We start from the raw sequence: 288,358 nt of genomic DNA on the forward strand, positions 1-288,358 counted from the left end.
TCTTCATAAAGGAGGAAACCTCAGCCTGAACCAGTTCTTACTACAACAACGTAAGTAATGACTTTGGAGACTTCTAGTGAAATAAGGCTGAGGGAATTAAGAGGAGAATTGGACCCTCTTGTTAATTAATGAAGAACCCCAAAGTTTCAAAGGAGCAGGCAACAGTGCTTTAGGTTTCCATGTCACTCTTCATTTGAAGTTCTGAATGCTTCACAAATTGTAATTAAGCTTCAGAATAACTATTTTACAGATGACCAGAATAAGGTGCAAGGAGATTAAACAATTTGTCCCGATTGACAGGGTGAGTGAAAGCAGGAGGAGAAGCAGGAGTATGTCCTGCTTTCCTTTGCAGAAGCAGCATCCCATATAGATTGGGAGCCCAGTGCTACTCCTGTGTATACCCTGTGCATAAAGCTAGTTATAAATTTACTGTTCCAGGATTAAGGTTGGCAAATAGTCCATAAAGAGGCCTGAAGTAGTTATATTGGTGAACTAAGCTATTGCACATCACCAGCAGTTCTCAACAGCATGCAGTGCCTCCATATATATGACCTCAAATAATGTTTTATAAAGAGGATACTGGTAAGCAAAGAGCTTTCCAAGAAGGGGTGTTCAAAGGTATCACAGTTATGGCTGTATATAGTCCAGACGCTGCATAAATACCGCTCACATTTCATGCTTCATTAACTTCTTTTGTAGATTAATCCATGTTTGCACAGAATGCTTTAAACCTGTCCGCACTGATCCCATGCATTTACCGCATGCCTTGCAGCTGCGGCTGCTTGATCCCACTCCATTAGCAGCTCTGTGAGCCATAGGATATGAGCTGGCCAGCGGGGACGTGCGCATGGGTACGGACAAGGCAGAGAGGTGTGAATTCTCTGATGCCTTATTTGTGATAGATCCATTTCTGCAAAGTCATTGTAAATCACTGTTGTTCTGATCTAGCTTGATTCCCCATTTCATTCACACTGCCCTGAACATACTGACCTCAAGTGCTGTCAAACCTGATTAAAGATAGCTGGGTAGAAAAAGAATTGGGTTCAAGTGTACCTAAACATCTTAAATTCATGCTGTGGGCCAGATCTTGAGCTGATGCATTTCAGCAAGGATGTTATTCTATATCTGCTGAAGACATAGCTTCTGGGTTTTGATTAGTCAGAAAATAGCTTCTAAAAAGCCTGGGAATATAATATGCTGGGAATTCTTCACAGACTGTTTTTCCATTAGAACTGGCCGCCAGCCTGCTTACGAGGCTGTCTGACATCAGGTATATCTTTCCTAGTAAGTCTCCATTATCTGATACTGGTATTATTTTTGTGCCAATGATTGAATTACACTATTCTGTTCTTATTTCAAAATGAAACCATTCTAATGTAAAAGCCATGGATGGATAATATCCTTTAATTCAACTGGCTGAAGACACTTCCTCTTGTTTTAACCATATCAATCTAAAAATTGAAATGGTCAAGAAACTGTAGTCTGAAAGAGCTCACGAGTTGCATGCCAGGGAGCTGATCAGACAGCTGTCTGAGCCAGGGGAAGTAAATACTGATCTCATTCGCACTGATCAAAACTCAGAGTTACATGCTAAAAGTCACAGGAACCACTTCGATCAGCCGAGGCTGAGATCACAATCACCAGCTATCTAACAGCAGCACTTGGCCACGGCTGCAAATGAGATCTCACATCTCCATAAGAAAGCACCCTGTCCAACTGGAGCAGTGACTTCAGGAGCAAGGAGTGTTTGGGGATGTTTTTGTCGCTGACTGGAGCTGAGCAGAGACTAATGAGGTGTTATGCTGAGACACCTCAAAGGAACTGAGTTTTGGAAATCTCAAGCCATCAGGCTGTTCTCAGGGCTGGCTCAAGTGAGGCAGCCCACAGCAGGCATGCAAAGTCACTAGTCCCTTTTCAGAAGCATCAGTCTTCATCTGCCTAGCAGACAGACTGGGAAATCAGGCTAATGTAGACATACTAGCTGTGAAAAGCCTTGAAAGTTCTACAAATCTAGAAAAGGGACTTACTAGTGCCTGCAAAATCTGCATGTATAGGGCAGGATTTCTTCTTGCCCCGAGCAGCAGGACGTGCTGTACTGTCGCTGTCGTCCTCACAACACTGCTTAATGATGCTGGACTTACGAATAGGCACTGGAAAAAGCTGACTGTCATCTTGGCAGTGCTGGGACTCAGCCAGCCTGCCCACTCGCCCTTATTCTAATAGCACTGATGCTCCCTGTGATGTGTTGCTTTTGAGGATGAATTAAGGCACAGAAGGAAATATTTCTTACAGTGATGCAAACTGAAAATGGTTTAGTTCAGTTTAGAACAACTGTGTTCTAAGTGATTTGGGAACCAGCCTGAATCAGTTTGAGCCACTTCCACAGCTTGTTCTACACACATTGCTCTTGGTGTTATCTCTTAACAGGACTAAATATCATCATGAGATAATTTATTAAATACTTGACTTCACTTTGCAGTTAGAGACCATGAAAATAGGAGAACACATTGAGAATGACTACAGCACGTTAATATGACCACATTGTACTTTGATTCTAGGAACATGTAAAAGGCATTGGTAATCCACCACTGGAAACTGAACACACTGGGATGCATTTATTCAGGAGATGGATTCTTCCGTATTTCTTTCTTACCTTCTCCCACTCATCTTACCTGTGACTCTCATCCTGGGACTCTGATGAGGACTATAAAAATACATGTGTTGGCTTTGAGAGGCAAAATGATTCCCCCCATCTATGATGACAGTAACATTGACTAAAAGCAAATGAAACGGGCGGCATTATGATGTCAGGGGGATCAGAGCCAAAGGTGGTTTTCTGAACGGAGACTCTGCAAGAATCTCCCCAGACTGCCCAGCAGTCAGGGAGATTATATTCTCAACTGTTCGAGCTGTTTACACATACCAGCCAGCACTGACTGCCTCTTTGTGGCAAGTTGTTTACATGAATTTATTTTGGGAAAATTCCATTAGACGGGACCAAGATTTCTTCATAAATCATTGAATTTAGCTTGTGTCCTGATAAAATCTGGTTAGTCATTTATTCTTCTGAGCAGCGCTTGGTTAGGAGTGCTCATTATTTGCAAAGAGCAACTTACATGGGTAAGATAAAAATACTGGATTGCCCATGGCTGTTTTCAGTGGTGGATATTTTACTCTGCTGGGAAAGATGTATTAGAAAATGACCCTCCTTACCAATTCATCCAATAAAACAAAGCACTCATTAACTGCAGTCACAGACCTAATGTATGCTCTGCATTTTGCTAATTTAGCCAGCCAAAATCTCCCAGTGAGACCCTGAAACCGCTTTGAAAATGGTCCTGCAGATGTTTTTGCTGTAATCTGTATTGCTGTGTCCTCTGGAGCAGTAGGGATCTGGCTGGAGATACTACTGCTACTGCAGTGTTTGGCTCTCTCTTATTCAAAGGAGAATCGATGCTGTTGGACTGGGCTGCAGTGTCCTCATTTCATGCGCTAGCAGAGAGCAAGTTTTCACAATTTACCACATCGTGGGAGGGATGGAGAGAGGTTGAGAGGACACAAAATTCATTCCTTAGTTTTGAACAGAAACTTATTCTTGCTTTGAACTAGCAGCGGTGCTTGCTCTGCAATTTCAGGTGAACATACAAAATGTATGAAGAAATCTAATAACCTTAAAATTCTATAATTTATAAAGCATCTTTCTGCCTATTTGTGACTTCTTTACTAGTATTTGCTGCAGTGCATTCATTTGCATAGTGTATATCAACACTATACAAAGATGCATTTAAAAAAGGCCCGAGAATAATGAACTGTCTGCATCAGTTTACGCTAACATGGAATTTGACACCCTGCCATCGAGCGGAAGGTGGCTTTTCATCCTCTAAATTCACACAGACGTATTAATCCAACACTGAGGTTTGGCATAATCTCTAATTTTATATAGCACATTTCTTCTCCAAGTGCCTCACAAATATCAGTCAAACGCAGCCATGTCTGGTAGGGAAGTTAGAAACATTCCACAATGCACACTAAAGAAGGCAACTTAACGCCTCCTTTTATTAAAAATAACATTAATTCAGAGAACCACAGCTTCAATTGTGTTGGAAATACTCAGTCACTCAGACTAAACGGCATGAGGCTCAGTTAATGAGGTGTTTAGCTGCTCCTTCCAGAGCCTGTACCTCTGCTTCAGGCAGTCTCTGTGTCTCTTGGATGAGTCTAGATTCTTACCTTGAATTAATAATTTGCACTTAAGAGGTTGTCTTGAGGAGATTGCAGTTCCCATAAAGACAAACTGATCATGCCTTGTGCAAATAAGGCTGTTCCCACTGAAGTTAGAGAGTAAAGAGTTGGCAATGATGCTGTTAATTGCTGCAAGCAATGTTTTGTTATGGAAGAATTATTTCTGATATTTGACATTTTTGGTGATGTTGAATTCTTTATTCCATTCTTTGTATCTTCACCTTCACGAGGAAAACCTCATATGCAAGTTATTGTGTCTGCAATATGTATCAGTCCTAAAAGCAGGTCCTCTGAATAAGATTTCTTTCTGTGTGCAAACAACTCAGATAAAGATTTAAGCTATCTTCTCAAGAGAAAGGACGAAACACAAAACCAAGACAACAGGAAGAGGCACGGATGGCACAGGTGGTTTGTAGGTTAGTCTATGGATTAATTCAAATAAAATAATTCAGTGAAGTCAAATGAAGAGGATTTAATGGTTGGTAAAAGACAGACTGGCAGAGATAAGAGTCTGGATGTTCGTTGCCAGTGCAGACAAGGGATAAAAAGAACAACCGTAGCACTCCCATAAGCTTCCTCCTTGCTGCAGATGCAGATTTCAGGGCTGCTGTTTACCTCTGCAGGAGCAGTGGATATTCAGTGGAAAGTGAGTTCCACATGTGCAGATCCAGGTGGAGGCATTTCCCTTGCTGCAAGCTGCCACACCGCTGCTGATGTTCAGGACTTCCCTACATGCGCAGCGGCTTTATTTTCCAGCTTGGGTTCCTGAAGGACTCTCTCAGCAACCTTTCCCTGAGAAATGCACAGAATCAACCTACTTCTCAGCCAGCTCAGCCTTGAACTCTGCTTCTTTGGCCCAACCGACTTCAGGAGCTCACCAGCCACATCTGAGCATTTGAGCATCCCTGGAAGAGCAGATGTTGCTGAGGTCAAAAACTTGGGTGTGAATTGGACCCCAAAAGAGTACACATCACGCTTTACTTTCACTTAGCACAATGTGGGAAGTTCTTGAGTAGCAACAAGCTTCAGGCCAAGCAGTTACTTCATTTTTTTTCTCTCCCTTTATTGATTGTTTGCTTTTAAAAACAGATTGGCACATCCAGTGGTCATGAAAGCCCTGGATGGATCCAGATATAGTGTGGGCAGGATTTGCGTGAGTGCCTCTACAGAGCTCTGCCAATGCACTTTTGTCCTGGCCAATTCCTTCCCTTCCAAACCTTGGCCTCTCCAATGCAGACACTACCAAGTCAGGAAGAACTGAGACGTATTATTAGGTGGTTTTGAGCTGTGGATATTTGCCTACAGAAAATGCTGTGCTTGCTTTCTCCCTGACCAGACACAGCACTTATGCTAGGCTTCCAGAAGCAAGACTAAATGTGACTAATATGGAAAGGAAATGGTGAAGAAGGGCCATATTCACACCACTTGCCAAAATATGCCCTGTGGCGAGGGCCCTGCCATGGGGAGTTCCAGGGGATGTTGTGCTTTCTAGAGCATTAGGCAATGATGTGGCTCCAGTCTGTCTTGGGGATAGGATTCCCCTTGCTGGCTGAACATGAAGGCCTCTATCTTTACTTAGGTTGCTGTGCTATGCCTATCTCTGTGGTGCCCAAGCCCATCTGTGGCTAAGGGCAGAACCTGCACATCCTCTTGCTTCCAAAGGACAAAGGGGACTATTGTGGCCTCCCCTAGGACAGAGCTGGTAGGTCAACTAGATCCTGGCTGTTATTCCCTGACAATTCACATGCACACATGCTGGGGCTCCCCATATCCAGGGGCTAGGCAAGGTCTGAAAGGCCCAGAGATCCAGAGAACCTGGTTCCTGCCTGGCTCTGCCTGATTTTCTGTGTGACTTCAGGGAAAACTACTTGGCATGTTTGTTTCTCTTCACCTTATTTGCCTTTTACATGATGGTAGCGCACTATCATGTAATTGCACGCACTTGAGGGGGCTGTGGTGTTATAAATGATGAGGCATTAAAGATCACGTTCTTCAAGCTGGAAGATCTCACACTAAAATGAGCAAATGCAGAGGCTGGAGGGGTTTGATGTTACCCCTGATAGATAGCAACTTTTAACTGATTAAAATTACAAGATTAGGGAAAACTTTAGCTTCTTAAAACCACCCAAAGTGGGGATAGGCAAGTGGAAGAAAGCTGTCTATCAAACAGAATGCAGAACTCACAGAAAACAGTTTCCCCTATGCCTAAAGGCAGGGGCTATAAAAGAGAATTTTTTTTCCCTTCACAAATCATTTAAACATAAGTAAGAAATCAGTAGCTCCCTCTTCAGAAGCACCCTAAGGAATAAAAATGCAGTGAATCATGGGTATTTTATTACTAGTCTGTGTGTCTATCTGATGGCAGGCATCAATGGCTTCCCTTACACAGGCTGCCCAGGGGGATAGAGGAATGCAGGGAATAGCTTACTAGTTTCTGTGTCTGTCTAGTGGCAGAAATCCATGTTTTCTTATAGAAGACACTGTGGTAATGCACGGGCAGCATTTCAGTGCGTGTGCCTGGCTTTCTGGTGGCAAAGCATAAAGTGGGATTGAAATGTTGCCACTCACGAAGCGCCTGCTGTGCCAGCGAGGCACGACCAGCCTCGTGCAGCAGGGGCAGGAACTTTCCCCATGCAGATTTGTTCAGGGTAGCCAAGGACAAATGTTAGGAGACCAGGAATGCTGGGAGGGGGAATATGCAGATTAATAATAGAAACAGATACTGATATAGGGGTTTGTTCTGCCTTGTGGGGAGGGAAGGCAGTGGTTGACACTCAGGTTAGGGTGGAAGTGCAATAAGGCATCAAATGCTTACATTGGTACATCTTACTGCTTTCAGAGAGCTGCTTCTGTGTGACTCTTGACAACAGTGCAAACCAGGAAGGTCCCAGTACTTGATTCCCCACAGTCTGAGGTTCACTAGCAAGAACAGGGGGTCAGAGAGGACCAAAGCCAGCCGGTCCCAGAGGAAGACATTTCTTACCCATGTTGCTGAGTGATCTCAGTTAATAGTGTTTGTATTTTATCTGCACACTCTTTAGAGAGGGACTGGCCACCAGGCCATGAACATCATCCAGTGATCTCTCCATGCAGCCCATAATATCTGAGCTTTAATACTTCAGATAGAAAGTTAGCCATGTCACATCTACACTGGAAACCACAGGGAAGAGTAAAGATACACTGGGTAACTTCAAATAAGCTGGTGGAGACAGAGGGCACTCCGGCTGAACTGAATGGGGTAATTTACCAGAAAGCTGGATAAATTGGCCTAATTACTTTGTACTAACCCTGCTTTCTGCTGCTAGCCTCACGTTACCCTGGGAGCTAGGTGGTTTCAAAATGGCTCTCATGTCTCTGCTTTACATCGCAGCATGACACACAGACACACACCAAGTCTTGATTTAAAGACTGTAAGTAACAGGAATCTTGTTCATCCCTAGATAAGAGACCACAGTGATGAACTGCCCTCATTGTTAAAATTGTGCATGTTATTTATTAGCATAGACCAGTCTATACTAATAACATTCTGATCTTAAAGGGAAAGGGTTTCTAAACACCATGGCTGGTGCTGTTAAACCTCTTGGCTGCTTCTGAAGATTGCTTTTTTCCTGATAATAACAGTGCTCCAAGATGTAAGGCAGGAAGAGCTGCTCGCTCCTCAGCTCGGTTCACGCTTCTGATCATCATTTCCTTATAGCAAAACATCATTTAAAAAACAAGCCATATAAAATGTTGTTCCTGTAGTGATTTATTTTGTTTTCCCAGTGTCTGGAGACACGATGTTCTCCCAGCCCCTCGCAGTGGTTGTGAGCCTTTGGCCTGGCTGTTTCTTGTGGAAAATCATAAAAATATTTGGTGAGCAGAAGAGAGATGCGAAGTGCTTTGGTGGTCTGATCAGGGAGGGTATGGAGAAAGGCTCTGTGTTTTGTTTTGAATGAAATGACTGGCTGGATCCTTTACTGATGGCAGAGACACCCCAAGCTGCAGCAGGGTTTGGTATTTTTCTTCTAAATCATTATTTTCATTTAGGATGCTGGAATGCTTGGCGTGCACCTCCTCACTGGTATGTTTTCAGTTTAAACGACTTTCTGGTGTTTTGGTGAAGGTAAATAAGCATCCTGACAGGGCAACCCTTGGAGCAGGCCAATAGCCAAGGCCGGCTGAAATTTAATAAGACAGAGGGTGAGTAATTCCCAGGCTCACAGGAGATCAGGAGACATGGATAGCACGTCTGAGTCAAAGGGCTGGAAACCAACCTCAGCAGGCTTTGGACGAGGCAAGTAAGAGAAGAGCTGGCCAGCTGAGAGAGGAAGTTGTTAATGCTTCAGAAGTAATTGCCTTGGGGGAAAGAAGCTGTAATCAAAGCCTATTAGCACCAGAAATATAATTTACCCAATGTCATCGTGTATGGAATTAGAGGTATCATTTCAGTGAAGACATGCGTCATGAATTCAGTTTTAACAAGAAAACCAAATTTTGCTACATTTTCCAGTGCTTTTGGTCTGTGCTGTTTTTGAAAGGGGAAAAAAAAGTCCAGAACTCTTTCATAAATACATTGAAATCAATAAATGTGAAAGCACAAACTTGAAAAGAGCTATCACTGAAATTATAACAGCTGAAGCTTAAAATATTTAGTTATTCAATATGAAGTTAACGCCTACAAAGGAGGTTTGGAACTACCTGATCTTTAAGGTCCCCTCCAACTCTAACAATTCTATGATTCTGTGACTTGCAGATAAACTATACAAATCCTAATCAAAAAATGAAGAAAATGGCAAAAAATAACATTTACTGTAAACCCTCTGGGATATGGCTACTTTCATAGTAGCACGTGGGTAGTAATTTTGTGAATAGTCCTAAGTCACTTGTGGCCCAGGCATGGAGCGACTATTACCAGCACTGGTTTTGGTGTCATCATTGCAGTGACCTAAAATATCATCATGCTGCTTCTTGGACACCCTGTAGGAGAGTCCTTGGATCTCAACTCATCCTAAATTACTCTGCTTCTGTTATATCTGCAAGGATATTGCATACGTTGTAATTGAATGGCTAAAGAGCCCCGTTCCCCCTTGGACCTTTCACTGCTGACTGAGGGAAGCATTGCCCCACAATGTCGTGACTCTTTCCATAAAGTGATGTGCAGGGAATTGCATAGGGAAGTTGAAATTCCAAGTTGGATGCTCAGACCTTCAGGTATGTGCCAGTTCTAGCCCAGAAAGAAGATGTCTTAGCGAAAGTAGGAAACCTGCAACATGCAGTCAATGTTTTGTCAATACCCTATGGACAATATTCTGTATCGACCCCTGTTCACTACAGTCCACACTTTCTACCTCTAGCTAATGTATATGCACACGCATACGTGTTTTGATTTGCCACTTCATTTAACTCCTCTGTGCTAGGAGAAATACTAATATTTATTTCAGAACACTGTAAAGCTTTTCTGCTGCAATGTCTGCTTTCTGATTCCAGGAGAACACTATCATGTGAAAGAACCTATTCAAAATCCATTGCATTCCCGTCCTTTTAATTTATGCAGTCAGATTTATACTCTAACTTCACATATCAGTTCTTGTCTGCTCTTGAGTTCATTTGCTTTCATAGCAGATGGAGCTGCTAAAGTGGCTGCATACATACCAGCCTCCTTACACTGGAATGATATTGTCCCTAGGTGGGTTTTCTTATAATTGCCACAGATCCTCCCAGAAATTCTGGCAGAGCACAGAGCACATCACAAGTTCAGCAAATGCGAGACTATCAGATGATAAAAGCCTGTTTGTGCTGCTCTTAACTTGGTAGGAGTAATAGCTGATTCTTCACATGCCCAAAATGAAATTAAGGGGGGTACTCAAAGAGGTTGTGGTTACATGGTCACTTTAATCTGGCAGAAATCTGGCTGCTGCTGAAAGGGGCTGTTCCACTCCTCTCCCCCCTCTTCCTCTGCACCCAGTCACTCTTTTCACCCACTCTCGTCTGGCACCAGCGTTGGTACGGCTTTGGAACAGACCTGATCCAGCTGAATATTGGCTCCATTAGTTGTATGCTTTGTTTTTCATTTTTAATTAGTTTCTTAGGGTGGCACAGCCACATGCATGCTTGTGCTGGTGTAAGAGAGCACAGAAATGAGTGTCTGGAGGAAGAGGGAAGGGAATAACCACTTTTTCAGTAGCAGCCCAAAGGGCCACTGAATGATGGCCTGATTAGACTAGAAGCATCCAACCCACACAAGTGAAACTAGCTAGGATGTGAACCTCTCACATCCCTTGGTAACTCCTGTGCTCCTCTGTCATAAGCACCTTCCCATTTCCCAGTAGCCACTGTACGCTTAGGGTTTCCAAGCACTCCTTGTCCTAGGAATCCTCTGCCCATCTCTTTAGCAGCAAACACATTATCTGTGTTGCCTTCTTTCTCAGTTTGTGATTTCTACAATCCCGCGGCAGTCCTGCTCCCAGCATGTCAAATTAATTCCCATCTCCTGTTTGTTCTCATTTTTTTGCCTTTTCCCCACAATGTGCACGCCATCCCAAACTTTTCCATAGAACAGTCAACCAAATTAAAACAATGTATTTTTCCAAACTATCTAAACAATGAGCATTTCAGTTCTGAGACCCAGCCCAAAGATCCTTTCCCAACCCAGTGAAATATTGTCCTAGTTCTGTTAGGCTTAGGGGCAACACGCAGTATATACACAGTTGAGTTATCCCAACAGCAGAGCAGTGCTTCAGTTGTGGCTCCTGGGTTTCCTCCTTTCCAAAAGAAGCAATCCGTGTTAGCATTGTGCTTGGCTCCGGCTGCGTTCCCTCCTTGACGCCTGGCTGCCGCGGTGCTCAAGGGGTGCCAAACCAGAATTCCTCAGCTCCCCTTCCCAGCCCACCCGTTCCCCACCCGTCTGTGTGGGAATGGGGAGGGACAGTGCTGGGACCTGCTGCGCCAGCAGCCAAGGTAGCAGAAGAGAGACAGAGCTCCCAAACTCTGCCATAGGAGAAGAATCCTCATCCCTGCTGCTCAGGGTGGGCAGGTTCAAACCCATTGGCAGCAATAACTTCTGTCGCATCAGTGACTTTCTTTGCTGTGGTGTACACAGCCCCTGTGTGCAGCACATCTGCACAAGACAAGAGCAGAATGTGCTGACAAAAGGAGCCCAGAACCCAGTAACAGAACAAGAGAAAATGCAGGATCATCCTGGAAAGACACAAATCTTCCAGGTCAGTGTTTTCCATTTGCTCATGCTTGTTGCAGTTTTATCACAGAGCTGGTTATATACACCTTCTGAATGCAGTTATCTGGTACAGAACAGCTCAACACCACAGATTTCATCCTCTGCCATTGTTTCAGTCATACTGGGTGAGAGCCTGTGACACCTGATAGCAGTTAATATCACTGTATCCGCAAACCAGCCCATTCAGTCAGGGTGGCAGAATCTGGGTGTGAACTGTTCCACTGATCATTTATTCCCCCTCCTGCAGTAGGGGCTGGTATCCGGTGGACTGTCCAGGTTTAAAAGAAATGAAAATCTGGCCATTAACAACGTAAAATCCCTTGTTGGAGAAAAAAGGTGAGGTTTTATTTTCAGATGGAACCTCCAAAATCAGTTTGCTGGGACTTGCCATGAGGAATACTATCGTTCCACTGAAATCTGGGCTGATGAGAAATGCTTGCACTATTAGGATAAAACTTAAGGTGACAGTAAGGCTTTATTGTAAGTGTGTTCTGAGATAAATCATACACACAATTTAACAAAAGATTCTGTGAAACAAACTGGAAGTTCCGGCAGAGAAATATCTTCATGGTTTGACTCAAAACCCAGGGGAAAGACACTTAACTCCTTTTGCATTTAGGGGGAAAATGTGCTCTTTCTTGCTTTTGTTTTCCTTTCATTTTTTGGTAGCTTGAAATGGTTTCCATTTCTCTGACTTGCTCTGGTCTGTTCCCTCCCTGCTCTTGGAGCTCATTTCTATTTCTTTGTCTCCAAAAAAGATTGCATTTGTATCATCTCCAGACAGGTCACCGGAGGTACACTGAGTGCACACTGGATATGTTACACATCTGGTTTATATCCTCCTCCACTGAGCCACTTCGCATCCCAGAATACAGTATTTCTGTATTGTTGCCATATATCAAAACACAGACGCACAGACGGTGGGCCTAGGTAGGCACAGCTACACCAGACACTTCCTCATTAATTCCATTCAGTTAATTTAAAATAGCCACTCTTCTTGTAAGCACAGCTCCCAGTTTTTGAAGTAGAAGCAATATCAAACTGAAGAACCATGAAACACAGCGTAAACTTCTGCACCAGAAGGGTTTTCTTTGCAACAGCCTTTTGGCATTTGTGTATAAAATGAGAGACTCGTTTTAGGGACAGGATAAAGAAATTTCTACTTAGAATTTGTGGCAGTCTCTCATTTTTCATGGTATGGGCTGGAACGGAGATTGCCATACTACTGATTCTTGGTAGGTTCAGGGGCTTCAGCAGAGGAAATAACATATGTCCTAGAGGTGACCCAAGGACAAACGTAAGAATGCGGCAGATGTTCAGTGCCTTCAGACTGGCATCTGCTGCCCCTTCTCTGCCAACTAATCTGCTCTCCTCTTATGAGACAGGACGAACCTTTCTTGGTCAGCACAGGACAATAGCTCTGGAGGCAGAATGTAAGGATTGTGCCAACAATAATCCCTGTGGCACTGCCCCTGTGGGCCAAGAGATCCTCAGAGCACAGGAGGAAATACTTTATGCTGCCTTGGGCTTCTCCGAGTCTGGCACCACCTCACTGTTGGGGCATTTTGTGCCATAAACAGGTTTGGTTTAGCCTGTTACCAGCAACAGAAACTTCCTTTGGGTTCATCTGTAAGTTTGCACTAATCTTTGCTCAGATTTCTTGGTGTTTCAGGCTGATGCAGTGACACAGGCCAGGCAGGGTTACAGCCATCACTCGGTGTGATGGCCTGGTGTGGTTCCGAGGCAAGCATACAATGTTAGCGGACTGACTGATGGGCTGACAGACTGACAGCCAAGCAGTGTGCTGGGCAGCCCCAGAGCAAGCAGGTTCATGAGGAACCCCTTGGCACTGCAACCACGCAGTGAAACTGCAACGTCATGAGGGAATCAGGCATCCCGAAGATCAGCTCTTGTCATTGGAACCTCTGCTTCTGTAAGCACTTGGGTTTGCAAAAACATCTCTCTGTGTGTCCTGAAAGGTGTGGCAGGAACAGGAGCTGGTGCAGGCAGCACATGGAAGAGGGGCAGCACCCACTGCCCATTGTCTCCATGCATACCTCAAATGTGTTGTGCACACATGCACCCGCACACACCCAGTTTCACTCTGATTTGTCCCTGGATTGAATTAAGCTGAAGGATCAAAGAGCAAAGCTGGGACACTGTTTCCACACAGAGCAGAGGCAGGGACTCTGCTCTCAGAAACCAGCCTGGTGTTTGTCCCTGCTGGCCTCACCTGATTCAATCAAAGTACAGCCAAAGGTCTTCTGTTTCCAAGCCCTAGCTCGTGCCCATCACATCCCCCTCAGATTTCTTCCCACCTGGGCTCCTTCCAACTTTGTCCCATGTTCTCCAAATTGCCAGGAAGCGTAATTCCTTTTTTTCCCCTGGAGTTGGCATTAAAGCTGGAAGCAAAGACATTTCTGTCTGGTCAGAGGGGGTGAATATCTGTTCCAAATGCTTTTGAAATAGGCACATCAAAGTTTATGACACTCCTTTTAGAATAGTGGATTTTATTTTCCTTATATAAACTTTGGTGGAGCAGTTTTCCATGCCCGCATACATGCAGACTGCTTTATTCCAGGGCTTGGGGAGGTTGGCTCTCCAGTAATTGAGCTATGCACAGTTTCTCAACGTGAGCTTGCATTTTCGGAAGCATTGCATCTTCAATTTTAGCTTAAGGTTCTATTGAAAGTCTGGCTCTTAATAAATAATGATATACAGTTATGGAGCTTTTCAGTTTAATGCAAACTCTCAGTGCTAAGTTAAGTAGAACTGGGATACTTTAGTTGCTGGTTCATTATTTCACCCTAAGAGTTTTAGGATGGTTGAGGTGATGTATTTATAGTTGCTAAGTAGCCCAGCCTAATAGCAATCAATCTGAGCAATGACATGCATTGTTCCTGTGATAGCAAAGGAGATCAGGAGGTGATGTTTGTAGGTGGTAAAATCTGGTCGTGAGGCAAATAAGTGAACGATGTCTGCATGCTAATGTTATGGTAAATGCTGATCTCCCTGATTTTCAGTAACCACTACAATTCCTTGCAACATCTAATCAGCTCTGTCACCACACGGGTGAACACAGCCAGTGCAGTCCAGAGTTAGTAAGTTGGTCTATACAGCAACATTATATGGGGAGAGGTTTGTACGCTGGTTGCCGTTAACAGGACCTGAGTCTCAACAGGGAACATCAGGCACTTCTGTAACTGGATTCCACAAACATAAGGAAATTACCCAAAAGTGCATGAGCTAATACATACCTGGTATCTTTTGTAGTCCTTCTCCACAAGTAATGCTCTGTAACATCTCTTACAGGACAAAGACAGCAGAAACACAAAGGTGAAAATAAATGAGACACATGTGTGGGCTTAACTTGGAGCAACAGTGAAGGAAAAAGTGACCTTGCTGTCATTGCGTACATTTCCTTGTCTTGTTTAATATAGGAGTCATGTTCTAAAAGAGCACGTTCTGCTGTTTCTGTTGTCCCTGTGCTGGTCTCTGTGCTGGTGATTTACTGTGTGTAACCCTGAGCTGTAATCCATTTCTCCCTCTGCTCCGGCGAGTCGTTCCGGGCACGTGTGTGTCCTGCTGCTGACAGCCTGGAGCCACAGGTGCTGTTCACTTCACTCCTCAGAGAGTGTGGTTTCAACAGCAAAGCTGCTGATGCAAATGGAACAGAATTAAAAGCTTGGAAATAAATTCATAAATGAACTCGGTGGCTTCAACATTTGTCGTCCTGGTAAGTAGGAAATAGATGAGCAACTGAAGTGATGGAAGTGGCCTCCTCCTACCCCGTGGCAGCCATGAATTTCAGATATAGTGAGCCTTAGTGAGCCCAGTCTGTCATCCGTGCTAGAACCATGCCTCCTCAGGATGGATCCCAGCCAAAGTGTAAGCAATGCCCTCTGTTCAGGGCACTGTTGGAAATGTACTGCTGGAGTATTTTGTTTGAGGGGAACCCCTCTTTCTGTCTGGGGTGGATGGAACACTGTGAGTACCTCTGGGGTGAGTCACCTCTAGGTGCAGCTGGAATGATCGGTACACAGGCTGACTGGTGGCAGAGCTAAACCAGACAACCACAGTACACAGCCTTAGACACATTGGTAGTGTTGGGTAAGAAAGCTTTAACCTCCCTGGGCAGTTTAAGCACAGCTGCAGAATTTACCAAGGAGGAGGCTGTGCAGCTGATAAAAGCACCTTAAACCACGGGGAAGTATCCCCAGTTCACTAAAGCTGGTGCGGAGGAGAGAACTGAGAGAGTCCAGATCACGCTTAAAGCTTGGAGTGAGGCAAGGAAGATGTTTGTAACTCTGACTCCATGGTCTGTTCCATCTCTGAGCGATTCTTTCCAGAGGCTGGACTGGAGAGCTGTGGCTGATACAATCACACAAAATGAGTTCTGTAGGCATGCACCAAAACAGAAATTGGCTTGCTATCAGCTGCAGGGATTTTGGTCTTTGACTCTTGCTGTGCTTGTTCAGTTTGCTGAAAGTCATTGCACTGAAGGGCCTCTGAAGAAACGCTGTTAGCCCAAAGCCATATTAATATTTAAGCTGTTTTTCCCAAGCAGTGCCGCAGCTGTGCAGTGTGAAATAGGAGACATTTTTCTCTCTTTCCCTGAGCAGCTCTAAAGCATCTAATGGTAAACAGGGAAGAGTAAAAAGAACAAAGTTTGGGTGTTGTGATAGCTCATCTAAAATACCAACTATTAACACCTCGCTGTAGATTTGAAGTGGACGAAACTTTGTGTATCACTGAAATGCCCTCAGATATTGAAGACTTAAACCAAATTTGTCTGAGCAAAAAGTGTTCTTGAAGACGTTAATTTCTGCAGCTGGGATGCTGAAATGCGATTCAGATCCATCCACTGCTGAAACATAAGCTTAATTTCTATCATTTTGAGTACATTAAAATATCTGTAGATACATACATATATAAAAATAAACAGATGCAAATCTGTTACATTTATGTGATTTGCTTTGAAATGAAGTTTGTTGCCTGTGAGCCTAAAATTGTGGTTTTCAAATTGGAAAATGAATAAATGTACATGCCTGGATGGCAGGGCTGAATGAAAGCAAGCTCTGGCCTACCATGGTGTCCCGTGCTGCTCTTGCCTTCAGGCTTTAGCCTGGCCCTCCTTAGAGTTGCCAATAAACATCAGAATTGGAAAGAACAAGGTGTGTCGTGTTTGGAACTGCCCCCTCCCTAAGGCCGCAGGCAGAATCTGCTGTACCAAAGTCATATTTCAAGCTTTTCTTTGTGTCCATGGGGGCTAGAACCATGTTTTCTAAATGGAAGAGGAGATTCTGATTTCTTCATGCTACTCTAGGAGATAACCAGTAGCAGTTCAGGCTTGATCCATCCCAGAGAGTATTCTTAACACCAACCTGTCATCCCCTTCTATGTTAGCAAGGAAATGAGCATGTTTAGGAGTTACCAAAATTGTATGTGGTGACAACAGAAACAAACCTGTTTGAGTACCATGTACCATAGCCTCTTTACTCCTGTGGAAGGCTGGGATTCACTGCAGGACTTCCATGGGCAACACTCACTCATATTTTACAGAATGAGGCCCTTACTATTTTTTTTTTAATCATATTTTTAAATTATTTCTTTTTTAGGCTCAAGGCCTCTCATTCTTGTGAATCATGGTGTTCAGCTGTTGTGCAGTCTGAGAGTTTCCTCTATAGTCACCTATTTGAAATGCAACTCATACAATAATACAGGGTATCTGTAGTGTAAAATAGTACCAGTAGATAATACAGGACAGGATGGTACAGAATAACCTTCTATAGACTAGAAAGAAATCAAATCTACAGCTGCACAGTACTGCTGTAGACCATTCCTGATACATATGGTTATTGGCCACAGGTCTAGCTGGTGTGTGAACAAGAGTATAATACTCTTTGTTTGCTGTGCAGAACTCTGTCCTTATTTAGCCTTAACTACCTGTCAGTTGCTTTCAGGAAGGATTTGCTTTGTGAACATATCAAAAGTGTGGGGAGGGTTTAAGTCGTTGCAGTTTCGTTTTTAGAAAGGTGAGGAATCCAACATCCTACCCTGAGTAGGGCGCTTTGATGGGTCAGGATGCTGCATGAATGATAAATATACCCGCAGACTTAGAGTAAATATTCAATGGCATGTAACTAAGGTATAAAGGAGTAAATTTTACACAGGTTGGCCACAGAGGCCTTGTCACTTCCCAGTAAATTAAAGAGTCTTCCATTGGACCTATAAATTTCTTGTACTAGTCTTCTTCCTTGACTACAGAAACAGCTGTTTTGATGGACTGTTCCATTCCCTACAGATAACAAGAGTCCAGGGCTGTTCCTGTGCGTGCCATGGAACCAATAAATCGAGCACAAAACCTTTGTGCAGCTTTCCCCATGGCTGACACTCTGTGTTAGTCATTCCTTTATACTGCTGGGGTTTTTTCCCAGAACCTTGATCAGTTTTTTCCAGGAAAAACGTGCTCTGCTGATGACTTATAGGCAACATGGAGAGGAAGGCCATGCTATAAGCCTGGATTAATTTCACACTTTAGATGTGTGTGTGTGTGAGGTAAAACTACCTTCTTTGTTTAAAATCCTGTGGGCTTACGTACCCTTCTCATGATGATCTGAATGTCCAGTCTTGCCCATGATTGCAGAGGGTCTCCTGGGGGAATGGATCCATGGCGTGCTCTGCAAGGAATGGAGACTTCTTGCCTGGTGCTGTGCTTGTGAAACAATCCTTCAATGGTGCAAAGAGCAGGTGGGAATGAGCTGGGGCAAGCAGAGGGAGTTCTGTACTTATGCCAGACTGGGTGAGGCCAAACCATGTGCTGTGAAGGATCTGCCACATCCTAGTCAAGGTTTGCTTACAGGAAAATGTTGCTGTTGCTCCATGATTGGAAGGTGAAGACTCTCCATCCCAAATGTTCCGTGGGCACCTGCATAGCTGTCTGGGTAGCAATGGACAAAGATGCTGGCAAGTGAAATTCAGAACTTCATAAGCATGGGATGCTTTGCAACCACAGGAGTTAAATGTTCAAAGTATCATGAACACAGGAACATGGCCATGTCAGTGCTACACAATTGTTCTTTCTGCATGATAACTGAGGATAATAATCCGTGACAAGAAATGGACACTGGTAGAATGCCTGTTTTGAGAATCTTGTTTGGGATCAAAGCAGTCATGACCTAGAAAGAGAGCAGATAAATCCCATCATTGTTCATTATTAAGTATGCTTTATTTACATTTACATTTGCATTCCTATTACTGGTAAGGCTTGGTTCTATTTTTGGCTTTTCTTTCTATGCAGCTATGCAGCAAACCCTGTTTATTTAAATCACTCATCATTGATCACACCTTGGACTCTTGGGAGGTAGGTGAGCTCTGCTATAGTCATCTTATAGACGTTGCCTGGCCCATTGCCTCCCAACCAGACAGGAGCAAACCCATCATTCTGCAGGGTTTAGTTTAGACTGTGTCTCTAGCTGATCAATAGAGGCTGTGACAACACTCAGAGTAGTTGAGCATTGTCTGTTAGGCCTGGGTTTGGCCAAAAGTAAAACTGAGCCCACCAAAATGTGAGCAATCTGCTGATTGAACCGGGTAAATCTATGTACTAGAACCATTTATCTTAAATAACCAGGACAAGCTCATATTCTGCAAATAATTATGTGTGTGAATAATTTTTCTCATCTGCTTGAAGTTTATTACTGATGCTGGAACTAATCCTATACAGTGCATGGGAAGTATATAGAAGTACATCCTGATTGCATTAAGTGGAATATTGGGCTCTGTTGGAGAGTAGAAGTGCTATGGATCTGATAATCCAGGCATTTTGTAGACTGGATTCTTGTGTCAGTTTTATAGACACTCAATGGGTACATATTCATAGTCACGGCAAGAGAGTTCAAGAGCAGATGTCTTAAGCCAAGTGTATTCTGAATATTTAGAGCATTGTGCTAAATTGATTTCTGAAGCCACTCAGTAGTTACTCTTTATTCTGAAAAACTCAAAATGAAGCAATATTCTGCCCCACTTTATCTTTGGTCCAAGATCTCTTGTATTTAATGTTGGCTCACTCAGTTTAATAAAGGTATGTGTATGATGCTCTGTGCGTAAAAGAAATGCCCAAATGGACATTTAGATCCAAATCCTCCCTGGAAAAAGAATGGTACTTAAACTCATCATCACTTCCTGAAACATCCTGAAAAAGACAGGCAGGACCAAGAAGAGCATGGGATTTGAAATAATGCTGGTGCTTCAAAATTCTGGTTTCATGTTGAGCCTTACACTGGGCTGGACATGCCTGTTTGATAGAACAAGGATAGTTGTATTAGCTCAGAGTTCATTGAACGTTTTCTGCTTTTTCCTGTTTTTCATTTCAGTGCACATCTTTACCCCCAGACCTGAAAAAGGATTAAAATGCCAGAAAGGAGACAGATCACTCAGCACTTCCAAGCACGTACCAGAAATCTCAAGACACACAGTTCTCACAAGATTTTCTACTCTTTGTAGACCATAAAAGGCTCAGATAACCTCCCAAAGTACACGCTCATCTCTTCAGTCATTAAAAATGAACTTTCACTGAGAATCTAAACTGGATTCCTACCGCAGTGATCACATTCAGTCAATCCAATTTCACTCCATTATTTATGCATTCATTCATTAAGATAGGTAACAGAAGTCTTCGTTCAAAACAAGGTTCCAACATTCAGAAGAAGGCTGCAATTATGGCAAAAAGAAAGCCCTGAAGTACTGCAAGGAAACATTTCCGTACACTTTCATTTCAGATTGTTATGGTTGTTTACTTTGTCTCTGTCTTTGATGTTCACTTTTCAGAATGCTCCAGAGAAGGAGTGCTGTCATCATGACTAGAAAGTACACTCTTCAGTCCCCATGAGAAGCGGGCAAATATTCTTATCATCTAAACTACAAACTGGTAAGTTCAAGTTTTGCATTTCCAATTGCCTTCACCTCTGTGCAAGTGAATTTTGAATAAAGCAAGTGGTTGACTGGAAATTCCAGTCTTCATAACCAAGTACTTCTAGTGCATGGTCTCCTGCAAGGTAAGGCAGTCTCATAGAAACAGCCAGTTAGTTGAACTGCCAGATTGCTTAGTGGCAACAGCATAACTCCTTCATATACTATTTATCTGTCTGTGATAAAATCTTTTAGTCTTGGCCTTGCTGAAGAAGTTGATGCTTTCAAAAATGCCAGCCTTTGTCTCTTTTCCCTGAGTTTATGTGTATTTAAATTAGATTTGATATTACTTATGTACTCTTTATAGGGTGGTACATTTTGGGCCCTAGGCACAGTCTGCTTTGTCTGTACAGGTTTATACTGCACCTAACCCCTAGTCCCTTCATCTGCTAAAGATAATAAATATAATAAGATAATGTAATGCCATAAAGAGCGATGCTTTTACCAATTAGTCTGCAGCTTACATTTTGGGGTTACTGGAGATAGGTCAAATGGGACCTACTCTGAGACGGAAGAACTGCAGCCACACAAAATCCTTTCTTCAGATCTGCATTTGAATGGCAGAGAGTATAAAGTCACCATTCCAATGTGCTGTGTAGAAACTTTGAACCATGTCACCCACATAACCATGCAGACTCCACACTAACATCTGTGTTCACATCAGTGTTGGATCCAAAGGGGTTAAAAATCGGCCATTTGCTAAAGTTTTGGTGTTTGGTGGGGTTTTTAAGGTTTAGAGGTGACTATTTCACTCATCTGAGCCGAACACTTTAAGAAAAGGAGTAAAAAACAAGGGGCAGGGAATAGGAGGGATGCAGTACTTTGAGTCAAAGAGCGTTTGAGAGCTGTGGTGCCGCTTATATGCAGAAACAGTGTCATCTAGTGGGCAAGTTTTCAGATGAGAAGAAACAAAATTAGCAGACACTGAATATAAACCAAAGCAATGATTAAAGCTAATGATATATTTATCTGCTTCATAGATTAAAGATTGTCCCAAGTCTTTTGTAATCCTTTTCTGTAAGGGCATTTGAAATCAACTATTTTGCCATTAGCTTTCCCATTCAGTATACAACTTTCACAACACTTGTTCATCTCATTTTATCTATATTAAGCCCTCTCGTGGCTTTCATATGCAAATTCTGATTACATAATGCCATATAGATTATTATAGGGAAGCCCATGGTTTGCATGCATATATAGAAGTTTAGCATTTTTCCCCCAAGATTTTAGACATGGACAAAAATAAACCTCCAAATAGACCTTGAACACTTGATCTAGTTCCCCTTTAGATTTCAAGCACAGCATGGCTTTGAAGGAAAGATCTGAGTAAAGCGTAAGAATCAAAACACAGTAGAGCAGCCACACTGAAGGACTCTGAGAAAAGCTTATTACGTAGCTTCTGTAGCTATAAATATGATGTTTATGCAGTATTAACTTTTTATGCTAATTCTGTATGAGTGTTTTCATTGCTGAGTCATAATAAATGCTTGAGTTAATTTATTTATACCTGACCCTAAGATGCTGTTCTTTTATTAGTCCAGTGGATCACATGTAAAACACTATAGATTTGTTATGGACATACAGAGATGTATAATAAGCAGGGTGAGGGGGTGCTACATCCATTGCAGTAGTCTAAAGCAGTCACACTCGTCCCATCCCTCTCTTTTTAGACTTCAGTGTTTGCCAGTGTTAAGCAAATATATGTAAGTGTGCTGTGCTATGCTGGCCTTCTCTTCTTTGTCTCTCTCGGGTAGTTTGAAGGGTGATTCTCTGTTTATTTGCAGGGCCCAAATTAATTTGTATGAATGGAGGACTTGGCTTCTTAAATCTAGCAGAAGAGCTGAATATATTAAAAAGAAATATCTTGGATTGTATTCTTCATGATTACAGAGGCACTGATAGGCTTTAGTCTGGGTTTTTCTTCTTTACCCTCATAATTTCTGTTCTCTCTCTCTTTCATTACACTTTATTCTCCCTTTATTCTCTATGTTTCAAACTTTCCTATACGGCATCTGCTGTTTTTCTTGTCTTGATGGACCAGGAGGTACTCCTATGGTCAGTTCAGGATTAGCTCAGTGTTACTGAGGTAGGCCTAGAAGCTACTATTTAACCTTACTAGTTATCTAACTCATGACTGAATATAAGTAGGTGGGAGTTCTTGTATTTCAGAGAAATACTTTCATCTGCTTTCACTGGGTGAAAGTTGGCATAATTGGGTTTGGCATGAACTTTTCACTGTGCAAGAAAAAACAGAGCCAGGATTTCACCTAATGACTTTAACTTCAGCAGAGATATGCAAATTGAGATCTATGTATTGCAAGTATTATGAATGAAGTACACAATAGCAGCCTGATGATATGTTTTTACCCTCCCAGATTTAATCTGTGATTTCATCTTGACAGCAGGGGAAAGCAAGCCTTTGATGCTTTGAGATTTAAATTATTTCCTTGGAGTCATCTGGGAGAGCTCTCTTACTGAAAGGAAAGTATACTAGAAGGACTATTGATCTGTTTCAGTCTATCCAATGCAGCAGTAATTACCTTATATCTGTGCATAAAATTGCTTTTTATTTCGCTACCAGTCCTCAGGCTCTTAGTGCAACTGCAGTGAGGAGCTCTGAAAGTTTCGTTCATAACTAATTCTGTTGCCATTACAGATCATAACAGTCATGTAAGAGCCATCAAGACATTGTTCATGTTGTTTTGCAGGTATCATATGTTTACCATCTGATTGTACAAGATATTCGATACCAAGGCAGAAGTTATAAAGGCACGCAGGCAGAAAAGGAATGGCTGCATACATGTGCCTGCCCTGGCAGAATTATGAAGGAAAGGGAAAAGTTGTGCAGAGAAACTACAAAATGGTAAAGACTGCTCCATAGTCCTTCCCAGCTGCTGATCCTGGAAAGTCCTCTGACATCTCCTCGGTACTTCACTGTAATAAGCTTCACTTCCAGTCATTTTTGTGTGGGAGACTAAGGTAAAAAAAATCATCTGAAAATCGGATTGCATCAAGCTTTTATTATGAAACAATACATGAAATAATCATCAGGCAATTAAACATAGATCTGTGTTGCATAAATGTTATGTCTTCATACAATACTGTTATTTAAACTATAAAACTGTAATTAAGGATTCCTCCAAAGTTAGGAGCTGGCCTTCTTTTCATGGTTACATCTCCAATTTTCTATGAACCTCTCCCTCTAAGTTTCTTCTGCTTCAGACAGTCTGAAGCTGTACCCTTAAAAAGCATACTCTAGCACTAATCAGTGATTTATTCTTACCCGTACTTCAGAATCCTCTAATGGTTTGGGTTGGAAGGGATCTTAAAGCCCATCCAGTTTCATCCCCCTGCCATGGACAGGGACACCTTGCACTAGATCAGGTTGCTCCAAGCCCTGTCCAACCTGGCCTTGAACACTGCCAGGGATGGGGCAGCCACAGCTTCTCTGCCACCCTCACAGGGAAGAGCTTCTGCCTAAGAGCTCATCTCAATCTCCCCTCTGGCAGATTAGAGCCATTCCCCTTGTCCTGTCCCTACAGGCCCTTGTAAAAATTCCCTCTCCTCTGGACTTGCTTCAACAGGTCTTTGTTCTGATGTTGGGGGCCCAACAGCTGAACATTGTACTCCAAGTGGTGTACTAGAGGAGACCCTTGATTTATTTATTCAAATATGCAGTCATTACTGGTAGAAAATATATGGTGGTCTATACCATAAAACTTCCATTTACAGTTGGAAGTTTTGCTCTATCACTGGGATTGCACTGCACTGCAAAGAGGTTCAGCTCTACAATGAGCACATAGCCAATGCAGGAATAATCTTTTCCTCCTTAACATAATCATGGTATATATCCTCTTCAGTGGCCATGAAGAGATCTGTGAAAAGAAAGAGATCTGCAGAGAAAAAAGAAAATATCATTTAAAAACATGACTAATGTCACTGACATTGCTAATAACAGAAAGGGCTTCAAATCATTTAAGCACTTCTCTAACATGAATTCTTCACAATTGCCTGTGAGCAGCTATAGCGAAGGATTCCAACAGTCAGCGAGCCAGCTTTCAACTGTGCCTCAGCTGGAAGATGTTTTGAAATCTGCCAACTTGCCTCCTAGGAGTAAGGTTTGGGAATTTTGTGTTTTTGTTTTTAAATAAGTTTCAGACCTTTGGCTTATTGTGGACTAACAGAGCTCCATTGAAGTCCAGCACAGCATCAAAGGCATTTAGATATGTACAGATACAAATAAATAGCAGAAATTAAACAGACAAGCTTTCTGTCTTTGAAACAGATCAGCCCTGACAGACACCGTCTCTGTTTTACTTGGTTTTGAAAGTATGGAGCTAAACCTGCAACTTGCATGTCATAAGGTTAACTGTAAGTGATACGGCATCACTGTTATGGTGATGATTCAGATTTATCCCAGTTGACAAATTTCACGTCTGTTTGAAGAATCTCAGAAGGAAGGTTCATCCTGTTATAAGCATTTACAGATGTAAGTATATCTTCTTTTTTGGCATCATGTTGGCTGTTGGGTAATTGGAAGAGTTTACTTGTATTTTATACTCCTTACCTCAATGCATCCCACTTTTTAATGTAGTAACAAGCTGATGCTCCATGCAAAACACACAAGGAAAAAGGATGACCATATCACAAACCAGTGTGCGTGGAGTACTACTGGGATGTGTCATTTTGTCACTGATTGGCTTGTTAGTAGTGCCTGGTTTCTGAGCTGTGCTTTGGAACGTATTTTCCCATTGAATTCTATGATGCATGTGATAAACAGAGGCAATAAAGCAAATGAGGGTGTCTATTACACTGATGTTGAAAATCAGGCACGGAACTAATAACCCATGCAAGCTCTGTGAGAACGTTCCATGTTAATGTTTGCCAGAATGTGTACTAAATAGTGAATTCCATCTAAAAAGTCAGCAGCCAGCAAATTATTTCAGCTGAGATACTGCAGAACAGGCTCAGCTCCTAGCAGGTCAGACTGCATCTTACATATCCTGCCACAGTCCTCCAGAGAGCTAAGTGAACAAGTCCGAGACTTAAACAGATGAGTTGGAAAAGGAGCACAAGCAGACAGGAAAGAAACAGGAGTAGTCTGAAGCAACATTAGTAAGAATGTTTTGTGGTCACCAACTTAGATCCATGTAGCACAGAAATTGATAACCACACGTTTTATTAACAGCAGCCGACTGCAGTGACACAGTTGATGCCAAGGACACTTGTGTTCCCTGCCACTAATCTGTTGCCAGACACCTTTTAGCGCAAGGTACTTCCTCCAGCCCCTGATTATTCTCTCCTCTTCCTGTTTGTGACTCTGCCCTTTATTACAAAGAAAGAAACAGGCACTGCAAAAGAAATCTATCTACCATTTGTGGGGTAGGCAAGACCATTAGATTGGATGCACCAGATCCCTGTTGCAGTGTGGGATGCAATGTGGATTCAACCAGTGTTCAAGGAATTGTTCTTCTGCTCTCTGCTCCAGGCGCTGGAGGTAAAGCATATACTCCTGTTCGAAGACAAGAAGAAGTAATTTAATTATGTGATCACTCAAGTCTAATGTCAGGTCAATGAACCTTATATATGAGCAAGTAATTTACCCCTTAAAATCATCAAATACAGTGAAATGGTGATGCCAGTCAGCTTGCCCCAACCTAGCAGTATTTACTGACTGACATCAGTAAAAGTGTTGAGCAAGAATTTTAGAGTATTCATAAATTAGGGATTCTGCATACACATTTCTTATTTGCATAGAGACACAGAAGCTTCTGTTGGTCCTGAGGGTACAGAAGGATTCTCACAGATAGATCTGTTGTAGCCTCTTTTGAAAATAGATTCCTGCTGATTAAAAACCATGAACCCCTGACAGGATCATATGGCAGTACACCAAAGGGTTCTAGTTAGTAGCGTGCATCAGTGCTGACTGGTCTTTGTGTGAGCCATAAAATAATGTGCATTTCTCATGCTAATTCATAGGGGGGTTGGCGTAAGCAAAGAGTTACCAAACTGAGGTGGGCTGTGTACCAAAAACTAGATCTGCATCAGAACAAAACTTACTTTTAAGAAGTTACAGCCCCAGTGCCTGGGGGCTCACAAGCTCTGTGAACACTGGGTACAGGTTTTCATATATATCATCCCCCCACTGCCTTGCACAGTAGATGTTGCAGGATTGGAAGCTGTAGTGTAAACCCTTTGCACTGGCCAAGTATTCCTGCTGTGATCCAGCTCTTTGTGCTGACCAGAGGGTTGGTACACTGGGGGCCAGCAGGAAGCATTAGTATCCTGCTTTTTAATGTGCTTTCTCTCCTGGCAGCACAGGCACACTTGGCTCAAATCCCTCCAGAAGACTGTTACAAATTTGTGGAGAACAGAACTATATAACTGATAGGATGCTGCAGGATTAAAAGCAGGGTCTCAGTCAAAATAAGATTAAAACATGCTGATAAGATAAATGACACTTTAAAAATAATCAGAAATGGCAGATCTTGCTGTCTGTAACTGAACAGGCTTTTTGAGTGAAACAGCATTTGGAAGGCAAACAGTGTCACAAAGAATTGCAAATTAAATTCCCCAACTCAGCATGATCTGGCCTAGTACAAACAGCTTCTGCTTAAAATAGATGAACAGAGGTGGGTTCATCCCAGCACTCATTTCATTCTGCTACAAAGAATCCATACAAAAGCAGGTTTTCTCTTAGAGCCAGGGGCACAACTATGCACAGGGATAGAGGAGCCATGCACCTTCATTCACAAGGGAAAAACCCTAAGTTCCTCATGGAGGGGAGGATAGGTTTTCTAGAAGTAGATGTTTCCTTTTATACTGAAAACCTTGACAATTAGTGAGGAAAACAAATACTCTTCTGTTTGGGTTTTCTTACAGGAAGGCAGCATTGCTGTATGGGAAGAAAATAAAGAAAAAGGAAATAAAAAGAAGGTTGGAATGTCTCAAAAAGTGTTTGCTACTGATCGTGGTAGGGTGGAAGTGGTGAGGACAGAGCAGCAGAGGTCAGTGATCACTTTTCTAGCCCTAGCTCCCTTTACTCCCCACCTAGACTCACGGAACCACAGAATATGGAAGGGAAATTGGAAGGGACCCATAAGGGTCATCGAGTCCAACTCCTTTCTCTTCACAGGACTACCTAAAACTAAACCATAGACTAAGAGTGTTGTGTGGTTTTGGCTCTATTATACAGTCTTCATTGTACAAGATTGTTAACCAGCACGATGTGATATCCTTGTGACAGCTTTGACTTGCTGTGGCCATCACACTTGACAAAGAAGCGTGTGCATCAGGAGTGGCACACAGCCAGGTGGATTCTTTTTGGCTGGTGTACAATAACCACTGGAAAGAGAAGCCCACGAGCTCTCTCCACAAGCCTGGCACACACTGAGCTCAATCCTGCAAGGTACATAGCACTCCTCATGTCCTACAGAGTTCAGAAGTGTTCAGCACCTTGCTAAACTGAGCCCCACACGTCTATTTGTCACACATGCACCTTCTATTGTGAGCTTTCTCGCTTCTGTGGGTTTTGCCTCTTCAGAACCATGTCATTTGAGCACAGTTTATTTACTTTGGACCAAAATAGGCAGTAATTTTAAAATACCTTAAGTAGCTCTTGAGAAGTGCAGAATTATATGTTACATCTTGTCAAAGCAAGTAAAACAGAAGGTTCTTTAATTCTTTTTCTTTTCCTGTAATACGGCTTAGAAATAAATACAAATATTTCATGCAATACCAGTGCTGTTGCCTTAAGCTAGCAACTGAGAACTCCCACCATATCATAATAAACCATCCTATCTGTAGCATCCATAAATAAGTGAAAGAAGTGATTTTAAAAGCTAACTGAGAACTACCTCAATCTCCACACCGACCACTGACACCTACATCTCCTTTCTGCCTTGAGTGCAGAATGTGCTGTAAGCAGAAGACATTTCCTGTTATTTAGTTCTTCAGAAACAACCTGATGAAATCCACATTTCTATAAATGAAAAGCCACTTTCTTCTCCATAATTTAATTGACATTTTTGAACCGTGATAAATAATTTCCACATTCTGCAAACGTACATTTCCTCAGCAACATTCAGCGCTTGCAGAATGCTGCTTAACAGTAATTGGAAGAATGTAAAGGGGGGCTTTAATATTTCACAGAAGAACTCAGCTGCTTAAAAGGGCGATATTCATAAGATACTGCTTGGAGTTAAATCTCTATAAATCTAATACTAAGCACAAATGTTTTGGGGCTTTTGGTGTTGTGGGGGTTTTAGTTAATGTAATTTAAAACTGAAAGTCATAAATCACCCTCATTGGCTCATCAGGGAAACCAGCTTTTCTCGGTCTGTCTCCGCGGCGAGTTCTCAGAATCTGTTTGGCATCTTTTCCAGCCAAAACTGGGGAAGTGTCTAAAGATAGAAGAACAGACATTAGCTCTGAAATTACCAAAAACTTAACATTTTATCTGTCAGTTGTAAAACAAAACGTCTCCAAACCTGATTTTTGTCTGTATACAAAGTGTTCTTTCATTACAGCCCCTTCCCCGGGGATATTGCATTCCAGGAGATATGAGTGGAATTTTAAACCATTTTTATACTTGTGCTTTCTCTAGTTCTGCCTGCATGAAGCAAACCTTACATATTCATGCTACTCTCTAAAATGAGAGAATATAGCAGCACCATCTAATCACTGGCATTAGTGATTCCAATTCTTTGTTCCTTTCTATGCTGCTTTACTGTTTAAGACTGTATTCAAAGTAATGAGTTAGACTTTCGTTGCAAAGGAGAGCTTGCAGTGAACATTTTGCTTTGCAGAACCTTGGTCAAATAATAATGGTAAGCTAGGAAAATTAAACTTTTTGGTTTTACAAGAAATGATTACAGTGTGGTAATGTGGAGAGCAAAACATGGAATACAATAGCATGACTGTTAAAAATCAAATAATGGAAAGCCTGCAATATAAAAATAGGTGTTAAAAATGAAATATGAAGATATTAAAATGCAAGATTGAGGAACTAATACTGTTATGACATGCTCTGCCGCTCTACATACACATGCAGGTTTGTTCTGTATAGTCTCCTACCTGTAAAAGTGGTCATCAGGATCAAAAAGGAGACAAACACAAGAAACGTCTTCATTTTGATTCTGCTTTCTCTCAGCCTGTTCCAAAATGAGTAGCGCTGACCGAGGCATCAGCCTATTTGAAGTACCTACGTCAGTCACAAGTGTTTGTTTATGCTTTGACTAATCTGAGTGATAGCATAATTCTGAAGACATCTGGCCTGAGGTTTTGAATTAGGCTATTATCTGCTCACACGTTCTCAGCATAGCTCTGTTCCTGAGGGACAGAAAAATAGAAGACCTTTTTTCCACGTCAGGCTTCAGAATTACGCTGGATAGCTTACATTTGTGAAACCAAACCACATCACTTTGCATTCAGCATAGAAGCAATGGGTTTGGGTGCCTAAGGTGAGCAATTGCTCTTTAAAAGAAACAATTGTCCATTACTGAATGTTAATGTTAAAGGCTGTTGCAGAGGGACCCCTTTTTCAGAAATTGTCTCAAACTGCAGCACAGAAATGCATATTAATGGGGTTTAACTCTAGCAAAGGCAAATTATCACTGCTGGAAAACACAGCAGAGAGGTTTTTATTATTGAGTTAACAGAACCATGCAAATGAAAACTCACAGAATTCTTCTGAGGACAAGGTAGTAGAAAACTTGATTATAAGAAACAGGATTGTAAGTGTCCTTACTAGTAAACAGTGTGAAGTAAGAATGTAGGGTAAGAAATGTTGCAAGCAGCTAGTTTCTGCCTTGAGAAATATGGCAGAGGTCCTCTTCCACGCAGCGCTGTGCTGGACATACAGCGTCACCGATCTGTAGGAAAAGAAGTGTCCCTTTGAATCTAGGGTAGGAAACAGGGAGTCAGGATCCATCAGTGGCTCACACGAGAAACATGAGTGATTAACATTCCCCTTTGGAGGGGACATGTAGCACATCCCTGTATCTCCTGCACCTCAGGGGTTCACCAGGGCTTACCAGCCCTCCTCAGTGGGGCCTTTTTATTTCCTGAAGAGGGGGTGTTTATTCCCCTGTGCCTCCGTGCCTGCACAAGTCAGGGTGACCTGTGACAGAGTGTGGGTCTCAATGAGAACAGAAAGGCTCAGGAAATCCAACAGCAGATCAGAGCAAGGCCGGTGAGTGCCCCTCAGGCAGACACCTTGGGGTGTGCTCAGTTGCTGTACCCACTGGTGAGCCAGCTCCTTAGCTAGCCAGGCTGCATTAGCACAGCTCCTCACACTGTTCTTTACCGTTTATAAAGGTCTGACAGAAACTGAGTGTGCTGTAGGTGTGAGGGCTCATCAGAGCGACAGCAGGCGACGGAAGCGCTCAGGGCTCGGGCCATGCTGGGGTTGGGGCATCCCATGATGGGACTTGCCTTGGAAACCAGAGTGGTGTTAAGCTGTGGCACGCTGGCATTTTCCAGCATGTGTTTTCAGATCCCAACAGCCTAAAATCCAAGAGATGTTCTGTCTCTGGTGTGGATGTATGTAATTGTTCAAGGTACTCTGTTGGAAGTACGAAAACCTGTCGTTTCTAACAGCAGCGACTCTTTATGTTCAGAACTGCTACAGGGGAGCCGTGTAACGTGTGAGGACAGAACGAAATCAGGGGAAGCGCTTCTGGCTGGGTCACAGGAACCGGCTGTGCGCTAACTGGGCCCGGAGCCGGCTCGGCAGCAGATGCTCCACCGTGGCCCTTCGCCCTGGGTTGCCGCAGCCCCGTGCCCGGCGAGCTCCCGCCCTGCTGTGGCTGGAGCTGAGCGCGGGCCGCGCTACCCCGCGCTGTCGTGGAGCTCCTGGCGATAGACCCGGTGTCGCGATAACCCCGTAACGAGCCGGCCCGAGCCCGGGCGGCGCCCATCTCCTGGTAACCGCCGTTTCCGCTTCCGCCGCCCCGCGCATCCCCGCGGCCGCCGCTCGGCTCCTGCTCGGCCCAGCGGGAGCCGCCGCCGGGACCCCGCGGGGGCTGCGGAGGGGGAAGCGGGCGGGCGGCGGAGAGAAGGTCGTGTGAGGGGCTGGGGCCTCGGCGCGGTGCCGGTCTCGTTGCCCCGAACCCCCGCAGAGGGGCCGTGGTGGCCGTGGTGCGTTCGGGGCAGCCGGGGCCCTGCGGCGGCTTCCTCCTGGCGGGCGGGAGGAGGCCGTTGCCGGCCGGCATTGCGCGAGGCCCGGGCGGGCGGCAGGAGCCCTGCGCAGCCGGCGGGCACCGCGTCCTGTGGCGGGTAGGTCGGGTGGCCCCTCGTGGGGCAACGAGGTGCTTGGCCCTAGTGGGGGTTAAAACATGTTTGATGAGGCTGCGCGTTGGCTTCTTGGACTAGGGGCCCGTTGCCGGGCTGGCCCTGCCGTCTGCCCGAGCGCTGTGAGGGGTTAGGCCGGCGAGGCTGAGCTGCCGAGGGATGGAAGGGACGGGGAGCAGGAGCAGCACTTCCTCCTCGGTCGTCACAGACCACGGTTTGGTGGTCTGGACTCTGTGCTCCGTGCTCCTGCCGGTGCTCCTCACCCTGTGGTGCAGCTTCCAGCGGTCCCGGCGGCAGATGCTGATCCGAGATATCTTTCGGAAGAGCAAGCATGACTGGCACTACACAGACCTCTTCGGGCAGCCCTCCTACTGCTGCGTGTGCGCTCAGCACATCCTCCAGGGCGCTTTCTGCAACTGCTGCGGCCTGCGTGTCAGCGAAGGCTGCCTCAAGAAAGCTGACCAGCTCTTTCACTGCAAGGAGATTATGATGAGCAACAGCGGAGCCCGCAGCTCCATGCCACACCACTGGATCAGAGGCAACGTCCCACTCTGCAGCTGCTGCATGGTCTGCAAACAGCAGTGTGGCACACAGCCCAAGCTCTGCGACTACAGGTACTGCAGGGGAATTTGACTTCGTATAAGTAAGTACGATGCCATATCCGTAGGGTGATTGGAGCATGTTACCCCGAAGGGGATTCTGCAGGAGTCAGATGTAAAACCCTGTTAAACAACTTCAAAGAACCTAAAATTAAAATGGATGCTTGTGGGTAGTTGGAATCAGAGATTAAGAGTGTGGCATTATATCTCCTGTCTGCTTGCTCTCTTAATTTGCATTACTCCAGACTGATGTGCTATCTACTCTATAATTACATTTAAAAGGCTATCTGTGTCCAGGAGAGTGTGTATTTTAGGGGGTGACCTGAAGAAGGTTCTAACACCTTTGTCATTTGTATAGTGAGTATCCTGAGCAATTTGGGTGGCACAGCTCTAGTTCAGAGGCATCTGCTCAGTCTGACTAGAGCAACCATCTTAAAGCTACTGAAGTTCATTTCTAGAAATACTCCAAAAGAAAGCCAATGGGAAATTTGAAGAGCTTCTGTAATATAATCTGTTGTTAAAGTTTGTGGTGAGAGTGTTAAAAAATTCAAGAAGCCATTAATGGGCTTGCAAAGTTGTCATCATAACACATACAGGCATGTTATGCCAAAATACAGTGCTAGTGATCTAGGTCCTGGGTACAGCATAAGTGTTACTTCAGCCTTCTCAAAAGGTGTCATCTTTCCAGCATATATTCTGCCAGCTTTTGCTTTACGTCTGTGTAATGCTGTTAAATTGCTTGGAAAGTAAGCAGAAAATGAGCACACTATTGGAAACAAAACCTTGAGAGAGTGTGCATAGCAGAGGAGGGAAGGAGAGGGGTTTGGATGCAAAGGGGGAAGGAAAGAAGAGGGAAAGAAGTCACGGTACAGGGCAACTATTATTCTACTCTGGTGTGCTGGATTAGTCAGGAGGACTCCAAAAATAGCTTTCACAGCTGCTTAAATCAAGGCTTTGGATGTAGCAAATGAGGATTAACATTCTGCAGAGGCTGGCGGTGGATATTGCAGCATTTTCTCTTGTTCCGGCCCGTTTTCCAGGACAGCTTTTACAATGCGTAAAAAGCAGAGCAGTTTTGCATAACAAAATCCCAGCAGCCTTGTACCACACTGTGTAACCTTTTAGGTTTCAGACTTCAAGGGTTATTCTACATCTTACGAAATTTATTAATGAATGTTACTTGTAACACTGTTAATTTGAACTCTAGTGTTTCGTCTGTGCTCTTTAAGGATGGGTAGAGTTCAGCTTCTCTTTCAGTGTAACTGTTAGTATGGCAGACAATGCAGAAGGATGTTTATAGCACCTAGGTTTGGAATTGAAAAGAATAGAGTTAATTTTAACCTATTGGTTTTGGGGTTTTTTTGTCAGAATTCAGATGCTTTTCTAAACTTGCAAGCACAATGGCCTAGTTATGTCAGTTTCTGTAGCCAGTGTGCTTAAAATACTACTTACAATGGTGCATGTAAACATAAGCACTTTTCAGAGTTAGGGTATCTAAAATAAATGAGCAGTATCGATGTGCCTGTTGCTTGAGGATTTCTTTTCCATGGCTTTTGGTTTTTATTTCAGATGTGTGTGGTGTCAGTACACTGTCCATGATGAATGCATGGTGGATTATTTAAAGACACAGAAGTGTACGTTTGGAGAGTTCAGAGACTTAATTATTCCACCATACTATTTGTCTACAATCAACCAGATGCGTAAAGAGAAAAGAACTGATTATGAAAAGGTAATGGTCTGCTGCTGCTCGGGTTTTAATATATTTTTAAGAACCCCTGACAAACAAGTGGAAAAAAAAAACCCTACAGACATTAAACTTTCAACTCAGAACATTGTCAGGTTAATCACTCTCAGGTGAATGTTTCAGTACATCTGAAGTACTTGCAGTGTTGATTCTCAAGTGTCTGTCATTTTACTAACATGGTAGTTGGAGCATGAGCATACATTTGGATTTTGTTACTCCAAAAGAACACTGAGATTTTGGTACCTTGCTTGAATGCTTTGTGATTTTTCTGCTACTGGGTTCCTAACATTGTAGTATTTGTTGTCCTAGGCACTGCAGAACAGAAATCTTCAACCTTTATGTTTCTGTTTTGACTGCCTCAGTAACTTCCTCATTTCCACACTTGCAGGGAACAGGTTTTGGAGGCAGGCTGTACACGTTTCCAAATGTGCCATGGTTTTGTGTCTGACTGACTTCTACCCTTTTGCAGGTAGCACCTTACTGCAGAAAACACTGGATGCCAGTAATTGTACTGGCCAATACTCGCAGTGGAAACAACATGGGTGAAACTTTACTAGGAGAATTTAAAATTCTGCTGAACCCTGTTCAGGTATTTACAGTGAAAAGCCACTATAATAAAATAAGTTTAAAGTAGAACATGGCTTTGCTTACACAATGATATGGATCTTATGGAAGATCAGTAAAGGAAACAAATTCATGCAGCTTGTTCTTTTGAAAGAACAGCTTTATAGAGAGAAACCAAAAGTGCAGAGGCTCCTCCCACTGCCATGTTTGTTACGGTTCTGATAGCAGGCCACGTTTTTATTTCTAGTAATAGATGGAGTAATTCTGTTAACGATGAGTGTTTGGCTCTTGAAGCCATGTGCAACTGTTAGAAAATGGCACTTTCAGATCTTCTTTATTTGAAACCTGTATTTGTTTAAATCCTCACTTGTGCAAGTGTCAGTGTTTACAGTTGCTGCTTTGTGTTGTTGCTTTCCTTTAAAATCCACAGGGATAGACCAGGATGTTGACGTAAGGCAGTTAGTTGTTCCTTGGATTTCCTGGCTGCACCTTAGTACTCTTCCTTTGAATTTCAAAACACAGCCTTGGAATACAAGCTAGTAGAAATCACTATGTGTGTGTGTTTAAAAGCATTTCAGCCAGGCTTTAAAGAATAAACCTCTTTGTGTGCTGGGTATTTAAAAATAACCTATATCTGAAGTCTTTCATCTCTACAGAATTCATCATAGTGCCTCAAGATAGAGACTTTCCTTAGGACACTGTCAGTTGGTTTTATCAGTGGCATCTATTCCCAGTGAAGCAGCTGGAGGTGTCTTGTGAATTTGGGAAACCAAATCATGCTCATAGAAGTCAAGACAGCTCATAATGTAATATTGTAAATGTAGAATCTTTGTTTTGCGTTAGAATGAACTTCTTGAAGTTGTTTATCTGCAAGGCAAATTGTGAGTCATGGTCTGTGAACTCAGAGAACTCCTTATTTTCCTCTCTTCTAGGTTTTTGATCTGAGCAAAATCACACCTACTAAAGCACTCCAACTTTGTACCTTGCTGCCTTGCAACGCTGTCAGGGTTCTTGTCTGTGGTGGGGATGGCACAGTAGGTTGGGTCCTGGATGCCATTGATGAAATGAAAATAAAGGTATCGTGGTTTAAGTTAAAAGATGTTTTATGGAGAGATGAGTTTTGGAGCTGCTGAAGTGCTGCACCTGATCTCTTAACCTGCATTTATTGTTTTCATTTTACTGAATAAGCCTAGAGAGAAATATTTGCAGAATTGCTTATTCATACCATTTCCCTGGTAGTTCAGGAAAAATATGAAAGCTTTAGGTTTTAAATGATATTTCAAGTTGTTCTTTTCTGTAAAAGAAGAAAAGAACAAGCTGCAGAATATTTTATGTGTTGTTCTTTCCTCTTTGTCTAGACAGATTTGCTGTAAATGGCACTGCTGCTAATGTGCTCTGACTAGTTATTTCTCCCAGTGCACTCAATCTTGTATAATAACCTCATGATGTTGCTGGCTACACCGGTTATATTGCCAGTACATGAATGAGTGCAGTCATTTGCTTCTTCTCCTTACATATTCTAAAGAGTCTATCAGAGCTGTCACTCTGCAGCCTACTGTAGCCTCTGCTAACAACAGGTAGAGAAGGAAAATTAAGCTGTATGTTTACTGTTGATTTGAAATGGAAGATATTGCAGTTTACAGTGCTACTTAGACCGAATGATAAAATAAAAAATGAAGAATTATTAGGGCTTTAGTGCTTTGCCTATAAACTTTTTCTCCAGTCATAAAAGGAAGAAGGTTTCTCCTCTTATATAAATGTGGATTTTGTTGGTGGTTTGGGGTATTTTGCTGTGGCTTTTTTGTTAATACATGAAATGTTTTAGTTGAAGGCCATTATTACTACCTTGTGCGTAGTCAAACTGAGCTTCTATCAGGACTTCTATGTAGTGATAAAGTATAAATGCAACAAAGCGTAACTATAAAGGTTAATGAATGTGAGTATATGGTTACTTGGTCTTAGGCACCTGATATATTGTCCCTCAGAGCCAATATAGTTGATTAAATCTGTGTTCTTTTTTGTTTCCAACTATTCAAAGTGAGTCATTGGAGTTACATAAATGCTGATGAGATTATCCACAAAACCTTTTTATTATCAGCAATAGGTCATTTGCTCCCTTCCTTTATCTTGACTCTCAAACACAGGTTACCTAGCTGATAACTCCTTGAAAAAACAGTAACCATAATGCCACTTATTGCAAGTACTTTTCGCAGCTGAATTTCAAAGGCCATAGTAAATCTGAAATAACTCTTTATCCTTCTATGGTAAAGAGAGCAAAAACCTTTGCTGAGGTGGCCATTCTGAATGCCTGCTGCTGTCACTTCCCCTGTGATCTGCAGAGGTGATTATCATCTGCTCCATCTGCTGATGACAGTTGGATTTGTGCGTGCATGTGGCATCTCTGAAACTTAGATACTGACTTTCCTTCTTTGAGTATGTGAATTTCTGTCCATGGCTGAATACTCTAACATTATGTGCATCTGCTGTTTCAGACCTAACCTCACTTCAGTCTTTTAAGAGCATTTCAGTTTCTCGTGATGGTTCACACCCATATGTTATGTCTCTCTTAGTGTTCATATCACTTCTCAGAGCTATAGAATCCCATAATTGTTTGAGTTGGAAGGGACCTTAAAGCTCATCGAGTTCCAACCCCTGCCACGGGCAGGGACACCTTCCACTAGAGCAGCTTGCTCCAAGCCCCATCCAGCCTTGCTTTGAACACTGCCAGGGATGGGGCAGCCACAGCTTCTCTGGGCACCCTGTGCCAGTGCCTCAGGACCGTCACAGGGAAGAACTTCTGCCTAATGTCTAATCGCAGTCTCCCCTCTGGCAGGTTAAAGCCATTTCTCCTTTTCCTATCACTACACGCCCTTGTAAAAAGTCCCTCACCACGTATCTGGAGAAAACTATTATTGCTTATGTGCAGTAATAGTGTTAGTAACTTACCGTGGCTGCAGCAAGTCAGCAGCAACAAGTCAGGCAATCAGATGCCAAGTTCAGAGCTCCTCTTCTAGATCTAAAGCATCATCTTTGTGAAGGAATATTCTGTTCAGTATTAATAACACATTGTTTTCATATTGTGTTTGTATTCTCTTCTCACAATGTTTTAACATTTCCTTCTTCTGCTTTATCTCTACAATAAGTACCTAAATGTGCCATCTGTTATTACTAACTGCTGCCAGCTCTGTTGCTCTGCACTATGTAACAACCTGCTGTGAAGATTAATGATATTTATCTAACCTGAACATTTGGGGATAAAAGGGAGAAAATGAGTGCTGAAGGAGGAGCTAATATGCAGTGGTTTTGTATCCTAGGGGCAAGAACGTTATATTCCACAAGTTGCAATTTTACCTCTGGGAACAGGTAATGACCTGTCTAATACACTGGGCTGGGGTGCAGGTTATGCTGGAGAAGTCCCTGTAGAACAAATCTTACAAAATGTCATGGAGGCAGATGGAATCAAACTAGACAGGTAAGTAACAGTGGCAAGATAAGTTCTATAGAACCAAATACTACTATAGCTCTGCTGATACCCAGTTGCAGCAGTATATGTAAAGAAACACAAGTATTGCTGGAGGGAACTGCAAAATAACTGAGGTCCAAAATTAGCCTGGCTTTAGTTGTTCTACGAGGCTTAACTTTTTTGTAATTTAACTGAATTTGAATCTTCTGATTTGATCCCAGTATAGATATGAGATTCCTAACTACAGCTTTGATGCTAAGCGAGAACAGTCTGTCATGGGTCTAAGTAATGCTGTTGTTTTTCAGATGGAAGGTTCAAGTAACAAACAAAGGATACTACAACTTAAGGAAACCAAAGGTATGGTTTGCAAGTAGAAGTAAGGATTCTGTGGAATACGTGGATGTTTATACTAAGTTTTCTGGTTACCCATTTTCCATTAAACACTGTGACTTTTAAATGCTGATAATGACATTTAATAAGACCATAACTACAAGTTCTGTTTTACAGGTATTCACAATGAACAACTACTTCTCTATAGGACCTGATGCTCTCATGGCTTTAAATTTTCATGCTCATCGTGAGAAGACTCCCTCTCTGTTTTCCAGCAGAATTATTAACAAGGTGTGTTTGGGGAACTGACATTTTTCTCCTTGTAGTTGTTAACTTAAGGCTATTTTTTGCTTTACATTGCTTTACTCCCCTACTTCCTTTCATGTCATTTTAAGAGTTTGAGCTCGCTTTTCTTGGGGAGGGGATTCCATGGGTAAAACACACTTCCAGCCCTCTGCTTTCTTGCTTACAGAATATACTGTTCAATTTTTGTTTAGCATGTCTCATTTGCTCAGAAACTTAATGGATTAAAGACATTGCCTATTTCCTTTTAATGTGGAAAGCAAGTTTCTTATGCAAGTTGTAGCCTTTCTCATGAAAAGAGCTTAGTTGAAGGATGTGCAAACATGTTATGTATTAATATTAGATAAGGTTTGCAGAATAACAACTACACATGAGTATTTTATAGTCTGGATATGATTTGTCTTTTTCTAACAGTGTTTTCTGTTCTCCCTGTTTTGGGGTATTTTTTTACAGGCAGTTTATTTTTTCTATGGCACCAAAGACTGCTTAGTACAAGAATGTAAAGATCTTAACAAAAAGGTTGAGGTAAGTTTTTTACCTTGCTTATTCTCTGGACAATTGGCGAAGTGTCAAACTTTCCTTGTGAAACAAAAGGGGGAAAGCTTTGCAGCTTATGTCTGTATGATACTTGTGTGAGAATGGCTTTGGACTTGGAGTATTTTTGCAGATAGACAGAAACCTGGCTTACTTCATGGAATTCATGTCTTTGAGCTAATTGAAAATCCCTATTTATTTTCTGCCCTTGACTCAGTTCTGTGAGTTCGAGTACTGGCACTCAGATAAAATTTGCCTTACACCAGAGATTTACATAAGTGAGAGTTCCTTTTTCTGTTCTCTGTTAACAGAAATCTATTAAAGCTTAGGACATCTTGTGAAATCAGAAGTCACTTTTTTGAAGTATGAGAAGAAAACGTTCTATTTGTACAGGGCCAGTTTTTCTTCAAGTGGAAGCCTGTTAGATGCATAAAGAGAATAACCAGCTTATACTGAAGTACTGAATTTGATCCACAATAATAAACTTCTGTTTGTCTTTTAAAGCTAGAGTTGGATGGTGAGAGAATTGAGTTGCCCAATTTGGAAGGCATCATTGTCCTGAATATTGGATACTGGGGAGGCGGCTGCAGGCTCTGGGAAGGAGTAGGTGATGAACCTTACCCCTTGGCAAGGTACACAGTGCATCTTCTTATTTTTGCCTTTAATAGTTCTTCTAGTGCAAGCAGTTCTCTCTCCTAGGCTGTGCTTATGTAGTGAGACTTGTCTGAAAGTCAGAAGGATTCCTTGTGGCAGCAGGTTATCTAGGATTTATTATTTTCTTCATGTTAGAGATTTTGCCTAAGTGCATCCCACACATGAGGGTCCTTTTTAAGACCTTCTCAAAATGTCTGGCATGATTAAGCAATAACATTGAAGAGGCTATTGAAATAAAGGTAGACTTCAAAAAGTAGCAGAATGTCCATTTGAGAATATGAAAGAACATGTCTTAATAGAGGTTGAAATATAAAGTAAATATGCAGCAAGCCAAAAATGTGACTGCCATGCTCGAGTAAGTTGGCTGGAGCAATACTATAAAGGGGAAAAGCTGGGCACATTGGTTATTCCCTCTTGTACTTCATTCTTCAGAAGCCATATATAAATATAACTCAGAGTTCGGTTACAAGACTTATCACATAATTATTAGGGTTTTCAGGGACCTCTGGAGATTGACCTGTCCAACCTCCCTGCCAAGGCAAGGTCTCCTAGAGCATGTTACGCATGTCCAAGTGGATTTTGAATGTCTCCAGAGAGGGAGAGAGGGGGAGACTCCATGATCCTGGATTTCTAAAAAATATTTGGGCAAGGTGCTTTACCAAAATCTAAAAAATTAAGCCATTAGAAGCTTTTCCTGTAGAATAATAACTGGATGAAAAGACAGAAAATTGTACACATTTATGGAAGAGAAATCCACTGTGGGCCTTAAATGTGCACAATGGGGCTTAAGTCATACATCCATAGTCTCCAGAAGTTAGATAGGGTGTACCAGCTGGTGTATTGCTCCATACTTGTGTTTCTGTATGACTTCCCTTGCTGCTCAGTGGGATTTCTTCAGTGCTGGCCAGCACAAATAGACAGTTTAAACATATTTGTAGAATAACGTGTCTATAGGAATAGCCGTAAAAGGACTGTGTAATATTTGGACAGGTATTCTAGGGCTCATGAGCATCAGTAAAAAGAGTCTCCTTTCTTAATTCATAGACACGATGATGGGCTTCTGGAGGTTGTTGGTGTTCATGGTTCTTTCCACTGTGCCCAGATTCAGGTGAAGCTTGCAAATCCCGTTCGCCTGGGGCAGGCACATACAGTGAGGGTAAGTGGTGGTGATGAACCTGTTTCCCCTAATTTATTACTTTTTAATACACAGTATCAGCATGTTGTTGTTGTAAAAGGGATCTCCAGAGCTCCTCTGAACCGCTGTGATTGTGTGTTCTTCTATTTAATACTAGCTGATCTTGAAGAGTTCAAAGATGCCAATGCAGGTGGATGGAGAGCCATGGGCTCAGGGGCCCTGCACTGTTACCATAACTCATAAGACACATGCACTGATGCTGTATCACTCGGGTGAACAAACAGATGACGATACTTCCAGCAGTTCTGAGGAAGACCACATGAGAGAACCGACGGATGAAGATACGTAGATTTTGTGGAACTTAACAGAATACAGCGATGAACTTCAGCTCATTTAAAAACACTGAGAACACCTAATTTAGATTAAAGTTTGTGTCCTAAGGTTCATACTTGTGAATGAACTAGTGCTGAGGAAGAAGCCATACTTTTACATTCATGAAAACGTCCACAGCTGAATGACCACAACTGTTTTGCCTTTCAGATTTGTGGTAATGCCCAGCCATTCTAGCTGGAGGAGTTAGTTACTCTAATGGCAGGAAAGAGACAGATACCTCAACCCTCCCTTGCTGTGGAATCAGATCTTCTGCTCATACAGTCTAGTGTGCAGAATGTTTGATACCCTTTGAAAGGGGAACAGCTGGAGTTTGGCGTGTTCCACCTGCCCTTTTCCCCAGAACAGAAAATCAGACCGAGTAGGGTATGAGCTGGTTTTCTGACAACAGCCAGCTCCTGGCTGCCATCTCTTCTTGGCAGCAACACAAACACCTTTTCGTGTTTGTGCAGGGTGTATGTAATAGGCTTGACTGGGAGAGCAGAGGGTCTGGGAGCTCTTGGGAAGGTGGTTAGCAAGAAAGATGCTTCTGGTTTCTGGAAGTCTTGTGTTAGCAAATGACCTTTTTCTGTGGTTTTATAAGCCATAGATAGAATACTCGTGAGGTCCCAAGTAGCCAAGGTACAACTTCAAAATAATTGTACCATGACTTGCACTGAATGATCCTCTGACTGACTCTGCTTCAGTTCAGTGAAAAACTAATTCTAGTTCTTGTAAATAGCAGTGTCATAGTTCTTGAGGAGGCTTTTTGGAGGAAAACTTGGACAAAGTAGCTGTCTCTTTTTAGCTGTTTAGAGAAACAATGATGATCGGCAAATGTGTGTGTTGGTCATCTTGGGTTTCTTAAAGATCTTGCTTCATAATCACCTGAAAATGATCAGTAGCAAGCCAGTCTGTTAACCGTTTCAATTTGAAGTGTGGCAATTGAAAGCTAAGTTTGCAGAAGTTAGCAAGTTCTGGTGTTCACGTGTATAATTTGAGTGGGGAAAAAACCATGGAAGCATTTGTCTTCTGACTGGCTCTTAGGAAGGTCAGAGTTACCATGTTGGACCTGAAACTTCATTTCCCATATGAATATATAGTGAGAAAAAGATTGGTGACCTGTACTGATAGTACAGGTTAAGAACACATACAACAATACATGGAAACTGTCAGTTTGGCGTATCTGAAGCTTCTCAGGTTAAAAGCTTCTCAGGTGAACACATCTTCATGGTTAACAGAAGTAAAAACCTGCTTCCTTTTTTCTTTTCTGTTGTAGGTATTTTAAGCCTGCAGCAGGTGAGAGCTATGAGCTGAGGTTTAAACTTTGTCTCTAAGTAATTCAGTTAAGTCCAATTGAGTTACTGAAGGTGATCTTCCAAGTAGGAAGAGAATTTATGCTGAATGTATACTTTTATAAGCCAAGATGGTAAGAGAAGATGAGAGCTTTGGTCTAAACTTTGAATGTTGCTGCTTTTGTCAGAACTCCTCCATTATTTTGGTGGTTGTGTCTCTTTTTTCCTTCTACTAAGTGAAAGTGATACCATTGGGTAAAGTAGGCTGTGTTTCTAGGTTTTGTAAACTGAAACTGTTTTTCAGCAATTGTAAAATGACATTTGCATTAATGGTGAATGAACTATTTATATTTTAAAATAATTTATTGAAACCTTGGCAAAGTCAGTATTTTTAAAACCTTCAATTGTAATCCTCTTTGGAGAGCCATTTTTACCTTGATGGTATTTGTTGTAGAAAGTGTATGTACTAGATCTTAAATACTACTGATTGTCAGTGAATTTATAGCTGTCTGAAAATGTGATTAGAGTGTCATGAACTGTAAAGCAGAAGCCATGTGTAAATTCCACATTCATTAGCTTTATGCACCTCAACTTACTTATTGTGTGTAAATATGGACAACAAATGAATAGTAAAAACTGTGTAAAAAGCATTTAGAATACCCAAAAGTATACTATGTTAGAGAAATCCACTACCCTCTTTTTTCAGTTATAAGCTTCAATTTGTATTGGCTTCAACGATCTCACTAGCTAAGTTATTATTTTTATATATATAACCATCAGCATCCTTAAAATAGTGAAGTTCTGTGCTATGGTTCTTACCTGTTGTTTACAAGCAAATGCTACATCTCTGGAAAAGCAGGGTATGTGCTAAGAAAGGCAGTATTTTCTCAAGGGAAATGACATCACTGGCTGCTTAATCTCAGCTATTCATAACCAGTTTAAAGAGTTGCCTGAAGCTGATCAGGTGATTGTGCAAATTGTTTTGTAGCCTAAGAACCTTTAACTGCTCGAAAACTTCACTCTTTGGACTCCTGATGTCTAGAAGAAAAATAATTGATGCTAAGACTTTGAAAGCCGCCTTTTGTGCAGGGAGTGGGCTGGCTTCTCCAGTTGTGCTTTGCCCAGGTGGGGAGCAGTGATGTACCATGTTTGTGCAGGCAAGATCCTCCCAGTTACTCAAAGGGTGTGAAATCCCCTTTGAGAAATGGAAATTCATGGTTCCTTTTGGAGAAACAAAGGAGAAGTGAAAGTAGCATCTAATTGGGCACCTGTTTGGAAAACCCTGGTAAATGGCCCTGTTGTATGGGACAGATCATCCCCTTCTTGCATGTGGAAGTGAAGAAGCTTGTGTTTCCCAAGTTGTTAGTGATTGCTGCAAATGACAGGTAGCAAATGTAGCCATTGTAAGCATGGAGAAGCCTCTTGTAAATTGTATTTGTGGTATGGAGAATATTCTGTAAGGTTGAAGTGTCGAGTTCCCAATCACACATGGGATCATCTATCTGTTGTAACTATCTGTAGCTGCCCTATGCATGACCAAAAGTTGTTTTTAAACATACAATGTTAGCACTGGAATCTCTTGGGCAGTCTTGCTGTTTCCAACGTGCTGTCCTTGGATTTCTATGTATCCTCCTTTCCAGGATGTTCCAAATTGGGTTAAAGCCTGGTTTGAGTTAGTTTTATGGCACTGTTTTGATGTCCAACTGCAGGCAGTAAATGTCAGCAATGGGCTTCCAGATTCTAATGCTAGCATAAATGCACTGTTCTAACTTGTATATAGCTACAGCTGCTTGATGTTGTCAGGTTGTGATTGTAAACCTGTTATACGCGGTTGTAACATGATAGGTGCAAAAAGCCAGGACACATAGCTGCTCTTGTGAAAAGAAATTGGAAACCTGGAAACGCTGCGGTACGTTCGCTGTCCAGGAGAGGGTGCTCTGCAGCTGGGTCTCATGCCCTGCCCTCAGGAATTTTTCCTGACTGTTGATGCTTGACGTTGGAAAAACACCAAAAGCAATGTTGCAGAAAGACAAGTCATGAATAGTTCCCTCTGGCAGTCTTCACTCGTTTATACCCTTGTGTAAACTCCACCGGTGAGTAACAACATCAACTGTCAAGCACTCAAAAGTGAGTTCCCAAAGTTTTACTGCCACATACACTAGCTTAACTGTGCACAGAGCATCTTGTTTTAGGCTTTCTTTCACTTTGTGTTTTCAGTTCAGCCATTCAGAGCACGGTTAAACTGTTTCAAATGCCACCAGCATTTTGTGTCTTTCCTCATGTCTGGACTTCTTAGAAAGGTGTATGAAGTCCAAACTTGCATTCTTCATCTGAAGGGGGCCTACAAGGATGCTGGGGAGGGACTGTTCATCAGGGACTGTAGTGACAGGACAAGGGGTAACGGGTTCAAACTTAAACAGGAATTGGATATAAGGAAGAAATTCTTTACTGTTAGGGTGGTGAGGCACTGGAATGGGTTGCCCAGGGAGGTTGTGAATGCTCCATCCTTGGCGGTGTTCAAGGCCAGGTTGGATGAGGCCTTGGGTGACATGGTTTAGTGTGGGGTGTCCCTGCCCATGGCAGGGGGGTTGGAACTGGATGATCTTAAGGTCCTTTCCAACCCTAACTATTCTATGATTCTATGATCTTCAGAAACAGCTGAGGAAGTGAATGGCATACACTTAGGTAATTTTTTTTCTATGTACGTCTATTGTTCTGGTGTTTAAAGCAGGTTAGAGTACTGCTTAGAGCATACTTTTAACAGCACTTTGCAATTATTGCAGTTATTAATACAGTCTTGTGTTTTCTACTGCAATTGCAATATTGCTCTTTCAATTTAATGTGGAATTTGTTCAAACTTGAATATTTTTCTCAGCTGTTATGAATTGCATTTCGTGTTCATAATGTAAGAACTACATAGCATAATTTATGCATTTGATATTCTTTTCGTATGTTCACTTTCAGTGTTGCCCTTTCATAGGGTTTTTTATTCCAGGTCTTGCTTTTCTCGAGCGCTAACTTGAAACACCATTTACTTTGGTTAGAAGCTTTAAGTACTTGCTCTCAGAAAACAGACTTGAGTTTCTTCTGGTTGTAAAAGAAAATGCTACCTTGTTTGAACACCCTTGGAGAAAGACATCCTGTTGAGGCAATGCTTATAGCAAAAGTAAGTTAAAAGTTTCTTCTGTATAACTTCAGCTAATTCAGATTGAGAATACATTTTGCCCATACATTTTGCTTGCTAGTGTTTACAGCTATTCAGTAAGTACTTCTTTCTCTCAGTTACTGAATTACTCATTTTATGCTGGCTCCCTTTCAGCTAAAAATGTCATTTGAGGCAGTATCAAAAGCTCTGATTAAATCGGGATAGTGAGCTTCTCTTCTATCCGCTTTATCCCTCGTGCCAGATAGCTTGTCAGAAAGGAACATTGGAATGGCTTTATGCAGCTTATTCTTAGCCCAGCAACCCACTTGTCTGGCTTTTTCAGTCACCACCACCACACCTGGAAGATGTCAGAAAGGTCTCCAAAGGCTCCCAGTCCCCCTGACCTATTCTGAATGTCCAGTTTTTGCTCTTTGCTGCTGGGGAGGAACCTCCCCATTCCCCACAGGTTCTGAGAACTGATTGTTAAAGGTTCTGGTTTCAGTTTGGCCAGTTCCTTCTGGTTCTGTGTTATGTTGCACTGAAGCTCGCAGCTTTTATAGTTTGTGTTATTGTATCTCACTGGTTTAAAAACCAAAAAACAAATAACAAACTTCAAGCACTGTACCTTAGCTGTGAACAGCATAATGGTATCATTGTTGTACTAGTTAGCCTTTTCTACTTAGCAACAAATGCTTTCTGGTAGAGTACCACTGTAACCTAGTTATTCTGTGGGTAAGTAGGACACTTAGGAATCTTTGCATGTGTTCTAACTGAAAAGCCTTTTTTGTTCTGTATTCCATACCAACTACTAGCAGTTTTCCTTTTGGAAAAGAAAAGAAGATTTGACCCTTCAGTTAGGAGTAAACTAGGATATCTTCTGGTTTAAAAATACTAGTATTTAACTCACCCTGTTGAATGTGAACCACTTATTTTAAAATGCTCTGACTTTTTTTTCTGGTAAATTATAGCTGCTTTTTGAACATAGGAATGAGACAACAGAGACCACTTGTTCATTTAGTATATTGAGAGAATTTAGACTTTCTCTATTTCACCTTAGTTTGGGCCACAGTTCTAAAAGCCCAGCATGATCACAGCTTTTTATCTCACTAAGAGTGCTGATTACACAGTTCAGGTTTTGGGCATCTCAGGGAGAGACTTCTAGCTGGAGTAAAGCCACATGCCTTGACTAAACCTAGTGACATTACACAGACTTACATTAGCTGAGGAATCCAGTCCTTAACTATTCAAAAATATGAATGTAACCAACATTTTGCTTTGTTTCCTGTGCTGTGTACCCTTACTGATGTAATTCACTTTTTGCACTGTTTCATTTGCAACTTGCTTGTAGATTGCAGCGTGAAAATAGTTGTCTTTTTAAGAGTAAGTGTTATTGTGAGCTTATCACATTCTGTACCCAAAGTTTACATCCCTCAAAAGCCATTTTGTCTGCTACCCGCCGTTGTAATCTTTATAGAGTGCGTACCTCCAGCCATCTCCTCTTTCTAGAGTTTTTATAGTTAAAGGATTTTTATTTTTGTAGCTAGTAACTTCAATCTGTATAGCAGTTACTTCTATTTAGTAATTAGTGGACAGAGTACTGTAAAAATGTTACTTTTAAGAGCTGTAACTTTAAATTAGTAATTACAACTTGCAAGAAAATACCAGCATGTTAACAGTTGGGAAGAAAAAAAAGTTATTCTTTAGCTTGGAACTACTGTGATGCTGTGACTTGTGATTTGTATTGAACGTGTTACTGCGTGTATTCTGAAGTTGCACTAAATAGGGAAAAAATGAGCTTAAAATGCAAGTAATAGATGAGAAAGTAGAATTTATAACACCTTAGGGTTTTTTTCCAACTGATATTGGTGGCATTTTGGATTCAGTATTTCTTGATTTTCCCACAAAACAGTAAGGAGGGAGTGATCCATGTGCTCCTGACAGAACAGCCATTTCCTTACGGTCCGGTTTGAGGTAGGTGTTATTTAGTGCCCAAACATAAGCTGAAGCTGTCCTTACCATTCCCACCTCTCTTCCCAGGAAACAGAATCTCAACGCAAACCTGACTGCTCACAGCAGTGAAGTGTGAGATTCTTTGCAAAGAAATAACAGCCAACAGCGTATCAAAGCTTCAATATAAATGTTTAAAGTCAACATTTGCTAATTCTTTTTCTTGACACCAGGTGATGCTTTCAAATCCCAAATTGCTTCCCATTGTTTTTTAAAAGGCAGCAGGCTGAAATGAGAGGATCAGGAGGTATCCCTGTAAAACTCTTATTAGTCATAAAAGCTGGGCAGCATGTTCTTCATTTGCTGTGTAGGCACAGGAAGTGTGGTTGTGGAATGTCTTGTAAAAGCCTCTGCTCTGTTTGAACCCTCACTGGCTTCATCCAGTATTTCTGAAGTGGTTGATGATACCATTGCCCCCTGTAATTGTGACGTTTGCTCAAATCATTACATGTGGGTGACGTGTATTATTTGGGCCAGGTTCAGTCTGTAAGAAGCTGCAAATCCAGTGAAATCACAGAACTCCACCTGGTTCTGTGCTGGTACTCCACACTTACGCAGGTGAAACTGAAGAAAACTCATCTTCAGTCAGTTGTAACATGGCCTGTCTCTGTGACTTCAGCTCCCCAATGCTCTTCTGAGTAACATTTGCTCCATATTCTTCATAGAGTTTTGTAAATGCAGTTTTTTTCACAGCACTGACTCTGTTACTGAATTTCCTAATGCATCTTTTTGTTGTCTTGTTATTTCTCTGTAGATTAAAGCGTGTGGATTAAAGTATTTAAACTCAATTTTTCTTGTTCCTCACTAAAAGTAAATGTGAGTTTTCAGGTCTGTAACAACAGTGATGATAGCTGCCTGGCTTTTAGAGGGCTGCAGTATGATCAGCTTGGTCATCTTGAGATCAGGGTTGTATCTTGTTGAACACTGCTGCCATGCGTGTGCCTGAGATTCCTGCCACAAAGTCCAAGCATTTCAAACCTTGGATACATGGAAAAAATTCGAGACAACATGGGAATGTCATCCAGAGGTAGAACTTAATATTGTTGGTAACCTATAACAATGTCTCGGCAGCTGGTTGCCCACTTCTGGTCCATCCTTCTCCTCAAGGTATTCACCCCTGGGGAAAAGCTGAGTTTGTGTGGCTTTACAATGGTTATGTTTAAAAGGGTTTTAAAGCCCCATGCTTCTCTAGCGAGATGAAATGCCTACATGGTTCCTTCTCCCTGATGTTGTCAGTAATTTGGTATCTTAAAACAGTTTGTGATGCACAGTCTGTATTTAGTCTAAGCGGGGGAATCGCCTGCGACTTTCTTATCTGTGAAGAGCAATTTCTGGATAAGAATTTGAACGGGAGATGTTTTGGTGTTCTGGAATGTTAAACTGGAGGCGGGAGGGCTGCAGAGAGTGCAAGTCAGCAAAATCCACAGAGAGCTTTCCAGGGAAAGGGGAAATGCTGCTGGAAGAGGTTCAGAGATCAAGTGGCTCAGTGCTTTCTCCAGAGGCAGCAGATGGGGTGGTTTGGGCTTTTGGGAGTGAATAAATCCTCCTACAGGGCCAGTTTATCATAGTGTCACTTACCTCCCGAGCCCTTTCCTCTGTTCCCCAATCTCATTTGCACAAAAGAGAGAACAGGCTCTGGCCTTTTAGCTCCGGCATTATGCCACGATCCAGCCTATTGCAGGCTGTTCGTGTGTTGTTTTCCATTCAAGCTGGGGTCAGAGCATAGGTATTCAGCAGGGTTTTCCTTAGATGGGGAAGGCAATAGTTTCACAGCTTTGAGGATCACTGGCAGTAATGTTAATCAAGATTGGGGTTTAATATCTTTTTAACTGTTTTTAGAACTGTTGGAGTGAAGCATGCAGAGCACCAACTTGAGCCAGGCTTTAGCTTAAAGTTGCATAAGAAGTCACACTACAGGTATGTGTGGGGAAGAACATGAAAAAACACAGTCCAGACTGAAATTCCATTTCTGTCTTTGGGTAATGATTTACGGAACAGAACTTCATAACTCATGAAGAGTTATAATGCAGGTATGTTTATTGCAGCGCCGGGTGCGAGGGGGATCGCTCCTCCTAACTCGGACACCGAGAGCTCAACGAGCTGGATATTTATTACACACAGACATACATATTCACCAGATTTCACAAGCATAGGAGGAGATTATCACAAGTTCCAAGAACTCAATACCATTCCCCTCCGCTCTGCCCCTACGCACTGCCGTCTGGTAGTCTTGGGCCAGGGTCTTCTGGATGAAGTAAGAGATCTTCCTCGCCATGCACTTTTCATCCTTGGCACAGTTTTCCCAGCTGGCAACCTCAGGTCTTACAGAGACTATCTGACACAGGTTCCTGCAGACATTCATCTTCTTGAGGGAAAAGGGTCCCTGATTTTAAACAATGTGTTTCGGCTACCTATTCTATTCTGAGTTACACTTTAACCATGAGACTAGCAAGAACAAGAACATATCTGTTCCCTATACTAAGTTAAGACAATCAATACATAGTTTGAAGAAAACTCTTAACCCTTTCCTTAGTCCGCTACTATTTCTCACATCAGTAATATAACTAAAAGTGTGAACTATTTGGTGAATTTAAAGTGAAGTGGTTGTGTGGGGGCCCAAGTAAGATTTGTGGAATCCAGTGTTAGACCTTGAGGCTTTGATTTCAGGATGTCTCTTCTAGCCACTATCTTTTCAGGAGAAGCCCTCACTGCAGAAAAGTAATGCAGGAAACCGCTTCCCATCCCTTCTCTTGCCCATCTGTGGGCAATGTGAGAACCCGCTGCTAACCACAAGGTAACAGATGGCCGGAGCATCCTGGTGCCCATGGAACAATGTCGCATGGGTCCCGGCATGTGCCCCGGCAGCGCCCAGCGCCATTGTCCCGGCCGGCCGTGAAATCCCGATTCCACGCCGAGGAGCTGCTGCAAGGAGCCTCTCTGGCTCTGACCTGCCAGCGAGCGGCTCCCTGTGTGCTTGTGGAAATAGGGGGAGAGCAATGCATATAGAAATGTCATTATTGGACGGCTTTTAGCGTGGTAATTGCAGAGCCTTGCGCGCGGACCCCTGAAAGGTCATCGTGACAGCAAAAGTTAAAACCATTGAGTCTCCATCAGTCATTCAGCGTTGGCTTTGATGGTGTCGACACCATTAACTGCCGTGAGGACGCACTGTGAATCGCTTTGTGGAGGCGAGGGGGGGCTGCCTGGCCCTGTGATGGAGGCGGGCAGCGGCCAGGCCTCCCCCTCCCCTCCGCGGCCCGGCGGGTGTCTGTGTGTCCGTCCCATCCCCTCCTCTCCCCTCAGGCGCTTATAGCCCGGCCTGCGCCCGCCCGCGCCTCTGTGCCCGCCATGGCGGCGGCGCGGGGCCTGCCCGCCCTCATCGTCCTGCGGCTGCTGCTGCTGCTGCTGGCGGGCGGCGGGCAGCGACCGGGCCGGGCCGACCGCTGCAGCTGGAGGGGCAGGTAGGGGGGGAACGGAGGGGGACGGCAATGGCGGAGGCACCGGACCCGACCTTTTAACCGGGACTGGCGGCTCCATCTTCAGGGTGTTCGGCTACCCTGAGGGACCAGCCGGTTGCAGCAGGGGAGCGCGGGCGGCAGCTCCGCCTCGCCGGAGGGTTTTCTTTGACAGGAAAGCACTTACCAGAGCGCTAGCTGAAATCCCTTTCCTCTGCGTTTTGCATTTTCCTTTTAATAGATTTTATCTTCGTCAATAAGCAAAAGTAACTTTCCTGAAGGCAGTGGTAGTGCACCATCGTGAGCGAGAGCGGAGGAGCAGGGGCAGCCCCACCTGCTTTCATTAGAAACGTTACAAATAATTAAGAGATGTAGGGGTTTAAACAACTTTGTCAGAGGTAACTTCAGTGCTCACTGTGCAGCTCCTGCTGCAGTCGGGGGCTCTCAGCCCCACACACCTGCAGGTAGGATTGTATGAGGAGCTCGGTGCTGGCCAGTCCTGTCACATAAGGAAGTTCGTTGCCGTTTGGCAGAGAGAAGCTGCTTTCTGTCATCTCTCTGGGTGCTGCGGGCATCCAAGCATAGATTTGCAGGCAGAAGGAGCTGAGGCTCCTTTTCCACGCAGCCTGGTGCAGCAGTGAGTGTGAGCAGAGCCCCCCGCTGCCCTGCAGCCCAGCTGGAGGAGGTTTAGCTCGTCATGAGGGCAGAGTCAGAGCTGGGAGCAGGAGCTGTGGCGCTGGCAGCCGTCAGGGTGGTTGTGCCTATGGCTGATGATGGACTCCTGGTGTTGTCTTGGCAGCGGTTTGAGCTGGGAGCCCCGTTCCCGCGCGGTGGAGCAGGTTCATCTGCGCTGCACTGAGGGTTCCCTGGAGTGGATGTACCCCGCACGAGCCCTGCGCGTCGTTCTGGAGCCCAACCTCTCCAGTGCCCGCCACACCACTGTCTGCATCAAGCCCGCCAGTGACTTCCAGGGTGCCAGCATCTATGTGGAACATGCTGGGCAGCTGCATCTGGTGGTGAGCGAGGCAGAAGGGGCTCAACCCCACCACGTGTCTTGCTTCAGTGCCCACACGCCACAACGGGTGGCCCTCTTCCTGCAGGCCAGCCCGCAGAGGGACATCAGCCGCCGGATGGCCAGCTTCCAGTATGAGCTGCTGAGCAACCAGAGCGCTGCGAGCCCCGACTTCAAAAAGATGGCACTGGTCGAAGGTAAGAGCAGGGCCAGCCTCAGAGTGATGGTGCTGGGGCAGATCCAAGGTGGCATCCAATATCCATTCACCTTGCCTATGTGGTGCTGGTGAAAGGGGATGTTTTGGAGTGTGGGGTTTGTCACTGCAAGGGAGGTCCTTCTGATTTCCACTGAGGGCATCCTGTAGGCATGGGAGGGAATGCTGCAATATAAAGAGAAACTGTCTCTCTGTTAACAACCAGCTGGGTCCTGGATGTAGGCACTGTGATCGTGGGTGTTTTCAGCCCCTAGCAGTACCGTGGCTGAGAACACCTGAGTAGATGTAGGGAGCCTGAATACCGTATTCAGAAGGGATTTAAATTCATTAAGGCCTCAAGATGGTCACTGGAACTTAAAATGATCTATTGGAAATGGGATTAGCCATCTAAATTGCTTGGAACTTCATTTAGCTTTCTTTCCTATTCTTACACCAACATAATCCTTTCTTTGCATTTTTTATATTGTATAACAAGAATTTTGGTTTGCAGCTGATCATAATGCTCTTAAAACAGGTAGTTCTGCCCTATTTCCTCTTGTAATGCACCAGTCCTTCAGCAGTGAGACACAGTATAGTGTTACCAATAACCAACTGTTGTTTTTTCCTAGCTATGTGCCGTCCTTGTGACAACGTGGAACTTCTCATGGCCATTTGCAGCAGTGATTTTGGTAAGCTGAACAATTGGAAGTTTTTGTCTTTAATTATGCATTGATTATTTGGATTTATTTGCTTCTTTTCTTAAGAGAACATCATGACGATGCTGTATGATCTGAGAAAGATCACTAGCTTTCACTAGTGTGAAAAAGAAGTGGAATGGGGGGGAAATGAAACCCAGAAGGAACAAGCTTTGTTTCAAGGTCCTCATTTCCTGCAGGCAGAAAGATTGTGTTCTAAAACAAAACAGAAAGTAATTTACAAGTGTGCTGCTGGCTCTCACACAGGGCAAAGTTACATTCGTTTGGACACACATACACACGTGTTCTGTGTGCTTGGTATGTTCCTTTTTATTCCCTTCATCCCCCAATGATGAATATGCCCTCTTTCTTCCCTCACAATTTCCATACTTCATGGTTCTTTTTCTACAGGGGTAATGAATTGTTTGTAATTTAGCTAAGGATTTCAGGTGGTTTAAACTTCCTTCATTGATATACTGGTCAGGTTTTAGGCCTTATGACAAAACAAAGCAGTTAATATTCCATAAGAAGATAGTGATTTGATGGGACATTAAAAACGTTTTACATTTTCTTTACTTAATAATGCAATATAATTTTTTCTTTTGATCATGGTTTGTTCATTATGTTCCCATAGCTTTGCACATGAGAATTTGTGCCTCTTTGGTTATGTCCAATAGCTAAAGTTGTAGAGCTGCCTCTCCACATGGCCACAATTATAGTGCTGTAAATGTATTTACGTAAAGAAATAAAACAATGAACTGTATTTACCCTTATTGTTTAAAAAACCACACAAATTCCTGCTTTCCTACTAGGGGTTGCCATACTTGAAGGCTACTGATAAAATCAAATGCCAACATCATGGTGCTAATACAAATACAGAGTGTAGAGCATGCTTCTGTAGAGTGCTCCTCAGCTGGCAGTTTTTCTTCCTCTTCTAAATTAATTGATGCAATCCAGCACATCGCTGCTTCTTGATGAAGTTGTCAGTTCCCATGCGAGGTGCTCTCCCTCTGCACTGCCTGAAAGACCAGAGACTGACAGATGTGGAGGCCCAGGCACACAATGGAGGGCACTTACATTTACAGCACCAACAGAGCAGAAGAAATAGCCCTTTGAACCAGTTCTATTTATGGCCTGACTTCTTTGCCCTGTGCTCACAAATCGCTATCATCAACTTTTTTGATTAGAGAAAATAGTTGCTAATGGAAGTGTAAATGATACTGGGAGTGAATAGGAGCTTTATAGTTATTCATAAGATGGAGGTCTACAGTCACTAGGCCCTGAGCAGTGCAGGAGCAACATGGAGCACCAGGAACAAGGGCATTATGGCTTGTCAATAGACTTGACTGCATCTGATTAGAGCTGGTCACACAAAGAGGGAGACAGAGAGCAGAGACATCTGTTACACAAAATTCTGGATTCCCTTGGAAATTGGGTTAAATGAGGGCATTCTCAGAAACTCCAGAAATAAGCTTTTTCTGCCTCTTGAGTTGTTGACTTCTCTGTACCTGAATAAAAGAGTTGTGTAGCAGAAGTGTGGTGATGTTCCCATTGCATTGGTAATTTCTTATTTGCTCAAGAACTCTTGACTCAAATGGTGGCATATTTCTGAGCCTTTCTGGATAAGGTATTGAAATTAATTCAGTTAGTAGAAGAAGAATTGATTGCTGTAAAAAATGGGGGTGATGAGAATGAGAGAGATGGCTTCAGGACAACAAACGTCTGTCAGATGGGATGTTTCATTCTCCATGAGGCTAATGCAAAGGATGCTTTCAGTCAGGAAGACTATGGCTTGTTAGGCTTTCATTCCCAAGATAGTTCTGGCAGAAGGAGGTACATGCATGATGTGTGATTTTTAAATAAGGCTTCAAATAAAGTTGCTTTAAGAGTTCTGCATGTTGTCAGTCATCTCATCTCCTAAAGTGTCTTGGTGGATGGATGATTTGGGGGGGGGGGGGAAGTGCCAGACCTTTAAATGAAAAGTGTTGAACAAGCTCTGGGATCACCCTGTGCTACTGCTGTCAAAGGAAAAGCTTCAGAGTCCCCTGGAGACAGGAAGGAGGTAGCCTGTGACAGTCATTGTCCTGGAATATAGACTGAATAAAACAAATCCCTGAGCTGACCTTTTTCATGTGCTTTTTCATCCTTTACTGCTACTCTGCATTACCAAGCAAGTTACATGCTTCTTCCTCAGATAAATGATTTGAGTAGTCACAAATCATGCTTCCAAGCACCTGGCCTGTTTGTGTAAGGATTCTCCGTGTAAAGGATGCAATGTAAGCTCAGAAATACATCCACCTTTAGGTGGTGGGTGTGCAAACTGCACAACAAACCTGTTTCTCCAGTTGTTTCATTCAGTGAGCTCCTAGTACCTAAGTACTTACCTGCTGCTCCATAACCAACTCCTATCTTCTTCACATCTAGTGGTGAAAGGATCTATCCGAAATGTTTCCCACGATTCAGAGAACCACGTGTCACAGGTTGATGTCAACATCCACAAAGTCTACAGGCAGAAAAACAGGATTTTCCAGCAGGATGAAGCAAGTGGTGAATGGCGAGGCCCTATCCGGACCCTGCTGCAATGCAAGGTGAAGAAGGGAAGCGGAGATTTCCTTTTCACTGGAAATGAACACTTTGGTGAAGCTTGGCTGGGTTGTGCTCCTCGGTTTAAAGATTTCATGTTCATTTACTGGGCTGCAAGGGAAAGAGGAGCCAACCCATGTGAGTTCCAGCTCAACTGAAGGGAGTGACACCGGAGTTGAGACTTCAGAAATTTCAGCCTAGTTTTTGATACTGAGTCTGAAGTAGATTAAACCCAAGGACTAAAGCTAACAATTTCACCAAAACTGGGGCCTGCAGAATCTCCTGAAGATAATGGCTCTGTGAGCTCTGTAAACTTTGACTTTTAGTCCACATTTTCATTAGTTGCATTAGAGTTTCTTCTTTGCATCTTCTTGGCATCACAGAATAACTCTGAATTTTGAAAAGGTTGTCTTTTGTTGTGGTTAGAAAGCAGCCTGTGCTCAGTATTATAAAATTCTCTCAACATCTTTTGCTCCGTGTACATGCTATGTGCTTTTTCTCTAGAGTTTTTTCTCTTTTCCCCCATATCTACTCGATTTCCTTTCTGAATGGTTCTTTCTTTTGGTTTTACTTTTTAATGAATGCTAACTCTACTCTTAGCCATAGTTACTAAACCTTCAGGCAGTTGGCAGGTTTGCCAGGTTTTTTGCCTGCTGTGGGTTAGCAAAGAGATTAACCAACCCTCTGGGGCCCAATCACAGCTAAAGTGATTCTGCAGCACCCTGTTGATTTCTGCACAGTTGACAGCATCTGATTTTGCTCCATGCAAACAGGCCAGTGAGGGATACTGCACTTTAGCCAATGGGAACACTAACGCTGTCCTGTTAACTGTAAAAGACAGTTGGAGAAACTCTCTAAGACTCAATGTGGAGTTTCAGAAAGCAGCATTCTTTATTATTAGCACTTGGGCGCAAAAGCAAATCACTTCAAAAAGGTGAGCGTGCCCGACAGGTGCCAACAGCAACTACATATATTTAGCGTCCTCATGCATATTCATAGCTTTTCCAGGAACTAACTAATTGTAGTATTTGCATCCTAAATACACATGTGCTTTCTTGCTGAGTGGGGGTCTTTTGTGGTCATCCATAGTCTTCCTCACTGTGTTTACTGAAAGACCTCAGTGCTTGCTCACGCTTGCAAGGTCCTAGTGCTGAGTTAGCAGTTGGTATGTCCTTGCTTCTGTTCTGTTCCAGTCTCGCTCCACACTGGGTGCCACTCTGCTGTCTTGAAGGCTGGCATCCTTTGTCTTATTTACTGTCTTCTTAGTTGTTATCAGTCCCATGATGTTCCTTCCCCTATCAGCTGAACATTCCTTTCTCTCTACGTGTTAGTAAGTTAGAGTGGTTTGGTTTATTCTACTATGTTAAAGGCACACTATTGTTAGTTTGAGATTTAAGGTTACAGTACCACTGCCAGACGAGAAAAGGTCTTTGGGAAATGCACTGAAATAATCAGTTTTGGTTGTAGTGTTGTCTGCATGAGAATGTAATACTGGGTATTCCTAGTACAGGCCCCACAACTAATTCTCAGTGCTGATTAGTGCACATCAGGAAAAATCTGAGCAAACTGGCTATTGCAAAGTATTGAAGCATATCCGAGTACTCAGGTTTTGAGAGCTGGAAATCAATGCTGCACTTGAGTTTTTAAATGGTTTACTCTTTTTTGGTTGGTATTTACACTCTAAATATGAGATAAAATATAATATTTTGGTATAGATCAGAGGTACTGAATTTCTTCCTGATTTGTATATTTGTATGTGTCAGACTTGTGTGGGGTTTTGTCTTTTATAGAGGCTATAGCCACTTCTATATAGCATTATATAGCATTAATGGCATAGTTGATATTTGCTTTTGTAGAGCATCATCCGTTTTAAATAATGTGTTCTTTTTAGAACAAACAAGCAGTTTTGTGCAAGTGTGGTTGAAAAACTGAAATAACCCAGTGTGAAGTGAAACCACATACTTATCCCACATGTGATCTGGTGATTTAATCCGCAGCTCTGTGGGCTTGTCAGCCTTGCACTGAGCAACCTGAAATCCTTGCAATCAATGAGAACAATGAGGAGCTTATTAGAGATCTTGGATATTGGATATATTCATTCTAGTTGAGTGCAATCTCCCTGTATGGCATGGAGTTGAGATAGTAGTGACCCCTGAATTTCTCTAAGTGGTTGGGTAAGAAGCTTTTCTGGAGAAAATCTTTTTGGTTTCATTTGTTTAAGAAATGAAATGGTTTAAGTCAGAAATATTCTGACTTTTTTGGGGAAAACAGGTAATCTATAGAGTGCCCACACTCAAAGAAAGTCCTGCTATGCTGAAGTCGGTGTTAACTTTGAGTGCTCTGCTACTGCTGTTAACATTTCGTGCAAATCTTGCAACATCAAGACTGAGGATGTTTAGATACAAACATGAGTCAGCTGGGGCTAAGCGGTCAGTGTTTCTGTTGGGATAAGACTGAAAACTGGAATCAGTGCAAGAGCAGTAAAGGGGTTGAAGAGTAACATAAGATGAGGTCATACACTGTAATTTCAGTGACTTTGTTAGTGTGATAAGGTGGACAGCCATTGTCACAGCAAGGAGCTGTGGTTAGGGCAGGGCAGGATCAGTGTTTCACATACAGAGAGTTGAGGCAGGAAGAGGAATTCTTGGTGGAATTCGGGTGACAGCTTTCATTAGTGCTGACTTCAAGATAGAACCAGGCCTAGTATGGGGCAGAGGGGACCTAAGTTTTAGTCAAAACACGTTTGTGAACAACTGCAAGCAAACAAGTGATCTTCTTTCTTTACTGTGATTGAATTTAACCCAATTAATTATCTTTACTGAGGAAGGCATGTTGAACATTTTCCCCTCTGGCATTGCAAGCTTCAGTCTTTCAGCCTCTTCCGGGAAGGAGATGAAGCCTTTTCCATAATCTTTCTGATCTGTAACATTTCATAAAGTAGCACGGCTCTTTATGCACTTAATCATTTGTTCTTTGTTGGACTTGTGCCTGATGTGTCCATCAGAAAATCAAAAGAGGGACAGAACGTTTCCCCCGCTCACTGAAAGACAAAAGAGCCACAAGAATCTCTAATAAGACTTTGACTGACTGGACCAACACTGTGAAGTAAAGGTTTGTGAATGGACACTGTGGGCTAAGTCTTCTTGACTGATTTGAATGAGGTTTCCCCTGCTTATGGCAGAGTGAATTTGTCTCTTTTAGAATGCAGCTGGTCTTTCCCTTGTGTCTTCCTCGCTTTTTCTGTGCAGTTTCAAATGCTCTGAATTTTTAACACACCATTCTGGAGGAAATTAGTTACAGGAATACAGGGTTATTCCCTCTGTTAGAGGTTTGATTCATTCACTCCCTTTCTCTAATCCTGTTATTATTTTTAAGGTAAATGTTTCAGTATTTTTCACTGCAGTGTAAGCTCAACTTTTATCTCAGATGAAAGGATAAGAACCTTGTTTGTACAACCAAGTAGGACAGTAAGTTTTCTGTTCCAGTACAAAATGGCAAAGTCGTGGCTTTCAGAGACCTTGAGGGTTCTAGTGGGAAGGCAAAGTCTTGAAACTGGGAGTTCGTGCTGAGCTTTCCCCGTGACTCACGTATCTCATGCCTTCTGCTATCAGTGAGGGAGCACATGTGGTAACACGTCTCCTGAGAGCTCATTCTGCACTGAGATTTGTATGCTTAACATGGGAAGAGGAATAGTTTTTTCTCTGTCCTTGACCAAGAGTCTATCTTTTCTCCCTTTTTAATGGTCTTGATCTCACTCTGTTGAAATTTAGCAAAGCTTCCAAAATAGTCCTGGGAAGTCAGAGTTCAGAATACCTACAGTTTTTCTAAATGCTTTTATTCATTTCAAAGTGATGAGTTTTGGTTTCAGTGATCTGCAGTGATCATTTAGAGAGATGTAATTTGTGCTCCTATAACTTATACAGTCATACTTAACATTTCTCATTTTGTCTCAAGATGTAAGCTGGGGGGAAAACCTAACCCTAAAGCAAAACCCCACTTTCTTCCTCTACCAAGAGCTACTTTATTTTTAAAACAGAATGGAGGTGCTGTAAAAAGTACACATTCTTTTCTTACATTGAAAAACATTGAGGAGTTTAATACAAACACAGACATAATGCAACTGACTCACCTCCTTAACGTCCTGTTGAACTAACTTAGGATCAAGAGTTGCTCATGATGGTATTTTCACCTAAATTATCTGCCTCGTTTCAATTAGCTTTTATTATTTTAATGGTGGTTCCTCCCACCCTCCCTCAGTGCCTTGGCTGGACTCACATAATTGCCTATATTTTATGTAAATGGAATTGTTACACCGTAAAATGATATACAAATGTGTCTGCCACACAGAGTCCAGTAAATGGTGTGAATAAACCCATTATTTTCAATGTAACGGCATCTGATAGCAGCCTGGGAAACACTGGGCTGACAGATGTGAGCCCATGACGAGGCTTGCAAAAAAACCTGAATGAGGAGCGCTCTGACAGACCACCATTAATTGACTTTTGAAATAACTCCTTTTTTTCACAGTTCTACTTGGCTGAGCAAGATTCACAAATTGCTGTCTTGAACTTCTTAATGGCACAAAATAGCTGCCAATGAAAGCCTAAATGACATGGATGGTGAATAGGAGTTATACAATGACCACACCGTGACATGTTTTTAACTGACATATTATTTGAGAAGTTGCAGCCGCTCAACTGGGAGGCAGTCGGGAAGGGGGGGGAAGAGATGGGAAGGAGTTTGAGAACTGGGTATAGAAACAGCGTCTGTTAAACTCTAGACAAATATGGTTTTAAGTTAGGAAGAGAAACAAGTCTTAGGAAACATCCTGATAAACATTTTCACATGCATTCCTAGAGAGTATGATTTGGAGTCCAGGTCTGTTGTTCCTTCTGCTGTGAAAATCAAGAGGAAATTGCATTAGCAAGTAAGAAAACAGACCCTGTGTGAGTGATGAGCATGCTGACCTCTCTGGGTTTCAGGACCTGCTCAAGACCCAGGCTGTAGTCAGGTTTATGCAGACTCAAAATACTTGTCTTTCTTTGGAAACTGAGGCCAAACTCTGGCAGAGCTAATTGACCTCTTAGACATGTAGTTAGTAAAGATGAGGACTATTTCTTCTTCCCTCTAGTTTTTGTGCTACCTTCCATGCTGATCAAGCAATACTGTTGCCTGACTCTGGGAACTCCAGAGTATATCACAGCCTAAGCATCTCTCTCTTCCCCAGTTCTCATGTAACTCAGTGAGTTATGCAGTAAAACCCCTGTTACTTGTACACTGTCGCATCTTTATTTCTGCCTTCCTTACTGCTTTCTTCAGCTCTGAGCACAGAACAAAACATTTAGAGTTAGGGTTTACCATGAGCATTTATTGAATTCAGAATACAACTATTAATTCATGTTAGAGCTAAAAAGATCAACAGTCAGCTTCTAAAACAGTTACAGGCACAGTCATAGAACAGAGGCATAAACTCTGTCTGTGGCCCTGACAAGGATGTCTAGCTGACACATCTACAGGAACTAACATATAGTATACTTACTGAAGTATATGTATATATATGAAGTACATAGCTGATATACCAGTACAATCAACAGGTCTATAATTGCATAAGCATTTATTTTTCTATACTGCAGTACATTACTGTTGTGTTTCATTGAAGAAAAGATTAAACAGATCACCGTATTTTGTGGGCAAGCATTTCTCCATTTACTCTAGCTTGTACGTTAATATGCAAATCATTATAAATCTCATGGCTTCATTAATACTAGGATTAGGGGTTTTCTTCTAGACTAAGAGGAGTATAATTAAAATACATGCTTGAATCTATATCTTGTTTAAAACCAGTACAGCTTACATAGTTACTAGCAGAGTAATAACACTTCAGTTGTGCTGAAGAGGCTTTTGAACCATTCATTATTTATCATGCTGTAGCTAATGTTTCTAATGTTAATCACCCCCATGTTTCCATATATCCAAGATATCCAAAGCTAACCGAAGTAAGTTTTTGGGAGTACAGTGATTCAGTTATTCATTTCTTGTTTAATTCCAAATCAACAGAACCTTGTTCCATCATTTCCAGTCATTCACAGCACAAGAGAAAACAAAAAGGAGCACCAGGAATACAGCGTCAGGCTTGGTTCACTGCCTGTGGTAATCCAAAACCCCTTGTGTGTTATGTGCTGTTGGTTGTACACCAAGACCACATTTAAAGAATCCCACCTTGTCCAGCATGGCAGAATAAAAGCTGCTCTTAACTTTGCTGGAGCATCACTCCAGAGTATGGCTAAAAAAGCTCATAGACTTAGACTTTATCATTAACACCCCTTTAAAGTCAAGAAGCAAGCAATAGGAAATGTGGACTTTCTCCACGGCAGAAACCATCACAGCACGTTTATCCTCATGGCCAAGGGGACAGAGTGCTCTTCCAGCACCCTGCTGAAGGATCTGCAGCCGTGTGCCACAGCCAAGCAGCTGAAGGGACAGGATTTCTCAGAGGAAACTGCTCTTGTCCCTCACTGCTGAAAAACTGGAAGTTCAGGGAAAAAGGTTTTGCATTCATTGCTGGCTCGTATCAGTACACATCCTCCTCCCACACCTTTTGAAGTGTTCTGCTTCGTTTTAGTGCTGGGTGTGCTTTGGAAAGCTGAGACCCTTGAGATAGTACAACTACTCCAAAGACAGCCCTGGCACTTTTAGGTCCATCACCAATTCCATATCCTATTATGGCCAAAGGAAAGGTGGGCAAAAGGAAGCATCTCATCAGATTGCTGCTATCCTTGACAAAGTACTAAGAGTTTACAAACCAAGTAAAAATAGAGACACCAAGGCTGAATTCTTGCAAGTCCCTCTCTAAAGTACTTTGGCTAATGTGAAATGGACAGGGGTTCTTCTGAGCTTCCTAACAAGTCCCTTCCAAACTGCCAGCAGTAGCTTTCTGTTCTATTTCACCAAGTCCCATAAGGGGAAGTTTTACAAATCAGAGTCCAGGAATACTCTTGTGTGAACCTCCCTGTTCTTCATGGGCTACTGCAAGAAATAAGAGCTAGCATAGTAAGTCCAGAGGCATCAACAAGATACAGGCCCAATAACTATGAGATCCAAATACCTTGCTTGCCTACTGATTCTTTTAAAGTTGTAAGAAGTGCAGATTCTTCTGTACATGGTGAGGACTTCTGAAGACATACCACAACCCAAAGCAAGGAACACCAGGAGAATTAAAAATCCATCCCAGTGGGAATAGATGGGTATTCTCCTTTGTGCTAATTCCCTGTATGTTTTAGAAGACCCACTTGTCTGCCCATAGGCTTCATGCACAGAAGAAACAGTATTTTCTAGGTACTGTGCACACTGTCTTGAGGCTCCTCAAATCAGAGTCCCAATAACATGTAGAAAATGCAGTTTCTACCATATGAACAACTAAAGATACACCAGCAGAGAATATCCCACCTCACAAAGAGGAAAGACACACAGGAGACCCTGCTTTAAGTGAACAGCACATTTGTGCTCCCGGTGCAAGCCAAAAATGCACTCCCTGAACTCCTCAGCACACAAAAAAAAACCCAGAACTGAAGGGCCTTCAGTGTGAAGATCTGAAGCATGTGCTGGGTCAGAACACAAGACAGAATGCTTTATCCCACAAACTGCATTATCACAGGGCACAGGCTACTGCTCTGCAGGACGTCTTCCTGAAGGTTCTCTGGCATATTCCCAGTCTCCAAGTTGATGTTGATGATACTTCCTGGTGATTCTGACACCATTTCTTCCCTGTCAACTCTAGAATCTCTGCATTTCCATTCTGATGAGATTTCATAACTTAGTGTCATAAAACCTTAACTTCTTTTAACAGCTCAGCCTGTGCCATCTCATGGATTCATACACCAAGAACACGTGTATTGCATATCCTGACTATGAACAGTCTGAGGATAGAGAAAAAGGCAACACTGAGATCTACCTCAAAGCTTGGAACCTGAATTTGTCAAGGAATTCTTCCTATTTCTTTCTCAAAGGGGTTATTGCTACCTGTGAAACACATTTAGATCTGAAAAATTAATTCTGGGGATCCTTTACAACAAACCACAGAAGCCACAGCAGCTACTGAAGACATTTAACAACAATTCATATATTTTTAGAAGAACAATCAAGGTCTTTGCAAAACCTTTCATTGCAGTTTTTCCTATCATCATTTTACTGTATCACTATCTAAATACTTCAGCAATTTAGACCAAAGAATCAGCAGATTTCCCAAACTGCTTAAAAGAGCTAATGATTTTCATTTCTTAGACTGAGATACACAAAGAGCTGCTATAGGCCTGACTATCTGCATGGAAGTACTTAGGCAAACTTAATTAAGATACGAGACCTTGCTCTTTCAGTTGGCAGAGAGTCAGAACAGTGCCACTGGAAAATAACCAGAAGGCGGGGTACAGGGCTTCAGTAAACTCGGTTTTGTATTTATAGATCAAGTTATGCTTCTCTCCCACCGCCAAGAAAATCACAAACCCTGCCTCGCAGTGGAGCAGCACACCAATCTTGGTAGCCTTTGTATTGGGTAAGCACTTTTCAACATCATTATGCCAGGATGATATTTTGTTATTAAACCACTCAATACACCAAGAACGGCTGTTCCTGCCCAGGCGGCTCTCTGGCCCGTGCCGCTCCATGCTGCCATAGCAGATGCCAATGCCACAGAAGTTGTTCTGTTGCATTTCTACTTCCCAGTAGTGGACGCCTCTCTTGAAGGACTGGAACCCGAGCACTTGGTAACAATCAGTGAAGCGCTGAGGGAGCTGGTTATACTTCATGGGGATGTCTGAGACAGACATCTTGGTGTGTCTGTCAGACAGAATCACTTTGTTATGAGCTGTGTTGTAATCCAGCGTGATGTTAGCAGCATCTGCAATGGCATGAATCATGTGAAGATACTGAAGAGCAAAACATTCTTATTTATACTGTCCTGCCTAGGCACTTGTTCCTATGTGTGTTCATCTCCCTGCTCTGCTCTCCTCCACAGTGCAGGCAGTTCTTAGGTACATGGTAATAGCTGCTGGGATCAACTGCAAATCTGTGTTAGAAAACAGGCAAATGGAGGGCAAGTTTTCTTTCTTCCTGCATCTTCATGGGATTCCTTTGCCACCCAGATACATGGTGGCAGAAGAAGGGGATTGCTGATCTGGCAGTGAAAGGTACAGTATCTTAAGCAAGCCATCACGGGCTCACATGAAAGCCTGAATTTCATTTCAAAGGAAAATCCAGTGCGTTACCGCATGTTTCTAGGCCACCCTAATGCAGTCATTCTGGGGGAAACCGTTACTGAGAAAACTTAATTTACCTTTGTAAAGATACATGAATACTGAAGATAAAATTGATTCACCTGGCAAAAGAACCACTTAGAAACCTCCTGCCCCCTTTTCCTCCCCAAATTTCCTTTGTTTGTAACAGCCAGTTGATAACCTCCTGAGCTAACCAAAACCCCTCAAAAGTGCTTTTGTCAGGTAACTACAGAGGCCACATAACACCAGTGCAGTGGGTGCCAAAAGCTCATCTTTAAGTAGCATAACATTGGGTGTCTTACACTGCAAAAGCTCCTCTCTGGATTTCTTCAGGAAGCTGTCAAGAAGTTCTTTAACTTGGACGGCAGCTGCAGCAGTTGGTGTTCCCATGGCTGGCACTGTGCCAACAGCAGAAAAGAGAGTTTGGTGTTGGGAAGAAACCCTGCATGTTTAGCACACCATCCCAGGCACACTCAGCTGGAGTTGGCCTCTAGGGGTTATCTGGTTTAGCCTCCTCCTCCACAGAGCATTAACTTCAGTATTAGCTCAGGTTGCTCAATCCCTTGTCAAGCTTTGAAAACCCCCTGTTGTCTAGGCAACCTCTTTCAGTGCTTGATCGTTCTCACAGTGGCTAGTAAGAGCCTTCTCAGAGCAAGAGTTGAACTTTTGCTTAATACACCAATACTAGTGACCATCTACTTACCACTGTAAGAGCAGTCAATGGAAATTAGAGTAAATGTGCTCAAAGTTTGGACTCACCAGCTTTAGCAGGTTTCTTTTTCTCCTCTGTAGGGGGAAAAAAAAAAAAGTGAACTGTGAGTTCTACTGAGACTGAGAAGCCACTGATAGACTATGCCTGCTGTAACACCATCATCATGGCTCTTGTGAAGCTGCAGCAGTAGATAAAGCTGACAGTCCAGCATGTTGAAGCCATGTTTCCCATACTGGAAAGCTACACATAAAGTACAACCTACTATTTGCTTCCTACTTCACAGGGTTATAAGCCTGGAAGGAGCTTCAGCTCTGCTTCAGGAGGTAGTCTGTTAGGGTAAGTAGTAGTAAGTCTGTTCATGAGGCACATAGACTATTCCTTTAATTTTTGCAACAGAACTTCTAATGCAACAACAAGAGCTACGCGTCCATTCAACTCCAGCATCTCCAACAGACTCTACCAAGTGCTCCACGCCCACGACTTGTGAATGGGTAGGACCATGTGTCAGGAGCTCAGTGGAAGTAACAGAAGTAGTTTCTTAACACTTGGGTTTATTTCAGAAAGAGAATATGGAGTATCTTCCAAACAGGCTGAGTGCCACATTAATATCAGTATCTGGACAAAACAACACTGTATAACCTGTCATGAAGACCATCTCCATCTACCCAACCTTAGACCATAGGCAAGACATAGCCATAAGAGGTTTGAGTAGGGCTGCTATTAATCACCACATACTGGTATCTGCCTCCCCTGGCGAAGTGGCTTGAGTCTGCTGAGGGTTTTTCTCTTTGTGGGTATACTCTTGTGACAGGAGGAAAGGTAAAAAACAGACCATGAGCAGCTCATAAGCAGGATTCAGTACACACAAATCCATCAAACAAGCCAACAGATGTTTAGTACAAATGAAAACTCCCTGCCAGAACCAGAGGCTGGGGAGGCTCTGCTTTACAGCCCACACTGACCACCACCACCGGCACACACCAAGGGTAATGCACCATTGTATCCATGCAGCTTGTGCTTTACAGCTCACAGTAACAGCCCAAACACCCTCCCCTTCCCCTGACAAAGTGCTCACTACGTATTATCACTGCTTCACCACAAAAGCAAACAGCTCTTGGGTAACTCCCTGAATTTTTATCTGATGGTAAAACCACAGTTAGGAGGGGATGATGTTCTTTAGTACTTACGTGGTCCTGGAGGCTTTTTTATGTTTTTATTTCGAGGAGCCCCAGGAGGGGCCTTAGCTTTTCCAGGTGTTACTCCTGCTGCAATAGTGATATTTCACGTTACGGTTTCTATTGTCAGGAACAGTAAGGCATTAGCAAAGGCATTTTTCAATCTTATTTTTCAGTTATGTGAATAGAACTTAAGTGATGCTTGGCAGAGATGGAAACTGCATAGAAAACACCCACATCCCAGACCAAAAGATACATTTGCTTAACTAGGTAAGTAGGGCTTTGTTCTACACTTACACAGTCGGCATCTTTACAGTTGGGTAACCACCGTCTTACCACTGTGTTTTATCTCTCCCCTCAAATCCACATCCTAACTGCATCCAACCCTGCTATGTAATAGAAGCATAAGTTATTGTAAGAAATAAAGGCTGAGCTATGCCAGAAGGGCAGAGTCCACGATACTCATCAGCTTATAGATGAAAGTGAAGAGACACTGGCACATTTTTTCTCCTAGTTTAGCCCAGACTGTAGTAGTTTTGTGTGGAAATGGAGGTCCACAGAATTTGGAAGACACACTTTATCTTACCCAACTGTGTTTGCTGCACTGGGGCTTGGGTGGGTTTTTTTTTTTTTAAAGTTTCTCTGGGTGTTTTTTAATTCTATTTAGATTGGAGGAGGAAGATCCCTCATTTGAGCTCAAAAGCAAGGCAGAAAATGCCGCTTTGCGCAGTGATACAGTACCTTCCACATTTTTCTCCTCAGATGGTGTCATTGAAAGTTTCACAGTGTCTTTAAGGTTAATGGCAGACTGGTAAGAGGAATGTATCATGTTCTGGTCTATTTCAACCACAGGAACAAAAGCATCTTTTATTGATGTTCTTTGTAGTGCTGTTGCTCTCTGAAATGACACATGGTAAATCTCATGCAGACATAGGAAAATACAACCAAGTTAGTTTAAATGGGGTGAGGTTGTGCATTCATCTCAAAGGAGCAAAGGCTACAGCCAGACACGACCCATGGCGAAATCTCAGCAGCAACCACATGTGTTGATTCTTAACTGATACCTGAAAGAACTACCAGACAGTGTCACAGCACAGAGCTGCAACAGCTCATGGGGATGAGCTCTCACTCATCTGGCCCCGCTGCTTGCAGCAGAGGTGGTAGGTGAACTGGGGGAAGCTACCAGACACCATTTCAGCCCTCCTTCATCAGTGTTTGTGTACTTCTCAGTACATATGTTTATAGCAGGTTCTGGCACACGGCTGCATTCCTGTTTGTAACTGCTCTGGAGAGCAGGACTACCACAGCAGGGTTCTGTTATTCTGCATTCTAGAAACATGAAGGATTGAATTCACATTTAAAGACTATTACCTTCAAAAACTGAAGGTCATCAACTTCAGTCAGTGCCATCTCAATCTGATCAGAGAGAGACTGAATTTCATTCTTCTTACTTCCCAGAATGCCGTAAATGTATTCAAACTTACTCGAAACTCTGTTTTCTTCATCTGCAATTACTTTCAAGACCTGGATTTCTCTTTCTTCAATTAAAGCTCTAATTTCTGAAAACTCACTTAGGATCAAATCTTTCTTTTTGGAAATTGTCTCCTGGAGCAGACAAAAACAGACAGACACTGGTTTCAAAAGCACAGTTTGTGGACAAGGTCCTGCTTACTACTACTACAGGAAAGCCTCTGAGGAACATGTAGGCTTCAATTACTTGAAACAGGCAATAGATAACCTATATATTTCTATGCAGTTTGGAAAGAAAGCTCCTTTACTCCCAAGAAATGAGGAGAATTCTGGGTCTCCAGACCCCAGCCATGGGGCAGTGGCCAGGCCATGCCATCGAGTGGTTACCAGCATGGGGATGCAGCTATGCCATGCTCTCCCATGGAGTGCCTGGCTCTGCCAGAATACCCCCTTTCTGTTCCTTCCCAGTAACATCTTCTCCTGCTAATGCAGTCTCAGTACTACAGCCATTGTCCCAAAAGCACAAGCATGAACGACACGCAGTTGCCAGTGTGTGCCAAGCAACCTGACAGCATTTTGAACAGTTACCCACTTACAGCAGCTTGGCCTTGGTTCATTCTCAGAGTGTTCATCGCCCGAGCAGCTTTTTCATTCTGATTATGCAGCTCTGTGAGCCTCTTCTTCAGCACCGCCTGCAATACAAGAGATCAGGAAGTATTTCAGAGAAGCAATTGCTATGTCTGCTCTGTCAGGTCATGCTTATTGGGGGAAGAATCATTTCTGCAGGAAGTTTCAAATCACCGTTGTAAACATTTAGTACTACTGGTTTAAAACCTACTGCTCCTTAAACCTTAGGGGATGCAAAAGCACTCTCCCAAATAAGTGTGGCTTGTGGAGCCCACACCCTCCCCACAGCTCCACCTCTCCCAACAGCAAGATGCACACTGTTGACTCACTCAGCAAGGACCGAGTGCTTTCACCAGCACAGCAGTTCTCAGTGCTAAGAATATCCTTCACATTAGCTCTCAGGTTGGACTTCCTTTAGTTCAAGGTGCTGCTAAACCAAATCAGGGAGGATTTCTGATAGCAAGCAGGATACATGCTTGCTGAACAGCGGGGAGGCTGGCCATGCAAAATTTTCAGGCATGCTTTACTCATCTACTCTCTGATTTTTAGCTGCACTCTAAGACAGAAAGGTCACGTTTCCGGCCCTTCCACTCCATGGAGAACCTCCTCCTGGCTTTTATCTAGGAGGATATTATTTTTATACTAGAGCTCTCCTTCGGCTACTTTTGTAATTCTTTGTTTCTTAAGAATATACACAGTAAGGCCATGCAGTGACCCCTATGCAGCAAGCAGCAGAGGGGTTCAGCGTTGGGGGGACACCCCCAGAGGTGGCCTCGCCACAGCCCAGCCCAAAACAGGAATTGGCCCTCAACGCCTTCCCAGATCCTCAGAGCACCATCTTGGAGAGAGGAGGCACACACAAGGAATGACAAGATACGCTGTAGCACGCTTTGGAGCGCTGGTCACAGTTTGCTAAGGCCAGGAAAGAGATTTACAGTCCAAGTCTTGGTCCAGCCTCCCCCTTGCATACCAGAGCCCATGACCAGTACCCAGGGCCTCACCAGGCTCTCAGGGACCAGAGCTCCGCTCTGGTTCCTCTCCCAGAGCCCCAGAAGGAGCCGGCTGCCCCCGCCGCTCACCTCGGCGTTGGCTTTGGCCAGCTCCAGGGGGCTGGTGTTGCACAGCTTGTGCCCGAGGAGGCAGAGGGAGCAGATGCAGCTGCCGTGCTGGCTGCAGAAGAACTCGAAGAGCTTGTTGTGCTGCGGGCACTTGCGCTGCTGCAGGTCGCGCAGGGGCGGGCAGAGCTGGTGGTCGCGGAAGGCCCGGCTCTCCTGGTGCGGCCGCAAGTGCTCTTCGCAGAAGGACGCGGTGCAGGTGAGGCAGGTCCGCACGGCGGGTGCCTGCAGGCAGGTGTCGCAGAGCACGGGGCCCGCTTCCTCCTCCTCCTCCTCCTCCTCCTTCTCTTCCTCGGCGCCGGTGCCGCCCTGGAGCTGCTGCACCACCCGGCACAGCACCGTGTTCTTCTGCAGCTGCGGGCGGTCCATGAAGGTAGCCCGGCATTGCGGGCAGCTGAAGTTCTCCGACACCCCGGCCCAGGAGCGCTGCAGGCAGGAGGCGCAGAAGTTGTGCCCGCACGGCACGGTCACGGGGCTGCTGAAGAGGCAGAGGCAGATGGAGCAGGTCAGTTCCTCCTCAAGCACTGACAATCCCGGCTGAGCCATCGCCGCGGCTGCTGCTACCCCAATCGAAACTTGGGCAGGAGCTTTCCCGATATCTACGCGGCCCGTCCCCGCCCCGATGGGAGGGACGGCAGCGCCGGACCTGCTCCAGCCACCGCCGAGGACCCACCCTACCGAGGGAGGGTGGCGCTTCTCACCGCCGCCCCGGAACGCTCCGCCGGCCGCCTTCACGCCCGCTCCCCCCGCCCTCCAGTCCTCGGGGCCCCCTCAGTACAGCCTCGCGGCTGCGGCCTCGTTCACCGCTGCCACGTGTGACCCCGACGGCAACCGCGCTCAGGCCGAGCTGCCGCCAGCCCCGGCTGCATTCCTGCCAATACCGGGCTGGGGAAGAGCAAATAAGCTGTTGTTTGTAAAGCACGCAGGTCAATGCACCTTGACACAGGGTACTTGCTCAATTTTTCTCTTTTTCCCCTCAGTCTAACTGTTGAATAATTGCTGTTTCTAGCAGGAACACTGTATGCTGAATAGCCGTGTGTGCAGCTACTCCTGTCTTAACTAACCTGACTCCAAATTCTTCCAATGGCCTCCTTGTGCTCCCTCGTCTGCCCTAGTCTCTGATGTTGCAGGGACTTCTTCAGTGCCTTCCACGCTTGCCAATAAATGAAATGGAGCAGCCTGGCACAAAGCCTGTGAGCCCTCCACCAAGAATTCAAGCAGAGTCTGGTGGTCTGCAGGGGAAGAAGCCATCTGCTCTTAGCTACATTTCCAGTGGCCAAAGGACACTTTGTGGAGAACTGCTGATGTTCCTTTTAATGTCGTAAAGAAGGTATCAGCAGGCAGTTGTGGGGGCTCTACATTGGCAGTAGCTCTCAGAGACTTCAGAAAATGGTCAGGAATCATATAAAGCACTTGAAAGGGGCATTTGTGGTTTGTCCGTTATAAGTAGTACTTTGAAAGAAATTCCTAGCCACTTAGTTTAGAGGACTAAATTAAATCTGAACAGTCACTGTAAACCTACATCATACAGATAACATTGACTTCTACCTGCTTCATTAATGTGCTCCAGGCTGGTAATCCTCATTCAGGGTGAACTATGGAGGGGTTGGTGTTCTGGACTCTGAATCATAGCTTAGTCATGGGGCAACAGGAGACAACTGGAGCTGGGGTTAACAGAGGAGAGGCAGAGTTCAGGGGTTGGTGTGTGATCTGCAGGAGGGTGGCCGGTTTAGATGGGTGCAGCTCCACTTAGTGACAGCACTGTTGGGATATGCAGCTCAGGACCCTGTAACTGCTGTCAGAGGAGATGGGAACACCCAAAGGTGCCTGCAAGGTGGTGGGTGACAGTGACTGCAGAGGACAGTACTTGCGGAAGATCAATGGACAGCATGCTGATTAATGTAATCAGAAACTGACATTATTTGTCGCAGAATGGACTCAGTCAGAGATCAATGTGATCAGACAAAGCCATTTATTATAGAAAACTAACTCTTTATATACTATTTCTTAAAGTTGTTTGCAGTAACTTGGCCCATTGTGATTGGATACATATCTTTGAGGCCTTTAACAACTAACATATAATTGGTTAAGCACAGGTGTGAGAACCTGACCTTCAAAGTTTTCCAACAGTCCTCAATTTAGCAACTCAGTAAATTCCAGCTCCTTCTTATCTTGCTGGGATTCTCACTCCCAGTGCCTCGCTCCCATCCTCCTTCACCTTTTGTTGTCCCTTGGTTCATGTCAAACTCCATGTAGGCACTTGCTGATCTGGGTACATGGCCAGATCGTTCTTTGCCAGAAAGTCATAGAATAGAACAGGTAGGGTTGGAAAGGACCTTAATATCATCCAGTTCCAACCCCCCTGCCATGGGCAGGGGCACCCCACACTAAACCATGTCACCCAAGGCCTCATCCAACCTGGCCTTGAACACTGCCAAGGATGGAGCATTCACAACCTCCCTGGGCAACCCATTCCAGTGCCTCACCACCCTAACAGTAAAGAATTTCTTCCTTAGATCCAATCTAAACTTCCCCTGTTTCAGTTTGAACCCGTTACCCCTTGTCCTGTCACTACAGTCCCTGATGAAGAGTCCATCCCCAGCATCCTTGTAGCCCCCCTTCAGATACTGGAAGGCTGCTCTGAGGTCTCCACGCAGCTTCTCTTCTCCAGGCTGAACAGCCCCAACTTTCTCAGCCTGTCTCCATACGGGAGGTGCTCCAGTCCCCTGATCATCCTCGTGGCCTCCTCTGGACTTGTTCCAACAGTTCCATGTCCTTTTTATATCATCCACAAGTACTCACCAGGAAGTGTGTTGCCAAAGATGTGACCAAAGTGCAGCTGTTAACATTTACAATTGTTATTCTTCTGTAGGTGAACAAAGCACTTCTTCCTGGGCTTCACCACTGTCCTCTTCCAAAGGCTCAGCAGTGCGTTTTCTGCAGCACTCACTTCGTGCCTACTGATGCAGACAAAGGTATACAAATGTAAAGGGTAAACACACACCTTCACAGTGGTAGCTTTTTGCTTCTGGAACAGAACATGAGGTGTTTAGAGCTCAGATGACCAATTTTCTCCATTGTTAAAGGGGGGTTGAAATTGTGTTCTGAATAAGCCCAACAATTCCTGCGGTCTAAAAACCAATGCTTAGCATTAAAAACTGGTGAAGGATTTTACCATTTAAATAGCTACTGAAGTTTCTGCTCCCTTTGCCTCCTTTCAGTTCCTTGAGAACTTCTTCACATGGTTCTGAACTGAATCTAACCCTTTGCCCACATTCCAGGTATTCAAAGTGCCGCTCAGAGCTTGAGCAGGAAGTTGGAAGTACAGCAGAACTATTCCTGGTGTACACATGGCAGAGCAAACATTGAGGCAGATTTTCTGATAGTTTGACTTTTTTGGATTTAATATGCAGAGTGGTATGATATTCCTATCAAAATGAGAAGTAATTCCAAATTCCTTCACATGCATGATCCGTCCTTTTCCGCATCTCCCCCATTTAGGCCTTGGGTGGATGGCTGTGACAGGGAGGGCACTCAGCCAGCTCCCTCAGGCTGTACGTAACTCAATTTGATGTAAATTGTGCATTGAAGCAGTAGTTTCACCCAAATTTGCTAACAATGGATAAATAAACCTCAGGCTCTTATCTTCATAACATCCTCTTTTGTGGGTGTATTTGTTTTCAAGCATCATCTGTTCCTTACAGCCCGAGGGACTCTATCCATTTAATGTGTAGCCAAAACATTGTGGGCTATGGAACAAGAGGCAAATCCTGCTCTCAAGTGTTGTGAAATCCTTGCATATTTAGCTTTTGCAATTTCATCAGAATTCAAAATTAACAATTTCCTTTAGGAAGAAAAGTCTCTCCATTAAACCCATCTGCCTCAGCATGACTGTGCTACACTTCTGGAATTTGCTTTTTGTTCAGTTTGCAAGAATGGCCACACATGAATCTGCTCTAAAAAGCAAATTCTGGCACAAAATAACAGCAACTAAGGAGAACTGCAATACACACATTGGTTTTACTGATATAAAAATGATTCCTTCACAACCAAGAGATTTTAATAGGGGCAGCGCGACAGCGTGCAGTGTTTGAATATAGTCATGCACTAATCGGAGCATGCGTCAGCTAAACCATAATGGACAATTTTCCAGGTGTTTTTAGCTAGGGTTTTGGGGTTTGTTTTCCATGTCTTCTGTTTAAGACTCAACTCCCCGGGGCAGGGATCATCTTAAACTGTGAGACTTGCCAAGATGACGATGTGGTGGTGGCTTGGATGTGCTCATACTTGCATGTCAGGGAAGTGCACTGCCACCACCTGGCGACCCATTCCACTACTGGGGAGGAAAGAGGGAAGGCAGCACAGAAACTTCAGCACTTAAAGGGCAAAAGGGTTTGCTTTAAAACAAACAAACAAACAAACAGGATTTCGGAGCCTACACAGATTTAACACACTGGACATGATTTTGCCAGGGATTCCTGTTATATTCTGCTGGTTCTGACATTACTGATACCATTTATATACCTCTCAAAATTACAGAACCTTGAAACCCGTATGTTCTGGTAAGCCCTGTAAATAACTGCAAGGTCATGGCATGTGTATCATGTTCTGCAGCTGCAGAGATGTGCACATCAACAACATCTATATTTCATTTTTATGTGTTGTTTTTAGCTATCCTTACAGCAAGCTACCTCTGTGTTATTTGGCTCTAACCAAACCCAGACATCTAAATGCAGTTACTGACAGTACAAGGTCATATTTCATCTTTTTGATCAAACCATTCCAGTTGTGCAACTCGCAGTAGTAGGATATAAAAACTGTTATTAAGTTTCCATTGAGGAAAAAACAACAGATCTATATATTAAAGACTTCCTATAATGAAAAAAGTATTCCTGTATTACATTAAAAACATATCTCAAGACAAAAGTGTTCCTTTTCCTTTTGACATAGTTTCTTTTTAGAACCATTTATTAAAAATATCCACCAGTTCATCTGCTGCCCTCAGCACTAGAAGGCAGCGTGGCACAAAGACAGTCCGGGCAATTATTTACATTTGTTCATATTTCAGATTGCTCCGTTTTCAATGCTGGATCCATTAACTGGAGGCTCTACAATCAGTCGTGGCTCTATCAGTGCATCCCAGCTTTCAGTTATCTGAAAACAAAATACAGACAATACTTAGTACATACAAGCTGACAGGCAGATGCAATTCATCCTACATTATTCTTTGTTTAGACTTGAATGGCAGCACAACTGAACAGAGATCACAAGATCCTTCCTGAGATTCACAGATCTTCTTGATGAACCTCAGCCTGACTGATGTCTTCATAAGGAGAGGTGCAGGTAAGGAAACCAGGGCCTGAAATTACTAACCTTGTAAGAACTGATACTCTACCTAGATGTGATACTGTTTATTTTATTAGCAAAACCAAAAAGTTACAGTTCAATTACTGGTTTTGAACCTTGTTACTTGAGGAACATCCAAGAAGTGATTCTTATCTTGTAGCCATGCACATTCTTGCTAGAAAGGAACAATTCTTTTATTTTAAGTAGATGTATTCTTACAAAGGGAACCTCACTGAGATGAACAGAGTCATAAAGCAGGGCATGTATCAGCTGTGCAAAACTTGGAACAGGTTTCAAAACAGGACACCCACATACCTTTGTATCCTGAGGAATAGCGTACTCAATCAGTTCTGCTCCATCTGCAGACTGGTAAACCAGATCGAATTTCCCTGGCTCTTTTGCATCTTAAAACCCAAACAAACAGCTTCATTAACTTTCAACCAAGATGTTTAAATGTTTTGCATATTTAGAAAGATAATCCAAACCTTTTTTTACTTAAATTGGGGGTTTGGGTTTGTAACTGTAAAAGAAAATCTGAGGTAGAACCGAATACTACATGCCAAAATGCAGGTTACTGTCTAATATGCATGAAGAATTTAATCAACAATATGCTGCTAAGTTTGAGAAAAATATTCAAATGATGATAATTCATTAATTCTGGCCTAAATGGCAACTGCACATTTAGCAATAGAAATAGAAATATCCACATCCAGTTTCAGAAACACTCATAGGTTAGGTCTCTGAAGTGTACTTTGTCACTGCAGGGACTCAGTTCCACAACCACTGAAGACAGTGGCTTCACTGACATCACCATTATAATCTACAATTTTCTCTCCAATTCCATAGAATGATTTTAATTTTTTTTTTCAGGAAATAAAATCCCAGCAGAGATGAGTTACTGACCACTCACACCAACTGGACAAATTACCTATAGATGAGTTATTGACCACTCACACTGACTGGACAAATTACCTATGAGCATCTTCAATACAACAAGCAAATGTTTGAACTTCTCCACTTAAATAGACTTTTGAGATGAACTCAAGGAAACTGGAGATACTCCTAAAACATGACGTGTGCCTTGGATTAGCTGTTTTCCAAGTGGTGCATGTGACAACAAGCATTTGGTGTCCCAGGGTACATACGTTGTCCTGCTGATGGTGAAAGGATCTCAAGCTCAATCTGCTTTTTATCAGCATTCCAACTGATGATTTTTCCCTCCTTCATAAAGCAACAAAGAAAGAATCGGGTAAGATACACTTCAGCACTGGATAGCCACTATGGTACTTGATCACAGGTAGACGAAGCTCTGTCAAATTTTGCTGTCTATATAAAATCTGCAGAGTGTTAAAGCTCAGCAATCTGCAGCTACTGACATCAGTCAAGTGATGTTATTCATGGTCACTGGCTGTACTTTCAATCAGTACTTATCCAGAAACAAAGTCACCTGAAGTAGCTACAAATTTTACTTGCACCAGTTTCAAGAATTTGCCTTGACTTCAGGCAGCAGTAGACTCAAATGCAGCTGCATTCTTCTACTTGGTATTTTTGTCATTTTTGAAATATGAATGATTATTAATAATGCTTTTTTAATAACTTCTACACCTTTCAAATTTTCAGCCAGTTTTGGGTTCTAGTTTTTGGTTTTACTGCTGCACCAGGAATAGCCTGTGGAGTCAATTGGATGAGAGGAAAAACACTGCACAACCTCAAAATATTTAAGCCTTACCTCACCTATAATAATTACAGGAGGAAAGAAACCAGTACCTTATAGTCTGAAACTTCAGGACAGTAATTTTCAGTTAGTTCCAAGCGCTGTTGAAAGAAACACAACAAATTACAGCTCTTCCAGATCCCTGATGATGCTCTGTACCCAGATACTGTTTCTTCAGCAAGAGGAAAGTGCAAGAATCAGGTTTCCCACTCCTGGATCCTGATTGCCAATCACAGGCCCAGACAGTCTTCCAGGCCTTATGATTTCAAAGGATTTAGTTCAGGTGAGGCAGTGAGAGGAGATCAGGGAGATGGATCCCGGTCTCCTCAACCACAGTGATTTTTTCATTTCCATTTACTTTTTTATTTTGCAGTGAAGTGTAATTATTTGTATGGTAAAATTTGCAGTAACATTATAGAAACACTATAGAGAAATAACATAGAGGTATCTTTCGTTTTTATAGCACCTAATTTTCATGCTGACTTTCCTTGCAACTTTTAAAAACGAACAAATAAGTAGGATGAAGACTCCTTCTCAACTCTTACACTTTTAGGGTAATGCCCCAGAGCAATGCAAGATGAAGTTCTTCAGTGTAAGCTTTTTGATGTCAGGACTACGTGATCTGTATCATGTCCTGCAAAACTTACAGTGGCCCAAATGAAACCATTTTAGCCCACTAACATTCAGTATTTCACAAGTTCTTTACCTTAAAGGCAATTCTTTCTCCCACTTGTGGTGGAGCAGCTAGAAGAGGTAACACACTATAGTCTCTCTTGGGGACCTCCACGGGATTCTGTGAAACAAACGGTAAATCCACTGATTTAATTACTGCACTAATAAACTGGAAGGCAAAGTAAGGATTGTAAGATGTTCTGAGAATTACGGTACAAATCCAAGTACTTTGCTTTGAGAGATATAATACAATCCCTTCAATCTTGTTTCATAAACACTTCCTCAGGCTGCTGCATGAAGATACAGTAAATATCAGGTTTACTAAGTTAAGATCAGCCTTTATCCTACTAATCTATTAGAGCTTTTATGATTGACTCTTATCTTATGCAGTTTTTGTATAGTTAAAGCTGCAAGAGAAACGTGACCTATGACTGTGTAAGACACTCACCTGGACAAGAACAGAGGAGTTTGTAGCAGCTTCATTTAACTGCCTCTGCTTCTGGCCTTCACTGCTGTAGTTATAGAAGAAGCCAGGGTTGGCTCCTCTCCCAGGGCCTTGGCTCCTCATCATCCCACGATACCCACGGCCCCTAGGTCCTCTCCTGAAGTTACCCTCTCCTGTTCCGTACCCCCTTCCATGCCCTGGGCTGGCAAGTGGTCCTTGACTACTGTTTGGCAATGGTTTGGAACAGTTCCTTGCTATGGAATTACTCAGTCCAGCATCTGCTGCAGATTTTTTAACAAGTGTTTCTGAACCTGAACTCTCGGACTCTGAGGAGGAGGTTTGTGCTTTGGGAGCCTTGGGGGTGCTGGGCAGTGGCTTTTCCTTTGCCGTACTGTTGTGTGCTGCTGCCACCTTCTCATCCTCTGCACTCAAGTCAGAATCTGAACTAGAGGATGCGGATTTTTTAGCATTTTTACTAACTGCAGTCTTAGTGGAATTGTCAGCGCTGGGCTTTACAGTCACTTTATTAGGAACAACAGTTTTCACATCAGCACTTGCAGCAGCTTGGGATCTGTCTTTGGGAAGTGCTGACACTAGAGGTTGATGGGAAGATTTATTTTGCTGTATGCTTGTTTCACTGCTGTCGCTGTCTGACGATGTGCTGGAGGGAGGGGAAGCTCCCACCCTCCTGTTTTTGGACTGTGTTGGTTTCTTTGTGTTATTTTTACCATAATTTCGAGACGAGCTCTGATTTGCCTGTTCTAAATCCACCTTTGCTGCTGTGGCCTTTGTCTGTTTTCCATCCGTCTTTTTTGCTGCCAACTCCTTCTCTCGTCCTGTTTTTTTAAGCTTTTTGGACTGGCCAGAAGAGCTCTCTTCGTTACCTTCTGTGACTCTGCTTCTTTCACTAACTCCATCCTTTCTTTTTCTTTTCTTGTGCTTTTTATGAGAGTCCCAAATATCTACAGAGGTCTCCTCCCTACAGGGATACTCAGAGCTATCTTTATTCTTTTTCTTTTTATGCCTGTGTTTCTCACTTAGAGAAAAGTCTTCTTCCTTCTTTTGTCTATGCCTTTCTTTGTCTTCTGTTGGTGTATACAAGAAGCCATCACCGATCTCTTCATACTCAGCCGCAGCGATCTCTTCCAGTTTTACTCTGTCAAAAAACAAACAATAGCCACCGTTCAGCACAGGTAACACCTTTTCCCCATTCATTAGCAGCTCGGGTCGGCCTGTCTTCCGGTGGCTGCCTCTCCCTCTATCGCTGAGGGGATTCCCAGCCCCTGGGCTCTCTCCATCCCATTTCGGACATTCCGGGTGTCTCGGCCTTTGGGGAACGAACGGGCCTCCGCTCACCCCCGGGGGGGCACCGCCAGGCCCCCTCCGTGTCCCACCCCAAGCTTGCCGGGGCCTCCTCCCACCCCGGTGCCGCAGCTCCGCTCTCCCGCTCGGGGCCCCGCCGTACCGGAGCGAGTCGTTGTCCCGCACGACGCGGGCGCTCTCGGTGGGGGGCAGCAGCGCCCCCTCCAGGAAGAGGCTGAGGCGGGCCCGGCGGCTGAAGCCGAACCTGTGGCGGATGAGGCTGATGAGGTCGGTGACAAGGCGCACCCGGCCGGGCTCCAGCAGCAGCCAGCACAGCGCGCAGCCCGGGCTGCCCGGCGGCGGGTAGTCAAACACCAGCCGCAGCCGCACCGGGCCGCCGCCGGCCGCTGCCATCTTGGAGGGGAAGGAGGCGGGCCCGAGAAGGGTGAGGGGCGGGGCGAGAGGGCGACGGCGCCAAGTGTGGGCCAAAAAGGGCGGGAGGGGCGCGGGTCTCGGCCGCGCCCCCTGAGGGCGGCTCGGGCCCCGGTCCCGGTGCGTGTGACAGCGCGGGCGCCGGGAGCGGTCGGCGCGATGGGGCCGCTGCGAGCCGTGACGGCCGCGTCCGTGCTGCTGCTGGCGGCAGGTACGGGCTGGGGGACGGGACGGGCTGGGGCGGGAGCTTGTGTCCCGCGTCCCGCCCTGTGCTGCCGTCCTGCCCCGGGCAGCGCTGGAGCCACGGCCCCCGGGCATGGCACGGGCACGCCGTGTGGCCGCCGCTGGGCAAGGCCTGAGCGGGACGCGGTGAAGGGGGCGGTAAAGGCGCTGTCCCGGTGGGAGCAGGTCGAGCTCGGGGCGGGCCGGGCTGTCGCTGTGTCTCTGAATGGAGCTTTCGTGCTCTTGGGGGTCGCCTCCTGTCCCCGGCTGGCCGGGTCTGAGCTCCCGGAGCCTCAGGAATGTGGGCATTCGGGTCCCTGTTGATTCACCTGGGCGGGAGCGGCTGCCCATAAACCAGGGCAGCGCTTCCCATCGCTGTTGAATCCCGAGCTGTTGTCTGCCCTTCTGGACCCTATTCCCTTTGGTAGCGCAAGGGACACGGAGAGCCGTTTGTGTGAGGTTACTGCGGTGCTCAGTGGTGCTGGCTGACAGGGGCACAGGTCCTGGCTGCAGGGTTTCACCTCTGACTTAATAGAGTTTAGGATTAGATCTTGGGTTTCTTTAGAAGTGACCTCTCTCTCTGTCCTGCATTTACTCTCCTTGGGGACTACAGTAATTTGATCTTCCCAGAGACTGGGATCTAAGTGTTGGATCCCTGGCAGAGCACGGGTGACCCTGGTGTGAGTTATTCCATCCTGTCTGGCAGGGCTGTGCTTTTGGCCCAGGACTTAAAGACTTTAAATGTTTCCCTGATAGAACACATTATCCTGGCCACTGGGCTGCTGTTTTGGCAGCAGCTGCAACGTCAGGCCCTGGTAATTAGGCGCTTAATGACACACTTCATTCACTGGTGATAACTCAGTGTGTGGAGGTGTAACTATAGTCAGGTTCCGTATGGTATTATTTTTTTAATGGAAGCACTTGTAATTGTCACCCCCAAGATTGCAGTGTGATGTGTTGGAACAAACCCAGGGGAAAGCCCAAAGCTGCCTTTTAACCTGGCTGATTCTTCTCATTCCCCCCACAGGTGCAGTACTGAGGCGACCCCAAGAGCCCAAAGAGCTGTGGGGATATGTGCAAGTTCGAAGTAAGGCCCACATGTTCTGGTGGCTCTACTATGCAAATAACCCAGCCAAAGACTTCACGGAATTACCCCTCATCTTGTGGCTTCAGGTAAGGTTTGGTAAGAGACACTTGAATGGTAACATCTTTTATGGTGGGTGCCTTGCAGCTCAACAGAAATAGGGCTGAAAATTGTCCAATTCTGAATGATTCCCCTTGTGAATGAGGTAGAAATAATGAAGATATGATTTTGCAATTGTGGAGTACCCCCAGATGCTCACCTGCCATTGGATAAATTGCAGAAACAGAGGTTGTTCTCACCTTTCATACAATAATAGTGCTTTTTGTGGCAGACACTACAATTATACTGTAGCATCCCAGCTTCCCTCCTGAAGAGCTTACAGTCTGAACAATGTTCAGAGAGAGAGTAGGTAGAATAGTCAGAGATCTAGAAAGATTTCTGAATGAAAACAAGTCAGAGAGACTCTGGTTGTTTAGAGACTGGTCCCACTCAGTTGCAGTTTGATGAAAGGCAGTGGTGTGTGCTCCATGTTTGCCTCCGGCAGTACATTTCAGCTGTTAATGTTGAATATAATGACTTGATGACTTGGTCTTTTTCTTTCTGGCTGATTTCTTCAGAGTGAAATGCACACACTGATAAAACTAATGACTTGCAAACCTCTGTAGAGAGCAAACTTTTGCATCCCGTATTAAGGGAATAAGGGGAAAGGCTTTCAAGCTGCACTCATGTAGCATGCAAGTTATTAGATGCTTTCACAAGTGGGTGATTGCTCCTCTTTAAGTTCTTTCAGAAATGGCATGTGTGCACATAATGAAAATCCATGAGGAAGAGATTTAATTTGCTGCTTTGCAGATTAACATGGAGTGAAAAAGCCATTTCATTTAAATTTACAATCTGTCACTGTACTTACTGGCTTGCTTTTCTTTTTCTCCTGTCTGTCATATCTATACCATGCTGCCTTTTAGCTTATTTGTCATTTGGTATTTCCCCACAGGGAGGTCCGGGATCTTCAGGCTGTGGATTTGGGAATTTTGAAGAGATTGGTCCATTGGACAGAGAAATGAAACCAAGAAACACAACCTGGGTATAGTAGAGAGTTCAGCTTCTAATTACTGATTGCAAATGCCTGTAGTTTGTGTAAGCAGATGATTGCCATGCAAAAATGCACAGAACAGTTAATTTCATAGAAAAAGTTTAATAAAGGAAATAAAGTTTAAAGTTCACTTCAACTGCAATATTTCATCTTACAGTAGTGTGGTTAATAAATTGGTTTATAGGAGTAGCCTTGCTAAGAACTGAAGAACAGACCTATTAATGTGATTTTATGGAACACGTCTGGGCTTCCATGAGGTTATGAATTGGAGGTGTCTGGGGAGCAGGGCAATTCTAGAAAGATGTTATTTAAGATCATGGCTTCACTGTGTACAGTCATGGATGGCTGGCAGTGTAAAACCAGTGGCTTATAATTACACGTCCAGTATGGCCTTCAAGGGAGAACAAATTACAGCTGCCTACGAAGGTGGCATTTTATTTAATGAAACGTATTTGTGCTCTGAACTACCAATAGTCTTAATTGCTCTGGGGTTCCCTAGGTTATGTGGGTGATCTGCCCTTGGGTCACTGGGATTTTTTGAGTCCTTCTCTTGCTTCACATTGAGCAAATGGAAAGACCTGATATTGTACAACTTTATTTGTGAGCCTGCCTGCTTTGAGTGATAGCTATCTGTGTGCTGATCTACTGGTTGTGTTTGTACACTTGTAACTATACAACTCTAGCATTTGCTATAGTGATTTCACAAAAGCCTAGCAACCCAAAAGAAAAATCCTCTTATTTCACATTGTGACAGACCATTCTGTTCCATTCTTTTTTGGACTTTCATCTAGTTTTAATGCAAGTTCTTTCAGGGCCAAAGATTTAGTGGCTCAGTTAATCATTTGTGTCATCAAAACTAAGGTTATTGCTGGGGCTGAACTGATGTTTCATACAAACCTTCTTTCTGCTTGTGTAGTTGCAGGCAGCCAGTATCTTGTTTGTGGATAATCCTGTGGGCACTGGATTCAGTTATGTGGATGACTGTAGCTTGTTTGCCAAAAACCTCTCCACAGTGGTTTCTGATATGATGGTTTTTCTTGGAGAATTCTTCACATGTAGAACAGAATTCCAGGTAAGGAAATTGAATTCTTGGTTAGAATTGTGTTTTGTCTTGTTTTTAAACAGATCTCAAAAAGAATCAGTGAACAGGTTTCCAGATGGGCAGTGGTTGCTCCCAGGTAGTGTGCATCTGATGGGAGTCAGTGTGGGTGTACTTGCTACAATTCAAAAGCTGTGTCTTGAATTTGGTGCTAGTTAGATAAGCAGTGTAGTGGGTTATTGTCTGTCAAGCATGTAGGATCATGGCTTTTTCTAGTGCTAAAATACTGAAGCGCCTGCTACAAAAGCTGCCCCAGTAACTTGCCAGGATGTAACAGGACTCTTATCTGCAGTTTAGAATTGGAAACATACCTCATGTTTGATAGTGATGGGTGAACAGCCAGTGCCTGGGTTCTGTGGGGAGCTGTTGTAGGTTCTTCTGCCCTCTGCCCAATGGGTTCATTGTGTGGCTTCTCTCTCTCTCCAGACCATCCCATTTTACATATTTTCTGAATCCTATGGAGGTAAAATGGCTGCTGGCATTGCATTAGAGCTGCATAGGGTGAGTAGCTGGAGGATGTAGTTCGCTTTTCACTTTAAAACGTGGTGTTCTCTAAGTACTTGTTTCCTGAAATACGCTGTCCCTGTCGCCTCGTTCAGACTGCTGCTTTTTTTTTTTCACTTTAAGAAAACTGGTTCTGGAATCACAAGTATCTACTAAAGGTTGATTTTTTTTTTTGTTTGTTCGTGTTTTTTGTTATTTTCCACCAAGGCTGTTCAAAAAGGGACCATAAAGTGCAATTTTATGGGAACTGCTCTTGGAGACTCATGGATTTCTCCTTTGGGTACGTTTAAAAATCCTCGGTCTGTGGGTGGCTTGTTTCTTTGGTTTTTTGGGGCTTTTTTTAATCATTCCACTGGTACTTAGAGTCAAAAATGCCAGCCCTGCCTTCATGGGAATGGAACCTCTAGGGGGTCTGGTAAATTAGAAAGAAATACTTCACCAAATGCTTCAGCAAAGCATTTGACACAGTCTCCCACAGCATCCTCATAGCTAAATTGAGGAAGTGTGGCCTGGATGATCAGGTAGTGAGATGGACTGCGAACTGGCTGAAGGACAGAAGCCAGAGAGTTGTAGTCTATGGGGCGGAGTCCAGTTGGAGGCCTGTATCTAGTGGAGTGCCTCAAGGGTCAGTATTGGGACCAGTATTATTTAATATATTCATCAATGATTTAGATGAGGGAATTGAGTGTACTGTCAGCAAGTTTGCTGATGACACTAAGCTGGGAGGAGTGGCTGACACGCCAGAAGGCTGTGCTGCCATCCAGCGGGACCTGGACAGGCTGGAGAGTTGGGCAGGGAGAAACTTGATGAAATATAACAAGGGGAAGTGTAGAGTCCTGCATCTGGGCAGGAACAACCCCAGGTTCCAGTATAGGTTGGGGAACGACCTGTTAGAGAGTAGTGTAGGGGAGAGGGACCTGGGGGTCCTAGTGGACAGCAGGATGACCATGAGCCAACACTGTGCCCTTGTGGCCAAGAAGGCCAATGGCATCCTGGGGTGTATTAGAAGGGGGGTGGTCAGTAGGTCGAGAGAGGTCCTCCTTCCCCTCTACTCTGCCCTGGTGAGACCGCACCTGGAATATTGTGTCCAGTTCTGGGCCCCTCAGTTCAAGAAGGACAGGGACCTGCTGGAGAGAGTCCAGCGCAGGGCGACAAAGATGATTAAGGGAGTGGAGCATCTCCCTTATGAGGAAAGGCTGAGGGAGCTGGGTCTCTATAGTCTGGAGAAGAGGAGACTGCGGGGGGACCTTATTAGTGTATATAAATATATAAAGGGGGAGTGTCATGAGGATGGAGCCAGGCTCTTCTCAATGGCAAACTATGATAAGACAAGGGGTAATGGGTATAAACTGGAACACAAGAGGTTCCACTTAAACTTGAGAAGAAACTTCTTCTCAGTGAGGGTGACAGAACATTGGAACAGGCTGCCCAGGGAGGCTTCTCTGGAGACATTCAAAACCCGCCTGGACACATTCCTGTGTAACCTTATCTAGGTGCTCCTGCTCTGGCAGGGGGATTGGACTAGATGATCTTTTGAGGTCCCTTCCAATCTCTAACATACTGTGATACTGTGATACTGTGATACCATTGCAAGCTGTGATTGAAGAATCTACCTTTACAGCATATCTAGACCCAGAAAAGTCAGAAAGCAAAGTCAGTGAGAAGTATACTTGCATTTGAAATAGGGTGGTTGTGAAAAGTCCCTGTGCATTTCTACAGCCCCTGAGGTGTTTTGGTGGAGTACTGCACTTAAGATGTGGCTACCAGATGTTTCACAAGGTTACAGCTGAGGTTTTCCATTTCTTTGCACAAGAAGACCTTGTGCTGAGGAGCTGATGTGCTCACAGACCCATAAGAAAAAGGGGGTGTGTGTCTGATGGAGGATAAAACAGATTAAAGGACTCTTGGTCCTTCAGTGAGATTAGCAAGGACAGGCTTCACAGATCCCCTGCAGCATGGGACAATATCAAGCAAACTCCTATCTGTCTCTTATCAGCTGATCCTTGAGCCCTTATAAACAAACTTGTTATAAACCAGATTTCATTTATTAACTAGATCCTTTTATCCCCCTGTAACTTTTGCAAACAGATCAGTTTAGATAATGCCCGTTCACTTGTCAGATCTCTCCCCTATATTCTGGCAACATGCTGCAGTGTTGGGGTGAGAACACTTTGGTAAGAACATGTCTGTTGCTTTAAATAGATTTCACTGATAAATGCTTGGGGGTTAAGGGTGTTGCAATGCATTTATTGGTCCTCAGGGTTTGTAAAGAGCCTATTCTGCAGTGTATAGCCTTTGGGCTAAACTGAGCTGACAGTACCTTTTTACTGATTAAATCATCTCTGTATATTTTTGTCACAGTCATTCTTGCTACAAAAAAGGAAAAATAAAGGAAATTGTATGTCAAAAACTTAGATGTTTGAAATTTGTTCTGTTTCTTTAGACTCTGTGCTGTCCTGGGGACCCTACCTTTACAGCACTGTAAGTACCTTCTTAGCTCTCAGTCCACACCTAATTACTTGTACTGCCAAATGGTATAAATGGATGTTGAATTTTAAGGTTAGCTCTTAGCCAGAATAAAACCTCCAATGCATGGAGACCATTAGTGAGAAATGCATGTGAATTATAATTAAAGCTGTCCTCTTTTGTGTTTGTCTTCCAGTCTCTCCTTGATGATAATGGTCTAGCAGAGGTGACTGCTGTTGCCAAAGAAATAATGGATGCAATAAATAAAAATGAATATGGGCTGGCCACTGAGCTCTGGGGCAAGGCTGAAGGTGTCATTGAAGAGGTGAGATCTTCTTTGACCAGCATTAGTAACTAACTGGTCCCTGGGGAGGCCACGATTTCAGTTTCTTCTTTCTATGAGCACTGGGTTGGCAAGAGTTCTCCAGCCATTTTTACCAGTGTTTGGTTTATCCCAGTGCTGATGTAAAAGAGCTGTTTGCTGTGCACCACCGAGAGATTTTAAGGAGCAGTGGGTAGGGTGACACACAGTGGCTCACAGTATTGCATCAAGGTTTCAGCCTGGAACATCACTTAAATAGATGCTTAATCTTTAGCATGCAGCTAGTCCCATTGATGTCTATAGAACCCAGTTTCAACTTCCATGAGCTATGTCTCCTTGAAAGCTTTGCTTTGAATATTGAAAACTGCATCTAGCAAGACACAAATTTCATTAAGCATAGATCTCTAAAGAACTACAATAGGTGCACAGGATGGGAAGGAACCTCAAGTTATGTCCTGTTACTGTGGGTTACTTATCTTGTTACATAGAAAGTCTGAGCTTAAAGTTTTGCTCTTGTTTTTCCTGTTGAAGAGTTGTTCCAAAAATCTCATTCTTCCTTGTGTTTTTGTTTAAGTAAGGCTCTGGCTTCTTCAAATGGGAACACTAATCTGGAGCTGCTTTTCTTGCTTTTTTTCTTTAATGATTTGTTTCATTTCAGAACTGGTAGTGCCTTGCATGTAGCTGGTTTCACTTCTTGCTGTTCGGAACAAACTTGTGGTTCCCATTTTGCCTTCCTCTTCAAGTCTGCTTGTCTTCTCCCTGTTGCAATATCACTGTCATGGTGCAGGCAGTTCAGTTCTTCTGGGGTTACTGATGTGAGCTGAGTTTTATTTAAAAACTGAATAAAGCAGGACTTCAAGAATCACAAGGAACTTCTCTAATGGCAAAACTGGTCACACTTGTCTTTTGGATGCAGGCAGCCTTATTGTCTGCATCAGAGCTGCCATTCTTCACATGTCCAGCAGTTCCAAGAGAAGGGTGGCTGATAGTTATCATCATGTTCTTGAGGAAGCATTTTAGATTTTGCAGGGTTGGGAGGATGTTGAGCAAGAGGCAGCATCAGGCTGGGCTAGCTGTAACAGCAGAGACCATCAGAAAGCATCATCTGGCACTGCAGCTCTCTCTGAGTGGTGAGAATCTGCGGTCATTTGCAGGGTGTAAGGCCTGTAGTTTCACATCCGTTTAGAAGTAAACAGCATCTCTGGCACAGCCCATGTGTGAACAATACAGACTTGAGAAATCTTTTCCCCGCTTCTCAGAGCAAATGTAGAACCCAGGCTGTTTCATAAGTATCTTCCTGATGTGTAGGTAAAGTGGCAGGTCACAGGGTCCTTAATTTAAGATTTACTTACCTCTTTCGGTGTTATTGAAATTATCTTGTGTTTTCAGAACACAGACAATGTGAACTTTTATAACATCATGACTAAGGACGTTCCAGAAATGAAATCAAATGAACAAGGAAATCTCCATCTCAGTAAGTTGCTTTTTTGTATTTGAGCTTCTGAGCTTCACCTTCAGCTCTTAGTGGGAGCAGCCTCAGTTTTAGCACATCCTTAAAAGGGGCTTTCTGTTCCAAAGGATATTGGTACTCTCCTGAGCAGAACTTGTTTGCCTTTACATAAATAGGAATGTGGAACAACTCTCCTATAGATTACAGCTCCACCTATACATCCTACACAAATGACACCAAGGAATTAGTCAGAATAATTGTAACATAGTTTTATGACCTTGAAGTTACTTCCTCTTAATGTCTTTCATTTCTGTCTTCAACCTAGGACATAAAATGTCTCAATATAAATAGTCTCATTAGACTCTCTTGCTCCATGATGCTTAGGCATCAATGTGAAAACACATAATTTCTTTCAAGGTCTTTATCTCTTTCTGTTGGCTTCAGCTGGGAAGGTGAATAGCACAGTTAAAAGCATTGCAGCTTAAAAGTAACTGGTCTCTTGAGGCGAGGAAAATTGTGTCTGTCCCAAGAGGCTAAAGCTGGTCCCCTGAAAAGTGCTGTGTTAGCTAGAAGTAGAAATGGATGATTAGGTTCTTCCATATCATGCCCTGACATAAGTAAAGGTTGACATCAATGGCTTCTAGTAAAAGTAAGCAAATCTTTCTCTCTGGTGTTGTGTTTTCATTAGAAAAGACTTTGGCCATGACTGTAGCACTGAAAGTTGTTATCTGTGCAGGTTGACTGGCTTAAATGTGCCACTAATCCAAGTGTGTTCTCTCTTCTTCAGCGGGACTTTACCAGCGCCACGTCAGAAATATGCACAAGGACAGCCTAAATGAGCTGATGAATGGACCCATCAGAAAGAAGCTAAAAATTATACCTGACTGTGTGAAATGGGGAGGTACTTTCCTGTCTGCTGTGTGCATCTAATGAGTTCGTTATTGCTGTTTACAGTATCACAGTCTGTAGGAAGATGCTTCATTGTAGTAAGCAGTCACATTCAATTGTCATTATCCCTGGGCCTAAGAAGAGGATTTACTCTCAGAAATGAACATGTGATGGGGCAGGCCTGTGGGAGCAGATGTGGTTCTGATTCTGCTGCTTGTATCTGTCTTTAGCCAAGCAGCTAAAAATTCAGGGGAAGAAAGAAGATCCTCAGTATCTCAGCAGCTGTTTTCTGTCTTTCATGCAATTTTTATCAGTTTTTCTCTGCCAGAAATCTGGCATCATGTAATGCTGCATGGTGTGGAGGGAAGGGTGTAAAACAGAAAGGAGGCTTAAAAGATTGATGCCAGAATGCTGCATGTGTATAGTAGCAGCCAGAAGCTACACTGCTGTCTGAGCTCCAGTGGGAGCATGGCTGCTTTCTGGTTCTCTTCAGTTCCTCACATTGATAAACACTGGCTGCCACTTTGGGCTAGGACTGTTTGATGCAGCCATGAACTGCAGTTTAGGACTCTTCGCCAATTGCTTCTGTCCCAGCGAGGGGATGACATTATTCATCAGTTAAAGTTTGTCTTCTTTCTGGTTCTAACCAGGTCAGTCCAGAGAGGTCTTCGAGAACATGGCTGAGGACTTCATGAGACCTGTCATCGATCTCGTTGATCAGCTTTTGGCAGCCAATGTCAATGTTACGGTCTATAATGGGCAGCTGGATCTCATTGTTGACACCATGGGTGAGTTACTTCTTGACTGAGATTTGGAATAGAACATGTGACAAACAGAATATACAGTTGCAGTAATATTGGTGCCTGGATTTCTCCAGTCTTCTGTGTAAATGTCCTATTCAACTGGCTAAACTTCAAATACTACAGTAATAAATGAGCAGCTCTTACTATGTTTTGTTTACCTCCCTCTGAGGGAGGCAATTCCTTCACCTCCATTATACAGTTTGGAATTGGATCTGTAACATCAATAATTGCTCGTTTCAGTCAAGTCTGTAAGCATGGAGGTAGCCCATAATTCAGTTAATTCTTCTGGATAGACACATGTATATGTGTATGTGTATGCTCATTCATAAATGAAGAATGAGGATAGATGACTAGTCACATGGAGATTATCCTCTCGTCTGCTGTGGCTTGACAATCCTGTTCTCCTGGGGCGAAGGTCATAAATCTTGCTACAGATCTGAGCACAATCCAGGTCAGCCCTCACTGAGTGGCCTGTAGCAGAGGGCACGGTGCCAGGTGAGATGGAACAAGGGTGTTGGCAACTAATCAGGGAGGGTGCAGTTGAAGAGGGGTCACACCTGCAGTAACGTGTGTAGGCTCCTGCAGGTCTTGGCCACGCAAGGCCTTTGTTGTCCCTTGCTGCTTGTAGATTGCAGGCTTGATCAAGTGGCAGTTTGGAGCCAGCCCAGGTGTTGCTGAAATGCCTCCTGCTGCAAGACTGCTGTGTTCTCTTCCATTCACCTTTTCTTATTGATTTAAATAATCTGCACACACATGTTTCTGTGTTGTGAAAGGCTGCATCCTTTGTGTCTGATATTCAACTTAGATATTCAGATGCCCTTCACGAATGATGTAGCAATCAATAAATCAGAAACCAGAGTATTTAGGCTGTCAGAATAGATTAGCAGTTAGTGGTACTCCAATTTATCACATTTTGAGCTAAAACTGAGCTGCAGTTAACATGTAAATTTTCCCAGTAGCTCAGAGATAGGCTAAAGCTTTGTCTCCAGTGGTGTCCTGGAACTGATCTTTTTGGTCTCTTGACCTCCGCCTTCTCTAGCAGGCTCTTCTTAATGAGTGACTGCAGCAAACAAAGAAGCAGTGTCTTTTCTGATTCCCAGACAGGGAACTTGGTGTCACTGATCCTTCTCTGTGGCAGGACATTCAAGGTGTTTGAGGAGTAAAGCAGAATTGCTAGGGCTGTGCAGAGCCTTCAAGAAGCACATGCTCAACTTGTGCCATCATAAGTCCATATCGCTTACATCTTCACTGTTTGCTTTTTAGCCTTCTCCCTCCATTGGTTTGTTGCAGCTAGTTCTGAACACAGCCTTGGTCATTTCCTCAGGCACAGCAAAATTGGGTTTAGAATTTGAGCACACACAGACTTTCTGCTGACTCTGCTGTACTGGTATCTAGTGGGCATCAGCTGAACTGGGACTGCCAACTTGCTGTGACAGTATCTGTAATCAAGTCTATCTCTTACTTCTAACAGGCCAGGAGGCATGGATCCGGAAACTGAAATGGCCTAATCTGAAGCAGTTCAGCCAGCAGAGGTGGAAGGCGCTCTATGTGTCTCCAGAATCCACTGAGACAGCTGCTTTCCACAAGGCCTATGAGAATTTAGCTTTCTTCTGGATTCTTAAGGCTGGGCACATGGTAAATAATATACATTACCAGCAAGAAAACTGAAGATGAATATGTGCTTGCTGTCTGCTTCCTTATAGCAGCTGCTTACTGTGTGCTCTCCTCTCTGTGACAGGTACCGTCTGATCAAGGAGAGATGGCCCTGAAAATGGTCAGAATGGTGACCCAGCAGGAGCCCTAGGGAAGAGGAGCCCAGCTGGAATGGCTTCCTGCCGAGCGTCAGTGCTCCTGCAGGCATGAATCCAGAACGATAAGGTGCAGGAGGAGCAGTGGCTGTTTGGACACAGCCTCTCTGATCTTGCCGATAGTGTGTGCAAGTACTGATGGAAAAGCGTTTTTATTCCTTGAATGAGTTGTTGCTTTTGAATTTGTAAGCTGTGATTTGCTGCCTTCACACTGTTCATCATGACTTTTCCAGAGGGAAATCCACTGTCATAACTAGCTCTAAGCCTTTGCCTTTGATTTGGAAGTATTTTGTGCTTTTGTAAAAAGCTGCACTTTCCTGAATGCTCTCTTCTTTGTTCACACACCAAGACTAAAACTGATTTGAGTCCTGACAGACTTGCTGTTTATTCCTATCTGAGAGCTAACCTGTGTTGTGAAGCTGTGGAATGTTCCTTCCTTTGTCCTGAGACCTTTGCTTCAATCACCTGGCTGGATTACAAGCTGAAGACGTTGAGATGCCAGGGTAGAGGACCTGCCCAAGAGGAATCACAGTCCATCTCATCTTGCTGAGGTGTCTGACTTAGGATCCAAGAATCTTCAGGCTTCCTGTGCTATGGAGAGAGGAAAAACACCCCCCACACACACACCCAGAGAAGGATTTGACCTTTTTAATCTGACCTTTTAGGTTTTGTTTTCGTTCTCTCTAACAGCAGTTACACAGACTTTACCTTAACACCTAAAGCACATCCAGCAGGAATTCCTGCTTTCCTGTATGCTGAAGCAGGAGCCCTGTTAATATTCCCATTTTGCACAGAAGAGAGTCCTAATGGACAGAAGCTTCTTAAAACCAAAGCTAAGCCTGGAGAGCGGAAAGGAGAGCGCTACTTGAGCAATAACAGCATAATTCTGAAAGAGAGTATCAGTGTTTAAAAGAAGGCTATAGAAGCTAGAACCAATATCTTGATCCATGTTTTTCTATAACTTTAAATCTTGCACAGACCTATTATTTTTAAACATTTATTTTTATATAGTGTGCAGTCAAGAGGAGACTTGAGACATCATTTGACTTCAGCTGTGGAGCACAAAGTGACATGTTTGTTGGTGTCTGATAGGAGGCACAACAGCTTGTTCCAGCTGTCAGAATCCTAAATCAATCCTAAACCCCTCAATTACTCCAGCAACTGAAACTGTCAGGAAGTGTCAGATCGTGTTGGCTTAGCCAGGACTGAGCCATACTGCAGTGTAAACACATACGCAATAACCCAGCAGCTGGAGTACTGGCAACTAATAATTGCTTTCCTTCTTTGTGTTCTCTGCTTGAACTGTGTTCTTGAGGCCTTGAGCAAATCCAGGTTATCTTTTTTTAAAATGTTTTTCAATAAATAGGTCTAATTCATCTCTCTGTGGCATCACATGGATTTCACTGCTTGAAAATCACATCTCTTCTGTTCTGGCTTTTCAGTGTAAAGCCCCTGCCAATGGGACCAGACACAGACACACTTGAGAGGAAAGGGTACAGATGTGTGCTCTCCCCATGACTGCATTGCATGAGGAGGAGCACATGCACTGGGGACTGAAGCCCTCCTGTCCTATGCACAGAATGCACCCCTTCAGAGCATGAACGGCACCCAGGATGGCCAGGCAGAATCAAACCAGCAATTGTTTGTATGCTCTTGTTGAACATTAGATGAACAACAGGAAGGGGAGAGGTGTAAATCTGCATGTCTGCATGCTAGGAGTATTTCAAAATAGCTCACCAAGCAAGTAAGTATGAGCCTGGTTTTGGTTGGGATAGAGTTCATTTTTTTCATAGTGTATAGGTGATGGTTTGGATTTGTCCTGGAAACAGTGTTGATAACAGAGGGATGTTCTAGTTACTGCTGAGCAAAGTGCTACTACTGCTTAGGCAGTGTCAAGGCTTCTTCAGCCTCTCACCCCACCAACAAGGAGGCTGGGATGCACAGTGATTTGGAAGGGGACACAGCCAGGACAACTGACCCAAGGGATATTCCAGGTCATAACACATCACACTCAGCTTATAAAGCTCTGGAAGAAGGAAGGGAGGGATGTTGGGAGCGATGGTGTTTGTCTTCCCAAGTCATGGTTAAATGTGATGGAGCTCTGCTGTCCTGGAGATGGCTGAACACCTTCCTGCCCATGGGAAATAGTGAATGAATTCCTCATTTTGCTTTGCTTGTAGGTGTGGCTTTTGCTTTACCTATTACACTGTCCATCTCAGCCCACAAGTTTTCTTCCATTTAAACTACAACAGCAGTTTGAGTTGGCTTGAAGTCCTGAAACCTGTTGTATGAGATACTTTGCATTATGCCCAAACAGCTAATTCTATAGGGCTCGATAGAGGGAAAGAATTGAGAAGATGGTATCTCCAGAAAGCAGCATCTGCTGCTGTTCTTCGCTTCTTTATTAAATAGGATATGGATTTGCATTGCCTAGAGCTTGTGCTCAGTGATGGGCCTGAGACATCTGTTTCTTGTGCTGCTTTGTTTTAGCTTCTGCAGGTTTTGCTGTTGGCAGAGAGATGGCTTATAAGGAAAAAAAGATGGTTTCAAGAAGGCTGGAGGTAATGATTTGTTGGTTTTAGGGGCTAGGCCAAATCTAAGCATGTTAGAATAAAAATACCTGAGGAGATGAGCTTTTAAATAGTGTTCATTTAAATGCAAATGTCAAAAAAGCAGCAAAAAAGCAAAGGCTTTGTAATTACTTGTGTGTCAGAGCTCTGGCTCATCACAAGGTAGGTCACCTGTCCAGCAGATGCTGTAAGAAATTGGTTGCTTTGAAAGGAGTTCAAGTCCCACTGTGTATCTGATTAGCAGTGACATACTTTGTCCATTTTGATTTCATGCAGTATGTTCTGTGCAGATAAGGGCTGTTGCTTGGCAAATCTATTTGAATGAATAGTTCTAAATATTAATAACGTTTTTTACAGATGCTGGACAACTCAAACCAGCCCCATGTTTGCATTTCATCCTCTGCAGTTGCAGGCTTCGATTGCATAGGTAGCCTGAGAGCTACTGACTTATTTTGCTCACCATCAATTGAGGATAATCCTCAGAGAAACAAATATGTGTTAAAAACCAAAAATTGAGCACTATCTCTTCAGCATGGACAATTTGAGCTTTTTATACTCTGTGTTTCCTAAGCCAAAGGAGAAAGCCTGAAAGGTATCCTCTGTGTGATAGATGTATTTTTCCTTCTATTTTGCTGGATCTGGGCTGACACAAGGGGAAAGGGTCACTTGAAGTACCTGCTGTGCCTTAAACCAGTATGTACCTGTGCCTCGTGATCATTGGTACACAGAGGATACGGGACAGATGGATCTTTGGTCTGGCTTTCACTGCTGTTCCTATGCAGTAGCAGTTGAGACTAGTGTGGGCAGATGAATGCAGGATACAAGATGTGCCCATTTGCCACCATAGACGTGTCTGTGCAGGCACAGTGGTTGTGTCTAATGTAACTAAGCTGGTGTCCAATATTTTTGCTGTAGGAAGAGTGAATATCACAAGCTATTTCCAAAGGGAATTTGGCAATGCTCATCAATTTTATGTCTTTGAGGCTTAACAGTGGGCACGTAGCTGTGGGTTTGGTTTGGGGCTTGTTGGTGAACATTTTGAAACATTGCAGCATCTCCTTATCTCGGGATTCAAAGCCATAACAAAAGAACATCTGTACTGAGGCAAAAGGGAAATCTTGGAGCACTTCTTCATTGTCATGTTATGTCTACCCTGCTGTAAGGCAGGACGATTTGTGTGTGTTACTTCTGAGGTCTGGGCTATGTTCATGTTTCTCCAGAAGGGATTCAGGAAGGGAGTACTAATTTATCTGACCCACAGACAGTGATGAGGGAACAGTGAGAATCTGAGTAGAGCACAGTTCACCCTCACAAGTTGTTTGTGGCCTTTACTATACAATAGATTTGATAGTTAAAGAGTAGCTTTAGCTCTTGGGGAGGAACAAAGGTACTGGTCTGGTCACTGGCAGACATACTCTAAAGCATACTTTAATGCCTTTTTTTTGTTTTCCCTCCTCTTAACCTACTAGAGGTTGAAAACCAAAGCACTAAAAGGCCATGGCATTGTGGTCATGTATCATAGCCAGCTGGTGGTGTTGGGTGCTCCCACAAGCTGGAAAGCAAGAGGTGGACTATGAAGATTTCTCCTCTTACAGGGACCTCTGGAACAGTGGGACAGACAGGAACTCCTCTTTGCTGTCCCAGGGACTGGGCAGGCACTGCAAACAATCTACTTTGAGATTAGTATATCAGGTCTCAGCTCACAAAGGGGGCCTTTGTGGTCCAGAGCTGTGGTTTTCTGTTTATTCTGTGGCTCCAGTACTGCAGGGAGGAGGTTGAGGTGTCAAAAAACATCCAAATAATATCCAGATCCAGCAAATGTCTCACTGTGGCTCTGCTGTTCAGTATTTCCATCTGATGTATTGTGCAGATCTGACTCCAAAGTACTCTTGTGGTAAGGCAGGGGTTTAGGATGTAGAAGTTGCTCATCCAGAACATTTACTTGGATATCACGTAGGCAAAAGCAACCACAGATTCACAGGGGACTTGAACAAATAAGGCCAGAATGAGTGTACAGCAGGGAGACAAAAATCATACTTTTGCTGACACCAGTTTAAATCAAGCAGCTCACTTCTGTTCTCCCCTAATTTTTATCCTCAGTCTCAATACCAAAATGTATAGGTAGATACTGTGGTGAATCTGGCTGTATCAGTGAATCATCTAAGCATGAGAGACAGCTGGAATAATTCCATCTGCAAGCTGCACTCAGTAGATTTGATAATGCCTACCACAATCATTTTCAAAAGGCAATTACAAGGCTGCTAGAACCAGCCTGGTTAAGCTGCTTTTCTAATTGCCTCTCTGTTCCTAAACCAGGCTTTTCAGGACTGTCGCCTTACAAGCAAGCCGGTGGCCGTTTGTCTTTGAAACAGTCAGACTGTGCTCTTAGCCCCTCAGCCCATTGGCACCATTGGTGGTCACAGCAGTGATGCTGCTGCACCTACTTATTTTCTTGCATAAATATTTGTGTTCTGTCCTTTCTCTCCTATTAGCCAGACAACGCGGACCCGTCTCACACAATCTGTTTGGAGACACAACAAGTAATCACTGTTTGGCTTTAGCCTCACGATGGTATATCATGTTCTAATTTTATTATTCTGTCCCAGATCGCATTGCTAAATACAGCAGTATCTGGGAATTACATTCCTGCAGACAGCTGTAATAGGATTGCAGATGGAACATGTTTATTCAGATGTTGTGTAGTCCGTCATGGATAGGACAAAATAAGCAAGGTTTTGGAAACTATTTGAAGGAATAAATGATAACTCACTGAACAGTTCATGTACTGTGTTATGGGTCAGTTAGCCTAAAGAAAATACACTGGCTGGTGCATCCTCAGTCTTTAATAGCTGCTGCATGATTTGCTAGATGATTTTTAATAAATCGAGGGAAGGGGAAAAAAAGTCTTCAAGAATCTGGGGTTTAGTTCTGTTAATGTTTGCTGCTTAGAGACAGGAATATTTGGTTTTTGACAGGTCTTTAGTAGAAGTTGAAAATAACTTTACTGTAGCTGCTACACCAGGTCTCCTTTTTACATGGTTGTCCTGGCGTCTTAAACCTTTCATTGTACCCAGAATCTCCTGTGAGTGAATGAAGATCTCTTCCTGAAGCACTTAGGTTCAGAAATGACCTAGTGGCCTGGCAGCGGTCAGATGCTTTCTAACACCATTAATGCTTTCAGGAGGTCACCAGATGCGATTGCGCGCTATAATCTGAGGCAAATGCAAGTCTACCCCACTGCTTAGAGCTAGTCAGGGAAAAGCTGATGGGCTCATCTTGCAGCCCTACGCAAGGTGGCCAGCAATGAATTCTCTTGGCTGGTGCAGTGAAATGGGTGGCCACTTGGTGGAGTAAGGAGACCTCCAAATACCATGGGACGACGCCGGCGTTAGCAGCTACACCTCTGGTGCCAGCCCTGGAAATTCCTGGTCAGCGCTTGGAAACACGCGTTTGATGCTGTGAATTCACGGTGGAAACGGTTTTATGTGAACCGATATGGAGGATTATTTAATTTTAGCAATAACTTAATAAGAGTAGGTACTTCGGTCTTTGTGAGCACAACCCCAATTACAACAAGGCATTATGGTTGCAAGTAACAGCTAAATTGGCCAACTTTAACCAGAACATAGCATTCCAGCTTGTGATTTGTGCTTGGGCGTGCTCTTTGTCACATGGTGTATTCCCTGGCTGTCCTCAAAACTTTGGTCAATGTCTCTGAGGGTGAGTATATGTGTTGTATGAGGAAACAAGACAGCGGTGTGTTTGCTGAGGTAAGTGCACTTAACCATCTAGCTAGGCTGATCTAGCAGAGTTTTGCACATACCTAATTCATAATCTGGTAAAAACACTGTTGAAATCGATCAAGAGCATTCACACTATACAAAATTAAACCACACAAACTTTTGCAAGGTGTGGTACTTTAACAACTAGAAAAGTTCAAAGGAAGATCCTTGTTTGTTGAAACATTTCCCCAAAATTCCTAAAGGCTGTTTTGTTCTCGTTTAACTTTTGTATAATAGAAAAAAGATTAGAGAAAATGGCAGTTAAAAAGTCAAGCATCTTGCTTCTGTGCCATACCTTAGTAAGTTAGCCTGAGAAAACTGTTAGTGCTTAAATAATACTTCAAAGTTTTCAAGCGGGGCAAGAGTATTAATGAGCCAGTTCTTGCTGCCTGTTACATGACTCTTAAAATCAAAGAAAATATTCAACTGATAAAGCACATCTGCTCTGTTGCTAAGCAGAGCTACAGCAGCCAGTGGGAAACGGGGTTTGATTCAAAATACAGTAAGATTTGTAGAAGCCAAATGCTCAATGAGGGTTATATTTGTATATACTATAAAAAGAAATTGCACTCTGAGGCTGTTCTGAGAGGCTGGGTCTCAAGATGTTGCTGCTATGTGCTGGAACACAACCAGAATTGTAGATAAAGGTCATCAGCCTTGGGGAACGCACTTCTTGGATGCTCTTTCTGACACTAGATTACAATTTTCTATGTAAGTCGAAGTGACGTTGATGGAAAAGCAGCTGATTGTAAAGAAAGCCTGCAAATGACAGCCATGGCCTGTGGTATTGAATGAAATGTTTCCACTTGAACTCTTTATTCTGAACAGATAAATATGGTAGCAGCACCACAATCTTTCAAGTGCAGAAAACTCTATTTGCAGCATGTAAAATATTTATTCCACATAGAGCATGAGTTAAGTGAAGAAGTTGCCAAACATCTTTGATTACACAAATATTTTGATAAACCAGTAAGGAAAGAGAGCCCATTGGTACTAGCAGACATGTTCTACCCTGGAACTGGAGAAGCAGAGATCAGCGAAGAGTACTGCCAGCTGCATCCACTAGCAATAAACACCTACCTCCTCTTCAATTCAGCCTTACAAACTGTGCGTTGCCAGTGCAGTTGCCCAGTAAGCATGCGGCACATGTTCAGCTCAGTATCTTGTCTTCAGCACGCTAGGGGTACCCCCAGCTTTCAGATCTTGGACCTTTATTGACAGCATCCCACATCCCAGTTCAGTGCTGTCAAATCATCTCCCAGCTGTCAGATCTTTGCTCACAGTACTCAGCTGTCTCAGTGACATCTTCCACAGCCTCTTCATTTCTCCTTATCAGTTTGATTCCAGTACTCAAGCTGTCTGTGGCAGTTCCAGACTTCAATATTAACTCCCCAAACTGTAGTGTCTATAGCTGGAGCTTTTTTATCTTCCCCTCCCACTTCCCCCCACCCCTTACAAATTAATGCAAGAATGACACAGATTGTAATGCTGACAGTTTTGGTCTAAATCTATGTTTGCATTTATTTGCATATCTAGAATAAGTTCTTTTTTTCTTCCAGCAGAAGGTAAAGGAGAGTCAGTGGAGATTAACTGGATTCCATGAGACAGAGCGTGACTCCCCCTGAGGTGTGGGAATTCCTCCTCTGGTCCTGGCTGACAGGAAGAAATATTCCTTTCTTTTTTTGTCCCCCCAACAGTACTTGCTGTGACTCCACTTTGGTGTCCAGGACTGCACAGAGAGGGGCGAGTCAGAGGTGGTGCAAGGAGGCACTCCAAAGCAATCTGGGAAAGCAAGGTGGGACAATGACACACACGTGTGCTCTGAAGCTTTGAAGAGGCTGAACTCCACTTGGGAGCAGTCAGTCTGACAGTTGCTGATTCCACAGGGGTGTGCTTTCCACAGCTCTGAAGAGTACCAGCTCACGGATGTTTTGAGTACTTTGGGTAGATGCCCCTGAGCGTGTGCTAAGCTCAATCCGCATGTAACCTGAAAATGAGCTCAAGGGTCCCGAGATAACAGCTTAAGAACCCTGCTCTAACTTCAGAGGAGTTTGCTGATCAAATATTTTGCTCTCCTTTCAGCTCTCCTCACAACTTTTCCTAAAGGCTCATATCTGATCTCTGCACTTTGAATTTCTTTGGGTTATTCCCCCCTCCCCAGGAGAGCTCTTCTGTATTTGCTCTAAAACTAAAGGAAGGTCAAGGTGGCAGAGGCTCTGGAAGCAGCTCCCTATCTCTCTGTCAAAGGGGGGGGTATGTGGGGAGCTGTATTCCTAGTGCAATGTCAGTGGTGTTGATTGACAGCTGGGTTACAGCGTACAGGGCTGTCAGGTCAACCTCTTCCTGAATTCAATTTGCAAGTAAAAGGGATGAGACTTGTGCTCAAAGAAGCAAAACTTCCTGAGGAGAACACTCCTATTTATTCCTAGAACAGAGATGAATTTTACCAGCTTGCTCTAATAATGGGATTTTCAGGGTTGCTAAGGGCCATATTGACCTGTCTTAACTGCAAGAAGCAAATGAATGGAGACTGTTTCAATTCAGAACCTGCATTACATGGCCATTTTAGAGGGACAGCTTTATCAGTCACCTAAGAAAGAACATCACTCGGTGATGGATGGTTCACCTGCTCTTAGCAACTGCAGTGGGAAGGTGCTGGCTGAGGCAGTGAGCACCTGAGCCTGACTCAGCCAGCTGCTCCTTCCTGCCCAAGGTGCTGCCCCGTCATTCCTGGTCTGAGGCACAAGGCAGGAACCAGCACCATTCCTGGTCTTCCCTCTGGTACCTCATGGCTGTGGGCTTAAAAAATGGGCTAAAAACCTGAGAAAGAAAAAGGAGAGAGATGGAATTAAAACCCAGCTGTGGAGCACAGCAGTCACAGGAGGCTTTAATGAGGAATCCTGCAATGGAAGGACATCCCTTCATTACCAGCCATGTCTCATTAACGTCTGGGTGAACAGTATCTGTTCTAAGCCAATCCCAGGCATAAGGAATGCTGCTGCATGGCTCTGCCTGGTCGCTTGAGCACAGTGGAGCACGGGAAGCTCTGCTTGTCCTCCTTTCCCTACTTTCCTCCCCCTTAACTACATTCTGCTTTTTCTCCCCTCAGCCTGGCCCTGTTCAGACCGGGATCAATGTGTTTTCCCCATGAAGAATTGCAGTCTGGCTCCCGTTCTAACTTGTGGTGGTGGGAGGAGGAGCGGGGTGTGTGGCTGTGAAGCGCCCGGCAGTGGGGCTCCCCTGCCCCATTGCTCTTCCCCGTGCCGATTTGCCACCCCACGGAACCTCCCCTCGCTGCCCCTGTCGCGATTATCGTCGCTCTCGGGCCTCTCCCCTCACGCCCCGCTTCCCGCCCAGCCCCGGCGGCGCCTCTCCCCTCAGCGCAGCGCCCCCTGGCGCCGGCCCCGCCCCTGCCGGGCGCGGATTCCCACCGCCGCCTGCATCCTCCAGCTCTGTCCTATTGTTCTCCCTTCCCTCGCTCCCTCCCTCCGCCCGGGGCTCGCGTCCTCTCTCCGCTCTCCTCCATCCTTCCCTCCTCCTTCTCGCTGTCCCTCCCGCCCGAGCTGATGTCACGCACCCGCTGAAGGCGCGGGCGATCATGGCTGCTGCGGCCGGGGCCGTGCCGCCGGCCTCCAGCTAATGCCCGCGATGGAGCCGGCGAGCCTGCTGCGGTTCCTGCGGAAGCTCAAGGAGGTTTTCGACGTGTGCGACGAGGATGCGGACGGCTTCATCCGGGTGGAGCACTTCGTCGCCCTGGGGCTGCAGTTCGGCCAAGGGGATGAGGTGAGTGAGGCGACCCCCGGTCCCGCCCGGCCCCCAGCAGCCAGGCAACTTTCACCTGCTGTTCCCGCTGCGCGGCGAGCGGGCCGCGGCTGTGCCCGGCCAGACCCCACCGGGACCCCCCGTTACCCACCTGCCTTCATCGCGGTCCGTATTCACCCCGTCCCTTAGGGACCTCCCGACTCCGGCCCTCAAGCGGCACAGACCCGTTCCTTTCAGGGCGGCTCGGACCTTCCCCAGTCCCTCGGGGTCCCAGAGCCCTCCCCATGGCGGTCTCTGGAGCCCCTTCCCTCAGGGCCACCCAGCCTCTCTCCTCCTTTCCCTCAAAATCGTCCCTAAAGACAGCCCAAATCTCTCCTTGTCTCAGGGGGTCCCGGAGCCTCCCCCTTCCCTCAGGGCGGCCCAACCGCCCAGGCTCATCTGTCTCCCGGTTCCCTGGTGTGGGGGACAGGTCCCTGTCAGGCCCCCTTCCCCGGGCCGTCCCGGTGCTGCGCCCTTCGGGAAGGTGTATTTATTGTGGTGACAGTGGGGTTATTGCGTCCTGGCTGAGCTGCGTCCTCACCGGTATCCCAGGCTCTGCTGGGAGCAAAGCTTGGGTCTGAGGAAGCTGAAGGCGGGCAGATGAAGCGCAGCAGTGTCTGAACAGTCAGGGAAGCACCAGCTCAGGTGCACCCTAAAGCCTCCAGGTGATGGGATGGAAGTGAGGGCTCCATCCAGCCCTTCAGTGACACAGCGTAAATCTGGAGTCACACCACTGGTCTCGGTGGGGCCCCTGCGTCAGTGGGACCACTGTAAGCCCGTGACATCAGTGTAAATGAGAGTGAGATTCAGGCCAGTGTCTGCAAGGGTAATGATGTGCCTTTGGTTTGAAACAGTTCCCTTAAGTGATTCAATCAAGGGCTGCAGTTCCAACAAATTAACTAGCAAGAAACACTTCTTTCCCTAGGAGAACTCTCGGGATATTGCACTGGACTGTTTAATGCTTCACAATATGTCCCGGCAATTTCGGGTGCTGGGGAAAGAGAGTGGAGTTGGGACTAGGATATATTCAGAAAACCAGTATCTGCCAGCCTTTTAAAGTACAATAAAGCAAATTAATGCGAGGAGCCAATTAAATGGTAGTTTATAAAGGGATGCTAAAGAGGCAGCAAAACCAGAGTGAATTCACAGTAATTGTTGGAGCAAATGACTTATTTTTGGCTTACCACTGCTAATGAAACACAGCTTGTGAATGAAATCGGAAGAGCAGAAGACAGAAGGCTTATTGCTTGCAGATAGTCACAGGTCTGTTAAACATTTTCTTAATGAAAAGATAGAGCTTCTTGTTTTAACCAGCGAAACGAGGAGAAAAGAGTAATAGTAGAGAGCTTTATTGATTTCTGGGTTTATTTATTTATTGGTATCGTTTCTTATAAACTAATAGAAGTCTTTAAATCCTTCCCGCCAGATACACGGCATCAGAATTGCTTTCTGCACTACTGCATTTATTTGGCGGCAGATCAGTGGCTTTCTCTTGCAGCGCTGAGGGAGACTGGTCAAATTCCACTGCCTGTTTTGCAGCAGGATGGCGTTGATTTGCTTAACAATCCTTTTTGGTCTTAGAAATCTCTCAGGTTGTGAGAAGGGAGCATGTTCTGTAAGATGCAAAGGAGGATTCAGGTGGTGATCTCATGAGCTTAGAAGTATGTTAGTTGGAAAATATTTAAATAGAATGAGAAAGAAAACTGGAAATCTCAACCATGATGCCAGTAGAAAAGCACCAGTTGCCAGTGGTAGTGTCTAGGTTTCAGGATGGGCTGGCTTACTGGCACACACAGAGATCTCCAGTGATCAGAAATGTGTTCGTATTTTGTTCAGTGTTCAATAAGATAGTTGAAAAACTGGGTCAGAGAAGTCTTATCTATCAGGGTTATAATGTAACTTGTTCTGGTTTGCTTCCCTCTGCCTGTTGTAGTCATTGGCTAGCAGTCCCTTGACTTCAAAGAAGCATGTGTCAGCTGAGTAAACGGGATTTGTAAATCACCAAAAGAGGCTTGCTAGGGAAATACAGCGTCAGTTTTCCAAGTGCAGATTTACTGTAGAACAATCACGGTAGGTGAGCTGGTATGGTTCTAAGTCTTGTTAAAAATGAACTTGATGTGTGATGAATCACAGTTGATGTTTGGAGACGATGAGAATCTATTCTTCCACCTAGCATAGTGCTTTCAGCCTTGCATCTGCAGGAACCTAATAAGCTCTGTGCAGAAATCCATCTCATGAAATTAAACTGAGGAGAACACTGCTAGAGAGCAGCTCCCTTTAATACAGTAGAACATTTACTGTCTTTGAAAATTAAGTATTCATTGGAACATGCTACGCTTCTTGGACCTGATCCGCCTTAGGTTCCTTTACATTCAAAAGAAATCTTTTCACTGGCATCAGTGGAAGACAGACTTGCCCTCATGTGTAAATTACTTGCTGCTTCTATTTATGTAATTCATCTGGCCACAGGAGGGATCCAAATTTGTAGCATTGTGGCCTGAATAATTCTGATTCCTACCAACAGTAGCCCTGGGTCACAAAATGAAATGGAGTATCTGCCCCTTCAGTTGTGCCAGCCCAATACACAGCTTTCGACCTCTTCTCTACCTCCTCGGAGCCACCTCCATCCAAACTTTTGAGTCTATAAATCCTTAATAGTAACTTCAATCGGGCTGTGGTTGGACTCTGCAGGGTGTTTAGCCTTTTCTGGTTTTTCATTTCCTTTCAAATTCCTTTTTCTTTCTTCTTTGTGTGTGCGTGTGTGTGGGTGTGCAGGTAGTCAGTCACACTGCTGAAATTTATCATTCCTGAAAGATAACCCTGAAAACTGCCCCAAGGCAAAATGTTGCAGCAGGGCAACATCTTACTATTCAAGCAAAGCAGTCCTTACCTGCACAGTCAAAATAATAAACTTTAACATTTCTGATCAATTTCTTTACTATTTTACTTTTAGCAGGCTTTTGAAGTCTCTGCTTCTAAAAACTTGATGCTTTGCTTTTCTTCTTTAAGACCACACCATCATGACTGTACCTCAGTCAATTCTGCCTTTCCCATGCACACTGAAATCCTCTTATTGCCATGCAGTCGTTGCAAATCCACAGCAGCAGAGTTGCCTCAGAGCAGCTGTTTAGGTGTTCTGGCTGTGGAATCACTTCAAGCAATATTGTTTGCAAAATTTTGCTTTGCCCTACAGAGTGTGTGGCTCATCTAGATGAAGAAGTGACTTGGTCATCTTAATTCGACAGAGCCAGGAGCAGAGTCATGTCTTTGAATCGCTGCTGTGTTGCCTGAATTAATAGCAGACCAGGCTAGCTGTCAAGCACTGCTTGCCCACACAAATAGTTGTGGAACTTATGCTTTTAAGCAGTTTGGCATTTTGGCCTCTGTTCATCCCATCTGACTTTAGGCATTTAACTGAGTTGGCTATATTTATCTTCCCCTGTGGTCACTGATGAGCAATTAAACATTCAAAGGGTATAACAGGACCCAAGGATGAAATAAATCTTTAGAGGTGCTCCTTTATCTCCACTGACAACAGAAACTCCTAGCAGAGATTTCTGGTTCAGTGCTTAAAAATAGGCTTGGGCCTTGCCTTCCTCTTGAATGGGCTGTTTGCAGTTTGTGGAGGAATCTGAAGAAAGATGTGAAGGGCTGTTTCCAAAGCGACTTGACGGGATGGCATGTGCTCACTAACTGAAGAAACACTTCACATAACATTGAAAAATGCCAAGAGTTGCTCACCATCTGGTTCCCTTTCATTGGGAAGATAGTTGCACTAGCAGCCAAGTGTCTAGGAGCATTGTGAGTGACATGTTCAGCAAGCCCCAGTTCTGGCAGTGGATTGTGTGAATGTGTATTTCAGGGTAGTGCCAGTTGATGTTTCATTATGCCGGATTCTATTTAAACTTTACATTCTGTTTCGAGCAACAGGTGAAACATGCTGAACATGTTGATGACTTTTGTGTAGGCACCTTTTGGAGGTGTGCGAACCATACAGATGCTTAGACAGTAATATTTGTCATGATCAACAGACACTCACCAATTTGAAGCAGTGTCACACCTGAGAGGGAACTTCAGCAGTTAATAATATCTATAGGCCAATAGCAATTATTCTTGTGAATGGATAGTAATTCACTTTAAGTCAATGGTTTACTAGTGGGGTAGAACAGAAGTAGCTGAAAAGAAGCTTCCATATTTCATGTGAACAAATTAAACTTTATGGTCAAAAGAAACTATTGAAATAGGGAGATGCTTGTTGTTAATTTTAGTTGCTTTCATTCATCCCTTTTCTCGGCTGAAATTAAAGACATCAGTATCAAGTGCTGCTCAGGTAGTAGATTGTGGCTGCTGACTGAGATTGATGACAGTCCTCATGCTGCATTTTGACCTTCTGTCAGGTGTCTCCCAGAGACACCTGACAGTCGTGCTCTAAACACAGCCATCCTATTGTAACTACTCTATAAGTAGCTTGTTCTGTAAAGAGCAGGATTGTAATTTCAACTGCATGACAATATATGGAGCGTTTCTGAATGATCTGGGTGAATCTCAGCCATAATGTTCCATTTCAGAATTGCACCCAGAAATTAATGGAATTACTGCAAATTTACATCAGTGTACATGATGACAGACATGAGTTCATACCTTCTTGATAATAGCAGTATGCTCTGGACTTACCTGCAGCCATGAGAAAAAGGAGACTTTGACACTGAGGCATTGAAATAAAAGTATTAGGGTGTTACGAAGCGATACTGCTATCCTCATAGTGACGGCAGAAAAGAGTTATGACTTCTTTCTTCTCTGCTTTCCCTGGAAATAATTACTGAAAGAAAAAAGAAAGTATTTGCCTAGATGTAATGAGAGTGCAAAGAACACTTCTGTGTGATGGTGTTCCCTAGAGAGCAGCAAGGCTGCCACTTGTTTAAACTCCTTAAAACTATATTTGCTAATGACCCAAATATTCATATCATTGACAGTGACTTGGGAGAAAATGCAGTTCTGAAATGGCAGAGTGGGGTATTTAGTTTGTGGATTAGTCAAGGTACCGTTACTGTAGCCTTTCTAATTCTATATAAATCAGCACTGAATGTGTTTAAAATAGCCTTTTGGTATACCCTGAAACTAAGCATGTATTTTCTAAACAGCTGACATAAAGCAAGCTTAGTACTTACTGTTAATGAAACATTTTCTGAAGCACTGATGTGGAGAGAGAAGCTCTAGTTTGCTGTGCACTCATGAGTTTAATTCGTTGTGTAATATGTTTGCATTTCAAAGGTGAGAGCTCTAAGGGGGTTGCATGTATAGTTAAGAATTGATTGTTGCTGCATTTTGCCATGCAAGTCAGTGATCTGAAATAGTAAATTCTTAATGCCCAAAGGAAAGGCAAACAATTTTGATAGCAATTCTTGATATTTAAGTGACTGTAAATGTAAAAGCATATGGAAAGTAAAGGACAAAGCATATGGATCAAGCACAGATGACATGACTTCATCTTTTGTGTACAGTATGGACCGTAGCATAGGTAACTGGTGATGTTAAAACATTCAGCTGCCTAGCAAGACCAGGTGTTGTCTATGTAAATTTTTCTCCCTCTTCCCCCCTCTGCATGCCTGATTCAGTCCATGCTGTTAAGTTGTGACTTTGGTGCTGTGACATGTCTGTCTGTTCTCTAGAAATTTGCTTTTGCAAATTCTAGCACATACTGATTTTATTCCTCTAATATGATTAATCTTTGAAAAGTAACTTATACAGAATTGCTGCAAGGAAGGGTAAGTCTTGGAGGAGGAACAAGCCGCTGCCATGTAGTATTTGTGTGGGTGATCCCCAATGCAGAACTATCTTTGGTTTCTAAATTGCATTGTTACCTACAATTTAGCACAATCGACTCGTGCTCGGCAGCAGTGCTTTTATAGCAACAAAGTAGAAAAAATCAATTGCCTTTTAATGTTTCCATGAGTAAATGTGATTGCTTTTATTCTCTGTGCAGCTGAGTTTCCTATTAATTGTATCTGATTTTAATGCTAATGTTCACAAACAATTTAAAACCCCTGCTCTGATTTTTCAATGAGGCTGCTCAAGAACTAGAGATGAAGGTCTAACAGTTCTTAAAATGTGCAGTATTTTGGGAGACACATGTGATCTCAGACCTAGATACTTGCACAGGCTGCTGAATAAATACCCATACGTGCTCTGAACATAGTTAACTCAGTGTAGGGTGTGATTAAGTACCTGAATGATAAAAAAGAGCATCAGAGTCACTAGTACTGTAACATATGGTTTTACACAGCAGTGCGAGTGTAAACAAAGCACTGTATAATACATCTCAGTTCCTTTTTACTCAAGGTATAATTGAAGGGCCTCACTTGCAATGTAAGTGTTTCTATAGGAGTATGAATGCTATTTTCACATTTTATATGCAGTTAAAAATAGTAGAGCTCCTTCCTAAGCCTTGTATCTGGTTTAGCTCTGCAGAGTGTTTGGCCTCAGAGTGGCAGGAGTGAACTCTGGGGTCAAAATCCTGCAGGAGAGACAGGTTTAGTGTGTACAGGCACGGACCTGGAGAAATTGCAATGTACTCTTCAGATTTTAGAGCTGCTCTGACTACTTAGTTCGGGTGTAGTGTTACGGATTTAGGGTGTCGAGTGAAAAGCTTAGAAATGATAGAGACTTTTCTAATTTCCTGATATTGGAAGAAAAGGTACTGGAATTGTCTGTTCTGGAGTGGAGTCTCTTGGCCTGGTGGAATGAGGGATGTCAACCAAACCAGTTTCTAGAGTGGTGTCAGTTTTAAAATTACCTATATTTCGATGCTCAAATAAGTGTGTTCTAAAGTGTTCCATAACATCACACATACACCTGCATTGTCAAACTTTTTTTCCCCTCTCACTTCAGGGCTGCTCTTTGGAGAGTGGAGCCATTCCCTGCTGCCGCAGAGCAGGCTGTGTGTCGCCTTCAGCAGAGAAGCAGGGTCATGGTACAGACTCCTGCAAGCAGCCCTTGGATAGGAAACTTGGAGGGGGCCCTTCGCTATAGGGGATCTTCAGCCTGCAGCAGTGCTTTTTGGTGTTCCAAACAGGGGCACATTTCTGGTACACCTGCTGCAAGTTTGCTGATGAAGCATGTGTTACATTTCCTCTATGTGTGGGTCATTCTGGACATCCTTGGGGACCAGTTTGTTGTGAAGATTTGCAATGGGACAGTGAAGACATCCTGGCGTTGTTCAATCATCTCTGATGAACTGACCCTCCCCAGTGGGATCCAGATGGCTTTTGGAACATGGGATGTTCTTTCCCAATGACGCTTTTGTCGTTAAAATAAAAAAACCAAACAAATGTGCAGATATAAACAGCTTTGTCCATATGTTTGCATGGTATTAATAGATTTGAGAAACTGTCCTAAAATATTGGTGATTTCACTGTTTTTGTAGTGAATGACTGTACAATCAGTTGAACATATTTTAACCTATTAAACCATATGATGTGTATGTTAGGATGCAGTAACGAAGAGCAATTCAGAAAGTGAAATGCCACAAAGATGTCAGCACAGATACCATTTGTAATTGTTGGCACTTAGCCTTTTGTCCCTGTGCAATTGGACTTTCTGTCACCATAAAGTAGTACAGAATCCTCTGGTAATGGTGCTAAGGCCACCTTTCTTGGTGGTATTAGCTACTGAGAACAGAAAAAAGCTCTAATAAGGACTCTGATTAGAAGAATTTTGTTGCAGAAGTCTTTTGTGTGCTGGGTTGGTGTGGTATGGTGTCAAAATACAACAAAGTCTGCTTGGAAGAAGGTTAAAGGCAGCCATGGAAGGCTGTTAGGGGTGCAGGGTGCCAATGGAAAGAAAAGGGATGTAAGAGAAGGATTCTGCTGTTATTTCTCACTGGGACTACCAACAGCATCAATGAGAGCATTTTGACCCAAGGAATCCTGGTCCCATTCCATTCAGTGGTGTGACCATTGTGTGTAAAGGATTAAGTATTGACCACAGGATTTACAGCCTCGTAGTAAAGACCAGCTGTGTTGCTGTTTCTCTTGCTGGTTCTTTATTTGGTTTTGATCATGCTACAGACCAAGCACGAGCTTGTGGCCAGTGGTATGGAACAGAGCCCTCTTGCATCCAGCTGCAGTTGCCCTATCTAGCTGTTATGGCTGCTTTCATTCAGGTTTTAAGAACATTTTGCTCTTGAGGGCCTTAGTTCACTTGCTGGGTTGAGTGGCCAGCATGGCAGTTACTGTGTTCAGTGGTGCATGTGGGCATGTAATGTGGCCATGAGCTGGCTGACAGCCTTGTCAAGCTGGGATGGTATTGGCCAGCCTATTTGAACTGTGAGGGTCATCACAGCAGATGTGTTGGAATGGGAGCAAAGCCACTTTGTATCCCATAAAAATGTATTTAATGGGAGTGTAATTTTTTACAGCACTATTTCAGGCTTTATGCAGCCTCCATAACAATTGCTGTATAACCTTGTGCTGTCTTCAGGATCCGTGCACCACCAGGTCCAGTTGTGCCTGAGCAAAGAGTGCTAATTCCATAGACTGATTGTGCCCACAGGAGAGCTGTGTTCTCTGTGAGGGGAGAGACAGTCCTGAACAGCAGCTTTGAGACAGGACCTTCACTTTCAGAGGCTAATTGAACAGAGCAGGGGCATTGATTTGAGGATTCAGTCTGAGGCATGTGTGTAATAGCAGCTGGATCCTGAACTTAACCGTTTTTCAGGTGCGTGCACAGCAACTTTAAATACAGATATTCTCATGATGAATGTTTGTTAGCAGAGTCAGCAGCTTGGATAGCTTTGTAGAACAGAAGAAAAAGTGCTCTGCATTAGTTGTTAAAGAGGAATCTCTGGGAAAAAAAGATGCTGAAGAATTACTGTAGCAGCCTACTGATTTTATTGGGGAATCTAACACTGCTGGGAAGGCTAAAGATAACATGTTGATGAGTGTGCTCTGAAGCAGTGGACTTGCTTTGGTCCAAAAAGAGCTGCAGTGTTGAATAGTGTTTCCTCTTTTCTGAAAGGGTGCTTTGGGAATTTTTTTCCATCAGGTAACCCATTTTCATAAGGAACAAAACATTGTAGACTAAGCTGTTCCAAATCAGAGTATCCCAATTCTGCCACAGGCATACTCTACAGTGGTTGGCAACTCACTTCAAACCTGTGTGTTTCCTCCTGTGGTCAGACATACCTGACAACAGACAGAGCTGTTGACAACATAAAATTGATTCTGTAGAATGTGGACAATTAATGTGTTTATTCAATGCTGAGAAACTCCAGGTGTTGGCTTATCTGCAGTGTGGCAGCATCTCAGCAGTACAGAACAGCATAGCAGTATCTCAGCTGAAGCTCATTTTCTTCCTGTCTTCTTTTGGCAAGTAATGTATAGACCTCAAGTCTGGTTGTGTGTGTGGTGTGGCAATCCTAAAATTTTAGATGAGTTTGACAAGGTTTTTTTGCCTTAAAAAAGTAAGAATGTGGTTAACTTCACCTTTGGGGGTTCTGGGTTTGTTTGGTTTGTTTGAAGTAGGCTATCTTGGTTGTTTCCATTTGAAGCTTTCTGTTGACAAAATTGAAATATTTGGCAAACAATAAGTGACAATGCTCCAAAACAGAAGATTTTGCTCAACACAAAACATTTGTGTTTCAGTTTTCTTCTGAGAAACATGAAAAAGAAAATAATTGGTTTGATTTCCTTTACTTGGTGAGAAAGCTGAAAAAATCCATTTTTTAGCAAGTTATGTATCGAGCAAAAGCAGAGACTGTGGAGGTAGGAGAAAGAGGAAATATGCTATTCAGTACACCTCTCCGCTGCCTAATTGAAGTTATGTTCAGCTTGCAGTTACCCAGAGCTGTGGGGAAAATAAAGCAATCGGTAAAGCAAAACCATGGACAATGCCAATCGTTTTAACAGACTAGAAGCATGTAATCGTTGGGGGGGGGGGGAAGGGGGAAACAGTGAGCTTGGTAGGAAGCAGGAACAGCTTTAAAGTGGTGCAAGAGGATATAGGATTTGGGCTCACGAGTATTTGTTTCTTTGGCTATTGGTTTTCACAGTTCACAGTTGTGTCATCATTTCCGGATGATCTGATTTCATTTACTGCACACAGACACTGGTGAAAACTGGTGAAACCTCTGAACTGTAGTTCAAACCTCTGATATGAAAAGTGAATTGTATGTTTCATTCCTCAGTTCTCTTTGGGATTGTTTGAAAATAAAGAATTGAGAAGTGGTTTGGGACACATCTTCAAAGGAGCTTTGGTAATGTCAGTTTTACTTTCCTTACTGAGTGATTACCAGGCATGGAAGTTTCCACTGAGAAAAACTGCATCTTGCCTTCTCACCTGAGAATTGCGTGCCCTTTGCCAAATGCAACCTCTTCTGCACAGTTGGATGCAGTTACTGGGAAGTGCTGTGATATTTGCTCCCAATCAGACAGTCCAATATGTCTTGTTTAGAGAATGAAATTGGTTTGAACAGTCTGCTGTTGACAGCTCTCATTTGGGAAAGTCTAAATTTGGAGGTGAATACATTTAGAACTGCCAGTGCTACTTTGGGGTGACAGGCTAGTATCTTTATCAATAACATACCACCTCACAACTGTCCTTATAGTCACCTTGCCAGATGACTCTACTGGTCATACAGAGAATTTCTGGATATCTGTAAGCCAGATTGGAAGCTTTGGCTCTAACCAAGCACATGATGTCTTTCCAATGGGTGAAAAGATGGTTTGCTATGTACAGCAAATTTGGCATAGGTCAGTTTACTGTCCTGGTGCAAACGCTGGCAGGTCATTTGTTCTTGATTTATGTAGTCACCCAGGTAACCTCAGAAAAAGGCAGAATATTCACAAACCACTTTGCTTTTGCCAGAAGTACAAGGCACAGATTGTCTTTCCTTTGTGCGTAGGCCCTTGTGATTCTCTTACTGAATTTTTCTTGTAAAACCTGGTATGACTATTGTGAACTACAGTATTTTCCCCCAGCAATAGTTTTATTTCCCCATGGCATTCTAAATAGATTTTCAGAAACTTGACAGTCCTGGTGTGTGGAAGCATCCTCTTGGTACTTCTTGTGCTTGGTGCATATGAACCATGCTGCTCCCTGCATGATTCTGGTACAGGTTGGTCATCTTCTCTATCAGCTCATTCTTTGGGGTAGGCACCAAATATTCAGTGCACTGGCACACGCTGGGCCAAATTGCTGCTTTCAGTTGTTGCCTGGGGCCACAGAATGCTATGAGAAGGAGGGCACCATGCTACAAGGAGATTTAATGCATAAGATTCAGTGATGCCTCAAGGGGCACATCATGAACAGACTGTAATCACCACTGTCGGTCCACAGCATCACAGCTCTGGGTGCTGGTTTTTGCTGGAGACTACTTGAAGTAATGCACGATGGCCTCATTATGTTATTTTCCCAGTTTATTCCTTCCTTGTTAGGGAAAGCTCAAGTTTTGGACTCATTATTGCTTGTGCTGTTTGGTGGGTGGCTCCTGTTTAAATAATGCTGGTCAGGCAGCACTGGCTATGTTAAAGCAAATTAGCACCTGTTTGGAAGGGAATGGAGTTTTGGAGGAGTTAAAGTGGTTCTAAACACAAATGATTTATACAACATTTCAGGTGAAAAACTTGGTTGATTGAGTTGGTGCAGTAATGTGGTTCTAAATTACCTTTGGGTTTGTTGCAGTTGGCTGCTGCAGAGGCTCTTTAGCCATACATTCTGTTCAATGGCACTTCTTCTAATTCAGTGCTTGCTATCGCTTGCATTTTGTAGATGTTGCACTAATCTGTAACGCTGACTCCCTGGATTTACAGTGCAGGGTGAAGAGAGTAGGAGTGTAGACTCTCCTCTCACAGCAAGAAATTGTTGGTGTCTCTATTTTGGGGAAGAAGTGTGAAGAGACACATTTCAAATACCTTTTTTACAGGAGGGAGGGTTGCCATGGGTAACAGCTGTGAAACATGGGGTCTGATTCCCCATTCCACCCCCTTTACTTTGTTGTCATGGGATATGAGCATCAGGTTCATCTTCGAGAATGCTGTATGGCACAGGATGGCTGAAGGGACACTTGCATTCGTTGTTGTTGCCTTCACCAGAGGTGGTTCCTGAGCCTACAAGGCCACCAGGCAGTGCATTCTCTGGAGCACCTTCTGCAGAGGCAAAGATGCAGAACTGGTCCTTTATTTTGGGAATTTTGTGTGAAGAAGTGAGACTCCAGAAGAGTGTTCTCAGAGTAACTGGAGGTGCCTGTGTGATCTGACCTTACTGAATGGCTACACTGATTCCTTTCTTTCCCTTTTCACACTTTATAACTACTTGAGAGCTCACTGTCTTAGGAGCTTTTGTCATTCACTGGATAGTAGGCGTGCCAGTCATAGAAGGTATTTCTCTAAATAATCAAATACTAACTTTAATTTCTCTCTTGTTCCTTTCTGTATTTTTTTCCCATTCTTGCTACTGGTAGAAACCCATGTTACAGTCAGTCTGTTAGCCATTATGCCTGCTTAATTTTGGTAAACCTGCTGTCAATAATGCTGATTGTGTGCTGTCATCCACATTGACCTGTGGTTTCTCTAAACAAATTGGGCAGAAGGATCCCAGTGGGAAGGGGGAAGAAAGATGTTCTCTTCAAACGGACAGATTGCAAACAGATGGACAGCAGGGAATGAATACAAAGGGAATACAGGTGAAATGGAACATATCAGTGTTAGTGCTGTTTGAGTATATGTGTGTGTATATCTTAATATCTACATGCAGGAACTGATTTCTGGAAGTAAACTGCCAGCCTGAAATGGAACTTGATTTTAAGACCCAAGGTGTGTGCTCAGTGCACGCTGTAATTAGATTGTGATGGCAATTTCTGTGCAGGGCTGAACTTTAACCTTTCAAAAACTCACTCTTTCTTCAGGAGCTCATGAGTCTAATTATGATACCAACAATGAACTCTGGGAATGTCATCGGCTGTCAGATGGGGAGGAAAAGAGAAGCTATCAAAAGATGGTATTTTGATGGCATTTTAAATGCAATCCCCCAAACTGTATTTAATGCTTCTCTAATTCTGCTGGAAGTCAGTGACTCCAAAATACTCCAGGAGTTTTTGAAAATGTGATTTTATTTCCCCAAGTACAGCAGAGGTTTAGCAAAATTCTACCTTGGCCCTAAATAGACGCAGGAGATGCTGGACCAAGTAACACATTGTTCTCAGCAGAGCAATTTTCCCTACTTTTGGAACTGGCTGTTGTGCTTTCTGTTATTAAGGAGGGAGTTATTGCTCTCTTTAGGTGAGGTTTCCATGATACTTGCTGTTTGGCACTTGAGAGACTTACTAAAGAGTTGATGTGATTCCCAGGAAGATTTTGTGAAGTCTGTTAAATGGGTCACCACATGCCAGATAACGTAAGCAGTATCTGCATCCCTTCTTGGGACCAGCAGAGATGGAAGGGTTTGTACCATCCTGAACTGTGTATCAGCCACTGCTTGAAGGAAATGCCACACACACCTTTGAAATAATCCCCTTTGTTCAACTAACTATCGAAATAAAAAAGATCTCTTTTTGGTGGCAGATTAGTAGATTTAGGTCACAGTCTGTAAATGAGTGTGACTCAGCTGTGTGAATAAATCAGCTCACTTGATTGTGAGATGAATTTACACTTTGAAAGCTTTTAATAGGTTATGAATATTCAGGGTCTGGCACATGGTAGGGGATCTAAAGCAACGGCTTAGATTCCTGCAGCCTTGGCTCTCACTCAGCAAGTGTTGTTACAAAAGAGTGTCTTGAAGTGGTAGATAGCAGAGCTGCTCTGATCCCTCTTCTTTGTCCTTTTTGCTGTTGCTAATAGTAATGCAACAGTGCAATACGCTAACTGGTGGCTCTGCAAGACAGGTTTTATCATGATGATAAATGCTCAGAGTGTGTTGTCCTCTTAGCACTATTTGTAGACATCAAATGGCATTGCACAGCTGTCAGAGAAGGGCATTTGAAATCTCCCTCTGGCTTGTAAAAAAATCTGGGAGCAATTACTCACCCCAGCCCTGTGGGCAGAGGCAGCACCAGACTCTCTTTTCCTCTGTTTCCAGTGCTCGGCAATCCTGAAACTCGGTTCTCTTTAGTGTCTTGTTCAGCACATGCAAAATTGCAAATGACTCCTGAGAAATCCAATAAACTCAGGATTTTGTCTCCTCTTGGTTGTAATATTCTTGAATACGAGCTGGGTTATGGGTTCTTCAGAGTGCAAGGAACTGCATTTGTACAGCCTGGGGTGGACTGAATTCTAGAACCTCTTAGCACAAACACAGGGCAAGTAGTAAACAATAAGCCCACGTTGTTTCTGGGGAAGCTATCTCCTACAGATACTTTTTTGCTTTCTTGCCAAAGCTTACTTCTGATCAGTTGCAAGGTGGGTCTGCAATCCTGAGGTCTGGGCACCAACAAGAAGGATTTAGCAGAACACTTTATGACGAAGCTTATGCCAAAGAAGACAGCTCCCGTGGGTTCTTATGATCATGTACAAGCTTCATGGTGGTAAATGCCTGTATCAGTGAGAGTTATGACATTGATTTGTACAGAGGAGCCCATGATCATGCAGAAAGCAGCCAAGAAATGCATTGGACTTCCCTGGGCTCTGTTGAGTCTCAGCATCCTGTAAAAATTCCTAATTTGTTACTTTTTTGAAATATTGTTCACAGTATCAGTGGAAAAGGGAAATAAAGATGCTGGTGCAAAGTTACCCAAGTCAAAAATAGCCTCCAATGGGCTGTGAAGTGGTTTACATTTGATATTTTTGCTTGCAATAGAGATTTCTTGCCAAAGCTCTGTGGAATTAGATTGAAAATCTGAGTTCAAGGTAGCTGGCTAAGGAAAAAGGATTTGGCAGTGCTATATAGGTCCTTTAATCAAAAGGGGTCTATACAGCACCTCAGCAGAGTTCTGCTTGGTACAGCCTCTCAGTGCCTGGCATGTGCCAAGACTGAATCATAGCTGATAATGAAGTCAAAGAGGTGACAGGGCTGAGCTGGAATATGTCTGGTTTAGGTGTCACATACAGCAGCCTGCCACAGCAACTCTGTAGATGGCCAGGCCCAGGAATGCTGCTGATGGGCAGCACTTCCTGAAAAGAGGAAAAATGAGAAACGCATTTGGTATGAAAGCTGAGCTGATGATCCACGTGCAACCAGGAACATCTGCTGTTTCACGGATAGTGCATTGCTGCAGTACCAGAGTTTGTGATGCTGAGCAGCTTGATAAGAAGCTCCATTACTTATGCTGAAAATTTGTCAATACAAAATAAAAGGGGGGAAAAAAATTACGTTTCTAAAAGGCAGGGGAAGATATCTGACAGCAGCATTGGTGCAAAGTCCAGTACAGCCTGCACAACTGCTCATCCTCTGCGAAGTATAGCCAGATGCTGATGGATAGCCTCGTGTGTGATGGAATTTATACCATTGATAAAGGCAGTCAAAGAGAGGAAAAACCATAGGCTTCAGTTGTGCCAAGCACTAGGTATGTGCTCAAACCCCAGTGATGTTAGTAGGGTCTAGGTAAATGAAGATAAAAGCATTGATAGTTTCCATTGAACGGGGATGGAGTTGAATAAAAGTTCAAGTTGAATGCTATAGCAGTGATTTGTTGAAGTTAAGCTTCAAGAAGTCTGTATGGTTGGGGGCACCCATTTTAACATGATTCTCTGGAAATTAATCTGAAAGCACAAAGGTTGTAAAAACTGACAGCTTTCTAAGGTTTTAACCAGGCTATAGAATTCCACAGCAAAAATACATTTCATTATTAAATTCTACAAGTAGAGTAGAAATCCATCATTTCCAGAAGTCAGGTTAGTTTATTGTTTGATTCTGGTTCATTATCTGTAAGGAGAGCTGAGCAGTAGAGGAAGCTGCTGACAGTACGTGTAAAATGTTTAAGATATATAAGGCTAGACTGGGCATGTGTCAGGAATATTTAGATGTTAAATCAGTCTCCCCAAGCTACAGCATAATATTTCTGATGAGCCAGGGGCTGCCCCTTCAAGAGAGAACTGTAAGTGAATAAGGTTGGGAAAAAGAAAGTAGAGAACCACAAACTTGTGTTGACAGACAGTGGATTTGAACCTGCAGAATTCTCACCTGGCACTTCAATGCAGGCTTGGCTGTGTGCATGAGCAGCCCTGGCTTCAACTGGAATATCTGTAGCCTGTTTCAGAAAGCTGCTCAGAAAACTCTTCCCTTGAAGCACACGCTCTGCAGTTGTGCTGCATTGGAGCTAAACTGCTCAGCATTCCTGCAAGGTGAGATTCTGAATAGCAGAGCAGCATTGGGAAGGAAATGTGCTCACTGATCAAGATGTTCCACAGTATATCTTCAGGGCAGGTCTGAGTCAACACTGATGGTGCTGTCAGACTAAATGATAACACAGAATATTCTGACAGCCTACTTGGTCTGGAAACAAATGCTGTCTGTTCCTTGGCAGTGATTTCTGATTAAACTGGGTGCTGGAGTTGCCAGTGCTAGTTGCCACTGTGACTCAAGCCACTGACTCCTCTTGTTTGGCATAAAACACTCAAATATTTAGATTAAATACATTCAAGTGAAATATCTTTTTATCTGGAAAGGTGAACTGCTCTGTAGTTTTATTAAGGATCTCTGAGATCCACCTGAATCACAGACAGCAGTGAGGAAGCTCAAATATACATGCCACAAAAGAAAATACGTAAGAGGAGAATTTTGATGCAGGTACCCTCCATCTACGGTTTGCAATTAGATCTGACCTTTTAAAATAAGCCAAGTGCAGAAACGGTGCTTGAATCCATCACACTCAAGATGAGCTTCATCTATACTTCCTGGTTTCCTGAGAGCTCTGCTTTTTGCAGTAAAGAGCAATCAGGTTAATCAAAATAGCTGAGAAAAAGGAAATTATATGCAGGAAATTCTCCACTGGCTCATCCAAGACTGAATGCAATGCTTTTGTAGGGAAGTCCTTCAGACTCCAAGGGCAGAGACCTAAGGCACTGAGCAATCTTACTGTTGTGTGTACAGCTTCACACACTTAGTGTACAGCACATGCTAAACTTGTTGCTGATTTTTTCCTTCATGTTGTTTCCTCTCCTGTTTTCTATTTCTGTGTCAGTCTCTTCGTTTTCTTTTGCTACCTATAGCCCTACTTGGAGGTCCTTGGCAGGGTTTGTGTTCTGTCTTTCTTTCAGGGGCAACACTCTTTCTAGTGACTATTGTCATAATACACCTTTCTGCTCTTAAATCTTTCCTAGCTAGTGTAGGTTCAGAACTCCTAGTGAAGTTCCTGTCTTCTGGGGGATTGTGGAGGGAGTCAGACTCTGGAGTTCAAATGTATGAACAGCTTTGTTTATCCAGACCTAGAAAACCATCTCCACCATCTAGACAGCATCATTGAACTGAGACTTTATCCACATGTTGGATAATCTGTGCATTGGGAACAAAAGGAGATATGCAGTTCCATCAAGCTGAATTACAGTAGGAGGATTAACAGTAAAATAAACAGGTTTCTATTCACTATGTGTAGGTCTGTCAGCATATTTTGACAGTTTGTTGCAGTGATGCATTAGTCAGCACGTTATGTGAAAGTGTCATATCTGTATCTGACAGGTTACCTGTAACTCTCATGACTCCTGCTGCTTTTAAACAGCTTTCACTTATATGCATTTTCCCCATCCCATCTTCCTCAATCAAAGATGGGGTATTGTCACAAGCTAGAGCCTGAGCCATGGCATCCCATTTTCTCCTGTTGTGGACGTAAAGTTGCTTTCCCATTTCACTGTCTGGCTGTGTTTGTGAACAGAGCTTGAGCACACCAGAGTCTGGAAACCAGCCTGTAACCTTAGAAAATGATGAAGTGATTATCTGCTGCAGTCTATGCTGTTGCTCTTGATGAGGGTGTTGCTCCTGCTAGAGGAAGCAAACCAACCATTATGTGGGGTCATGTCCTGCACTGCAGTTCAGGGTCAGGTTTGTGCTTGCTTTCCATGGAAAGATTGAGCGTGTACAAATGTGGCTGAGTATGACACAGTCCAGTCCATCAACACATGTAAGTCAGGTGGTAAAGTTATGATGTTCCTAAGTGTTGGCTTGTTCTGCATGGGCTGTTCTCTGAATGAGAGGAAACATCTGCTTGAAACATCTACTAGTCTGTTGAGATTGGCAGTAGGAAATTCCTTCAAACAAATGGGAATTGCAAAACCTTGCATTGTTCTGCACCTTTGTGGAGCTCCATTGACTTGAGGAGGGCTCCCTGTGTTCAAAGAGGATGGCTAGATCAAAGCCTAATTAGTAAGTACCTTGAAGAGAAGAGGGTAAGCCATGTATTTAGAAGAGCATCGTTTATCAAGGGCCATGGTGGTTAGAACAGAGCCAAAAATCAGTGCCAAGAAAACTACTAATCCTCAGAATCACTGGGCTAGAGTGAAAGAGAACAAGGTATGCTTCCTGGTGTCTGCTCCTCATGGTTAAAATCAACTTGGATTTTAAAATTGTGGGACAGAATCAGCAAACAATCCCTCCTGATACTTTCAAATCAGCTAAAGGGCACTCAGGAGAAATGCTAATATGTGAGTTGTAGTGAACGCAGAAGGGAGAAGGGTGGAAATACTGTCTGAAAGGTATCAGCAGATTTCTCTGCAGTACTAAATGCAAGAGACTAATGAGCAGTGGCTGAACACACATGTGACCACTGCATTTACTGTAGATGTTTTTCTACAGTGTTCGCTATTTCTTACCAGTATCAACTGTGATTTGTAACCTCTACTGACTGCTGAAACACAGTTTTTCTCATTCCTGCTCTAATTTCTTGCTCAGGAAGAACAAAATCTTACTCATATCTCAAGTCTGCATCTTTATGGAAGAATAGCTGTGTCTGTGGCAGTGAAGGAAGATAACAGCTCTGATTCTGTGCAAGATATTGCCTGAACTGGGCTCAGCCAAGCCTGGACCAAAAGGCCTGTGAGCTCTAAATTAAAAGTTTTAAATGCAAACTGAGCACTTGTTTAAATCTTTTCAGTCTTTGTCCTTGTGGGAAGATTTCACTGATCTTTTCAAACACAAGCAAAGATGTTTCATCTTAGGCTGACTGTCTTTGGTCTTTACTGCTGAAAATCCCAGAAGCTTCGTATTCTGTTTTTTTATTGGCATAAAAGAGATAACAAGAGGGAGAACCTGTCTATCCTCTGACGCTCTTGAAAACAGTGGAATGTGAACAAAAGAAAACACAGCCTTTAGAGACCTTGTAGAAAACCACCTGGAAAAACTTAAGAGTTTCTCTTTTCATGTTATTAGATGAGCAAATTCTGCTTAGGATTTTTATTCCCTTAGACTGAAGGACACTTCAAGGCTCTAACTCTGTTCTCCATTAACTCTGGCATCGGTGTAACTGAGCTTTAATGAGATTCTCATTGATGCCACTCTGAGATTGGAATATACCCTGTAAAAGTAGCTGTACCAGTTTATGCTTAAAACTCAGGAGCCCTATTCCCAAAGCAGTTATGTAACACTTACACAGAAGAAACAATGAAATTATTAATAAATACTGTTTAAAATATTTACAGGTCTCTATCTTGCTTCTCAGTGATGCAGATACGAAAAGCTGGTGTGGAAAAACTGGCCAGGCTCTCAGTCTGCCCAGGAATTTCCTGCTTTTTGTGCACAGGAGACAGGAAAAGGGTGGACGTCAGCCCGGCTGAGAGCTGCTGTCCTGAGCCCAAGTCCTTAAGCAGCGAACTGCAGCCTCACAGCCTTGCATAGGAGGAAGCAGGGTGTGTCAGCCATCCTTTGGAAACCTGCAGTAATCAGTATCATTTTGGTCACATCCTACTCTACTTTTTCCATAACTGTGGGTCCTGAGCTTCACTTCATTCACACTTTTGCTTTTTGGTCTATCCATGGAAGTAGCAGAGCCAAAGGAGGCCGCTCCAGGAACATCTTCCCAGGTATGCCCGGAGTGCATCCTCCCATTCTTTGTGAGCTCCACGCACTTTTAAAGCTCTATGTCATATTTTTCCACTTCTGAGAGTAAATATTTAGTTCTGTGATTTTAGTATCACTGGTCCTTGTTTGTGCTCAGCTTCAGTGGCCTATGCTCAAGGTCTTTTCCCTTATTCCAAATCTGTACTGGTGAGTTATTTGCACAGGATTTGCTGCTGCTTTTTTTCCTGCTCTCAGAATCTGAACTTGCAGGCTGTATGCTATGTGCTAGGTGGTGATTTCTTTGGCAAATTTCCTTTCTTTTGTTGGCAGGTCTTGAGTTTGTTCCATTCTCTTTATGAAGTGAAGTGAAAAATGCTAAGCAGAATTTGCAGTTGCCATCACTTTTATTGAGTTAGTGCATTATTTTGACATTGCTATTGTGTAAATTTTGCCCTTTTGAAGACTAAGTGTAGTTGATGTATGGTAGCTTTGTCACTGGGCTCCTGTGGCTGTAGATCCCTATCTGCTCAGGAATTGGTATGTAACACAAGTTTATTTCTGGGGTGGGGAAGTGGAACCAGTATTACAATCTACTAAGAGTATCTGATAAATTATTCTGTTCAATAGTAATGTGAAACGTGATGTTTTATTGCTGCCACCTGACCCTCTGAATATTCCATTCTCCTCGGTTCTTACAATTCATTCTTCATTATTTGCTCCAAACAGGCCATGACTTTGCAATATCTTGTGCCTCTGCTTCCCTGTCTTATTTCCCAGAGCTGTAAAGGGCAAAATCCACATCAGTGCTGAGCCCATACACAGGGCATATAGCTTGCACTGGACAGTCCAGTGCTGCCTGTGGATGTTGTTCTAATGTTTTGGATTAGTATGGGGCATTAATCTGCCATGCAGTGTGATACTCCGGGGAGCTGCTGGTGATCAAAGCTCACAGGGACTGTGGTTTTTGCTCCATCAGGGCACAATCGGTTTCCAAGGGCAGCATTTGGGATGCAGTACATCTGTGCTGGCTTCAGTGGTATCTCCTGCCTAATCTCCTGTTCTCACCATATCTGCCCATCTCTCAACAGTAACCTGAAGTCAGCGTCAGGGATAAAATACAAGGTAGTTGAAGGTGTTAGATGAAATCTGGGTGTTAGGTCTGCTTGCAAATTGTTCCCAGGTACTGTTTAATCTAAGCTCTGTGATTTAGTATAAACTGTGCTATATGTGCTGGGACCATTAATCTACATAGACCAACTACATTACCTTCATCACTTTGCCTATTAGTTTCTGGAAGCCTTTTTCATTTATGCAGCACCAACTGGGCATGAATTGGAATATGCTATAGTTAAATGAGAGTGGGATTGGGAATGGGAGGGAAGAAGGATATTTCTCCCAGCTTACCATAAACTTGTGACAGGCTCCTGTGACTCCAGTCTGAGCCCTGGGATAACAGTGCAGCAGAGGAGGAAATCTTGAACACAGGAATATGCTTTTGCATTGGCTTCCCCAGAGTGGATTGTTCTGGAAGCAGAGGGCAACACGTGAGTGTGACTTCTATTTGTTTTACAATCCAGTTTTACAGCTCATAGAAGATAGCTTGGACTGGGGACCTGATCCTGTTACTGAATTAGCAGATACGCACATTCAACTTAGCATCAGGGTTACATCCTACATCACTTCACTGGCAGCTGCATTTTGTCTTAGAGCTCTCTTTTGGCTGATTCATAACAATTTCTGGCCTGTCCTCAGACTGAAGAAAATCCCTTCTTTTGTGTCTTGTATGTACTGAGGCCACATTAACATTCCATGAAAAACCTTTGGGAGACATTTGGGAGTGCAGGGCTGCTGGCAGAGCAGGACTGGAACAAGGCGTTCCCTGGGCATTGTGAGCTGCTGCCCGATCTGTCAGTCAAACCAAAGGAACATCTTCTTCCTCATCCCCCTCTCCCTGCACTGGTTATTTTTAGAACCTCTCCACCTCTGCATGTTGGATGTGAGAGCTGCGTTGCAGTAGATGCGAGTACAGGCCAAACAGATTGAAACCAGCCAGGCTTGGAGTTTCTGATGGGTTGTATATAACACTGTGTAAGGCATTTGCTTCTTTTCATATGTCCATGATACCTGTGAGCTACCCACTGTAGTATTGTTCCTAAAGTGGAATAATACTTTATTTTCCAGTAATGAGACTCCTTCACACAGGTACTATTAAAAGGCTGGATCTAGGGACAGAGGATTTGCCTGACTTAGAAGTTCTTGGAGTGCTGTAATTGCCACAAGTAGTTACTTTAATGTATAAAACCCTACATATGGACACAGGTTTGGATTGACTGCTGTAGTGTATAAGTGTCTCAGTTGGTGCGTGTTTATTTTCGCTATTCTGAGGGATTGGGGAGTGGACCTGTCCGTGATGAAAACACTGTAGCCTGTAGCAAACACAGGTCTGCTGAAAGCTGAGGTATTCCTTAAAGAACTGAGACTTATGGAAGCAGGTTATGGGATGAGTGTGTACCATCTGGACCATTTCAGCCTAGAATTAGCCATACTCATTACTTGTTCTCTTTCCTTAACTGAGTATTTACTTAACATTTGACCTCCTTTAATGTGCTCAGACTGAGGTGGCTTTTCCTAGAAGTTCAGTCTGCAGCTCTTTATTCAGGCAGAATTCCCTTTATACCGGTTATGCTCACTCTGGATCAGGGCCAGCAGCTCCTACCCAGGCTAAACCATGGCCTTTTAGACAAGGTGCAGACTTTTCCCATCCCTACCATTAGATGGTTTTTATGCACTTTGTGAGTTTTGCTTCACTGAGGACAACAGCAGCATCCTGGGAAAAAAAAGAAGTCAATTTCTGTAAATGACAGAGGTTTGTTGTTAAGTTCAGTGGGCACTAGAGAAAAACACATCAGGAATTGTATGAAAACCTCTTATTCTTTGGAGATGTTTTCCTAGTGTCACGGATTCAGGAAGCTTGGAGCACCCTGTGGTAAGGATGCTTGCTTGTCACAGATAGTCAACGTCAATGGAGATGAGATCTGACCACACTTCAAGTTGCTGTCTTTTAGGAACAGAAATGCCTCTCCTCTTCCCACTTTTATTTCCCATCCCTTTGCTCTTAAAGCTTCAGTCTCACCTTCCCTCCAGGGGCAGCTTCCTTGAGTGCTGCTTCTTGTCTCTTCTGAAAGAAGTCACTGATGTTGCTGTGGTTTTGAATTATAAAGAAGGAAGACCCTAAGGCAGTAAATACCTCAGCTGTATTTGCAGACTTCCACAGATGAGCAGTCAGTGTATGCAGCTTAAACTACCATGAAGGGACAACAGGAAGACAGAGCACTGTTTTGGAGATCAGCATCGTATTATATTCTTCTCTGAGCAGATAATTTATTCAAGGGGTGACAGATTGTCTAGTCTGTCTGAGGCACTAGCCTGAGACTTGGTGGTTGCCACAGATTCCCTTTGCTATCAATATGTGGTGTATCCAAGCATAAAATGAGCCATCAGACAGCATCTTGGAGGTGCTGTTTTAGGACTCGATGGCCAGAGTGAGAAACCTTGAAAGGCTGCTGTCTGCACCTGATTCACAGATGCTCTTAAGCTTTGGTTTGCAAGGCTTTTAATTCAGCGTGCTGTAGTAGCACTAAATATATATCTATATTATATGTCCATTGAGCTATTAATAGCCCACATAGCAAGTGTCTTGAAGCAAGTATAGGCTTTGTTGTTTGAATCAGCTGAGCAATTGATCCTGGAATTACAGGCACAGGAAAATTCTTGAAAAGCAAAAGAGAAAAACTAGAGCATTCTCTGAAAGGTGAAGTATACAAGAACATGAAGTTTACTTAGAGAGTTAGTGCTGGAAGGAAATATCCTAGCAATGGAGTATCCCATGTTACAGGGAAAGTTTTTGCTGGAGCCATGAGAAACAACAGAAGATCATGAACAGATAAGCAGTTTTTCAGGAGTCTGACACTGAAAAAGTGAGTCTGCAATTTGCAGCTTCTTCCTGATACATGGTGAAGCTTCTGGCAGAGGCCCATGAAGCTGTTGATCTCTGACACATCCCTGGTAGGTCTCAGTTCTCCTGCTGAGTGCTGCTGCTTGTTAGAAGCTTCACCAAGGGTGGAAAGGGCTTATCCTCACTGCTGATTCTGCACACTGACCAGAAGGTATTTGGGTCAGTGGAAAGGTTCCTATTCACTTCTTTGAGCTTTGTCCCATGCCACAGCTGGCCTGTGCAGGTACACTTGTGTTCCTGTGCTTCCGTCCTGGCTGTTTGCTCTCAGTTTGTCTCAGGACTCATTTTGTCCCTGGAATATTGGCAGCTCCAGCTCACCACAGTTACATAGAGAAGTGCAGAGAGCTGTCCTGTTGGTGAGACACACAGTGCAATTTGTCCAGGATATTGTGTTTGTCTCTGATCCATCCAAGAGCCAGCGTCAGCAGGATACCCATCTCTGTCATTCCTGTACACCTTGCCACAAGGTTGTTATGACTACTCTTACAAGAAGTGCCTGGATCCTGTCCAAACCAGTAAAGATACAGCAGCTGCTGGCTGCCGAGCAGGTCAGTCTGCAGGTGAGGTACGCCACAGTCAACAGTGTCAGATAGACACTGTCTTTGCTACGCAGATGTAAAACATCTGGCTGTTTAACTCAGATGTTACAAATTAGGAAACTATCTACTTCGTGGTGAGGAAACCGACTATACACTGCACAGTGAGAATTCCTTTATTGACCTGGTCCAAGTGAAAGGTGTTCTGAGAAGGCTCCTTTTGTTCTTTCAGACTATCAGCATCCCACCTCATGTTTCATACATCTACCTTTGCTACAGGGCTTTGCTGAGCCTTACCACTGAAGGGTAAATTGCATTCATGTTACTGTAACAAATATCTTCTGCGCACTTGCAGATAACACACATCAGAAACTGTGCCCCTGGAAACGCATGAGGAGTAACCTGTGGTTTCTTGTGCTGGTACATACACGGGTATTAGCAGTGGACTGGCTTCTCAGATCTTCTTGATTGTCACTCCAACAAGACATCGTTATTTGGAGGAGAATAGATACAAGCACAGTTATGGCAGGTTGAGAGAAAGCAGCAGCAGCAGCTCTGAGTGAGAGAAATTGCAGTGTGGAGGGTCTGGCAAATACACAGAAACCAGTTTTTGCCTATTTAGGGATCTCACAGGGGATCAATAAATTGTCAAGAACACTTCAACTGGTAGCTGTGAAGTGAAGAAGAGCTGGTGAACTGAAAGGCCAAGAAGGGTGTGTGAGCACCTCCTCTGATTTTTAAAGGGACTCAGCTAGTTCAGAAATAATGTTTTACTCTGTGTATTATACCTGGAGTTGGGGTGAGGTGTGGTGAAAAGGATAAACTAGTCCTCTCTCCTCTTGTATAGATGCTCCAAAGCAGAACTGCAAAGAGTCTGACTGGCAGTGGGTGGGAGATGTTCTGTACTGGAGGTAATAATTTGAGCTCCACTGACCAATTCTTACCTTATTTCTGGGGGTCCATCTCAGGAGAAGCTCTCCTGATTCACTGTAAACTGTTTTTCCAATGAAAGGGTTAGTTGGTTTTGCTTTCCAAGCAATTAACTTTCACTGTCTGGAGCCCTGTGGTGATGTGTTGTCATGATATCTACAGGGAATGTAGCTGGAAAAATAAAAATGACTTCTTTTTGGACAAGCTGTTTGTGAGGGAAAATGGATTCACGTATTGATAGACAAAGCATCAACAGATATAAAAAATACACCAACATATACCACTGAAAGCTAATAAATGCACATTGATAGATAATGAAAGCTTATGTCCCTATTAAAAACTGGTTGGAAAAGGCAGCAGTAGAAATGAGCAAGACCAAACCAGTAGCTTCTGAAAAGGCTTTAGGTGGAAAATGTTTGATACAACAGGAACAGCCCTGAGGGCTTCTGTGCTGTGCTACAGGCACGAACAGTCACAGTCCTGTGTACACTTGGACTCTGTAATGACTGTTATCTTGCTTGACAGCTGGACTAGAAACAGTGACCTGCTTACCTGAGCCTGTGAGATGCAATTGTTCAGCTGATGGAAGTCATCACAGAACCACTCAGCTTTCCTGGTGTGGACCAAAGGGTAGTGGGAGTACAGGACTTGTGAGGAGCAGACGAATCTTTGTCTTGTGGAGTGCTGTATTGTTACTGCTTGTTATTGGTGCTGGTGTGGGGCTTGGTCTCTTGTGTACACAGGAACGTTGGATAGGGTGGTGTGTCTGTTCAGCTAAAAAGCAAGGTGCTGTAGCCAGCTGGTGTCCTCTGTGGGATGATGCACACCCAGTGCACACTAACCAAGGGGCACACATGCACACAAATACCCAGATTCCATATGCAGTGATGCCACAGCTCACCTCATATTTCTGCTCAGGAGAGTAGGGATTTTCCATCAGCTAAATCTGTTTCAGAATCTGCCGTTCTTAGTCCCTGGGCCCAGCACTCTTTACAGACCATCTGTTTCTGAATGAAAGAGAAAGTAAAATCACATGCCAGCAGAGAAAATTACCTTTGCATCAGATATCTTTTCAATAGTGTGTACAGTGAGCTGAGAATACTGGGTCCAGTCCCTCACTGAGATTCTTAGAATACCAACACTAATTGATAACAGTTGAATTGGGCATACTTCTAAAACACAAAAGTACAATTCCATCAGAGCTGTGCACCTTTATTTCCTTTCTCTTTGTGTCAGGCTTTGGATCTTTCTTCCATCCGGCCTTCTAACCATTAACTACTAATATCAACCAGGCTGTAATAGCTAATGAGGATGCAAAATATAGGAAGAACTGTAAATGAAGCACCCTTGTACGGCTTCTAAGGATGGTAAGAACATGCATTTTCTATGCACACTGGCTTTGTATCTCATCTATCCCTTTCCACACAAAAATGCTGGCTAATTATCATTCCTTCTAATGTCTTTCCCAGTGTAGATCAAAGAGCAATGTGGGTTTCTCTGTATGATTTTGTGCAGTGAAGATTTCCTCTTTGCAGTTTGAACGATCCATTTCTGTATGGGGAAATTGTTCAGGACACAGGAACAGGAGGAATGAGGAGGCTTCTGGGCTATTACATTGCCTGGAGCTGGCAGTTCCTACAAGGCACAGAGGAATTAGATTAACTGCTGGCTGTGAGTGCCCTGGTCAGGAATCTGTCTGCTTGTGCAAGCTGATGCAACAAGGACTCCCTCCTTCCTTCAGCCCCTGGTAGCTCTTGGTGGGGCTCATTTCTATTCTCTCTCAGCATTAGCAGACCCGACTCCTGCTGTGCCACCGCTGCCACAGCCTGCTTCTCTGTGCTTCCCTTATCCTGACGTCAGAGGAGCCAGCTGCTGCTCAGAACTGTCAGCCTCATTCCAGGCTTGATAATTATCCCACCATAGCAAGTGGTACTGCACATTACTTCCTCTGTTTCTTTGAGGACGGACGTTATGTCGCAGCCACACTCTTCTGAAAGGTTAAGCATCTTTCTCTTCAACTAAATTTTTCAACTAATTTTTCCTTTAATTATACCTTTCTGCCTGATGTTTGTCATCTTAACTAATGCGTGTCTCCCTTTGCTGAATGCATCCAGTACTCATTCCTCTCAGGATTTGTGTCAAAGCATTAATTTGCCATGAAATATCTTTCATTCATTTTAATTTCAGGACTCCTTCTCAGGTGTTTGCATTTGAGATTGGATCTCAAGACCTGCATTTCATTCTCTGTATCTGTGAGCATGGCAAAAGCTGAGCACATTCCCTTGTGGCAGCTGGGTTCAAAACTGGTATCAGGAGACAGGGTTAGAGCTGTGGATGCCCAAATTGTGCTGGTGTCTGGCTGCCTCTCAGACCACAATCTAAATTGTATTTGAATGTAGATGTTGTGTGTGAAACACTGGGCTGTGTTCTGGTTGCTATTGCTTGGTTAGTTTTACACATTGAGGAGAGAAAGTAACAATGAAAGCACACAGTCAAGAGAAGTGACTAAGTGAAACACTTGCTTCCTATCTTTGAGGCGTGGACTCCAACCTGTAAGATTGATGCTGACAGAACTGAGTGATACCACGTCTCAGGAGTCTGCCATTGCACTTAGCCATGGTTTTGACCTGTGGATGAGAGATGAACAAATGAAGTGGCATCATATGGCTGGCAGAAAAGCGTCTGATGCTGATTTTACTTAAGCCAAACTGTTCACCCACTGCCTGGATTTCAGCACAAGCCTGGAGCACGCTTATGGCAGTGGCACGAGCTTTAGGCTCTGCTTTGGTGGTTTTCTTTTTGCATCTTCCCTTTGGCTTTAGGCACTGCGTTTTCACTGGTATAGGGGATGTCTGAGCTGCATGCTGTGACCTACCTACCAGTCATGGTTCAGACTTTCTTTGTTCTCCCCACCCTCTCCAGCCTCTTGCTGCTGGTCTTCAGTATTTTGTTTGTTCTTTGCATGTGATAACACCCCAATTAAAACGTGACTGCAGATGTGTCAGCAAGGAAGGCGCTGAGAAGGTGCTGGCTAATGAATGGCCCTGTGTACCCACCTCTCCCCCCAGTTTTACCTCGAAAATGATAATTATTTCTAGAGCAGATCTCATTTGGCTGACATCTCACAACCAAAAGCCATGAAGAGCTTTATTCTGTGTAAGTTCATGTTGTGTGAATGAGAACAATCACGTAGGTCTCACACACCGCAAGCTGCCAAGAGGAAGACTATTTTGCCTGAAAACGTATCCATACTTCATCACTTTCAGATAAGCCTGATGTTACCCAAATATTTTCCTCCTCGTTGTTTAAAGGCAAAGCATGCTGCACCCACATGACCAACTGCCAGCTGCGTCTCTTGAGATCTGGGCTATTTAATGCCATATTTGACTTATGCTAATGAATGAGACGATAATGGGCTGTGCTTCATTTCAGCTTGTCACAGCTTTTGCTAACAGCCTTGTTTCCCAAGAAGCCTTGGTTTCAGTTCTGGTGGCAATGGAGGAGAAGGTGTTAATGCAGCCCTGCTTATTTTAGCAAGTGAGTGAATCAGTGGTTTTAGGAAAACAGTTCTACACATTAACCCATGGTTTGCAGAGCAACACACGCAAATCACTGTAGAGTGAACAGATGGCTTTGGCATATTTTTAACCTTTCTCTCTGTTCCCATGGTATTCCAGACTGTGTGGGATTCCCCATAGACTGTTGTAAGATTGGTGGGCCCAGCCAAATGTCTTGTTTTGCAACACAGCATCAGACGGAAGGAGGGAAATGGAATCATTTTCAAATTAGCTTGTTTAAGTAACTTTAAATGGAAGACTCTCACATAGCGGGTGGTGGGGGAGTCTGTAGAGAGATGCTGGTCTTATGATTTTGGTGCTTGCTCATTGTCAGCTGCTACTTTACATTAGGAGGGACAAAATAAATGAGAAACACTGTTCTAGTGGTATTGTCTGTATAAGCAATTGATGTATCCAAAGGTGTAGATTGCAGAGATGAAACTCAGGGAATTTGGTGGTCTCTGGCTTGCAGCTAGGATGGGGCAAAGTAGTTTCTGTCACTGTGAACAGTCTTTGGGATGTGTGCCCTGAGGAAGTTCTGGAACCTTCTGAATCCCAGGCAATGGTCAGATGGGGAGCTGTTCACATTGTTAATTTCCAAATTTTTTGGTGATTCTCTGTGGTCATAAAATGTTTTGTTCTATAATAGAGAGGTTAACCAGGGAGCTGTATGCTGTAAGAGAAGGAGTTCCTTAGGTGTAGTAACTTCTGGGTCTCAGCTGTGGTTAGAAATCCTAACTGTAAGGTTGTTAACTTCAACACCTGGGTATGTAATATGGCAAGAATTGTATTTGTTGTTATCCCAAACTAGGCTTGTGTCATCATGTGTATTAAAGACTGCAAGTGATTTCTCAATGGAGAACAGAAATCGTAGCATCAATTTTCCTGGCACTGCTTGTTACATTTGCGTTCATTGAGGATCATGGAGCATTATGTTCTCTTAATAGCTTATTTCACATATTAGAGTGCTTGAAAGAAATCTGTCCCTAATGTGTTCTGTTTTCTCTGTGCAGTACTGTATGGCTCAGTCTTTTACTGTCAGAAGATAATAAAATGCTATTTGACAGAATAAGCAAACAAGATGATGGTAAGGGTCTGCCCAGTGGGGCAAGTTTCATTACAATAGAGTTTAGTAATACCTGTGTATTTTATCAGACCAAATCATTTGTGTGTCTGGTGTTCCATGTAGAGTCAAGCAGATGTATGAAGAGGTGACAGACACCTCTCCATTGTGCTGAAAAATTAGAAGGCAGACTATGGAGGGCACGTGAGACAAGGTAAAAAACCAATAGCCTACAGCATGGAACAGCTTGGTGCAGACTTCATTGTTTTCTGTGGTATCTTCAACGTTACAGTGCCCTTCGGATGCGGTTTAAGTATTGCCATAGCCATTTTAAAAAAGGAGAAGCCAAAACAGATGAAGTCATTTGCTGGTAGCAGCATGCCACAGGTAAACTTGCAGCTCTGACCCTCATGACACAGTCCCATGGTCAGTGAATACCATCTCTTTCCCCAGCAGTATGGATCTCTGTCTAGACAATTAAACCATTCTGCCCCAGAGGCTGTGATATGAATCCCATAGCTCCTGCCCTCATCACTCCCATGAGCTTGGAAGAGGCAATAACTGTCCTCGTACCCTGTTTGTCACTTCTATGAAGTGCTGCAAAGCTTCTCGGCCAGGAACAGGCAGGTGTGTCCCAGCAGATGTGGAACACTTGCTGCCCTTGCATTCCTAAAGGACAGCAGGGACATGAGCTGACCTCATGTGTGCTGCAGATCTGCAGTCCTCTGCCATTCCTGCTTCAGTAGTTCAGTGCATTCACCATCTGTCACCCACCTGAGTCAAGGTAGTGCTTGTGCAGGGCATTAATAACACATGAACACTAGAAGCTTCCCTTTTTCCTGTGAATGCACTCAGCCACCTGCAGTGCCTCTGAAACCACCTCTTCCCTTCTGTGGCTTTACAATTCACTGATGCAATTTCACACACTCAGCAAAATGCTGTGTCATGGATGTTTTTTCTTCATCTGGGTAACTGGTGGATATCTTTCTCCCATTGGATCGGGGCTCCATGGACTCAGTTCATATTTGAAAGAAGATGCAAATTGCCGCATGGTGTCCCTCTTGCCAAATCAAACAGAGAAAACTAAGTCTGGCTGCATAAGGTGTTTCCATAGCACGTGAATGTTATGTCAGTTCTCTGCAACCTGTCTGGGTCTTAAGCATCTCTTATGGAAGTGGGTACCACAACTGTGTTAGCATTGGTTTCTCTAATGCAATGTAAAATAAATCCCCTCATCTTGCTCTGCTTCCCAGAGTTGCCAGAATGTTACAGAGAAGCCTTATTCCTCTCCCCTGAATCTATAAATCCCAGCTCATTAAAAGACAGCCCTCGTCTCAGTAAATCTGCTACTTCTTTTCCTTCTTTTTTGTATTCTTTTCTGGTTTGTGACATTGCCTGGCTGTGCTTAAAACATATTCTGTCTGTATGGGCTTCACTTGGGAAGCTATTCAGAGGACTGTGAGGCTGTTGGCATTGTTGTTATTTATCAACCTGTCATCTGCAAATGTCATCATCATGGTTTTATATTTGCTTCCAGTCTGTGGATGGAAACACCAAATAGCTTCAGAGAAGGACTAATCCTACCAAATTCCAACAGAGACACTAGTATCCCACACTAATAGGTCTCCTGAGCACCCATTAGGCTGTGCATCTCTGATATGGCACATCTCTAATTCCACCCTGCAGCATTAACGTATTTAATCTCCTCTTGCTGTTTCTTGAGGTTTCTCACAAATGCTTCTGCTTCAGGAGATCCTGCCCAAACATTGCTTCTGCAGCACACCAGCACCTTTCCTGCAAGTGCTTGTCTTGCCATCCTCACAGATCCTAGATGTTCCCTGCTTGCACTTCAGAGTGAGACGTGCTCACGGACTCCTGCAGTATGAAGATGAACTGCTGAGATGAGTCGTTCATTTCAAATGGCATCTTCTGGCTATGACATGGATCCTGCTGTAAGATTGCAGCATGAGGAGCCAGTGTGGGGTCCCTCAGAACTCAACTACATCCAGATCTAACAGATCTTCTTGTTGACAAGATCTCTTCAGTGCTGGTCAGTTTTTGAAGAAAATTAAGTGAGGTCAGTAGAAATCTGCGTTTCTCCTTGCCTGGAAATGGGAGCAGGATTCAGGTCCAGTCAGAAAATCTTTACTATTGAAAAATACCTGATTCTTTTGGCAGCATCAGCACAAGCGATGACCAGGATCCTGAGAGGGTTACTTGGCTGAGAGGTGCCCCTGGATTGAACTCACTTGCAAGAAAAGATCAGTTTCAATAAATCTCTTCCAAGGTTTGCCAGTCACCCACCCTCTTCCCTCCTTTTCCTGCACTCCCTCTGCCACAAAAAGTCCTTTCCCTTCTCCTCTTTTAACAGTCATTCAGATGCCTGGTCATGTAGAGCATAAGGTCATGCTCCGAGGTACTGCGAGTCCTGGGACAGCAGTTGTGCTCAGGAATATTGGGAAGAGAATTAGCTTGAGCAAAGGCTAGTAAATGTTCCCTCTAGTCAGAGCAGCAGCTTGCAGTGACTTCACTCCCATGCACACCTTGGTGTGTGCCTCTGACCAGCTCCTTGCTCTGTTTTGAGCAGGGCCTGAGTTAGTCACAGGCTCCTAGTGTGCATCCTTCGCAGGGAGGCAGATGCTTCAGTTCAGATGTGTTTCTATCCCAGGCAGTGTGGCTACAGAGGATTCTTCACAGGGCACAGCTGATGCTGTCATGTGGATGGAGGAGATAGGAGGGGACCTTTCACACTGCCCCACTTTGTCGTCCACTGTTTTGTACTCCTAATTCCTGCTCATTCATATGCATGTCTGCGTTGGTCAGTTTTGATTTCAAAATTATTTCTTCACACTGAACTTTGTCTCTTTCTTTTCATTGTAGAGACTCTTTAAAGTGTTCCTAGCCTACTCCTGTGTGTCTGAAACACCTCTTTGCAGTGCAGCCTTATAGCTGGGAAGCCCAACAGAGAGAAGGCAGATACTTTGGCTGAAGTGACCTGTTATTACAGTGGAGAAATATGCTTCCATTGAAAGGATAATCATCCGTTCATCCAAGCAAGTTAAACAATAGAGACAGGGTTTGGTTTTCTCTGATTGTTTCCCAAAGCAAAAATGATTTATGTCTTCTCTCTGAGACGATTGGACGTTTATTGAAGGATTCAGGAGAGATCCTTGCAGCTGCCAAAAGAACCACCTAGATTATTGAGCCTGCAGCTAATTTTTTCTGTCCTACAATGAAGAACTTGTGTGTAATCCAGACCCTGTTTGTGCTGTCCCACATGGTGGGGGACCGCTCTGCGCACCAATGCAGGGAAAAGTGTTTATCCCCAGCCCAAAATACTGTCTCTAGCTCATCGTGATGGCTTATGATATTGAGCTCTTATATACATTGATGGGGCTGAAAGGCTGTTGCTTCCTCCTGTGCTAGCAGGCTGCCAGAGCTGCAAACCCAGTGTTGCTGACTGTCTGGCAGTGAGGCTGAGGAGCCCTTGACGTTCCCCAAGGCAACAAATAAATGTTACAACTTCTGATTTATTGCCGGGAGTCAACCCTTTCTGAGAAGGAGGAGGATAGGACATTACAAAGTGAAGCAGAAGGATGGTTGACAGTATAGACAGGAGAGAAGATTTAGGGGTAGCTGTGATGACATAGTTTATTTGGCCACAGCTTGAAATTGAGCTTAATTTTAAGTAATGTCTTCCGTCTGGAAGAGCTTCTTGCCTGGTAAAAATGCATAACCAAGTGCACTACAGGCTTGAAACTCTGTGCAATATGCAGAGATTTATTTACAATACGTGTGTGTATATCAATGCACAACTCTGTGCAAGTGTCCACCTAAATCTATGCAGTTGATCAAAATCATCGTAACCCCTGACCTGTGCTGGGAGCACTGGCTGAAGATGTGAGCACTAATGTCATTAATTGCATCAGATGGTTCTGTAAATCCTTCCTCATCTTCTGCACTGATGTCAGTTATTTGCATTCTAAAATCTAATTGAAAACCTGCAAAATTAGATTTAGAGGAAACTGGAGGCTGAAGCACTTTGCTCAGGTGATAATTTCATTTACTGTTAAGACATTGCTTACACCTCAATGTGAACATATTCTCTCTTCCTCCATAATACACACCCTCAGGCATATAACATCTTATTTAATTTGGGGTTTTTTAATGTAATCATTGCACCACCTTTGAGAAATAAACTCAATGTGCCAGATTCACTGGGAACACGCAGTGACACTACTGTGTTAGAGCACAATATTAAATAGTGTAGAGGCTTCCCAGCTGACTGCAGGAATCTGTGCATTGACACTTGAAACACAATTTGTTGCCTTTTAGCAAAAGACCTACAGGAAATGGGGTTCTTTAAGACAACCCTGCAAGCATCTGAAATAGTATTTACTTACATGACAATGATGAGAGCTTGCCGATTGTCAAAGAGTTACAGGCTGATCTTGTAACAGAGAAGACTGGTGCCTGATTACAGTTTATTGCTGTATCCATGAGGGGATGGATGCTCAGCTAGTGGCCACACCAAGGTCTTCATCAAAGCCTCTGGAGCCAGGCTGAGTTACACGAGGTGACACATCTGCCATGTTTTTAAGCTACTACTGCATTCCTAGTAAGGAAGTCTTTCAGCTGTAAAATCTTGCTGCTTCCAGCCGCAGTGGCCAGCTTGATTATATGGCTTTAAATACACCCAAAACCAGTTTGAACAAAGGCATTTCTGCCACCTCTGCTTCATCTTCCTGTAACATCTCTGTTGTTAGTGAAGGTGAGGAGGGATAACACTGACCCAGCTTTTCCGTATCAAGCGTGTCTCTAATTGGTTTCAGTAAGGATTTTCAGCTAGTCTGTGTGCATTAAATGCACACTGCAGTCTATGGTAGAGTGGCTGTGTTTTGTGAAACAGAAACATGGCTTCTGCTGCTATAAATTAGTGGGGCTACAGTAATCCCTTGTGATACCAGATGTAGAATTTCATCCTGAGTCGCACAATAGCTGACATCTGGGCTTTGCTGCCCGGCTTGCAGGACTTGAGCTGTTGAAGCCTTCTGCAGTAAGAAAGTTTCCATATTTCTAACTTGTCATGGGCTCTGCACTCACCCCACAGCTCCTGATTTGCCCTCTGTACACGAGCTGGTTTTGTTGTTCCTAAGAAAAGGAGAGGAGAAAGGATTCAATATAAGGATCAAATTATTCCTCCCTCTTTCAACACAGAATTGTGCGTGTGAGTAAAAATCCTGTCATTTTGTCATCCAGATTTGCTCATTCCGAATGAGGCCTTTGGCTGATCATGGCATTTTATTGGCACAGAGGGAATTTATAAGCACTGAGAGAATCTGTGGGAAGAAGTGTCACGTGCAGACATTAGTGCATTATCTGCAGGGCTTTAAGAAACTGCTGGGGGTTTGCTAGAGTGTAAAAAAACCACACCAGAAAATTGAGAAACTGGGTCATCTGGATTCATTTGCGGCATATCTTTCCAGCTGGGCTTTTGTTGCTGCTCAGACTGACAGATCTGAGCTCATATTGTAGTCACCAGGATTGTGCAGCATCCTACGTGCCTGCCTCCTGCAGTCATCTTGTTTATACTCCGGGGTGTCTGGAGGGCCCAGATCAAGATCAGAGTTGTGCTGTAGCTTATGAGGAGCAAGAGGCTGCCTCTGCCTCAGTGAGGGTACCTGCTACATGCAGCAGGCAAAGGCACAGGGACACAAGGGGACTTACACAGTGTCATGCAGTGTATCACAGAGAGCAGCCAGCTGGAGCGCACCCGCACTGTGCTCACCTCCCTCGACTGTTCCGCCTCTCTTCTTCAGCTGCTTGTTTCTCTATCCCTTTATTCTAGACAGCACAACACACAACAGCCGCTCCAGTCGAGACTGCTTTACTCTCCCTTCCCCAAAACTCCCCCAAAAAATCTGCCAGACCTTCTTCAGGGCAAATGCTAGTTTGGTGCCTGTGTTTAAATTCAGTGTAATCTCATTTATGGTAAGTAGTTGATCAGAAAGGCTAAACTGTGAAGCTGAAATTATAAGCAATAAGTACATTGCTTGTTTGCATAATGTACTGAACAGAACCGTTCTCTGTCTTATCACATGAATCTTTTTGTGCTGTTAATTTCTATTTCCCTATATAAACCTTGTATTCTGTGCCGCGGCAAGGAAGGTTTGTTTGATCCCAAGTGCCCAGTGAGTGTTCTGTAGTCTGGATTCTTCAGGGAATGAGGCTCCTATGAGTTGTGCACATTTTTGTTCTTTCTCCTTTCCCAGTAACTTCTAATAAGGGGGATGGAGATCACTATGGTTTCAAGTTCCTACGAGCTGCATACACAGAAAGGGCTCCTAGGGAAGGAGATTCTGTGCTTTAAGAGGAGAGGCTGGGTCACAGATTCCCTCCCTATTAAGTTCTTGAGATCCACAAAAAAAGTATTAACATGTCCCAGCTGCAGAAGTTTTGGTCAGAGCATTCACCTTATTCAGCATCAGGTGATGCAACGATAAATCGTGATTTCTCTTTGCGGAAGGATTTGTTGGCTGATTCAAGTGAATGTTACAGGTATTCTTCCATTTGGGGACTCCTGTAGGAGGTACAGACCAACTGAGCACCAGATAATACACCAAGCTCAACACATATTTTATGATCTTTTCTTTTAGGTGGAAAAACTGGCAAAGTACTTGGACCCAAATGATTTGGGAAGAATCAATTTCAAGGACTTCTGTCACGGAGTTTTTGCTATCAAAGGTATGTGCATATTTCTTCAAAATAATCCACTTCAGTTCCAGTCATGTTTCTCTGGTTGCAGAAAATGTGATGATCAAAGACGTCCTCTCCTTTGACTGTGGTTATTTGTAGGGTAATTCTGGGAACAAAGCCAGTGTATTTTTCTTTCGGTATATCTCATGTATCATTGGTGAGCAACACTGGAGTTCTTGAAGCATTGTTTCATTGTTGAGTCTTGGTTTACCATTTTGTTTCTTCAGAGCAAATGCGATTTAAATGTATCTGAAGAAAGAGAAGCTTTTTGGTTAGCAGCTAGTGCCAAAGTCTGGTAGGTCCAGGTTTTCACTTGATTCTGCTGTTGATTTACCAAAGGAAGTTCCAGAGCCCTTAGGCTTTAGTTTCTCTAATAGGAAATTGAAGATTATTATACTCTTCTTGAGGTATCTGCAAGGTGTAGTTGAGTCATGTTTTTGAAGTACTTGCTTGTATTGGAGTGAAGTAGGTTAATTACAGGTTGGCTCTGCAAGCCCTGCAGATAGAGATGAGGTGGATCAAATCATCTCCTTTGAAAGGAAACACAGTCCTTGACAGAAGACATGGACATTATTATGCTTTACAGCTTAGCCCAAAGCGTAATGAAGCAAGCAGTGAAGAGGGACTTTAGCTGTTTTTCTGCTGATTATTTTTCTAGTTTCCCAGAGCAAAACAATGCAGCCTGTCCTTTTCCAGACACGTAGTATGTCCTCAGTAAAATGCCGGAGTGCCGTCACAGCCCAGAGCCTTTACTTCAGGAACAGGGAGAATGTCACAGTGATGATACTCTGATTCCAGGGGAAGCCTCTGGAAAGTTATCTACAATGTGAGATGATTATGAAGCCATAATAATGCAGGAACATAACACCACAGCAATTTTAATTAAAGTTTATGGCAGCCAAGGACTGAGTGTATAATTATGTAAAATGACAGTGAGAAGCTGCTCTCAGTCCATGTTCATGGAGACAACTTCCAAGGTGACACTGATGTGTTGGAGGAGAAGGCAATAGAAAGCCCAGAAGGAAAGTTTATATGTTGCTGTTAGACACTTCCTACTCATGTAGCAAACTGGGTTCTGGGTTAAATAAAACACTAGCTCTGTAAATCATCTGGTAATCCTCTGTGATTCACAGCCTGCACAAGTGCACAAAATATGATCAGGAAGGGATAGATGTGACCCAGAAGAACATCTCTGTGCTGTGCCAATATCCCCAGTGAAGGAGCCTTGAGAGTCTTCATCCTTTCTCACCTTGTGGGAACTGATTCATGTAGTCATATCCTAAAGTCCAGTCCTGCAAAGGTGTGACTGGATCAAACTCTCTGCAATACCTTGTACCCCAAGATTATGAATAGCTTAAAGCCCTTATGTGTATATAGGTATCAAATGCTTGATGATTATTAGTACGTATATGTAATTGGATAAGAGAGAAATCATCCAGTTCTGCATCATCACCTAGAGCTCTCTTAGCACATCATTAGCATTGTCAACACTTACACAGTGTCAGTGCCAAGCGTGTGTCATCACAGGAACAGTTGTATCTATTTCTGATAAGACACTGTTAGGCATGCTTTCAGAGCACCCCTTTAGAAAAGCTGGTTCTGTGCTTACCTCTCTGCATGCCAGTTTTATTGGTTTTTAGCTGCCAGCTAAAATGAAGTTGGTTGCATTAAAGTTCAGGAAGGATATGGCTACCTTTCACAATGGAAAGCTTCCACCGTGTTGGTACCTCTCACTTTACAGTGCAGCCACGTCCCAGGGGTAGCAACAGGCTTATTATCAAACAAAAGCAATTTGTCTTGGCAGCAACAGATTGTAAATATGATTCTTTGACATCTCAGCCTATTGCAGTTGCTTGGGGCAATCAGATTAATAGAGCAAAATGAGGTCTACTATAAATCCAGTGTTTTTTTTCCAGTAATGGAATATGAAGCTGTGTTATTCATAGTACTAGAAGCCAATTGTTCAAACTCATGCTTTACTATCCTAATGCCTCACCATATTTCTCATTTATGAGACTTCAAATTAATTTGTCTCATAGATGCTTGCCTTTATAATATGCTGAAGAGATTCTTTGCTGTACAGATGTGATATAGTATCATGGGGGTTTTGGTAGTTCAGTGCCTTGAATTTCTTTAAAGCATGAGGTTTGAAGCCTCTAGAACAGTCGATTCAAATCTCAGTGGTGAAGAATTGACCTCTCATGATGTCACTTGAGCATTTCAGATCTAAGTATGGATCTTAGTGAAAACCTAAATGTCTGAACCTTAAAAAATCACAAGCATTGGAGTGTTCAGTGTCTGCTCTGTAACTGGTTGGTAGCAGCTCTCACTGCAAGGAGAAACCCCAAGTCCTGGATGTGAAATCTGCAGCTTAGCCTTTCTCCTCCGTAGAGCAGGGCATTGTTCAGTCCTGTATGGTACAAATGAAAAGCGTTGTGTTCCTTCACAAATGGACATCAAGTCTTGTCTCCTCCACAGTGCTGCTGAGCCGCATAAACCTCATGATGTATGAGTCATGTACCTCCACAACAGCTCCTGGGACTGTCAGGTGGAAAAGCCAATTAATCTTCTTCAGCTGCTGAGTAGCAGGAGCTGTGGGGAAGGATGTGCTGAGGAGTCTCACTATCAGTGGGGACCTTTGGAAGGGGTTGGAGAGGACTTCAGTAAGCAGAGATATCTATGCTAGAGGAGAGAAGTGTATTGGAGGAACACACTCCCACTGTGTCTGGGGGGTGGAATACTGGATAGGCAGGGTGCTTTCTAATTATGCAAAGCTTTGCTTCTTTTTGCTGATCCTTTGTGGATTAAAGAACTTTGCCTCAGCATGTGTGCTGAGTCCTGCTGTCTAGCCTGCTTTCCCCACGCAATTAGGCTCTGCCAGAGCCAGGGACAGGCTCTGCCATCAAAGTTAAAGCTTTGCAGCAATTTCATTGGAGTGCCAGTATATGAAGGTTTTACTCCTGCTGAAGCTGCCCTCTCTATCTGCTCACTGCATGGCTTTATTTCTAATAACTGCATCTGTCTGGAGAGCAATTGCCTTGAAATAACACCTGTACCCTCTTACCTAGTCAGTGCCAGTATAGCCCAAGAAGTGACACTGCTCAGAGACTTTGAGAACAGCCACATCACCACTTAAAAGCTTAATTCCAATTGATTTCAGCAGGGTCAGTGTGGGATCTATTACTGTTTGCTCAGTGGAGTCAATGACTATTTTTGCGGTACTGAATGTATTGTACTGATCCAGTAAATACTTTCTGGCACTTGTAATACTTAAAAGGCTTGAGTGGAACTGTTGTTTCTAATGTGCTGTGCAGGCTGTTCCACAGTCAGACGTGTTTGCAGGCCAGGCTCTTGGTATGGTTATCAGGATCTAATTAAGTCTGACCTGTTCCTTCTATTTTAAGATTTCTGTTGTCTTTTTGATAATCTCTCTGCTTTGATACTCACTTAAAAGCAAACCAAACCCTGACAGGTAAAGGGTGAGCTCCCCCTACTGACCTTGGTGATGCAGCACAAACAAAGTCAATATAGAATTACACATAAAGGCAAATATGTTATGACTTTATAGCTTATTTTAAGCATGAAAACGGAGCACTGTGTACTAATTGGAGGGTAATGGGTTTCATGATGAGAGAGCCTGAGCCACACGAGCACAGAGCATTTCTGCAATAATGAATCTTGGTGCTTTATATAGCTGTTCTCCTCCTGGAGCAAGAGAGTCTTTTCCTCATCTTGTAGAAGTTATAAGGCAATTGAAGTTATGCTCTGTTACCATATTTGAAAATGGAGAGTTGTAGGAGCTCCTTCATATTCATTAGTGCTGTGAAAGAAGAACAGTTGTTACACACTCTCCCACCTGCAGCAATAGCAGCCTTTGAATCTTCAAAACAGTAACAGACTGTTCTGTGCCTTCATATTCTCTCTCTGTGGATCTTTAGGCATCTAATCACTGCAGCTGGCTGGAAAGCTTCTAGAAGCAGTCTTTATGTGACCAGATAAAAGTTGAAAAGTAGATACATTTCTCTGTGAGTTCCAAGCAATTTTGATGGAAATTCCAAGAATGCAGATTTGCCCCAAGCTTTAAAGAAATGTTCAGAAAGGGAAGTTGGCTGTTGTGGAAGCTCACACTGTGAAAGGATATGAAAATAATACAGGATGAAATTTGATGGGGTTTCTTTTGAAGCCCAAGTTTTCCAAAGCAGGAAATGGAAACTGGAGATTTAATTTGAATTTGCCGTCATGGATTCATTCAGAGGCTCCAAACAAACATATTTCTCACAAAACCAGTGCTGAGTTTTGGCCATGTATTTTAACTAACTTTAAAATCTGATTTGCAGTCCCCTAGCTGAGGATAGTATTGTACCAGCTTTGCCCTGAAGATCCCGTATGGGGTAGGAGGTGGATGTTACAGTCATATAAGAATCTTATTTGCCATACACCAGTATTTGTAATATACACCAACACTTAAGACATGAGAACTTCTGTCAAGCACTACACAAAACCTCAAAGTCTTAATGATCTAAGCTCGTAGCTGTAGATCTCAAACTTCACAGCACGCCAGAACTGGAGGTGATTTGATGCATCTATCTTTTCTTTTAAGAATAGCTTTCTGATAGGTGTGGTACTTGGGATGGCTCCAAGGAGAAGGACTGGCAGGTAAATGTGAAGAGCTGAGCTCTCCTGTTGTAAATTACACTATAGCTGTTTAATGAACTGAAGTTGGTTACTCTTAAAAGTGCTTCAGAGTTTTCTAAGACTCAACTAAATTTTACTAAATACAGCCCGAAGCCATAAATGCGTCTTAATACACCATTAAAGATCCAAGGGTAGATAAAGTGAAAAGCTATTGCTCTTAGGAAAAATGCCAGGAACCAACTCCATTCAATTAGCTAACCAGATTTGATTTCCTACAGTATTAAAATCACTTAATTGCCTGTGAAAATTGCCTGATGCACTATGGGTTAAGTCTGCCTCTTGGAGCATTTGCAGGAAATGGCTTTGCTACAGTTGTGTTTATTTGTGGCCACAATGACTGCAAATTGACTGTTTGTTAGGGAGTGAGGGTGGTTTTCTTACATGAAACTGAAGGGAAAGCTGTAGAATCATCTCCTAGGAGAAGCCGGGTCTGACATCCTGAGGGGACTGAAAAAGCTAAAGGTTCATACCTTCCCTTTCAGTGACTTGTAAAACACTTTCTTCTTTGCTTAGACTTGAGATGGTTCTGTCCTGCTTCTTTACAAGTCTTGGGCAGGTATTTTCAAGAAAGGAAGTATCTTAACTGGCTATTTTCACAAAAAGACAGTACTAGTGACCTGATGGTTTTGGTGTTACTTAGAATCCTTGTTCTGCAGCAGATGACTTGTGACCAGGGACAGAAGGAAATTCAGCAGCTTCTGGCCACTCTCATTTTGTGATCACATTTTGTGATCTGATAGTTAAGTTCTTTCTCCAGCCATAAGGTTGCTCCTGACCTGTGTCACCCTGCACAGTGATTTATATAATGCACATTATATAAATCAGCCTTTTAGCAGAGTGCTTCTCCATAAGGGGCATCCTTTTGTGCAGCTGCAGCGCTAAATACACAAGGACTTGAAACTCTTCCTGGATTAGCTCTTTGCCTCTACCCTCTGCCTCACTACCACTGCGGTGCACCCTGATCTCCTTGCCAAGTGCTGCCTAAAAATGTAGATGAGAAAATGTTCCCAACCATAGCAAGGCAGAGAGAACGTCGAGCACATTAGTATCTTATGATGCAAGCGGACATCAAATGAAATATCTAATCAGGCATGTAAGTGGCTTTCAGTTTTACAGTTTCCTGGAAAATGAAGTTATAGCAATAATGAGACATCTTAGTGCAGGAGGTCCTTAAAGAAGCCGGGAAGTATTCCTTTGCTTATTTGCGATAGGTTATTTATGGGCAGATTCTAGCCTCGGGTACATACTGCTGTGCAGCTTGAAATATTCACCGTGGCAGTTCTGCAGGCCTAGGCAAGCACAGTTCTTCTCAAGAGCGGTACTGGTAGCAGAGAGCACCATGTGTGCCAGACTAGGCTGCTCCCTGTACAAACCATAACATTTCCATACTGAGATTTGCCAAAGTAAACCTTGATCTTTCATTGTTTTCTGTCTGGACTATTACACACTCATTCATCTCACTGGCATTTCCCATGCTGCAAGCCAAAATATCTTCTGGTAATAAGAGATGGGAACAGTATTTGAGACACTCCAATGTTCCTTCTTCATATTATGCCCTTTTTGTAAACCTCTTGGAGTAATTAGAAAATTCAAGTTATCATTTAGATAAGAGGATTGAAAGGTCAGATATATTAGCACTGTTGCAGAAAAACACCAAGTAAGAAAGCTGATGCATTTCCCAGCGGGGTGCTAAAACTCATCCTCCTGGTGGTTAGGGGTGGCCCAAAGAAAAGAGACCAACACCACAGTCCTCCAGAGTCAAGAGATTCTGATTTGTGCCTTCACAGAGAAGAAGAGCAACAGAGAATTTATTCTTTAAACACAGTTCTTAACGGGAATAAAACCAGTGCACTGTCCGAAGATTCTTGAAGCCAGCGGCCATCTTTCCATTGATTTCATTGATGTTGGAGCAGGTTCAGCTGTCCGCAAGGTAGCAATGATGTGTAGTAATAATCTCAGAGGCAAATGGACTCTCCACATTTCCTCCTCTTCTTCCCTTTTTTTATGGGAATATAACAACATGCAAATCTTCCCTGCAGGACGAAGAGATCCGAGCTGTTACACCAGCTTGCATGCTAAGCAAACCTCTCCCACAGGGCACACTGGTTGCTGCACACTCAAACATCTTCTCGTCAGAAAGTCACCTTTGCAGAACAGGCACTCCTGAGATCTTAAGTGTTGTTTCATTCACCATGTGCTCTCTCTAATGCATGCCTGTGTGGGGAGACAGGGACAACATATTCATCCCCCATGTTCGGCTTCCTCCATCTGGTCACCTTTTCTGTTCTTCTTACTCTTCCTTTCCTTTGTAAGAGACTTGCTCCATAAGCACAAGGTATCTTCACCCTACAGATGTTATGCCTTTATTTTAAAACCAGGAGAGAAGATCAACTACCAGCATAAACCTGTGCAGTTCACACTTGCTTACATTACTCTGTTTCTTCTGCTCACCTGCCTCATGACTGTCAGTGTGTAATGTCACAGCCAAATCCATTGCATTAGTGATGGAATGGAAACGAGAAATACTGCTGGATAATTGCAGCTTCCAAGTAGGATAGTGTATAGCACATGCTCAGAAGGTTTCACACAGTGTAGGCTCAAGGCTGTAAGCTGGTTGTTCTAAACTAACCTGGCCTGATATTACTGCCTTCTGCAGCCCAATATGCCAAGTGCAGTCACTGGTAATTAATGGGGAATGAGGCATTTGGTGAATTCAGTGTTTCTATATTTGTTCTCTCAGATGAGAGAAAGACTAAGGGAAACAGAGACATTGATTTTTCGAGCTGTTAATGTGGTTGTTAACAAAAGTGAACACAGAGGCTGAAAATCTGCACTTGCAGTGCATAGATATTTGCTTTGCCAGAGACGTACGCTCTGTGACAGAGCTCTTTTGGAAGGGGAATTTGTGACATTTAGGTATTGCCCCTTTGTCACTCAGACCAGAGAAAATTTGAAGCAGCTTCACAGACACTAATGTGCATTAGACACCAGCTCATGCCAAGGCTGCAAGTCCATACAGTCTCTGGGAAGACCTGACCATTTGCTCTCATTTCTCTTTGCTAGGCTGTGAAGAGTTACTGAAAGATGTCCTGTCTCCTGAAAACTCTGAGCCTCAACACTACGAACCACACTATGATGATTACTACTACCAGGTAAGAGAAGTACTTATTCTGTCTTATGTTAAGCAAGCTGAGGAGGCCTTTGGTGTGATGTGTAGCTGGGTCTTTGTAAATGCTGCTGTTGTACTTGTCCTATTGACTCTTCCTTTCTAGATTTGTGACTGTTATCAAGCCTTCTATATACTGGTATAAGCTGCATTAAACACCAGGTAGCTGTCAGCTGTTATGAGAGTATTTAGGATTTGGATAGCATTCCTCTTACAAGCCTCAGCATTCACTTGGCTGTGAAGGGAGATGTTGCATACAGGCTTGCTGGCACCACACTTGTGGAAAACACTGATTTGTATCTAATTAAATCAGTCAAACTTTGTAGGTGAACAGGTCCTCAGAGACCTTCTACAGATAATGAACAGAGACGCAACAGCTGTTTGGAAGCAGAAGCAATGCACCTTTGGTACCTTGATAGTATTTTGACTGTTGGGAATAGCGTATTTTCAAACCATATTTTCTTCATCTGTATCCTTAATTTGACGGTGTCTGTGCAGTCTAACAAGCAGGAGAATGTTAAGTTTTCCTATAAGCATCTATTTCTCGTTCATTTTACGTTGGTTTTAATCACCTCCACCCATGTAAATTCCTACGGTTAAAGGTACAGTTCAGAAAAGATTGCCTGCCAGTGCAGTTATGAGACTGCAAGTGATCCTGAAATCAGTAGGGAAAGCAAGTGATGAAAGGTGATGAAGTGTGAGAACAATACTTGTGTCTTGAGGAAAGACATGTGATAAGCATACTGGTGTTGCAGCACATCATTGTGTTACACAAAATGGTTTCCACTGTTCATACCGAAAGTGCAGCGACATTTCCTTCTCCTCTCTGCAGAAGATGGAAGGAGCCCTCTATGACTACAAACAGGAGCACAGAATTTGGTCATCAACTTCCTCAATAAGGAAGAGTTGTCTGGGTTTATTGGCTCCTTTTGCTTGCTGAAAATGACAGGCTGGTGTCAGTACCTGGGCTGTGGCAAGCTGGCACCAGCATCACCCTGCTTTGTTTTTAAAACCTTATTTTTGTTGTAACTGATGACATAGATACCCACCATGCTGTTGCTTGGTTACCTTAATAGATGTCATAAACCAAATTCCCAGTTTTGCAATAAGATGATAGAGGCTGTAAGATGGCAAGCAGCCTCTGCAGACACTAGATGTTCCCCTGTTACTATGCGGACATGGCAGGCAGGTTCTGGCAGTCTTTTGGAGGCAGGCAACATGGTCATTGGGTCTTTATTCCTCAGGGATTTCACATCTGCTTTCATCCAAGGATGTGCTGTGGAGAGTGGTTGAAGGCAAACTGGGAGGCAGCTGCAAACTGTACCACTCCTGACACCTATCCACAAGGAGAGCCTGGGCGTGAGGGAGTTGTAGTTGCTAATCCTGATAGCAGTGTTTGAGTTCTAGATTTGTGCCTCTGGAAGAGGAAGAGGGCAGAGGGTGACCCTGTTCAGAAGGAGTCGATCTGGCAGGGCTTTGGTGGAAGCCTTGCTGATCACTTCTTGGTAGGGCTTGTGATGTTCACCAGCCCCCCCTGTATAGGCAGTGGGCAGCACCATTGCAGTCATGTCCAGCTCACTTTAATTGGGCCAACACAGCATTTGTACAGCCTTTGAGCAGAACCAGGTTCTTCCCCACCTGCCCACAGGGAAATGAGTTCTTATGGTGGGGAGAGGACAGGAAACGGTGCTCACTGTTGTCCACTACACACCCCAGAGCTCCTCTGGCTTCCAGAGGGGATCGTTTTCTCTACAATCTCCAGGTCTTTCAGGTGCAGTTTAGAAACTGTTCGCTAGATGTCAGTTAAAGACTGGGAAAAGGCTGTGAACAAGTGCTGCGCTTGCTTTAAGGATGCTCTGCTATGGCAGAAAGTTGGAATTTGCAATGTGATGAAACGGAGAACTGAGGCCCAAGTGGGTTTGGGTTATTACCATTGATGAGATTTGTTCCCTGTTCCCGAGGAAACACGTATGGAAAACATATGAGCTCTCCTTGCATCTCCCTGGCCTTAGTGAGTGTGAATCCCTGGTGATGTAGTCAAGTTTATGGGTAGCTCCCAATGGCACGGATGGTAGTTGCCTGTCTAATCTGATTTTCATCCCAGTATATCTTTTATGTGTCTCTCCAGTTCTCAGTTGCAGTCAAAGTCTCAGGCAGCAGCAGGATCCGTCTGCTGTGATGGCACAAATAGGTATTTTTAACGGGAATGCATCTTTTTGATTCCACCCAAGGGGATGGACTTACACAAAGGCAGGTACTGAGCTGGTTCGTTGTGCTGCCACTGTCTTTGTATTCACAATGTGATTTGGAGAGGAAGAGGAAGAGGAGATTTATCCTTGTCACGTGTTATTTCCCCTGTCCCCTGCTTTCACTTTTACTTCCCCTCCCCAGTGCCTACTCCCTGTATTGTAGCTTTCCAAAGCCCAACCTAAAGAGATGAAGGGAATGCCAAGAAGTGGGATGAAGTGACAGGAGCCACGGTAAGGTACTGAACTGAATCAGCTGTTTAAGTATGTTGAGTCAAATGGGGAAGAAAAACATGCCAAGCCTCCAGCATTTAATTGCAATCAACTGGATGCAATTAATTTAAATTGATCCATAAAATCCCCTGGTACCAGGAGCTTGGGGCATTTCATTTGACATTTTCTAAATGGTCTGCTTTTACTTTTTATTGTCCTTCAATATAAACAAGAACAAAAGCTGGTAATCTGGTAATGTGTAAGAAGGAGGAAAAAATCCTATTGTTTATGCAAATTAAAATGCAAAGACAATTCCATGGGAGGTTTCTAATGGTCTGTAATGAGAGGCTGTGTCAGTGATATTTTGGGTGGATGCAGAGCCTATTCCTTTGAGCTCAAATCTGTTATGGTGTGATACACAGAAAGCAAAGAGCAGCACTTGGTTACTACAGGACTCTGAGATCAGTGGGAAGTCTCCCACTGACTTCAAGCTGCAAGGGTATGTTTTCTCTTAGATCAGAGAAAGCTGGTCCAGGGAGACTAAGGAGCATGGGATTGCAGTTAGCAGCTGTAGAGCATCTCAGCTCTAGGACCTGCTGCCTCTGTGAATTCAGAGTGTGCTGATCTGGTTAAGGTCTGTATTGTGCTGCATTTGAGGCACTGCTTCAGTCAAGTGCTGTTTATTAGTATAATTTCTGTCTCTTGCAGCCTATAGAGAGATAACAGAAAAGCTCTGAATTTGCCAGAAGCCAATTTATGAATCCTGAATTCCTTTCACAGTGTTTCCTGCTATGGCCTCAACTCTTGTTTTTGCTCCTGTTCGAAGGAAGACGCAAGTCTCCCTAGTCCAGCATGCAGGATTTGCTTTGTGGCTAGCATCTGGTAGCACTTCAGAGCCCTTTGATGGCCTTTTGGAGATAGTAACCAACAGAAAGTCCACAGCTGAAGTATGTGTATGAAAACCCAGATCCAGATACAGCCTGCTTGAACAAAGCAAAGTGCCTGTGTTTAGCATTTCAAATGGCTGGCTCTGGGCCTTCCCGGACACCTATCCAGCTGGGAGCACTAGCCACAGGGCTCAGAAGGATTTAGGCTGGCTGCATGTGCAGCTCCCTGGCCAAGATTTGCATTGCAGGCCCTGAGAAGCAGTGACCTGGGTCTAGGTGCTCTTCTGTCTGAGCATCTAAGTGTAAGAGCTGGGTTTTCAGCTCTTCACCTGGTGTGTTTTGGATGTTCAGATTTGAAGGGAACCTGAATCTAGATCACCTGGGGAGATAACAGAAAAGGAGGTTGAATGACAGATGGAGCCTCTCACTGCCAGGTAGCAGGGGACCTATTTGAGTAGCTGCTTGTGAAGTGACAGACTGTGTATTTACATGTGAGTAATTGCCTTTTCATCTGAAATTGTTCACCAAATGCCATACATGCAAACCCAGTGGAAGAGCGTGCTGTAAGATACAATAATAGCAGGGTCTTTGTTTTAAACAAGGCTGTTTTGTTTCTTACTAATTGTTGCTGTATTGAGTTGCTGCTTTGTGTTTATTTGCTGCTCTCACCTGTAACTTGGAGAGTAAATCTGCCTCTTACCAAGGTACAGGATTGCTGCATTTCAGAAAACGAGCTTCCTTTTCAGTCCTGTGTTTGCCTGCCAAGAGATTAATTACACTGTATGAACAGCAGAAAAATTGTTGAGACATGACAAATACATGATGTTTGCCTCTGGGATGGAGCTGGGGCTGAGCTGCTGCTCTGAAAAGATTTCAGTAGCAATTAGGAGACCCCCACTGGCTTCTGAAGAAAGGGGTTTTTTTCCCACTAGTTGCTTGAGGATATCAGCTAATACCTGTGTCTGAACAGAGGGGCTTTCTGCGCTGGGAAATGGGGTTTTCATTAGGCTGTGGAAGAAGCCTGAGACTGAGGAAAGGTGAAGGGCCATTTGCACAGGTCTTTGTCAGCCTGGAATTGCAGTTGTTATCTCTGATTGTGCTGTATCTTGCTATGTGTTAAAAAACAAAGCTCAGGAAAGCATTGAATATTTTATTGAATGCAAACTTGCAGTTCTTTTCTTGTTATTCCTATATCCCATCTTAAACAAAGTTCTCTTTTTCACTGAGAACATCCCTTTCAGCAGGCATGCCAGCAGTGAAGGTGAAGCAAAGTGTGAGTTGTGGATGTCAGATCAAGTGGGAAGACTTTGGAGAGTCTGTAACTAGAATGGCTTGTATCTTTCATCTTGTACATGTATTGCCAGTGTTCTTGGGCAGAATGCTTGACCTCATTTGTCAGGAGGGTTTTCTTGGTACTATACATAACATTAAACCCAGGTGTTGCCTAACTGTTAATGAAAAATACATCTTTCCTCCTGCCTTTTGTAGTAGCATTCGCAGCAACACTCCTATCTTAGCAGAGGCAAAACAGGTAGTTTGGAAAAAAGGTAGGTTTTGCAGTAAAGAGAAACCATATTAAGCACAACAAATTAAAGGGTTTATTTTCCCTGTTTCTTATCAGCCTTCAGTTTTCCCCACCACCCACACTCTCGCAGTCATTCTTGGCTCCCATTGTGTTTTCAGCCCTGCAGATGCTCAGTGTCTGCTTTGCATGTGAAGAATTCTCTCCCTGAGCTTTAGGCTCTGGGGGTGTTTATGTTACACAGCAATCAACACAGTGCATGTTTGCAGATTGCTTCCTTTACCGAGCTGCTCGTGGGCTCTTGCGTCTTGCTGTCATTGTGGCACCCACACTGGGATTATGGGCAGCTCATTTCATGTCTCCCCTGAAGAAGCTGGGAAAGCTGCTGCATCTTCATTCCTGCTACAGTTGAAACATGGGACATGTGTGTCCCTCAGTACTCCAACTGGGGAACGTTCTGGCTCAAGCCTCCCCCTTGGTTATGCTAGGGGAAGCAGAAGCTTACCTGGTTTCCCTGGTCTAATCTAAAAGTCTGGTTTATATTTGGTGCTCCTAAATCTGCCAGATTCACCTTCTCAGATTCTGCTACATCCCCTGGGAAATGAGGATGCTTGGCATCTCCAGGGATGGCCTTTTGGGAGGCCCAGCCTAAGAATTGATCCCGGTTCCTGCTAAAATCAGTAGGAAGACTTCTTAAACCCTGGCAGGAGTTGGGCAGCACTTTGGGTTGTTCCTTAAGTGGTTGTTGCCCAAATCCCTCACAGCACAGGAAAGAAAAGCACAGCCATGCAGTTACAGAGACAAACAAGCCCATGTTCCTTGGTAGGACGAGACAGGATTATACACAGGCAACACAATGTCTGCACTGATGAGAAGTTTATTGGAGCCTCTAAGGGCAACACTCTCAGCAATTCATTTTTTCCAAGCATCAGAAAGCAACATTAACTACAACTGCTGAGAATCCCCCAGTGAACAATTACCCAGAGCAATGAAGAGCTCAGCGTGCTCCTGTTTGGGACTAATTTACATGGAAATTGCCTGGCAATATTCTGAATTCTAGTTTTTACGTTTGTGCATGCATGCAAAAATAAGTGTCCTTGGTACAAAACACCTGCATAAAAATAACCTTCCTCTCGGGCTGCTCGAGCTGATTAGGAGATGCTGCCCTGAAGAGCTGCTCTGCAGAGAATGGGCAGTTTTGCACTTGGGGTGAGATAGGCATCTTCCAACAAAGCGAATGCCGACTCCTCCAAACCAGCCAAAAAAGAGATTGAGAAGTATTATTTCCTTTTTCAAAACCAGTTTGAATTTTTGATTTGGGGGCCCATCACACCTGACATTTTTAAAGGGGAAAGAACCTTTTCCCTCACTTGTTTTTGCTCAGTTGTTGTAGAAAACATGCATAAAATAATACAAAAGAAGTGAAACACAGTCAAAAAATACTGCTTTGTGTCACGATGCCCTTCTGAAAATGTGGATTGGATTTTCTTTTCAGAAAAATCCAAGGTTTTGATCTTCTCATCCTAAGCTGGGCCAAGAAAGTGTTGGAATCCAAGAGCTCCCAGGCTGGGAGAAAGGTTTTCCCACCCATTTCTTGCCACAGCACCCCAAGTGCATTCCCACTGTCAGAGGCCAGCAGCAGACTGCCCAAGCCTGGGAGTATCCTGATAGAGATGTTCCTTGAGTTTCTAGAGCCCTCAGAATGGAGTATCCCAGTGCAGTGATGCCTATTCAGATGGTGCTGTCTTTCAGGGGTTAGGAAGCTGAGTTGAACTTGTGTATGTCAGTGAGTTTGGACAAATGCTGCCAGTTAGCTGGTTTAAATTTAAGCACCTGCTCTTGCAGGTGAACTCCTGGCCTCCTGTAATAGAAGCTTGAGTCAATGAAGGGCAAAACATTATTCACTTTCCACAGGGACTTGTCTGAGTCGAAACTTACCATTTCTTAGGGCTGTATTGGGTGGTTTAAAGTGGTGGAAGGTCACTGCCTGGTTCAGCGTCCTTGCTGTGACTCTGAGATGAAGTTCCAACTGTAGTGTCCTTCCAGGCGTCTGTAGGAAAGTCACCTCATGCACTTATCTGTGACTCTTCTTTGAGTATTTATTTCTGCTGTGTGGCCCAGGTAGGGTTTTGTGAGGCATTCAAAAGCTTTACCATTTTAAAGTCTGTCACCAACCTCTTTGTCAGAACCTCTGTTTAACAGACATTTTCTGCCTTATCCCTATTCTTTCTTCCTGAGGCATTGTCTTCAAGCTTTTTATCTGCTGATTTTGTGGCTGAGCACAGTTTTGGGGGTGTTTTTTCTGGAATTGTCAGTTGCCATGGCAAAATATTCCTCCCATCCTTGTCTCTCCATGGATAAACCAATTTAGGCTGTGGCTCAGTCTTTGGGTAGAGGCTGTGAAATGACTGAAGGCTGAAAGTTGATCTCTTTCTATCGAGGAAGTCACATCCCTATGGATTTAATCCCTCAGGTAAAGCATGACTGTGGTTTAGTCCTTTTTGCCTTTTGTTTGCTGTCCCCTTTAATTTGTGGTGTGTCTTCAATACAGCATTCTTAACAACAAAAGCAAAAGAAATGTTATGACAGGACTCACTGTGCTGTACTCCCATGAAAGAAACACAACTGCTCTGTTGGAGGGTGGTGAACTTCACTCTGATCTGTGGCCTTTGGGGAATACCAGAATATCCATAATGACAGCATCTACAAAAGCAGCAGTGCACGTAGTATTTGGCACATTTCTTGACGCTTGTGTGACAAGAAGGGTATCTGTGCCCTCCAGTTCACCCTGCCTCTTTCTTTGTTCTTACTTCTTTATTTCCTGCTCTGCTTCATATCTTTTTTTCTTGTTGCTTCGGGAAATTTGTGCTGCATTTATGGGAGATTTTTGGACATAGATTGTTCTTCTTGGAATATTTTCAGTGGGAAGGCTGTAAAATTGAAATATGGGAATCTTTTTTTGGATAAAAAGCATTGGTTTAAATAGGTTTATCTGGTGAAGGCTTTTTCCATCAGAAGAAAGTTCTGTGTAGACCTGTAAAAGCTGGTTGATAAAGCCAAGAGTCCGGGTTATGAAACTCCAGAGAGAAATTGAACCACAAAGAGATGTTCCAGCTAAACACCACCAGCAAAACCCTTCATTGCACAAGCAAGCAAAAAGGATTTGACTGTTTCTTTTCCACCTTCAGCCTCTCTGACCAAGCTGAGAGCAGTGGATTTTTGGAAGCAGTTGTTCAGAACAAAAGAGCTGCACATACTGTGAGCAGTTTTCCCACTTACATAAATTCCTCCACAGGTGAAATCTTACAGGAATCATTTTGCCGCTATGGTGCCCACGATATTTTGGGGTTCAAATACATTATTTTAGTAGCCTCAAGAACTGCCACCAAAATGACCCATGCAGTTCATGGAATTGCCCAGTTCTTTTCCTGGTTGTGAAAGCTCAAGGACACCTTCCCCACTTCCTCCTTCTTGCATTTCACACCCAGCCCTTGCACTGTCCAAAATCCTTCAAAACTACGTGGAATTTGGTTTTCCTTGCAGCACTGAGACCTGCCTCCCGCTGTGGGATGCTACCACAGCGAGGTGCTGCATGGTGGGGACTGTGGCACTGTCCTCTATCAGAGGCAATGGAGCTATTTAAAATTAAACCATCTTACTCAGCTGGGCTCAGAGAGCTAAAAATTACATCTTGATCATCTTGTCTATTCTTAGAAGCTGGAGAAGAATCAATGTGGGTTTTGGGGCTTTTTACATGCTGCAGTGGAGAATGTATTTGTCTGGGTGGAGGCAGGCTTTTGCAGTGCTGTCACACATCTGGGCTGCAATAACCAATTTGTAACTGAACAGAGTGAAAAAGTAGGCCAGCCTACAAGAGAGTATCTAGGAATTACTCCGGAGGGATTTATGCTACACTGTCTCCAGCAGCTGCAATAACAGCATGAAATAGAGATTAAAAATTCAGAAGAGATATGGGCTATTTGACCTTCTGTCTGTCAGCAACAGAGGCCCTGTCTGGAATAAGGATGCAGAGAAATGCAGCTTCTGTCGAGCGGTGGCATGCCATGAAGAAGCTGCTGCAGTTCATCCTAAGCTCAGTGGAACACAGAGATCGTTTCTTTCTGTTCCATGTGGTCCTTGCAGAGCCTGGACAGGTTTTGGAGCTGTGTGTACCAGTGCTACCAGGTACAGGGACTGCTGCTGAGCTGTGGAACAGTTCTTGCTCCAAAAGCGACCGTCTCAGCTGAAGAGATGAGATTTGGAAAGAAACCGTCAATTGTTACATTTTCTAAGTGTACGGAAATCCAGGCAAGATTATGTAGGCCCCTGAGAGGCCTTGTTGCTGAGGAGTTTTGCTATTTGGCTTCATCTTTTTACCCAGACTGTTATTGTGGTTACCCAGTTGACTCTAATATCAGTTGGGGAATAGGCCATGAGATAGAGTAGCCTGTTTGGCTGGATGTGTTCACTGGATCTCAGGCTCGTTTTGGTACTCAGCATTATGATAAGCTATGAGGAAGGTTAAGTTGGAATAATAATGTAACCATGGTAGCATTGATACAGAGTTGACGCAAATGCTGATGAGTATTTTGGGTGTGAACTCTGCACCCTTTGATAGATATATCCCAAATACATAAATATGGTGTAAAGGTATTGTAGGGCTTTGGCCAGCCATTTCTGTAGAATAGTGCAATACTGAGGTAAACTTTCTTGCCCATGGTAGAAATTCATTCCTAATGCTGCATACAGTGCCTGACCTCGCTTAAAATGGGGGGAAATTCTCAACTTACACAAACTGGATATGCTGCCACCTTCTTCCAGCAGCAGAGGGGATTTGTTTGACTTGTTTTGGCCACAGACAGAGCGATAGACAGAACCTCAAGTATTTTTATGTATTCTCCACAAGAAGTTACCTGTATTAGTAACTGTTCTGCATTTATTACTGGCCTGTGGGTATGCTGAAAAACAATATTGCTGTTTGTTGCTGCAATGAATTTTTCATTACTGTGTCCTTGAAGGCTAATGTCAGTGAGGAAGATTTGTTGGGGTAACTGGGGCATGTGGCTTTCATCAGGAGATGGACCACATGGTTACAGTGCCCTAAGGCACGCTTGTGGAAAAGTCTGGTGCGTGGAAGATGGGAACTGGTCCAGAATGGTTCCTGAACACCAGAAGGGTACTGAGGAACCACTAAGAACTGTTGGTCAGGTTCAACAGAGGAGATTAAACCAAAGCCAATTGGAAGAAGTCTGAACTGTAATTAGGATGGTTCCTCTTGTTCACTTGCTACTTCTGGAGAATGGATATTCTGCAAATGTTTATCTAGTACTCCCAGTCATCCTAAAGGATCCCATGCACCATACAGCCTTGTTAGTGTTCTCCCTCCCTTTCCAGCAGGACATTTGCTATACGTATATGTACTGCAAAAGCCTTGGGGGATCAAGACTGGTAACCAGTGTACCCCAATCAGCATGGGATTTGGGCTTTAAGAGTGTGTGAAAATCTTACCTTAAACCAACAGTCTTTGCCTTGTTAAATTCTTGCCTTTCTAAATGAGCTTGCACAGATGTTTCCAAGGAAAGAGTCAGAATTTGCTATTAACTCTGTGGAAAAGTGAGGAGAGAGACCTAAATAATGAATGAAGTCAGTATTTCACTGCATCTCAGATCTGATTTTTATGGAAATCAGTAATGCACAGTATTTGGTGGGGCTAACAGGTAAATATTGCCTTTCCTTAATATCTGCTTACCTCTGAACTCTTCATCGCAGAGATCAGCAGCCATCCCTTTACGAGTCACTCTGCAGGGTTACTTGGCTGCAGGAGCTGCCGCAGGTGTCTCAGCTGGGAAGCTGTCAGTTAAGTGAAAGAGTAAATCACTGGCTTTCTATTTCTGCCACATTTTGAAACTGCACTAAAAATCTCTCTGTTTGTCTCAGTGCCAAGCTAACGGTAGGATATTACAGGGGAATGATGAAAGGGAGTTTTGTGCAGTAAAGCCAGAGCTGTCACCTGTTGCTAACACGATGCCTTGTCTATAAAGAAAGTCTGAGTAAGACTTCTCAGATTACTGCATCGTGACAAAACTTTGCTTTCAGGAGACATCCTGTGTCATGGTGTGGTACTGGAATCAAAGGAGAAAGAGTTTGTACTCAGATACTGCAGGTGCCCTGCCAAGGGTGACTGATACCCTGCTGGTCTACAAAGAAAAGCTTTAGCAGTGAAATGTAATGAGTAACACTGACCCCGGTGCTTTATGAAGCAAAATCCTAGGGCTGGGGAAAGTCTTGGAGCACTTTCTCTGCAGTTATTGAAGATTACTATTTTTTCCCTATGAACAAAGTTCAGATGTTTCTTGACTTATAGCCAGGGCATTACTTGCTGTGCTGCTGAGTAACATGCTTTTCCTCTAGCTTGTATGTAGTCTTATTAGATCAAAAACCCATACAGGAAGAGACAGTCTCTCTTGATTGTATTTTTATACGTCCTGTCATGTGGGGGCTATTTCTTTGCCTCTCCCCTGGGAGGACAGGACCACTTCAGAGAGATGGGAAAGGGAAGAAATCAGCACTATTAGGAGTATATAAATATTTACTGTACCAAATGTTCGTATTTAGCTTGACTTAGATACCTGCCTGTGTATAGACTCACCTTTATGTACGATGTCTTCTTCTTATGAGGAAGCTGGTATTCTAGAGTGGAAAGACTCCTGAATCAGCCCCCAGGAGCTCAAACTGCTTTAGAACATCCTCCCTTCCATGCTCCTGTCCCACCTCTGTTAGCACAGCTCCCTGGGACTGGCTTGTGCAGGTCCTCTTAGGGAGGCACAACATCCTTTCCCAGCTCCTGCTTTGCAGGGGCTGCCATTGCACTCCTGCTGCTTCCACAAGGGCCAGTGGGTAACCAGAACCACATGGACCACACGGTTTGTTTCCTGAGGTAATCCACCATCTGTAACTGCTTCTTAGACGACGTGGGGTCCCTAAGCTTCCCCCCTGCCGACAGCTCACTGCCTCACAGGGCCGCTTTTCTCATGACATCTAAACACTTCCACATTGAACATGCTTTATTAGAAGGGAGAGGTGAGTGTCAAGGGCAGGGATCAGTGTTTAGGAGTAGTTCAGTATTTTAATTTGACCATATTATGGAAATAGAATGTGAAAGGTAACCAGGAGTAGTTTACTCCCTTCTGAAATGGTAGAGAAAGCCACATCATGTTTAGCACATGCAGGGGCCCTTCCATGGCCTGTTCTTACAGGGCACGGGGCACTGCAGGCCCTTAGCTGGGCTTGCCCTGCAGTCACAGCGTGCCTCGATTTTCCATGGATGTTTCCAGCCTGCATTGCCACTCTTGGTGCAGCTGCTGGGCTGGATTCTTCATCATCGGCTTCATTTTCTTCTACTGCTGTACATTCAGAAGTGTCTGTCCAGCACCAGGGCCACTGACAATACTGCTGATGGCTTCACATCGCTATTTAATTAGGATGGAAGACAGGGGATGAGCAACTGGAGATTTTACACTTGGGAAAGAAGCTGATTTATGGCCCAATCAATCCGTTGGCTCTGGCAGGCTGTTCTTTAGAAAGCAAGAGGAATATTCTTGTCACTTTGGGGTTGATCTCAATCAAGGAGGTTGTGCAAAATCTGTTCAGGCTGTGATTGCAGAGACCTGATGGGGGGCAGAAATCATCCCCTGTTAAATTCAGAGTGGTACCTCAGGGAGGGAGGCCAGGCCCTCTGAGAGCCTGGAGTTTTCAATGCCTTACTGGGACTTGTATTGAAAGGCCTGGCCTGGGCTCTGCACCTCTTCGGTCACAGAGCACGGCTGTTACTGTAGCAAGGAGTTTCTGTTCTTTTGCCAGTGTGGAATTGCTTGGGAATTAAAACTGATCTTATTTCAAAAGCAACTGTGGGATGTATGTGTGTGCTGCTCTCCCCCATCCTTGTGTAAATGTGAACATTGCCCCAGAGCTACAGAAAATCAATGTGATGGTGCCTCTGAAAGATCTCGGTAGTGCTGATCCTGTCACAGCTTTGCCCACACTCAGGAGCTTTATGGCACTGCTCTGTGCTTCCCCTAAAGCTGGAGTTTTCCCTGCGGCATTCTGAAACAGAATCATTACACGAGTTGAAGGTATCTTGCCTCCTACCACAGATCTGCACCTGCTGTTCCCTGCTCCACGTCTCGGGCCTAGCATCACCCAGTCTAGCATCAGCACACCCGGCTTTTGCCAGGCTGCCAACAGCCCATATGCAAGGGCTGGTCCCTGCTGTCTGAGATTAGATGTCTCTCAGATCTTCCTCACAGTTCAGCTGAACCAGAGGTTATGTTTTTCCTGGTATGTCTGTGTTGAGGAAACTTTTCTATGGTTATATTTATACTCTAATCCCTGGAGGCACTGTAACAGAAACAAAAGGCTGTTTTCTGTGTCTCTCTGAGGCTGCTGCATCACTTGTTGCTCTGGAGTTCCTATAGGTTTGGCTCAGCTATAGCTGAGTTACCCTCTCTTCCAATTTCTGTAGCTAGAAAGGGACATACTTCTGTGGGCAGACTGATACAAATAGTTGGCTAATGAACGTTTGTCAGACAAGAAAAATCAACTCTAGCTTCACTGTTAACAGAAGATGTACTTGGAGGGATTCTAGTGCTAAGCACAGGACCAGGAGGCAAAATAGCTGAATTAGTTTTCCTATTGCTATAAACCTTCTGTGATGTTTGGGCAGGGCAGCTGGAACCTGCCCTCCATCATACGATGCTGTCCTCCCTATCAGTAAAGTAGAGATAAAACCATTAGTTCTGGCTCTCTGGATGGCAAGCTGGCTGGCAGAGCATGTTTCCCTCACTATATGTGCTGGCTGCTGAGCAGAGTAGCTCCTTCCCCTGCTGACCAGCTCCAGAGAACTGTCAGCGCATTAACATTTTGTGCCCCACAGCCTGAGAACAGCGGCCACATCCCTCAGCAAACTACTCCAGAAGGGTCTGACAGTTAAATAGTTGCTACCTGGCTTTTAAGAAATGAAGTGAAACTTAAATGGGAATTCTGCAAAGTTTGGTAGCCCTTCCAGCGTGCTGGCATCATTCCCGGTGGGCTTTCAAGCTTCCAGCCTAATGGGGGTTTGTGAGAAGGCATCAACTCAGAAGTGTCAACAGCACCACAGGTCACACAAGGACATATTATTATGCACCTTTGACAACCCAGCCAGACTTCACATCTCAGCCCAGCATGCAGCAATCATTACTCACCCTGCATAATCCTCTTGACCTATTTGTTTTTGCTTTTTACAGTGGTCACATTTGAAACCACTGTCTAGAGCTGGTTGGGCTCACACCAAGTTGTTAATTGGGAGCTGTCTAGCTAAGGGGTAGCACAGAGGCAAAGTTCAATGTGCTCAGCCCCTGGCTGCAGTGTTGAACATTCCCAATGGGGTGATGGCCAGGAGGCCTGCCCGGGAGACCTTGTGTCACCAGTATGCACAGGGACTTGCTTCCTGCTGCTCCCAAAGGGACTGATCACATGGGCACTTTGGTTTATCTGAAATTAAGGATTTGACAGGATCTGGCCCAGCAGAAGGGTTTCAATGTGAGAAATGCTAATGGGATTTACATACAGGGGGAGGAAAGCACTAGCTGGAACAATGGACCAGGCAGGGAAAGAGTGCCCGCACATCTCTATCACAGAGAGCTGGTGAGCATGGCCTTTGTCTTTAGTGCATTTTTAAAGGGGTTGCCACCCTGGTTGCTTCCCCCTAAGGCAAAACAGCAGCACAGTTCACAGGCTGTCACTCACCATCATCTCACGGTAGGCTGCTCTCAGTTGTCCTGGAGGGACGAGTGTAGGGTGGCCCTGCACTGGTGGCAGGGTGTGGAGATGATCTGCAAACTTGGTGCAGAGGCTTGTTGCTTCTGATAGATGTATTCTGCATACCATATACCTGTGAAATTCCTGGAGGTGGACACAGATATGTAGATGAAGGAATTAGCATTAAAACAATCTACAATACTTATTCCATTATTATGCTATTAAAGTGCTTCAGAGGCTATAATGAATTCATGTCACAGCTTCTCTGGGAGCTAGAATATTGCTATTCACCTGGAGTTTGAAGAAGATAAATGGAGCTGTTCAGTGATAAGGCTCAGGTAGGTGGCAGAGACAGACTGGTTTCTAGAAGAGCCAGGTGACTACGTACCACTGGGGTCTTGGAAGGTGACCATCACTGAGTGGGAACCTGTACCTATATCTCAACTGGTGCCCTGTCTGCTGGTCCAGCTTTTGTATCTGAGCATATATAACATTCAGCAGTACTCTTGTACATGTAGATGGAATCGGATACTAAATTTCATGGACTAATAATTTTCCAGAATGCTTTTCCTTGTTCCTCTGTCTGCAGAGCCTGCCCAAAAGAAAGGCAGAGAACAAACCAGGGCTCCCTTGCCTCAACTGGGGAACAGATCAAAGCTCTGGTGATGATGGTGCTGCAGGCATATGTCTTTCTACACTAGTTATGAAGTCTAGCAAGATTAGCAGGTGTCAAATCTACTTTATAAAAAGAGGCAAGGATGGCATTACAAGTTTGCTGCACCCTTGTACAAACAGGCATGTTCTAATTGGGTCAGGCTGTATTCTGCTAGAAGGAGCTAGTGTTGGAAATCTTCTCTCCCTTTTGTATCAGCTTTCCTGCCTTTTCCTGGTGTCTCAGGGGCCAGAGGTATGTGTGCCGTTACCCTTCAATCCCTTCAGGCATCTGTAAAAGTTTGCAAGGCTTGATTTGGAGGTGATGGCCACGAAGTGTGGTGCCTACACTGCCATACACAGGTGGCAGAAACTGCTGCTCTCACACTGTAAGGCTGCACACTTGTCAGGAGGGGTATGTTCAGTATATTTGAGGGATGATGCAGGTAGGATCTTTCTTGGTTCTTGCTCTTTGTGAAGCCGTTTCCTTGTCTCTTCTGTGTCAGTCTGCACTGCATATTTCTAGCTTCATTAAGCCCCTGGGTACTGAGTGTTACTGTCTGTGCTCTGTTGCTGCTCATTTCTGTAGGGATTTAGGCCACAAGTGCTTCATGCTGCCATCATCAGCTTGTAAGGAGCAAAGAAGAAATGCAGGGTATTCCCTAGATGCCAGGATAATTGTATCTTGACAGCATCCTAATTAATCATCTCATAACCAGGTAATTATTTCCTATGTAACTGTCTAATCACCATTTAGTAGCCCAGACTTCAGCCTGCAGGTAAGGAATACTTTCAAGGAAGGGTTCTAAGGAGAGGAACACAGTGGGTTTGTGACTCCTGGTGTAACTCCTCTGTTTTCCTTGAATTACTCCTGCGATTAATTTGGTCCTCCAGTTCTTTTAGCCTACTGAACCACAAAGCAGCCCTATTTATTGCCATATTGGCAACGAGAAAGACTATGACCAACTCCGTTGCTCAGTGTAATGGACTTAGCTGCTAATCTGCAGCTGGTAATGTGCTCAGAAGTACATCCATATGTTGGCTCGCCTTGAGCTCTTGCTTACCTAGCAAACTAATGAGCTAGAGCCATACTTTGGGGATCAATATACAAGATGCTCTTAAAAGGTGAGGTTATGTATTAGAGTGTGCTGAATGCCTCCATGGTAGAGGAGAAATTTACTTGTAAGCCGGGGAAGACCACAAAGATAAAAATTGCAATCTCCAGTCGAAGCTTACTGAACATTCACACCTTGAGAGTGTTTTCACCTCTGCCTCCAGCTGATTCACTTCTATCTTAGGTTTCCCAATATTTGTGATGTCTTGAGTGTGTGCATGCACGCACACGAATCCCACTTCTGTTCATCAAAAACTATAGACTCATTCAAAAATTCCAACCACATTTGGAAGAAAGGCAGGAACCTCAACAATATTAAACTCTTATGCTTCATAAAAATAGGCTTTTGTATGGGTACAGTTAAATACAGACAGGCCTTCGTTCCTGTGACTTCACCAATGTAAAAATTATTTAATACATCAGTATTGCCATCTGTGAAAGAAAATGGAGCCTGATACAAGACACTTCCCCACTTGGGGAGGTGTCCCTTGGGCTGGTAACATCATTTAGGTGCGTGTGGTTTGGGTTGTTGTTAGCTGTGTGCCACAGTATTTGTTATAAAACTGAGCCCTAAGACAGCAGAGTCCCACTCAAACAGCATACCTACACCTACCATGATGCTGGCCATGGCCACGCTGGTGACTTAGGATCTCCTGCTACTTTAAAGCTATGTGACCCTAACGAAGATGTGACTTCATGTCTTGGCGGCAGATTTGTCCCAGACAAATTGCAGCAATTTTCTCATGCCTTTTAGTGCTCAGGTGTACTCAGGTACCTCTGCATGTATTTGCTCATGATTATACCTTCAGTTTTGCATCTCTGTTCATGTGTGCAGATTGTCAGACCTTTGCTCAGCCCAACCTCAGGATGGCCTTGAAAACACTCGGAGGAACTGGAGTGTGTTTTGATTTTCCTTGGCTTGTTTTCTTTCCATTATCTGTCTTTATGGTGATAAAGATTGCTGCTGTTGACCTCAGAGCTCTGACTGGGCTTTGCTGTGTGGAAGATGCACAAGGAGGAATGATGTGCAAGCTCTGTTCTCAATAGCTGGCCTCATGGAGCTTCTCCCCAGAGAAGCCAAGAGGAGGGGAATAGAGACCACATTAATAGCTGGGACTCTCCGGGAACATGTGCTGAAATAAAAGTAGCTAAAAATAGTCTCTAAGACTAAATGTGAATCATCTGGAGAGTAACGAGCTAAAGTTTCTCCAAGAAAATCCCAGAAGGAAGAAGCCATGTTTTCAGAAGCAGTCATGCAAGCTGGAAGCAAATAAAGCCTTCCTATGAAAAACTGCCACCTCCAACATACGCTGTGGAGGAGACTTCATATCCTTCCCCAGATCTGCCTTGTCCAGTTGTGCTGGGGCTCAGTCTCATTCTTACTGGTGCAGTTTGCAGTGAAGTCTCTCTCAGGATGGGATTTTGATCATGTTTCAAAAACTGGAGCTCCAGCGAGTGGAATCAGGCTTAGTGAGAGCAGCCAGCCCATGGAATTTCTCTCTTGCTCCATGGTCAGGCAATTCCCAGGGCTCAGGAACATGGCAGGGTGGTAAAACTTCTTTTAAAGGAGTGTTTTCCCTTTGCATCCCTTCTCCCAGTGCAAATGCTCATCCCCTTCTGCCTTCCCCATGCCATTCATTCATTCATCTCTCTTTGACAGCCATAATCTGCTGCTGTGGGTTACCAGAGCTATTTCCAGTGCAACATGCTTAATCCGAAATTGAAAAGTCATTGTGAGCTGGGGCCTCAGTGTCATGTGGTGAATATCTTAGATGCAGAAAGGGATCTAGGTGGCTTGTTAGTTACCAATAGTTAACACAGTCTATTGTGGTTTATTTACTCACCATTTATACGTGTCTTTGCATCTCCTACTAGGAAGAAGTGTGATCTGGAAATAAGATAGCTTATCAATAGCTGTAGTTTTGCTGTAGCACCAGAAGAAACTTCAGCTATAGTGCAGCTATAGTGTGTTCTGACAGGCATTGAGGAGACAGAGTGAAGCCTTTCTGCTATACAATGTTGGGTTACAAAAGCAGCATTACAGCGAGCAGCCCTTGCAAGGCGGGAGTAGCTGATCGCAGATGCATCCCATAGCGTGCGGGGCAGCCTTGGCTTTCCAGAGCAGCGCACACCATGCATGGCTGCTCCAAGGAGCAACAGGAGCAGATGAGGTCCCACGGCTGCACTGCTGTGCCAGAAGCAGGTACTGACCTGTGGCACGGCTGCGGGAAGAAGCCTCATCCTTCAGACACTGCTGGAATGCCTCTGCATTCCAGCCTGGAGTGTCTTTAGTCTGGGTATCTTTCAGCTTCTCTCTCTTGTGATGGCATTTCTAGCTGAGACACTGGGTAAAGTGCCACGTCCAATGGTAAATCGGTTTCCTGTCCAAGTTGAAATGTCAATAAAATACTAATTTTTGACAACATTTTGGCTCAGGAGATAGGAAATTATGTCTAAACTTCAGAGCATCTCATTTTGATGTCTTTCAGAGTAGGGGATTTCAATTCCATTTTGACTGGATTTTTAATGAATCTGTTTAATTGCATAAACATTTAAGAAAATTTTTAAGAAACTGATTTGCCTCAGTTTTAAAAAAGATCTTTCAGTCACAATCATATTTTTCTTTAATTGTTTTCAAGAGGATCAGAATCTGGCTTTCAGAATTCCCATTTTCAGCCTGAGGCTGGTGAAGGCCAGGGTGGGTATCCAGTGAAGCCATCTAGGAATGTAACAGGAACTATATTCCATCAGAAATTGTTCTTTTCCATTCAGGAGAATGGCTAATGCAAGCTGCTTGTCTACTGGCTGTTAACAATGCAGCTAGTTTTTCCTGATGTGATTAGAAGAATGCGACAAGAGCCCTAAGGCATCTCCTAACAAAGCAAGGTATCCCTTGGCATTTCTACAGCAAACCGAGGCTTTTCTGGGTTACACATGTCAAAACTAAGTAGTGGGTGTAACTTCCATTACCCACCAGAGAGGAAACAGAAGGAAACAGTCTGATAAAATCATAGTGGTTTATTAGGCAAATTTTCCCATGTAAGGCTAAAAAGATTGCTGCCTGCTGGATTTATTCCAGGCTTCAGGCCTGCTGTTTAAAAAGCTTCAAGTGTGAACACACAAGGAGTTAATTTACCTTCTCAGATTGAGACCCCCTGAAAGGTTCATGGGAATTGTGAATGGGGGAGGTACATTTTTACTTATGCTCAGCTTGTTTCATCGTGAGCTTTGCCAGTCTTTGCTGTGGAGTGTGGAGCCCTTCCCTCTCGGTTCATACTGCACACCCCAGGTACATCCTAACTCTGAGGGAGAACTGGCTTCATCCCCTGCCCTCTAGCTGAGTTGTGGGGATTCTCCGATGCTGGCGTTGCTGAGGAGCTGATCAAACCCATCCTCAGCTCAGCCTGCAGTGGGGCTTCCAAATGAGTAACATTTCTTTATGTTGGGATATCACCAGGCAAGCTCCCAATGGAGAACCACTGAATTCAAAAGCTATACAGACTTACTGGATTCCTAAATTTTATGGAGAGGGTGCTACATCAGGCCCAGCTATGCAGTGATTTGACCTAGAAGCTAAGCCTTGACTGCTGGAGAGTGAGTGTCTTCTGTCTGTAGTGAGTGTCTATCTGTGTGTAAAAAGCATGAACTGTCTCAGGTGTCTCACTCCCTGGCGTGTCCATAACTAGTGTTATTAAGGGATTAACATCCTTTTTGCAGAACATTTAATGCTTAATCTCTTTTGGGCTGAATGATGAAGCTGGTTGAAGGCTGCACACCGCAGGGCTCAGTGCAAATGCAGTGCCAGGAGCAGGCAGAAGAGCAGTTTGTTCTTTTCCTTTCAAAACATGTCTCTGGGAGTATAAAGAAGTGTGAAAACTCATATGCAAAACCAGAGTTATCTTCCTTCGTGCTTCCTTGACTTTATTGCCTCCTTTTGCTTCCTACCCTGCTTTACAACACTGTTATATGACATCAGGAGCTGAGCTTTTACTGGAAAAGTGTATTTAACTTGTTTACTTTAGCCACACTACACGTGGTCTTGTACAGAGAGTTAATTTTAAGTTAGTTACACATAATGGTAACTGCAGGAGGAAAGAAGAGGGTTAAAGTGTATCCTCCTGAAAACTCTGATCTTTAAATGTTTGACCCTTCCCGCTTTGAGTAACCCTCATCAGCAAAATTAAGGGTTCAGAATTTCCATTGCTGCAAAAATCTGTGTTAGTTCACCTGGGTTATGATTGACTAATAGGAAAGGGCAGGAAATGCCTTTTCTATACCCTTTAAGATTGAAAGATACTGAAAACCACCCATCCTAACTCAAGACAAGAGTTCATTTTCAGATGTTTGTGATCCATAGGAGAAAAAAAATGCTGTCATTGCAGTCACACTGATACTTTTTAAATGCTTTGATCTGACTTTGATAGTGTCAGCATTCTTATTGTAAGGTACCTGTAGAAACAGAGATCCATGTTGAATGGGAAAGCTGGAGTGAATTTAGGATTAGCTGTAACATAGGAGCAATGAAAACTGGGATTCTTAAATGCCTGTTCATCAGTCTTCCATGAGCTCTGTGAACCTTTTCCATCTTAACATAGCTAAGATACGGGATAGCCATTAACACTATTAACATGTTATGGAAGGGACAACAAATTCAAAAGGGTAGGAGCCCAAACTGACACCTATAGTACTGGTGTGAGAGGCAGCAAAGAGATGGTATTTTTTCAGGCAGGCAGTTTGGCTTTGTCTGCATTTCAGACTTCTGTTTTCCTTTCATCTGCCTCTGTCTTGCTCTCTGCAGCTTCATTCATCTCGCATTTGGACTTGGAGATCTTTGAGGTAGGCTTTGTCAATTTGTACCAGCATCTGGCATCATGAGACCTGACTGCTCAGATCTGTTGCTGTAATGCAGAAGTGCAATCATGTGTTACCACAGCAGCTGACTTTCTGAATTCCCTGTGTTTCCAGAGTCAAGCATCTTGTAACTGCAGGTCATAAAATTTTGGTATAGCAGGTTCTTGTAGCTGTTCAGCAGTGACTGATGCCACTGCAGACTTCAGCATCAAACCTGAAGGCAGACTTCAGTCCTGCCATTCATTTGTTTTGAAACTACGATGAACACAGAGAGCTTGTGAACAATTCCAGATAGAAATGTTTTGTTTAATAAGCAGTGTTATGAACTGGTGAAATCACTGCATTGAAGTTTAGCTTTACCTGACCCAAAGAAAATGATGCTGTTTGCAGCTCTGTGTGATGCCTGTGCTGGAACCTCCTGTTGAAAGGAGGATTTGATTAGGAATGCCTTAGCCAGGGTGAGTTCTGGAAGCTTTGGAGTCTGCCCCGGGTGTCTTGGCAACGATGCACAGTTGAGAGCCCTCATCAGCACACACACAGTGTGTCCCAGGTCTGCCTTCACATCCCACTTGTGCAAAGGCAAGAGAGAAAACTTAGCTGCTACCAAGACAGGTTTAAAGACCCTGCAGTTCCCTACAGAGGCTTCCACCGCCATTCTCAGTAAGTACAAGTTTAAGGAATGATAAATTTTCTCTCCCCAGAAGTCATCTTTTGTTAAGTGTGCTGTAGATCAGGGATGTAAATCAGGCTAAAAGCCACAGTTAAAATGCACAGAAGTCTGCTTTCAATTACTGTGAACTGCTCTAAGTCACCATTAACCGAATGGTGTGAGGTGAAGGAGATGAGCCTTAAAAAACCTTACAGATTGGGAAAGCTGAGCCTGACCCTTCCCCCTCTGTCAGCTTGTTCTTTTCAGGAGCGAGCTGGTTCATTGTGTGTGCAGTGCTACCTACAGCAAAGCTGTCTGTGTGGGGGAGTCCTAGGGCCTGTTGTGGGCTCTGCAGATCTCTTCCTGCACTGCTGATGCAACAGGGAGCCTGGCACTGCGGCAGGCAGCGAGCTGTTTCCAGTCATGCACCAGAGACAGGCACTGTGGTAAAGCAGTTCTGTTGTTCTGAAGATGAGAACTTCAACTGGGCCGAACTCTGTTCTCTAAGATGTCTGTTTTCTGACACAGAACTAGGATGTGCAGTGAGCTCTTTTTCCCTTTGAGCTTTTCCTCTTTCTGAAGTGTTCGTGTTTGCTTTTAATGGAGTAAAAAGTGATTGTGGAAACACAGGCCCTGGAGAGGTATCTAAAACCAGAGGAGAGGCACGATTGTGACTGCATGGCCGGCTCAGGATAGGGGTGTGTGAATTACTAGCTTCACAGTGTGACCTCAGGGAAAGAGGTAATCCTGGTTCCACATTAACGTGGGCCCATTGCAGCCTTCACTCGCTGACGTGTTGTACCTGTGTGGGGTGGGTGGGTATGGCTGGCTCCGTGCTCATGGCTACCTCTTCCCATACCTGTGATGCAAACTGCAATCACTGCGGGAGTGTCTGTGCTCCTGGTTTAAACATCCCAGGGCAGAGATGTGCACAGGCAGTGGTGCATCCTGTAAAGGAGTATGTTTACATGAAGTACCTGTTAGCATAGAGCTGGGGGTTTGCAGGCACAGCGTTGGGCTGGGCTGGTCTTGCTCCATGCAGGCTGTGGTGCTCCAAAGAAAGGCCAGGGCAGCGGCGTGGCTCCCTCATCTGCAGTTCCTTCACAGCTCAGTTACCTAAAACTATATCCTCAGGAAGACAGCTTGCAGCAATGCGGAGAAGAGCCCCTGTGTGCTGTGACTCATGCTGCTGCCTTGAGATGACTCTGCCTGGTTGTCATTCATGGGGCTGTGCCACCCATCCTGAAACGGCTGCACTTCTCAGCAGCTGCTTTTGTGGGGATGAAGGAGATTAGTCACAGAGTACAGTGAGTGAAGAATTCAGATCTGCTCCTTTGAGAACAGTGAACGCTGCAGTGGGAGGAAGAGAAGTCAGAACTCGATTTATCAATGCTCTTTGATCGGGTGATCATACACATGCTTTTTGTGGGGAGGACTGTGAGTTTAAAGAAACTCAGTTCAAAGGCTTCACACATCTGATCATCAGGCCGGATCCCTGTAGCTGTGGTTCCTTGTTTGAATGAACGTGTAGTCCAAGTAAGGGCTGTCGTACTTGAGTAACGGCCAGATGAGGCTGCTGCACCTCATCAGCTCTCTTGCTGTCCGGCACTGCGCACAGCAGGGTGTCTGCTGGAAGCCAGCTGTGCCTCAGTCTGTAACCTCTCTGCCTGACAAGTGACAAGCATTTGGCTGGCCTGGCTCTTCTTAGCTTCCACTGTCATTTGGGAGATACCTGACCAGAATCTTCCGTTTAAATCAGCAGAGCTAACTGAAGCCAGCACTGGGATAGCACATCCTAGTTAAGAGTCTGGCCTGTTGTTGTTTAAGAAAGAATATAACAGCCTTGGCAAATAAGAGGTGTGTCCCTTTGCTCCTCGGGCAGAGGGTGGTTCAGGTCATGAATGGGGAACTCCTTGCATGTAGTCTGTTGCTGATTAGATGGTTTGGGCTGTGTCTGTGCATTCCATGGTAGTATTCATGTGGATATTCATGATTACTCCCTTGCAGCCTCAAGATGACCTCAAGAGCATAGTATTGCTTGATTTTGAGTTGCTGGGCCTGTTCCTTCAAAGACCTGCTGCATGTCGCCCAAGTAACCTGTGCATGTAAGCCATGCTCTTTCTGGCTCAGAGGGGTCCGTTGCCTCTGAATAGTGCTTCTGCTGTGACAGGGAATCATTCTGGGAAAGATGGGGAGCAGATCACGTCCTTACCGTGTCTTGGCCCAATTTGTGTAATACATGTTTCCTACAAGGCTGCTTAGGGATTCCTAACCCATTTTTTACCCTTAGAGAAAAATGTGATATTTTAGTATCAGAAACTAGCGTGGGTATTGTTCATTCCAGATCCCCACAAACTGTGATGTTTCCTGTCTGTTTCCCTCATTCATCTCAGTGTGTAAAACGTGCTCCACGAGGAGACTATCCATAAGCATGGAGCAAGTTTTCATCTGCACCTCCCTTGTCTCTCACAGAGGGTGATCCTTTGTGTTAAATAAAACATCAGCCGTGGTCACCTCTGGCTTGGACTCATCTGCTGGGTATTTAGGCCTCAGTCTCTCCCGCCTTCGTCTTCCCTCTCCTTTCTTTCTGCTCCTTCCCCTGCTCTCCAGTAACAGTGCCATCTAATTAGGTCATGGATTGTTTCAAACTCAGAACCTTTCAGGAGGTTTTCCAGTAGCTGTGGGCTTTGTTACTCAAAGGCACTTGTTCTGCTTGCCCAGCTTTCCTGCTTTGTGCCTCTCTCAACTGCTCCTAACACTGAAGTATTTCTTGCTCATGTGACTGCGGCAGTAAAAGACATGTTAGCTCCATAACAAGCTGCTACTGACTCCTCGGGGAGCTCCCGAAGAAACATTTTACTCTGAGATAAATCTGCTTTTCTGCCTTCCCTCCTGTTTTATTAATAGGGCTGTTTTCATGAGAAGATTCTCACATGAAGCCTTCTGCAGCTTCAGCTGCTTCTCCCTGAGCCCAAGCGCTGCCTCTTGTTTGCACAGGCTGTTGGGGACCAAATTTGGGTAAGGACACACACATTGCTGCTTTCAGGGCAATACCAGCCAAGCGAGGGGTCAGCAGCTCGTGTTCAGATTTGGGAATGTGACCTTTAGATCATATAAACCAGACCTAATCCAAGCTCTGTCTGGCCCTGAACTTTAGTGTATCCAGACTCAAAGGTCTCATTTAGCTACCATGAGGTGTTATTTTTCCCTATAAACAAGTTCAGTTAAGCCATAAGGAGTAATTCCTAAGGAGGAGATGGTCAGTTTATACTTGCAAAAGTAAGAATGGCAGAATTTGATTTTTTGTGTCTGTAACCAAAACCTGGGAAATGCCAGATACATCCAATTCAATCTGCAGCCACAAGTCTCTGACAGGATGGGCTGGGACTAGACCTTGCGCTAGGTATTTGTAGGAGATTCCTACCTGCTTCCCTTGGAACAAAATACTAATTGTCTTCTGTTCTCTAACCCTAGCTTTGAAACACACAGTTTAATACATGGTCCCAAGTTATGGTTGTGAATTATGGTTTCAATTAGGCTGGCAGCAGAGCTGGTTGCAGTGGCTGAATCTGGCCTGTAACAAATTGTTAAGGGAAATCTTTCCTGTTTCAATCATTGAACTTTAATACATCAATTTAATATATGATGTGCTAGTCATTGCCTTTCATTCCTGCCCAACTAAAGCTGTTTTTTCATAGCAGCCAGTGGCAATGGAGTTTGTATGCTGGAAATTGGCTTTGCCTGGTACCTGCTGCATAAGAAACTGTCCTGAATTTTCATCCTGAGGTCTGCTGTATAAATGAAGGGCAGGAGGTGCTTCCAGCTTCTTCACCAAGCAAGGTGCCAGTGCATCCAGGCGAAATGATGGTATCTGAGTTCTTAGCCTTGGTGTGGATATTTCACCTGGGATGTTTCATGACACTGAAGGTCACATATGGCTGTGGAGGGACCACCTTGGCTGGCTTTTTCCTGTGACATTTTTCACATTGCTTGCCGAGTGTGGCTTAGCAAAAGAGTAGAAAGATACTGGAAGATGGGAAATTAACGAGGGAGACAAACTACATGTAAAGGAGATAAGAGTTGGGGAGCAGTTCTTCAGTGCAGTTAGGGTGTCCCAGAGCTGAATGCTACTCCTGTCTCAAGGATTGCAAGGTACATTATTTAGTAACCTCCCTGCACTAGTAGATAATGTCTCTTTCGTGGTGCATTTTTGCTCAAATTTGTATCCCAGGTTTGTTGTGCCACCTCTGATTTCTTGGAGATTCACTTCTCATTCTTTGATCACCTCAAGCACTTAAACCCAGTGGGAATTTGGAGGAAGTTGAGGTTTTGAGCTCAGCCCCTCCTGCTTTCTGGGACTGCAATGGATCAGCTGCAGAACCTCACTGAAGTATCCTTTTCGAGCAGGATGGCCTCTCAGACTTAGGTGGAAATAAGAAATTTCCACCATCCAGACTTTTATTTCTTTTTTCTTCATTTTGTATTTTATTGCTTCATGTCCCTGCTGCCAGCAGCAGCACATCAGGAATCGGGGATCCAGGCTGACCTCCTGGAGGAAAAGGCATGCTGCCAGGGAAGATCTTATAGGTCCTTATAGAAGTAAGTATCACATTACAGCTGATTAAACAGGTCTGGCAGAGCCTGAAGCATAAAGCGCTGAGCCTGAAGTGGTAATCCAATAACTGTCTTATGCAGAGCTGGGTAGCCATGGGGGGAGTTCCCAGGTGATGGCAGTGTCTGCAACCTCCAAGGAGAGTCTCCTGCATTCCTCTGGGTTTCAGGAATTCACTTGTTGCTGCTGCACTTAAATAGCACACAGCTGAGAGCATGCATAGGTTATTAAAGAGTGATGGCTGTCACTGGGGGGTACCTTCAGCACCAGCCACATAGACGTCTGAACAAGCCCAGCAAGCTGCAGTAGGGTGGTGAGTTGTGATCCTGTGGAGCCCAGTGCCCATCAGGACCCTGTCCGTGCAGCATGCAGCACCCATGGGGGCTGTGTCTCTTCTCATCTGTGGCCTCTGTCTCCTGCCGCATCTGTGTGAATGCCTTGAATATCTGAGGGCTACAGAGTGGCATTAAATGTCTGTGTTCAGACAGCTGAAGCCACTCTTCAGTCATGCTGGACATAAGATAGGGGTGACTGATGATGCTGTTCCATCCTTGGGCTGTCAGTGCTCTCTCTGCGTCCCTGGGGCTGAGCCACCAGTAAGGCAACAGAGAGCAGACACACCACATTCGGGATAATTGACAGCAGAGGCCCTATATGGACACTGCAATTATTTCCTTCATTTTCCTTTTGTCTAATTGTAAGATGTGTAATTGCCATAGGGGGGACCACCTACTGTTACGCTGCAATTTGGGAAAGCCTTTGAACTTGTTTCTTTTGAGCTTTGGTCACCCAAATGTAAACTAGAAGCAATTAAAACTTGGAAGAAGTGGAAGGGTGCATTAGACAGACATGTGAGGCTGGTCTGAGCGTCCTCAGAGCCAGCTTGAAGAGGGAGGGCAGGTTTATCTCTGGAGTGAAGGGCATTATGCCCCTAAGACTTTCATGAGGTCTTACACCAGGCTTGCAGTTTCCATGTTGTTTCCAGGCAGAGCAGTTGTGTCTTCAGGATGTCAGTAGCTTTTAGACCAGGCTTTGGCAGAAGTGCTTGTGCTCAGTAGTTCAGTGTGCACTGCCTGTATCTGGTGGCCAGCTTGCTTTAGCATATGTGGATGTCAAAAAATCATCGATTTTCCCAGGAGCAGGAGATGAAAAATTGGTTTCAGCTGAGGAACTCTGTGATCTGCTTCATTCAGGCCTTGGGGAGGCTTCCAGTTTTGATGTTAACTCTGATTTAATGATGAAATGCTAATATCACTTGGGAAGGAAAGACAATTGGTGCAGTCAGCCACCCTCACAGATAACTGCTGAGCTGGGGAGCCTGGGCACTGCTGTCGCTCCAGAGCGCTGCCCACGGCTTAGTCATTTATCTGAACAAAAACACAGATGCAGAAGGGAACGCATCCTCTGCCATAGCAGAAAATGAATCATGTGAAATACTCCTTCCCCATAGCTGCCCATTGCTCAGGGAGGAGGGAAGGACTGGAGCCAAATTTGTGAGGAAGAGAAACCTTAGTCCTGTGCAGCGTCCATCCTAGCGAGGTTCTTCATCAGAGCCCTGAGGGTGGCATCTCAAGAATAGGGAAATGAGTGTCCGAAGTCCTAACTCTGCCATGGTTTTCTTGTCTGAGCTTGGAGAAGTCACTTGAAAGTAGTTTTAGGGCTGGAGACCACCTTGGCTGTATTCCTGCTGTTTAGCAAAGCCTTGCAGTGTTTCTTTGAGCTTTTATCACATGAATATGGAACAGAAGCGATTAAAGGGTGAGAAGTAGGTGTCTGAACACCTTTAAAAGCCACACCATCTCCATGTCAGGTTTCTTGGCAGTGAAATGGCAGTAGCCACTCCTTCTTTTCATTCAAGTATTATGATGATACTATCCAGGCTGTGTTGCCCTGGAACATCCTTCTTTGTTGTTCTGCATTTGCCCTGCAGATCCAGACAGAACCTCCAAAGGGCTGCTTACCGAGCAAAGCTTCTCCTGGGGAGATCAGTCTGTTCACAAAGCAGCAACATTGCAGGTGAGCAGCACAGAGCCTCCTGTGCAGGCTCCCTGTGCAATCACCCCCGCTTTCCCCATGTCCTTTCTGGTCTTTCCATCTAACAGTGAGCTCCTACTGGAATAAACCTGTCATATGTAGAAACTACTGCAGTGATCCCAGAAGAAACCACAAAGTGCAGCCATGAAATCCTGGCTGCTCCCAGATAAACACAAACAATAGGGTCCATTTTACGTCAGCTGGCATTTGTCAAACCGTTATCACAGTTTATGTTTACCACAGTGTTCCTTTGGGAACCAGTAGGATTGGATGTGTAACCTAGGGGAATTGCTACAGAAATCAATGTCAAAATATTTGCATTGCTTACAGCCAAGGTTCACAGCAGTGCAAGGTTGTTTCACTGTGTTGGGCTTTGGGAGGTGTTGATGTGGCTGTGCTACAGGTATTGAGCTGGGAAGTAAAGACAAGGCAGAGACAGAAAGTGACTGAGACCCTGTACATTTGCTACATGTCTTCCCTCCTCCCTTCTGCCTAGTTTTTACTCTCTGAAAAATAACAATGAAAGACTTGACTTGAATAAAGACATTTATGATGTTTATAGTACAAGAGCCAGGTCTTCCTAGTTAGCTGTATCGTGAGTTAATCCATTCATTTCAATATCAAAGCCTGATTCTGAGCTGATTTCCGCTGGGGTAATTCCAGGTTAACTAAGCTGCAGGGATTGAACAGTCCCAGTTATAATAATACTCCTGGGTGCTGGGAGAGAAGGGAAGATACGTGGATAGACACACCTTGCAGGTAGTCAGACTGGTGCAGATGCTTGCAGACTTTACTCTGAAACAAGAACATGAGGCTGGAAAGAGCTTGTGAATGTGTGTATTTAAGCAAACACCAGCCTCACAGCCAGAATATTGTGGGTTTGAGTCAAAGCAGGAAGTTTGTCAAAAGTGCTGACGAAACCAGGCTAATATCCCAGTACAGACTAAAAATACATTGCGTTTGTCATTGTGAACGTTTGCACTTATTAATAGCCAATATTAAAAAAGACTTCTGAGCCCATCTGCTACAGTTTCTGATTCAGGAGCTGAATGTTCAGGGTATTTGGTGGGGTTTTGGAACATCTCTGCCTTGGGAGAGATTATTTTTAGCTGATTTTAAAATGATGACAGAATTTTTCTGGAATTCGTTAAAACCGAATCAGGACCAGGTTCTCACTGTTATGCCACTGTCTTGAACGGTGGCTGAGGAGCACTCAGATCAGAACTGGACACGAGCGTGGAATCCTGCCTTGTATTGGCATGGTGAGGAATGTAACCACCCTTTATCAGTAAATCAAGGGCTTGCAGAAATGACAGAGGGATATTGTACCAGGTGAACGATTGATAATACTCAGATTTTGAAGAGCCACTTATGATGAGCGATAGCAAGTGGATACAAGATATATGTGCTGGGAAATCTGTAAGGAAGAAGACCCTTAGATTTTTCAACCTGATCACAGCACATCATGGCTGTGGGACATAAATCTGAATGACAGTGTGTGCATCTGGTTATTAAACAATTATCTCCATACGAGTGATAGTTTGGTATGGAATTGAAGGGGCTGTACACTGTGGCTCCAGCAGTGTGACACAGAGCCAAAGGGGATCTCTTCGTGTGACCCATCCAGTCTCTTGCGGTGATCAGACAGGGTATTGACACTGGCTTTGAGGAGTCTGTTGCTGTGTTAAAGCTGCTATCAGTTGTGTTGTTCCAGGCAGCAAATGAATGCATTTGAGGGTGAGCATCTCTTATCAGTAGTTCCCATGCTAGTGACTGGTTTGTGCTGTTGATTGACAGCTGTGATAATGAGGTTATTGTGAGGAGGCAGTCGGTGCACAGAAATGTTTTTATGTCTTGTGGTCTGGGATCTTGGGCTTTTTGTGTCCTGAGAGGCTCTGTCTGTAGTTGGCTGGGCCAGAGCAAAGGGCAGAACATGAAATGAGTGCACAAGAAAAATCCCTGTTGCTTTCTCTGCATTAGGTGGTTAGTTGGCAATAGCTCTTGTTCACTGTAGTAGCAAGACGAGAATTTTCTAAGCCTCTTTATACACCTTTGCAGTGAAAATACCTGGGGAGCAAAAAAGTGCATTAGTCCTTAAACTCCTAGTTGTTCATAGGTGCTCCATTTCTAAGTAAATCCCCTTTGCTGCTCACCCTCTCAGTGTTCACTGAACTCTGCTGACTTAGCTCTGGCTTTCATGTTGCTAGCTTACCACGGTACAGTGCAATGCCCCCGGGGAGCCTTGGATTTGGGTCTTGGCTTATACCAGAACAAAATACTGAGAAAGGGGTTTGATGAGTCGACAAGGGTGCTGTGGAGGGAAAGGGCAGAATTCTGGTTGCAAGGTTTGGCAAAGAGGCTTTCTGTGTGTATCTTTTATCTTTTATTCTCTGGTTTTGCCTTGCTGGAGGTGTGGAAGGTTATTTCCCAAAAGCACTGCTTTCCCCAAGCAAAGATCTTGTTTTCTTCCTCTCTTTCCACTGGCTCCTTATTATCTGTGAGATGCAAAAAAAAAACCCAATCCAGCAGTGGCAAAGCAGCTGCTGTCTCTTAGGGACAAGATTAAAGTCTTCCCAAATGAAATGTCATGAAAGTATTGAGTTGTCATTCTCTGGTGCCATAGGAAATTGACTTGCTGTATATTCCTGCTGCGGTGCAGAGCTGATGGATGTACCTGGCTTGCTAGATTGCAATATGAATGCAAACGGGTGGTGAATGGGAACCACAAATCACAGAGGTAAAGGAATGTCCTAGGGATGGTCCAGGTGGAAATCAGATCTTTCTGATGTCTATACCAAGTCATTAGGCTGGAATGTGATTCATGTCTCAGCTGATAAGACTGTGTGTGACTTGTAAATTAAAATCTGTAGGTTTCTTACTGAGATTGGAGTCTCCTCTGTAATATCCAGCCATGCCTCTGAAATGCTGTGTAGGAATTACTTATAGAAAGTAGTGAGGTTTTCCCATCCATATGTTAGTATTTTGTATCCACTTGCATATCCAAGAATTAAAATTCTGTTTCTGGATAGAACTGATGGTTGAGCCCATTCCTGACTTTCTGTATGACCCACCATCCTAAACCAAAAGTAATCCTGAACAAGGCACATACAAATTTGCAGCAGCTGCAACTTAAAATGATTTTATTAATGTTAGTTACTGAAGCATGCTGAACCCAACAAGCCAGTTCCCCTGCTCCCCAGTGCTGCAGTGTCTCAGTCAGAAGGAACTGAAAACATCTGGTTCCTTGTTTGGTGAAGGAAAGAGCCAGGAGTGTGCCCAAAAGTGAAAGAGAAGGAGCCCAGCAGCTGAGTGCCACCGTGTCACCTAAGTGCAGTGTCACAGGAAATGGACTGGTTCATGTAAATTACATACAGGCGGGCAGGGACAGAATGTATCTGGAGTCTCATCTAAAAAGCCTTTGCTGTGGCACAGTTTGGTGTCTTTCAGCATAACAAATGAGAAAGACTTTTTGTTAGCTTCCTTGTCTCTCCTCTCCCCATGTTTTGTTGCCTTTCCTAACTCTACACCTACCTCAATCAACTGCTAAAGGCCATGGCTGGAAACAGGAGCTTGTATTAGGCACTCATGTGCAGAGCTGGGGGGATACTTCTATGAAAGAGATCATAGAATCATAGAACAGTTAGGGTTGGAAAGGACCTTAAGATCATCCAGTTCCAACCCCCCTGCCATGGGCAGGGACACCCCACACTAAACCATGGCACCCAAGGCCTCATCCAATCTGGCCTTGAACACCGCCAAGGATGGAGCATTCACAGCCTCCCTGGGCAACCCATTCCAGTGCCTCACCACCCTAACAGTAAAGAATTTCTACATATGTTGTATTAAAATATCAAGATTTTTATCAGATGGGTTTTCTTTTGAGACAGAAAGGTGTCCATTTTGGGAGAGAAGAGGGAGGATCAAACATCCTGTAAGCTCCGATCCATCATCATATGTTGCATGGTCATGTTATCAGTCTAAACACTGACCGGGATTTGCAAATCTCCACAAGCACAGATATGTTTTGGGCACAGTGGGCTTATTGTCCCGAAAAAAATCAAAGGGAGGTCTTGAGTGATGTCTTGCTATATAGATGTTGCTGCTAAAAGCAAATTCTCCCAGCAAGTAAGTGCAGATTGTTTCTGTTATTGATTGCCACAGTCTCTGCTTCATTGAGACCACATGGCCCACTTTGTTTTTGTAGCTGTCTTTTATTAAAACTGACAAAGAGGTATCAGCGTTTGAAAAGATGAGTCTTGAGAGTCCCCTGGGCGGCATTTTCCTGCTGTAAAGTGATACTGGCACATTTGAGCCACAGATGCTTTTAACACACTAATAAAACAAAAGCCTTCCTTCTCAGGGTAGTCCTCTATGCTACAAAGCTTTCTAGGTTTGTCCATGCTTAATGGGCCAGACCCCAAGAAGTGGAGAGAACCTGCTCCCACCTCCAGCTGTGCTCTCAGGATTTGGTCCTGTGTTGTAAACTGCAGAGAAAAATCCCATACTTTCTCAAGGTATATTTTGCTGCTTCATTGCAGGCTCATAATGTGTTTTATACTGACATGGGTTATCTGTATTGGGTTTTAGTGTTGCAGTCAGAAAGCTTTCCTCCTGTATTTCCAGTGACCAATATTTACAGTTCCTACTCCTCTCCTGTTCTTGTAATACCTGACTTCATAAGGAGGCAGTCAGAGCTCTATTTAACACACAAACCAGCAGATCTTTGTTTTGGCATTGTATTTGAAGATATCTAAAAAAAATTAGATCTGAGACGTTTCCTATTAGGACCTATCATGAATGGAAACATTTGACCTCAATCTGTCTCTGCAGCAGCTCCTGATGTGTAAAATCATTGGAATACCATCTTCTCTCATTTTGAAGAGGCTTTATGAAGATAAATTAATCTTTGCAAGGCACTCAGATGTCTGTGTGATGAGCACAAAGCTCGGGGGAAAATAGTTCTGTCTATTGAGGCTGTAGTAGTAGCTGTAAATAAGACGTGAAGCTACACTTTGATCAAGGAGACTAAAGCAGATATTGAATGCTTGCTGATAAACTGAGCACCATCCAGCCTGTGTCCTGGACAAATCTAGACCAGTGGGAAATACCGTGTGAGTGTGTGATTAAAGAGACGTATTAATGCAAACGAGCAATAGGACCGATGTGAAATTGCACCTGTGAGCTCAGCACAGGCTTTAGGATGCTCTGTTCAGCAACCTTGCTCTTAGCCATGTGAGAAATATTAGCCACTGGTGAGCATGAATTATTCTTGTACTGGACAGCTGATTCTTTTCCTTTCCTGTGGTAACAAGTGATGTTATACAGGGTAGGGGCTAAAAGCTTTAAACCATGTCACGCAAGCATGCTTAGAGTTGAAAGTACCAAAAGGTGTGTTCTGCAGGCAGCAGCCTGTCTTTTACAGACCATGCAAAGCCAAATCCAGTAGAGCTTCACATCCGTAAGAGAGGCTGTCAGAACCCCTTGCTCCATCCACATCTCCAGGCTTACCTAACTCTTGGCCAGTAAACCCACCAATAAAGCAAACTGGCCCTGCAGCTGCAGAGGAGCTCAGTTCATGTGTCACAGCACAGAGCTGAGGAAATGCATTTGCATCTTTTTGGTGCAACGTGGAGTTGCTTGCCTCCACCTTGGTTGAAGCTCTGAGGTGGTGGAGGGATGCTCACACTTTCTTTGCTGTCTTCTGTGCACTTACCTGCAGAGTGGATGTGTCCTGTCTGCACGGTCCTCCCAGCCCATCTCTATAGGACAGGTTACATATTTTTCACTTGAATTTGCTCATATAACCTGTTGTTTAATTTTTTATTATTGGCTATATTGACAAAGACCAAATAGAACAGATTTTGTGCCTGGCATGTTTTTGACAAAGATGCTTTAATTGTGGATTCACAGCTATGATTATGAGACACCTGCAGAGCATGATATGGAAAACCTAATGGTACCATTGCAGTGATGAGCGAAAAATAAACTGCTTTTCTGAGTGGGGTCCATATCCTGCTCCATTAACTGGCCTTTGGATTCACAGTTCTTGACTTACTGTCCCTGAGGCTTTTGGAGAGAAAAACAGAAAGTCTTTCCAAATGCAGCCTCATTAAGCAACCAAAGGGTAACCTCCTGATGGCAAAGAGGTTGCAAGTAGCTCATCTGTAGAGAGGGCAATGGGTAAGTTCCCTGAAATGTCTTTATGCTATAATTGCACATCATAGAGTTGGGTCCAACTTCATTATAGGTCCAAGGAGTTGATGCTAATGGGCTCCCAGCCAGCCCCATCCTGCCCTCAGCAGTCAGACCTTCTGTTGTGAACCCTTCATCTGACCCATGCTTTTTGATCTACCGGGCTGCCTGCTGTATTCCTGAGGACAGTACATAAGCAAGCATTCTGCTCTGATTAATGTTAAAGGGGATCATGGGGAGAGCAAGCCCTCATGGTCTACCCTATGGTGGAGAGGTGAAAGAGCTGCTTCCTTACTTGCTAAAATTTCCTCTCTGCAGACACTTTGGGTCCAGTTTTTGGGAGTGAGAGCAGTGTTTGAGCTGAGCCTACTCCACCTACAGCAATGTTCCCGTGCAGCTGTAGTTTGGAGCTGACCTCCTCACCCTGTCTAGGGATGCAGGGATGGGGAGGGCAGGGAAGAAACTGCAGAATACTCTGAAAAGGCTCTATCAGCTGTAAATGCAGCCTGCTGCTTCCCGCAGCAGCTCCACACTTTTCCTGTGTTCATCCTATCTTAGCCTTCTCCTGACCTCCCCTTCAGACAAGTCATGGGAACAAATTGTAGTCTGAGAATTCATTCTGCATTCCCTCTATCCTCTTTGCCCTACCTCAGTCTGTTCTGATTGTAAGATCTTTGGGGCAGGGACTATGTGCTCCCTGTGTTTCGGCAGAAACTAGTTTAATTAGGGATCATTCTTGGTTTGTTCTGTCATAATAAAAGGGATTCATAATAATACTGCAGTAAGTAATTCACACCAGTCTCACTGCATTTGCTTCAAAGGAGGCACTCCAAAGTAAGATGAGAGTAGATGAGATGAAGATCAGACCAGCTGTAATTAGTAGTCTGCACTATCTCATTTTGAAGCAGAGCAGTAACGTGCAGTAGAAACTTGGCCAGCTATTATTGTAGGGGGAAAACCCACACAAAAGGTATTTCTACATAAGTATCTGTGCAAAGTAGCCACCAATATTCATCAGAGAGAGCATGATTAAAGGCCTTTGAAGCGTGATTGGAGTTGCCAGTTTTCATGAGATAATGAAGATGCGGGTTTGGTATATACATTCTGGTGATCTCATTATCTTCATTATTAATTAGTCTGTGTTCTTCACATTTCAGCTCCAGTTTCTTGTCATTAGGGTGACTAGCCTGTGAGCGATGCTTTAGTGAGATTCAGAGGAAGGATTCTGCCTCTGGAACAGCAGAGGAGGTACCAGCCTTTGTTCAGAATTGCTGCAGAAGAAACTGCAGTGCTTTGTACAAGATCAGCAGGTTGTTCTGCCAAAAACCCTTTTAACAACATACCCTGCCTGCCATTGCCCTGGTTTCGGCAGGCACTCTGGCTGCTACTGCAAATCATAGAATCACGATTTGGTTTGGGTTGGAAAGGACCTTAAAGCTCATCCAGTTCCAGCCTCCTGCCATGGGCAGGGACACCTTCCACTAGAGCAGGTTGCTCCAAGCCCCATGCAACCTGGCCTCAAACACTGCCAGGGATGGGGCAGCCACAGCTTCTCTGGGCACCCTGTGCCAGTGTCTCACCACTCTCAGAGGGAAGAAGTCAGCAGTGATTGTGATGTAGGCACTCAGCTCTGTACTTAGTGTTCTTCCTCTAAGCACCCAAATATGAATATTTGGCCCACATATCCTCTGGCATGCTTCTGTAAGCACCTTTTTCAGGACATTTAGCATCATTCTTCTGTGGGATCTGGCAGTACCAAGCATCATTTTGCCAGTGTAGCCATCTCTTTTCTTTCCTGTGGTAATTCAGTTAAAAGTCTACTCTTCATTAACAGAAAGCTAGTTGTCTCTATCCTAGCCTTAAACTCTGGATAGGACTTAAGCTTACACGTACTTTACAAATAAAACTATGTACAAGTAGGTGTATGGCAGACAGGATAGGAAAAACCAAAATGAATTAAGATGGAAACTGCTTGTGTGGGAATGCCCTGCCATTTCCAGGGGCCAGCTGTTAGAGTACTGTAGAACCCACCTGCCATTGTTCAGCATTCCTTTGGAAAGCAGGAAGTCTTCTATCAATGGAGGCAGAAAACATCATGCTCATGAGGCTCTCAGTGTGCAGATCCCATTCATGCAAACTGTGCGTGAAGCCTGGAGCATATTTCAGTCTCTGTGGTCATCTGAGCTATTACTGACCTGCACAGATTCCTCAGCTGCCTGCAGTCATGATGAGAGGAAAGCCCTCCAATCTCACCTGGGAAACACTTATCATGCAGCCCTTCCTCCTCATCCCGCTGCTCTTACACATGAAGCAGCTAAAGGTCTGTGTCACTCCAGATACAGTTCTATTCCTCCAGAAGGCAGTGACGGCCACCTGCTACGATGACAGCGTGCACAGCTTTTCCCTTTGTAGGAAACAAATCATAACTCATATTACACAGGAGATTATCACTTTACCATGAAATATGTAAAAAATAAGGGTTTGGTCTCAATGGAGATCAAAGCCAGCCCATAACAATCTCCACTTAAGGCTTAGCTTTAATGAAGTGAGAAGTAGACTTCTATTATAGCTATGATTATTATTTAATACATTTTTTTATGCAGTCATTTCTTAATCAGAAGTGATTGCCTGAAACCTGTACGTTTTCTAGGACCTTTATTGAGGGACACTTCTATCAATGAGACATTTATGCGTTCTCAATTATTACTGTGTAATAAATGGCACAGTCCTGAGTGACATACTCAGTAATACATTCATCAAGTGAAGCAAACAGTTATGCTTGTTCTTAACATCTCTATTATAATATCCATTTTGGCTGTTTCTGCTTTATCTGTCAAACATCTATTTTACACTTTGCTCACCACAAGCCATTGAAAGTTGTTGGCTAATCATCCTGCAAGTATCAGGAACCATTTACAATGTGCCGTAATACTGCCTGCTCTGTGTAACAATACAAACTCTTCCTGCTTGCATCTTTCAGGAAACCATTAAAAAATGTACTGTGCAAGTAATTATTCTATGTATACTGTTATTTCCTCTGTAATGAACCCCTGATATACAACTGTCTCTTTCAAAATGACTACTGAAAGGAAACTCAGGTTTTAGAAGTGTCCTATTCAATGAGCAGTGAAGCTGTTTGTCCCCACATCTGTGTAGTAAAAATGGCTTTCCCGTGAATTCAGGTTAGTGAATAGGAGGATGTCTGGGAGGTGGGTTTGATCTCTTACACTGTTCAGTATCAGCTTCTGCTCAGCTTCCTGGCAGAGCTCCTGAACATGAAGGCTCCGGAGCCCTGGTGCCACCGCAGGGAGCCCAGGATCTGCAGAGACCTGCCCCACCGAGTCCAGGGGACCCCTCACATACATGAGAAGAGCAGGGGGTGTTGGCTGCAGGTGCACATCGCTTTCATCTGCTGCTCTTGCACTTTGTTACACTAAACCTAAGGCACCCCTCACCCTTCCCATGCTTCTCTGTTCAGTAGAGACAGGATTCTTTTCCTTTTCTTTCAATTAACTGGGCAAAGGGTCAGGTTCAATGAATTGCTTTAAGCTTTGCACAGAAGAATTGAGGCTTATGAAATAATTTTTATTTTATTTTGCTTTTTGAATAACAATATTTTACACGTAGAAGTCTCTGGCTGTGATGAAAATGAGAACAGGCTCAGGCAAGACCTGGGACATGCGATGTTGAGCTGCTTTGAGTGAAGTGTGAGCTGGTGGGCTTGTCACTGCTCACTTTGGTCTGTTTTCTTACAATTTCCTTATCCTCTGGTGTGTCCTTCCCTGCGTAACACTGCAGAGAAGACTGATAGTCTGTAAGGGCAGGAGTTCTGCAGAAAGCATTTGTTTGAATGCCCCCCTCTGCCTTTGACTCCCCTACTGCAGGGCCACAGAAGCAGATTTCATTTCTTTAATCTTTTCTTTATTAGAACAGACAGCACCGTAAACACGAGCCTTATGAGGTGTTGCAAGAAGGGAAGTTACACAACTTCTAAGAAGTGAAGTGAATTGAAATTAACGAAGGCAGCGTGAGTGTTCTGAGCCTTTTTGTTTTGCTTTCCTTTATCTTGTAACTAAAGGGATTAAAATCAAGGACAAACCAGACATTGCTTCCTAACAGAATCCTTCTGCTTTGCTCTATAGCATATTGAGGGTGTTTTAAACCGGCACCATCAGCGTGGGGAGGCTGTACATGCGGTTATCATCACTCAGCTGTAGGAATGAGAGTGAACCCTGGTGTCCCCAGAGACTGTCCCCGTCTGGGACCTGATACTCCTGCTGCTCTCAAGGCCCTCCCACCCCACTTCGATCTCTACTTTCTTGTTGCCTCCCACCACTTTTCCTTCCATTTCATTAATTTCATTTAATTTCATATCTTTCATGGTTTGTGTTGAAGGGACCTTAAAGCTCATCCAGTTTCACCCCCTTGCCATGGGTAGGGACACCTTCCACTAGAGCAGGTTGCTCCAAGCCCCTGTGTCCAACCTGGCCTTGAACACTGCCAGGGATGGGGCAGCCACAGCTTCTCTGCCACCCTCACAGGGAAGAACTTCTGCCTAAGAGCTCATCTCAATCTCCCGTCATCTTAAAGCCATTCCCCTTGTCCTGTCCTTACAGGCCCTTGTCAAAAGCCCGTCTCCAGGTTTCTTGTAGCTTCTTTAGGCACTTGAAGCTGCTCTAAGGTCTCCCTGGATCTTTCTCACAGTGAAAACCTACCCTCATATTGATATATATATTATCCATATATATAATTATTCGTCGTTTAATCCACATTTCGGTTCATCCCGCTGAACCCCCCTACTCAGGGCCTAACACCGCCCCCCCCCCCGCCATAGCGTCGCGTAGCAACCGCGGGGCGGCACACGCGCGCGCCGCCAGCCGTTCCCGCCCAACGGCGGCGTGGCTCCGCCCACCGCCCCCTGCATGAGGGGCAGGGCCGCGCTGTGGGGACACGGCGCCGGGGCAGGTACGGGAGCAGAAGGCGGGAGCGTGTCGGAACCTTCGTGTGTCGTGAGGAAGGAAGCTTTGCACCGGTGCTGGGGTCTTCCACGTCGCAGCCCCGGCGCGGGGATCCCGCTCTGCCCCGTTCGGGATCCCCGCGCCGGGGCTGCGACGTGAGGGAAGTGGGATTCGTGGGGCCGCTCCCCCGGTGCGGGGCGGGTGAAAAGCGTCGCTGAAACCTTCCTATTGCTCCGGGTTTGCTGTTTCTTGTTTGCCGAGGGAGGGGTTGTTCGCGCCGGGGTTGTGTAGGCTGAGGGGTTGGGCTTGGTGTTGCTTGGAGGGCTCTGGTAACGCTTTTGCATGGGGGAAAGGCGAATTCGGCTTCTATGGGGGTGTTGGGGAGGAAAGAGGGAGTCTTCTTGCCTAGCCGAGCCTCCTGCAGCACATGGAGATGCCCGAGTGTCTGGGCTTTAAATCTTTAATAGGCTCAGAGGAGCAAAGACTACTTTTTAAGGTCGAATGCAAGCAAGGGGTGTGTTCAGCAATTATCTTCTGTGGCACTGGTGATGTGTTGGGATTGCTATTACTTATTGTTGTGTGCTTTTAATACCCAGCTGGGGTTGTGAATGCATTTGCTGGCTCTGGGGTGCTGGTGACATAGCCAGGAAGAAATGATTTGCTGTCACACAGTGTGTTCTGTAACAGCAGCCCTTGTGTGGGACCCGTGTCACCCTAATGTGATCAGTGAAGTGGTCCTGCCTCTGGTGTATTGGGTTCTGATGGGCCTGTGTAATATGTGCTTGGCAGCAGCAAAAGGCAATTTATAGAAGAGATCTTCCTCTGAAGCTTTCAGTAGTAGAGCTATTAACGGCTCCTGGTCTGGAGTTGTTTGTCGTGTCCCTGAAATGGACACAACTTGTGCTGTTCTGTTACATAGAAGTGACCTGTGGCAGAGATCCCGCGGCATGCAAATGCCGTCTTTGCTCTGTGCCGTGCTAGTGCTGATTTCTGGGTGGCAGTTTAACATTGCTGCGTGGATAATAGCAATAATCTTCATTATTTCTGGCAGATTTATAAGGTTAGTGGCTTTGGGGGCACAGATAATTATTTATCCTTGTGTTACTTGTCTGATTTAACTGCTCATGCTGAGGAGGGACAGATGAGCGAATGCTTCTGAAATAGGTTCTGATTAGGCTTCCTGAACATGGACTTCATGGTACCTGTATTCAAGCCCTTATGCCAACATAATCTGTGATTTTTTCGATCCCTTTTGATGTGCTCTTATGGCTGCTCATGTTCAAAATAGCCTTATTTCAGTCAGATGGTGTGCTGAATTGTGGGGTTGCACCCCAGTGATGGGATTTGATTGCCATTCCCTAATCATTTCCCTGTTCTCAGTAAGAAGTGAAATGTGAACTTGCTGGCGAGATGAGTGATTTTTCTGCATATGGCCCTTCTGATATTAGGGGAAGGGGATATATTATTCACACAACTGGGTACAGAAGAAAACAGTGCAGTTTGTATTGGCTGTTTGGCAGCATCTGTATAAGATGAGGACCTGATGAGGAGCCTGAGCTGTTCCCAATGCTAGATGTGGTAGCCTTTGTGCGGTTTTAAGACCTCTTTTAATAGGTTTCATTTAACTTTGTTATCTGAAGAATTACTGCACACAGCAGTGAGTGTCCCAGAAGCCACCTGATGTGCAGATGTTTCTCAGCTGTGGTTGCCTTGTCAGGGCTCTCACCTCCATGGTGATTGGGGAATCTGCCATGGGCAAAGGCTGCAAAAAAAACCACTATGCCAAAATAGCAAGGAGAATGGAATAGCTTTGCTTCAGTTATTGATTAACCAGTCATGTTACATGTGTTGAGCATACCTTGGTCTTAACTCTTTAAGTCTTTTGAGTAAGTGTCCTAGTGCAATATTTTTAATGCCTATAAAACTAATCATGGGTTGCTGCTGGATTAACCATTATCCAAACATTAATAATCTCAAATGCTTGCCATTTTTTGGTGGTTGACCCCTTAAATTCTGAATTGCAGTGTAATAATGTAATTCCTTTTGTTCTTTCTATAGTCATTTAGGTTGATTGCTGCACTGACCATAAGACAGGCTCTGTAAGTGCTTCCTGACAACATAAAACAGTGCTTTGGGCTCTGTGTTATAGCTAATACCGCTGGTTGTTAGTAGGGGGTCTCTGGATATGGCTCCGTTTGATTCTTGTTTTCAGTGTGCACCCTAACGTTGTTGTAAGTGATTTCTGCTTGGTTCTTATCTGTTTTGTCTGTGCACGTGTTAAGGGTAGAAATATCTCCTGCCTACACATAGCTGTAAACTCTAAAATAAGCCATGCTTTGTATTTTACCATGTAAGTGAAAAACATGGTTTGTTGGCTGTGCCAGAGTTTATGATCACTGGGGTTAGTAATCTATGTTTGTCATGTGTCAAGCACTATGATGTGCTTGGCAGCCCTTCTACAATTAAGTGCTTTCACTTCATTGTAAGAAAATAAAAGAGCAGGTATGTGAGAGCCTTTCTTTAAAAAAATAGATCAAATGCCTTTTATAAATAGATAGGGACAGTGAAAATGTCTAAAAATTAGTGCTTACGAACTTTGCTGGCTAAAGGCTGCAATTCCAGTTATTCCTGCAGCAGAGACGCCTTAACCTGTGGTTTGCCCCACCACCAGCTGAAGAGCAGCCAAGGTCCTGGAGCTCCTTCCTCCTCCTAATGAAGAGCTCTTCAGAGCTACTTCAGTATTTCTTAAACATAAAGTAAATTAGTTTATAGGCTTGTCTGCATTCAGTGTGACCAATGAGCTCTTGGAAGTGTTTCCATATAAACTAGAGCAAAGCCACATCCTTAATACTTTTCCTCTGCTTGCCAACATAAACTGCTCATCAAGCATGGCTGGATTTCTTACTGTGCTGGGGAAACTCGAGATGTTTCTGTGCCTCTTAGGGTCTGAAATTGCTTCCATTCTCCAATCATGCCTCCCCTCTGGAGGCTGCAGTGTAATCTAACCTGGGTGGGTGGGAAGACACAAGTATGATTTGTGAGGCAAAAATCTTACTTTCTTTGCCTTTCTTTAAATGTCTTTTATTTCCTTGTGTTTAGTGGAGGCCTCACTTGCAGTAGTATAGAGAAGAAATGCAAATATTATAGCTTCCAAATTCTTAGGGGAAATGGAGTTTGACCAGGGTTCCTGTAAGCAATTAGCTTAGAACTGTTCCTCCCTGGAGCAGCTTGTCCTTCACGCTGTTTGTGCCTAGTGTTACTCTGGAAGTACCAGGAGTACCTTCCTCTTCACCCAGCCTCAGGCTAGAGCAGCTCTAAGTCTGCTCAGGGAGCTGTTCACCTATGTGCCTGCTGCACCCATGAGCAAGAATGAAGCAAGTTTTTGCTATTTACTGAGTACCTGCCTGAGTGACCTTGAAGCTTGTCAAAGAAAACAAGTTAGTATGTGAGCTCAGCTGTCTCCTGAGCAGCAAGCACCAGTTGCAAAGAGCATCCTGTAACCTACAGACTTGCTTAATTAAGGAGGTGGACTGAGCAGCATAGTGGACTATGCTTTAGGCTTAAAGACATTTCTTTGCAAGCAGCCTCCAGCTCTTTTTGACATGGTATAGAATCACAGAATGGTTTGGGTTGGAAGGGACCTTAAAGATCAGCTAGTTCCAGCTGCCTTGCCACAGGCAGGGACACCTTCCACTAGACCAGGTTGTAGTGTTGCTTCAAAATAATCTGACCTCATCTTGGTCCTAAGGCTGGTCCATTCCGGGGTGTCTTTGGAGTGCCTGTGACTATGAACTGCAGCTGTGTTTCCTTTGTGTGAGGAACATGGTGACATCTGGCCTGTGGTTGGTTCTATGGTGTCCAGCAGTCTTAATAATTTGTTACCAGCCACGCCAATATGACAGTAAATGCTGCTGCTTGTGGGGTACCAGCACTGCCTTCACTGGCCCCATTGCCCAAAGGGGCTGGTTTAACAGGGGCAGTCCCAGGAAAGGATCCCTGGTGAGAGTTTGCCATTTTCTAGTTTCTTCCCTGTCACTGCTGTTCTGTCTTTAAAAATAGAAAAAGGTTGTCTCATCTCAAGGCAAAGGCTTCTCAAGAGGGTCAATTATGACATATTTGTTATCTGCTGTGCAGATCTTTTTAGGCAAATCATTTTCCGTGGTTGTATACCAGCTTTTTTAAACCAAGAGCTGCAGCACCCCTTTGCATACCACAAAGGTGATGCTGAGCTGACCACAGCTTCTTTCAACATGCAGCTGCCTAACGTGGGTGCCCTGCCCTGAAAAGGGGGTGGCAGGTACCTGCTGTGGGCAGTTCACTGTATGGGAAGGGCTGTGGTACCACTCTGCAGAGGTCTAGCAGCTTGCACAGTCAAGAGCATTTTGCACTGTTAGCAGAGACTTTTTCATGTAATTAGTTCCTGCTCTTGCTGGAGTGGATGCCTTGGGAGTGACATTTGTGACACCTCATGGTATACCAGCATGGTGCCACTTCGTACCTCTTCTTCTGGGTTATGTGAAAGAGAATGAAAACTGTCTTGTAGCTGAGTGTTGGAGCAAGGTACCAAACAATCTGGTGGGTTTTACTCTGAATTCAAGTGGTTGATGTGCTGGGCCTGTCCATGTTGAAGGTGAAGGGAATGTACTTGTTACTAATGCTGCAGGTTAGGATGTTTTCTTCTGCTGCTCCTTGCTTTGAGCCTCCAGTGATGGATATGATAGCCCGTCATAGCCATGTATGTATGTGATAGTAGTGGGAAGCAGCAGGGAGTGACAGCACACAACTTCAAAGTAATTGGAAAGAATCTTTCTTTTTTCCCCTCTTCTTTCCACTGTCTTCAGAGGATCAAATTAGCAGCCTGCTAAAGTCTTTTAGTGTTAAAACTTTCAGAGCATAAACAATGACCTGTGAAAAGGAGTGCTTGGATCTAGCCCCTGTGCATGATGAGGTCTGGCATGTCTATTATGGCCAATTAGAGTGACAGGTAGAGTGTAAACACTCCTGACTCCTGCCGCTCCCTGGCTGGCTCCAGACTGCACACTGCCTTTCTCCCCTGCCGTGAAAAAGGCACGTCACTTTGAACTTCCTATCCAGAGCACAAAGCAGCCTTTCAGGACCTCTGTGCCCTCTGCTCCTGTGGTTCAGTGTGAACAGCCCAGAAGCTGAAGCTTTGTCTTTCAGTCAAGACCTGTTGTCCTTGAATTGCACAATTGTGTCAGATACAAATGTTGTCTTTGGGGAAGGAAATGTGACTGGCAGTGCACTGCAGCACAGGTATAGCTCACCCTCTGTCTGGAGGCTCCTCACCAGCTTTCCAGGATGTTGTCTGGCACTTGATTGTAGCCATGGATCTTAGGATTAAACTTGCCCCTAGAAGTCCCTTCCAATACCCGCAGCAGCAGTGTGTGAAGCATTGGCAAAAACTGAGCTTCGGATATGAGATTTGAGTAATTAGCCAGAAGAAGCTATTGCATTGAGCAAACTAACTTATGGCCCTAAACCAGCTTCTTATTTGGACAGTGTCCTGGTTTAGCAGTAGCAGTCATTTTTTCTACTGGTGCAGTGCTGTGTTTTGACTTTTGGCCTGGGAATAATACTGATAAAGCTGATGTTTTCAGTTGCTGGTCAGAATGTTTACCCTGACCAAGGACTTTGTGAGTCTCATGCTCTGCCAGGGAGGAGGAGAAGCCAGGAGGAAGCAGGGACAGGACACCTGACCCAAACTAGCCAAAGAGGTATTCCATACCATAGCACATCATGCCCAGGAGGTAGAACGGAGAGTCCCCAGAAGGGTGGAATGCTGCGGGGTGGGGGTGAGGTACCGGTTGGTGAGCGGTTGTATTCTCTTGCTTGTTATTTCCTTTATCATTATTACTATTAGTGGTAGCAGTAGTGATTTGTGTTATACCTTAGTTATTAAACTGTTCTTATCTCAACCCGTGGGAGCTGCATTCTTTTGATTCTCCTCCCCGTCCCTCCAGGAGCGGAGGGAAGAAAGGTGGGGGGGGAAGTGGACTTCGTGGTTCTGATTTACGGCCTGGGCTTAAACCACGACAGACAGCTTAGTGAAATAACCATGCTCTGCACACTCATTTTGAACTCGGTGAGACTTTAAACTCTCAGCTGTGCGAGGAGACTTGGTCTTACATGCTGCAGTAGGAGCTGGAAGCAGTTTCTATGACTTCCTCCCTCTCCCATCAACCTACCTGCCAGCTGCATTGCTGTGTGCAGCAGCCACTGCTCTGCCTTGAGCTCAGCAGAGCTTGCTCAGCCTCCTTACGGATACAGATGCAGAGGTGTGGTCTCACTTGATGCTTCTACATTTTCCTCTTACAGAGTTTCTCCCATTCTCAGTCAGATCAAAGGGTAGATCAGCATCTCCCCACTTCTGCCTGACAACTGAAAAAGAATGGAAACATGGTGGGGGAGAATGTGCTTTAACCATCGCCTACTTGATGTAAATACGCAATCTTTGTAGAGGAGTGGCATGTTTCTAAAACACATTGGTGAGAAATGCTTCACACCCTTCTTTATTACCCAGTAATTACAAGAATACTTGCCTTCCAATGCAGTGGCTGCATAAATGAAGATGAGAGTGCCTGGGTTTTCTCTGTGATGGATGTGCAAAAGTAAGTAACATTTCATCTGAGACTGCCAAGCCTGGCATGCCTCCACATGGCACCCCTTCCCTTCCAGTTGTGGTGAGATGATGTTTCCTGCGCTTTTGCTGGGAGGAGACTAGATAGGGAGGGTGGATGGACGGAACTGCGTCTGTCCCACAGCTAGCAGATTGAGCTTGTTGGATGAGTGCAGTTTAGAGGCATGATCCTGGTGAGGGAAGTGCCATGGCTGATGTGCATGTGGCATTTCTTGTTTCTGATCATGTGTGATTGTTCCAGCTCTTAGTAATCAAATTGCTGGGTGGTGGGAGACTTGGATCCTGGTTTTAATTCCCTGTCTCTTCTGGAATACTGGAAGGTTGTCTAAATGTCAGAGGTGCTAATGATTTGGCTGTGATAGGAGCAAATTTTAACTGGGCTTGCTCTTCAGTATGAATGTATTGATGTAGGCATGTCATGTAGCCTGTCCGTCTACCAAGTTGCTAGCTTTCAGCTGCTTTATGTGTGGGTATTTTAGAGATTGCTTCCAACCTGGGAAAGCCCAGCCAGGTCACTGCAGGGCAAGGCAGAGCTGTATTCCCATACCCACCTAATGCTGACTCTGCTTTCTTGCTCCATAAGGATCAGAAGGAATCCATGGGAATCGCTGTCTTCTGGCTCCTGCTTCTGTTTAGGGTGGCTGGGCAAAGGCAGGCTCTGCTTACTCATCTGGCTTCAATGCAGCCACACAATTGCCTCTTTTGAGGAAGGGAATTCATTAGTTTGTGTGAAGTGGCCTTGGATCTTTAGGCAGCAGGTGCTTCTATAGAGCAAACTGTTGCTGAATATTCAACAGTTGCTATACAAGCGTCTGGCTGACTGCCTGTGAAGCACTTGGAGTTATCTTGAGCATCCGATTAGATAAAGTGCAAAGTACTTGCTGCTTTAAAGCTACTGTAGCTATGTTGTGGTGGTGCCGTTTTATCATTCATTGGTTTTGGTGTTTTGGGGTTTTTTTTAACGTGAATCTTCCAAGATCATAAGCAGCAACTTCATCTCTTTTAAGTCAGCCAACAAAGGCGGGAACTGCCTACCAGAATGAGAACAGTGATTCATATTCATGTCGTCAGAACTTCGTTCTTTTAGAGGTTTCAACTGATAGCATGTATATTGGAAACAAATGACTCAGGATAGAAGTGTCTCCTAATCTTTAACGTACTATTTAAAATCAAGTTGTCTCTTTAAAGGCTACCTGAATAATATTTGTTCTTGCCAACCTCGAATTTGGTACATGAAGTACTGTAAGATACCTGAACTGTGAAGGAATAATTTGAGACGTTAGGCTGTGCAATCAGCCTTTCATTTTTCTTTATTTTTCTAAGAGTTTAATTTCCTTAGGTGTGGTCTGTAAGCACCCTGTGTGGGATGGCACCATTGAAAGTATGGTCCTGTAAGAAACTGGTTGCTGAGCTTTAAGTATCTTGCTGCTTTAGTCAGTAAGGTGTGGGTGCCTATATAGTGTTTGCTAATGACATGCCCCAATTCTGACTTCTTGTAGTAGCTTCCTTAAGTTGTTTCAAAGATGCTTTGTCTGTTTTCTACTGGTAATTCAAGCTACAGAAGGAAAACTTGAAGTGTGTAATTGTGACAGTTGCACTGAAGGCTGAAGAGGTGCTATCCAAGTTGCATGCTTTGCAGGATTTCTGTGCTGCCCATCATAGGTGTTCTTGTCCTTGGAAACACTGCATTATTAGGGGTGTAGTGATTCCCCACCCCTAAGCTCTTGAAACTTAATAGCTAAGCATGCAGTTCCTACTCACAGAGAACAGTCATGCAGGCGTCAGCACAGGATGATCATTGGGCCTGGTTTCTGTACATCTTGCTGAGACAGTGATCATTAGCACTCATTGCAGGGAGACCTGTAGCACTTAAAAGCATCAATAAGCGGTGGATGCAGCTGAGATGTGCTTCCTAAAGGTCCACTTGCACAGATCTGTGAGGAGGTGCCAGATACCTGTAGATCAGGGCTGGCAGCCTGGGATTGGGTGTGCTGTGTGGCCCCTGCTTTTCCTGCTGTGAAGAAGCAGCAGATGGCAGCTGAGGGAGAGGGAGCTCCTCAAAGGAGCTTGAAAGACCCATGTTCTTGATTCTCCTGTCCCTATCAGTCCTGAGCTCCCCACAGCTTGAGGATGGGACCAGCAGAAGGGAGGACCAGCTTGCAGGAGGGGCTCCAAGTCTTGCAGTGAAACATTTCAGAAGCTGTAAAGCAGGTGTTCAGGCTTATGGTGGGTCATTGCCTCCAAAAGCTCATTTCTTTTTCGTACAATGGGGCTTAGAAGTGAAAGTTTAGAAGCAGAGCAATTAAACTTTAAAAATGAATACATGGTACTGACCAGCATGGTAAAGTGCAGTCTGTGCTGTAGCTGTAAGTCAATGCTCTAATGCAAGTAAATGTGTGATGGTTATGTTGCCAGAAAGTGACAGGAAAGAAGAGTGAGCCTTCAGCCTTTAGAGATGACACTGCACATTTAATTGCTAATGGACTTTTTTTTAAGGAGCATTTAGGCTGCTATTATTAGAAAAAGCAAATGTGTGGTGTTATCGACAGGGAATAAAAAGGGAGTTTTTCATGAGAATCTTGACTTTTACTTTGTTGTGTTAATTTTTTTTGATACCAGTGAGATTTTCCTGATATAAAAACTTGCTGAAGCAGAGACTTCTCCAATACCTCTGAAAAAGATACGCTGATTGGGAGGTAGTGCTGGGCAGGAGGTGTTTCTTCCTTTACTCCCTGAAACTCCTATTTCAGGGATCCACTGTGTGTCCCATGCCTATCTTTTTCTCCTGGATCAGACTTTTAGCAGCTGATGCAATTCCATAACATCAGTCAGGGCTTTATTGCATTAAACTTTTTAAGAGAAACAGGGGCTCTGTGCCTGTGGGACTAAGCATGCAGGAGCAAACTTTAGGAAAATGTAGACTCCTCCATACTTCTGAAACGTTTCAATTGCTCTTAGCAATCTTTACCTTTTCAATGCCTACTAATAAAGGTCTTACTGCTTGTGCTGCATATTTGTAGATCCCAGTGTACTTTACAAAGAGCAACAGTGTCTTTGTCCCTGCTTACTTGTGAGGAAGCAGGTCAGAAGATGTGCTGAAGAGCCTGGGGCTTTAGCGGGGTCAGGGCAGACTCCAGGGCTGGTGTCTCCAGCTCCCTGTGGATGAGAGGTGGTCATGCTGAAGATGCTGTGGCTCAGGGCTATAAATGTGATTGCATGAGGAAGGTGGCTTCAACAAATACTACACAGCATGGACCAAGAATGAATTCTTTTGGACATGTCTTGGAGGAGTACCTAGGGAAAGTTTCAGGTTTAATAAGGCTGGCATGGAAAAGTGGGAGAAGACACATACACATGTGTTTATTGTTGTATAATGCTGAAGTGTCCTACTGATGTTACTTGTGTGTCTGGAAGACTTGTTGAAAGCTCAGCTACAGAAGCATCCAGATACCTTCTCTGAGTATGTACGTAGAGGTTCAAACACTGCAGGTAGAGCTGTCCTTTGCCTGCTTAGGTGTGCATTAGTTAGCTACATTTGAGCAGATGGGGTCTTTTTGAATTTCTTAAAGCTCTATATGTTGGGAGTTTTTGTGGAAACTGGTATTTCAGGAAGAAATGGAAAGCAAGACCTGCATTTCTAGTAGCAATTTTTGCAAATCTTGAGAAGCTGCAGCTTCTGGCTGACTCCTCTCATGTTGAAGTGAAAAAGGCACTGAGAAAAGTCGGTGTCATCAGCACAGAACATCACTGGTTCTGCAAAAGGGGATTTAAGCCTCTGGCTCTAGTGTGGGAGTGTCCAGATGCTGTGGGGGTATCCTTGAAGCTGTGCTGCTGCAAGCAGTGCCATGTAGCAGCATCCCTGTGAACATGCTTGCCAGAAGGGCAGCTGGTGCTGGTGCCAGGATTGCCTTGGGATTACTGGGGAAGGAGTGGGGCAGGATGACAGTTGAACCTAAATAGGGCGTGTATCTGTGAATGAAACACTTCATTACTTGTGCCAGTAAGTTAAGCTTTAAATGCATGATTGTCTTAACTTGCTGGCAATGGTTCAGCGGTAAAGCTGCCTGTGGAGCTTGCAGGTGAGCTTTGGAGTGGAGCTCCGGGTCAGAGCATTTGCAGGACTCACACTGGAGTCATGAGTTGTGCCATGCTGAGTGGGAATTGTCTAAGCAGTATTGTGTTGCTCGCTATCAAAGAACAGGGTAAAATCTTAGGCTTTATTTATTTAATTAAGAATTTCTATTTGTCTGTCAGGGACAAGCACAAAGAGAACAGCTTATCTTGGCTATTGTGAGTGTTCATGGGGCAAGAAGGGAAGGGAGGGGATGAACAGCAAGAGCAAAGTGTTGCAGTAATGAGCATTACTCCCTTATTTTAGATGCTGCTTAATCAAGACAAGGTTCCAGGAGGCAGGAACAGATGGCTTTGGATTATTTTTTTTTTTTTTTCCCCCCCGGTCTGTTATATCTTTGATTATCACCAAAACTTCCCATAAATGTTTTAACACCTGCTAATTCTTTTTAATGTTATGTATTTTAACTATCCTCAAAGACAGAGTAAACTGTTAGACTTGCCTGGTGTGCTTTTCTTTAATAATATTAATTACAGGCCTAACTCTGTGACTTCATGTATTATTCAAAGGATGCCTCTTTTTGTAGTAAAAACTTTGAGAATATTTATTACTCTCAGTGCATTTTGATAGTAAATTAGGGCAAAACTGACTGCGTTTTATACCTGGGTGTTGTGTCCCCTTCACCTATAGAAGAGTTAAGAGACTGTATTTGAGCCTTTTGGAAGGTGCAAGCTACCTTAGGGGCTTGCAGGAACCGGTTTGGTAAAGCAGGTCAGCCTTTTTGTTTTATGGCTTTTATTCAGTATCACTCTTGCTTACCAGGGCATCCAGAGAGCAGATTGTTGCTTTTCGTGTCCTCTTAACTGCCTCAAAGGATGAGCTGAATTGACTCCCAATCTTTCTCTTGCCAGGGTGGTGAAATCCAGGACTGTGCCTACTTGGACAGCGAAAGCACCTACAGTGAGTTGGAGCTCTTTCCCGATGAGGACGTGATGACTCTAGCACAGCAGGAGCTTCACCATGAGTCTGACATGGACAGTGCTATTGAGAGTGCCCAGAGCTCGGAGGCCTCCGATGTGTGCCGGAGCGAGGAGAAGGATGCTGTGCTTGGTAGCCTCTTTCTGCCCGGTGACAAGTGAGTGATGGTTGTGCCTCATGGCAGCTCTGTTCTGAGGCATGTGCAAAAGGACCAGCGAGGAAGGAGCCTTTATGTGACTAATCCCTACTGTGGGAGGCTGAGGATGCCTGAAGGATTTAGAAACTAAATAGCCTTTTACAGTAAGGGAGATGGATGTCCCCATCCTCTAAGTGGCTTAGACAGTCTCAGCCCTGGGTCCTTCTGGCATTTTCTGTGAGCACTCATGGGACTTGCATGTTGTGTGGTGAATTAAAGTGTTTGGTCTCTCCAGAGTGGATCACTCCATTAGCATCCTGCAAAACTTAGGATCTTTTGTGTTCCCATAACCTTCATATGCTGGAATTAAAAGCAATGCTCCCTGCAAAGTGGTGCAATATGAGGAATTCTGCTTTAGTCTTTTGCACATCCAGTTACCTGAAGATGTGGGCTCTGCAGATTCGCGTTGCTACTCCATGTACCAAGTTAATTCTATGTGTTTCTAATTTTCCATAGCTTTTGGTGTGCAACAGTCAATTGTGTTTAACAGAGGGTGTCCTAGCATGTGCGTGTGTAACCATAGTTTACTTTTAACACAAGAGTGTCTCTGTAATCCTAACTTGACTCTCCCCAGGTGTGTTGTACCTGGGGGTATTGGTAAAAGCTGACTTCGGGGGAGGAAAGGACCCAACTTGACTTACTCCAGCTTTGAACTGAGTTAATGCAGAACCGCAGGACAGAGCTCAGCTGGGCTTGCTCTGTAAGCCTCTGCCCTGTCTTCCCTATTTTTGGCTTGTCAGCTTGATATGTGCCTCTTAAGCTTCTCTCATTGCTAATGCAGTTCTTTCTCCTGGGCCTCCTTGGATGCTCTCTGTGCAGCCTCATTTCTACCCTCCTCCTGAATGTATCAGGATCTGAGATCTGTCCTTCTCCCGGTTGCCCAAGCAATCCCAGAGATTTTATCAGCTCTTTATCAAACTTGTCTCCTTGCCTTGCAATTCTCGGTTCTCCAAAACACCCATCCTTGTGATGACTGACTTTTATCCATAGTGTGTTTGAAATGGATCTTTCCTTCCAGCTGAGGAGAGAGTTTCCTGTCTGCAGCCTGTTGCTGGTTAGGAGCTCATGATCTACCCTGGGCATGGACTGTTTCAACCCAAGCAGTTGAAAGTTTGGTGATGTTTACAAATAACTGCAAATTAAAAGTTCTAAGCAACATCACCAGGTGGGTTCAGCAGCAGTGACTGCAGAGCTGCCAGAAGAGAAACTTGGCCAGGCAATGCATGAGGGATAATGCGGCACTAGGCTCCAGTGTGTTGGCAAGTGGTGATGTTCCAGGGCTGTTATGCTGGTGAGTGGTTTTTATGGACAAGTATATGTTATCATCCCAGCTGAGGACTGTTCATTTACCTCCATGCCTGGTGGAAGTGTTACGAGGAACTTTCTCCTAAACTGACTTGATGTAACAACATTGAGATTCAAGCAGCAGCTGCAGTTACACAGATCAAAGCCACGCAAAAGCTTACCACTATATAGTATGTCTGTGGCACAGCAGCTCTTTATGAATAGATGTTAGTGTGATATGTTGAGCTTCACACTAATCCGCCTTCCAGCCAAGGAGCCTTGTTAGATAAGTTTGATCTATTTTGAGTATTTCTGTCTTCATGATCTTCATCCTTTAATGGTGTGCCAGGCTTGACTTGCCCTAATTTCTGTTAATGTGAATTAGATAAATGAATTGCAGGTTATAAATGGATCTCATCAAAACAGGAGAAACAAAAGAGCATCCATCTGAAAGGTTGGCAGGCTTCCTCTTCTACTAATTGCTTTTGGAGGGAAGGGATATGCAAATAATGCTTTTACCATCCGCCAAAGGAACACTGTTGCATCTCTTGGTTACAGCTCACAAGTGTAGTATTACAGGAAGAGCAATCTCCCTGTCTCTGAAAGTGCTGGGCATGGTTAAGAGGCTTAAGATAGACTCAATATTGCGGAGTTCCTGGAAAACAACTGGGAGCTACTGCCCCATAGCTCAGCTAGTGGAGTTGAAGATGCAAGTGCTGTGCACTGAAACAGAGGAAGTGGAAAAGTTAACCCAGTCTGCACAAAGTGTCATCAGATGAAATCAGGGCCCTGTCAGCGCTGGATTCTGCCTGTAGTAGGAACAGTAACGTGTTGGGCAACTCCTCGGCTTATCAAGTAAAATGTGTGGTTTGAGCCTAAGATGAGCATTTTCTGTAGGATAAGTTTGTTGGTAAGAACTTGTGTGTGAACTTACTGGCTTGTTTTTTTGAATGCCTGAGATGGGAGCTGAGCAAACCTGTGTTAAACATCTGCCTCTGCAAGATGGCAGACTGCATGTTTGCAGGGTAGTCTGTGCTCTGGGCAGCAGAATCACCGTGCACCCTTTATAGCAAACTTGCTCTGTTGTATTAGATGTGATGTGCTCAGAACTCTGCCAGCTGCTTTCCTGTAGTGCCTGCCTCTGCCGATCTATTTATTTATATGCCCTTTCTGTCTGAGGTCAGAGGTCCCTAGCTGTTTGGCATTATCTTAGGTACTTCTTTGGTCATAAAGCAGCCTTTTTTTGTGGTCCATTTCTCTTCTGAAAGACATGTTGTGTCATGATAGGAGGAATGGCAAGAACCCAGCCTCAGTTAGATGCCAACAGTACTATTGGTGACTCTCCGGCGTGTGGCAAGCTAAGTTGGTTTCTGACCACACAGAAGAGAGTGGCTGGAATTCATGTGGTGTGGAAGAGAGCTTATGGGAACTACTGGGAAACTGAATGTGGAGAAGAGTGACAGCCTCTGTCTTGTACATCTTCCTCTCACTATCCCGTGCATTTTGGAGTTGTCTGCACAGATCCTGTGTCCAGAACAGAAGTCCTATGATTAGTGGCTTTCACCACTATGTAGAAATGATGACTAAAGATTGTTGAGGTGTGCTGTGTAAAATGAAGTGGTTTGTGTTGATCCAAACCTTTCTCATAGGTAGCTTGTTTGTAGATTCTCATGCTCTTGTCTTTCAAGGCACCATATCAAATGCACATCAGATGTATTTAGCACTTTAGGCTTTTAGCACAAAGTGGGTCACAACTTCAAATGAGGAGACAAGCTGTAAAGGTGGAAGATACCATGTGAGGTGAGATGCTGTCAAAGTTGGCCCTCGAGACATTTTGACCTCTTGTTTCAGGTCAAGTCCTCACAACCCTTCTGCTGCATCTGACCTCTCAACTTATTCCACTGCCTCTCTGATCAGTAATGAAGAACAGTTTGAAGACTATGGGGAAGGAGATGATGTGGATTTTACTCCCAGTAGCCCATGCCCTGATGATGAGACCAGAACCAACGCCTACTCTGACCTTGGCTCATCTGTATCTTCCAGGTTGCTCCTTATTCATTAACAAACAATTTTTCCATTTTGTTCTTCTCTGGGCATGGGTGAGCATACCAGAGTTTACACTGGTTACATAGACTCACCTGAAAAGCAAAATGTTATCAGTTCATTTTCTGCCCTCCTGTATTTAATAAGAGCTATAGCAAATACGTTGTTTCTGATAACCTCTGCTGGGCTCTGTTGAAATAACTGTGTGGTTTTGCATGTAGAGATTTCTCTCTATTGCAGACAATAGATTTCACAGTTAAGAGCTAGTATTGGAAGTTATCTGCTGCAAGCTGGAAACCAGCTTATTGCTGTGCATCAGCCCTGATACAGTGGAAGAAGACCTGCAAGAGAGCTGTTTCTCTTTAGTGTTCTGATACTACAAATCCTTGCCACCAACCTGATCGGTCAAGTGCTGTATATGGACAGGGGTTTAGTTGAACAAAAGAAGGGAGATGCTCTAGGATTTGTCCTCTTGGATTAATAGCACATGAAGGTCTTGAGCTTCATTGCTAACACAGGACAAGCTCACTGCATACCTCTGTTCTGCATGCAACCCCCATGAGCTACCCTCTGTTTCAAGCACTTCTGCAATCCAACCTTGCCACCTCTGTCATGCATGCAGAGCCAGCACCTTTCTCTGCTGCCTCTACATGGTGATGGCTTATGTCTTTCATCCCCTATTTCCTGAGGTTTATCAGGTTCCATTCTCATTCCTGGGGCTCTGTGCACTTCATACCATGATTGCTCTCATTTATTTGGGTTAATTTTCTCTTTTTCATGCCAAGAGTTACTCTTATTTCCTCTTTAGACCTATGTCCACTTCCCCCTCTCTCCTCATTCCAGGGTTCCTTCCGTCCTACCATCTGAGGGGGTTTGTCTGATGCGTCCTTGCCAGACCACTCTGTTTTTCATCTTCCTGTCTTTCTCTTGGAGGAAAGACTCTTCAGGTTGCATGCCAGGTTATAGTGAGAAGATGGGCAAGATGAAAGAGGGGCACTGCTAAAATGGAACATACTGTAGCTGCTTTTGCTACGTGCGTTACATGGATTCTCTTTATCTTTTGCTGTTCTTCCAATCACCCAAACTGATTCTTTGCAGTGACACCCAGAACATGTCTTCTGTAAAGCCTCAACTCAGAGATGTAGATTTCCCCTAAGACCAGTATCCTCCATCATCAGCTCTAAGTTAGATGAGCTGTGGTTAGAGGTGATAACCCGAAGCCCCTTGCCTGTGATTCTGACATACAGATACAGTCAAGAAGAAAACCTGTTGTGAGTTGGTTCCTATAGCTAGTAACATCTCTCCTTTCCTGCAAACAGTGCTGGCCAAACACCCCGAAAAATGAGGCATGTTTATAACAGCGAGTTACTGGATGTTTACTGCTCACAGTGCTGCAAAAAGATAAATCTACTCAACGATTTGGAAGCCAGGCTGAAAAACTTGAAAGCAAACAGGTAAGCAGCCTATTGCACTGCATTTAGCAATGCACCCTTCAAATGGGACTAGCTAGTAGCAGGAGGAGAGGAAGAAAGGGCCTTCTCCATGCCTATAGCCAATTCTGTCTTACACATCTTTTGCTTTTGCAAATCAGTTAAGAGATTCAGACCTTGGCATCTAGCCTGAAGGAAAATGCTGTTTTCATTAGATAATAAGTATTTTTCTGACTTAAGGTGCAGACAGCATCAGGAAACTCAAATATTTTAACCAATGAACTCTTTGATTGCAGAGGAGAGTGGTATTTCCAGGATTTTTTCCCATGAAATGGGGTCTGCTGTGCTGCTTAGTGCAGATCTATAGTGAGCTTCTGTTTTCCCCAAGTGGGGAAGAATGATCTGGCAGATGCTTATCTAATGGCTATAACCTTACATACACCTCTCCTAAAGCTATTGGTCAACAGAGGTACTTCTTTCCTGTGGGATATTTTTTTTTCCCTTTGTTCTCTAGGGAAAAAATGATTAATCCTGTGGCAGAAGCTACTTGTGGGGTTCTTTGCAATTTCAGCTTTCTCCTTGCAATTTTGTCTCTGCCACTCCATCCACTTCTAAACTATACTGAGCACTTGGAAAGAATACAGTGCTTCCAACAGTCATCTTAGGGGTTTTGAAGGGAAATGATTTGGTGGGCTTCTAGCTCCCCCTAGACACTGAATGTAAATCCTGCCTGTCCGCCTAACTCTTGGCACAGTGCACTGTACTGCTGCTTCTCTTGCTGACACAGCAGCATAGTATTTGATAGGAACAATGTTCCTGTCCTAGCAAGGAGTTTTCTGATACCCAGCCCATGGCTGGCATGGGCTTTGGTAATGGTGTGAGTGAGGCTGTACATACTGGGCTCAAAGAGAGTGGTACTCTGATAGAGATCTGTGTGTCTCTGCACACAGAGATACAACATCCCGTTATCAAACGATGCAGCTGGGTATTTGGATTTGGTTCTGGTGCTGTTGTCTGGAGTCTGGTCCTTCATTTAGATAATACTAGTCTCTGGCTGCAAAATGGAACTGTGAAAACAGAAAGTAATTCAGTTCCTGTGCTGAGCTGGAAAGCATTATGGGGAAGGATTAAACTAACTGTTTATAAAATCATCTAAAAACTGGAGATCCAGAATAAATGTCCATCACTAACTCAGTGTCCTTTTGTGATGTTTCTAATGCTAGTTTCTGATTTACGCTGACAAATATCTACTAAATATAGCAGTATTTACAAATTGACTTATTAATAATCACAGTAATTCATGGCTCCATTCATCTTCTCATTGTTGGTGACTGCAGCTTTTGATGAAGTTGTCCAAGAATATTGTGCACAGATTTTTTTGTTTTACTTCACTAGGAAAGTCAATATTATGTTTCATTGTGCAATTTACCTGGAGTTTAAGTTAAGATTGAATTCAACATTGATCAAATAAATGTTTAATACCTGTATCATTCCTTCCGTATCCATGTAGCCCTAACAGGAAAATATCAAGCACAGCTTTTGGGAGGTAAGAGTCTTCAACTTTCTCATGAATACATGTGGAATCAGCTGTAACAATTCCATATGTGGGGGTGGGAGGAGAGAGAAGGAATAAGTTTAGGAAAACAGAAATGTGCCAAGCCAAGTTTTCAAGGGAAGGGGCCTATGTTTGGATAGGGATGTTACAGAATCTTAGAAGCCACTGCTAGTCTTGGAGCAGGCCCATGAACTGGAAGGAGCTCTGTTAAGAATGTAGTTGCTTTCTTGTCTGCCAGCTCTCTCCCTTTATACTGCTGTTGCAGCAGTGCAGCTGTTGCTGCTTTCACCTTTATGCAATGAGGATTTGTGGTTGTTGCTGAAATGCAAAGGAAAGCAAGAACATCCTTTAAAAAGGTCATATGGAATTGTGATCTTCCTTTGACTGAATGAACCAGCCCTGAGCTGGGGAGGGTTGTAAGCTTCAAGAATATTTTAGGTAATCTCCAATGCTCTCTATTCTGTAGTGGGAACTGCTTGAGATTCTCTTCTTCTGCTTCTTATGGAAGTTCGTACAGCACGAAATGTTCTAGATTAACTGTACCAACCAGTGCACGATGGTGACCTTAGCATTAATTTCTAATAAGGCATATACAACTCAACACACAGTGTGAATAAGGCAATTTTTAGCTTATGTTAATAATGGTGGCAGATGCTATCAAAAGCAACAAAGAACTCTCACCCAAGAACCAGTGCCATTGATTGTGCTCACTGACTTCATTTAGCTGCCAGTCTCTTGTAAGACTTGTGCTTAAACAGTTGGAATTGTCACTGAAATGGTTGCACTGATTTTAGCATCAGATGTTCAGAGTGCAAATCCAGGCTATAGGGCAGTACCCAGACTCTCTCCTCCATCCTTACCAAGCAAAATAATTATCCTTCTGGTCTTTCAGACAGCTCTTCCACCACAGTAACTTCAGCAGCAGTAATGGCAGCACAGAAGACCTGTTCAGAGACAGTATAGACTCCTGTGATAATGATATCACTGAAAAGGTGAGAAGCTGAGTACATTGCAGTTAATGTACCCAACAAAATCCTGCTGGAGGCATGCATCAAACTGACAAAGTTCTCGAGTTCTCAGATCATGGTTATCAATGATCTGAAGTAGCTTATTCAAAATGTCCTTTCTATTCCATTAATACTATGATTTTTGCTTCATGAAAACGCAAGAACTGTCAGTACAGATCTAGGCATTGTGTTAGTACTTCTTTACTGTGTGCTTGCATTGATCACCTTCAAAGAAGATGCAGGGTCTGGGAAACTCAGAATTTCAGAACTTAATTTTGCTGCTGGCTTTGCAGGGAAGTATGATCCCTTTAGAAAGGTAGCATAGCTAAACGCCGCTTAGGGACAGTGAAGGGATGTACAAAGAGAGATTCCAACTCTCACTTCTTTTCCATTTCCACTTCCCCTTCCAGGTAACGTACCTAGAAAAAAAGGTGACAGAACTGGAGAATGACAGCCTGACAAATGGTGACCTGAAGAGCAAACTGAAACAAGAGAACACTCAGCTAGTTCACAGGTAATAAAGTACAGAGCCAGTTCTCTTATGTCAGAGCAAAGCTGGAATAGAGTTGTAGGGAAGGAAAATCTCTACCTGTAAAATATGACCAAGTCATCTGCCTTAATGCTAACAGATAAGGCTTCAACTGAGAAGTCCAGCTGGAATAGGGCTGCCTTGCTGAATTTTCAGTAAGCAGAGGCCTTCCAAGCAAGTTTCTTAGTACAGAGATGTTACTGACTTGTATAGAGCAAGCTCCTTTGTTGTGGCAGAGGTTACCATTGTTTGTTCTTGCATATAGCAAGAGCAAAAGGCTGGGTCATAGTCCCATCTTCTCAAAACTGAGAATGAAAGAGTAATAGATGAACTGATACTACCTTTCCGATGAAGCCAGGCTGAGAGAGTTGGGGTTGTTGGGAGAAGAGAAGGCTTCAGGGAAACCTTAGAGCAGCTTCCAGTGCCCAAAGTAGAGTTAAATAAAGGAATCGGAAGGAAAAAGAAAGGCAATGAAGTTGCACACTGTTGGGTTTTTTAAAGTACTTGTTGAAACTGTTACTGAAATGCACTCTGGTTTCCTTAGAGTTCATGAGCTAGAAGAACTATTGAAAGACCAAGAAACATCAGCAGAACAGACCCTGGAAGAAGAGATAAAGAGACATAGAGAAGCATATATCAAGTATGAGAAAGAGAAAGGCACTGAAATTGAACTGCTGAATACAAGGTAACAAACATCCTGGTGCCACTCAGAACACAGGACAGGTTCCTTTTATTCATTTTTTACTTTGCATGTAAACGTAGGCTGTTCACAACCAGACAGTGCACAGAGGATGCTTTACATTAATGCTTTAATCCACATGGCCCATGTAGGCAGCTTAGCTGGATATTTGGCATGGGTTCAAGGAGGGAATTGTGACCAGCTGTAGCATACACTTGTGCCTGCATTTGTTTCTTCCTACTTAATTCTTTTTTTGATGCTTGTTGTTAGGAGCATAAGAATCTGAGGGGCAGTGTAGCATTTTTGGCCCCAAAACCAAACAAATGGTGCTCAATAGCTCTTGCTAAAAAAACTGTAATATTAGAAATATTGTTTGGTCTTTCTATCAAATGGCTTTTTAGAACATGCTATTTTGCATGTCTGCATTCTTGAGGTACTTGCTGTAAGATTTTTGTTATTGACACAGGGTTCAGCAACTGGAAGAAGAAAATGGTGAGCTGAAATGCACTGTCACACGACTGAAATCACAAACGGAGAAATTAGATGAGGTAACAAAACCCAAGTGCTTGAGCAATTTAACAGCAGCTTGATTTGTGTAAGAGCAAACTTCATGTAGTGGTTGGCCCAGCTTCGTTAGTTTGCCTTCCCTAAAAAAGACTATTAATGGAATTGGAACATTGGTCACCTTTAGTGTCAGGAATGCCCTGAGACACATGCCAGCTTATGGCAAAGTGTGTCTAGAGTTGTGTGGTAAAACTGAAGATGGTTCGTGCACTTGCAAACTAGCTGTGAAGTTGCCCATTTGTTCTAGGAAAGGCAGCGCATGTCAGATAGGTTGGAAGACACTAGTCTGCGACTGAAGGACGAGATGGATTTGTACAAGAGAATGATGGACAAGCTGCGGCAGAACAGGCTGGAGTTTAACAAGGAGAGGGAAGCCACACAGGAGGTAGGTGTGAAGAGGGATGTAAGACCAGGCAATCACATCTCATCTGCATAGAAGCCCATCTGAGCAAAGAATGCACAGACAGAATGAATAGTGAAAATGCAGCATCCAGTGAATGTGTTACTGGGTTGTGTTTCTGCAGGAAGGGTACCCATAGAGTGATGAATGCTGCAAGAATAAATGTAGCCACTTTGGGTCAAGGATTGCCAACTTCTTGAGAACTTGAACCCTCAAATGTGTGCCCTAAGATTTCCTTTATTATGTTTGCAAGGGGAATTATGCCTCTCAGACATAAAGGTTAGAGATTGAGACACTTCTAGCTCTGAAGAGGTTTAAGTGACCTTGTTCTTCCATAGAAGAGCAAGTGGCTCTATTGTAGGGCTGTCTGACCTCAGCCAGGTTCACAGAGTGCTGTTGTTGGAGTATGAAGGTGCAGCACAGAGCTGGCTGCTTATGGGGAGGGCTGGTTGTGGAGGGACTGAAGAGACATGGCCTGCTTGCATGCCCACAGCTCATTGAAGACCTGCGGAAGGAACTAGAGCACCTGCAGCTGTACAAGCTGGAATGTGAGCGTCCTGGACGTGGGAGAAGCTCTTCATCCAGTGTGAGTGAATTCAATGCCAAAACCAGAGAGGTGGAAATGGAGCATGAAATAAAAAGGCTGAAGCAGGTGAGCAGGGATGGGCCTCTCAATCCATGTGAAATACACAGCACTGCTTTGAAAAATGCCGCTCATAACATACTGCCTTTAGATTTTGTGTCCCCTTTCTCACACAAGCACAAGAACCATGTTGCATCTGTCTAGGACTTCTTTGCACAGGCAGTGTAAATTGTGCACATACGAAATGCCTGTGATGCAGTCAGGGTAGCCTTGTCTGGTGGCAAGAGTGTTGCTGCTAGCTTGCAGCCTTACCTTGTGTCATCCAAGCTACCTATGATTCAAAAGATTTATTGTTCAATGAGGCCTTATGGGAAGAACTTAAATCAGTGTCTTTTTATCCTTAAATAGGAGAATCAGAAACTTCGTGACCAAAATGATGATCTCAATGGACAGATCCTAAGTCTTAGTCTTTATGAAGCTAAAAATCTCTTTGCAACACAAACAAAAGCCCAGTCACTGGCTGCTGAAATTGATTCTGCATCAAGAGATGAGGTAATGTGCTTTTTTTTATCAAGTACTACATCCAAAAATACGCGGGTTTCAATGTAATTAGCTGTCAAGGTTAAACTATTTGAAGCTGACAAATGAACAGCAGAAAACAATCAGCTTTTTCTAGGAGTTCAGGATTGTTAGAAGATTGCCTTGAATCTAACAGAGGTTTGGATGCTCCTTTTAATGTTACTCTTCCATTTGTCTCTCACAATATTGGAATTATTAGAATCTCCATGAGAAGTTTTACAATGGATTTTAACAATTTAACATCTGCTACTTTACAGGGTATTGTGATATTATGACATTAATTTCACACAAATTACCATAGTTACTTGAATTTTCACTTTCTCTTCTAGATTCAGTTCTCAGTTCGGTAACAAGCTCTCACTTAGATCTATGTTTGAGCTATGTATTTCTTGTAGCAGAGCTGAATTCTTGAAGAAAGTAGGTAGTGTGCAAGGACAGATCGTGAAATCAGGCTAGTGAGTATCTAAGAGCTCCCAGGGAAAAAGACAGGTTAGTGATGAAAGTTGATTGAAAGGAGTTGTTTGCTTTTTATGCTTCATATGTTCTGGACAGAACTTCCCATTTCTTTTTCAAGAGGTGTCCTGTGACAGACTTTTTTTACCTAATCTGTATTGGAATGACCCTGTTAGCCTTAGCTCCTGAGCAGTGCCTTGAAGTGAAGAACTTACTTGAGTTTCTTGCTGAACCAGAGCTCTGTGAAGGATGTTTAATTGTTGAACTCTAATGATTTTTTTTTTCTTGACAATAGCAGAAGTCCAATTTGCTTTTACCTAATTATTTCTCATTGTTTATCTCATGCCTCTGGCTCATGCAAAGAATACCCAGCACTACCTTTGTAAAGGAGGAAAGTGCCAACTGTGGCCCAGGCTTCCTAAATCTTACATAAACTTTACTCAATGTGCCATTTTTTTCCTGTATAATCAAATGAAGGTAAGAAACTGCAGACTCAGGGTGGGACTTTTATCAAGGCTAATGAAAATGGATGCCAAATCACATTAGGGTGGATCTAGGGCTCTAATGCTCCTGGACGGCTTTGTCAGTTTGGCATTAAACACGCAGAGTATAAAAAGCCAGCAGTCTTCATCTTCGGAGAGTTTGAGGGGCCAGTGGAGTATCGGGAGGCTCACCCATGGTGTGGATGCAGGATGGATTGGTGTTTTAAATAGGGAATTTGTGTCAAATAATCTGCCAAAAGATCTCTCGTGGTGACTGTTCACCACCTTTCTTAATAGTAAAGATCTTTAACATCCAGATTGTTTCGCATACAGAAACAGGGAGGAGCTAGAGGTAGAATACCTATCACAAAAGGTGACACTGAGTAGGTACTAGTCTGTCACCTGCCTGAACTTCATGCTATTATGTAAACTAGTGAAACTATTTCAAGAGTAACTTTGAAATGTTGTGTTTCAGCTCATGGAAGCCCTTAAAGAACAGGAAGAAATCAATTACAGATTGCGACAGTATATGGACAAGATCATTTTGGCAATCCTAGACCATAATCCATCTATCTTGGAGATAAAGAATTGAAGAGAATGAGAGAAGGCAAAGCAGCAACTGCCTGATATTTCTGCACATGCCACTGGATCTAAACAACACTCTGATACTGTAAATTAATCTATAAATATATATATACACTATGTGTGAGTGTGGGTGCGCGGGTGTGTTTATATGATGTTTGGTACACTGTTATTTGTCATTGAATTGGCTTGGTTAGACTTTTTCCATGCACTTTCAATACCTGTGGTAAGATGAATACTGTATATTAATGTAATAACAATATAACTGGATCATGCTGTTTTAGATACTGGACAAAATTACTCTACCTCTAGTTGTAAAGGTAAAAAAGACAATGGAAACACATGGATGTGGCCCTAACTTTAGGAGCAAGAATTGTTCTTTCGTTCTTCCAGGAATTTGGGTACCACAAACCAATTAACATACCCAGGTTCAGTTCCTGACTGGTGCTGACTGTGTATTTCCTATTTGATTTAGTTTTAGTACTTAAACCACACACAGGACAAAAAAAATAAAAAAACACTTTGAGGAAAAGGAAGGACTCAAAGTAAAAGGGAAGAAGAGGAAGATACTGCAGAATTGTTGCTTTTTGTGAAAAAATCACCATCCACTTGTTTGCCACTGTCAGCACGAAGTGCTTTTTATGTAAGTTCACTTAGGAGCCTGCTTTGGGGTGCTCCGAGCCAGCCTGCTCTTCAGTGTGTGTGAACGTGTGTATTTTTATGCCAGGGTCCCTGTGTAGCATTGAGGCAAAGAAGCACTTCAAATCTATTCCTCTATTTTCAGGGGTTTATCATGGGCCATTAAGATGAGTTCTAGGATCCTGCCCCTTCAGCCTTAAGAAGGAGCACATTCTAGTTCTTACCAAAAGGGAAAAAAAAAAAAAAAAAAAGAAAGAAAAATTGCGTGAAATAGCTCACATTAGAGGGAGGAGGAGCAGCCCTGGAAATTATCGGTTGACTTGCTTTCCCACCCCAGGTACACCTCACTCCTTTGAGACCGACATTCTGTGGGCAAGCTGTGAAGAGGACTGGCTGGGTCCTAACACAGTGGTGGAGGGAAGTCTAACATGGAATGGCTTTTATCATTAGGGCAGTAAAAAGGGAAAGAGCTTGGTGTTGCAGCAGTTGCCAATCCAGGCTGGGTACACACATGCGTATTTAAAGCTCTGAATAGCGAATGCATCCTGATTTAAAAGAGCAGTGGTGCAGGTGCTTAACTTTAAATGTGTACTGTGGCTGCTCATAGAAGTCAGTTGGACAGAGCACTAAATCTTTAAAGTTGAGTGTATGCTGAAATGCTGCCTTAAATAGGATGGACTTCAACATGTGCCTGTGTTCTCCTGAGCTGAATCTGTGTACTGTAGGGCTAGGACCTTTTTAATGAATAATGTAGCTTATGGAAGGAGCTTATGGAATTTCTTGGATAGTTGAATGCTGAAAAGAAAACTATACCATGCACTTTTTTAAAAGTAAAAATACCACATTTTTGATTCACACCAACTGGTGCAGAAAAACAGGCCCAAATATCTGGCTTTCCCCAGTGCATAGAGATGTTTCCTCTGTTGAATACACTCCCCAGAAGAATGTTACAGTAGCAATGACTGTGCTTTTCTGTGTATTTCTTGCTGTTGGCAGTGTCTTGCCCCTAGTATTCTCTTGATGTATCTTGGTGTGTATATGTGATGCATTTTTCCTGAATTTGAATACATAAGACTGTATTCAGTTATGGATGTAAATATATATATATTTTTCTGCAATCTCTGTGCTCTTGCCTTCAGTGATGTGTTACTGGAGTGATGGGAAGCGGGGGAAGTACTGAAATCAGGCTTTCTTGAAGGCAAGACAATAAAACCAACTTGTTTCTATATACCTGAATCAGGCAGGTGTAAAGTAACTGGGAAGTGAAAGGGACCAGAGGAATAACCATGGGACAACACCGCAGTGCACAAAGCATGTAAGACTTCAGTGCTCTGGAAGAAATTGTGCAGTCTTGTTTAAACAGTGATGTCTCAGGGCAGGTTTCCTGAGGCTTCTAGGGGGAAGAAGGGATTTAAAGACTACTCCTTTGCTGCCTGGAGATGATGTAAAATGACCTCCGATGTGCTACATTGCGAAAGGTTCTGTCATGGACAGCACACACTTGTGCCCTTCCCGGAAGGCAGGAGAGGAACATTTAAGCCAGAACTCTTCACTTGCACTTTAGTGACGGCATTTCCCTCTAAGTGATGCCGTCTGTGGGTTGTGCCAAGGACTTTGCTCTTTTTATAGTCCACAGAGAACTATTTCAAGTTGTCAGGTGGCTTTTGCTAACCTGCTGTGATGAGCAGGGCTGGGTGAGCCAGCATCGCTGCTACTGGAGCTGTGTTTGGTAAGTTACACTTCTGTCCTGCTCTCATGCAGTGGATTTAAGTATGAATGAAGCTGTGGCAGGTCAGAGTGATGACTGAATGTTTCCCCCTAAATATTTTTAGAGTAAACTGGACTTAGCTTCAAAATTTTAATGATCTAAAACCCATTCCCATTAGGGTAGAACATCAGCAAATGTTGAGGACTATTTGACTGAAAGTGGTGCTGAGCACTTGGGGAGCCTGGCTTACTTCACTGAGACACAGACCCACGGACATGAACAGAAGAAGACATGACTGTAGTTGATAGCCAAGGTGTTTGCAGGTAATTATATGTAAATGAATAGCCACTAATAGTGACAATAGTCACTAAATCTGGCTGAAATCCTGAAAGTGGTATATAGCCAAGGGTACTCAGCAGTGGGTTTTCTAAAGGCTGGCAGGACTTCTTGTGCAGCTCTGTACCCAACTGCTTTAGCATTTAGAAGCTTTTACTCCTGTGTTTGCATTTGAAGAGTTGCCTTACCACTATGTTGGTGGTGGTCGTAGCTTTGTTTTATTGCATAAAAGTTATGCTTTTGCTCCTGTGGGGCCCTCAGTGTGCTACTGCTTTCTGTTATGTTCAAATACATATCCAGATGCTTGATATGTTTGACAACTAATGTGATTTGGAGGTGGGAGAGGTGTTTCACTGACAGATACACTTTCCTCTAAGACATCCACCTCTAAAAATGCCAGTTAGCAATTGCATTCTTAGACTGAGTAGCTACAGTAACTACACATATTAAACCAACTTGTTTTGCAGCCCAAGCCTTGGGAGAACCCTTCTATCCCAGAAAAGAAATCATCATGTTTTATGGCATGCAGGTAACTTGATAATAGGGGACGTCTTGATGAGTCATGGGAGCAGAGAGTAATCAGATACTGATGTGGCAGAGTGCATATTTTGGTTAAGTGTCAGACAGCCACAATGGCAGAACAGACAGGAGATGTGGGAGATAGTGAAGCACTGGTTTCAGTGTCTGTTCTCTGGTAAATTCCTTATTGTGGGCTTCCTTTGTACTCACAGCCCAGCTGGGGAAGTACAGTCTGCCACAGTGTCACTGTGGGTGGAACAATGGCTTCACCTCCCTGGGTAAATAACTTCAGATACAGAAATGTGGTATCATTTCATTCTAGCACTGCTCAAGTGCAGTAAACGTTCTTGTGTCAGATCTGTGCTTTTCACTTAACCCTTGGGGATGCAAACACAATCCAAGGTGCTTGGATCTTGATCTGCTTCTTAGTTCAGTCTGGTATAGATTCAGAAAAGCTAAGTGATATTCTGGTCAAACCAGTTGCAAACCACTGCAGGTATTTTTGTACAGTGAAAAAAATGACTGCTTCTCACCAGCAGCTGTCCTTTGTTAAGCTGATCCCACACACAAGCTACTGCATAAAAAATCTGTTTCAAAACTTGCACCTAGGAGTACCTGAAATGTCCCTCAAGATTTTTCTCATACTGGCTGCTTCCCTCCAGACATCACTCTTAGGCTGCTGCCTAGCTCTGGTTTTGAAGTGTGATACTGGTTCAAAATTACCTTGACATAAAAGAGTATTTTTCAGCTTTCTGAATAACTTCTATTAAAGATGCAAACTGTTTGAGAATTTCTCATGTTTTGAAGCGCAGCAGTGACAAACTGTAACCATCCCATCTATTTTTAAGGAGTCTTTAATATTCTAATTTGCAGCAAGTCTCAAAAAGGAAAAAAACCTCCAGTACCCTTTTGCTGCCAACTTTCCTGTTAGTCTTGGGAGAAATTCAGAATGTTTCTCAGCCAGCTCTGGAGGGAGTTGAACACAGCGTTATTAATTCTCAAAGATGTGTGGATCAAATACTTTGCTGCCTGAATGCAGCAATGCCCAGTTCATTTCAGCAGAACTGCATTACTCTCCAGCAGGATCTTGGCCTACAGTATGTAGGCTCCCTGGTCTGGTTAGTAATTGAGGGCTTGGAAGCTAATACATAAACACACACCATGGCCTGCTCCATCGGTCACTGCTCAGCAGTCTCTGCATCCTAGTGCTACTGATGAATCTAAGAAGTAGAATTTACAAATAAACGAATACTTTTTTCTCTTCTTTAATGGCAGTGAATATAAAATTGTTTTCTCTTCAAACAAGTACTGCATGGTGTGGTCTGAGGGATGTTTTCTGAGGAAGGAAGGAAGTAGCAGCTGATCAAACACTTGCCAAATCAGTGGCTTGGCTTATACTGATTCAAGTGAAAACTTGACTCAAACTTTGACTGAGCAGTTCCTGGATTGGTTCTGGTGTAAGTAGCAGTGCTCATATTCCAGTTATTTCATTTGTTACTCAAGAAACATTGTCAAGAAGGCATGACAGGTGATGTAGCACAGCTGATTTTAAAGGAGATAGTTCAATAGCTGCTGGCATCTTGTCCCCTTGCAGCATCCTTGGGGTGGTTTTCTCAGTATTTTTCAATTCAAAATATTGTTGTAGAAATACCTGCAACTCAGGTCACTACCATCATTTGCCACAGTGTGGAGCCAGCTGACAGGGCTACATTGTGTTCCTGAGAACTCTTCTCTGTGCTTACTCAAAGTTTTGTTCAGCTGCGAGAGTAGTACCTATTCAAACATATAATTGGGGAGAGATTACTATTTACTTAAACTTTAAACCTGATGAAAACATATATTAACAAACATGGATTTCTATAGTATAGTTTGGAACCTACTCCAAGAATATCTTTTTAGTGGTGCAAGTGTGACATCTGAGCTATCAGCTCTCACATCACTCAGCAGAGCCACATTCACCCTGGCAAAGGGTGCAGATGTGATAGTTCTGTCAGACACACAGTCAATACATAGACAATGACGGGTGCAGGAGGGCTGTGGTTACTCTTCCACCTAGTAAGTTGGAGCAGGGATGATCTTGCACTGCTCAGCATCAGCCCTGTTTTGTTTAATACTTTATCCACAGCTAATTTATTCTGGCTTTGGAGAAAGGAAGTCAGAAGAGGACCTAAGAATTTCATATCATGTGAACACTGTAATACACTACAGGGCAGCAAATGTTGCACTGATGATATGTTTAAATACTGAGATATTTTGGGAATTACTGTAGTATCAGTTGTGAGAGTCATTTGGTTTGCTTTGGTGCACAGACTGTACTGACATTTTTTGCATGGTTACGTATTTTAGTACTTGTGCCTTTTACTTCTCTGTTGTGAAGCTGCATTTTCACATTTTGTTTCCTGTTTTGGGCACTTTTGGTATACACTTTTTAATTTGATCCTCATCTCTGGTTTCCATGTAATGTACATGTGTATACATAAAATAGATAAGATTTGTATTCATGTGCCTCTGAGATGTAAAAACTCATTTTGTACAGGTTTTTTTAGAAGCACTAGGTCATGGTTGAGATTATGTAGCAAATGAAATTCAACATAATTAGCAGTTCTCTGTCTTTGAGAAATGTTGTGTCAGATGGCTGGTCTCTTTCGTAAGGCAGCGTCTCATACGCACTCCCCAGATTTATTGTTGTGGTATCATTATGAGATCCATTCTATCCACTTGTTGGTTTTAGTTAATTCAAAATAATAAAACACTTAAATCAATGTTATGGTCCTGACTTGGCAGTTATAGTTTTTATTCACACTAAAGCAAATTTGCTTGGTTTTATACTTGAATGGACACCAAACCAAAACCTCATTTGAATACATTGCCCATTTCAGTTTACCTTCAGTCTGGGATTATTTTTGTGGGAATGGACAAGTGATTTACTTTGCCTATTGAAATGGAAAGAGAAATAGTATTACCAATTCATGGAGACTCTTTCTTAGAGAGGGCAAATGCTTTAGATTATTTCTCCTGTTCCGTTCATGGCTTCTGTGGCAGCTTTTTGTAAGGCCTAACCCTGGATCTGCATGACTGGAGATCTTCCTCTTGCAGATGTGAGAAACTGAGTGTGTCACTTTCCACATTTCGGCTCCTGGGGAATATACTTCCATTGGGGTTTGTAGCCCAGCACTCTCCTGATGCATTTGGGAAGCTAAATAGATGGGTTGTGAGACTGGGCCATCTGTAACTCTGCCAACCAGGGACCCATTCTAGAAGCGTTCTTCCCATCCATCAACCTCTTTGTGAGCTGCTGCTTTCATTTCTTGAGTGTTGACCCCCTCATCTGGTGAGATGCTTGAATTGTTCCCTCTCCTGCATCTTGTGGTTTATCAACACCCCGCTCACCAGCCCCTGGGCACAAAGAGGTAATAAATTGTGGTGAGTCACAAGAAAGAAATCATCAGTATCCCCTAAATGTCCCAAAACACGACGTTTGGAACTATAAAATACTATGTTCCATTCTCATGGAGCAGATTTTTTTTGACTGAGTTTGGCACCTGCTTGACATTATAAAGCTGCCTCAGAAGCAAGGGGGTGGTTTTATTTTTCACTTCAGAGGCTGAAGGCAGCGGCGTTCCCCTGCCCCGCTGTGCTGGGTTGAGGCCTGAGGGGGAGCTCTGCCATGGCCGGGCCCAGCTGCGGCTCCCAGGTGTGCCCGGATGAGAGAGTGCCCGGAAGGGGCCGGGGGGCTGTGGGAAGCCTCGGGCAGCAGCGGGGAGCTGCGGCACATCGCCAGGGCAGCGCGGACAAAGGGAGACCCTCGGACGTCGAGTCACCACCGCGGCAGGACGGCGGAGGACACAGCAGTGCCCGCGGGGCCTCCTCGACCAGCACTCTGAGGTACGTTTTGTTTAATAGCCTCCTGTTTGAGGGGCCAGCCCCGCAGGCACCTTCTGCGGGGGTTATTTTAACTGCTAGAGTAAAAAATGACCGATGAAGTGACTGGCTGTTTTGGTTCAAGGCTACTTTCTGTAAGGGAGTGAGGGGAGGACGCCATGGGCACCTCAGGGGTCTCTGTGGGCACCGCTATTGAAAAGAGGGGCCCTTAATTTTGGGGAAGTGCTGGTGGTCGAGGGGCAGCCGCGGTCAGATCACAGAGGTGCTGGGTGCTGCTTACAGGGGAAAACGGGGCCTTTGTGATGTAACAGGGTGGCTCCTGGGGTGAAGCATCTCCTCAAGCAGCTCTGCCCGACAGCGTGCTGGAGGGAAACCATTAGAGTGCGGATGCAAATACCACCCTGCCATGGCCGCAGGGCTGTGCTTCCACAGGTGGGTTTAATGGAGTTGAAGTTTGCTTTCTGAAGAGCTGCTGCTCCCACACCCAGCCTGCTTCAGCAGGTGCTGTTAGTGTCCTTGATGAGGAAAAATGTGACCGTTTTCACCTGTGTGAATGATGATGAAGGGTGTAAAGCCAGAGAGCTAGGCCTGTGTTTAATGTCTGAAGTGGAGTCTAAGGTGGTAAGCTGGGCTCAAAGCGGGGGGAAAGGGGATTTTGAAGAGACTTCGGTGTTGAGTTCAAGCTTTGCAGGACAAATGTTTTCCTTTAAAAAGCATTTTGATGATCTTGAATTGATTATAGTGTGCCAACTGCTTTGATTTGGCTGTCAGTAGCTTCTGAACCTGGTATACGTCTTTTACAATATCATCCCATGTGGTTGCTGGGCAGCTTTTCTGCCCGGTAGGTACAGGTATTTGGGGAATTGGAGCAAAGTGTATAGATAATCCATGGGGCAGCCTACCTGCGTGTTACTTTCCCAGGCTTCCCCATTCCCATGTTCCTCATGGCAATGGAGTGCTGGATAGTCAGATTTATAATAGCAGGCTCAAAGAAAACTGCCTGCAGTGTATGCTAAACCACTTCACCGGAGAGGCAAGGAGCAGTGTTCCCAAATCTCAGGCTAACCCCTGTTAGCCCAGGCTGACATGCTGTACTACTGACCTACTTCCACATCAGTTACTCACTGGTATGCAAAAAAGACACACTGGGAAAGTAAATCAGCTGTTACTCTGGGGATAGTGTACATCAATAGTTGCTGACAATTCATGCCTGTTCTTACTGTGCTGGGGAGAGCTTTGGGTCACTTTGCAATAAGGAATTAAAGCTCAGAACTCCTGGGAGGTGATTGTTATCAGGCTCATATCTTTTGGAGGGAGGGAAGGAGGGTTTGAAGCTGGGCAGAGGTTAAATGAGGCAGTAGCAGAGTAGGAAATAGATTGCAGGAGCTTTGACTCCTGAACACTTGGATGGTGGCAAGGCAAGCCGTTACAGAGAGGAAACGCATCTCGTGTGAGCACCGAGTGCGCTGGCCAACTCCTATAGTCTGGCAGCAGGCTGTGATCTCATGTTGTCTTGGCAGACGTGTTTTGTTCACATAGAAGTCTCAAAGCTGTGACTTTGGTGCTTTCCCTTGTTCTGTTTGCTGTTCTTGATGGCCCATGTTTCAGTGTTTTCCCAAATCGCTGATGGCAGATGGGGGTCTGGAATGTGTCACTCCACTCTAAATGTCTTTTGACACATGTAATGCAGCAGAGACTCTCCTAGCTTGCATAACTCAGGGTTAGTTCTGTCCTTGGAGCCAGCTGCTTTTTGGATGCAAAATAGGGGTTAGTTAGAACATATGACTAGTAAATTGAAGGTTCTCCCAGATGTATAACTGCTTGGGTTAATGGTGATTTTAATACAATTTTGCAGTGATGATTTGTCTTTCGGCATAGTGCTTAAATCCTTATTCTCTCACACCACAATCTTTGTGCCTTAGATTGCTAACAGACAAGGTAGTTAATAGTTTGATGCAATAGCATGTAACGTAAGGCTTGCAACTCATAGAGCAGACTTTCTATAAGGAAAGAAAAGCTGGGCTGTGGCACCAAGTGAGGTAGATGGAACTTTACTGTTGAAAGGCTGTGCTTAGGCTGTATGGTGTAAGACTTGTACTGTAACACGAGCAAATTGCAGGTGTTGCCTCACAGTCTCTCTTGGCCACTGTGTGGCTTTCCTTGATGTGCTCAGGGTCTTATTTAAAACCTGGATGGTCACCAGCAGGATTGCTCCTGGCCCTCAGTAATCCTTCCGTCTGCATGACAGAGAAATCGCCCCCAGCCTTCAGCCTGTGGGATCTATCCGAGCTCTGTGCAAAGCAGAACTGGGGGGGTGCCCTGCAGAAAAGCAGCAGCTGAGGAGTTTCCCTTCATTCGCAGAAACGCTGTTTGATACTGTGGGGATTGAAGGTGCAGGCCCGAAGCCGGGCGGTGGGTGCGCGGAGCTTTCCCTCAGCAGAGGACGGCCGGGCTCTCCGCATCGCCGCTGCCAGAGCGGGGAGGAGGAGGAGCGCGTCCGGGCTGCCTGTGCGGGGGGAAGCGCTTCAGCACCGGCCACCTGAACCGCAAAGCCCGGGGCCGCCGAGGCTCCAGGACATGGCTGAAAACCAGCCGCGAGTCCCGCAACCCTGCCAACTCCTGCGGCCCGGCTCCGGCAGCCTTGGGATGCTGCGATATGAAACCCCAACCTAGGCATCACGGGCCGGCCTGGAAACGCTTGGCACAATGTATTAGCACCTAAAAGTGGGACTTACTCTTGGGAGAGCAATCCTTTCTCTTTGAAATGGGCCATTCAGCCCCCACGTGTGTTACTGGTTTGTGAAAGGAGCATGTTGCAAGTGCAATACGTGTTCTTGTAGTAGGGATTGTGTGACTCAGATCTGATCAGACAGGTGATGGTGCCAAGTTACAAATTCCTAGGTATAAAGTAAAAATAGGGCTTGTATTATGTCAGATTGGTAGCGGGTTCTAACTGTGCCTGGATTTTCTTATTTTCTTTTTGTTTGGTTTGTGGGTTTTTTGCTTACAAACCCCAAAATACTGAATCACTTTCTGCCACCCAGTGATGTTTGAAAACTAGACACCAGAAAGAAACATTTCAGTGCAAAGCTAAATAATGGTTCAGAACCACAGCCTCCTGCCCTACAGCCACTGGTGATAAAAACGAGAGCTGATTCATTTCTTGGATTTTAACCAAGCATTAGCCATAAGACTAAATATTTGGTAGCTGGAAACCCAAAGGAGGAAATATTAATAATGTAGTATTGTATTTATGATTTATGCTATTATGATTTTACTATGTAAACAGAAGATAATGGGATTGAAGTAAAATGTGAGAACAGAGTCTGAATATCAGGAAACACTTCCTGACACAAACCCACGTTAGACTGCCTGATACCGTCCCAAGGGAAGCGGTGGAAACACTGTTGCCGGGCTCCTGGTGCGCGGGGGGGGCATCAGCCTGGGCCCGTGTGCGGCGTGAGCGGGGCTGGCTCCTACTGCTCCTGCTTTGCGGGAAGCGTCCCCACGTCCCGAACCCGGGAGCTGGGGCCAGCGCTCTCCCTCCTTAGCAGGTGCCCGACACGGGACAGCAACAGGGTTCTGTGAGCTCGGCGCTTGGCTGTCTTCGTCTAGAAGAGCTGCTGTTTCCCCAGGGGACTCCGTGAGTGTAGCGATGCGCACCTTTGCTGTCAGGAGAGACATCGGGAGGTGTCAGTCGGGAGGAAGAAGTACAAATGTTCGCCGGTAATTTCGTGGTCTTTGAGCACCGGTGCGGCCCTCGCTGCTGGTGGCCGGCGGGAAGGGTGGCTGGAGCAGGAAAGGCGTCCTGAGGCATCTCCTGCAGGGGCCGCTGGCAGCCGAGCTCTGCAGGCGGGGCTCCCGTTCCGCCGCCCGGGGCGGTTCCTCGGGGCGGTCACGCCCGTTCCAGGTGCCCCGCCCCGCGCCTGCAGGAGCCCCCGCGCACCGGGCGGGCGGCGCTCGCCATCCCGCGGTGCCGCTGCCGCTCCCGGTGCTGGCGGGGGCCCCGCTCCGCCCCGCCGGCGGCAGCTCCCCGGGGCGGGCGGCTCGCTGCGTTCCACTGGCGGCGCGCCGGTGCTGCTAGCCCGTCGGGCGCGGTGGCCAAGTGGTAAGGCGTCGGTCTCGTAAACCGAAGATCGCGGGTTCGAACCCCGTCCGTGCCTGCCGAGGCAGTGCGCTACGCTGGCAGCCCCGCCGCGGGGAGGCCGCGGACGCCGCCTCGTTTACGGCCCCTTTTTGCTTTCGATCGCGGATGTCGGGAGGTCCGCTCCGGCGCTCAGCGCAGCGGGGAGGCCGTGGATCCCGAGGCCCGGGGCAAACAGATGCTGTGGGCGGCCGCAATACCCCCTGGAACTGCACGGTAGACCTAGTGCGGTGTCCGCAGTCCCCGTGGGTCTTTGCCACAGCGCTGATGCGGAGGTTGTGGGTGCTGTGGTGAGCTCACGCGTGTCTTCAGTGCCGTCCGTGAGTTGGCAGCTGCCACCAGCCTGGCTGCGGGGAGGGGCAGAGCCCTGCACCCTGGGACCGCCCTGGTGCTGGACGTGCTCCCCTGTGCATCATTCCTGTGCTGAGGAAGCATGGCAAAGGCTTCCTCGCAGGAGGGATTTCTCTGTGGTTTGCTTTGGGACAGTTGTCTTGAATGCGATGAATAGTAGTTAAAATAAAGATGATGTTTGCGCTGAGCTGTTGTGGCCAAGTGGTGAGTGAGCTTGGAAGTGATGAATCTGTCTTGCTGTTACTTTCTCTGTAGGTGCTGGGTTTGGTGTAATGCTCCCACATAGAGTCCTTAAATGGTAGATGGAGGATGATTCCTGGACTAAACAAATACAGCTCTGAAAAGCTTAGTGCAGTTGTACACTGTTTACACAAGAATTGACCTTGATTGCTCGATTTTTAATGCATAAAGCTGTGTGAAGCTTTACACATGTGCAAGGGCATTTCTGTTGGCTCTGTATAACATCACTTTGATTATTGCTGCTTTCAGACAGCTTAAAATATGTAAAGAATAGAATAATTTCACTGCAAAATCACAATAGCTGATAACTGGGAAGAGCTGAGGAGCCCCTTCCAAAAAACTAGCTGCTTCCTTTGATGCTTTGAAAAAGCTGTTGTTTGCTGTTTAATGTGTTACACTTAGCCTGGGACTGACTGGGTAGGAGACTGCCTCTCTCTGTAGCTACTAGAAGTGTGTAAGGTGCCTGGGGAGGTTGGTACAAAATGGTTGTGCAGTATGTTATTAGTAAGCCACAAAAAAACCCCATAGTACATTTTGATGGAAGAAAAGGAGATGCAGTTTAGAACTTGTTTAGAAAAATACAGATACAGTTTTAGTTGCAGTTTTACTTGCACTTTACAGTGCTGTCAAAATCCTGTCAACTCATTTGGAAGCTTTTGAGGATGAAAGTTCCAGCTTTGAAACCCCCTGCTTTGACTTTTTTCTCTTTATTCTATATTGTCTCACATCAGAATGTCAAAACAAACTGTTTCTCATGATTCAAAAGCCCTTTTGCAGAGAACTTCAGGATTCTGTGGGCTTGTTTCTAGCTGAAACCAATTGTGAAACAGAGATCCTCCCTGAAACAGGCTTGCCACCCTATAAACCCGAGCAGTTGAGTCTTGCCCAAACGTGTGCCATGAACCCAGGACTAAGAACCTGGTATTTCAATAAAGCTCTGGCATTGCTGTTCTCTGTGGCCATAACGCATCCAGGCAGCTTACCGATTGCTTCACTTCAGTCTCTGCAGAACTGGAATATTCACTTTTAACTTCTGGGTGTCTTGTCAGAAGGGTCCTTTGCAGGCTCTTTGCCCAGCTCCTTGGGGAGGGGCCCACAGGAAAGCTTTGTACCAGAGCTGCTGGTGTGAATCTTCACTCTTGGAACAAGCTCACCTGCCCGAATCCTTTGTGGTTAGTAACACACAGTTCTGTGTGTGCCATCCTGCTTCCATTGTTGTCTTCAGGCCTCCCCAGCTCTTCACAGACAGACTGGAAAAAAATACCCATGCCCTGGAATCAGTCTTCAGGACCCATCTTTTAGGGCTGTTGCTTTTGCTCAGCACACTCCTGGTGTGTGATACAGGCCCCTGTAATGTGAAAAATGATGTGTTGGTTGTAGTAGTCAAGAAATTCCAGAGGTGTTCCTGTATGGCAAAGACTGGGTGGAGGCCTTGCTATAAATACCACATTTCAACAGGTAAAGCTTTCAGAGCACTTTGTCCCCTCTGAAAAGCTCTAATTGGCTCAGAAGGATGGGAGCCGTCCCTCTGGGCTCATGTGTCAAGTTTACACTAGGGCAAGGTGCTCTGGACAAACTGCTACAGCCCTGACTCAATAGAAGCTGTGGTTACTTAAGGTGAGAGACTTCTTGCAGCAGGAGCTCGGGATGTGAAAGTCTGGCCCCACATGTGTGTCTGTCACCAAGCGCGTGTGCTGTGCTTGGTCTGCCTTACCTGGGGCAGGAGCGCTGCGCAGTGTGTTAACAAAGCTGGAAACGCTCACTCTGGTGATAAGTTTGATTTTGGTTGTAGTTGAGTAGTTACAGTCCTGAAGCACCAGTGAGCTTTAATCAAGATGCTTATGCTCTGGTCATAGCTGTGCTGGAGATGGTTTTGGTTTGGGTCTTTTTCTGGGGGGTGAGGGAGAGTTGTTTATTTTGGACACAAGTCTTGACCAAAACCATGCAGATTTTTAGGTGCCCCATTTGAGTTGCTTTAAGGTCTTTGATTTTATTCCAGAAGACACTGAGCAGCCTCCCTCTGGATATGACACCTCTGTTAAATGAGGTGTTATTAAATGAGGATTAAAGTGAAACCCTTTTAATTACCTAGTAAAAACACATTACAATTAATGTACTTAAAAGATATGTTGTGCTGGAAATCTTGGCCATATTTAGATACAGCTCGTCCTGACCATTCTGGTTTGACAAACCAGTTATTCAGAATCTAAACAGCTTTGTGACCCCTTTAAAATAAGAGTAAAAATGAATCAATTATAACAGCAGTGTTTCTGAATTGTGCATTACGTGTATTCGTGAGAGGCTGACTCAAAACGCTTGCTTTTGAAAGGTAACATGTGAATGGGGACTGAAAGCATGATGTTCTTTGTTCAGATTAGAATAGCGTTTCCAGTGCTTTGCAACTCTCCAGCGTGTCTGTCACGTCCTCCCTAGGGTCAAACTTCAGCAACTGAAAACCAGTGTGTTGGCAACACAGGAGGAGCTGTGTGTCTGGTTCAGAGTGGTGAGATCATGCGAAAGCCTTGCTCAGCCCTTGCTGTGTGGAGCCGGGCAGGGGGATTTTCCCAAACGCTGCTCAGACCTGCTTGTCCTATTAATAACGTGTTGGATTTTCTTCCCACCTCTTTGCTTTTGGGGTATCCTGCCACGGCATGGCTTTGGGGGTTAACAGAAAAACGGGGGGAGGACCCCCCACACGCACACATTCCAAGCCCTGAGACCTTGAACTTCGAAAGAGAAGGCATGTGCTGAGTTGTGCAAACAGAGCGTGGTGTGCCAGGGGTGAGCGGGCTGCCTGAGCCATGTGCTGGCCAGAGCCCTGCCTTTGTACATGGTAAAGGATAGGGCCAAGCTGGAAGGATGCTCAGCCCCTGCAGCGCAAAACTGCACTAACAGTTCCTGCAGGTTAGACAGTAGATGTACAAAGTGTTTTATAAAGCCATGACTGCAGTGAGCCCACCACCAAACAGCTGGGGAGGAGACATGAGCTTATATGAGGCAGGAGAACAGGATTTACAGTATCATCTGAATCCAACTATATGGCTGAGCAAATTAACCCATGAGTAAATAAACCCCACACTATGGAAATCTTCACATGGCTACAGCAGTGTGATTCCCATTTCTGTTATGCCTGGAACTTAATGGACTGCTAAAGTTTGACCAAAAGGCATTTCTTGTGTCAAAATGAAAAATTACAGATCAAAAGGGTGACTTTGCAGACAAACATATCGATCTACAGCCTGGGTGACACAGACTTCCTGGAAGAGCGCCCAGAAGCATGTCTGTGTTTAAAGTCAAATGGCTGTAGCCTTTTACCACTGATGAATAAAAAACGGTTTTGTCTGCATGCCGAAGGCTCGAGCAGAAACAGAAATTACTCCATTTGTTGTGCCGGAGGAGCAGGTATGTGTTTGTGAATAGTAACCCACTGGATGCTGCAGTATCCAGTAATGTAAAAAAATGACAGTGAGATAGGAAATGTGACTTCTTCCCCCTCCATTGAAAACTCTATTTACGGCAACTGTAGAAGAGGCAAAGTGAGTCCCTTCATTCTGTGTGCAAGGGAAAGTTACTGGTGGCCCCTTCTCTAGAAACATGAGGAAGGGAGCATTGGTTAAGTTCCTCTGTGAGGATCCCACTTGTAGGTTTGCTTTGGTACAGGAGTAGCAACTCTTACAGCAGCCATTCCCGAGGCTGCTGCTGTCATCTCTAATTAGATACTTATGACAAGGTCCAGGGAGACTGGATGAATGAAGGGGTCAGCACAGCTTGCTGGTGCTGCTCCTCTGAGAGCAAGGTGTAGTAACATCATGAGTGGCAGCAGTGAGACTGTGACTGAGCTCTGTAGGCACCCAGGAGAGGAAGCAGGAATCCTGACTGTCATGTGTGTAGTGCAGAGCAATGCTCCATGCCTTGGATTCCCCAGGGAACCCCTGAAAACAGAATTTAAATGGAAAAAGGGGTACTGAATGGCAGCAAGTGGTTCTGTGAGGCCCAGAAGGTGCCAGCTGATACTCCAGGCAGTGTGTCTGAAATGAACTTCAGTTATTCAGGGAAGAAGGAGCAAGGGGAATGGATGGGAGATTTCTAATCTCATCTCCTGTCTCTTTAACCTCAGCACCACAGGGCCTGCTGCCCACAGAAGTCCTGCTCCTCTCCCTCTTTCAGGTGCTTATTCACATTCCTAACTGTAAACTACATGAAAGGAACAGAGGTTGTGGAGTCTCCATCCTTGCAGACATTCAGAAGCCATCTAGACACAGTTCTAGGCAGCCTTCTTTAGGTGACCATGTTTAAGCAGGGAGTGGACCAGGTGACCTGCAGAGCACCCTTCCAACCTCAGCCCTCGGCGATTCTGTTAAACTCCTCTGCCTTTAAAGTCTGTTCTGTTTGCTGCTGCCTGAAAGACCTGAGGCCAGACCTGTTCCTGTACTAACAGCAGTGGCTTCTTCAGGGTGTGCTGTCTCTGCCTGTGGCTCGCCACCTCATTTGTGGCAGCAGTAATTCAAACTCTGGTGCTGAGTTGGTACAATCATCTAAGTTAAAGAAGTTAAACTGTGGATGAATTCAAGGCAAGGACAGCCTAATACAGAATTTAATGTTCACTGTCTTCGAAGAAGCTATAATAAGCCTAGATGGGGAGCTTAAGCTTAAGCAAGAGATGGAGCAATCAGCCAGCATTGCAAGTATGTTAGAGCGTTCTTGGGAGCCCCAGCCTGCAACTTTTACATCTTACTGCCGGGCACTGTGGCCTTCATTGAACCCAGACAGTCACGAGAGTCTGATGGGACTGTGAGGATTGTGCATGGTCCGTGGAATCCTTGTCACTAATTTCACAAGGATTGTACCCAAGTTCAAACATGTATTTCATCATAGGCAAAGGAAAGCAGAAGGCACATGAGGCATAACTGAGTTTAAAGCCTTGTTTCATACTCTCAGGGTGTAAATGGGAAGAGTAATACTGTGGCAGCATCTTTAAGACAGCATCTTGTATAGTCCTATGGACAGGGTCCCCTCTCAGCAGTCACTGTAGTGCTTTGGTGCCCATGTAGGACCTATGCAATGAGAAATGAGCTCTCACTCCAAGCCTGAGCCTGCTGTCTGTGAGCCTTTGCTTGAGCTGAATTCCTCACCCCTGTCCTTTCATCACTCCAGGCCCAACTAAAAGAGTACTTGTGAGCTACCAAATATAGAGTGCACACAATTTCACAACTGGAACTTGCAAATGCTGGAGTGGATTTTGTGGACTGAAGCCCCCCAGGGAGGGAGCATTACAGTAAATAATGTTAGTGTATTTGTTTAATCCCTGAAGATTGTGGAACATAGGATTAAAGTGGGCTAAGGGGATTTCCCCATCGACAGCTGCTCCTCTGTGCACAAACACACACACCATTTTTTTTATCTGTAACTCATTCAGCCCTAAAGAATTTCAGCTGCATATGGCCCTGTGCATAACGTGACCGTTGATTCCACATCTGGTTACACATATCTGTCTCCCCCAGTAATTGTCTTTAATAGACACAATTGGGGATGAGGTAGTTGTACTAAGAAGAGACATAGCTCTGTGTTTGAACAGGAAGCCATTATTTCTGAGCTTAATCATTGCTTTTTAGTCCTGTGATTTTTCTCCTCTCCCCCATACATGCACAAGCACACATGCTTTAAATGTGAAGGTCCCATTATGGTGGGGCATTCATCTTGTATTGACAGTGTGCCCGAAGTTCTTTGAATGGGCAGAGCCTTGGCCAGTGAGCAGAGAACCAGACCATGTCCGAGTGGTGACCAGATGCTGGAGCTCACTGGTGTTACGTGGGTGCTCAGAGCTGAACAACCAGGTTGTAGTAAAGATCCTGGAGGGACTGCAGTTTTGGTAAGTCTTTAGTAGACACGGCTGCTCATTGTTGCTGCAGAGGTACGTGGGGGCAGGCCAGCTCCTTCCAGTACGTCATACTTGCACATTTTGAAACTTTTAAACATAAACTTGTTATTCATATTGTTCTGATTTAAACAAAAATCAGACTCTGAGTCTCCAGCGTGGATCCATATCTTCAGGTGAAGACCAGGGAATTTCATCCTGTGCCATCACGGAGTTTCAGTTACTTTTCTTGCTACATCGTGTTCAAGTTTAACTTCTTTGACAACCTAGTCTCTTTGTCAACAAGGCCTGATGCCGAAATACCAAGCTCTTGGCTACAAGCCATGCTTGCTTACAAACTGCTTAGTACCACACGCTGGAGAGTTAACGAATCAGTGGATCTGCTTGCAGAGAGAGTGTTGCATAAGCATAGGCAGGGTTGAGAAAGAAAAACTCAGATTAACGCATGCATGCAATTAGCCCACACTGCATCCACAAGATCTAAGGGTGTCCTGGTCACCCTCCCTCCTGACTTTGAAGGTATCACACCAAAGTTCCACTTTGTGAAGCCTTTATGGAGACTTATAAAGAAGCTGCTGCATCTTGTTCATGGCTCTTGTAAAAATGTTTTCTTCTTTTCCAAGCAGGGCTATTTTCAGAAGTGGTAGAATCTATTGTTCCGCACTTATTGTTCTGGGCTATTGTTGGCCTAATGTTATTAATGTGTTAGCCCTTTGGCTGCCAAACTGCTTGAAACGAACTACATGTGCTTATTTTTAGAATTGTGAAAGTTGTGGTGCTTTACAACTTGATATGCTTGTGATTGCATCTGAGCTGAATGCAGAGCTAATCCTCTTCCCAGCTCCCATCCAGGCAGGGGCTGTAGTCATGCATCCCCAGCACACGGGTTCTGCACACCATGGAGAGCAGCCAGCAGGTATTTGAGGGAGGAGGTGAAGTCCTAAGACCTGACCTTCTCAGGTACAGAAGTACCCCCTGCCAAGGGAAGCCTTGCCTGAAATATGCCATATCCAGTTACCACCAAAGGGCTGCAAGTGCTGCCAGTGGAAGTGGGTACGAGCTGCCAGCAGCTGAGCATATCCCATGGGATTGGGTTCCCTGCCTAAGAGCTCCTGCTGGGCAAAAGTGTTGTGTGAAAGTCTTGCCCTGTTCGCATGGAAATTAAGAGGCGCTGCACGTCAGTACCAGTGGGGGCAAGAGGCAACGTGTATGAGGCTGCTGAAAGCAGCAACTGAAACAGTTGGTCAGGAGATCACTAAGCAGGATGCCATCGGCTTAATTAGGAAGAAACTTCTCCATTCCCTGGCTCACGTGCTTCCTTCCATGCGCATAGGTACATCACTTGCTATGAATGTGTTGTGCTCAGCATTAGCCTGTGGTGTTCTGAGCAGCTCTTTGATATAGATAAAGGGCAAAAACAGTGTTAGAAAAGAATGAGTAGAAGAGGTTGGTGAATGTGATGTGCAGTCTGTGTAACAGTCTCCTAATTTCTAAAAGCTGAGGCCTTTCCTCATTCAACCCAAGTGATTTCATGTGGAAATCTTAATTTCTATCAGTACTCAATGGGCATCATCACTGCAGAACATGTTATTATGTATCACCATTCATTTCTGTACCTTCCATCATTACATCTTATTTCCAAATTGCTCATACAACTTCTTTCCTCTTTCAAACATTTTTGCCCATGGTCCATGATTCACTTTGCATTCTGCTATAGGTTTTAAACACCATGTTCCTTGGCTCTAAATATGCATCAGGCTTCCAGCCTAGGAGCATGTTCTGTGTAGAGGATGATTATGGGGTGATTGAGACCAGTTACTTGACCGATCAGTTCAAGTTCTCTCTGTTGTGTTCTGTCCACACAAGACAGGTAGAGTCCTTTGCCACATCCACAGTGATGCTGGTATCATAAAGCTTTGAACATGCAAAATCTTCTAGTACAACCTGCATACACGTGACTATCTTATGTGGCTTCTGTATAGACACAGGGCAAAAATCTAGCGTAGACAGCAGAGATGTGCATGTGTTCTGCTGAACCCAGATACTTAAAAGATGAGTCCTCTGGATGCTGGCTTGATTTTTGTTGGCTTTAGCTCTTGATGCCCAGTTAGGAGCTGCTTGATTAGGTGGGGTTTTTCTACTGGGTACAAAAGATATGACTGAGACATTCCAGTGTGTTGGTAATCCCATCGCATCAGCTCACTGTAGTCTGCATCTCTTGTAGGCCTGCTGCTCAGCTCCATGGAGCTGTGCTTCTGCTGCTATCTTCAGTGAACATCACCTTGATTGCCAACATCTTGCAGGAATAGGGAGTGATGTCCCCTATCTTTGTAGGACAAAACCTTGAAGCCAGTCCTTATGTTTCTGATGGCTTCAGCATGCTGTTGGATGGGTCATTACTTTGTATCACACTGGATACTGTACCACATACATACATACTGGATACTGTACCACAGCTGCCCAGGGTATGGATGTGCAAAGAACTGAAGCTCTCTGTGGTGAGTGTGTGTATGTGTGTATGCTCTGTCCCCTCTTCTGTAGCAAAGATTAAAGGAAGGTGCAGTAAGTGTCCAGCCCTTACGACCTGTGGGCCCAGCCCACACATGCTGGATTGGTACCCAGAGCACATTAAAAGTTTCATTCCAGAACGTCCAGGTGTGGATGTGCAGAGGAATAATGCCAGACCAAAAAGCAGGAAGAAGGAAAATCCTCTTGTTGTATTTTCTCAAAGCACTTTTTAAACTGAGCATATACCTCTATAGATTGTGTACCCTGTATTGCTGTACTTTGTACTTGGGGTTTCTTGGTCCTACAGACATTTCACCCAGTCTCAGCGGATGTGTAAATGAAAACAGGGAGGACGCAGAGGGGAGAGCGTGTCCCCTGTGACAGGGACAAGGGCTCTACACGGCTACTTGGAGCCATGCAGGAGGCTGGACAGAAAGAGCCACGTACAGGGAGATGTCTAGAGAGATGAGGAGCAGGTCAGGCCTGCGGGGCGTGCGGGGGGGGTGCCGCCGCCGCCACCGGGTGGTCTCCGGAGGGATGAATGAATGGATGCGCGTGGCTCGCAGAGCGGCAGAGGGTACCCGGCGTTCGGACTGGCGCACGAGAAGGCCGGCCCGGGCAGCTCCGCAGCCGCGGCTCCTTCGGCGGCTCCATCCGGCCCCGCTCCGCCGCGCTGCCCCGGGAACCCCCGGGTACCCCCGGCCCGGTGCGGTCCCCGCCCGGCGCCAGCGGCGATGAGCGGCCGCCAGGGGGCGCCGTCCGCCCTCGGTGTCCGCGGGGCGCGCGGGCCGGCGCGGCGGGGCTGCCCCGGCGGAGGCGCCGGCGGGAGGAGCGCGGGGAAGGGCGGGCGGCGGCGGCGGGACGGCGGCGGGGACCGCGGAGCGCATTTCCTGCGTGGTGCGGGGCCGGACGGGCCGGCGGCAGCGGCGGGGAGGGCCGGGGGCGGGGGGGGGCAGCCTGGGAGAGCCTCCAAACCCGAGCCGAGCCGGGGCTGCAGCGGGAGCTGCCCGGCGCAGGGGTGGGGACTGGCCGCTTCCTTAAACGGCGCGGGAGCGGCGGAGCCGGCCCGCACCGCCCCGGTGCGCTGGGCCGCGCCGACCCTCCCGGGACGCGGCCGCAACACGTGGAGCAAACTTTCGAGGGATGCGTGCCTGCCGCCGGACAGAAAGTCCGCCGCTCCGGGACTGCGCCCCACGCTGCTGGGAGCAGCTCGACTCTGCCGGTTTGAGGGCTCCGGGGGTGGGGGCGGCTGCTTTTTGGGGTTGTTTTTCTTTTTTTTTTTCCCCCCTACTTGTTTTCTTCCTTTTTTTTTTTTTTTTCCCCTTGATTTCTGCTTTTGGGGACTGAGGGTTTTTTCCTCTGTTCCTACTTCTCTGTCGGTCGGGACTTTTGAAGCTCGCTGGGCGAAGGCAGCGTTTGAAAAGCCGAGAGAAACGTTGCCATGTCTCTTGTGGCAGCGGGTTTCGGGTTTTGCTTTTTTCCTCTGTTTTTTAATTGTGTCTTTTGCAAAGGCAAAGAGAAAGGGTGGAAGAAATCTCAGAATGGTCGGTGCCGGTTTCAATACCCAGCTGGGCTGCGGGGGGCAGGAGCGGGGACCGCTGTCGCCCGCTGCTTCTCCCCACTCCGTGATAGTTCAGCCCGGGTCCTTCCGTGCGGAGCCGCGGGGACCTGCGGGCCCGGGCAGGGTGGCGGCCGCAGGCCCCCCCGAGCCCTTTTCCCTTGCTCCCTCCTCCATCAGAGCAGGTAACGGAGGGGCCGTTCGAACCGTTCGGGGTGTTTTCGTTTCTCCCCCTCCCCGCGTACGAAGTTCCCGCAGGAGCGGGATCGGGATCGGCGTTGCCGAGTCACGATGCGCGTCGGGGCCCGGCGCGGGGGCTGCGGGCCCAGCCCGAGGTGTGGGACTGGCTCCGGGACCCCTCGCAAGTTCGGGAAGGGGCGGCGCGGGTCGCTGCCCCCCGGCCGGGGCGGTGGCTGCTGCCCAGGGGGTGACCCCGGTGCGGGGGGCTCGGCGCTGACAGCGGGCACCGGCCGGAGCGAGGAGTTCGATTCAATGCAGTAATAAGAAATCGCAGCCCGCGCTTGATGGGCGAGTTGAGGGCTGGGTCTTTGCGGGCGAGATGAGAGGTTCGTGTCTTCAACTGGCCTACAAAGTCCCAGTTCTCGGCTCCCAGGACCTGCCGGGTTCGCAACGGGCGAAGACGGAGCGCGGCGGCGCTGCTGCCCGGAGCCGCGGGGATCCGGCCCACCCCGGCGCGGGCATCGCTCGGTCGGGCCGTGCCGCCGTGCCCGGAGCCGCCGCTTTCCCGGCGCTGGGGCCGGTGGGTGCCGTAGGGACCGGACGGAGCTGGTTCTCCGCGAACCGTAAGTGCGATTTGACTTCTTCCACCACCAAAAGGGCCTGAACCTGGCGCGGCTGACCGGTGCCCGCGGCCGTCCCCGCGGCTCCGCTCCGGGCCCCGACGTGCCGGGCTCGGGGGACGCTGTGCCCGGGCCCGGCCTTGGCAGGGAGCGAGTGCCCGGTTTCGCTCCCACAAGGCCATGTGCATCCTTCTCACCCCTTTCGCTTTCAGAAAACACGTCTAGTTTTTCTTACCTTTTCAAACAATTATTATTAACAACTCAAGTCACATAATAAGTGGTTTGGCACCCGGTAATTCTCATCCTCTTCACCCAAGTGCTTTTACCCCCTTCCTGCCGATGTACCTTACTATTTGTCTTTGATTTCGATTCGGCACACTGTACTGCTGGAGACACTGGTCTGTGCTCCTTTGGGCGCAGTGTATGTGCAACTCTGGATATAACTCTTCACTTACATAGCATGGTATTTATAACTTCTGTGCCCCTCTGTGTTATGTTACATTTTAAGTTCTTAGATTTGAATTATTTTGAGGATCCTCACAATTCGTCTGATTTATAGAGAGATGTTTCTCCTTCTGCCTTGTAAAGTCAGTGGTACTGGCCTAGAACAATGGAAAAGGCCAAGAGGCCACAGTGTTCTGCTGGCTGAGCTCTATAAAGGCAAATGGAAAATTAAAATCTTCCTGTGTGGGTTTTTTTTATGCCACTTAGAATTTAATTCTCTCCCTCGTGTAGCATTGCAGGAGTCTGCCCTTCTGCACGTGTGCACACAGGTATTTACACACTCGGTGCAACGTCATGCTCTGATCTTGGGAGATTTTTGCAAACAAACCCTGTTTTCAGTACTATAATCTGTAGCATTTGCCCATAAAAACAGCAGTATGTTAGGAGAGAATTGCGCGCAGTAGTGCAGACCTCTGTGCACTTTTTTCTTCAGCCCTCTATATCCAGACACTTGTGCACAGCATGCTGAATGTACATTACCAGCTATTCCTCTGATGTATGTTGGGGCACACAGACCGTGCCCCTTGTGTTGCCTGTTTGGCTCTGGGACAGCAGGCACACTCCAGTCTGCTTGGGCCTGTTCTCTTTATAAACCTCTTCGTAAGAACTGGCTGGGAGCTTCCTTAGAAACCCAGATTTAAAGGAAAGTTGGTGCCTGTTTGTTTTCCCCATGTGCCTGTTCTCCCACAGAACTGTCTGGTGGCCACAGAAAGGGAAAGTATGTGAAAGTAAGGAGTAAGGGCAAAACTTGTGTTGCCTTTGAGGCGAGGCGGCCGTTGGGGACCGTTCTGCTGCCTGTTTGCAGCCCTCTTCTCCCCGCAGATCCGTGGCTCTGAACGAAATTAATCTGCAGTGAAATCACAGAAATCTGATTCTCATCATCCGCCCTGGAACGAGACGGAGCTGCAAGAAGATGAGCAGAGAGTAAAAATACTCGAGGCACGCGGGGCCCTATCATTAACATTAAAACCTGATGGTGTGAAAGGGGGGACGAGGGGTAGGTTTCTGTGCCTCTTTAGCAGGAGCCTTCCAGCTTCTTGTAGAACTCCCGAGGTATCGCTGGTGAGCAGCAGATCGCGCTGAGGTTGTTTGTGGTGCTCTTCAGGCTCTTGGATTAGCTGGTAGCCTAAGCTGGAGTTTTCTCTTTCATAGATCTTCTTAATTGTGGTTTGCCTGGTGAAGCTGAGTGCACTGCTGGGTTTAGCTGCTGTCAGGTCAAACATAATCTGGACATTTTTTCCCAGCAATAATTGGTTTCTTCCTGCCTTTTAAGTAACTCTGGCAAGTTTTTGCCCCCCCAAATCTATTTTGGAGCGCTGCCTTGCATAGCTTCAGTTCCTGTCGTGATTTGAGTGCATCATTTGAGATTCAGTCGAAACCTGGCTTCCCTGGGGAGAGAGTGCTCAGCATTTTGTGGTCATCAGGACCTGTTAAACGTGTACACTTGAGCTTCCAGCTCCCCAGTCAGTTTTAGGAGTTGTTTTTCTTAATGGCATTTGCTATGAGAGAAAGGATACAAATTTCCAAGCAACATTTATCTGTTTGAACTAGCTGGATCCAGTTTATAGCTGCTGGAATTGACAGGCTTTCTGATACTAGGAATGTACTTTGTTTTCTCCATTCACCTACATTACTAGGGATTATTTAGATGGTTGCCCCATGCACTGCATTGATGGGAGCTTTCCCACTTCTGCTGGTGCCCCAAAGAATCACAGTATCATAGAACATCCAGTGCAGTGCAGATGTGTTCCCCGGCATCTGTTTTACACTGCTGAGTTTAAACATTCTCTCTGAATTACAGCTCAGGCTGGAAGGGAACATTCCCTCATGCCCCAAATGACTTTTTTTGGGGTCAGATTACAAAGTAAAACTATTTTGTTTTATTTTGAACTAATATTGCTCTGAAGGCTGGTTTGGGGGGAGGCCGTGGTTTAGCACTTGCCAAATGCTGCTAAAGAAGAGGGTTCAAGCTTCTGCTGCAAGTTGTGGACAAGCTGTTAAATTACTGGTTTAGCTCTGAAGGTTTCATAATGCCCTTTGCTCTCTGGGATGCAGACTCAGTTATTCCTCTCCCCCCCCCCCCCCAAGTTAATAATGAGGCTTTGTTTTATTTTCACTTCTAAACTTTATGCCTCTTGCTAATCTTTCTGTGTGTACAAATATGCTTTCTTCATCAGTCAGACTTGGCAATGCTTAGGCCACACTGAACTAGTTCTGGGCAGTACAGCAAGGCTCTCTGTTTATCAGCGCCTTTCCGGGCAGTTTATTACACTGTGGCAGTGACATTTGCAGCCTCCCGAAAGAGCTGGTAAATATTTGGTAGGTTCTGCTCCTTCAACAAAAAAAAAAGGCTGTATTTTATCGGTGATAAGGCCTGAAGGAAAACGATCTGGGCATGAAGGGCTTGAGCTGTTGGGCAGAAGGGTGGGGTTTGTGCAGGATATTCTTTGAATTGCACTGAGTGAAGTCAAATGTTTGCCTGCAGTTTAGGAACCGCTGTTCCTCTATGTTTGCAGATCGAGACCTTCAAGCCAGGGTTGTATTTTAAGTTGCAGGAGGGCACAGAGCACAGTGGCTGCAGTAGGTGGGTTACAAACCCATGTAATGAGGGGTAGGTTAGACTGAGACCATGCCTGGTGTCAGCTCTGTTGTTCATATACAACTTTCACAGGAGCCTGGACATGTGTGTGGTAGAGCCTTGCACCCTTAGTGTGAGGACTGAATTCCCTAAGAGTGAAACATCCACCGTGCACCCAGCTTGGGACACTTTCCCCACCATTCCTGGGCCCATCCGCAGCTGTGCCAGCTCTCGCTGCAGGCCAGCTCTTAAACACACAAAGGCAAACCAGGCATGGAGGAGAACATGCTTTTCCCTTCCCACTGTGGGCCTGCTTGAGGAAATCCTTCCAGCTCCTGCTGATTTCATCACTTCCCTTCCTGAGGACCCAGAAGTGGTGGATCCCAGAGGGGAGAGGAGGAGGGCTGGAGAACCTACAGGAGGCTGCCTCTGAGGCCTCAGCCCCTTCCTGCAGGTCAGTGACATCCCCATAAAATGAGACAGATTGGTGGCATCTGTGTGGCTTTCACAAGGCACAGTGCTGTGCCCTGTGCCAGGTATGAGCTTTGCTTAGTAAGGCAGAAATCCCTTAGCAGAGGGATTTCTGCTTTCTGCTTGGGTTCATGTGCTTTGGGGAAGCAATTGAGAAGAGGTGTGTGTGCATGTGGTGGTACTAACAGCAGGATTACAACTGCTAGGATCCCAAAGAGGGGAGTGTCTGATGCTGGGGTGGGGAAACCCTTCCTTGCTGAGGGCAGAATCGGTCTTTTAAATCCCGTCACCAGCCTGTCCATTCACACAAACCTTAGTGTGAGCCAGCAACAGTGTGGAAAAGAAATCATGTGGCTGCAGACTGAAGGAAATGAGCCAGGGTGATGCTGGTCTGGAGGCAGCTTCCTCTTCCCTGCCTGATGGACTGCGGATTCAGGGCATATTTCTTTAGCGCTGAATAATCAAAACTTTTCCAAGGCATTGCTTGGTAGATGTGATTTTGTGTGGATTTTATCTGGATCTTAGTGGCCTATTGGTTTAGCAGGGTTAGGCTGTTGGGTTTTTCCCTTTTGTGGCAGCAGGCAATGGGCCTTTGTTTTTCCTCTCCTTTGGCAGAAATTCCTTCACGGTGTCCTGAACGCCCATGTGGGTGGATGATGTGCCCACATTCCATGGCATCATGCAGGATTTCAGGATCTTCCCAATACAGATTTGTTAGTGACACCATTTATAGGTCCAGGCCTGGACTCTGGACTCTGAGATTGTGCCTGCTACTGTTGTCATTCATTAGTACTATTCTAATTACAAAGCATCCCATCTGACCACAGCTTTGGAGCCTTGCTCTGCCAGTTGCAGTGCAGCACTTGGAGAGTTGCAGTGCAGATGACAGCCCATGCGGAATGCATTCTGCTTCAGGTGTTACGTTAAGGAGTAAATGTTATCCCAAGCTGTCCGATCTGATGGAATGGTCAGTCCTGTCCAGCCAGAGGCAGGGCAGGAATTCTTCCCATCCTTTTCCTGGTGACCTCTTGATGAAATGGAATAGTGACATTCCAGTGCTTACAGCTGGTTTGAATCTCTAGAAATGCCTTTTTTTTTCAGATTTAAAGTATGGAATTTCCTCACACTGTAAAATTAGAAAGCAGATTTCACTCAGCGAGATGGCTTTGTGTGATTGAGAGCTTTTAAAATATGGTAACACCATTTAAACCACTTCGATTTAATTCAGTCAGCACCCTGTAGGAACTGATATACAAGTGCCCAAAGGGCTGCTAAAATTAGTCATGGTTTTATGTTTTGGGGAAGAAAACCCCTCTCTGGGAGGCGCTCTGTTGTTACACAGAGAACAGGGCTTTTGAGCACAATGCTGTCAACAGGGTTAAATTCAACTATGCAAGTGCTGTAGTTTAAGGAATAAATTCCAGAAGCTGTGTATCGCTCAGCTTCGTTGCAGAGCCATGCTCAGGTTGGGATAGGCAGAACTGCTGCGTGCTGAAACATCTGGAATAATATCCCATTTTCCCAAAGCGGAATTCTCTTGAAGGGCAGCAGCGATCGCTGATACTCGAGCGGGAGGAGCTAACAGCAACCTACCAGTGCTGGAAAATGAATCAAGAGTTTATAGCGTGAAACAGTGAAACTGTGTCAGGAACCATGATTTTGATTAGGATCTCTTGTTTAAAGCAGTGGCTAATGCAGAGAACTGGGACTTTCCAGGCTGCAGGGATTGGTGGGACAGTTTCTGCCGGGGCCAGGAGCTCAGCTCCTTGGTGCTTGGCTTTTGAGTCTTCCGATGAATTCCAGTGAAACAAGTCGTGGCAAACTGATCTGGAGCTTGGGAGCCAGAATATGCATGAAAAATCTTGTATGAAAAGAGAGATTGTTTCCTAAAGAAGAATTTGAATGTAGTTCTGTTAAAATGTGCCTGATTTAAAACTGTAAAGGCCATTTTGGTAGTCTATGAAAGATAAAAGTTTCCTCAGTTCCAGCATTACGGGTGCTTTTTACACACCACAAAAGTCATCCTGAAGTCTCAGCTGCATTTAGAAAGTTTTTTATTACAAAATCTGCTTTGACTACAAAGATATTTTGGATAATTGTGACTTCATCTGTTAAGTTTGAAGGAAATACTTCTGGAGGAGGACAGCATTCCATGCAAATACAACAGTTGTACAGAACAAGAAACAGGAAGGGGCATAATCACAAGTGAGCTTTGGCCCATTTTAATTTACCTTGGACCATAAACCCCGGTAATGTAATTTGTGAAAAAATGCAGATATTTACAGCATTCTTTATTTTCCAATGTTGTGCATTATTCCGCAGCACCGTTAATGGTGGTTTATAAAGAGGTTTCAGTACATTAAGAGTGTATGTTTCACATAAACTATCACACACCCCCCAAAACCAGCTTAATTGACATTTCAAAACCAAATGATATTGTTTTAAACAACTGCACTGAACAGCAAAATTCAACTGAGTAACTTAAGCTGAATTCCTTTAAATCTGAGTTAATAAAGAGCTTCCACAACCTCATCCAAACTAGCTTGTAGCAAAGGAGCAGAACTTCACTGAGTCATTTCACAGTATTTGTTAGCTGCAACTCAAAGTGCTACACTGAGATTAGAATTACTCCAAGCCCCAGCCTAAATTTAGCTCCAGGATTCACATACTGCACTCGCTTCACTGGAAGAGTTTGGTTTGCTTGTAGCATATTTGAGCTAGTTTTGCATCTCCCTGGGGAATAAATTACAGCCTGAATGAGAACATTCACACACATTTATGACATTAATGCCGTGTGCAGTCGGAGGTTCTGCGGGCATTCAGCCTTTAAACTAACACTATCTCTACCTTGCTGCCAGGGCTTTATTTGATGTCTGTATTGGTGGCCATTAAGGGCAGTGAGACACAATGAAACAGCATTTTCCTGACGGTGTTTCTTTGCAGACATCTTTGCAAACACACTAACAAGCTTCTCACTTTACGATTTCCACTGAAGTGAACTCTTCCTCTGCTCCCAGCCCAGCCCCATGTGAGAAACTGCACTTGTGTAGAGAGTTGTTTCACATGCCCCAAATAAAAATGTAATAAATCCAGAGTAAGGAAAACGCTTATGAGCCAGTTTGAGGTGTTATGTAATACTGGTTATATAAAGTTTTGGATGTCTCTATACTTTTAAGAGATTCTTGCCTTCAAAAAGAACACAAACTGTACTTTAATTTCAAAACATCTGATACGAATTTAATCTTAGAATATAAACTGGGCTTGTAGATTGTCTGCATCAGGGAGTGAATTTACAGCTCTCCAAAGAAACAGCAGGTGTGCCTGCTGCTAAATAAAACAGCTCCTGTAAGCCAGTGGAGATACCCCGATCTGCATCAGAGCTCGGGATTTGTCCTGAACTCTGATTTTGGGGACTGGTGATGGTTTTGGATGAACAGCCATGAGCATGTCTATTATTTTGGAGCGGTACATTCAGAAATGTGTGGAATTCTGAAACTTTCAATCCTTTTCTAACATTGAAATGTTTTCCAAGTGGAAATATTTTGTAACTAGCTTGCTAGCAGTGTTACATTAATGCTGAATGATGGTCAGCTGTTTGCAGGCAGCAAGCACAGGTTTAAGTGCTTAAAAATGTATCTAATGAGGCTGTTGCAAAGCACAGTAGTTGTGCTGTAAGCTGGTGTTGACTGCAATGGAGTTGCACTGATTTATTCCCCTGAAGGCCTGACCTGATGGCTCCAAATGTCAGCAGTGTTTCTTTAGGGACCCTGCTGGTGCAGCCAGGATCTCACCAAGGATTCCATCAGAGTTCCTGTGCCTCTTTCATGTGGCCTGTGCAGGAGATGAACAGGACTGATGTTGTGACTGAGATCTTCCTCTCCCCTCTGCTTTTGCCTTTGAGTTAGTCCATACCTGGAAGGAAACAGGTTAGTCCAGGTGCGAAAAGGCAGTACATCCCAATACAGCTTCCAGAAATCATCGCCCACAAGAATCATTTCCACAGCAACTAAAAATATGGCCAAATACATTTTTCCCCTTAAATGAAATTTGCTACAGCTTCGCTATTCCATGGCTTTGAATGTAACAGCAGTGCTGAGCTGTGCTGGGGTTACCTGGCAGCCAGGAAGGTAAAGAGCTGAAAATAACAGTGAAACTGAGTACACTGATGGTGGTGGCAGCCCTGAAGTCAAGTGAACAAGAGTACCAGGGAGTGGGCAGAAATGGGTTTGCACACTGCACACTCTTGCTGGCCAGTCCTGCTGCTTCTGGTCTGTGATGTCTGTAGTCTGTTAGACCAAAGGAAAGTGACCTGCATATACTCACAGAAAGTGCTCTGATGAACTGAAACCTTACTGACCACAGCAGGGGTAGGAGCACAGCCTCTTGTTCATTAACAGCACTTTCAGAGAGATTTCCCCCTTTCCTAAGAATTTCTTGTGCACCCTATGCAGTATTGAATTGCAATCACAAACCTGGACACTGGTAGAGCTTTAACTGACAACACCTCATTCTAATTAAAGTGTGTCATTAAGAGTATCTGGCAAAATGATTCCTAAATCATCTACGATGGAGTTAACTTCATCAGCCTAAAGTGGCTCCTTGGTCTGGGCTCCCTCTCAAGGCAGAGGGAATGGGAGATGGCTCCAGGGTCAGACCCATAAGGGTAGGAGGCAGCACCCTCTGAAGTGCAGCTTTCGGAGTGCTCATCAGAGGAAGTTTGAACAATCAACTTTTAGTTCATTAATTACATTCAGCAAATGAGGGGGGTGGTCCTGTGACTTTTACTGCTATAGGAAGCTTTTGGATCTATTGGGTTGGACCCAAAACCAGTGGCTTTTCCAGTGGTTACAGAACCTGTATCTGGCAATCTGGTCCCTTTAGAAAAACATTTCAGAGTTACCACTGTGAAGTAATACTGTCAGCAGAGAAAAAAGCATGGAAACTCTCCCAAACCTACAGCATTAATGCCAGGCTCCCTGCTAATACAGACTTCATTTTCTGTAGGGTATTTTACTACATTTTATAAAATAGGAAGTGTATAAACTTACAACAAAAGACCAACATCTTAAGCACAGACAGACATAGTTTAAAAGCTCAAGGTCCTCATATTAGTTCTGTGAGAAGCGTGAGGGCACCCAGACTTGGCCAACCTCTCCGTGGGGACTGTGGTTTTATCTCTTCTCTGTTGCATCCTGGTATCCAAAATAGGTGCTTTTCATTAACGTACTGGCAATAAACAGCATGTGATGGGATTAGTTGGGAGGTGCAGCCAAAACATTTATCAATTATTGTATCTGTTTTCTTCCTCGAAGGCGGCTTCCTTCAGAGACGTGTGCCTCCTCCTGTAATCAAATCCTGTGCACCCTCAGTTGGTTGCTGACGATTTGCATATGCTTTGCTCTAACTGAAGGGTCTCGGCTTGTCAATACTCAGTGATTCCAGTGGGTGAGCTTGGCCATGGGTGATCCCTGATGGCGATGCTCGGGCTGGCAGTGCACATGGGTCATACGCCTGCCCTGAGGAGTGGCTCTTCTCCCGACCATCCAGGCTCCCCGAGCAGGGATCTCCTCAGTCATCAGAGGCAGCTGTGTCTTAAAACAAGAAACGGAGCTTTCAGGTCCCAGTCTCCTCCGCTTGCTTCTCCCTGGGGCATGGATGCAGTCTGGCTTTCCTGAAATTATTATGAACTGGGAACAAGCCATTGCTGGAAAGGTGGAAAAGCGCAGTGAAAAAATGCCCGGATCATGCACACTGTGGCTAATGAAATGTGAATTTACGTGACCACCCGTAGCTGATGCACATTTCATGCTTGAGTGCTTCCATGTGATGAGTCCACTGCTAGCAGCGGCAACAGTTTTAGTAACATGCTTCATATTTTTGTTAGGACTTTGTACACTTCTCAGACATAAGGGACCTAATCCCAAAGTGTGCAAATGAAGTAAGTTCTTACCTGAAGCTATATTCAGGCAAAGTGAAAACTAAACCCAAAGCTTTTTAAAAAGCTTCTGAATGATAATAATTAGCTGATGTTTTAATGCTAATGTATTCCTATACTATACACGCTATATTAATACCCGTTATCAGTTTTGGTGTGAAATATGGGAAGAATAGGTACAAAAGTTGTGATTAGAAAAATTAGTAAAACCAGCCTTCGGGTGAATCCTTTGGAGTGTGTGAGCACAGGAGTATTCTTATATTCTTTGTACTTACTGAGCCTCAAAGAACTGGAAAACGAGGAGCACCAGAACACCTGACAGATCTACTTAAAGCTTCAGGTCAGTAGCATGCTTAAGCACATGCTTAACTTGGAGCATATGATTAATCACATCCCTGGTCCATGGAGTAATTAAACATGTGCCTATGTACTTTGTACAGCGCTGTACCAGCCTGCAGGCGTTCTCTAAATACTGGTGTGCCTGAGAAAGTGGTGAATCAGAAAGTGATTTTTGGCTGGAGTTTGGAAATGAGCTTAAAAGAGTTCGTTAGGCACCCAGGACTCATTAGATTTGAATAGCTATGGAAAAGCTGGTCTTGTTAGCAGAACTGCGTAAGGAGCAAGGTGTGGCCATTTACCTTATGGGAATGCCGTAGTTCTGTTTAAAGTGAAATGATTTTAAAATCCCTTTGCTTGGCAATTTCCTGCTGCTCTCCTATAGCTCTGCTTCCCTTCGTGCCAGACAGACCAGATTCCGTCCCAGGAAAGCCTAAGCCAAGCAGCTTCTGGCTGGCAGCTTCTCTCCTAACTTGCTGGTGGAAGTTTAGGTACGTGCAGAACTGGAGGCAGCATTGGTGGGTTGATGCCAGCAGCACGGCTGCTGCTTTTCCTGTCTGGGATCGGTCTGGGCACAGTGCTGTGGTAACACGCTGCTCAGGACTGCTGGTCCCTTGGTGCTGCTGCTCCCTATCACTGCACCCACCAAATGCTCCGGTTTCTCCAGCCCTCTATGCTGGAGGCCATCCCCTTGGGCTAAGCTGCAGTAACAAACCCAACAGGTGATGGTGGGTTCCTGAGCAGAACTGCTCTGGGACTCTTCCTGGCTATGATCTGAAAGTCAGCATGAGCAGGAGACCATTATCAATAGGCTGTTTGGGTGCAAGCCCCCTTCTTTTGGTGGCTAAGAGACTTTCAATGGGACAGCTGTGGCCAGACAGCCTGGTTGGCCATGCTATGGTTCATTACTAGGAGCCATGTAGTCTCCTCTAGGCAGAGCCCCGCCCCCGGTGTTTTTCTCCTGGTGTTCTCCCTTCCTTGTGCCAACCAGGTTACTGTTAGTTGTCACAGCAGCCAGCTCCCTTCTGGGTTGCTCTGGGGTGTTTTCCCAATGTGCTTGTCTGGCTGTGTCATTTGACCAGGCAGCGCTGCCATCCTCCTCACTGCCAGCCTGAGCCAGGGAATGGTCTCTTGCCACTCGAGATGGGTGAGATGTGGCAGCCTCTAGAAGACTTTTTCATGACTGATTGTTTTATTTTATATACTTAAAGTCAGTTAGCTGCTTTAATTTCCTTGTTCTCCAAGGCCTCTGCATATAAATGCTAGTGAGGTCACCATAATGAGGCAAGTCAGTGCAGCATCAAACATTACTACTCCAACTACTGAGCTACTATTAGCTCTCTGAATGGTGGGAGGCTCATTTTCAAAGCAGCCTCCGTGGAAAGTCTACATAATGTGTTTGCTTATAAAACCTTGTAATTTTCAAAGGGACCCAGTAAAGATGAACAGGACTTGAATGTACCATCTCCTAAAAATAACTCTGTCTTACCAGCTCCTCTGCTGGTGTTGGGGGTGGGAGGGGAGGTGAAGTGATGGCTCTCAGCTGAGGATTGCAAACAAAGTGGAAATGTAAAGCCAGGAACTGCCGTTCTTCCCAACCTGTTCATGGCTGATGGCATCTCCCTAAGGCTGGGTGCAGCTGTGCTATGGCATGGTGTCTCTCGTGGGCAGGATGGCTGGGATGGATCCTGACAGTCATGAATTTGTTCTCCTGTACTTCACAGTTAATACTTTCTTAAGGACATCTGTAATTTTCAAGCTGGTGATCAGCCTGATCTTGGTTTTGAGAGAAAGAAACTGAAACAACCTTCTTTAAGAAGGCAACCCCCATGTAAGTGGTCTCTGGAAGCTGCCTTTGCCAGCATTTCTCCACAGCAGCTCATTAATTTCAGGGCCACGCTGGTATCAGTTATTGTCTTGCCATCATGTCCTGGAGTCAGCTGCAGCTCTGGGAAGTGTGCAGTGCAGAGTCCATAGAGCTGTGGTGTGGTCTGGGCTGCTCTGAAGGCAGCCCTTCATCTTTTTAGAGCTACCAAGAGCAAACGCTGCTGCCATCTAAAACCAGAGGCTGAAGCTCTTGTCCGGGCAGAGCTGGATGGCAGCTGCTGTAAGATGTGCCAGAGTCTCTCCTGTGAGTGGGTGTTATTCATTTGGTAATACCAGTCCATTCCAGCCGAGGATCCGTCCCTTTGTTTTGTGTACAGGACAATTTGTTTTCAATTTTTGTTTCTGAAAGGAAACTGTCAAGACAAAATTCACACTTAAAAAAATGAAGGGAAGCAGCCCTTTGTCTGTTTCTAACAATCCCCTTCCATGACTAAAGCTGGAAGAATTCTAGAAACTGCAATCATTTTCTACCTTCAGTTCAGTTTTGTGCTGTTCTTGCATCTTCTGAGTTTCAAATTCAAGGCACCAAAAGACTTCAATCCCAAATCACCCCAATAGCATTGGTGTGAACTTAGAGATAGATCTGCGCTCTGATGATTATAATCTGGTTGTGCTTTATCTAGCAGTGGAGTTGGGGCAGCAGGGAGCTGAGAGCAGCTTGGGCAGGAATCCCGTCTTGTAGCACCCGCAGTCTGAGAAGGAACACATAGAACATATAAAACTTCCATGAAGGGGATTCCCTGGAGCAGCACATTCCCATCCTTGCTGGATTTGCTAAGGACACGATGCTGGTAAAGTAAAATCGGGGTGAAATACCCTCCCCAGGCTGAAACCTGCAGCGACTCCGATTACCTGCTTTGCTGTACGCTGGGTGTGCTCTGCTGCGGTGGGGTCTGCTGGAGCTTGTGGCCTCCCTGGGGCGTTGGTACAACAGCAAGCGCCGAGGGGATCTGGTCCTTGCCTGGGGCTCCTTCCAACTACAAAGAGTTGTTTAATGTCAATCTAAGGAAAAGGAGGGGAGAAAAAAAGAACTTATGAAAATAATACCAGCATGTATCTCATTTTAATCCAAGTCCTAAAAACTACTTGATGCTCACTACAAAGGAATTGATTCCTTAAATGAATGAAGCAGTCATGAGTGCTGCGTTCAGTGTGGGACTGCTGACGCTCTGAGTCATGCTTTGCTTCTTTCAGGCTCTGGCTTTTATGCTTCATTTGGGGCACCAACGTCATTAGCATTCAGAGGGCTGCTGCTTTTCCTTATTATTATTATAGTGCTGTTGTAATTTTTTTCAAAGATGCAAATAATATTTGGATCAGAATCAGGGCTCATGTTTTATTACCAAATCAGGGCATAGGGTTTGCTTTCATTTGACTTGCAAGCCTTAGAAGAAATTCTAAATGGAGGTAAGGTGTGGCTTTGTACAGTAAGGACAGGCTCTCGAGGGTTTCTGGATGCCATTTTGCCTGCTGCTGCAGAGGGTCACCCCATTAGGACCGGTGAGACTGGGTCCATCCCAGCATCCTACAGGGAGTTTACGGGAAGAAACAGAGCAGAACGGTGGGAATCTGCTTGTGGTTTCTGTTGAGTCCACCTCCATTAAAATCCAAAGTATTGATGAATTAATAGGAAAGTATTGCTCCCTGCCTAAGGATGTGCTAGGCAGGGCTGGGCTCTCCAGGAAGATGTGTGAATGAGGGTTGAAAATTCCCAGCCAACTTCTTGGCACCTTGTAGCAGGGAACTTACAGATCTTTTTTAGATACTACTTCAGGTTCAAGTTGTGAAGTCAGCAGTAATTCCCTAATGAACAAACCAGCTTGCTTACTAAATTAAAAGCAACAGTTGCTGCAAGACTGGGCAGATGTGTGTGACCTGCTTGAGCCAGGTGCTGCTCTGAGCACCCTGGGCGTTGCAGGTTATGACGTGGAAGAGCAGGATGCACAGTGCTGCCTTTGCATTGAGCTGGTCAGCCCTGGGATCTCTGCTTCCCCTGGACATTCTCCTTCGCCAGTGCTCACCTGATTGCCAGGACCACGTGGATTTGCAGGTCGAGGCGGTGCTGCTGCCTTCTGCCCCTGCTCTGGGGTATTTCAGGGCTGCCTGCAGTGAGCTGTGCCAGGCTGTGTTGGATGGCATCTCTGCAGTGGCAGACGAACCAGCTGGCGTTGCACTCAAACAGAGCGTGGCGTTTGCTTAGGAGGAGCCTGCGGGGATGACAAAGCAGTTCCACTGTGTCACGGCTGGCACCGGGGCTGGCACTGGGCACATCAGCAGCCATGTGTGCCAGCATGAGCCGGCACAGCCATGCTGCAGAGAAGGGACCCTGTGAGACTCTGCCCTCCTAGGGATGGACTGAGTAGCAGCAAGAAAAATGAGGGACTTTCAGGGGCAGCTGTGTTTTACTAACCCAGTCATAATGCCCCTAAAAATCCTTATTGTTCTTGCAATGGTCAACTGTGCCCTTCAGTGCTTGGAGGCCTGCAAAGGAAAGCACCTGGGGCAGGGCAAGCGTGGCTGGGCAGGTCTGCCCTCGGGAAGGCGTGATGGCAAGTGGGAGCAGTGTTTCAGGCTGGAGGAAGAGGTTCTGCTGGAGTGGAGCTGGAAAGATGCATTGTTGTGAGTTGTGGTTATGGAGCGTGTACTGTGTATGAAGCTCAGGGCACGGGAGCTGCAACACAAAGTGGCAGAAATGAAACAAGCCAAGTGCTTTCCTCCCTACTCTGTCTTGCAATCCCTGTCCCAGCTGCATGAAATGCAACTGGAGAGATGCACAGCCCAACCCCAGAGAGAGCCCGAACCACCCCTACCTCCCATCACAGTTGTACTCCTCTTTCAGCTAACTGCTGTAGGTCTTTGCTCATCCATAGCACCCCTCTCTGAGCTTTATTTTCTACTCTTAATTTTCCAGATCAGCCCAGAATGCAGTAATTGCCTACAAAGAAGCAATTTGTTAAATAGAACCATAATACTAAATTATTTGCCATCTTTATGCACTCTTAATGCTTTTATTTCTGAGAGCTTCTATATGTTGACTAAAAGTTCTTATTTTCACTGAACTCTGCAACCATGTTCAAAGCTTTTCTCTTTTAGGGACTCCACCTGGAGTTATCTATCCATAGTCAATCTGGCCTCACAACACCAACAGCCTGGTTGGATTACTTGTTACTTTTTTGGAAAGGTTTTGTTTAAGACTTTTATCAAGTTTATAAATTAATCAATATGTTTATCAATTAATTCTGCTTTATAAACCTATGCCAATAGATTGGAAATGCATGGTTTTGTCTGCAGTGACTACATAGACTTGCTTTTACATACCACTTGCCTATTTTCAATTGGGTTGTATGGCTCTGGAGCAAGAGTTACTCATTTGTTCTTTGTTATTCTCAGGAGCTTTCCTTAAAGCTGAATTCTTTGTAAAGGAGAAGTGATGAGAAACCCTGCAGTGAGTTCCAGGTCTCGCTGAACATTGTGAGGATGCTGCCATAGTGACACTGCTCCAGTTAAGGTATGGTATGAACCAGGAGCTGTACAAGCTGCTGTGCAACGTGCTCACATGAAGTCATCCTGCCATAGCTGTTGCAGAATCCCCAGCTCCCCTGTGTAAGCAAGCCCTAAAGGGACAATCCTTGTCTCAGTGACTGTGACTAGATAAGACGAGACAATGGGCGCAAGAAAGGCACATTACTATCAGCTGAGGATGGGTACTGATCAACCAGCTGGGAACAAAGAAACTTGGGCTGCTCAAGGCCTCACAGGACTGCCCTGGAGTGCTCTTCCCTGTGGCTGATTCCAGGAACATTTTGGAACTTTTGGAATTGTTTCTTTCTGGAATGACTGCCTTGAGACCTTTGATTTCTGAGGCTGCCCTATTACAGGAAGCCCCAGACCCTCCGCTCTTCTCCACAAGGATTCCTTCATCTAGCAACTCTCATGTCCGTCTGCTACTGAAATGAGATTGGAGAGCTTGGCAAGATGGGTGGATGGAATTAATTCATTCTGTTCTGATCCTGATATCTGCCAATCACCTCAACTGCTAATGGGCTGCAGAGCAACAACCTACTACTACAGTGGAATATTCTGTGCTGAAAACAGGAAGATCGCGAATGAGGGTTTGTAACTTTTTTGGATGTGTTTCTACGGTTCAATTTTTATCTTTAGTATCACCACCTTATTCAAAATAAGAATATATGTAAAAATAAACACGTTTTTGCTTTGAAATACTGGAATACTCCTCCCCAGCTTCTTCCTGTCTCAGCTCTGCCCCTGCAAGAGAACCCGCTCATGGATTTTAAAACCAGAAGGATGAGTCTGAACCTCTACCACTGGATGCGCACAGAATAACTCCCGCAGCTCATCTTGAAGCGAAGGCCCTGATGAATGGATCTTTTCCTTACGTGCTATGGGAAGTCTGCCTGTACAAATGTCTGACAGGCTGTTGCAGTGCTTTGTATCCTTGTGCCCCGCACCTCACAGCAAGCTGCAAGTTTCCGGTTGTTCCTTGTACAGCTTGTGGATCGAACCCTTCATGTATGTGACCGCGTGTGGTGAACAGGAGAGCACAGCACAGGGGGGTGGTGCTATTTTTATCCCAGCTGTTCCCAAAACAGCTCTCCCAGCCAGGCAGGTCACACGCACCCCCTCCAGTTGCCACACTGCCTGTCAGAGCAGAGGGTGGGTGAGCCGAGCTCTGCAAGACACTGGGGCGTGGCCAGGGGCTGATCTGCAGGATCCCTCATGCATATCCCACAGGTACACACTGTGGGATAACACAGTGTAGCTCTTTAACACTTCAGGACGTTTCCAGCAGACCCATGATGTGTTTCTCAGTGCCCAGGCTAAGCCTTGCACTAAGACTGCAAGAACAAGTTAAGGTTTGGTTTTTATAAGTTCAGTGTCAATTAATACCTCCAATTTGGCCTGGAAAAATGCAGGAATATCTAAAATAAAGGTGTTTTGAAAAGTACACACAGGCATTCATGGTATTTTTCAGACTCGGTCTCAGGTGATGCCATCAGCTTCTACTGCAGTCAACCTCTGACCCAGCCTTCCATGATGTTGCCATCCCTAGTCTAGGCTAAGCAGTATGAACATTAAAATAGACCCTACTGAAATAAAACACCCTGGTACTCACATGCACAGAATTCTTTCCCTGAAAAATGGGTAACAGCAGATGAACTAAACTTGAGCCACCATTCGTGTTACTTCGCACATCCTTTGAAGGCGCACAGCATTTAGCCTGGCAATAGTGTTAACAAGAGCCACAAAGAACAGACCTGAAGCAGCAAAGAGCAAGGGGTTTAGGGTGAGATCCCAACAGGGAAAAGTAAAAAAGTCCAACTTCCCTTCAAGTACAAGCAGTTCTATGAATGTCACTTCAAGCAGCAGTGTTTTGGGCTGCAAGGAGCCTCTCACTGCAGGGGACACTTTCTGACCTGCCTGGTAATACTGTCAGCTGCTTTCAGTGCACAACTCCTGTCCAGAACAGTTTAATGGGGTACACTCAATCAAAGAGAAATTGTGTGTCAGCCACATAAATGGAATAAAGCCAGTGCAGGAAATACATTTTGGAGACAAATTTGTTGCTTTCTTTTACTGAAGCCCGTTGGCACTGAGCTGTATTCCTGATGAATAGCTGCTTCACAGAGGAAATACAGTTATTTAGGCAAAGTTTGATCATAATTTAAACATTTCATTTACAGCAAGTGAAGAAATCCAAGCTCAAGGAACCTTCAGCTTTAGCAGGTCCTTGTTGGGCTTCATCTTTCTAGTTTGACCAGAATCGCCCTATTTAACTAAGGGAACATTTGCAGGAAAGACGCAGCCCTTCTCCAGTGGCATGGCTGGGCCAGCCTTCACAAGAGCTGGGCCCTGTTCTGCCTGTATTGCCTGGGGTTCAGAGCTTGATATTTGGTACTTTTTGAAAAGGAAAACCAAAACACACACAGACACCTCCCCTGCACAGTGAGCAGAGACCTCCCTGAGCCTCACCTTAAGCACACAAACTCATCAGCTGATTTAGGAGAGCTGATGTGTGCCTTTCTCTGCAACATCAAGTCTGGAAACTTTGTTCTGTCCCTGGAGCAGTACTGCTATTCCTGACCTAGAGCCTGGCAGACACAAAGGCCTCTTGTCACGGAGGCTGATGCTGCTTATGTGCAGCTATTTGTTTTTTAAAAACAAAACCCCAAACCATGCTCCTTTCCGCCCAGTAACAGAAAACATTGTGGTACTCCAGGTAACTAATGTCAGGTGTAACGAGTTAAATCCCACCTTATAATTGTCAGTCACCTTGCCTGTTTGTCATGGTGCCCATCAATCACCTGTGTGACAAACACAGGAGGGATCCTTGATGATTCGTGTACCTGCAAAACATTCCCTACTTTCTAAGTTCATATTCCTGTAAAGGTCACTTACTGTGTCTGTGTGTAAGCCCAGGCTGGTTCTTTTAAGTGCAGTAGCAGCACATTGCTAAACAAAGAATGAAAACAGAGATTCAGCGTTGTGGCAACCCAGTTTGTAAAGCAGGGTACCAGTAAGCCCATTGAGGGCCATGACTGATTGATTGATTTCTGTATTAGTCTGCAATTAAGAGATGGCAAAGAAATTTCCTCTGCACACCCCCAGACTCCTCAGGCTGTTCATGTGCCTCATGAGAGAAGCTGAGCAGTACAAGGCTTCACTGTGCTCCTCAATCTGTGCATGAGCCATTGGTTTTCTCCTTCAACTTCCTGAGACTTTTGTTCAGTGCTTTAAAGGAAAAATTAAAGACAGATTTATGGTTTCTATAGCCTATGGTTTACAAATATACTCCCAGTTCCTAGCTGATCCACTGCTGATTCATTCTCCCACAACAGGCTGACATCCCCCAATAGTGCCAGCATATACAAGAAGCATTTCTAATCATTACATAACAAAGTGGAACAGAAAAGGACTAATGATAAGTAAGTAGGGTCTAATGACATCTCCAGTGCTCCAGTACATAGGACAGGTTTTGGTCACAGCTATTACACATTCATACCACGCTACAGGTTACAGTATAGTCTGGTATTTATGTCTAGCAGCACAGATCTATGGTACATGTAGTAGCAAGTGTTTTGCTCCAAGATGAGAAGCAAGTCTATGGATTCTGGCATGTGGAGTTCCAAGTAGTTACAGCTTGCTCCTAACTGGGGAAAGGGAGCCAAAGGAAATCATGTGCATAGGAGTCAAATACCATTTTTAGGAGTGGGGACTGCATGTGTATTTCAAAAGGGATTAAAATAGCAAGAGACTAAGGCACACTAATGATTAATGGTCTCTTTCTGTGAGCTGAGGACACGTCCTACAGAATCTGGCCCTCCTGAAGTACAGTTTGGCCCAGCACATTTTAAAGGCACAAGCTGGTTGGTTATTTTCCTTTACATTGTGGATCAGCTATGTCATGCGTCTTGAATTGTTAGCTCCTGTTTCCATAGTGTGTGATGTACACGAGTAGCTCTCACCCAGCCTGACAGTGGTGTATCAGTGCTGTATCCCCACAGCCGGCAGCCCGAAGACACTGCAGTGAGCACTCGCACCAGACACTAACCCTGGTGCTGCAGCTGGGACAAAACCAGCCCAACAATGATTTTAAACCCGTCCAGTTTTTGTGACTGTTCTTGCCCACATTCTGTAACTGTGCTACTTCTGCTACTTCCTAACCCCCTGCCTGTCCCTCTGGCCAGTGGCCACTGAGCAGTACCTTTCCTCAGCAGGAGCAGGGCACTCTCCTGACAGAGAATCTTGCAAGTGGGGGTTATTCCTTAACCCCACTCCCCGCAGGCCAGTCTCGGCAGGGTAAGCAGAGCCTGCAGCACTGCAGCACGGCTGGCACTCTGGCTGCCTGATGATCTGCTGCCAGAGAAAGCTCCACAGGGCCCTGTGGGTGCTGGGGAAGGCTGAAACTCAAGAGGAGGTGAGCTGGGGGCTGCTTCACACTCTACCCATGCTCACTGTGTGGCAAAAAATGTCCAAGCTTTACCTCTGTGTGCCTCCCACCCCAGCTGCACTAGAGAGAGGAGCCTCCATCTGGCCCAGTGGGCTTCTGCAGCTCTTAATTGATTTGTGCTGCTAAACAGCCTCACCATAAATGAGTACAAGGTGTTAAAGAAGGATGCGTTAGCGGGAAAGAGCCCGCTGAAACAAAGCTTAGACAGAAAATACGTGTGTGCTGAGAGCGCACCCTCTCACCAGCCCTGCTCCTGGCCCTGTGCAGGGTGATTAATGCCTTACAGACACACTGGCTGGTTTTCAGTACCTCTGCCTTGTCCTCGAGCATTCTATGGTCTGCCAGGCCAGTGGGGTTTCACTGCAGGAAGGAGGCCAACTGAGAAGCTGAGTGGCACCATCAATGCAGCTGCCCTGCTCCAGCATCGTGCCAACACCACTGATGTGCCCATTAATGGTGTTTCTTTTCCTGCATAAACAGTACAAGGCATTACTATAAGAAAACTTGAAAATGACACAAGTGAGGAACCTCTGGGAATTCCTCAGGTTTTTCCAGCTGCAGAGGAGGGTGAAAATTGTCAGCTATAAAAATATTATAGCTTATGCTGTTAAACAAATCATCATTTGTCAACAGGTAGCTGAATTCCATCCAATTGTGCTGGCAGAGCCAGAACTGATTCTTTCCCAATACTATTGTATAGTTAGCAGCTGGCAGAAAACTGGCAACTGAGGCTGTGCTGGATGAATAACCCCATGAGCCTCGGAGCAGAAGGCACAGTATCTCATGGAGCAACTGCAGCTCATGCTGGAATGTGTTGAACAAACGCTTGTTAACAATCTCTGCACAGGCAGAGAATTGCTTGATGAAAAGGTGCTGGAAAAATGGCATTTAAATAAGACACAGATTTCCTCGGGTTATCAAAAGAACAAGCCAGGGTTTATGTCTATGAATACTAAACTGCAGCAGCAAAGCAGCATTTCTCAATGAGCATTTCTCGCTCATTGAAACGGAGAGTCTGGTAATAATGAGTGAAATGTCCCAACCAGTTCTAAGATAGGAAAGGCAAGCCAGAAAGCCAACAGAGAGAACTGGTTTTATATTGGTTTCACAGCTCCCAAATTCTGCTGGAAAATTTTCCACTCTTCCAGATGTTTTCTGGGGAAGAGGGCAAGAGATGCTGTGATTTCAAATGCTGTGCTGCTTCTAAGCTGATCAGACCACACTGCACCATCTGGGAGAAGGGAAGGTAATAAGTGAAAATGCCCCACCAGGAGACATTGCCTTGGGCTGGAGCTCAACGCCTTGTACAGCAGTGTATTACTGCCCTGGGTTCTATACTTAACACTGCTCTGGTTTTGTCTCTGCTTTGCAGGCATTTTATTTTTATCATGGGTAAGAGCAGGAATGTGTGTGTCTGTGAGAGAATGAGCATGGGGCTGCAGGCTTCATCTCACTGCAAATAATATTTTGGCAGGAAACCTGCAGGAGATTAAATTAGGGGCCTAGTGACTGAATATTAAAACATTTCAAACTCTGAGTTCCTTTAAATAAGCAGCTACAAAACAAGGAGGGAGTCTGACAAAATTAGCAGGTCCAAATGCTAAAGGAATCCACCACGGGTCACTTCTTTATTGACACAGATTTAAAACGACCTTTTCTATTATTTTTATTAGAAGCTGTGGATGTCAACATGCTATTTCCTCAATGCATTTTGAGTCCAGATTAGCCGAAGTTTTAGGTGTTGGCAGACTTGCTACAATAGAAGGGAAATGCCAATGGAATAACTTTAAACATGATCCAATCCCTGATGATTCATTGGATGTGTTAAAATTTCCTTTGAGACCGTGTAAGTAATGCAGGGACTGGAGTGCAGAGTGCCTGTGACTCAGCTCTCTGCGAGGCAGCGGGAGGATGTCAGAATTACTCATTGGGACAGGAGGAATCTCATTTATCTATTTATAGGCAAGGCTGAGATGAGCTTGTACCATTAAAGAGCTGAGTTTGCCAGTTCCCATAAGGGGAGGAGGAGGGAAGGACCTCACTTCAGCTGTGGAAATAAAAGCCTTGGTATCGGCATCCTTTTTCCCCCCATTTCCAAACCTGGTGACACGACCCTGCATGTAACCATCACCATGGCTGACACCCTACCCGTAAAGAAGTTATCTAGGAACACATGGCTCTGGATTACTGATCCAGTCCCTCACTATTACAGTCCATTACATCATATCACACTTTTTGGCAGGCTATTCTAGCACTTCATTTTAAATTTCCAGCCTTAATATCATTTGTTCTTGTGCCAGCATCATAATTTAGTTTAAACAATTCTCTTTTTTCTCTGATCTTTACCTATCAGATGTATTTACTGAAAACAACCCTATCTATCTCCTCTAGTCTTTGTTTTGAGAAACTAAACAAATGAAGCTCTTCTAGTCTCCTCTTGTTCTAAACCCTCTGATCATCCTCAGTGCCCTTCTCTGTACCTGCTAATCTTCCTTGAACATGAGTGAACCTGTATCTTCTAGGATTGTGTTTGCCTTTCCATATCAGATCAGTGGCTCACAGTTATCCCTCGGAGCAAGTAATCTCTGGTTTTTTTCCACCACCCTGCTTTTGTCATTCTCAAGTGAGTAATGTGATACTCTGGTTATTCATTTCTAACTGCACGTCTTTCTACTTTGTCTATTCAACCTCAGACAAATTCTGTCCTTCAGTTACTGCTGATTGATGTTCTGATCCTCCTCTGCATTAACAAAGCCTGTGTCCTCAGCAAGGTTCTTCACTACATTCCTACTGCTGAGCCAGAGTCATTAACGAAACAAGTAAGCCTGGCTCAAGACTGACCCTTGAGGAGTTCCACTTAGTAACTGCCTCTGTCCGGCTTTTCTCCTTTCCACAGAGCTCATTGTCATTTGCTTTCAGTTCTGCATTTGCCATCCACACTAATCCCCATCTTCTCAACTTCAGCTAGTAATTTCCCATGTGGTGTAATATCAGATTCTTGACTCAAGTCTGGATAGAGTAAATCACCTGTATTTCATTTGTCTAGGAAAAAAAATCAGTCATCAAAGAGAAATATGAGGTTAAGCTGAGCTCCTTTAATGTGCCAGTTCTCTCCAAATCCCGGGATGGAAATCTGCCAGTGCACCTTGATCTGAGCACACTGAATTCTTTAAGCTTTTCTTTCCATCTTACATGTGATAATTTTTATTCCCTTATGTATGTTCCTACTAGAAATCCTGCCTTTGCCCCGCTGTTCAATATGATCAGTTCTATTGAAAATGCAGGCAAAGTGGTTTTAACTCATTTCTAGACCATATGTAGAATGGTCTAAGCTCAACCCCATTCTCACTACATAATGACCACATTTCTTCTTTTTTCTCTGTAGTATTTATCTACCTGAACCTTCTGCCATCTGTTTAATTTCCTTTTCAAAGTCTGATTCACAACTTTGACATTTCTCATTGTACCCCTGCATCTCCTGACCTCAGCAAACTGAAGCTGTATGACTGAGGCAAATAACTGCCTCCAGTCTTGTGCCCCACCACTCTTCCCTGATGCTGCTCTTGTGGCAAAGATGACAGAAGAGCTCATAAAGCAGGTCCAGAACTGCTGGGCTGAACACATCACTGCAGTGCTCAGGACCTGCAGCCCAAGCTGCTTAGTCAGCCCTGTGTCAGGGTGATGGGCTCCAGCAGAGAGCAAAGCAGGTGGTGGTTCCCTGCAGTGGTTCCCCTCCAGACATCTGATTTCAACCCCTGTGAACTGAACATCCTCTTGCTGATCAGATCTTCTGCCCATTCCTTGCCTGCTCTCAGTTAACTCCCCCCATGGCTTTGGGGCTGGTTATTTACCCCACCAGTCTTGGAGTGTTTCCTTTCAGGAAAACACTTCTTGCATGTTCCAGCTAGTTTTGGAATCCAGTTTCCAACACGTTCAACTCCTCAGCCCTTCAGTGCAGTTGATTCCATTAATTAGTTCCCTTAATTTCTCAACATTTGCCCTTTTTAAGATGAATATATTTGCTGTGTGACTACAGACAGTGCTGGAGATTCAGCCCTAATGAGGTACCTTTAAAAGCTTCTGTTTCCTTTACCAGAGTCTTCAGAGGCACTGGTTGACTCACAGCTTGGTGCTTTAGAGACAATAAAAGAACTGCACTTGCCTTTCTGTGTGTGTGAGACTCCATATGACCACAACACTTCTCAGTATTAACCAGCATTTTCATTTTATAGACAACTGAGACATAAAGAGCTTGAAGATCACAATTCAGAAGATAACTGCATTGTACAAGGAATTAGCCAAGTGCCTAAGGTGAAGTACAAAGCTTCCTAACCCCACTGAGATCACTGCAGCAGTCCAACCTTGCTCACTTGAAAAGTAGGTGTCGGTGCCAAGCTATTTGCTTTGAATTCTGTCTACCTCTTGAAGAAAGCAAAGCACATCCAGGCTGCCGATCGCCCTATCCCAGACACACAGCCCAGACAGGCAGCAGAGGCTCAGCTGGGGCTGTACAAGGCCAACATCAGACAAGAGGAGCTGTGCCCTCAAAACACTTTGCTAAAACATACTACTCACCTAAGCCCACTTAAAACCCCAAAGCCCCAGCACTTACTGTCACTCAGGGTGTCTGTATTCAAAGTAGGATCTGAACCTCAGCAGTGGGCCACCAATGGACTCACAAGTTTTCCCCACTCCGTTAGAATCACTCTGGTATCCTGCCCAGAACATATCCGTGCCTCACCTGCTTCCTCAGCTGCATGGCCCTTGCCTTCCAAACCAGTGTGACATTCCCACAGCACTAAGGCCATGCTGCCATCCCAGGCAGGTAGAAGCTACCTTCCACTGGCAAACTGGTGCATGCTCAAACCCTGTGAAGGAAGAGCAAAGCACATTCGTCTCCTCTCAGCTCCATTAATATACTTGAAAGTACCTTGGAGTGGGAGAAAAATGTGCCCCTCTCCCAAAGCATGTCTGCCTTGAACACCCACTGCTCTGCTGGGCACCCACTGACCTTGACAGTGTCACAGGACTCATGATTTTCTAGAAGAGTAACCTCCTTGTGAACAGGCTCTTTGCTTTGGGAAGCACAAAGCAGGCTTGTCTTCCAAGTGTCCAAGCCTCCTTTTCACGTCTGTTTATTCCTTCACTAGCATTTATTTTTGGCCCTGAAAGAAAAACCCAACTCCACATTAAAGGGATGGTGTCCAGTTAAACCCACAGGCTGCACCACCCCCTTTGCAGTGGAAGGCAATGGAGGAGACCAACAGAAAACACAAGAGAAAAATCTATTGCCTGTTGGGCACAAAACTGCCTTTGCTTTCTAGTGAGAAGGCAGCAGAGCATCTTCAGAGCAACTGGTCAAACAGGCCAAAGCCTGCATGCCTGAGGCTTTTCTGTGCTCACAGTAACAAGTCCATGGGCCACATTTCCACATGTACTGGAAAGCCCTTCCAGCTGGGATTGCTCAGGGGAGCAAGACAGCATGTTCCATAATGTCACACTCTGTGGTGGGTCTAACAATTTGGCAATCCCAGGCTTTACAACATCACCTATCAATGACAGCAAATCAGAAAGAAACCCTTTTGAGCCCCTCTACACTGATCCAGCAGCCCTTTTGGCTACTGGAGAGAGGACAAGGCTTCTTACGCTGTGGGAAAGACCTTAGGAGGGGCTGCAGGTGATGGCTGCCTCCTGAGACCAGTGCCAGCTGTGCACACACTCCTGCCCTGCTCAAGGCTAGGGCTAAGCCAGACAAAAGCACTTAGGCTACCAGTGGATTACCCCTCACCTGTTTGACTTTGCAGAGGAGAGGTGCTCACAGACCCAGTGCCAGCTCCATGCCTGTCACCTCCAGCAGAGAACTGCAACTGTGTGTGGCCCAGTGCAGCTGCAGAGGGGCCATCGAGGGGTTCATGAAGCTGAAGTCTGAGGCATAAAGTTCAAGGCAGAGGTCCTGTGCTGACAGTGTGTGTGGTCAAGACCTGCATTCCTTTGGGGAGAGGCAGAGGAGGAGAGCTGGACTGCATCAGGAGCTCTTTGGACTGGATCTGCAAGAGGAAACAAGCTCACTTTAGCAACAACTGCATTTTGGGCCACCCATCAGCATTTAGCATCCCATGCCAGGTAGCTGTGCTCCCTTCCTATAACACAGTGACTGAGTTGGGCACCTGAGAACAAAGTTATTAAACCACCCTGCTCTCAAGACCTAGTGACGGCAACCACAGCCCTGTTCACTGAAGTCAATGGGACTCCGGCCACAGGCTTGATTCCTCTCCCTCCTTCATCAATACCTATCTTTTAGGTCTATTGGCTACCACGAAATTAGAGCTTTCAGGTCTTGGATGTCCATGAGGCCATGGCTGGGTCAAAAGAAATGGAGCAGCAACACTTGGACATGATAGAAACTGAAACCTTGGGAAGGTCTGGGTCTGCCGTGCACATATAGCAAGTTAGCAGAATATTAATGATTCACCACTCAGAGTAAGAGCCTCTGGATGCTTGGCTGACTTTGGCAAGGGGCACTTTGAGAAGGATGAAACTGCATTTTCATTGCTGAACTCTTCCTCCAGTAATAAGATGTGCCCCATGGGATGCTGGTAACAGCCTGGTAGTGTCTGCAGAGAGCAGCAAGGGGCGAGGATCTTACACTGCTAAACTGTATATGCTAAACACTTACCCCTGAATATCACAGTCCAGACCCAGGATTTGCAAGCACAGAGACACAAACATGTAGCACGTCCTCCAAATAGCCCATGAATCTAGAAAGAGAGAGAAAAAAGGATTTTGTATTATTTCCTTTGCATATAAAACATCGTTAAAATAATTAGAAAACCAGATGCATTGTATCAGTAACTGACAAATTAAGAATTCAGTCAGGGTTGTTGAGGAACCCACAGCGTCCCTGCAATACCAATAATGAGTATTTATAGCCTACTATGCAAGGAGAGCATCCAGAAAAGCTGAATAATTAGAATGTAATACAGTCATTCCAAGAAGTCTAGTGCAAGGTGCAGGCAGCCAAGATCTCACACCATTTTCTTGTCTTGAATTATAAACCCCATTGTAAGTCCTGTTTGTGTATTTTGTACAGAACGTCTCAGTCCTCAGCAGCAAATAGCCATTTTATTCCTGCTGAATTGCACTGAAGTTACCAGATTTATACTTAAGCTCAGAGACAGATCCATATTCCTGCTTTATATATAAATCTCAGCTGCCTATTCATGAGGATGTGCAGCTTGGCAAAAGAATGACTTGAGAGAATGAGCTGAGTGGCAGGGTAGCTGTTAGTCTTCATTATATTACCAGAGCACCTGGAGAAGTTACATGCAGTACTAACACAAGTATGAGCTCTTGCAAAAGCTAACAAAGGAAATAATACACAGAGGGTGGGAGGTAAGGAAGAGCCACAGAAAAGAGAAGTAGCTGTATAACATCACGTAGCAGGGGCAGGAGCAGATCCCTGTCTCTCAGCCCTCTCCAGCTCCATGTTACCTTTTGGTCCTTCCTGTTTCTGCATGTGGATATGATGCACCTTAGCCAGCAGCTCAGTTAAGTATTTCTTTTCTTATTTGTCAAGAGCAGCAGCTTTCTGTTAGTTCTGCCAACAAATTCTTTCCCGTGATTAGTACCTGTCTCCTGTGCTGAAGACATCCATCTCTCATGGATCAAATCCTAATAAAGCAAAGCTCTCTTCTTAGAACAGAACATGTTTTCCATTTCTCCTGCTAGCATTCCTCCTCACAATTGCCCTTGTTTAGCCCTATGATAATTTTATGATGCAGTCCCAACATAACTCACAGTACTTCCCATTATTGTGTGCCACAAGTGTTTACAGAGCCATTTTTGTGGTAGGTACCAGCCTTTAGACATTCCACATTTCCTGTTTCACTGGAGCCTATCACACACGGCTCAGTACTGAAATGCAAGTCCCTGATTAATTTATACACAGCGAAGTACTTCAGTCATTGCAATGATAATGTAATGGAGAACAGCCCATTAGCAAAAACTGGCTATATCTAACATGGACAAATGATTTTCTTTTCATGTTTCCATCAGTATTAAGATCCATTAATCATCTTTTAAAAACCCCTACCCTGATCACAAACTGCCTTTACGCTTTTCCACTTGTACTACACGGGATAACTGGGCCACCCTTCCTTGCGTTCCCTCACAGCAAGGAAACCTCTCTGACATGCACGAACTGGGTTTCACCACCGCGTGGGACTTCACAACTGGTCCAACTCCACTAATATTCTCTTTATAGCATCAGAATATAATAGCCCAGTTTTAACAATAAGAAATCAAGATTCAATTCAGTATGTTCTGAAGGAGTGAAAATTCCTAGCAACAGTTGAAAGGGAAGTGGAATTCATAAATGCCTCTTTCATCTTTATCAAATTACTCTTCAATGCAGTTACATTTATTAATAACAACATCCCTTAAACCACATTGTGAAAATCCATTAGCAAGAAATGCTTTAAAATGTTCAACAGGCTGTAACTGATGATTTATCAAAAGCTAAAACAATTAAATACTATAAGCAGAGTGGACATTTTTATGGGCTGAGAAGCTTGCCAGAGGCTGTTATGATATATTCAGAAATGGACTGTTTGCATGGTGTAACTCCACTTTTTCTTTCATTCCATCACCTACATTAGCAAGGGGTCATGCAAGCTAACAGTATTCTTAGAGTTCTTCTTCCATATATACTCGCCCCTAAAAATGCTGATGGTCATTTCAAAGTCATCACCTGCACCATCTGCTCTGAGGTACCAGGCTGCTGCTCTGAATGGGGATCAGAGAGAGGGAACCTGTGAGCAGATCACTGCTCGCAGAGGAAGCCCTGCCTCGCTGCAACAAACCCTAACAAGAAGAGCCCTTTAAGAAGCTGTTTAACTACCCCCATGAGGGTCAGACTTACCAAGACTGACCTGGGAGCCACTGTTTTCCCTTTCAGCACATCCCCCCCTTTCCCCTGCAAGTTCACGTATTCCCCTCTTTCATTTCTTCACTTGTGTTTTTAAAGCTCAGTTTAAATGTCAATCACTGTTGAGAGATCACTATGGAAGCACTAGGTACTGAGACTAAATTCAGGTGAGGGGGTTTGTCAATCCTCACACAACACATGGCCAGGCCTGGCTGTTGTTCCTGCACCACGGAAGGTTCGTTCGGGTCCCAGGGGGTTGTTACAGATGGGCTGACTGCGTTGTCCTTCTCTCAGTTGCTTCCAGTTTGCAGCAGAGAACAATAATGGCACAGAGAGCTCGGCACCGCTCTGTGCTCATTCCCTAGCTATGATTGTATCCATCACAGCCTCCTGCTGCAGCAGCGTAAGGAGGGTTTTGACGACATTCTCTTTGTTGCTGCAGGAGGCACAGCCTGAGTTTGGGATCACAGGGAGAAGCGAGGGGAAAGGGGAAGGAGACGCAGTCGCAGCAGGAAGGAGTGAAACAGCAGCTCTGGGGTCTCGGTCCACTTTGTGGGCTGCATTAGGCATTTGCTTACTTGCTGACAGATCAGCCTATGCAGGTTCTCCTCCCAGATTTGATATTCCCTAAATCTACTAAAAGATGCCAAGGCAGGGTCAGATGGTTTCTGAGGCACACACAGAGCAGCCCAAATGCAGTCCAATCCCTCCAGAGTGAAAAGTTCTTTGCACCTTTAAGCTCTATGCTTAATTCACCCCAGGGCAACAGACCTGTAACACAAGTGACCCTGTTCATTTGTTGGGTTTCATACAGGAGGGTGAAACAGTGACAGAATAAATCAGTGGCAGAATGTATCTTGTGTAGTCACACACAAGCCGATTTGTAGAGTGTTTTCAGTCCCAGGTGAGACCCTTGACTGAGCACAACTAGAAAACACATAAGTACATGGGCCAGAGCAGAGAGATCTGCAGCTACAGCTGCCTGGTGCTCACCTGGTGAAGTGCAGCACATGGGACGGGAAGAAGTTAGGAATGAAGTGTACATTCTCACCCCACTGCATCCCTGCTGCGGAGCTTGTGGCTTGCAGGCTTGGGCAGAGCCAAAGGCTGAAATTTCCCAGGTGTAAAGACAGATTGTGTGGCATGAAACATTGAAAACTGGATGTCAGTGCTCGAGCTGGTGGGTCCAACTCATCCAGCCAGATGAAAGCAGTCCAGACCAACGCTGGTGAGACAATACTTGGCATCTCACAGGCACAATCATTCTTTACTGCAACATCCTCCTCCTGGTTTGTTTTCTGTTTTCTCTGTTGCTGACCCCCAGTGATGGAGGAAAGGGGCTGGAGGTGGAGAGGAAAAAGAGCAGGCAGTGGATGGTGCTGTAAGCAGGAGAGAGGCCTGTAGGAACGGGAAAGAGAAGGAACAGCTGTGGGGCTGGGAGGGAAATGGAGACAGGGGAATGAAACAGATATGCTTCCCCTTTGGGAGGATGGGCTGAGCCAGTCTGAACAAAAATGGGCTACAATGAAAGGGAGGAAACCAGAGAAGAGAAGAAAGATGGAACAAGGGAGATCACAGAGAACAACAGGAAGCAGTGCTAAGGGGACAGAGATGAAGGCTGGGGCTTTTTGGGAAAAAAGCAAAGAGAAAAAAACTTCAGGAATATTGTGTAAAAGACAGAGAATAATAAGAAAAAGCCCTACAAAAGTGCCAGCTACCCAGCTGCTGTAAGTGAAACTCCATGGCACTTCAGTCAACACCACGCCAATGATCAGCACCAGGGGAGAAGGTCTGGGGCTGTTTTCTAATTGCATGAAAAGGCTTTCAGCAACACAGAACATAACTCCAGCTTCCACTGAAGTCAAAGGGCTTTAGAGGTGCTTACAGCCACAGAAAAACAAGACCCAGCTTGGTAAAGCCCACGAGACAAGATGGCACATTACAACCTTGAGAACAACCAGCCTGCTACCCTGTCTGACTTCCACCTCGAGACGTGGCTTGGTAACACCAGCACATGGGGAGGAGGCACACGGCAGCCCCTGTGCCAATAGGCACTGCCCAGCTCTGCTGGCATTGGACTGGCTTTGGCTTTGTGCCCCCTGATGAGCACGGAGCTCCTTGATTTACATATCTAAGCTTGAGTTGGGTAAGAGGCATCCGCTTTGCTGGTTGAAGTGAAATGTTTGGCTTATTGGCATAGCTTGTTTGATTTGGCTCTTAGTGCTCAGTCAGTGTTATGAGAGAAAGCAATAAGAACGCATTAAATACTAGGAAACTACATTAAAACAACATAGAGCATGCAGTGCAAACCAAGAAAAGCAAGGGGGCTGAGTATGGAGACTGCCATTCCCTCCTTCAATCATCCTCCTCTACATGAATATGGAGAGTGTTACTCTGGAGGGGTGGACGGCTGGTGGTCACCGCATGGCTGGGCAGTGTCAGATCTGTATCCGAGGTTGGCTCCTTCCCCCAGTGCCAGCGTGGCTGCTGAGGTCCAAAGTGGGGGCATTATCTAGCTCTGATGCAAGCTGACAATTCCAAAGTACTGAGTTCCCAAAACTGAAGGCTCTGTCAGATTTTTGCTTTAGTGCAATCTCCCCAGAGAAACACGTGTCCATCCTCAGCCATTTATCCCTTCAATCTATGTAAACCATCATTAAGACAAGTCTGTGCTCTGCTGCTCACCTAAAGTGTTCTTCGTCCCCAGGTCTGTGGATTGTGTGCTGTATGCAACCTGTGTTAGACTGCAAGTACTGACTGGATTGTCACAGATGTTGAACTTAATTCATCATCTTCAAATCCTAATTCAGCTCAGCAACACATATTCATCCACTGCTATGGCTCATTAGATACATTTCAGCTCTTCCACTGCTTACGTATGGCTTCTTGATCATCTCTGCAGTCCTCTGCAAACCTCAAGGCTTGTTCCACACAAGGGCCTTTCCTCCATTTGCAGCTCATCACACCCTGGACAATGACATGCCCCAGCAGCCACCCGCCCACTGTGCAGACTGACAGCAGCTCAGCTCCTACACAAGCCCGCTGAGCTCCTTCCACACCGAATCCTTCACTTGCCACGCTTTTGCCAAGACATCCTTTTGTTTTGACCACAGAATAAGGAGCAGATCCCCACCACCACAGGGAGGGACTGAGAATGAGACATCTATCACCTGCTCAGGCCGGTGCTTACTGCTCTACCCCAGCTTTTGCAGCTCAGTCACATTTCTTGGTCTCTGCTCTGGCCTCCAGAGAGGACTCCTGAGGCCGCAGGATCATTAATTTGCCCGTTTTGTAACTGACTTGAGCAACAGCTGTATCCTTGTGTTTCTTCTGCACCACGGAAACCACAACTGCACGCTATGTCTGGGCAAAAGGCAAGGTGATTATTGGGAAGCCTGGACTTCCTAAGGAAACAAAGCTTTACATGGGATCACAGCGTGTGTGAGTAGTTCCTGAACATGTCAGACAATCTGAGTGAGACAGAGGATTTCTCAAAGCTCGGAAGCTCCCAGAGGTGCACTGGAGAAGACAGATGGAGGATACAGACACCATTAGTATCCCCCAAGGAGAAGGCAGCAGGGAATGCTCCCTCCACATCAGACAGCAGAGACGCCACAAGGGTGAGCACTGCTCATGAGACCCGCGGATCATGAAATTACTCGTTAATAATCTCTGTGTGCCTCATCACCTTCTGCCGCTGCTCCTGTCTGCAGCTGGACCCTGCACTCCTATTACACTAACAGGCTTCCTCTCAACCTGCCCATCACCCTGAGGCCTCAACCTCTGGCCATGAGGGTCCCCAAGTGCTACCACAAAATCAGTAATAGAGAGAACAACGAGAGGATCAAGGCGCAGGGTGACGAGAGCTGTAGTGGGCGACCGCTGTCCCTCGGTGCATCCATTGTTCCTGTTCAGAGAAGCAGCTTCAAGAAAGTGGTGTAAATTACAGGAACTGGATCACTGGCTTCAACAATGTCAGCACGTCCTTTTGAGGGCATTCACTCCCCCTACACCATGAGACGACAAGTTATTATTTAACAGCAGACCTCACACAGAGGACTGTTTTTCTGTATTCATGACCTCTAACAAGTATAGCAATTGTTTACCAGCCTCTGAGCAATCCTGCAGTAGCTATAATGTAATAATTATAGAGAAACCTTCCTAAAAATACATTTCTGGTGCATCAGCAGAACTCAGCAGGCCCCTCCAGCTGGCACTGAACATAGGAGTTAAGCCCAATTTGAGAATCAGATCATGCACTACATTTTGTGCAGCTGTGCCAAGACTCCGGCGAGGAGCTCTGGTGCAGATGCCTTGTGGTGTCTGAGGAAGGACAAGAAGTAGCAGGGAAGCAGGCAGGAGTAGCCACAGGTTCTTCCCTCAATGGTTAACAACAATGGGAAGCATCGGGCCCATTTTCAAGCTGAGGTTCTGGAAATCAGAGCACTAATGCTTTCTGAGCTGGCTACTGACCTGCTGGTGTCTGAGTTGAGAGGTCCAGTCTGAGCCCAGGCTGTGCTGGCATTTTTCATGGAGTGAGATGATTCATTAACCTCTTTCATCCCTACACACTAGAACAGCATCTGGAGGCTCCTGCAAGAATCAGTTCTTCTCTGTGCTCAGTGTTAGCAAACTCCAGCTCATGTTTCTGAGGAAGGATCTACAAGGGCTTCAGATGCTCCTACCTTGTAGCAGAACCACCACCGCACTCAGAGCCCCGAGGACGACCTAACCCCATCACTGCTATTTCAGCTCTCAGACTGTGAAGGGGAATGCCAGGGCATTTGTTTTCCTCATCTTCCAGCACTGCTGCAGTGCAGCACTTCTGGAGACAAGCTGGATTCTTCAGAGACTCTGTGGTACCTTGGTAGCGCCTAAATGCTTCTCTGCTTCAATTTCCTCACCTGCAAAAAAGGCCAAGATGAAAACCCCTCAACCGAGGGCTGTGTTCAGGTTTGGGAAACACTTTTAGCACCTTGAAAGAAGGTTTCTGTGGAAGCCCAAACTGTAATTTATTGCTTCAATTAGAAAAGCGTATGTTTTACAGTCCACAGTCTGTGTACACTTCTGCTTCTTACAGCTATCTCTCTACAAAGAGCTCAGCTCTGGTAGCTCACGGATTTGGCACAACTTGTGGAATGAGCCGCCCCACCAACCTTTCCACGACACACAGTGCTTCTGTGTAACTTTGCAGGCTGTGTTTGACTTGTCTGAACTTGAACAGTCACCACTGATTGATTGGCTTCTAAAAATACCCACCCGCCATGGTTCGAAGTCTAGAGAGCTCTTGTTGATTTAGATGGAGACCTTCCTGCTGATCAGAGGCTGACACAGAGCTGACACCTGGGTGCTGCTCTGTCTCTGGCGTCTGCCTTCTGCCCAGGGAGGGACCAGCAGAGACCTTGTGTGTCGGTCAACACCCACAATGGGCAAAGCCCTGCTCCATACCTCTCTTGGTACCGATGGGCAGAGTAAATGAGAGGATGAAAGCAGCCTCACAGGTCCCTTCCCTTCCTGCATCCCCATTTCCAGTCTCCTCCTGCAGCTGTTGCTAACAAGAGGGATGAACTGCAGCCACCACAAGCCCAGGAGGTGCTGTAAGTGCTCCCACAGCAGTGGCAGAGTGCTGAGGATCAGGTATGCAACTGCTCAAGAGGAAGGGATGGCAGTGTACACTGAAGAAAGCTGCAGACACATGATTATTGCTACAACAGCCACCAGGAGAAAAGCCAGGCTTCAAGCTGTATTGGAGGCAATGGATGTTGTTTTATAAACCTGTCACTACTGGCCATTAAGCACCACCGCTGCAGCTAAAGGAGCCCATCACCAAGCCAGCTCTGAGAGCTCCATTACAGGGTGTGGGGCCAGGATATTTCCAACCCCTGATTACTACAGCCAAAGCCTCAAAATGCATTTTGGAAAGGGAAGGGTGTGCAGGGGTGGGGGGAGCTGTGGTTTGAGGAGAGGAGCCCAAACAGCCACAGAGGAAAAGGAGGGAACACAGACACGCTTGGTCAGGAGCAAAGCAGTCTCTGCTCATTCCAGCAGGGATGCATTGGCACCGGTGTGCGGGTGCTGGTGAGGAATGTGGCAGCACCAGGCTTACAAAAGATGTGAAACCCAGACAGACCTTCAGCACCACCACGGGCAGGTCTCAGCCCTGCTGATCACTCACCTGCTGACGTGGAAGCTGACAAAGCAGAGTGCAGACTAATGTATACGCTGGACGTTGCCACATTACTGGATGCATCTGAACACAGCAGGATCTTTTCTAAATGATGTATTACAGCTGAGCTAAAACCTAAATAATAGAGCCTACTTTTTGCTCTCTGGAAGATCACAGCTAGACAGTTGCCTATGGAATACCAGCCTAATGGAAGAAATTAATGGTATGCTGGCAGCACAGAGGACTGGAGATGATCACTGCAGCCAGACTCCCCTTTCACAGCTTCACATGCAATCCCTTTTGTCTGTGGGTTCCACAATGGGACCCTGGTCCTGCTGTCCCAATGCAAGCTCTTGCAGAATCCAGTTGCTCTAAGGCCCAGAGTCCTCCTCATTTACAATATAAGGGTATTCCATGATAACTTACAGTCATTCTGTCGACTAAGGATTTCCTTGCATTTACATAACGTTCTTCCTTCTGTTGCATCCACAAGAAGCAGTGCCCTCACTTCAGCTCATGCTGAACAACCCATGCTCCTTTGGTTAGTCCTTGTAAGTATCACCTGTTGTCCCAGCCACCTTCTGAGTCCCACTTTGGATTTATCCTTCCAAAGATGATGATAAGAACTGACCATGGCTTTCCAGATAAAGGTTTGGCCATTCCCTGTGCAGTGGCAGGAGCACTTCTTCATCTTTTCTGGCAATGTCTTGCCCGATAAACCCTATGATCTCATTTGGCTTTTGTGGGAAGTTTTACAAGGGGTATAAAGCAGCCTCTCCAGTATTTCACTTCATTTTATTTTAGTGTTTGTTATCTGGAAAGAAAAGGGTAGTTAAACTGCCTTTTTAATTAAATTCCTTTAAATCTTTGACAACAATAAAGAAAGAACGATACCAAACAAAGGAAGGCAGAAGAATTACCATGTGTATGAGCAGAGGTATTTCTTCCCGTAACACATTTATATATAAATCCCTCTTCCAAAAACTTGCAGCATTTCTCAGTTGCTCAGTCTGTCTCCTGGGTAACTTCACACCTCACAAGCGGAGCCTTGTGCTTCCTCTCTTTAGTGGGACATGAGTCTTGGGAACTCTATTGAAATCATCCTCTAAATAAAGAGTATTCCTAATTTCCTGAAGGTGAGAAGAGCTTGTGGTCCTGCATCCTTCTCTCTTTGTTTCTCTCCATCTTCACACAGTTATGAAAATAAAAGGCTCTGAGCAGCAACAGCTTCATTAAACCAGAGGGGTTGAGCTGTGGTCCCTTCAGGCACACAGGCTATTTATTTCTATAAGCCTTTGAAAAGCTCCTAATTCACATGAGCAAGGAGACAGCAAATAGGCTTAGGTTTGCTGTAAAAGGGTTCAAACCTGAAGTGTCAAATGTTTAGAGCTCCATAAACTGAAAATAAGGTTGGGAAACACTGGCTTAACCAGTCAAAGGTCCTCTGCCATCAGCATGGCATCTACAGGATGAAATGTGGCAGAAAGCGTGTCTGTCTGACGGCTCAGACCCATAATTCAATCAAATCCATGGTGCAGTGGTTCTGACCATAACGAGACATGTGAGCACAGAGATGCTCCCTGACTACACCCCATGATCTGAGTGGTGGGAGCATTAGCCTCAAGAGGTGAGAGCAGCTAGAAGCACTGATTTGACCAAACTTGTCATGTGCCACTGCTATGGCTGGTGATAAGTAGCGCAGAGCAGATGTAAAACACTGCAGGTTACTGCGCTCAGACTCACAGGGCTTTAAAAAACCATGACACTAAGATGGGAACGTGTTTGCCATTTTCATTGGAGCTGAATGGGGAATCAGGAAGATGTTGGTGTGTGAGCTGCTCTCAGTGACCTGTGCAGCCCCAGGCACTGCATTACTCTGTGATTAGTTTGTACTGCAGCAACACCTCTCTCCAAAATGAGACCTTTGTGGTAGCTAATGCTCTACAGGCACAGAGTACTTCTACTGCACGTTCAGCCTTATTTAAGGTACTGATTTCAGACATGTAAGACCGCTGGGTGCTGAGGCCACTTCACTGTCTGCCAAAATGGCTCTCAAACACTGCCTGCTGCTTGCTCTTTAGTAATATCTGCTCTATTTTATCTACAACTTGCCTATTCTCTTTTTTTTTTCCAATTGTTGTTATATTCCTTTTTTTCCCCCAAAACAAAGTCAGGAGACAATGCTTTCTGTGTCTCCTTCCTCAGACACCACCGCTCTCTCAGGGACCTCTCAAACACCAACACCAGAAACCAAGTCCAGGAATTGTAGATTGCAGTGAATCTAAAATTGGTGACTTGTCAATTTTAATAGCTTTTAATTCCCCAACTGTCTGCTTGGGTTACACACATAAAATTTCTAAATAATATGCCTTCTCTCTCTCCCCACATAGAAAACCACTGTGTTTCCCTGTCCCCCTTACAGTATGTGACCTTTAGCTGCTCTTATCGAGTCAAGGAATTCATTCAGCTTCTCAGCAGCTCCAACCACTGACTCTCCATTCACATCCCTCTAAAGGCCCCACCAACTCCTTGATCAGTTTAGAAAGATTTATACTTGTGTGCTCCTCCATATCCTTCCTCCTTAGGCTTTGATTTACCATCCTGGCTTCCTTATCACTCTATAGCACTTCCTACATGTTTGTCTTTATAGCTTCTCATTTTCCCTCTTTGAAATCACCAATGAGTTGTGTTTCCTTAATGGCAGTGGGAGAGAGGCCTTTGCAAGGAACTGTGCAAACCTGAGCTCCAGTGGAACGCAAATGGCATTTTGCTTCTGACGCTGGCCCTAAGCACAGGAAGGACTTTCAACCCCTATCAAACTTCCTTACGCAGTTCTCAGACCCTTCCCTGCTTTTACGTTTCCTGTGCATTCACTAAAGGAAAGCTTTGTGCCCTCCACAAGCCATGAGGAAATACGAACTTTTTCACCTATTTTCTCAGTGCCTGCCTCCACAAAGAGCTACCCCAACCCAGCACCACTTTCTCCAGAGACAGTGCCACAACTGCAAGACTTTGCTCTTCATGTTTTCCCCTCCTGGTGTTTGTGATCAATCTGTTACAGTTTGTGTTACCCCATTAAAGAAATGGGACTAATGGAAAAAGGCCAGGTCATGATGGAGAGGACTCTGGCTGGGTGACCACCACCCAAAAGATCCCCACTGGGTCTCCTAGAGCCACACATGCACTGACCTGGAGGAAAATGATGGATCAAAGAAAGCCCAGCTGCTCCCTGGCCAGACCTGAGGTTCGTGTTCCTGATCTTTTAACTCAGTCTTTGAAGTCACTTTCACATTTATTCTCCTACTCCTAAATATCCCCTCTGCAGGGATTAAAGCTGGTAGTAAAATGTCTCACAAATGTTTACGATCACAATTACACCTGTTCCTAGAAGAATTTCACAGTCAATTGAGTCACATTATTCTTTTCATATTGGCTTTTCCTGCCCTGGTATCCAGATTTCCCAACCACATGAACCAAGTGGGAGCCCTGCAGTTTATGATTTCAGAGTATTCTTTAAAGTGTTTTAAACTCAAATCCTCCCCAAATACAGACACACAAGTCAGGGAGAAAATGGAACGGCTGTAGTTAGCTGAAATGCAAAAAAGGGGGGAAATGTCTGTAAATGTTGCCTCTGTAAAGGACTGGGATGTGTATGGCCAAGAACTCAGGCCAGCTGCTATAAATGCTGCAGAATCCAGGATTAGATCAATTTTCCCCAAATTAAGGCATTCCCACTTTAGATCACACAACTTTGATGCCTTCAGGGGGAATTTCAGTTACCAGTGTGTGTTAATACTGATCTGGATACGACCAATACTCAAGCATGCAAGACGCTGGGCAGAAAATCAGGGGAAAATCTTAAGCTTTCTTTGGCATTTATTCAGCCTGAATTTCCCAACAGGAAAACAAAAGATCAGCACTTAGGGGTGAAATTCCCCCATGACACAATGAGGCTTGCCTGTTAAATAGGAGTTACGACACGCACAGTCAGGCCATTTGGAAGTAGACTCTACAAAGCCTAGCTAGAAGCAGGGATAGGAAATAGAGCCCTGCTCCTTCACAGGAGGCTGCTGAGAGTCCCCATCAAAATCACCTGGAAATCCCAGGTGCTGTACAGAGGGGAGAGTCTCAATGTGTAAAATATTCCTGGACAGAGTTCAGTTTTACTTGAGATCACTGCCTATCAACTCCTGCAACCTGCTCCAGCTGTTAGTGCCAAGCAGCAATAAAACTATATCCATGTTCACTCAGAAATCATCTTGAAATGCTCTGCTTTTCCAGCAGGAATCTGAGGGCAGTCCTAACAATGTCACTGATGAAAACATAGTGGTGTCGCTGTACGAAAGGATGATGCAAATCTGTCTTCCAGGATCACTTAAATAGAATTACTTAATTTTTGAAGGTAAATGCCAAACTACATTCAATTGCGTGCAAAGTTCTAAAATAAATTGGTACATTTCCACAGGAAAACAAATGCTGAAAAAATTTTGACCAGGTTTAGCTCTTGGAAGATTCTGAAAATCCTTTTATTGAGTTCGTTTAGTAGCATCTCTGAGCATTTACAGTGAGTTCTATTGGCAATGGTGAATGAATTCATTAATATTAATGGCTGGACATGGTGCCTGTGTAACCTGTTCTGGGTGGCCCTGCCTTGGCAGGGGGGTTGGACCAGATGATCTCCAGAGGTCCCTTCCAACCCTAATGATTCTGTGATTCTCTGAAATGCCTTTATGCAAAGGGAAATAGTTTCACATCCTGCACATCAGATTTCACATGGGAACATCCTTCAGATTGCCAGTGTAGGATGATTTTTCCAATAGGAAAAAATCAAGTCCTATAGTAAAGGTTAATCTAATCTAATACTGAAGTTCACAAGGATCACTCCCCACCTTTGAATGCTCCTTAAATAAATAAGGCTGATAAAAGATTATACAGTCTAACTGCATGAAGGAGCTGACAGACAGCAATGGCACTAAAACTCTTTGCCACAGAGACTGGGATACCACAGTCATACCCTCCTCTAGTTCTAAGGAAAATACAGCTTATCTTTTCCATTGGGATACAGTAACATACAGCAAAATGCTCAATAGTTATAGCTGTGTCTTGAAAGCCTAATTGCACAACACAGTAAAAATAGATGCAACACTGACAAAAACTGCACTGCAACGTCAAACAACACTGCCAAAAACCCACAGTGGCAGGCCTTGGCCCTGCAAAGCCCCACATCCAGTCACTCCGCATTTCCACACATTTGGAACAGCTTTCCTAAAACCAGGGAAGCTATCTGCCTTCTGCAGGATCAGGGGACTCCTCTACTTGCTCTATTGGTGGAGAATTAGATCAGCTTACTATATAACCTTTCAAATAATATTGAATTACCTACAAGTTACTAAAATTAGACCAACAAATAAATTACATTGTAGCTGAGCTGATAAAATGTGACTGTTTACATATGATTTAATCCTAGAACTAAGATTAAAGACTACTTCAAACAGAGCCTTTGCCCAGTATGTCATATAAAATTCTGTTCGGTTTCAGCAGAGCTGAGAGTGACTTTAACAACCTTGTTACTCACAGATAGGAACGGAAAAGATCCTATTTGGCACCAGGTGTGCCATTAATAACAACTGGGGATGCAGGGGAGCTGCAGGAATGACCTAGCTCGGATGCCAAGGAGAAGCTCGGAGCGCTGGAGCTGTGCCATGTCTGTGTGCAGCAGGACAGAGCAGAGCCTGTGCTTCCATTCACTGGGTCACCTGCAGGAACAGGAGCTCAGAGATCTGCCTCACCTCCCCTCCCAGGTCCTTCCTCTCTGAATGCCTGTAAGCCTGTGCTGGATCCATGTGAAAAGCCAGCAGATACCCCTGGAAATCCAAGATTTCCTAAATACGTGTTTTCCAGCCCTAGTGAAGTCCCCTCCCTTTTGGTTGGTTTGTGTCCTGGATGAAACAAGGCACGAGGCTGATGCTCCTCAGACCACCTTTTCCTCAGCAAGGGCACCACATGCATTTCTACAAGCCCACACTAAAGTCCTTCTCCACCTCTGGGCTGTGCTCAGCACCCAAGATGCGCAGGAGGAAGCCGAGTGCTGCAGAGCTGCCCGCGCTGGCTCTGCAATGGAGCTCCCTGGCACCTCCCGCCCTGGAGCCCACAGACACCAGCCCCAGCGCTCCCCAGGGTTGGGCTCAGGGCCAGGCATCTGGGCACTTCTCACGACCACCAGCATCTCACCTGGACATTCCCATACCTTCTGCCCTGCCTCCCTCCTGGGCATTCCTCTGCAGTGCCCCCTGGTCCTGTTACAGCTCACACCTCCCCAAAAGCATTTTTCTGCTGGGATGGGAAATCAGCTGCTCTCAGTTTATGCAGTGTCTGGTCCATGAGAGACCTGCAGGCACTATCACTGAACCAGATGTGGTGTAGAAGTGTGCTGGAGTGGGAATAAGGTCCAAGCCTGTAGGACGCTGAGCCATTGAGTGAAGCCCCACAAGGTCCTTTCCACTCATCCAAAGCAGAGTGCCAGCACCACGGGCTCTCCTGGCCCCACCAAACTGCACAGGGGCAAAAGGGACAATCTGCTTCACACTAAATGCATCTATCAATCACCTTTAAACACAACTGCAGAGGCTTTGCCTGAGCTGCCTCCCTCATCTTCACGTCCCATGCAGCCCCAAGGTCCCCCAAAATGGATGAGAGGGACTTTGCACATCAGAACAGTCTCATCACCAGTGTGCACACACCACCAAAGCCAGCACAGCTAACCTGACCACTTAGAAGTGAATTATCACCCAGTGGTTTGTGGTAGGAAAGACAGAGAAGACAGGGAAGATGGACATTTCTTTCCCTGTGATCTTTTTAAAAGATGTTTGCTATAAATCTCTTAAAGGTAAAAAGCAGAAGAAAAGATTTGGAATTCTCCCTTCTGCTATGCAGAAGATAAGCTGTTATTCAGCATGAAAGTCCTTCCGAGTTTCTCCTAGTTCCCATTACCACAGTGCCCAAATATCCCATTGTGAAACAAAGTCTCCCCCAGCGAGGTGCAGTGCCAATGCACAAGACACATCAGGGGGTTTATAAAAGAGAAGAGCAGTCCTGGTGCCTGATGTTCCGACAACGCTGTGCAGCCAACCTTTGAAAAGCAATTCCAGAATCCTTCTCATCAAAACAGAGGCTCCTAAAATCACTTCTCATACTTCATAATGTTGGTCAGATCTCTGTCCTGTCAGTTTTGCAGTGGAATTCAAGTTTATGATTCATATTCCATAGCCTTTAGTTGCTGCAATATAATTCATGCTTAAAATCCAGGCAGAGCATGCAGAGAATTCTCTTCCCAGTTATACTGCATGTGTTTTACATTGTTGATTTTTTACTGTCTATTCCATGCTATTAATGCCTTGTGTTTCTATAGCATCTCCCAGGTGAAGGGCTCAATGCACATTGGAAATGTAAATGAAGCTGCAAAATCAAGACTGGCAGAACCTCCATTCTGTAACTACTTGGACAACTTTAAGTTGTCTTGTAACTACTGAGTACTCAGTCCCTTTCTGCTCTTGCATGAAGCCCGTGCTCTTCCGCAAAAGGCTGCCAAACCGGTGCAGGACAGGATTAGTTTATCCCTTCAGTTCCTCTGGCAAGCACAGGGTAAGTGACTCTGAGGTTTCTACCCTTTTCACAACACAGAGCCACGGCCTGAATGTATCAGTTTCCTTGGGAAGCTCTGGAAAGAGGCAGAGCTGAAAAATCCAGCTGTGCAGCCAGCCCCAATCCAGTTCTTCTTCCCTGCAAGTCCAAAGGGCTTTACCAGCACACTACTGTCAGTACCAGAGGGAAAGGAAATTCTCCTCAAGGTGCTGTGAAACAGTAAGAGGCTGGGAGGCAGGACTGAGCGTGCTGACAATGATCTTTTCTTTGCACAGAGCTACCATGCGCTGGTATTTCCTGGATACTTTTACTCCTCATACAAACCCTGCCTGGCAGAAGCAGTGACTTAAACATTGGCCTAGGATTCCTAGATACCCAGCAGCCAGGTTAGGGGTAGCAATTGCGGGACTTCTGGCAATCCCTGATTTCTCACATACACAGGGATCAGCTCTATAACACACATGAGGCCCTGGAGATCTGAGCCTGCTCTGTGCTTCTGCAATAATTCCAGTGTCTGGTATTACCATGCATGTACAGATCAACTGCACAGATCACACACACCGGACACTTCCTGCAAATGCCACATTCACTGTGACAATAATCAGATTTCTGCAAGAAAATATTTACCTCAGGTTGACTTTCAGCAAGTCTTCTTGTGCCTCAGGGTGTCAGTGGGATGCTGTCATCCATCTACAAGCTTCTGCAAACGCCTAGGACAGATACCGTTTTAGTTGAATTAAAAAGGTCACCCAAGAGCAGCACAAGAGCACAACCAGCTCAATCACATGAGCTATTTGCCAGATCTTGTTCCTGTGTGTTGTTCTCAAATCTGAGCCTCTCCGGATTCTGATTGGGCAACACAGTCCTCACTATGCCCTTGGTACTCAGACATATGTTCAGCTTCGGTTAGATTTGACTTCTTGTTGTGTTATGCAACTGAGCCTTTCTCAGTGTTATCTTTTGATTGACTCCTCCACTATTCCCCTCCCAACATAGTTATCTGAGGCCAATGACAGCCAGCAAATACCTACTAGAACTCTTGTCTTTGGCAGTGCATCCTGGCAGTCAGTGTTTTAGGCAGTTTGAGAAGTGGGTGTCACTTACATTAGCTCACTCTCAAATCTTGACTCACGCATATAATCCCTCTTGTGAATTCTAGGCCATGGATTTTAATAGAGTTTCCAAAGTAGGTGTGAGGGCCGCTGGCTGTGCTAATTTAGTTCCTATTGATTTATCTTGTCTCCTTTCATGGCAGCAAATTGTAAATGCTTCCTTTGCTTCACTCCGTGTTTGCTCCCTGTGTGACAAGTCTCTAGCATTGATGGAATGTGTTAGTGAAAGGTGCCTTCATGTCTGTTTCCAATATCGCAGAGACAGAGCCATCATCTACTGACAGTCCCACTTTTGGAGAGCAGCCTCATTCAACCTCTACTTATTCACTCAGAGAGGAAACCTGGGCCCCATGACATGACGGCTCCATGGTAAAAGACACAAACCAATCTCCACAAGAGATGAAATAAACCTGCCTTTAGGACTGGAGGTAAAACTAGACAACTGACCCATCAGAGCCTCTTACATCCCCTGTAGCAGAGGCTAAAGTGGTTACAGCCACGGGTTTCTTTCTCTGAAGTCAGAATCAGTTGCCGCAGGCTCCTTGCGGTCAGCAGCAAAATGCACCCTCCAGTGAGTCTCCTGCTGCCCAGCTCAGTCCCTTACGGATTCTACTTTGAAGTTTTAAATAGAATTTTACCTTCAGTTAGAAGTGGCTCTTGTTTTGTCTCCAGCTGAGCTCCTCTTTCTACAACTGCAACAGATGTCTTCTTTTGAAGTTAATGCAGTTTTAGAGGGCTGAAAGCGGAGCCTGACACTCAGGCTTACCCTGAGCCACCACCTTTCTCCAGGGCTTTGATCAAAACCTTCCAGGTAACACTCCTGGTTAGCTGGTGGCAAGTCCTTACACATTTATTCCCTGCAGACCTCTGGGGCAGCTGGAGGCAACTGTGGGACTGTGCAAAAGGAAGCAGTGGGACTTGGGAAAGTGTGTGCTTGGCAGCCAAGGGGTCCATGCAGAAGCTGAGGACTCCACACTGGGACCCTGTGCCCATTCACCGCTTTAAGTGACAGAGCTCAACTAGCAGGAATATGTGGCCAGAAGCTGGGAGGCAAATGGAAGAACACAATCTCCATCTTCCAGGAGCAGCAAACTACAGTATGGTTCAAACCACATCAAGAAATCACACTTGAATTGCTGTTCTCAGGAGTCATTTAGGCACTAACCACCAAACCTGCTCGGGGTGGAGAGGAAACCAGGTGTCTAACTTGCCCTCAGCACTGGAAGCAAAGAAGTGGAAGTCCGTGGCATGGGAACTGGATTCAGGAAAACTGACACTTAGCCAGTTGCAGTAAAGGCCTCTCAGTCTAGCCTTTCACATGCACATTTAAAGAGATCTTGATCTAGTCCTAGTGCTCCGTCTCACACGAGCAAGGCCTGTGTTCCATGTGCTTGCAGTTCTCACTCACGACTTGGGTACTAGTCCCATGCTTTTTGCAAATACTGCAAGAAGTATTCCCACTAGGGAAGGGGAGATTTAGATGCAGCCTACAAGGATCCTACATTTTCTCTTCGGTTATAATTATGTATCACATTAGTGCTGTTTTTAATGACCAAAACTAACAACTTAATCTTTATAACCACACATTTGGAAGTAAACACCCTGTTAGAGATGCCTTTTGCAGCACTGCTTCCCCTGCTTCCCTCACTGGGAACCCCAACATGTGCCCCTGAAACAGATACACCAGGACTGGCATTTGCCAGACTCAAATCCACAAACTTCTGGTCGTGCCAGTTTGTGAATTACAGACCTGATGTCTGCAAATGACTGGTTTCCAAAGTGAGGGCAGCCATCATTTCAAAGGCTGAGAAATAAATATATCATAAATCAGCATATGTGTGTTTTATTTATAAAGATCTAATCGGATTTTGTTCTGTAATTTCAATATGCACTATACACACACAGTGTGCATTTTTTCTTTCTCTTTTGGCCATAAATACAAGTGATATACCTTACAATTCTCTTCCTCCATAATGTGCCTGGGTTTTGTGCTGGTGAAGTAACATCTCAGCCTTTTGCAGCTTGTTACAGTGCACTATAGAGCTTTTATTGTATGTTACAGTCTGGTTTGGAGATCATCCAACCAAGTGTTCTGCTTCCTCTGAAAAAATAACATGAAATACTGCATTTTTCATAACGTCTCTAAAGCCATGCAGAAATCCAAGCACGGAAAATAAACACCGCACTGCCAACAGCCAGCACTTAGCAGTCCTGTCCTAGGCCACAAAATCATGCGCTTGCCTTACAAATCTTGAGATTTCAAAGAAATGTAATTTTGGGTTTCCTCTATTTGCCCTTCTTCCTTTGAAAACTTCCTGCCTGTTTTCAAGCTGCTCTCTACAATCACCAAAGTTATCAATTTACCTTCAGCTTTAGAGAACACGGAAACTCTCACATCATTACAGGATAGGAGGAGCCAGAGCTTTGAAAAAGATCTGTAACAGAATTTGTGGTAAAATTGCAAAAGCTGGTGCTGCTGCAGGCCGAAATCCACTACCTGGCACAGGGCTGACGCATCCTCATCCCTATTAACCCTGAGAAATAAGCAGGAACTTATGTGAACATGTGCAGCAGTTGCTTGTCTCTACTTCCCTTTGAAAATGCCAACTTTTCAGCTCACTTCTTGACAGGTTTTCTCCTGCTAAACTGAACTGCATCCCCAGGCTGAAAAGAGTATTTAGGTTGCTTCAACCTAAAATATAATTTCCTTTAGCAGTTTTGGATGTGGTTTTGATTTTCCAGGAAGCACTGAAAACCAGGCATTATTGAACAGTCCAAAGCAGCACTGCTCCCCCCCAGCTTTTCTGCACAACTCTTACTCTGAAAGGTGCTGTTCTCACTGCTCTGTGGTGCTTCGAGTGCCTGATAGCAAGCCTCACCCTGCAGATCCATGTGCTGGTTCAGCTCGCATGGACAGATATCACTTGCATAAAGGAAAGGCAATGGCCTGATGTCAGTGAGTGCTCAACTAAGCCACGCTGCATGGCTGGGATGCACCAAGGGCTGCACAAGGGGATTTTGTGCTGTTGTGGGTTTATGTACAAGAGTCACATGGAGTTACCACACCTCTACAGGAGACTTCTGATTGTGTTTGTTAAAGGGTAGAAATAGGCAACATACCCTTCTGCAGCGGCACAGCACAGGCTCCTGCAGGGACAGCAGCTTGTGAAGGCCTGGGCTGGATTCCCATCTGCCATCTGTGCCCAAATCCTTAAAGTTCATGGGATGGGCTTGCGTATGCAGTGTTCGGGCTTCCCTGGTAAAACAAAAGCATTTCATTGTACTCAGTAAGACAGACAAACAAGCATTAAATGATGTCTTGTTCAGCCCAACCTCAGGCAGGACTTAAAGTAACAACTCCTGGTGCCAAGTACCCGTCCTTGGCTCTGCCCAAGATACCTGCAGTCAGTTCTCACAGGCACCAGCAGAAACACTACATGTGCAAAGCACATTGCTCACGCCAGGCAAGTCTGGTTTCAGTTTTCTCAGACACTTGTGAATTCAGTTTAACACCAAGTTTTCAGCACCAAATCGTTTTTCCCTTCTCTCTTTCATGATTTACCAGGGATAGGAAATGCACTCTGGTACATCTCACTGTCTCGTCATTTCCAGGGCCAACACAAAGGAAAGGGATGGGGAGATCAAACCTGCAGTCCTTCCACCCTTTGGTGCTGGGTTTTGGAAAGGCTTTCTGAAGAGGAAGGGAAGGCAGGTCTGTACATTTATCCTAATTCACACAAAAGGGCCAGCTCTGAACTCATTTCAGGCCTCTCTATCCCTTTCACTTCAGTATGTTGCTGTTGTTGGTTTTCCTGCTGTGCACAGGGATGCAGCCAGGGGTGCACCTTCACATGGCCTGGCATGTCCATCACGGCACCCACACACTCAGGCACGTGTCAAATGCTCAAGACCCAGTCGTGCACACGGGGAGCCCTTCCTCACACAGGCAGCCCTGCAGCACATGCAGGAGCACCTGGCTCCAAGCACAGATCCATTTTCAGGTGACTCGTTAGGAAGTACATTAATTAAAGGGCATCTTTCACTGCAGCAGTCATTGCCAGTAGACAAACTCTGTGCAGCAGAGATATGCTTTCAGTGTTGACATGTATGGGTAGCATCGCTTCAGCAGTGATAGGAAGGTGTTGATGGGACAAAGCCCACCCTTCCAGTAGCTCCATCTCTGTAATCATAGCAGGCTGTGAGCCAGCCAGGCATTAGTTTTCTCTGTTCCACAGTCCCAGCATTAACAAGAAGCAAGTAACTAAAGACCACAGTGGGACTGCCAAGACCTCACTGTATGCTGGGTGCTGTTCATAAAGTAAAAGGCATACCTTATGTGCAAGCTAACCAGCAAAAAGCAGTTGGGGCAAGAGATGCAAGGTCAGATCCATCTTAGATGCCCAATTCCCACTGACAAACCACCCGGATTTCCTTCAGATGCATATTCCAACCCCCATGGCGGGGGGTTGGAACTGGATGATCTTAAGGTCCTTTCCAACCCTAACTATTCTATGATTCTATGACTCACTGCGAACTCAGGGCCTCAATGCCTTTGTGGAGTGGCTCACGCTAACCTGAGATCACACAGCGTGGTGCAGCACAGCAGGGAAACACAGGTCTGCTCCCTCACCCTCTACATCAGATAGATTACACCGAGCTGCAGAGGCTCCCCTTGGCGAGGCAGAGGTTGAGGTGGAGAGTTGCAGCAGGTAGCAGCACAGCTCCCACATCCCACATGGCCATCACAAGGGACCTGGTGGGTCCTGCAGGGCACCGTGCCCTGTTCCCATCCGCAGACAAAGGCATTTTGCTCCAGGGGAACGAAAACATAGAAGAAAAAAATCAACTGAATTTCAGTTGTTCCCTAAATATCCCCTTCCATCTCCATCAGGTCACACTGTGAGTCAGTTTGACACATAAAAGGGCCATTTCGCAAAGCAATGTTATGTGCCATACAGATGTCATCAATCACACAAAGCAAATAACCAGCTCCAACAACTACTTGGTTCCAGCAAGGGCAAATGTCACCTCTGTGCCAGCGGTGAGCTCAGAGCCTTCCCACTCACATGGGGCAGGGTCTTCAAAGGGATCACAGGATCCTATGAGATGGGCCTGGTGCACATCATCCCAATGCCATGTCCCCAGACAGCAGGTGTCCTAAGCAAGAATGATTTCTGTTCTGAAAAAAGCAAACTAAATTCTGCCACAGTTTCAGACCAAAGCAGCTCTGATGTCCATGGCGAGGTTGCAAAGCTCCAGAAGCTGTCCCAGTGTTTACCTGTGCTCACAGGGCACTCAGAAAGTCACGACATTAACTTGTATGTGGTGCCTAAAGAGCCTGAGAAGCCTGTGGGTGTGCTGGCATAGTCTGAGCTCTCCTGCTACAGCATGTAAAGTGGGAAACAGACTGGGGCCAGTATGAAGTGAAGAACTGTTTAGGAATGTCTTGCTGAAATAGCCCCTGAACTCTATGAAGATTGTGTAAGCAGCACTGTAAACAGTTTCCTATGAGGCTTTAACCCCCAGCTTGCAAAGGCAAACCCACAATTCAGACAGACTGCAAAACCAGGGAAAACAGCAACAAAAAGTGCCACAAACCCCCTAAGGGGAGAAATTCTTCATCCTGTGTCCGGGCAAACACTGAGGGCACATGGAATGGCAGAGGCTTCTCCAGCCTCTTCTGCAAGGTTTGCCACCAGGTTCCCTGGCGGCAGGAGGTCAGCCCTCCATGAGAGCCTGTCCTGCTGGGATGGGGCTGGGGACAGCCTCTGGATCTGCCGTGGGGACAGGCAGGAGGGTGCCTTCCACACCAAGGCTTGCTTATAGAAGCCCCTCTTGAGCTGCTAGGGACATGTCCAGGGGATGTCTCAGGCCAGGATCAGGGTGGACAAGACACAAACCTCCAAAGGTATTTCCAGCACTACACCAGCCAGCACTCGCCTTCCTCTCCCAATATGTGAGAGGTTCTGCTTGTACCCTCATAACCTCTGCTCTAAATAAAGTGGCAAAACCATTAAGTAAGACAAAAGCAAGTATAAAAATCTGGATGGTGAAAGAGCCCACGTGTGGAGCCAGGATGGACCCAATAGGGCAGGGAGCAGAAATTGCAGTTAAAATCATGCTTGGGACAGCACGGACTGGCCTGATCTGCAGCAACACATTCAAACTCCTCTGTCACAAAAGCTCATTCTCTGCAGGCACCATACAGCAATATGTGCAGTAAGACGTCAAGCAGTACCCAGTGTGAGGGTGGCAGAGGTAAATCCTCTCTCGGGAGGAGCCAGATGCTCCAGAAGCACTTAGCCGTGGTAGAAATAGAGCTATGGCACTCTCTACAAAGAGCTCTCTTGCTAATTGAGCAAGCAGAGGCTTTTCTGGAAGAAAAACAAGTAGATTTGCAGACAGGCTAAAACAATAAAGGGAAATTTAAAAGGCTGAACAAAGAGACTGGAAAGTCAGTGGCAAAATTGAACTCTCAGAAACAGCAGCCTGCAAGCAGGCAGCAGAGGCTGTGCACCCTCTGTGTTCCCGGCCAGCCAGCTTCACCTGCCTGGTGCTGAGGAAAGAGGAGCAGCAAGAGGCTGCAGGACTTAAGATGTTTCAAACAGCAATAAATGATAAAAGTCTGAATCTGCACCTAGGATTCAAAGAGAGAAGTGCTGAAGCTCTGCATTCTCCTTGGGGAGGAGCCAAACGCCACAGAAAGCTGAAGCTGTTGGGGTCTGAGCAGAAGAGAAGCACAAAGAGGACCTCGGACAAAAGGTGGCTATGACGACACCAGGGAGCACAGGAGGGAGCTTGAGCCGCTGCCTGTCCCCGCCCTTGGGAACAGGAAAGGTTACATAGCTTCATCACAGATCTTTCCAAACAAACAGAAGGATGCAGACTTTATTCTACCTGTGGTTCAACCATCCCAACCTGATTTAATCCCACAGAGCTACAGGGTGGGGATGTAAAATCCTGAACCTCTCCTAAGATCTGGCTACGTCACCACAAGCTGATAGGCAGTGATGGGAACGCTGAAGGCAGCTCCTGGGCAGGGAAGGTGCCAGTGCTCCGTTATGCACCGATACCCAAACTTTCAGAATGCAGAAATTAGTCACCAAGAATATAACAGAGCAAATCACATTTCTCCAGATGAGACCTGCCACAAGTTGGCCATTGTCTCCAACACAAACCACAAGCCTTTGACAGATATTTAAGGAGGAATACACTGAAAGCCTCAGCTTCAAGGAAAATTAAGACATGCCTAAAGCCATTTACACTGCCTAAGTTTAAGCAAGATGCCTGAGCGTAAGCGTGTGCTTCTACCCCTGCATTTCCTTTAATGTTGAAGAACAGATTGGCTCCTTTTAACATTCACAGATATAAGCCTCAAACGCATCATTATGGGAGCCACTCTCCCCCAGCTGTGGAGGAGCTGGAGAGAGATGGATGGGTGCCTGGCAGCCTTGTGGGGCAGAGCAGAGTGAGCAGCCCCAACCTTGCCCGCTTCTGGAGGCAACTACTTAATGCAGGAACCCACCTAGATCCCGGTCTAACTGCTAAATGAGATGTTAATTACTCCCTTGATGTTCTGCTCTTCCTGATGCCGCAGTGAGAACTGCTGCCTGTTGCATTACTGCGGTGCTGCTTGAAGCCGCTTCAGTCGAGGGAGGGGTCTGGGGTGATTAACACAGACGGTCTCTTTTCACACACCATGGGCCAGATCTGTGTGGTAAAACCCGGAGTCATTCCTTTGAAATGACACGTTTCATAGGTACGACTGAAAACCCTTGGCTTATTTCAACAGGGTTATTCTGGATTTACAGCAGTGAAACTAAAAGGAAAGTTAGAATTTGCCTATGCTTGAGAATTAAGTAGGAGTAATACAGGGTGGGAATTTAAAGCACAATAGTTATTACTGAATTGCTCCTCAGAGCGCAGCTGAATTAGAACAAAGATACCCTTCGTTCTGGAACAAAACAGTAGAATTTAGAAATAGGTACTCCACAGTAGTATCTTCTTGTTATTTCGTAACACTGGAACAACAAGTATAGCAGTGAAGGTTTAGCAAGACGGACACTTATGCTTTCTCTTCTGGGCATCAGAGAAACCACCCTCCACCTTATTTCTTCTCAAAGCCAGTTGTCTCTCCTGAGAAGAGTTTCTGTTCACCAGCACAGCGTGAAACCCCACAAGACTCACCTGCACCACTTCTTGCAGCATTAGATTTTATTGCTGAACTGATTTATTTAAATGGAAGAAAGAAAAAATCACCCAGAGAAGAAACCCAGGCACTCGTAGGAAGGAGTATGGCAATGTTTTCCATACGTGCTTTCCCCGTGAGTCAGGGTCCATCCTGTGCACTGACACGTCCTGCAGACTTGCATGAACTTGTGGGGCAAAGCCGTAGGTGCGCACAGCCCAGTCGCATGGAAGACACTCAGAGAAACTGGAAAGGAAACTGAGTCCCAGGAGCTGCAGACAGGACACAGCTTCCCAGGAATTTGTTTTGCAGGATATCAGCATGCCGCTCACACCATGAAACCTGCACGGTGCTAGAAAGCAGCTCCTTGGTGTTGGACTGGGGACATTGTGGAGGAGCTCTGATGTGTCTGCAGAGGCTGCAGTTATAATAACCATCATCAATACTGCCCTATGGATCTCACAAGGCTCCTGCTGAGACTGGGAAACACAGGCTTGTTGAAGCCTGAGCAGTGATTCAAACTCAGGTTGTGCATTCAAAGCACAGCGGCTGCTCCTACAAAAAGCCACACCTGTACACATTTATTCTGGGCTAAGATGTGACTTGATAACTATCCACTTTATCTCTTTGGGTAGTTTAGTTGCACTGGCTTTAAAAGCTAATTAGGCCGACATAGGACAACACTATCTGTTCTGCAATGAGTTATGCAGGAGTACAGGTGATGAAATGAGTCCATCCTTAACATTAAACCCAGAAAAGCACACATTGAATTACATATATTAATAACTAGCATGTATCATTTCAGTGCTCAGAAGACCAAATGGCCCTGCTGATTAGGACAACCTGGGTGATTATCTGTCAGCAAGATTTCCACCCCCAAAATACCATTATCTACTCTGAAAGCTAGGCAGTTATTTTTCAGTGGCTTGGACTGTGATTTATAACATGATGTATCAGTCCAAACCTCCTGAATGATTTTAATTAAACTCTGGGGGTGAAAAATTAATCACCGCACTTATTTTATTATGCATGACCAGGAAAGAAATTACTTCAAATTTACATAATGTCTAACTGAAATTTATTTAATAGTCACATTGAGACTCGGATTATTATTATTTAACTTGTCCTTTTATCATCGGGGAGGAAACGGGCAATGTTTTGGCAACAAGTTTCAGTACAAGGAAAAGCAATGGGCTGTGTTGGTGTATTTTTGCCTTTTCCCACAGGTGGGCAGGCTCCAGACCTGGTGCACTGTGATAATGCCGAATGTCTGCTCCTCTCCCCCAAAATAGCTTTTCATCAGCACACCAAAAATACTTGTAACAGTAATATATAATAATATACACCTCATGCTAATAACTAATCTCCAAGCCGGCCCTGTGTGGAAACGGCTGCTCTGGGTGCTGAGCAGGATTATATGCGTGTTTCTCAAGCAGGCAAGAGAACATGATGGGACAGGAGCTCCCCTGCAGGTGCTCCCAAAGAGCTCAGTCCTGTGCACTTTGCATCATCACCACGTGCACAGGACCAGCTTTACCATCCTCATCCACTCCCTTCGGGATGTCTCTGACACTTGTCTTGTCCATGCAAGGACTCAACCCTGCACAGGGCTGCTGGGATGAAGCCTTTTCCACCCTTCAAGGCACCTGAGTGATAAACTGAGACTTGAAGCAGCAGGTTGGTGGCAGCAAAGCCCCTACCCTGCTGCTTGGGTGAAATAACCCCTCTCCACTGTGTGTTGTCTTGACTTCTCCCTGAGGGAAACTTATCTGGGACATCCTCACGGACCTTTGTGTCCACCTCAACCCGCTGCAACATCTGACTGAAGAAATGGGCTGTCCCTCTGAGGAGCTGAATGAACTCCTCCCTGAGGTCCTATCAGCACCTAACAGCAGTCAGGGAGAGACACAGCCATGTAACATCTCCTCAGAAACCTCCCCCAGCCTTTCCCCATGCTCCATCTCCAGTTTTTTCCCAAGACACACCCTGGAGGCCTCTGCCAAGTGCAGGCTCTGTGCTGGGGCTGGCAGGATGCACGAGGCGGGGGCCCATAAATCACTGTGCGGGACGTGTGCGGCACTTGCTGAGAACAAAGAGGAGCGTATTGACAGGTCTGTCCACGGTACCAATACATCAACCCAGAAGAGATCCCCCAAGGTAAAGACAACAACCTGCTTTATCGAGTTATCACCTTAATGAGCCAAGATTGCGAAGAAAAGATAATCGTGTGGGTTTGTGCCCTGGTACAGAACCAGATAAAACAGAATATGGACTGGCACGATCTCTCGGAACACAGCAGGCTGTTTACAGTGATTCTCCTTAAGAACAGCAATAAGAAATGTTGAAATTGAGAAAGTATCCCAAAAATAAGGAAGTCAAAGAGCGCCTGGTAAACTATCACCTGCCGCACTGCATTTGAAAGCTAACGTGGAAAATTATTACACCATGAGAGTCCTTACTACTAGTTTCATCATCTGCAAGAAATCATTGGCCAGAGATCAGCCTGGATGCTCCTTCCTACCCCCACTGGAATGATTCCCAACCACACGCCCATGGTCTAACGCTGCTCCTCATTTCTACTGACACTGCACCATGGAGCTGCAGTGGTGGACTCAGCTGCAACACAGACACAGACTAAAGGCACTCCCAGCCCACAGGAACTTGAGGACGTGCTTTAAAGAGTATGAGAGTTTTACCATCACTTGCATTTAATGGTGATTCTCAATAATAATAATACTCGTAACTACTTATACCAGTTGGGAAACTGGTGCTTTTGTAACTGCTGTGCAGGCTCCAGCCTATACTCAGTTCTTCTCTCTTGGTTCAAATACTACATTGACAGAGCAAAAAATAGTCCTCTGTGCTTCTGCTGCAGCTTTTTTTAAACAGCTGTCTCAACACTTTATTATAAAAGGGCAATTTTTACTTCATTATATAATAGAAATCTTTTGTTAATTGAAACCTAGATTTTCATTAATTCAAACCATTCAACCACCACCTTGACAACAGCTGGTGAAAGGGACAGCGTGTTTACAAAGCGGAGTGAAGATAAAATGTGTCATTTCAGGATTTCTAAAGGAAAACAGGCTTTCTGCTTTCTTCTTAGACATGACAATGATTATTTTTGAGAAGAAACAAACAGTATTTAACATGGAGCTCTTCTTACAGAAGCAGGGGAAATGCTCCCATCTCTCAGCTCCTCTCAGATAAGGAAACTGAGGCAGAGCTCAATGAACAGAAGAGGTCAGAGATCATGCACAGGGCTTGAGGATTCCAGATTTTCTGGCCATCTACTACATTACCCACAGGATTAGGACACTGGGGAAGTTCATTTAGAAGTACCCCTTCTTTCTGGTCTGTAAGTCACCAAGGTGACAGCATGCACAGGGGCTGTGTCCTCACTCCTGCCAACTTCCGTGCACTGCAGCACAGGTGGCATTTCCAAGTAGAATGGTAAATGGGAAGGTAACTCCAAAAAGTAACTTACACGTAAGTAAATCCCCTCATTTAGCCCTAAAAGCTAAGCCCCACCCTTAGAACATGCTATGTACCTGTGCCCAAGTGCTACTGAACTCTAACAGCAAGCTAAAGATCTGGAGGCTAAGACTCCACTGGACCTGGCGTTAGTCAGCCCAGTATGTATTTATATATCAGTCTTCAGAGAAGAGCAATGTTCAGTTG

At 44.7% G+C, this 288,358-nt stretch overlaps 6 protein-coding genes across 8 annotated transcripts; 3 read left to right on the forward strand and 3 right to left on the reverse strand.

The window, feature by feature from the left end:
• Nucleotides 1-25,823: 25,823 nt before the first annotated feature.
• LOC308227141 (uncharacterized protein C17orf67) lies at nt 25,824-29,558 on the reverse strand (the record flags this gene model as incomplete). Its single annotated transcript, XM_080629501.1, has 3 exons — nt 25,824-25,940; nt 28,730-28,830; nt 29,504-29,558. The coding sequence occupies 3 exons, from the start codon at nt 29,556-29,558 to the stop codon at nt 25,824-25,826; spliced, it is 273 nt and encodes a 90-aa protein (XP_080485627.1).
• A 2,104-nt stretch (nt 29,559-31,662) lies between these two features.
• DGKE (diacylglycerol kinase epsilon) lies at nt 31,663-52,280 on the forward strand. Of its 3 annotated transcripts, none has more exons than XM_080629184.1 (11): nt 31,663-32,334; nt 33,889-34,048; nt 34,533-34,652; nt 35,560-35,703; nt 37,942-38,099; nt 38,396-38,447; nt 38,598-38,711; nt 39,177-39,248; nt 39,762-39,889; nt 40,956-41,067; nt 52,117-52,280. In XM_080629184.1, exons 1-11 carry the CDS (start codon nt 31,880-31,882, stop codon nt 52,174-52,176), a joined length of 1,575 nt encoding a protein of 524 aa, XP_080485310.1. In that variant the 5' UTR covers nt 31,663-31,879; the 3' UTR covers nt 52,177-52,280. The 3 variants fall into 3 exon arrangements, with proteins under 3 accessions (XP_080485310.1, XP_080485309.1, XP_080485308.1); XM_080629183.1 differs by lacking the exon at nt 52,117-52,280 and adding an exon at nt 41,204-48,573; XM_080629182.1 differs by lacking the exon at nt 52,117-52,280 and having other exon boundaries at nt 40,956-48,573.
• An 11,530-nt stretch (nt 52,281-63,810) lies between these two features.
• TRIM25 (tripartite motif containing 25) lies at nt 63,811-70,714 on the reverse strand (the record flags this gene model as incomplete). The annotated part of the gene is made up of 8 exons (XM_080629629.1): nt 63,811-64,693; nt 65,372-65,467; nt 65,829-65,855; nt 66,969-67,046; nt 67,698-67,854; nt 68,328-68,561; nt 69,023-69,118; nt 70,133-70,714. 8 exons carry the CDS (start codon nt 70,712-70,714, stop codon nt 64,146-64,148), a joined length of 1,818 nt encoding a protein of 605 aa, XP_080485755.1. The 3' UTR covers nt 63,811-64,145.
• Nucleotides 70,715-75,232: 4,518 nt separating this feature from the next.
• On the reverse strand, nt 75,233-80,061 carry COIL (coilin; the record flags this gene model as incomplete). Its single annotated transcript, XM_080629323.1, has 7 exons — nt 75,233-75,322; nt 75,830-75,918; nt 76,660-76,735; nt 77,282-77,329; nt 77,935-78,021; nt 78,349-79,501; nt 79,811-80,061. 7 exons carry the CDS (start codon nt 80,059-80,061, stop codon nt 75,233-75,235), a joined length of 1,794 nt encoding a protein of 597 aa, XP_080485449.1.
• Nucleotides 80,062-80,238: 177 nt separating this feature from the next.
• On the forward strand, nt 80,239-92,231 carry SCPEP1 (serine carboxypeptidase 1; the record flags this gene model as incomplete). The annotated part of the gene is made up of 13 exons (XM_080629433.1): nt 80,239-80,290; nt 81,329-81,474; nt 82,380-82,469; nt 83,395-83,550; nt 84,004-84,078; nt 84,289-84,361; nt 86,525-86,562; nt 86,744-86,872; nt 88,259-88,343; nt 89,107-89,220; nt 89,858-89,995; nt 91,482-91,645; nt 91,749-92,231. The coding sequence occupies 13 exons, from the start codon at nt 80,239-80,241 to the stop codon at nt 91,812-91,814; spliced, it is 1,326 nt and encodes a 441-aa protein (XP_080485559.1). The 3' UTR covers nt 91,815-92,231.
• Nucleotides 92,232-101,809: 9,578 nt separating this feature from the next.
• RAB11FIP4 (RAB11 family interacting protein 4) lies at nt 101,810-210,414 on the forward strand (the record flags this gene model as incomplete). Its single annotated transcript, XM_080629515.1, has 15 exons — nt 101,810-101,953; nt 138,643-138,730; nt 146,501-146,589; nt 197,972-198,195; nt 201,370-201,561; nt 202,881-203,015; nt 204,502-204,537; nt 205,439-205,538; nt 205,964-206,067; nt 206,627-206,767; nt 207,228-207,309; nt 207,573-207,710; nt 208,219-208,377; nt 208,717-208,860; nt 210,298-210,414. 15 exons carry the CDS (start codon nt 101,810-101,812, stop codon nt 210,412-210,414), a joined length of 1,893 nt encoding a protein of 630 aa, XP_080485641.1.
• Between the last annotated feature and the right edge of the window lie 77,944 nt (nt 210,415-288,358).

The sequence above is a fragment of the Psittacula echo genome (genome assembly GCF_963264785.1).
Source record: "Psittacula echo genome assembly, chromosome: 14".
Taxonomy (NCBI): domain Eukaryota; kingdom Metazoa; phylum Chordata; class Aves; order Psittaciformes; family Psittacidae; genus Psittacula; species Psittacula echo.

Bases quoted from the DNA above. Each gene is read 5' to 3' on its own strand.
- DGKE (XM_080629182.1), top strand. From the start codon at position 31,880: ATGGAAGGGACGGGGAGCAGGAGCAGCACTTCCTCCTCGGTCGTCACA. The intron at 35,704-37,941 runs GTATCGTGGTTT...TTTGTATCCTAG, and splicing joins TTGATGAAATGAAAATAAAG to GGGCAAGAACGTTATATTCC. The intron at 39,890-40,955 runs GTACACAGTGCA...CTTAATTCATAG, and splicing joins GAACCTTACCCCTTGGCAAG to ACACGATGATGGGCTTCTGG.